Genomic DNA, 274,747 nt, shown 5'->3' on the forward strand with positions numbered 1-274,747 from the left:
GCTCAGCCGGCCCCGGCCCTGGCCGTGGGGCAGAGGGGAACTGGCTGCCCGTGACATGCTCGATCGGCTGCTTACGAAACGTGGGGCCAAGTCCGCTTGGCTTTTCTGGGGAAGGCGAGAGGTTTGTGAAACCTTCGGCAGGGATTTGCCCGCCGGCCGCTGCGTCACCGCTGCCGCGAGGTTGGGTTTATTCCAAGAAACCCATGGTGCTGGCGGAGCTTCCCGGACTCTCGACTCAGCAGCGGGTTGCAGCACCGTTGCAGCCTGAGCAGGAGGGAAGAGGCCCCTGAACGGCAGCGCGGGTGCCCGGGCCCTTCTGGGAAGTGGCAAAGACGGGGCCATTCCCACAGGAATGGGCTGGGGTCCAGCTGGGGACGTTAGGCAGGGCTGCTGCAGGCAGCATGGCCACCCTCCCTGGAGGGCAGCTTCCCCACTCTGCCCCGCCGTGGGGTGCTGTGAACCCCCTCACTCTGCCGGGGGGGGGGCTGGGGGTGCTCAGCCCCCCCAGGGCCCCGGTTCCCCATCCCCTGCTGTGCCTTGTTCTGTCTGAGAGCTACGATGCTTCAGGTCCCTCCCCAGGTGCTGCGAGCGCCGCAGGGGCGATGCTCACCGTTTGCCAGGGGCGGCTCTGCCCCATGGTGCTGCTCCCGCTCTGTTCCCTGGCACAGGGCTGGGAGTCACCGGTGCTGCCGGGAGCCCTGACGTCGGGGATGTGCCTCGGCAGGGCCTGGCGGGCGGCCACCCGTGCGCATGGACATTCCTCACATAGCTCCGGCGGGTGCCCGGGCAGGCAGCGCAGTGCTTCCTGGCAGCCCGCGAGCCACGGCCCCGGAGAGCAGCACCAAAATAGTTGCTGGGACCGTGCCGTGCCTTCAGCCCAAGCGGACACATTTGCCATCCCTCTGCTCCAGGGCGATTCCTAAGGGAAGCCTTTTCCCAGTGGCTGAGGTTCCCTGGGCACGAGCACGGTGCACGATGCCTGGCACGATGCCCACGGTACAGGGTTGGGGGTGCTGCCGGGTGCTCCCCTCCAGCCAGCCAGAGCTATGGGTTTATTCCCATGTCTGGTTCACACCCTCACAGCTGGTGCCTCTGCAGGAGGCAGGAGTAGGGGGCCAGGCGCTCCTGGGGACTGGGAGACACCCAGGGGAAATCCTCTCCCTCCTCCTCCTCTTCTACCCTTCTTTGGGCATCTGCTCTGGGCCAGGCTGGGGTCTGGCAGGTGGGGGGCGGCACACAACAGCCCTGATGGCTCAGGGCCGAGTTTTTAACTCTGTGCTGTGGGGGTGAGCCGGAGCTCAGCCTCCCTGCTTAACCCTCTCTGCCTTCCTGCTTAACCCCCCCTCCCCTGAGCCTGCTGCGCTCGCAGAGGAAGCACCACAAATCCTTTTCTAACCCCGTGCCTCTCAGTGCCCTGTTCCCACAGCTCTTCACCCCATCATGCGCTGCCTCCACCTTCCCCTCCCGAAACTGGGCTGGGGGCAGGCTGGGAGGCAGGATGGACTCGCTGCAGAGCGCGGCACGAGTGCTGCGGAGCGGGGCTGCACTTGGGGCTGTGCCATGGGCCAGCCTTGGCCACCAACTCAGCTCCTCCGTGCCCAGGGCGATGGGCCATGTCCCGTGGTCCAGGAACAGTTCGCAGCCGCACCACGTGCCCGGAGCTGGGAGCGGGTCCTGTCCCCACAGTGCCTCACGGCTTGGCCCAGCCGGCAGAGCGACGTCGCGGGGCTCAGACATACCTGAGCGCTGGGGCAGCACTTACGCACGCCGGGCTGTGAGTCACCGCGGCGGGATCACCTCGGCACGGAGAGCGGCTCCAGGAAGCCAGCGCTTACGTGGTGTAAACACCATCCCAGCGTCGCAGCAAGGGCAGCGGCCGGGGAGGGAGGGACGTGCGTCACGCCGGGGGGCCCGAGCGGCCTTGGGGGTGCAAGGGAGGAAACAAACCAGATCTGGGGTTTTTCATTAAAAAATAGTGCTCTTTATTATAAATTATGGAAACATTTCCTTTCTGAATATAAATATAAATATGTGCAAAGTTTCATCTGAGTTTTGTTTTGGTTGAATTTTCAAGCATGGTTTTGCTCAGCCCTCGAGGCTGGAGGTGAAGATGGAATCTTTATAAAAGACAGTGATTCACGTTGGCCTGTAAACATCCCTTCGGTTAAAAAAAAAAAAAAAAAAAAAAAAAGCCAGAAAAACCCAACCGCTTCTCCAGGCGGACGCAGAAAAGCACTTGCGAGACGACGCTCTCCAGGGGATCCTCCTGCCACGTTCCCACAGGAATCAGTGCCCCTGCGGAGCAGCATGGCCAGGGTTTGCAGGGAGCGGCTGGGCAGAGGTGGGGTGCAACACTCGGGAGTAATGGTCCAGCGGCAGCACCGGGTCCCCAGGGTGCTCCTTGCAGATGCGGTCGTGCGGGACTCTCAGTGGTGTCAGGACACGTTGTTTCCTCTCCGACTTCATGGCACGTCACTGGAACCATTAATCGCGCAGTGTCACCAAACGATGTGCAGTAACCCAGACCACGGAGCAGGGATAATATTAAGGCTTAGTCCCCTGGAAAATGGCAACGAGGGGAAAAAGGCAGCGACCTCCAAGCCTGGGGCCTGGTGTGAAAGGAGCTTCCACCCACAAGGAGGCAGCAAGAGGTAAAGTACAGTACGGGCAAAAAACACTTTCCCCTTAAAACCGAGGAAAAGCGATCAGGCACTAGCTGGACTCCAGTGCTTTCCGTTCTCTGGTGGCAGAAGGGGGCTCTCGCCAGGGCACCCCCAGGTGTGGTCCCACCACAGCAGCGAGGATGTGGCTGCCGGGGCGCACGTCCCCCCGTGCCACAGGTGCCGTCCTGGCTGCCCGAGCCCCCGGAGGCTTTGCCAACCGGCTCTCCCCGGCCGCAACAGGAAGGCCTCCGTGCTGGGCGCACTGTAACATCCACAGTCCGACTGAAGCAGTCTCCTTCGCCATGGAGAGGGGGTGTCACACTTCCTCGGGGGGTCCCCCCAGCACCAAGGGCGCCAGGCTGTGCTGGCCACAGCTCTGGGCCCACCGCGGCTTGCCCCAGTCCCCCTCCTCTCCTTCCCAGAGGCAGAGGCTTGGCATGCCCTGCGAGTCCCCGCACCGGTGGGGCGTTGTGCCTGGCCCCTGCTCTTGTGCTTGTAGCGTGTAACCTCGCTCCTCCAGCCCCTTAGAGGGGGGCATCATACTGGTCCAGGAACTCCTTGATGGGAGCCGGCAGCTGAGTCATCTTCTCGTAGGAGTCCAGGTGCCCGTTGACGGTCTTGCGGCAGAGGTGTTGCAGGGTGGAGACACTGGAGGAGAGCGGGCGGCTCAGCACCAGGGGGATCTTCTCGCCGCCCGAGTAGATGTAGTAGGTGCGCTTGGGGTGCAGGGCCCCCCCTGGCTGCTCGGGGACGGCGCAGGGCGCGGGCGGCATGTAGTGATGTACCAGCTTGAGCACGCAGTCGAAGCGGGGCACGGGCTGGCTGCTGCGAGGGTCGCTCTGCAGGGAGAAGCTGCCACCCTCGCACTGGATACGCAGGTTCTTGGTGCCCGACTCCGTCTTGACACTGAGGGTGAAGAAGTGCCGCTGGTCCGAGCTGTCCCTGATGAGGAAGGTGCCGGCCGGCTCGGCGCTCAGCAGCAGGTTGGCCTCGCCGCCTGTCACTGTGCTCCAGTAGAAGCCGCTCTCCTGCAGCTTGCGCACGGTGTTCACCACCAGCTGGTACTCGCTCTTGGAGCTGAACGTCTTGAGGCGCAGGCTGGTGTCGAGGGGGTGGCTCATCCCGGCGGCGGGGAACTTGCTGTGGGTGACCATGGCGCAGGGAGCCAGCTTTGCGCGCTCGGGGTGCTGCTGCCGGGAGCAGCGGCTGCTACACCATCACCTGCGGTGGAGACGGCAGTGAGCCACGGCAGCCCCGGTCCCCGGCTCTCCCTTCCCGGGGGCACCGGCATCCCCGGTCCTCGGCTATTCCCCTCCCGGGGGCACCGGCATCCCCGGTCCCGGGCTATCGCACTCCCCCGCGGGGCTCCGGCATCCCTCCGACCCCGGCTATCGCCTTGCCGGGGCACCGGCACCCCCGGCTATCCCACTCCCCGGGGAGCACCGGCATCCCCAGTCCCCGGCTACCCTCTCGCCGCGGGGTACCGGCTCCGCTGCCCCCCCCCCGGGTGCCTCCCGGGAGGGAGGCTTATCTCCCTCCCGGGGGGCACCGGCATCCCCGGTCCCGGGCTAACCCCTCCCGGAGGGCACCGGCATCCCCGGTGCCCGGTTATCCCTCCCCTTCCCGGGGCCCGTCCCGTCCCGTGGCGGGCAGCGCCGTACCTGGGGCGCGGGTGCCGGGGCCGGTCGCGGCGGCGGTGCCGGTGCGCGGCGGCGGCGGGCGGCGGCGGAGCTGCCGGGGCCGCCCGGGGAGGCCTCTTATAGCGGGCGCAGAGCCCGCCCTCGGGTTCCTGGAACTGCGCGGCTTCTTGTAACGCTCCCCGGCGCCCTCCCGCCGCCCCGCCCGGCCCGGCCCGCCTCGGCGCGCCGCCAGCCACCGCCGGCCCATTCCGGGCAGCGCGGCCGCCCCCTCCCGCTCCCCTTCACGCTCTTTCCTTCTAAGAAGATGAGAGTCCCGGTCGGCCCGGCCGCGGCCCCCCCCTGCCCGCCCTCCCCTCCCTCCTCTCTCCGCCGGGAGAGCCGGCTCCGGCCAGGCCGGGGTGCCCCGAGCCGGGGTGCGGGGGTGAGGGCAGCCCCGGGGCCGCCGTGGTGCCCCCCTCCCGGGCAGAGCGGCCGCAGCTCCCCCCGGGGCGGTGGGACACCCTCACGGGGGTGGGAGTCTTGCCCGCGGGTGGCCCCCAGGCTGGGGAGCGGGGATGCTGGTGCCCCAGGAGGGGAATAGCCGAGGACCGGGGATGCTGGTGCCCCAGGAGGGCACTGGGAAGCCCCCCTGCCTCTGCTGGGGGGCACCTGGACCCCGTCTGAGGCTCACCCTGCCAAGGTGGTTTGGGCCCGGCCGGTGGGGTACACCGGAGAGGGGCTGCTGCCATGCAGTGGGGAAGCAGATCCAGCGTCCCCACATCGCTGGCCTTCATTTCAAATACAATGTTCCAGGCTGCTGCAGGCCTCAGCTGCGCTTCCCGGGAGACCTGTGGGGAAGAAAAACCCCCTCGATCTACACATCTGGGGACAACATGGGGTGAATCCTGTCCTGAGGCTGTGTCTGGGAGCTCCCGGGAGCCGGCCAGGTCAGCAGCGGTGTGGCCACCCTGCCTGTGGCCCCGCTCCTGGGCGGCCGTGCCACACGAGGGTGGTGAGGGACGGTGGCAGCCGTGGCTCCGATGGTGCCTGTGGCCGGTGGCTGGGGACAGCGCTGGCTCCGGGAGCCCTGGGATGCTCCGTGCGGTTGGTGCTTTGGCACCCAGCGCGGCAGAGGGCAGGGGCCAAGGCGCCCGTCTGCGGAGACGTCGTGGGCTGCTGGGGAGCCGCTGTGAGGCCAAGAAGCCGGGGCCCTCCTTCCCCTGGCCGGGTGCCCCCCACACGGGCACGGCGGGGCTCTGTCCCCAAGGGATTTCCACATCCCTTTGCCCTGGCTTGGGTCTGGCAGCCGGAGCCGGCAGCCGCGGTGCCAGTGCCCCGGGAGAGGAGCGTGCCCAGCCTGGCAAAGCGGGCAGCCGGGGGGGACCGGGTCCCCCCTTCCCCACCTGATTTCTCTGCATTTTCGTTTGGCAATTGTCAGTTTCAACCTCGAAAACAAAACCAGACTTTGTCAGTGGATTTTATTTTAAATAGTTTAATTCGCCCTGGAGGAGCTGCCGCCGCTGCCTCTGCCAGTCAGGAATAAACACAAGAAGAGCAGTTCTGGGAAGTGAGGCTGCGGTGAACCAGCTGGTCTGAAATGCAAACGAGCTCTGGAGCTCTGCCTGAGGCAGGAGTGGTGAAACACGGGGGAAGGGACGGGGAGGGGAGCGGGGCGGGAGGCTCCGGCCGGGGACTGGGGCCGGGGCCGGGCGGCGCCTCGGCGGCCCCCCCGGAGCGGGACGGGTTTCCCGCAGCCGGGGCTGGGCGGCGGGACCCGCGACCCCCCCCCCCCCCCCAACACCCCGGGGCTCCGCCTCGCCCTGCCCGGTGTTGTGGGAAGCCACGGGGACGCGGCGGGGGACGGGCGCTCCCCGAGGCCGAGCCCGTCCCCGGGGGCGGGGGGGGGGCAGCCGGGGGCGGCGACCGCGGATTCCGCCGCGGGCAGGAGCCGCGTCCCCCCCCCCGTAGGAGCCGTTCGCCCCGGGCCGGGTTCGCCAAGAAGGCGGGGGGGGAGGCGAAGGGCTCCGGGAGACCGGGGAGGGGGGGGTGGCTGAAACCGCCGGGACGGCGATGAAGTTCCCGGGGCTCGGGGTGCCCGGGTAAAGCCGTCCCGCCTGTGCGTGGGCCGGGGGCAGCCCCCGGCCGTTCCCCGAGCTCCCCCCCGCCGCCACCGCGGCCTCTCCACGCCGCCACCGCGGGCTCGGCCGAGGCCGGGGGGGACCCGGCCGGGGATGGAGGGGGGTCGGAACCGGGTGGCCCCGCGGCGGCGGCGGCGGCGGCGGCGTCCCGGAAGCGGAAGCGCAAGGCGGGGGCGTCGCCATGGTAGCGGGCGGAAGCGGAAGGCGCGCGGGGCTGATGGCGGCGGCGGCGGGGGGCGCGGCGCTGTGGCGGCGGCTGTCGGCCTGGCTGCCGCGGGGCCGCCTGGGCCTGGCCGCGCTGCTCGGCCGCCTCTCCGACCGCCTGTCCCGCGGCCGCGACCGCCGCGCCCGCAGGTAAGGAGCCGTGCCGAGCCCAGCCCAGCCGGGCTCTTCCCGGGGCGGCGGGAGACCCCGCTCCCGTCCCTGCGGCCGGGCCGCCTCCCCCGGCCCGCGGTGGGCGGGAGCCCTCGGTGTCGGTCTTGCGTTGTCCGGGAAGGCCCGGCCGCCCGGGCGGGAAGCGCGCTGCCCCCTCGCCCGCCGCTTCTCCTTTCGGGGCGCGGCGCAGCCCGGGGGTTTCTGCTCCGGCTCTGCCCGACCAAACCCCTTCGAAACGCGCCGGAGGGGCGGGGAGTGACGGGACCCCTCGGCCTGCCCCGGCCTGGGCGGTTCTGCAGAAGCGGTTGCTGTTTTCCACAGTGAATCAGCTGCTGAAAAGGCGGCTTAGGCTTAGGGCTAGTTCTGCTCCTTAAGCTTGCTTTAGGCCATCAGTCTGTGCTAGCTGTCTGTTTGCCCTTAGGACTAGAGGTGTACTTTATTTCCTTCTTCTTTTTTATTTACTTTACTTCTGCTGTCTTTCAGGTGCTAAATGATGTTACTCATTTGCTAGGGATAGCTTTCCACCTTGGCTATCGCAAGCGCTGGTCAGCCTCCGGAGTGGCACCGGCCGGGGTTTAGGTGTTAGGCACAACCTGCCCGGATTAGGGGTTGTCTGCGGAAGGTGGGATCCCCCCGCTCCCCGTCAGAAAAGAGATGAGAACAGGTCTCAGTCTTGTCTGTGCTGGGGCTGCATCTGGCATGAGAGGGGTGAGCGGGGAAGAGGGCCGCTCCTTCCAGCAGCAGTCCCTGTTACGCTGGAGTAGGTGAATTATCAAACCGCACGCAGAGGGTGTTTTCACCGTCATTTTAAACGGATTTGAGTGGGCTGCTGTGGGAAGGCATGGGCCTTCATTCCTCTTCCCACAGCTTGTTCCTGACCTTTCCCACGGGCAGCTGCGCAGCGAGCAGGATCCAGGAGCTGATCTCTGAAAATTGCCCAGACTCTGCCTTTCCTCTCTCTCCTTCCCCAGGGAGCGAAGGGACGGGGAAGGCACAGCTGCGGGGAGGTAGATCTGCCCTTCTCGGTGCCAGAGTGGCTGTGTGCCGTGCTAAAGGGAATGCACAGCCTCAGACTGTGGTTCCCCCCGTCAGCCCTTCTGCGACTACGCTCCCCTGAACAGCTTCTCCTCTCCTTATTTTTGCCACTGCACCACTGCCTTAGTTTTGCTGATGTTACTCCTTTTGCGGGGCTGTGCGATCAAGAGTACAATTCATGCTAAAAACAAAACATTAAAAAGCGGAGATGATTGTCCTTCTGTAGAACCATGTCCTGCGTTCAGAAGTGGTCAAACAAAATGCTTTGAAGAAGTTGTTAAAAAAAAGGTCTTTTCGCTCCGTCTTTGGGCATTACTTTGCACTGTACTTGGTAAGAGAGCACTGGAAGGATTCTGTGTTTTGTTTTAGTTAGTGTGGTGCCCAATACAATCTTCTGGATGAGTTAAACTTATTTTTGTAAGGGTGGCATCTCTCCTGTCACGGCACGTCTTCACTCTCCTTCCCCGCCCTGGGCAGCAGATGTGCCGCAGTCATCCTCGCTGCTGTGTCAGAGCTCTGTGTTAGCCCGTGTTCCGCTGTATGTTCCTGGTTAAGCCAAGGAAATTCTTTTCAAACTTCTCTTTTCATTTTATCGGTCTTCTTTAGCATAGATAAATTACTAGACTGAGCCCTGGAAAGAGAGAACTGAATTCAAAGACAAGCAATTTGTAGATTCCCCCTGTGTGGTGACGTATGTGTGGGTGAAAGGACGGTGCCGTATCCTGTAGTTTCACTTCACCTCTCGTTCTGCAGATGAGGTTTTACAGTGAATAAGAGTGTTTCAGCTCCATCATGAGTTTGTGTACCAAAACCACAAATTTTAAAAATAGAACACACAAAAAAAATCCCTCGTTTATATTTAGGGTCAACTTTTTATGCAGAAAAGATTTGAGGTGGTTCCTTTTAGTTCTGTTTTCTCTTTCCGGTTAACTCGATGATGTGGAGTACATGGGAAAGGCTCCCCCCCCCCGCCCCGTTTTCTGTTTCTCTGAAAGCTGGTTTGTTGAAGTATGGAATTTTGATGATTTCTTCATAATGTTACAAGGTTTCTGACTGTTGTGTGCGTACAGTTGAAAGGATTGTGTCATACTTGGGGAGTCGCTTGAGCTATTTTCAGTCACCGGTGGGTAGAAGCTGCCGCTTTGGTAGGCGGTTGCTGTGCCATTGTTACTGTTGGCTGGAGCAAAATACTAATGTATTTGATAATTATAAAAGCCTTAGGCTCTCAACACTAAATAAATTCTAGAACTTCAATATTGGATTAAAAGTGTACATATACTCTAAATTGTGTAGGCAGTAAAAAATCCAGAGTATAGAATTAGTGGATATCAATGCATGCATAGAATTAATCTGAAGGCTCAAAGCAAATAGTGCTGGTGATGCAGATTGCTTTTACTCCCTCCGCAGCACTGGGAAGGGACTGCCTGAAGAGCACCTCGTCAATCCATAAACGTAACATTCGGCCACGTAGAGTGAGGACGCAGTTTAACTTGCAGTTTTCATACTCTTTGCCGGAAAATGGCTTCTTGGAACTGTGTTTCTGGAAAGCGGCTTCTCTGCCACTGTGCCGGCTTTTGGAAGTATAATTGGCCTGGATTGACCAGTGGAATAATAAGGAAAATATTTATCTCCTCTTGCTGATTAATTGTTATCATAAAACGCATAAAATTTGCCACTCTTACCTCAGTGAGAGTAATTCCAGACAACGTAATTTGTAATCTGTGGGGCTGGGTTATAGCCCTGACTTTGTTATTGCTCTGCAAGCCATGCATTTTGTTGTTTTTAAAAAAAGCATTTTTGGGTGCTAGTCTGAATTCATGTAGCTCGGTCTTCCTTGCTCTGTTTGCTATGCTCGCTTGGCAGTAATGTAGCGGTGGGTCTCTGCTCCCGGTATGCGGCCTGTGCTTTGAGTCGTGAGCTGAGCAAAGATGCGCAAAGGTCCTGCTCAGGTTCTGTAAAGATTTACTAGAATGTGCCTGAAAAACAGTATTTCTTGTGTTTCTTTTCTGCTTTGTGTTTTTTTTAAACATCTTCTATGGAATATTTCCATTGTCTTTTAACAGCCTATGTTGGTAATCTGTATAACTTCTGGGTGTTAAGTCTGAGCCTGGTCCACATGATCTGTTGAAAAATGCCATCCTAGGAATTCTTGCACAAATTGACTCAGATTTCTGTTGCGATGAATAGTCAGTGACAAACTAGTGGATTTTCCAGGAAACACAACTGCAAACTGTCTGGCTTCTGCGTAAGGGTATTCGGAAACCTTGTGAAGATCCAGTGTTTTATCATGAAGCAAATGAATGAAATCATCTTCCTGGAATCTGTGGTCATTTGGGCTTTGGATTGTGGTAAAACCTAAAAGTTCCTCATAACAAATTCTGGTAAAGGTCATAATCAAGTTTCTTCTTGGTATGTGGTGGTGGCAGAACGCATCAGGATGGGTCACAAGATGGTGGCTGCCTGTCGGCCCGAGGGACCTGGCGTTTCTCTGGGATGAGACCAGCGCCTTGGTGCTGTCCTGATGGCAAGTCCGACTCCTGCGAGTAGGATGTGCAGACCAGAATGCTTTCTGTTGGGTTTGGGATGTCGTTCAGTCCCTTGCTCGTTGATTCCTGGATCTCATGGGAGTTGCTGCTGCTAATTGTGCTGAAATGTGGTTTTGTCATGTGGACAAACTCCTACCAGGGGTTATTGTATGACTTGATGAATTTGCATGCTAAGTCTCCAGAGAAGAAAAGATGCCATTTGCTTCTTGTCACCCCCCGAAGCATGACCGTTAGCAGTAAGTTGGTTTCTTTCCTAAGCGACTTCAAAGGAATTAAATTTATTCTGAAATTTCTTTTTAAAGAATGAGCTTCCTGCCGTTTCCCTTACAGTTACTTTGAAGTTTGTAAGAGAAGTCTTGACGTTCTTTTAGTCCTTGTGCAAAAAGCAAGCAGCCTCGTCGTAGAGGGCTACCTCATGTTTTGCAGTTGTGACTCTTGGCTCGTACCTGTTGAAACAGACTGGATCCTTTGGTGCTGTTACTTCATTGCTTTTGCTGGTACTCGCGCTCAGGCACTTTGCGTGTTGTAGATCTTTTTTAGGATAAGTTTGAGGGGTTGAGGCACTTTTCTGTTTCGTTAAGGAACTTTTAGAGTAGCATGATTTTTAAAACGTCTTTACCTGAAATAGAAACAACTAATCTTTAGCCCAGCTGAGAACTAAGCTAGACACGTAAGTGACCATTGGCCATGGCAAAGCTGATGCGTGTGTGATAAAGACAATTCAGAAGTGACTGATTACAGGGATAGCTGGTACCACAGTGGCACCACCAGACATCTGATCTGTGGGTGTTTGGGAGAGTTCATATCCTCAGTTTCTTCAGCTTCCAGCCTGTTTCCTCTCCTGCGTTCCCGTTCTGATGAAAGAGTTGTTTTCTCTCATTTCCCCTGCCAGTTAGGGGAAGGAGCTGATGATGTCAAGATCTGTTCTCCCACCTTTTTCTTGTGTTCTTGTATTTCTAGATTTGGCTTTGGTGATTTCAACTGGGATTATGGTAAGGGAAAGGCATTCTTGCCATTGTGGATCCTTACAATGTATTGGCCCTGATTGCAGCTCACTCTTTACCTACTTGGAGGTTGTTTGTGGGAAGCAAAGGCTCCATCGTACAGAATTTCTCCATCTTTCTTTTCACAGATCATCATGGCTTCTTCTAGCCCCATTGCTCACCCCTCCTGTTCCTGTGATCGCAGCCCCGCCTTGTTCCCTTTGTCCAGAAGGAGCACACAGGTTCCAGTGGATCAGGAACCTGGTTCCAGAGTTTGGGATCTCCAGCTCGCATGTCAAGGTGCTTTCATCCCCAGCTGAATTCTATGAACTCTTGAAGGTGAGTTGCGGCTTCCAAGTTGCGGGAATAGTTTTTGGGGGCTGGAAGCTGCAGTGGTTACAGAGAATCATCGACAAGTTGTTAGGAAGGAGCACCTGCAGGTTACCAGTCCAGCCTTCTACTTGAAACAGGATTGTTGTCAATGCTAGATCAGGTCAGGCAGGCTTTATCTAGCTGAGTCTTGAAAACAACTGAGGATGGAGGTTCTGCCGCTGGGTAAGCAGTTCCAGTGCTGCGCCATCTTAGTAGTTTACAGTTGTTTTTTTTTTCTGGTGCCAAACCTGAACTTTCCAAAGCTGTTTGTGGCTGCTGCTCAGCCGTAACTACCAAGAAGAGTTTGGCTCCCTCGTCTTCGTAACTGCTCTAAAAGTAGTTGCAGGCTGCTGTTAGGTCACCCCCCAGCCTCCTCTTTGCAATACAAAACAAGCATAGCTCCCTCAATCCCTCCCAAAGGTCATTACAGTGTGAGTCCTGTAATACTGAATCTATTATTTAGGGCTGCGGTGAGAATTTCTTTGTTTAGCTCCATTGCTTGAGTCTTTTCACAATGCATATTTAAAGCAAGTTCCAGTTCTTCTGAAACATGATCTTGGATCGCCATGGTAAGCTGTTGGAGAAGAAGGCTTGGGTGGGCCATGAAGGCAGCAGCTACCACCCCTGCGGCATTGGTGGCGAGCACAGGGGAAAGGAGGAGAGCTCTGTAAACAAAGGTCTCTAGGTTCTAGCTAGTTCAAAGGATGGGATACAAAGGATTAAAGCAGTTGCAGAGTGAAAGCTGGGATTGCCAGTACTGATACAATCCCAATATTGCAGCTACTGCATGGTAACTGCTCTTGTATGTAATAGTTTTAGCTGCAGGGAACGTGCGCCTCAGTTTTGCAGAAAGCAGTGATTTCTTCCTTGATTTTTGGATGCAGCAATGGTGCTGATGTTGCTCTGTAAAGACCCGTGTGTTTTACATCTTTGCTATCAGTGTGTTATCTTTGTGCCTCTCCTTCTACAAGGCACGGGAGACAATGCCGTGATTTGGCTACAGGGATTCTCCTCGGGGGAACCACAACTCTTCTGTGGTCTGGATCATAGCTCCTAGTGATGACAGAGACCGAGGATGAAACTTAACTTATTTTCTGCTACTCCCAGGTGCAGATAAAAACAGCCAAGCAGCGAGTGGTGATGGCTTCACTATACCTGGGAACGGGGCTCCTTGAACAGGAGCTGGTGAGTGTGGAAAGGATTTGGGAAGGGGAGAAGGTGAATGCAGAAACAAAATGCTGCCTTTGCAAAAAGCATCCTGTTCCTGCAGGTGCGAGAGGTGGATGTGAGGTGCAGTTTGTGAGCTTGTAATGTCCTTAAAACTTTCATATAGGGATTCACTTTACATGTGTTTTCTCCTCTCCTTGAGAGTTTTCTCAGGGTTCCTGGCTGCATTTGTGTACTTGTGCGTGGGGTGGGGGAGGGAGGAGTTGGGAAGGGAGGCGTATGGAGTTTGTGTTTTAGGCCCAGTACAGAGCCATGGAACTACTGAACTTTTTCACAGGATAACGAGCCTGGATTCTTCAGACTGTTAGAGGTTACTGGCATAGTGTTCAAAGGGTTTTTGCAGAACCGTGGGATGGTGGATAATTTTTTTTTTCTGGCATTTTTCTTGAACATAATTAAAGTTGTACGTATGTAGTGCTATGTTTTGTCCCCCAAGTACAGTATGCAGATGCAGTATAAGCTCTCAGCATTTAAGACAGAGGTCAGTTTTGGTTCATGTTGTTTACCTTTTCTGTTTCCTGTCCTTCCCTCTGGAAACAAAAGCATTGCCCAAGACCTTTAGGGAAAAACCTGACCTTGGCCAGTTTCTTATGTTAGAATGCGAATTCCACAGCAGGGTAAAGGTGGACAGAGTCCTGCACAGGGTTTTGTGCCTGGCTTTATCTGGGCTTGTACACAAGATTTGAATTTGCGTGTGACAGACAGCCTTGTAGCTAAGGAATAAAACTGCCTCTGCATCATTTGTGAACTCCTACCAAGGTTTCTCTTTGGTAATTCAAATCTGTGATTTGGGAATGATGTCAGGACTTTTTCTGCTAATATTAATTGCTCTTCAGAGGCTTGAAGAACGTGTGCATGTAAAATCGATGCCCTTTCACATGCTTTAGGCTGATAGAGTAGGATGCCAGTCTGACAGATGCAAAGTCTAAACTAGCAGTATTTTGCATGAGTAGGAAGGACTCGTACTAGGGTGTGGAAGCTTTCATGGCCGCTGAACACTTTCCTTATAAAGCTTTATTTGCTTTCTGTAATGAGTAGAGAAATCTCTCTCTGCAGGTGGATTGCTTAGAAGAAACACTGGAGAAGTCACTGCAAGCAAAGGGGTCGTCTAACCTCAGAGTTTCCATTCTTCTCGACTACACCAGGGGATCTCGGGGTAGATATTCCGATGCTTTGCTTTCTTCAAAGGCTTATTTTACAGTTAGGCTGGATAAACTGTTTTTTCAGAGAGAGGCTGTCTTGACCAATTGGACCTACTTGCTTAAACCATATACCTTTCAAACCTGGCCTTTTCTATACCAGTAACTGCTTATTCCCAGAAAATCTTCAAGCTGAGCAGCTTTTCTTCTGAAAATAGGTGGTGGGAGCGAGAAGGGCCAAACTGGTCTGTGCAACTTGTGCTTTCTTGCTTAGTTCACTTGTCAATGCATTTGCCCTTATCCATCATGCTCTATTATATTTTCATTTTTAAAGGAAAGTGGGAATTCTTGGAAGTAGCTGTACACTTAATCAGAAGCTTTTGTGGGGGCTCTTTGTAGCGTGTGTTAACTAATGCTAGGTGTGGCTTGATTAAAAAGCTTGAATGGTGTCAGACCTGCTCAGTGATTGTTTCCCGTGAACTTACAGTTCTGGATGGCGATTTCAATATTGACATAGTGCAAATGAAAGTGACTTGAAAAAAAAAAAGAAGAAAGGAAAACATGTTAAGTGCCAGCAGATGAGATGGGTGCTCACCTGTAACCGGCTTCTAGCTGAGGAGCTGTGGTGCCATGCCGTGCTGTATCCCCTGTCTGGCGTGATCCTGTGTGTGAAATTCCCCTTGTCTCCCAGGTAGGAAGAATTCTCGAACAATGCTAATCCCATTGCTGCAGCGATTTCCCGAGCAAGTCCGCGTGTCCCTCTTCCACACCCCAAACTTGCGTGGACTTCTCAGGCTCCTGATTCCAGAGCGTTTTAATGAGACCATTGGACTGCAGCACATCAAGGTCTATCTCTTTGATGATAATGTGATCCTGAGCGGGTGAGTCCTGCCTCTTCTTATACGGTTCATTTAGCTGAGGTTTTGAGGCAAGGTATGCATGCTACCAGTGTTGTCTGAACTTCATTATTTGCATCTGGTCTTTCCATAGAGATCATATCGATGCTCTTCTGAGATGGAAGAGCAACCGCAGCTCTTCCACATGAGATTCTCATATGAAAGAGAGAGTCTTTCTCAAAAGGAAAAAAGAAAGATTTCTCATGATTCAAAAGGAAATGGCCAATTTGTACTTTAGTCCAGTTACATGCAGAGTGAGATCTGTAACCTAGGCTGGGGTGTTCAGGATCATATGCCTATGCTCTGTTCTGGAACTCAACTCTTCTTTTTCTCTCCTAGTGCAAACCTGAGTGATTTGTACTTCACCAATCGTCAGGACCGCTATGTTCTCCTGCAGGACTCTCCTGAGGTTGCAGACTTCTTCACGGAGCTAGTGGATGCGATTGGAGATGTGTCTCTGCAATTACAGCAAGATGATACAGTCCAGATGATGGAGGGGATGGTACACCCGTACCAAGGTAGGAGGGAGTTGTCTTTTCTGGTTGGATGATACGATCCAGAGGAGGGGAGCGACAGCTAGGGTTTAAGGATGACTTGAACTCCATCCATTTGTGAATTGCTGAGTGTCTGACCATTGTTTACAGGCTGTGGGGTGTCCCATTTCTGTGCCATCCATTATTAAAATCAAGATTGCTAGAGTTCTGAGACCAGATCTTTCAGAGTGTTCCTAGCACAGTGGCTATCACCAGCTAATCTGGCAGAGTGTGCAAAGGCTAGAAGTTCCTCTATAACCATCTCATTGCTTCTTTGTAATTCTGCTGCTTACGACCTTAAACAAGAACTTAAATTCCTTGAGAGGTTCTTTCTGTTTTTGATGTTAATGTCTATAATTCTGGATGTGTACATATTCTGAAAGCTTCATGAATGTAGTGCTATTTTTGGTAACTAATATTTTGTAGTTGAGTCTATTCTGGGAATCAAATGAATATTGGATTAGGAAGACCGAGAACAAGCGTTGAAGGGGGCATAGAAGGGCGTCTATCTGTCAGGCTGATTGCATCATAAGTTTTTGTCCTGGCCTTGTGCACCACTGTGTGATGTGAGCTTAGACTGTGGGCAGTAGTTTATTTTGTATGTGCCAGTTCATTCTTGGTTACCATTTTAGCTTTGCCCTGGTCTCTTCATTTCTCAGTGCATTTTTCAAGCTGCTGCTAGTCAAGTTTCTTCCCCTTCTTAAAGCTGAATATTTTTCTTCTGTAATGTAGCTTTGCCAACCTTAATACATCTGTTTTTGAGACACTAGGGAAGAAAGGTGTGTGGTCTTTGTGTTAGCTCCTTTTTGTTCTCATATTGGTGTCCTGTCAGTAGTTTTTTCCGCTACATAATAGGTGATGCGTAGCTCTGTACCTTTAGGTCTCAAACACAATCTCTTGTGGTTTTCCTGCAGGAGACAAGATGGCTTACTGTGAGATAGCAAATCGAAGAGTCATGGAGGTGATCAACTCTGCCAGGACACGACAAGAACTCCTTCACGCAAAGACTTTCCACAGCAGCCAGCAAGGCAGCTCCTTGTTATCCCAGCAAGGCTCTCAAGCACCTGGGGGTCTGAAACCAGAACCCGACACCTGGATCTATCCCTTAATCCAAATGAAACCTTTTGGGATTCAAATAGATGAGATGGTCACAGAGACGCTGCTGACGGAGGCTGAACGGGATGCCAGGATATACCTTACCACTGGCTACTTCAACCTGACACAAGCTTACATGGACCTCATTCTGGGCACTAGGGCTGAGTATCGGATTCTTCTGGCCTCACCGGAGGTGAACGGTTTTTTTGGTGCCAAAGGGGTGGCAGGTGCCATCCCTGCTGCTTATGTTTACATTGAACACCAGTTTTACAGCGAGGTCTGCTACCTTCACCAACAGGAGAGAGTTCAGCTGCAGGAGTACTCTAGGGCTGGGTGGACTTTCCATGCGAAAGGTAAGCTGTCCATTTCCCAAGAGGACTTGTTCAGAAAGTGTTTGAGACTTGTGCGTATTTGGATTGCGCAACTAGTGAGGGGATGGCTGGGTGCCGAGTCTAGACTTAACCTCCAAACTAGTCATCCAAGGTTCAGATGTCTTGCTTGCATAAACCTGGAAGGTTTGGATCACTCAGGGGACAGCCATGCAAAGTCATGTCTTGCCTGATTGGAATGTAGTCCCGGAGTTCATACAAGAATTGTGCCTGTGATGTCAGTAAGGCACTGTCTTGATGTGAAACTTGATGTGAAAGAAAAGGAAGCATCTGGATGTATTCATGATCGCAGTAACAGTTGTGATTCAGTTTCTTGTATCCCTCTTGCCAGCTTCAGCAACAAGAAGCGATGACTGTGTGAGGGCCCCGGGGCGGGATCTGCGGCAGAAGCAGGAAGGGAGCTTGCTGGTGGTGACCCCCCAGTGGTCCTGGACACTGCGTTCTCTTGGCAGCCGGTCTTTGTGGGGATGATCCAGGTGTTGAGGAATTTGTACCAGCTTCTGTTTACGGCGTACAGGAAAGTGCAGCATAGCGAATAGATGCACCCATGTGCCTTCTGGGAGCTGGAGGCAGCTGGAGGGGAAGTTGCTGAGAAATGAATATTGCTTAACAAATGTAGTTAATAATAAACAAAAATAATTAATGCTGCCATCATGGTCTTCTGTAGAAGACCCCAGATTCTTTCTTGCTTGATAGATTGTGTACAACTTTCACAAGCCCAATGCCACCTTGACCAAAGCATAAATATTTTCCCCTGACTGGTTGTTGGTGGTTGTGTCTCTAAATTTTCCTTCCAGAAAGTGCAGACTTTGACTCTTATGTTCTGCTTTATACACAGTAGTATTTGATTGCTCAGTAGTAGATTTTAATAATGCAAATACCTTAGGAAGTCTACTTAATTGAGGATTTTTTTTTTTTTTTGAGAAGTCTGATGCATGTGACACTTTATAAATATCTAGATTCTTACAGTCTTCCCACGTGGAGGTGCACCAGTGGAACACATCACAAAATGACTTGGTCTCCTGGTCAGGCATGGCCCTCAGCCAAGCTGAGACATCTTTGCCATGTTCCACAGCGTCTTCTGTTACTCTGATCTTGTGCGAGCAGAGCTCCGCGCCGTGTCACTGTGTCACTTCCTGTGATGGCTCACTGGTCCCCTAGGACAACTCTGTTACTGTAAGCAGTACCCAATCTGGCACTAATTAACGTGCACGTTTCCCCAGCCAGCTTTGCAGTGTGCTGAGGGGCATTTCCATTGTTTGCAGCACACGTCTGATTTGAAGGCTGGAAGGATGCAGCCCCCGGGGCTCCGGCCTGTTCCTGTTCCGGAGTTCTTCTCCTGTTGTTTGTTTAAGGAGACTAGCTGTTAATGGTTGTGGGAATGCCTCTATCTGCCCTGCTTCCTGCAGGGCTGTTCAGAAGAAGGTTCAGAGGTGGTAGGGAGAGAAAGCTGCTGAGTAGGCCTTCTCTTGACTAAAGAAAATACACGAGTGTTACTAGGCTGCCTCTACGTCGAAACTACAAACCTTTTCTAATGAGTGTTGTGCCTCTCCTGCAATGAGATCAGTAACTCTAGTGTAGTAAAACCCTTATCTCACTTCAGGGCAGCCCGAAGGAGGTGCCAGCCTGGCTGGCAAGTCCTGTGTGGTCTGTCTTCCAGGAAGCACGTGCTCAAGCGATCTGTGGTTCATAGGTTCCTCCTCTTGCTGGGCACTGCTGACTCCAAGTGGGATTTTGTGGTTTGGCATGGATTGAGCTCGGAAGGCATGGGCTGCTTTTCCAAGCTACCAAAGTGCGTGTGGCAGTCAATCCCCTTTTGGGCCAGCTTCTTCTTGTGGAAGTGCTTTGGGCTCTATCTGCTGTATGGCATTCTCTTTGAGAGAGGGATACAAGACCTGGAGTTCAGCAGCTCCCGTGCTTGGCAGGAGGGACGGTTGGAGGTGTTTGCTGCCTTCTTTCCGTTTCCTCTGCGGAGTGCTGGAAGGATCAGCTTGTAGCTCCCTTCTCTGGCACGCTTTGCCCTTTGGCACGTTTGATTCACCCGGTTTCCTTCTGCAGGAGTCACGCAGTGTGTGTGAAAGAGAGGACAGGGCAGAAGAGGGAAAAGGAGGAAACCCTGGAGACAGATGAAGGGCAGTTGCACGTAGAGTCTGGCTCCTGGAAGAGGACGTGAGACCCCTAGCAGCAAATAGTGCCTGTTAATACTTCCTTTTTGGGCTAAGACAAAAGGCACCCTTTAGTCTCCTGTAGGATCTAGCTGATTTACACCAAACGCTGTGGCTGCTGTTTCGTAAGCCCTTCCAGCTCCTCTTAAAACATTTTGTATTCTCACGCACGACTTCCCGCAGTGTGCTTTCCCACCGGCGTTACGACTGTCCTTAGGGTCGTTTGGAGCAGCCCATCACGAAGCCTACCTGCAGCAGTGCACATCTACCCGTCCTCTGCTGCATTTCTGGGTGTGGTGGTGTGGGTGACACAGGTATACCCCTTAGGATTAGGGTCCCTTCCATGCTAGTGTCGGGTGACACAGTGCCGGGCAGGTGGCTGTTTGCTTCGAGATAAACCTGCATTACTGCAATTGAATGGTGGCTGGGAAACTGTGCTTCCCCTTTCTGGAAAGGTGAGTCACTGTTTGAGCAGATCCTGCCAGGTAGCCATAAAGCCAGAGACACCATAAAGGCTTTAGGGGTGTTTAGAAAGAGCAAAGAACGGTGTTTCTTGTAGCTGCTGGCCGGGCAGAGCTCTGGCCCACTGCTGGGAGCCTTGTGCCGCAGCTGGGCTGGGGCACCACGCAGCCCCTGGCAGCCGTCCTCTTTGGTGGCAGAACTTGCTGAGCCTCTGTGCCACTCGTGTGCTTTTTGCGGCTCCCGGAGCCCCCTGCGTTGGCACTCCTGCCCTTCTGCGAGTGGGAGTGAGCCTGTGGAGGAGTCGGTCCTGCCGCTGAGTTATGGGCAGTGCCAGCTCTGAGCCAGGAGGTGTAACTGAAAGTGGCAGCGAAGCTGCTGAGTGTGTGCGATGTGGGGGCGGGGAGGAGGTTACAGGAACCAGCGGTGAATCGGCAGCTTCTTACTCAAGGCATTCTTGGAACTGCTCTGGGGTTGAGTTAGGAAACCTGCTTCTATTTTAAGGACTAGGTGGTTTTTATGCTACGGTTTCTTTGTTGTAGTCTTTGTGTGACTTGCAGTAGGGATAAGCCATCTATCAGGGACCTGCCCAGGGCTGTTCTAAGTGCTTGTGCCTTGCTAAGCAGAGAGCAAACACTTCTTGGCCCTGTTTATACGCAGAGAATGGCTGTACAGACTCTCCTTGGCAATAGTCCTGGCTCTCCTGTGGCATCCCTAGCTGTTCTTTCCTGCCGTGCTACAGTGGTGTGCTTGAGAATAGTACGGTGTTTCCATCTTATGCTTGAAAAAACAGTCCTGGGTTGTATCACGCTTGCTCTTGTTGTTGCACTGGCAAAGTTGTGTGTGAACTGCAGTGGTGAGTGGACTTGGGAGGCTTGCATCCCGGCAAGAGCTTGATTTCATCTTCAGGTGGCTCCTCAGGAAGTGAGTGGGTATCGTAATTTGCACTTCTCTTACGAGTCTTTATTTCATGTGAATTCACCTGTGAGAGCAGGGAGATGCCTCTTCATGTCACTGTCTTGTGTAGTCTCGGGAAGGGGGTTAGTCACCGCTCAGCTGCGCTGCTTCCAGCTCTGGAACTGACTGGGCCAGGCCTGGCTTGTCTGCCTGGTGCTCTGTCACTTGGTGTAGGTTTTCCTTTACTGATTGTCTTATTTCAGTGTTTCTGAGATATGCCGTGGTGCAAAATGACCTCTAACTTAATGATAGTGTCTCATTCTGGATTATTTTGGGGGCCCTCCAAGCAGTGTATTTACATTCTTAAGAACGTGTCCCTGGGGCGGCACTGAGCATGCTGCAGCTCCCCTGTTAAGAGCACACGAGTTTGGACGATGCAAGCTGTGCAAGGATACCCCAAGATTCATACAAAGCTTTACAAGACCTGCTAGACCATCTGCAAGGAAGCTTGCTTTGTCGTGATCTTTTATAGTTACTGTAATCTAACATGTTTAATTCATTTCTACTAAGTGAAGCGATTGAGTCTACCCCAGTCATTTCCTTTGTCTGCCACGTTTCCTTTCTTCTCCTGTTTTTCCTGCAGGCCTCTGGCTGTACCTGGCAGGAAGCGATCTTCCCTGCCTGACTCTGATTGGCTCTCCTAATTTCGGATATCGATCAGTTCATCGTGACTTGGAAGCTCAGGTTGCGATAGTGACGGAAAATAAAGCTTTGCAGCAGCAACTCCATCAGGTAAGTGGCTGATTACGGGGAGATAACATGGATGTTGTGCTTCTTGGTCACATAGGGAATGCTGATGACGCAGTTGCAATAAAAACCTACAGCTACAATAATTCAAAACCTTCTTGAGCGTAGGAAGTCTCAAGGAGCTGTCAGTTAAGTGACTATTGATGAGATGCCTGCTGCAAGTGCCTGTTTCTGGGAAATGGAGGCCATAACGGGAAAGAACATGTGTCCCCAGTGAACTCGAGCATCGGGAGTGCTCATGCACTGGATGCTGAGAGAGGATCTGCTGGCTCTCCTCTGCTCGCTGGTCACACAGCATGTTCTCGGGCCTTATCCCCAATATTTGGGCATTGCCAAGGTCGCACTATGCTCTAGGATAATGAGGTCACGCCCTCTGAATTGCTGATCTTGGACTTCTGGAGGATTTTGCTTCTCAGGCATTTGGGAAATCCTTTATTAGGAATATAAATGCCAGTCAGTTAGCTTTTGGGTGGCTGCCCACAGGCTGTGGAGGTGAAGAAAGGCAGGGGATCTCAGTGTAGTTTCTACAAGAAGAGGATTTCTGGACTGGTTGGATTGCCCATGGAGTTATATGACATAATATAATCTTGAATAATAATATGACATTATATAATCTTGACACAAGTATTTTTCAGTGGTTTCATGTTCAGCATCCTAGGTATGGGGGGGGGGGTTAGTTTTGTTGTTTTTTTTTAATTGGGCAGCTTGGACTGCTCAGCACTTTTGCTGCTTCTCTAAATCCTGTCTGGTTCTTCAGCTGTCTTGACTCTGAATCTTCTGCTGGAACTGATGGTGTCCTCAGTAATTCCTCATGTAGTGCTCTGATACAGAGCAAACTGGTTTGGTGCCTCTCTGTGTGACTTAGGGATCTCAAAAATGTATTCTGTTAAGCCAAGTCCTGGCATACGAAGGCACAGTTGTCTTCAAGATCAATGGGAATTGCCCTATTGCATCAGGGCTCTTCCACAGGATGAGTCAGAGTATATCTAATAAAAAACAATTCTATTACTGGAAGAGTTGCTTGAATATTTCAATTCATATCTTGCCTCTACTTGTTTTTAATGGAAGGGGAGAATCAATGAAAATATGACAAAGGAATTTTCTCAAAGAGTGCTGCAGTGATCTAATTTAAAGGGCTTTAAACCGTTCCCATTTGCTGGAAGCTGATTTTGAGATTGGCTGTTTGTTTACTGTTCTATGATCTTTGTTTAGAAGGCTTAATACCTTACTGGTACGCTGCCATGAAATCACTTTGCCTGTGTAACATTCAGTTCCATTTAAAAAATGTGTGATGAGATTTGGGAAGAAATTGGAGTGGTCTGGGTATCTTCGGATGCTCCACTGAATGAACTGAACTTCAATTCAGATAAATGGTTTCGTTTCCAGCAATCAAATGGCCTCACAGTGTCAGATGGCCATGGTGCAGGAGCTTCATAGCAGGGCTGACTGTAACTCTTGGAGCATTTTGGGTTTCTAAAATTATACTGATTTGGCACACAAATGTCTGCCTTCTGTTGTTGGTTCATCTTTTTGGTGTTACTTTTCAATGCTTGGTTCCTGCTTCCCTGTTCCACCCTGAATTTAAACAGTGCAGAGTATTTTCTGTTATTTGTGTCAGCTTAACTCCTGAAAAAAAGATTATGAACAGACTTACAGTAGATGGTCTGCCCCTTGTTTGCCTGCAAATCTAGAAACCTAACTGGCTTTGATAAGAAAACCGCTTCTACCTTTGATCAAACAGCTGCTTTCACGTGCAATGCGAGCATGTGTTATCATCATGATGGTTCATTTCCTCCTTCGGCAGTATTGTGTACACACTGGAGAAGCCTAAGTGTTTCTGGTAATTTAGTTGAAATCATGACTGCATATTCATTTGAAAACACAGTGCTTGAGCTGTGTCTAGAAAGAGCTGCGTAAGCCAGTCTCTTGAGATTATGGTTTCCTTTTCTGGCAATTACAGCGAGGGATTTAGGATTTTTCTGAAACTGAAGCTGAGCTCTCTTGCAACTGTGGGGCACAAAAAGGCAAAACCTTCTACCTTTGCTCTTTGTAGAGTTTAAATTGCTAATTCTTGAGGCTCGGTTGCTGAGCGCACTGATAGTCATCAGAAGGTGGAGCGCGGTGGCAGGCGGGTGTGAGGGACAGATCCTGTGCTAGCTCCTTGGTGCTTCAGGTGCTCTGTGAGTTGTGCTGCATGGAATGAGACTCTTATGTTCAGGCTTGTGGGAGAAATGATGCATCCTTTTGGCAGGATCCACGGCCGGTTTTATCTGAGAATTCGCTTTTCTGAGAGGCCATTATATAATTTAACACTTAGGATTTACTGGGATGATGTTTCTTTCCCTGTATAGGAACAGGAGCAGCTTTACCACCGCTCAGGTGTAGTCTCATCGTCAACATTTGAGCAACCAAATCGTTATGTGAAACTGTGGGTGAAGCTGGTAACACCTCTGATCAAGAATTTCTTTTGAAAGAATAAAAAGTTGCTGCTTTGGGTGAGTTTTCTGCCATTCTTATGGGGAATTTATATTGCACTGACTGCAGTTAATAAATGCAGCACTCTATCATGTGGAAGAAATAGATGATGGAAACATAGATATGTGGGGAAAAAAACAGGCATCTCTCTTTATCTTCTGGGGTACTTGCCACTGACTGGAATTGTTGCTCAAGTCTGTATTGGGTTTCATCTACTAGAATTTCTGGAAGGGACAATGAAAGAACCCATGCAAGGGTATTTCCCATGCATAGAAATAAAACTTCCATTTCTGAAATGTCCCTTTCAGAGTTTTGTGGAGAGGAACTGTGTTTATTTTATCTTGACCAGCTAACAGAAAAGATTGTTGGAATACATAAAATGTTTTGTCTTCTTTTTATCTGACCAGCGCTTTGCTTTAACCTTGTAGGTTTTGGTTAACAGGGGCAGTTATTTTTTGCTTTTCTGCTTCGTACAGCGTCCTGGATTTTCCTGGCTGTTCAGCTTCCCAGTAACTGGAGCCCCTTTGAGCTTCATGGAATTGCTCTTATTTTTTTTTCTGTGCTGTGCACATAGTCCGTGCAGTTGGCACCTAAGTGTGTGCCCTTGATGCTGAGTGTTCACATATCCATTTTATTTACATAAATATGGCCTCCATCTCTGGGGTTGTGTATCTGGCTCCTTCATGTTAAGATGTGTTACGAGTGTCTTTCACTGTAGAGAACATGAGAGGACTTTTGGTGCTAATGTGATTTTTGGATGTTACTTGCTGAACGTGGGAGGCTCAAACCGTAACACATCCTGCAAAGAAGTTGGTTGGGAAGGCAGATAAAAATGTGTTAAAGCTCAGGCTTGGGCCGCCCTCTGAGTTTCACTGGTGGAGTATGTGCAGTGTGTTCTGATCTTGTATTGCCATCAAAAGGGGTTTCAGGCACCTGAAAAGGCTGAAGGTAAGTGTAAAGCTTGGTGGTAATTTATTCTAAATGCTACTACTTTATAAAGAAACAAGCATCTCTACTTGCCTCCCCTTGTGGCTTTTCTTCCCACTATCTGTGAGGGAAGTTTTATGCAACTGTATTTTAGAACTAATTGTTCGGGTGTTTCACGGGGTGGGATTTTGGTCAATTATCTTATGCTAAAGGGACAGGTATTGGCTTCCATATGGTGGCCAGAGCAGATCTAATCACCCTAACAGGTGTTACTGCTGATACAAATTATTTGTTGTAAAAGAAAAGGTAAAGTAGATTCTATAACCTAGAAATAGAAAGAAACATACTTCAGAGATTGATCTGTTTGCAGCTGGACTTTCTTTGGGTTGTACAGGTTGACGTGATGGTGAACTGGGCCAAATCTGCACCCAGATCTTTCTTCTTCCATCTGGTCTAAACAGATACGTGCTTCCATGCAGGAATGTGTTGTGCACATAGCTTGATGAATTTCTGCTCACAGTTAGCACTGAGCGATCAAACAAATAGCTGTGGAAAGACAGAGAGCTATGAGAAGGAAAGGAATCCGGATAGTTGCATGCAATTGTTCCATTTGGTTTCCTTCGGTGGTCTGGCTTTCAACCAGCACTTTATCAGAAACCACCAATTGAAAACCAGTATCTGTCATGAGAAACTCCCTGTATTGTAAGACCAGTCTCCACATGACAGCAGTTCCAGCACTGTTTTTATTGATACTTTGCTAAAATACTTCTGTAAATAGACAATCTGTAAATAGTTCTAAAATAGACAATCAAACTTAGTGTAAGTTACACAACTTTGAGGTTTTTTTGCAAGTAAAAGCATTTGCTGTTTTCCATAGTCATTAAAGTTTAGATCTGTAAGAGCAGAGCAACAGCGGCAAGGATCCACTTAGCAGCTTTTTCTTTTGTCTTTAGGTTGAAGGTCCAGACGTAGGTGGGACCTCGCATCCGTGTCTTATAGACAGGACATTCATAGACGTTCTTGGTGTCCATGCGGTCCACAGGGATGGCTCTGATGAAGATGACTGGCATCATGGGCGTCAACTCCTTCAGTCGAGCGTCTGCGATCGCACCAGAAGGGATGTCCCATCGAGCGCCTGCAATATTATGAAATTGTCAGGGTGCCAGCTACCCAGTGGCTTTTTCACTTCAAGGGGGCTGTTTTCATAACTACTAATAGGTGGGAAGGAGTTGCTCTAGCAGCACAGTTGAGGGTGGAGTGTGAAGGCTGGGTAGCCATGGCTTAGTAGTCGTTAGGGCTAACATGTTATCATCTCACTGTGACTCATGAATGCATTTTGCCTTACTGTGCGTGGGATGTCTAAATAAATTCTGTCCCCACTCGGCCCTTCAGCAGGGGTTTGCATGAAAGTTGCATAGCTGAAGGTAGAACTTGGCCGTGGTGGGAACTACGTCTGTCCTATGGTCTGTGCTCTTGTTTAAGTCGACCCCTTTGGTGCTCTGCTGGTACTGCTGTCTCATTCCCCCTCGTTTTTCAGCAGTAATTATTTTAGGTTCTGAGTTTCCTGATTTGTCTTGCTCACACATCAAATAAGAGCGTAATATATTTATTCGCTAGAACCACGTAGCTTCAGACAACTCAGGCCTCAAGTTCATGATACGCAATCTCAATTTCCAAAAAACAGTCTGGTTTGTGAAACTCTGCTTGTAAACTGGACGGGTGCTGCCCTCAGCTGGCGTGTCTCTGACATTAGCGTGGAAGAAAGGGCTCTGCTGCTTGGAGCCTTTGCAAAAGCTGTACAAATTCAAATAAGCCAGTGAGTGTTAACACCTGCTCTGTTTGCAAGAATTTTTGAGGCCGAACTGGGCTTTCTCCGTGTCTGAAACCTCTCATGCGATCTTTTACCTTCCATGAATAATCCGTGCACGTAGGAGCCTTCTCTGGGTGGAGCTGTTATATCCTCACGGTTTTTCTTGGTCACTTCCACTGAAAGACACATTTTGTCCAGCGGCCATTCGTTTTTTCTGGCCATGGACTGCATGATAGCAGTGAGGAAGGACTGGGGATTGAAGAATCCTGCCAGCCACACTGTTGCAGGCAGCACAAAGTCCGTTGTCCAGACTTCCAGTTCCTGGAAAATAAAAACAGCAAAGTATTTTGGAGTGAAGCGTGGCCTTTGAGCAGCAGAATACTGCTTTGAGATATGGTGTGACAAAGAGCTGATGCTTCACGGTGCCTAACACAAGCTTCAAATAATCTTCCAGATGGGGAGACTGGGATGGAGGTGGTCTGTGATGAATAAATAGCAGATTCCACTGCAGCAATGAAACTTAAAACATTAATTTGGATTGCAGTAAATACTGCTATTATTTTTTTTAACAAAGCTATACTTTAAATAGATGGTTTTATTAAATATTTTTTTCTTCTGAGACATATAAAGTTATGATGGGGTTAGCTAATGTTCTTTTGAAACAGTGATGTATTATAATGGTGAACCCTTTCAAACTTCTGCTCTCATTCTTGGGGTAAGAGGCCATTTCAGGTACTTCAAACTGCTTAAATTAATATTGAAAAATAAACCAGTTAACCACTGTACACTGATGGAGGTGATTCCTGGTCTTCTGTGGTATCCGCTTTTCCCCTAAGCTTTAACTTTCACAAGAAATCTGCTCACCCTAATCCGAAGGAGCAGGTCTGCATACCAGGCTCCTAAGCTAAGAAGAGAGGGATAGGCATAACGTGTCCAGGATTCAGGAACGTTGTCGTAGAAGAGAGCGTTTGCCAGCTCTTCCATATCTGATGTAATCGTTAGCTCCCCCTTTAAAAAAAGAGAAAAGTCTGGGTGGTTTTATCTGAAGAAAGCAAGACTGATGGAAGTGTTTGGTCTCAAACTCATCAGGAAGCAGGAGGCTGGTAGCGTCTGGCCGTACCCAGCGCAGCGGGATGTGTAAGCGCAAGCAAAGGCAGCCAAGTGCTTTATACAAGACCAGGTTCAAAACGAGCAACAGCCATTTGCAAATAATGGGAAATTATTTGGTAGGGAGAGGCGCTTCCCAGGCAGCTACCTACTGCATACCTTTAGTCCCAAGTCTAACTCTTTCAAAGAGCGCCTGATTTCATGGGTCAAGATGTTCATTCTTTCACATTCCTGGAAGGCAACTACAACGTACGGGGTCTTGTCCACCGCTTTCGCCATGATGTCCACCATATTGAATGGCTCCGGCAGCCTCTCGATAATCTCATCCAGGACTGACTTCACCTGGGAAGAATATGCCATAGAACTGCTCTTATCAAAGGAAAAATGCTGTGGGTTAACAGTTAATTAACTTAGGAAGATTTTTCTTTTTCTGCCTTCGTGTTTTCCTGTGCTTCCTCTTCTGTTACTAATACTCTGTTCTTTTACTAACTGCTCTTGGATCTTAAAAAGCTGCAGCTCTTTTTTGATAGCCAAGAACGTAAGAACTGAAGCCATGGAGGCTGTGAAATTCAAGTGTAAAATCCAGGGAGTCAGGAGGAAGACTGTTTTTTTTTCTTTTTTCTTTTTTTTTTTAAAAAAATCTGTATTTTTAGTAGTTGCCATCATGAATGGAAATTACTAAGCCTGCTGCATCTGCTGAGGACGCAGCACGTGAGCCACATTTTGCCACTGGCTGCCCCATCAACGAGTAACCTTTCTGAACACAGCTGACTTTTGTAACCGCGCCGTGTGTTCGGATGGAGTGAACACAAAGAAACCGCTGGGGCGGCGTTTCAGCCCCTTCTCTTTACCCTTTGGGTTTCTCGGAGATGCTGGAGGAGAGCAGCTAATGGTCTTATGATCTGCGTGACTAGCTGCCTGCTGGCTTGCGATCGAGACTGATGCAAGAGCAGGGAAGAGGGAAGAGAGCTGCGGATGGGACAGGGACACAGGCAGCCGCGGCCAGTACGTTGTCTGCCCTGGGCTGCGGGATCAGTGCTGCCTTCTCGGCAGCTGTAGAGTGGTGAAGCGTTTGCTCGTGTTCAATTACATTAAGTGGTTGAGTCTCCATCCCTGGAGGTATTTAAAAGAAGGGTAGACGTGGTGCTCGAGGACATGGTTTAGTGGTGGACTTGGCAGTGATAGGTTAACAGTTGGACTCGATGATCTTAAGGGTCTTTTCCAACCTTAATGATTCTATGATTCCCAGTGCCAAAGACTGGCAAAGTTACTGAAATGGAAAGGAGAGCCTGATCACAGAGAAACCAAGTGCAAATATACTTAAATAAACTCTTAACAGGACTGTCCAGCTGAGCAGAGACTGCAGCGGTTCTCGTGAGCTCTGCGCTAGCAGCTCCCCCTTCTCCAGGCTGACAGCTTGTAGCATTAGGTACTGAGCTAGAATCGCATCTCTCTACTTACTATCTTGCACTGGTAAGAAATCAGTTATTATTACACGTTATATTCGCCTGCCTGTTGTGTGTGGGCCCGTATCTGTCCTCCCCGTCTGGCCTCTGAATTGTCATTGTTTACTGTAAAGCGTAACTACTTGCCTTTTCCTCTCGGGAGACACCTGAGCCTCCTCCGGCATCTGATTCTTTGGGCTGCATTTCCAAAACTGTCCGAAAAAGCCTGTCCGAAGTGACAGTCAGGAAGCCAATTTCTGCGTTGGGGTGAAGGCCGTACAAGTAGGGGCTCTCCGGTGGCAGGTTGTCATCGATGTACTGGTGGTAACCCTAAGCGCGGGGCAGGCGCTGGCGTTAGTTGAGCAGATACGTACAAAGGAGCGCAAGTTTTGCTTCAGCCTTGAAAATAAGTCATTGCCTTTTGGTGGTGGTGCTTCACAGCTAGCTGGCGTTGCTTATTCAAGACGGTTTTTTTGCTCACATCTTACCTAAGTTTTTCCCTTACCACCCCAGCCACAGGAATTATTTTCACAGCGATTCTGCATGTTTCCAAGGGATTGAAACTTTTTTTCCCTTACATTCCCCCTTGGTTAGCATGAGGGAACTCTGACTAGCGCGCATTTATCCAGAGCGGTGGTTTTTCCACACCAAATTGCAACGTTAATCTTTTCTTACCTTGTAATCCAAGCTGGGAGGGATCAAAAACCCTGGAGCTAAGTACACTTCCCCTTCCAGCATCTCCGCACGGATGTATTCGCTCAGGTAAGTCCGACACAGCCGGCGGTCCCAGTCGTCTGTGATATGCCCCCCGTACATGATTTCACCAAAGAGGTACCGGAGATCATCCCATGGTACCTGCAAGGAGAGGCTCACCGTGGGGTTTCCGTAGGCTGCGCGGCTCCCCAGAAGTCCCCTGCGGCCTGGGGAAGCTGCACACGACTGCAGAGCTGCGGGGCCACGGAGCAACGGCTCCTGGGGTGGCCTGTCCAGCATCCAGGGAAGTGACAGACCCTGGACCCGCAGAGGCTCGGTGACAGAGTGAAGGGGAGCGAGACCGGAGACCTTGTCTCAGGTGTCTCTTGTGTTCGCCCACAGATTTCATCTTGTCCCGGTATGGACACAGTCATCCATACTTTGAACCCCCGTCACCCCGCCTTTATTCAGATCAACGTTGATGATGTCTGTAAGGCCAGGTGAGACCTCAATCCTACTCATTGCACCTTCATTCTCAGGGCAGGCTTTGCCTTTTAGGTGGAAAGTAATTTAAAAAAAACAACCCGACAAAGCACAGAGGCGTGAGCCAGAGCAGGCACTCGTCCCAGCCTGGTGCTAAACGCCCACTTTCCACCCAGCTCAGTCGCACTCAGGACACTGCACCTTCACCGGCCAGAGCGCGCAGGCAGCTCCCTCGGGAGGAGGGGAAGAACTACCGGCAACACTGTCTTTCCTCAAGAGACAGCATTTGTGCAGCAAACTGATGAATTTTTTTAAAAAAGGTTGGTTGTCATAGCGTGTATTTTGCTGAGGTACGGTCACTTCGTAAGTGCCTTACCTTGGGGTTAGCCTCCAAGTAGTTGTACAGGACGTTAATCGATATGGTCAGGTCACCGTTGTTGAAGGGGTAAGATCTGTTCCAGCCCTGAGTGCCAAACTTGCGCCGCTCGGCCACCACCGCGTGGAAGTAACAGAGCGCAAACAAGATGCATTTGAACTCAATTTCTTTGCTGCACATCTCTAACGTGTCCTGCAGTGGAATAAAAATGAGGGTGGGTTTGCAAGTGAATGAGTGAATATCGCTGTCGGCCAGCTCTCTGTTAAAGAAAATTAACAGATGATGGCAAAGGAGAACTGAAGGTTGTTTATTAAAAGAAGAAGCATGGAATTATCTTTTAAAGATTTGCTAGTTGGTTAATTTTTGCACTCATTTGTTTATAAAAAAAATTAGGAATACACACACACACGTATATACATCCCACTGACAGTCAAGGTGGCTTGTTCGTGGTACCAAGCTGCAGCAGCTCAACATTCAGCCTTGGGAAAGGCACCAGCAATCCAGCACCCTCCCTGGTTCGGGAGCCCTCGGGCAGCTCTGGTTACCCCTAAATCACGTCCTGACAAATGGGGGCTCTGGGCACCCCCAGGAGGACGTGCCCGGGGGTGGGCTGGCTCCTGGCGCAGCATCTGCGTCTGCAGTGACACCCCCAAAGATACTCAGCCCCTGAAACCCCAGGGATGGGGTGAGCCGGACGCGCTGACCCAAAGTGGTCGAAAGGAACGGGCTGTGCACAGCGCGACTGCGGTGGGGGAGAGCGGCGCGACGGGGTGAGGGTACCTGGGTGAAGAGGTCAAGGGCTTTGTGCAGGTTGGCATACATGCCCGTCGGCGGCTCGTTGGTGATTTTGATGGCGTTTTCCAGCAGTCCCTGCGGGATGATGTGTGCCTCGGGGCTGGGGGCTGGCTCGGCGCTCATGAACACCCGGTAGTCAGCGTGGCTGCCCAGGCTGTACTGCTCCACCATCTTCTCCAGGGTGGCCAGCCACCGGGCCACCAGGTGGATGTTCTGCAACAGGAACCCCTCCTGTACTTTTTGGGCTGAAGTACAACCTCGGGAATCACTCGTTTCCCCCCCAATTCCTACTGTGGCTCCACAGAGAGCTCGTGCAGCAAAACACGGCACCGCTGTGTCCACGGCTGGGGACACCCAACTAACCCAGGCAGTGTCACTGCCATCACGTGGGGTGCACCATGAGAAACCCCTGCACCCCCATTGCAGGGCCGCCGTCCTCTTTGGACAGCCTTCCACACTTTTGGCCTCCACTCTCTGTTGCCAGTCTCCTGCTCTGTGGCCCCTCTCCAGTTCCCTTGCCGCAGGCCAGCGGTGTTTGGTGCACACCGAAGGTCTGGATGTCCTCTCGCCTCCTGCCTTGCCCGGGGTGGTGCAGTGAGGGTAAGGGGCCATCGTGCCCCAGCCCTCTCCTGCTGGTAGTGTCCCTGCTCCACTGCAGGGAGCGAGGGGCACTGCGCTCCCCCTGCTCCGGCCTCCCCTGTTTCCCTGAGAACCCCGTGTCCCGCTCCTGCCCCGTTCCTGCTGCCAGCAGTGCTGCTGCCCCAGGTCCCCTCCCTGCTCCCACCTCTGCCCACACTGAGGACAAGCCTGGACCCGGCTGCTACACGGGCTGAGCACCGACACTGTGCGTGACTGCTAATGCAGCGGGATGGGGGGAGCAGAGCAGCTGCCGACACTCCCCGAGCTTCAGCCATCCCAGATACCACCTTGGTGTCAATGGGGACACTGAGGCTGGGGCAGCCTGGGGACACTCTGAGCCGCAGCTGGCAGGGCTGAGCGCCCCGTGGTGTGCCGCGCTGTGCCGGGCTGCCGGCAGGGCTGCGCGCCCCAGTGCCCCTGACCCACCTGCAGGATGACCCAGTGGCCCTGCGTGGCCGCCACCTCCAGGGCCTGTTCTGCCACGGCCTCCTGGCCCTGCCCCAGCGAGACATTGTGGATCCTCCCGTTGTCGATGGTGAAATTCAGCTTTCTGCCTGGGGAGGGGAGGAAACCACCACGGTGTGAGACACCTTTTTCATTAGTATTAGTAGGAAGACAGGGCTGCGCGGCTCTGGCCATTCGCTGCCGAAACCAGCACTGGCACGCAGCCTTCGTGGGCTGGTGCCAGCCAAGGAGGGGGCAGCGGCTCACCCAAGGCCTCCACGTCTTTCAGTGGGTCGACGCCAGGGGAGAGGATGAAGAACAGGGGCGTGGAGGGGCTGCTCTCCTTGTACGCCTTGAAGAGATCAACGCTCCTTCCTTCCACAAACTTGCTCCCCATCTTCTCTTCCACAAAGTTCCTACAGAAAAATAAAACCATAATGTGAGTTAGGAACAAACGTGGTCACTGGGCACAGCTGGCACGGTGACGCCGCGGGGCTCTTGCCAGGAGAGTGCTGTGCCACGCGCCCCGGGTGGGCACTGGTGCACCTGATGGCGTAGGTCATCCTGTCCGGCCGCATGCACCGCAGCATGCACAGCTTCTGCAGGGCCGACTTGTTCTTCCACTCCTTGGGGAACACCTCCTTCTCCGGCACCTCGGACTCCACAAACTTTTTCCATCGCTTTGCTGAGCCCTCGATGTCGCTGTCCAAGTTCTTGAACTCTTCCATTTCTGAGAGCACCTTCAGGTCCCGCAGAGAAGGGCTAAATCACTCCTGGGCTCTGCTCACCCTCAGGGACCCCCAGGCTAGGGGGTCCCCGTGGAGCCGTGCGCACGCAGGGACGGCGCTGTGCTGCAGCCAGGCCCCGAGGCGTCCCGCAGCCCTGTTCCACCGGCCCAGGCAGGCTGCCAGACCTGCCCTCCACCAGGCACGGACGCATTGGGGGTCCCAGAGGCATCCCCAGGGTGCCAAGGATACCCAGCAAAATGGGGATGCTGTGCACGGGCCAGCGGGGTATCGCTCAGACACCGCTGAGCTCACGGGCAAGGAGCCGGGCACACAGGGACACTGATAGTCCAAAACGCTGCTGAGACACAACCTTGTCAGCTGCCTCCTTGTGCTGGCACAAGCAGCCCATCGCCGCTTTCCCTCAGCCCCCCGGCTGAGCGGGATGTGCAGAGAGGGGGAGCGGTGCGACAGGCTGTCTCTGGCGCTCGGTCAGCTGAACGGCCGACCCCGGTGCCTGCTGCAGGGCTGAGGGGGCCAGGACGTGCCAGGTCTCACCAGCCGCAGGGGCTGGGGGGCTTTGTGGACCCTCCCGGGTGCTGCGGGTTACCCCGGACCCACCATGCTGGGCGCCGTGCTGGCATCGCCTCGGCACAGCGGGTGACCAACCTTGATGCCACCCCAGCCCTGGGGCTGCAGGAAGTCCACAGGCGACGTGACGCCGGCCTTGGAGGGGAAACGCAGAAGAAAGTCCAATTCTGCTGGGTTCACTTCTTTCTTGATTGCCAGGACCTGGCGAGTGGAGAGTGCAGCGTCACGACCACCCTGGCACACACGGCCTCAGTGCGAGGGGCTGTGCTCTGGGCAAGAAGCTACTGAGCATCCTCCAGCAGCACAGAAGTAAGAGAACAACCTGTCTAAACCAACATAAACTCACGTACAGTATTATACAACAGAAGCCCCAAACGTTTGCATGCATTACCTGGAAGGCAACCTGGGCCAGGAAAATGAGTTTGTCTCTCTCAAAGAGTCCCCGTGCGGTGTACATATAGACCGAGTAGGTGATCTCATCCGTCAGGTTGATGACCCTTTGCTTGATGTCGTTGTCGGGGGCCGCGCGCTGAATGGCTTTCTCAAAGACCCCGTTGAATGCCTGAGGAAGAGCCAGGCGGGCAGCTCAGCGCCCAGGCTGCTGGGTGTTTTGTTAGCAGCATAAACGCTGAAACACCGAACCTCCAAGATCCCCCAAACTCTGGTCCTGCCCGTACAAACCAATTCCCTCCTTGCTCCCCATCTACCTTGAGAGAGAACTGGTAGATGGGGTTGATCTTGTTGAGGTCACTCAGGATGAAGTACAGCAGGGACGCTCGCTCTGCTGCTGGCCTGTAGTTTTCTCTAGCGACATTTATTTGGACTTCAGTGACTTTAGCTTCTTTCACCTTGACACACATGAAGGTGGGTGTTATCCAGCATCCTGGCACGTGCCGAAGCAGCACCCAACCTCCCGCTGAGCGCCGGGTGCCCGGCGTGGTCTGAGGGAGCTCTCCTGCTGCCTGTGGCACTGCAGCACCAGCTTCGGGGTAGCTCGCTTACTTTTTCCTCAATTTCCATGGCTGTGCGCTTCGTTGTTTCCAGGTTCTCCACCAGCGCCGTGTCCCCCAGGAAGTCTCCCGTGGCAGCAGACAGCCGGGCGAGCAGGGAGTCCTCCAGCTCCTTCAGCTTGATCTTGAACTCGTTCTGGCTCTTTGTGAGGTTTGCCTACAACACCAGCGCCCCGGAGAGACACGCGTCATTCAAGAGACCACGGCAAAACTCTGGCATCAATCACCATGACTTACACTGGGCGCACCCCGACAAACTTCATGCAACAGACTGTGGACCATCAGCAGTTCTGCTGGCTTTATCGTCTACTAATTATAAATTCTGCCTTTACAAATGCAGCCCGGGCAACATATTGAGGTACCTGTCAGCTGACCCACGTGTCTTTCAGAAACCAGCCAAGTTTTTCATGCTGTCACCGAAGTGCAAGAGGAGGGTGGACGTGGCCCCTCCTGGGACGTGCTGTCACCCGCAGGGTGAAGCAGCGAGTGTGCTCCTGGCAGCGCCAGGCTCCGCGGGCAACGGTGGACCCACAGCCACCCATGCAGATGGCAGGCTCCGACTGGGACTCTCTTGGCTCTCGAAAAGCAACAGCAAGCTCACGGAGGTGAGATCTCACTGCTCCCTGCCAGCAAAGCCACCGCAGCTGCCCCAGGCCGCTCTCTGCTACCATCTCACCGGCAGCCGGGTTCATACCTTCAGGGTCTCCAGGTCTGGCCGCTCTTTGGCCACCACAGCAGCCAGGAGCTGGTCCTCCAGTCCCTCCCGGGTCACCAAGAAGTTGATCAGCGTGCACTGAGCCTGCACTTCTGGCTTGTAGTGAGGGTTGGAATATTTGGTGTGCAGAATCAGGCGGAAGCGCGGGTGATATTCCACTTCTTTGTCTCCTATCTTAATGTATCTGTTCAGTTAAGTAAACAAATTAATTTCTGTACATTTGGCAGTAACTTGTCACAGACAGAAATCCTCAACCCATGTGCTGTTCCTGGCCACTCGAGATATTTCTCTGGGCGGGAAAAAGCGTAGCAAAGACAGAAGTGCCAAAAGAACCCTGGCAGGCAAAGGCCGGAGGAGCAGAAGGAGCTGGCGGCTGCCCTGCCTGCAGCTCTCGGACGGCTTCTGGACTTACACTGCTTGCAGGCACCGTGCCACGATACAAGGGGAGGGTGGCACAGCTCCCTCCCCAGCAGCCCCAGCGCCCCGTCCCTGCAGTCCCGGGGGACCAGCCCTCGCCAGACCCGGGGGGAACGCAGCCGGGAAGGTCGGTGGTGTCCAGGAAAGGCAGCACTGCCTCCAGTGGGGCTGGCAGCGCTGAGCGGGGCGGGGGAGATGGGGCAGGGGATTCTCAGCAAAAGCCCCATCACAGAATAGCTTCGGTGTCTGCCAAGAGAACCTTCCCAGTTTATCACACCTTATTGCAGCTACACCAGGGAACACGCTCTTCCTAAACCACTAAATAAACCGGACTCTGCAGACTAGAACGGTCCAAAACACATGAACTACAAGTGTCCCCACTGGGAAATACCCGGAGAAAACTAGGGGCTGTGGCCAGAGACTCTCATGTGCATGGGGAAGGATCAGGCCCCAGCTGCTGTCATGCAAAGGGGCACAAATTGGCATTTTAGGGCGGCAGTGGTTGCTCAGAGCAGGTGAAACTCCTCAGCACCAGTGAACAGGGTGTGCTGACCTGCCCTTCTTGGTGGTGTTCCTGCCCAGCAGGTGGTCCAGCACCGGCTCCACCGTCTCGCCGACATCCTCGATCAGCAGCGTCTGTCCTTCGGAAACCGCCTGCTCGATGGTGTCCAGATAGCTGCGGCCGAGAGGGGAGGTGGGCGCAGCGTGGGGTGAGCATGTGTGCGCTGCAGGGAGCTCCGGTGAATGCCCTCCAGCCGCTGTGCCCCGGTGGGACCCCCGCGGCGCTCTGCCAGCCCCGGCCCCCACAGAGCCCATGGAGGTGTTGGGTGCCCCCATCAGTGCTGCTGCCCTCAGGTGTCCCGAGTCTGATGGGGGACATGGGTGCCCTGGCCTGCAGACCCCCATGCTTTTCCGGTGGCAGGGAAAGGGGGGCCATTCTGTCCGAGCCTGCAGCCACCCCACAGCACTGGACCCACCTCCTCTGGCCCAGGCGGATAGCCCGCAGCTCCTCCCCGTATTTGTTCTTGATCCACTTGATGCCCTGGAGCTGGGCGTCCACGACCAGGGGCCACCGCTGGGTGTTGCAGAGGATGGTGGCGTTCTCGATGGATGTGCGGTCGCTGGGCAGCCCCTGGTTGCTCCAGGCAGCCACGTCAGCAGCGTCGGTGAGGAGGCTGAGGGGGTCCAGCCCTGGGGTGATGGGGATGGGCACCTGCCGGGGAGGGGCCATTGAGGACCTGGCCGTGGAGGAGTGGGAGCCCCTCTGTGCTGGTGGGCACGGGGGAAGGAGCCCCAGGCACCCCGGGATGGGACCTGTGGCCACTCACCGCCAGCTCGCTGAGGAAGGGGATCCAGTGCTTCTCCAGCAGCTCGGCCCTGTACTTCTTGGTGAAGTAGCCAACGTAGGACACGAAGGCGGAGACCAGGAGCACATCTCCGCACAGCGTCTTCTCCTGCTCTCTGAGCATCTCTACTGACTCAGCCCAGCGGACATTTTCGGATGCCAAGCCCCCGATGAGCCTGGGGTGGTGAGAGGAGAGAGTGGCTGCTGTGGTGCTGCTGCTCCCAGCGCTGTGCAGGGTGAGGGGACTCTGCCGTGATGGCCAAGGGCAGCTGTCACCAAACGCTGTTGGGTTAACCCACCTCTGCTCGTGTGGTGGGCTGCCCTCACCTGGGGCACACGGCTCCGCGGATGCATCCCCCCCCTCGAGTTTCTGGCCCAATTCATACTTGGGATTTTTTAATTTTGGGAGGAGGGAGGGAGGAGCTCTGATGCTTCCATGACCCTGTGTCATTGTCACCAGGCCATGCCAGGGAGCAGCAGACAGTCCCAGTGCTTCAGGAGCCAGCGTTTGCACAGTACCTGTTTGCCAGCGTGATGACTCTATTGGTTGCATCGGCCTCCTGCTGACATTTGATTTTTTCAGCTGTGGCTTTCTCAAATTCTGCAGTGAGAGCTGCCAAGTTGGCATTCAGGTCCTTCAAAAGACAACACACCTACAGTTACCTCCTGCCCACGTAGCGCAGCTGCAGTAAGCTGTCAGGCCAGGCAAGAGCTCTGCAGACCCAAAGGAGCTTTGCAGCAGCCCCTGTCGTGAAGACGCAGTTCTTGCACCTGGTCTCCAGGTTATATGAATTATAAGAATCTTTCTCGCTCATTTTTGGCTTATGGCCGTGACCTGCAGCTGAATTGCCGGTGGCTGATGGGGGCCACAGCGGGCACCAGCCAAGGCAAACAGCGGCTGGCTCCGGCAGCCAGCCATGGCCAGAGGCTGCGGGAGGGAGCACGCACTTACGGCAATTTTGTTCTTAATGCGACTGAGTTTTTCTTGTGCCTCCGCCAGCTCAGCGTTGGCCTCCTCCAGCGCCTGTCTCTTGGGTTCCACCTCGCAGAACACCTCGTAGAAGCGAACAATGTTTAGGCACCAGGAGCACAGACCTGCTGCAGCTGTTGACTTCGACATGATGAACTCCGGATCAAAACTGGGGTCTGACTGGTAGGGCCTGGAACGGGAGCACGCACCATGCTATGACACCGTGCCGCGGCTGCTGGTGGCCCTGTCCCGCTCCTCCCAGGGCTTGGGCTGCCAATGGGCGGCAGAGTGGGAGAGCAGAGCAAATGCCTGGATCCCACTCCTGCCCCTCGAACCCCGCTGCGCTCGCTGGGTGAGGGTCTCTCCTGGACACCCTGCCCAGGGTGGCCCTGCGGCAAGGGGGCTCGGAAGGGGGCAGGAACCAGCCATGGACTCACTGAAACGCCTTGAGACAGGCCTCGGGGATGTGCTCCTTGTCAAACTTCTTTAAGGCATCAAGAAAAGTGTCTACTTTTCCCATCATCACTTTTGCTGCCTTCCAGCTCTTATCCTTCGGTATCTGTCCCCTGGGGGCCGTCAGAACCATCACAGCTGCCGTCACGTTCACCACTGCTTGGGGTGGGGACCCAAAGGACTTCAGCTCTGTCAGGTTGTTCTGGGAAGGGACCACAGGGCCACTGAGCATCACCCCAGTGCGGGGACGCCGGCACCAGCCGAGGACCTGCCTTCCACCGAGGGGTTGCCCACCTTGTTGAGTGTGTTGAGGGCCTCCTGGGCGGCTACAAGTGCTGGCTCTGCTTTCGCCAGGTCGGTTTCGCAGGCTCGCTGCTTCTCAGCTACATTCTGAGGATGGGACGAGGTGAGCAGCCGGAGCCGACAGAGCTTGCGCTGCTCCATCCTGTGTTGGACCCCAGCACAGTGGGCACCAGCTCAGCACCACTCACCGTGTTGATGGCCTGGACCTTCAGCTCCTCCTCATCAGCAATGGCTTTCTCCCTGCTGACCTTCTCTGTCTCGACACCCACCACGTGGATCAGTTTATCCGCGTCCTCATTCTTCTGCTTCAGCTCTGCCTCCTGGACCGCCAGCTTGGCTTTCAGGTCATCCACCTTGACGGGGGGAGAAATGGAGAGGATTAGAGGGATGATCCTGCTGACCCCTGCCCAGACTCGCAGCAGTGGCTTGGTACAGCTCAGGGACCTTGCGGCCACCGTGACCGCCCTGCGGGGACGTGCCCCCTCTCGCCCATCCATGTTGAACCCGCAGCAGGCGTGGTGCTGTGGGTAGGCACCTGCGACGCCGTGCTCTGCAGCTTTGTCAGCCCCGTCTCCAGCCTCTCAATCTTGGCGGTGAGCTCGCTCCTTTTTTTTGACAGCAGGTTTTGGTAGAGCTTTATCTGCTCCAGAAAGGTCTTTGGCGTGGTGTAATTATAACGTCTCTCCATGGCCAGGTAGGTCTTGGACAGCTCCTTAACGCTCATGTGGACGTGGGACATGAACTGGCTGATGGAGACCTTGACCTCGGCCTGCACCAGGAGCACAGACAGTGAGCTGCTGCGTCATGCGGATGCGGTGCCAATGCTGGGATAGAACCGAGCCTTCCCACAGCGTTGGTTCCACATCCAGCCGCAGAGGCCGGGAATGAAAGCACCGCTTTTCGCTAAACAGCAGAACGCGTGGCTGAGAAATCTAGGTGATCACAGCACTAATGATGCTGGTTCTTAAGCCCCGCTCTGGTTTTCCTGGCTCTAATCCCCCAGGTTAACCTGGGCTGCACTGGGGAAAAGCTGCTCTTTCCAGGCTGTTATTTGTGGTGGTGTTTTAAGGACAAATGGGAAACAAGGAAAGGTTCGTCCCCACCCACACGGTGTGGGGCTGCAGGCTCTGACCCTGGAGCTGGCTGTGAGCTTACCCCAGACCCCATCCCCTGCTCGCTGCCCCCAGCACCACTGGGTCATGCCAGACCCCCATCCCCGGGCACGTTGCACCAAGGAGAGCAGCAGAGGTGCAGGTCATTCCCCAAAACAGCCTGGTTTCCCCAGCCCCCTGGGGCACGCACCGACCAGGGGTTCCAGCTCACCTCGATGTCCCCTGTTTCCTCCAAGAACCTGCTGCTGACGGACACGAGCGCGTCCTCCGGCCACTCGTGGAACCAGTCGATGGCCGTGCAGTTGACCACAGCAGGGAACCTCCTCGCCCGCACCCGCAGGGTTGAGCCCACAGGGGAGAAGCAGAGGATGACCTGGGGCAGAGCACTGCGGGTGAGCAGGGCGTCCCGGCTGCCGGGGGCCGAGCTCACACGTGGGGCAGCAGGAGCATCGCTGTGGGCTCCGTGTTGCTGCAAACTCTTCTGCCGGAGATCAGGACTTTGCCTCCCGCCCATTAACTCCCCTTCTCAGTACACAGGAGATGGTCTGTGATTGTGCACCCTGCGCCTCTCAGCGGGGTCAGGGCCGGCACCGGATCCTCTTTGGTGGCTGCGGCCAGCGGCCGAGCACGGTGCCAGCATTGGCATCCCTGCGAGCGCCCAGCACAGCCCAGCCTTGGGTCGTGGCTGCAGAGGCTGCTCACCCCCCTCTGCCCCAAGGGAGGTCAATATGTAGGTGTGAAGAGCTGCGCCCTTGGGGCTGAGGGTGCACCGGTGGCTGGGGAGCCTTTGAAAACATCTTTCACCAAAAGCCATCACCATCTAATGAAACCACAGTTTTTTGTGACCTGTCTGCAAATAGGTTTTAGATTAAGCAAGTCAGGAGCAAAAACCCCTCTCCTGAGTGAACACTCACCTTTAACTGACGCCTGACTTTTTCTATAAATAATTTCCAGCAGTTTTCCCTGGTATCTTGCAATCCAAGGAACTTCGCTTGGGGCCTCATGACGCTGATAATGTTTTCCAGCTCATCATCCTGAAAAAGCCCCGGCACCTCCTCGGACGCCAAGAAGTCATTGATTAGGACCAGGAACGATTCTTCAGCAACCTGGGAGTCCGTCATCAGGAACACGGTGGGGATGTTCTTCACGGCTGCCTTGATGTACTGGGAGGCGAGGTCCAGCTGTGGCAGGAGAGAGAAACCATCACCCTCCCTCTCTTCAACCCCCCGAGCTGTCCTCCGAAGTGACCGATTCGGCACAGCCCAGTGCCCCTCGGCTGCCCTGGGAAGCCAGGAGGGTGCCTTTGGGAAGGAGCCTTTGGGAAGGAGCCTTTGGGAAGGTGACGGGTGCCTGCTGCTCTGCTCGGAGATGGGGCCAGCTGCCAGGGCTGCCTGCACCGCACCTCCCTCACGAGCCCGTCCTGCCCGTCCTTGGCTGGGGGAACGCTGCGGCCCCTCGGGGCAGGACTTGTGGTGTTCAGAAAGCACCTTTGACTGGATCACACAGCGCACAGACACAGAGACGAGAACAGGGCACAGCCCTGCACACCCACCCCAGGCACCGGAGCCACCGCAGGGCTTAGCACCATTCCGCCTTTGCAGGATCTGTCCCACAAGCAGGCAGTGCTGCCCCAGGGGGCTGGGAGGAAAGCTGCTCTCACCTTCAGGTCGGGGATGCCGTAGCCTTTCTTCAGCGTAATCTGAAACACGTTCAGATTGCTGATGTACGCTGCTAGCCGTGCCAGACTCTGCTTCCCGCTGCCTCCTACCCCCACCAGCAGTGCGTTGCCCCGGGGAGACTCTAAGATCCGACTAATTCTGCAAATATGAGACACTGCATCTTCAAAGAGCACCTGAAGAAAACAGGAGGGGAAGGTTTGATATTCTGAATCACAGCAGGAAAAGCAGCGAACCCATAGCGTACAACCACGAACAAGAGCGATGCTGCAGCCGCGTCTCTGCAGTGCAAGCGCTGCCTTAGCACGGAGCTGCCCGCAGCAGGGCACTCACCAGGCTCATCGCCGCGTTCACCTCGTTGTAGTTGTCCAAGGCTTCCCCCAGCAACTTGTTCAGAGCTGGCCAGCTCGGCACCGGCAGGTACTTGGGCTCCCCTATGCCCTGGGCAAAGTGGCAGTAGATGTTGGGCTTGGCGAACACCAGGTCTTCACTGAGTTCCTGGGAGAGGCGAGGCCAGGTGTGGGGGCTCAGCCATGGGGCACCCAGGAGTACCACAGCCCATGCCACCGCCGAGCCCGTGCCAGGGAGCTCAGCCTGGCAGTGCAGCCCCTCCGGGGTAGGGCACTCCCTCATTTTCCAGCACAACTTACATCAAAGAACTTTCTGCAGGTGTCTGCCAGCATCTTCCCGAAGCCTTTTTGATCCCTTTCATCGACAAGCTTGTCTCCGTACACCCTCTCAGCTTCGTGCAGCCAGAGACGCACCAAGTCCACGGGACTTTTCAGGCATTCAGGGGTGGAGAACAACAGGCCCTGACAAATGTGCGAATCCCTCAGTCCTCAGGGGTTTATTTTACTGCTACTCAGAGCTGAGTTTAAATGTTGGCTTTGGGAAGAGGTCATGGTACTTTTCAAGGATATGGTGCACTGCAAGGATGCATGATGAAGGAGAGAAAGGAATAAGGATGTTTTAGAGGAAACAGCCCTCCCACTACCTGGAATATATTGGAGAGGTCGCGGAGGTTGAAGAGGTAGTGGAACTTGATGGCTGTCGGCAAGAAGGTGGAGGCGACCTTCTGGTGGAGAGCTGTCGGCACGAAACAGGGGGTGAGCGGGCAGGCAGGTCCCCAGACACCACTGCAGCCTCTGGCGGGATCCCTCAGCCTGGCTCGCTCTCCCCTGCGTGACCTTCGGCAGGTAGGACAAGCCTGAGGTTTTAGTTGGACTGTTTCTAGGGACATGATGCTGCACTTTGAACGTGAATAGGAGAAAAGGAGGAACGGAGGTTTAATCTGCACGGTGCTGTGATGTGAAGGTGCTGTGTGGGGCTGCTGGGACACCAGCCGGTTGTGGTGTGGTTGGGTTTCCCGGTGCCGGCAGGTGCAGGCGCATTCCCCAGGGGCCAACGCTGGTGCATGCCACCTTCCCACCGCCCCAGCGTGGCAGGGGCTCACCCAGCGCTGCTGCTACCAGCTGGGGCTGCAGCTTCTGGACAGCCAGCGGCATCTTCTGCAGGGCCAGGTGCTGCGCGAGGATGGTGCTGTACACGGTCAGCAGAGCCTCCTGCCCGGGGAAGCTCATGGCGAAGACGCAGAAGTGGCGCTGCAGAAAGGGGTAAAAATTCAGGTGGGAGCTTTGTCCCCAGGGGCCGAGGCAGCCAGCTGGCACCACGAGGTCCCCCACTCGATTCCACCCGCTCCAGGCTCCGGTCCCAGGAAAGCGAACCCGCCGGGGCACAGCCCCTGGCCCCACAGGTCCTGTGTACCTGCAGCCTGGAGTCAATGGTGAAGGACCCTGCGGTCGGGTTCATGCAGGCCACGTACTGGCAGTTGTGAATGTCCTTCAGGGTCAGTTTGTTCCTGTCGTACCTGCGCAAGGACCAGCACTGTGACACTTTCCACGGGGACGGGTTCCTCCCGTCGGGCTGTGCCCCACCAGCCCCATGGAGCTCCATTGGAGGGGACATGGGAGCAGGGATCCCCATTTCCCCGGTTCTTGGCAAAGCCTGGCACCGCTCTCGGCGATGCTGTGTGGGGCCCTTCCTGTGCCCCATGGCCAGACCTGGCCCCAAACCCCGCCACGGCAGCCAGCACTTGTCACCACTCCCTCCCTTCCCGAGCCCTCCCTGCTGCCTGCGCCGCATGCTGCGCTGCCAGGCATGGGGATCCCCTGCCGGGGCTTCCCCCACTGGTGCTGGCAGCGGGGCTGTTTGTTTTGGACAGGGTTTGGAGTCGCCAGCAGAGAGTTTTCCCATTCCTCTGCCAAAGCCTTCCCAGCAGCTCCGGGAATGAGTGGGCTGGGGGGGAACGGGCGGCTCAGCTCCGCCAGCAGCGTGGCATGGAGCAGCACGGGCAGGGCACGGCTCCACTGGGATGGGAGAGGCGCCAGCATGGCACAGGTTTGCTGGGCAGAGGGTCACCGAGCCCCTGCAGTGGGGGCTGCCAGCTGGGCACCTACCAGTGCCCGTGGTCCATGTGCTGCCGGATGAGCGTGTGCGGTGCCACAGTGCCGTACTTGTCCACCTCCGGCATGTTCATGTCGTCGATGAAGTAGATAAGCCTCTTAGTCCCAGGCGGGCCGTAGTTCCTCCCCGATTTCTTCTCCAGGGGCTTCTCAAGGACAGCTGCAGTGAGAGGAGTGGGTGGGTGGGTGGTGGGGCAGCGCCGCGGGGCCGTGTGGCACAGCCCGGCATGGGGCCGGCTGCCAGCTCAGGCCAGCCTTACCCTGCAGCATGGCCGAGGTAGTGTAGAAGTTAAAGGGCACAGACTGCACGAGGTATTCATCTGTGCTGAGCGCTTCGAGCTTGTCCCGCATCAGGACCGATTTTCCCGTCCCCGCGTTCCCCACCAGCATCACCGGCCTCTGCTTCTCCATCAGCAGGTCCATGAAGTAGCGCACGCGAATGGTCTCCGTCGTGTGCACCATGGAGGCCTGGGGAAATCGTGCCGTCAATGCCCAGAGCTCGCCTCGTGCTGTCGGGGTCGACGTTTGCAGGCAGAGGCAGGATCTTCTGTCAGAGCAGCGGGCAGCGCGCCAAAAGCCTTGCCTCGTTTTCCCGGCAATGCCAGCTGGTCTAATGGAAGATGCTCTCTCTCTCCGTACAAACCTGGTCCCTCTCTAAAGCAAAAGGTCTCAGGTGCTTGCTTATTCTAAAGATATTTTGACCCAAAATAGGAGCTGTCAGAAAAACAAGTTATTAAAACAGAACAACACAGCACAGTTCCTGAAACTGTCCCCAATGTCTTTGCTCAGCCAATGCCCGGGCCAAATTCAGTCGCAGCACCTTTCCCTTTCCCTGCCATCTTTGACACAACCCCCCCCCTCCCCCAGGACAGCATTTCAAAAGACATGCAAATAAAGTTTTAAAGTACATTTTTGCATTCAGGCAATAATTATAATTATTTCATGAGAATCTACGAAACCACAGGTTAATCTGAAATTAAAAAAAGAACAGTTGCAACTTGCAGCTCTCGCTGAGGTTTCCTCCGGGTAAAGCAGAACCACAGAAAGCCACAGGGTTTGCCGGATGCCACCAGCCTGTGCGGCAGCGGGGCAGAGCCAGCCCGAATCCCTGTGCTGCTCCAGGTGCAGGGTCTTGCCAGCGTTGCTCAGGGGAAGACCATGGAGCAACAAGCACATAAAACACACAAACACAGAGAGCTTGTGGGAAATACCTGTAAAGGGACTTCAGGATCGAGTTGGAATTTTGGCACTTTTTCAGTCCAGAGCATGAATTTCTTCGTTTCCGGATCAATGTAATAGTCAAAAATTGTCCCCTGAGAAGGAAACTTGATGGTTTTAAACTCGTTCACCCACCACTTGCTGAACTCCAGGCGGTAATCCACAAGCTGGGAGGAACCAAACAGAGAAAAAACTCAGAAACCGGCCAATGTTGTTGCCTTAGTATTTTCCGAAGGGAGGCAGCTGAGGGATGAAGCTGGGTAGAAGGCTCTGGGGAGCAGGCAGGTGCGGGCAGGCACCAAGCGGTTGGTCCCACAGCCGTACCTGGTCCTGGAACATGGCCCCACCAAAGGCCCAGACACAGGCGAAGACAAAGTAGAGCTCGTAGAGCTCCCGGGGTGAGTCCGGCGGGGTGGTCTGCGGTGTCAGGAGGCACTCCAGCAGGTACAGCACCATCTGTATCATTGTGATGTCGGGGACAGGGGTTATCTTCTTGAATCCAAACTTGAGCTTCTCTAGGCACACCGGCAGGTATTTGTCAAAGAGGATCATCAAATTGGCCTTCTCGGACTGCACCGTCCTTGCCTCGATCCAGCTGGTCACAACGCTGCAGGAGGGGTGGGCAGAGCTGCAGGCATGCATGCGGGGGGCCAGTGCCCATCCCATCCCATCCCATCCCATCCCATCCCATCCCATCCTGTCCCATCCCGTCCCATCAGGTCCCACCCCATCCATTTCCCTCTCTGGGCTCACGGGTTCCAGCCCAGGTCCGTGGGGTTGATGTAGAGGATTCCCGCCCGGGACACGGTCGCTGGCGTGGCGGTCCGCAGGTGGCTGATCTCGAAGAGGAGCCGCATGGTGGGGTTGAGGGGGATGCGCTCGTTGCTGGCCAAGGTGAGAACCTGGGGGAAGCAGCCCATCATGGGGCGATGCCCTGATCTCGGGGCCCAGGCATGAACAGAAGCTGATCACCCCGAGTTAATGAGTGAGCAAAGCTCCCGGGGTGTGATGGCACCGACCTTATTGTCATCCATGACCGTGTTCAAGGACTCAATCCACATGGGGTCAATATCTCCATCGAGAATGATCCACTTGGGCCCCTTATGTGTGATGTTGGCCAGGTCACGCATCGCTGAAGAAAACAGACCTGGCCCATAGAGAAACACGTGGGTTTGTCCTTTCCATGCACAGCACGTCTGCTGGGGGGACATGGGGGACTGGCTGCTTCCCTGAAACATGTTCCTCCTCCCTCACATTCCAATAAAAAGCCCCAAGGAAAGCTCTTCCCATTCCATCACCACATCACAAAGTGTTTACAGAGACACATTTTATGAAGATATTTGCCTATGCACCAACCGCTGCTGAAGGATGGTCTGGGCCAGTTCCCACTTGGGGTAAGCGACCATTTGCAATGTTGGCATCTCACCGTCCTTCCACTCTCGCGTGGACGGATGAATAACCCCAAACAGCTCGTCGCAGGTCACAGCCTTTGGGTCGAGGTCCATGGTGACTGGCTTCCGCTTCATGCTTTTGTATGTCTTGTTGAGCGACCTCAGCACCTGCGGAGAGGGGAACCGTGCAGCCACAGCCGCTGCTCCTGTGAGGCTGTCTGCAGCCTTTGGCAGCCTTTGCTGGGGGCACAGAGCCTTGCTACCACCCGCTGCAGAGCACCCAGGTTCAGACAGCCGCTGGGAAGGCTCCAGACCTCCCTCTGCAGAGCTGGCTCCTGGCCAGGGTGTTGTGGGAGCCCAGAGCCCCATCAGCCAGCACCGTCCTGCCAGCACTGCAGTATGCAGGGTGTCGCGAGAGCGTGCCCCTGCCTGCTCCCTGCCTTGTCCCCGCTCTGCTCACGGGTGTCCTGGGCAGCCCCTGAGCTGTGCATCCTGAACCTGCTCAGCGCCACGGGCTGAGCCCAGCACGCATGGTGCTGGAGGGCCCAGTGTGGCCGTGGACACTGGCCGTGCTGCCATCCCCTACCCAGACGCTGCTGCTGGTGCAGCTGGGGGTCTGCGCGGCTGGCCGAGGCCAGCGGCAACATCCTCGCCGAGAGAATGGGGGAGGCTGCGGGATGTGCCTGGCTGGGAGTAGGAGGGGACACACGTCCTTGGGGATGGTTTGGCCACTACCTGGGACTTGCCGCAGCCGGCGTTGCCGATGACAAAGACGGAGTGTCTCACTTGCAGCAGCTCCTCCAGCTGCACCACCTTCAGCACGAAGCTCTCCTCTGCCTGCAGCTTCAGCTCCAGCATGGACTGCCTAATGATCTGGGAGGGAGAGTGGGCGCTGACCGTGGGCAGCCGTCAGGGCCTTGGCAAGCCCCCAGAGACCAGCCAGCCACCCCCAGAAGTGCCAAATGGACCCTCAGCCTCTGGACACTGCCAGGGCTGGGATGTCTCTGGTGCTGGTGCCGCGCCTGGGCTTGCACCTTCTCAAAGTTGAGGTCCCTCTTCCTGGGGACATCCAGGGCTGGGAACAGGTCTCCAATCAGTCCCATGAAGACCGGCAAGTCATCTGTCACAATCTTAGGGATGTTGAAGTCTCGTAAAGCTCTCATCAGAACTTGGTCCTCGGCACGGCCAGGGTCCCCTCTCTTCAAGGAGCCGGCTACCACCAGCACAGACTTGATAGCCCGCAGACCCCAGTCATAGTGGTCCTGCCGACAGACAGCAAAAAGTATTACAATTCCACTTCAGTGAGGGAGAACTGCTTTAAACAACACTACAGAGAAACACCCTGTCCATCGCCCCACACCCAGGTTATCCACACAGTGCCCAGCAGACTGGACTTAAAAGGAGCTTATTTACAAGAGAAGCCCCAGTCAGTCACGAGGTGAAGGGCAGTCTGGCTTGCTTCCTGGAAGCACGTTTTTATTGTAAATCACTTCTGCTGAGATGAATAATATCTGGGTGCTCTCATCTTAACTGGCTGTATTCTATTCTATTTTTGGACTGCTTGATTTCTTCCAGAAGGCAGAAATATGCTGTAGGATGCACCAGCGTGGAAGTGGAATTTGTCCAGCCATAGACCTGAACTATGCAGAACGTCAGCCAGCACATTATTACCAGCAATCCTACTACAATCCGTCAGGTTTGAAATTCAAATGAACACTTTCGTCTTAAAGAACCTTGCAATATTGTTAAATTACCTGTTTAGATAGTAGCTCTTTGCAGAGTGTGTACAAAGTAATGAACTTTCTTGCTAGAAGCTTAGCATCCATAAAACCTTCTGCAACAAGCATGATTTCACAGATCAGTTCAAAATCGGGGACCACCATGGCACAGGGTCTGGAGAAGAGCAGCGGCAGGTTAGCAGGGCTGTGCACAGACATCCACACGCCCCGTGCCCTCCCACAGCCAGCAAGAATTCGTACCCAGGTTTTCAATATAAATCATTCCCTGCTTCTGTTAGCATCAGAGGATCGGGCAGTAATTTATGCTGGATGGGGTCTCTGGAGGCGTCTTGTCCAGCCTCCTGCTCCAAGCAGGGCTCATATCACAGGTCAATCAGTCACCCTGGGGCTTCTCCTGTCACATTTTGAGTTCCTCGAAGGACAGAGATCCCATAGCATCCCTGGGCCACCCCTTCCAGTGCCTGACCACCTTTTTTTCCTTATTCTCAATCGGATTTTAGCCAAAGGTAGCAATTAAACACCTCAAGCATCTTCTTCCCCAGCCTGAGCAGCCCAGCTCTCCCAGCCTCTGACCATCTCAGGGGCTTTGAGCAGGGCTGTCCTGGGGTGCAAAGGTCTCCCTTACACGAAGGCCACCAGTACACACAAATATCCTTGTTTGCACCAGCAAAGGCTTAGGTCATGTTATGGATGTAGCACACGAATATTACCGCAGAGGTAAATGCTGTAACGACTGCCAGTTACATACTGACCCGTCTGCCTACGAGTACCTGAACAGAGCTTTTAAATTTTCAGGCAGTTCTGTCCGTCCTGCATAGCCAGGATTCATGGTAATGAACAGCCCAACCGACGGGATCAGAGCGATCGTCTCTCCAAGGAAATTGAATGTTTTCTTCTTGGCACGAATTGCATCTTGAACACATTTCACCTGGCAGGCAAGAAGAGGTGTCAGTGCTGGCAGCCCCGTGGCTCCCTGCCCTGCACCCCCAGCTCACCCTCACTGACCGCCGGCAGAAAATGAGCCTGGAGGTTCGGTCGTGCCATTGGCAATGCTAGAAATAACACTGAGAGCTTGCCAAAGCCATGGCAGCATAGCAATCCCCAGGCTCAGGAGAGCTGGCCTCAAATCAGCATTTTCCCAGGCACCACGACACCCTGTCCCCAGGTGATGGCAGAGCCGGGGGGGGGGGGGGGGGGGGGCGTGACGGGTCACTGGGATGGGACACAGCTGGGCTGCGTGATCTTAAACATGCCCAAAGCCTCCATACTGCTGTGCTTTCCCTCCATTTGCCTCCCAGCATGACACAGTGGAAATAGCTCTAAACCATCCCTTTGAAAGGCAGGTTTAACTGAGACAACGTTCAGTACGTGAACTGGAAACGCTGAGAGGGCTCATCCAGTCCCTATGGCACCCCATGCTGCTGCTGGTTTTGTATGTACCTGCACAGCAATCACGGACAAAACCTCCACTGAGATGCGATTGAATTCATCGAAACAGCCCCAGGCACCAGTCTGAGCAAGCCCCTTGTAGATGTTGCCGCAAGACTGGAGAGAAAGCACCAGAGACGGGCTTCAGACACTGAGCTTTTACATGGAGATTGCAACGTGGGGATTTGTTAAGAAAGCTCAAGTGTGGGGAGCTGCTCATGGCTTTTATGGTTTGTGCTGTTCCCTAGGGAAATGTCCCACAGCATTACAGCCCCCCTGGGCTCCCCATGGGCATCCAGGGACACGAGCTGGCCGGAGCCGTGGTGGGAGTCAGTGGCATGGGATGGCAGTAAGAGCTGCTGCTGGACCCACACATTTCTCGCTGGCTGCCGAGCCAGGGAGAGGAGAGCAGCTTCAGGGCATGGGCAATGGATGCTGCAGCTGGACACGGGGGGTGTACGCTGCAGTGGTGCCTCCTGAAAAAGGGTCCCCCCCTTGTCTTGGCAGACAACCCACGGCTCTCACCTTGGTGCCGCCATCCCGCTCCCCCGCACCATACCTTGTAGTCCATTTGCTCGGAGCAGTTGAAGACATAGACCATCATGCCCACCGCCCGGCCCAGGTCCTTGGTGGTCTCCGTCTTCCCAGTGCCCGCGGGGCCGGCGGGGGCCCCCCCCATGAAGAGGTGGAGGGACTGCGTCAGGGTGATGTAGCACCTGCGGAGGGGAGGGTGGGCAGGGCTGAGCGGTGCCGGCAGCATGGCGCGGGCAGCGGGAGGCGTGGGGAGCCAAATCCCTACCGATCCGTCAGGGGGGTGATGACCAGCCGGGGGGTGTTCCCCAGGTACTCATAGGAATACTGGAGCTGAGCGTCGCAGATGTTGGCGTAGCAGTGCCTCCTCCCCTCGTCCCAGCGGTGCCGGAGCTGGGACTGCCAGGTGAACGCCTGGGCACTCTCCACCTGCGGAGCAGCCAGCTGTGGAGGGCAGGCAGGCACCGGTGCTGCCTGCCCCGACCTGCCGGCACAGCGAGCTCCCAAACACGTGCTGGGACCATTTGTCACCTCTGTACATGAGGACAGCATAAAAACGGGTCCCAATGCAATGCTGGGGTGGATGAGGACTGTTGTGCCATGTGGCCCAGCCCACCCCGCACCCGCAGTGCACAGCCCTGTGCCGAGGCTCCCAGCTCCCACTGAGTGCAGCAGGAACCAGCAAAGCTGCTCCTTGATCTGGTTTTGCATGAGACCCAGTCCAGTCCTGTCTGACCCCGGCTGTGCTGTCATCTCCCCAGCTCCCATGCAGCGCTAACACCCCATGTGTGGTTTCCTCACGCAATCGGGATACTTTGAAAATATTGGAAAGTAATAAAATAACATGAAATCTTTGCTCAGAAGCGCCAAGATACAAGGCAGTAAAAACATTCTCTTGCAACGAATACCTTCGCAAGGATCATTTTGGCCACAACATCCCTGGCGTGGACATCAATGGTACAGATTGTCATGATCTTCATCCTGTCTCCTGCAGTTAGGTTTCCAATGAGTAGTGAAATCAGTGCATTTAGCTGAGTAATCTGAGGAAGGAAAGAAATGATGAACAGAAAAATGACATCACACTCTGCCCATTTCCCGGTGACCCCTCAGACTGGACCTCGCCTCTTCCGAGCAGAGAGGGGCTGCAGAACAGCTCCAGGTCAGGTCCGAGGGATGCAAACCTGCTTTTTGTTGTAATCCTTCATTGCGTTCTCATAGCCTTCCTCCAGCCTTGAGAAGGCAATGCCGACTTCTGTAGTCCACCAGATCTGGGTGCACGTCAGAGCAACCTACAGCAAACCACAGGGACAAGATGTGGCCATAAAGGGAAATACGCCGTCCCTGCGATGGCTCGGGGCAGGCGCCTGCACCTCCCCAGCTCCGTGCTTGCTCCTCCTCTCGGACCTCGGCTCACGGAGCCACCGGCCAGCCCAGCCCCGCGTGGCAGCTCCTACCTGTGCCGGGTAGTCAAACACCCACTGCTCCCGCGGTTTCTCCTCGTAGGTCACCACGGCCTCGGGGATCAGGTGCCGCAGCGTGGAGCGCATGCTCGCCAGCACTCGGTTCAGCCAAACCTCGACCTAGAGGGTCACATCCAGCAAACCCTGAGAGAGTGGTTCCCAGCCTGTGTCCGGTCTGGCTGCACAACCCCGTGGCAGCATGCAAGTCATAGAATCATAGAATTGCTAAGGTTGGAAAAGACCCTTAAGATCATCGAGTCCAACCGTTAACCCAGCACTGCCAAGTCCACCACTAAACCATGTCCCTAAGCACCACGTCTATCCATCCTATAAATACCTCCAGGGATGGGGACTCAACCACTTCCCTGGGCAGCCTGTTCCAGTAAAGTGGCTCCCCGCTTCCCATTTCTGGGTTTGTTTTTTGGCTGAAAGCTTCACGATTGCATTTTAAAACTGCTGCCAGGCTGTTAGTGCACAACAAGCAAAAGGCTTGTCCCCGTCCTGAACCTGCCCGCCTCTGCCCCCGCAAGCGGAGGCTCCACAGAGCTCGGCTGACCTGGCCAGACAAGTCACATTCTGCGTCGAGGGGCACGTACTCCTCGTCCCTACTGAACATCCCCAGGCCAACCTTCAGGGGCTTTTTGTCCGGACTCATCTTGAACTTCAGTTTAGCCAGACTGTCGAACAGCTTTGGCAGATGACGGGACACCTGAGAACAGAGGCACGGTGGAGGGTCAGGGACCCCTGGTCCCATGCAGAGGTGTAATCACCTCTTGGATTAACTCCTGCATGTCTCTCAGGGCGCTGCATCCCTGAGAAGCGGGGTACCAGGGACGGTGTTCCGTCTGTTAGGATGAAAAATATTTTAAAACTGCAATAACAAGTTAGCACGCAAGAGACACAGGACTTGCCTCCACGCTTTGCACTCAACCCATACCTCGGCTGGCTCATTCCCATTAGATAAAATATCAAGCAGGTCTGCAGAGGAAACAAAGTAGAATCTGGGAAAAGCCAGTCTTTTTGTCTCGAGGTATTCAGCCAAAGCCTTCTCACAGAGCGCCAATCTAACAGAAAACAAGGAAGGAAAACTGCAGTTAAAACATCCACACATTAATTTTTACTCTTTGTAAAGTCATTGCCATGTTGAGGAAGGCACCACTTTGGAGAAATCAAACTCTTCCTTTAGCCCTAGACCAGCCAGTGGAGGCCTCCCCATAACGCTTCACCAGACCAGGCCAACTCAAACCTCACCTTTTCTGCAACGCTTCTAGCTTGTCATAGAGACCAGGCTTGTTTGTAGCTTCAATCACATTGGGAGTTTTTACCGCATCGGCCATTAATTTCTGCAAGAGGAAAAATGCTTCAGCTCTACCTGAACTGGTGGTGAGCTCTCGGGGGCCTGGGGGGCGACAGGCTTCGCACTTTGAAATCTTCATTGATAGCATCAAAATGCTTTGAGTCCTCCGGCAGTTGACTGCGGATGTCTTCGGAGCCGATGAAGATGCTTTCCAGGTGACTCCACGTCCTCTGCACCTCAAACCAGATGCTGATAACGGAGTCGGTGGTCGACAGCTTCTGCTGCCAGCCCGACACCTCCTGAAGGAAGAAGGCTAGGTACTTGGAGGTCATCAGGTTCTGCAGCTGCACTTGGTTGTCCTCCAGTGTCTCGATGAGCACCTCATCCGACTTGAGCAGCACAATGCCGGTCCTGGCGTGGGGCTCGTGCTCGAACCGCATCGTCGCCCAAGTAGCATCCAGGGTGTTCAGCACCTGCAGATGAGGCATGAGAAATGAGCTGGACTCTGTGGTGCCAAGTCCCAGGCCCTGCAGAAAGGCAAGGCAGCAACAGGAGTGCCTCCTCCAGAGCATGAGCTCCATGGGTGCCGCGCTGTGTGTGGACTCCAGCCCCCAAGAGCAGGAACATGAGCGCTAACAGCCACAGAGCCGCATTGGAGCAGGGATCTCAGCAAAGCAGGGTAGGAACCGAGCCCCATTTACCTTCTCCATCCCTGACTCTTTCATGGCTTTGTCCACGATGCCATGAACCTCATCCTCAAACTTGTGCAGGTTCAGCTGCAGCAGATCCGCGAGGGTTGTGTCCTCAGACATCGTGAAATTCACCTGGAGCAGAACCAGCACCATCGGGGCATGGACTTCCCTCCACGGAGAAGCAGCCCAGTGGCTCGCCCAAACGAGCTCATTAACACCCAGGTTTAAAGACCCTACACAAATATTTGTGTATGACCAGCTTTTAAAACAGATTGCATGCTTCCCCCGATAGATGCAAATCTCGGGAGCCTCCCGGGTCGGGGGTTGGAACCAGGGAAGGGTGGGAGGGCTGGGAGCACCTTGGTTGCCTGCATGAGCTCGTGCCAGTGCCGGTCCCTGATGGCCGGGTTCTGCAGCTCGTTCACAGCGCGTAGGGACTTTATCATGTTCTTCACACTATTGTCCAGCCCTATGAATGCATCCCAGCTCCTCATCTCCTTATCCAAGGTCCGAATATCTTTAGCAAATTTCTTACAATCGATATCCATCTGCTCAACATTGATATCCTTCCACTTGGTGGTCTTCCAGTCATCAATGGTTGTGTTAACCTGAATTCGGGAATACATTTTCACAGGACTTGTGATTAGCAGAAGCATTCCTGCCTGGGATGAAGAGCAGTATACCCAGTGCTTGCACACCCCACGCACCCGCCATGCCTCCCACACATGCATACCCAGTGCCCGCGCACCCATTGCACCCATGCTGGGGTGCGCAGCGCCCGCACCAGCAGACCTGCTCTAATGCTGTGACAACCTGCCCCATGTCTCATACCACCTCTCACAGCAATGAGACTCTCGGAGGAGCTACAACAACTTTGCACCTTTGGCTGGCAATGCCCAGCTGGCGCAGGGTGCCCACGCCAGGTGCCCACGCCTGCCAACAGCAGCCTGCTGTCAAGCCCTTGCCTGGAGGCAGCGTTGGGCGTCGTGCCGTGGCACAGAGGCTAGCACTGAGTCCAGGGTTCCCAGCCACTGTGCTTGACCGCAGACAGCTACCAGTAGCCACCATCTGTGGACGCTGGGCAGCTCGTCACGGCCTCAGGAATTTCAAAACTGTGAGGACCAAGCCAGCACACCCCAGAAGCCTGTTCTGCACATCCCCGTGCTCCTGCCTCCTCCTGCCCTCCCCATCGTGCTGGCTCACAGACCGTGCTACGTACCAGGACGATCATGTCCCAGAGCTCCTTCAGCAAGCGCACCTCCCTGTGGCATGCTTTGAGCTGTTTATATTCTGGGACCGACACTTCAAACAGCCCAGCTGACTTGGACAGGGCTGCCATGTCGCTTTCCATGGCGGTGATGCTCTTCTGTTGCTGGCCAGAGAAAAAGCAAAGGTCTCAGCTGGGGACTGTGTGACAGGGACACGTCTCCTATCCCAGCGATGGCTCGGTGCACAGAGCCAGGGGCAGTCGGGCAGTGCAGGCAGGGACAGCAGCGGCCCTGGCATCGTCCCCTTCCTTACCTTGTTCAAGGACTTGTAGGGGTCTGGGTCAGTGTACGAAAAAGGGGCTTTTTCCCGGAACCTCTCCCGGAAGGTGTGCTGCCGGACCTGCACGGGGAGGACGGGGCTCAAGAGGGGCAGACGGGGCTCAGGAGGGGCAGCCAAGAGCTGGCAGTCGAGGAGAGCAGCGGGGTCTTCCCAAAACACCCAGGAAGCTGCTCGCTCGCCCCTCTCCCGTCCCCAAGCCCCGGGGCAGGCACCTCGAACTGCTGGCACTTCCTGCGGATGATGTTGACCTCGTTGGCTTGCAGGGGTGCCGCGCTCTGCTTGACACGCAGGCAGAGCTTCTTGGTGCTGTCCCAGTGCTCAGGGAGGTCCTGCAGTGAGCACCGCACGGTGTTGGCAGCCTGGCCCCAGGGAGCCTGCGCCCGGCCCCCCCGCACCCCGAGCAGCTCACGTGGAGCTGCAGGTGGATCTCCTCTGGCATCTCCTCTCCATAAGTGCTGAGCAGGGCAACCGTTTCCTTCAGGGGTTCAAACATGTTGTCGGTCACCGCCTGCCTTTCCTTGACCCTCATCAGGTGCCCCATCACCTCCACCAGCCCATCATAGTCTCCTTCCTCCAGCGGTTTACTCAAGCCAGCATTCGCCTCTCGGATGAAATCCTTCAGCTCCTGGAGGCTGGGAGGAAGGCGGCGGTGCTCACTGGGCGTCCCCGCCGGGGCCCATGGCCACCCCCGTGACTGCTTGGGGCTCACTCTGCAGGGCACAGCCCCCCAGGGACTCACCCCCAGGGATGCCTGGCAGCTTTACCCATGCCCCCAGGACTCTGTCCCTTGGGGGGCAGCCCTGCCCCAGCAGACAATGGTGCCTTTGCAACAGCCCAGCTGGGCTCCGGTCACCAGAAGTGCCCTGTCCCTGGCGGGGAGCTTGCCAGGCTCCTACCTGGTGGTGACGTGGCTGGCAAGGTGCTGCCGGAGTGCCAGGCCCCGGCGCCTGACGGCGCTCAGTAGCGCCTGCTTGAAGGGGCGGCAGTCGCTTTGCAGCCACCCCCCAAACACCTCGGTGTTCGCGAACCCCGACACCTCCTCGCACAGCGCCTCGCACGCATCGATCTGGGGATGAGAGCTGGTCACAGCCCGTGGCTGGCACCTCTCCGGGCACCCAGCATCTCCCCGGGCACCCAGTGTTCTCTGGGGCACCCAGTGCATCCCAAGCACCCGCCCTGTACCTCCTGTTGAAAGAGCTGGAGGGACGGGGTCCCGTCGGCTGCGGGCTCCTCCGGCCGCGTCTCCAGCTCCTCAGGGCTGGGGGCACTACCCAAGGTGAGGAAGCGCTGCAGGAACTCCACAGCATCCTCCAGCCACAGGTGGGCTTGCTCTTCAAAGCCAGCACTGTACTCCTCGCCTTCTGTCATGGCGCTGACCACCAGTGACACCACCTCCTCCCGCATCCTGCTGAGGTCCGCCTGCTCCTCCAGGGTGGTCTGAAGGGACGGGCAGAGCTCTTGGGGACTGACTCAGGGGACCGGGCATCCTCGCCCACCTCCGGCTCAGCTGGGAGGTGCCACCCGCCATGGACTGACCTTGTAGCTCAGCTTCCCCTCCAGCAGCCGAGGCACACATGATGTGGCCGCGTAGATATCACTGAGCAGGCTCTCCATGAGCTCCAAGAAGCTGTTGTCGTCTCCCACCTCCAGTGAGGGATGGTACCGCACTCTGCCGTCACACAGCTCCATGCGCACCTCGAACAACGGGGCCACGTCGGCCTGAAACAGGTCAGCGACCCGCGTGCTTCAGGTCCCTCCTGTGCCCACCCCGGCCCCCAGCCCCATGGTCCCCCCGCAGTGGGGACAAGGGGGACGCCAGCACCTCTGGCGCTCGCTGCCCGGGTGCGCCGGGGAGCACTGGGATGCGCACGTTTGGCCACCAAACAGCGAGCCGTGGGACATCCCAAGGACGGGCAAAGAACGGGCACTGCGCTGCAGGGGAAGCCTGGACCTACGTCAGGGGCCATGTTGGTGAGCAGCAGCTGCAGAGATTTGTGGACAAGACTGAAGAGTCCATCCAGCACGATTCCATCTATGTATCCCACATAGTCCAGCCATATCTGCAACGACTTGTCAGCCTTAAACAGATCTGCATTCTCCTGCAAGCAGAAAAAAACCCAACTAATACTTGTTAATAAATACCCAGCAAACGTATCAGCTTCTAACACCGCGAGTGAGTCCCCTCTCATGGCCCCCACGGGTTTGTCCTGCCTGGCCGTCGCACAGATCCTGCATCCTTCCCTTCTCCAGCTGTACAACACCAGAAGCTGTAGCCAAGACCTCACCCCGGGAGGGCAGAGGATTTCTGGAGTCCGTGTGCGGTGTTTTATGGTCCTTCACTGGACCCTTGGCTCAGCAGAGACCGGAGGATTGCACCCCAGGTTTGAGTCCAAAGCTCACAGTTACAAAAGGGGGGACACCACTGGGTTCAGAGCACCGCAGCACGCGAGCGCCGGACACACTCCTCGTTAATCTAATTCCGACTGAAGCGTCCTGGGATGTGTCTCACCTCCACCATCTCTTGGATCTTTGTGCCTGCATCCCTAATGGCAGCATAGCGCTTGGTTAAGGTGTTTGCTTTCCCGTCCAGGTCCAAGAGCGCTGCCTCTTTGTTGTCTTTCCTTTCAAACAAGGGAGCGGCTGAGCACTCCTGCAGGGAGAAGATGACAGGGCTGCTCCACTGTGCTGGGGAAGGGTAAATCCCTGCAGGAGGCTTCCCAGGAAGGCACTCACAAAGCACCAGCAAAAGCTACCTCCATCAGCTGGGTGATATTTTCCGTGTTTAACTTTGCTTTTTGGACCCTGGTCTGCAAGTCGTACAAGATCTCCCTCATCTCTTGGATGTACTCCATGACGCCTGGAAGGAAAATGCATGTCCAGGCTTGACAGGTTATGCAGACGCCTCCAAGGCAGCAAGCTGTGGTCGGGACACTTCAGGGCTATTCACCATGGGGGGGGGAACCCTGTCCTCACCCACCCACCCGTGCCTGCAGGGTGGGGGTCCACGTTTTGGGGTGTGCTGGCTGTGGGGACCCAAGGGCAGCCGCTGGGCGGGATGGTGCCGGGGGCCAGGGACCCCCTGAAACACACAAAGAGGATCTCTGGCCTTGGGCAGCCAAGGGTGTGTTTGTACCTTCATGGTGCCAAAACAGGGTGTGCTCCGCGCTGGCCAGCTGGCCGTCCACGGCCTCCAGCTCCCCTGCCACCAGTGGGAACTCCACCGGCAGCAGCCTCTGCTTCACCTGCGGGGGCAACGCATCCATAGGTGAGAGCTGCAGGTGGAAGAATGACCCTGCTCCAGCTGAGACGCGCTTGCTAGGGCACCGGTTTTACAGAGGAATGGGGTCCCCACCCCACCGACACGGAACTTGGGGGTGGAAGGAGGCCGGTGGGATGGCAGCAGCAGCAGCAGCAGCTTGGCTCAGCCATGGAATGGGCAGGGATCCGGGGTGCCAGGGACGTGCCCGGTGTACCCCAACCCCCCGGGCTTCCAGGACCCATTTCCTAAGAGCCTCTCCCCTGGGGGCTCCCCAGTCAGTCTCAGCCTGGCCAGTGCTCAGGGCATGGAAAAGCAGCCGGGTTGTCTCCCCTTTGCAACCTGCCTCATTGTACCAGCCAACGATAAGACCCAGGTTGTCCACAAACTTTTGGAAAGTCTCATTTTGAGCAAAGAGGCTCTCAGCACTGCCCGGGATATCCTTCTGCTGCTGGAAGTTCAAGTACTTCACCTCCCGCAGAACGGCAACGAGCTGCAAGCCACAATGGCCGGAGACAAGGCTTGTTAGTAAAACCCGAAACATCTCACCACAGCTTCTGAGAAAGTCAGATTTACATTCAGATCGCTGGCGTTCCCCTGCACCAGGCTGGCGCCTGCATCAGCACCGACCTCTTTGCTGAAGTTCACGCTGAGGAGGGAAGAGTCGGGGTCCCTCAGGATCAAGGGCTGCTCCAGGCTGAAGTGGCAGTCCTGGCCGGCTCCGTGCACCCATTCCTCGTAGACCTTCCTGCGGTAACCTTGCAGCAATCCCATCATTTCTCCATACTTCCTGGACACCCGTCTAGCTTCAGCGCTGAACATCACACTGTCAAGGTCACGATAAAGAAGTAGTAGAGCACAGGGGGACACACACCCCGGGCTGAATCCTGCCCCGGCTGCTGCCCCACGTCCCCGTGGGGTGATGGGGTGACCCACACGTACGGGTGGCTGATGGCGAACAAGTCCCTGTGTGGCCCCTCCAGCCGCTGCTGCAGCTCCAGAGCCCACTTCAGCTGCCCGGCCACCGGCGGCATGTTTTTGTTGATGGACAGGCCCCCCCCATGCAGTGGCGGGGAAGCGGTCTGGGCATCATACAGTGCCTTCACATTATCCAGCTCGGTGTTGAACATTCCCAGCAGGACTGAGTAATAAGGGGAAATCTCAGCATTTATCAAAGGTCGCTCCAGCAGGGAGGCAAACATGTGCACCAACTGCGGGAGGAAAAGGCGTTGGCTTCTGTGCTCCGGAGCATCGCCGGAACGGCCCGGTGACACCCTCACGGTCACTCCCAAGCGCGTGGGTGCGGCGCACTGGGCTGCAGGCAGCATGCCTGCTGCCAGCCTCCGGGCGCTCAGGCAAGGACACCCCGTGCCCGAGGGCAGGACCCATCGAGCCGGAGGGGGCACGTGTACCTTCACAGCAGATGCCAGGCAGTTGCAGTCATCAAAGGCATGGCAGAGGATGGTGGCCAGTCGCCTATCCACGTCCTGAATCTTCTCCTGGAACTCTGCAAAGTCTTTGTTCAATTGCTGCAAGAGCAAAATGATTTAAGCCGGCGCAGCTTCTGCGCTTCCTTCCCAAATCCTTCCTGAAGGAGTCATGGAACCCGGACACCCTGGAGCCCTGTGACCTGCCCCAAAGCAAGCACGCCTGCTGGCATGGGACAGTTTTACACGCAGCTCTTCCAGTGAGCTCTGGCAAGAGATTTTTTTAATTAGCAAATGCATACACTCACCTCTTCTGCAGGATCTAAAGGATCATATTTGCAATCAGCAAAACCCTTGATGAGTTCAGACACCTCCTCGTAGATCTGAAACACCTGGCTCCCAAGGATATTTCCTCTCACTCCTCCCATCTCCGCCTTCTCCAGCTTCAGAAACTCGATAGCTGTCTGGTACAGCTCCTGGCGAGCACAATCCATCATCTCACCCAGCTCATTTCAGTGGCAAACCCTGGCTCCCCGTGTGCAGGGCTGGGAGCATCCTTCCCAGGGGTGCTTTGTGGCCTGGCTGGGGGTACCCATCCGACCCCGGGGGCACGGGTGGTGTGCTGGGGCACGGGTGGTGTGCTGGGAACGATGCCGCTGTGCTCCCAGCAATGCACCACTGCTGGGCTCCCACCTCCCCTCTGCTCCTCGCCTGCGCCAGTCGCCCCAGCCCGCCCCAGGACTGGAGCGGAGGTTACCCCTGTGCCGCTCTCAGGGGACCACCCCGGCATCCCCGGGGCAGGGGGAGCCCACGTGGGCCTGGCGCCGTGCCCCAAAATACTGTGCTGTCACCTCAATGGTCTTGAGCCTGTGCAAGAAGGCGTCCATTCTCCTGAAGACGAGGGAGGGGGGGAACTCCCAGAGCTGCGGCTCCTCCTGGAAGTGGAGAGGGGCTGTCAGCGAGTGGAGCTGGCGTGGATGGGGCCAGGTGGACCCACACCATCCCCTACACCCACCGGGAACAACATGGGCATCAGGTCAGAGCAGTAAGTGCTGTAGGACTGGAAGAGCTTCTCTATGGTGGAAATGCTCAGACTGATTCCCTCTAAGGTCTCCCCGGTCTCCTCTCCTTGCAGCCCCTTCATCACGTCCTCGGGGCTCAGGAAGCTACGGGTCTAGGACAGGCAGATGCAGGCAGGGGCCGTCGGCAGAGGGGAGCAAAGAGAGAGAGAAGCAGGGGCTTCTCCTGCCTCTGTCCACCCTCCGGCCCCACGGACTCTCTGGTGATTGCCTGCAGCCCACGCCTGCCCCAAACCTCCTCCACCCCTACGTGAGGGCTTTGCTGGTCCCTTGATTGGGGTGTCTCTACATCACCCCAGCTGGGCTCCCCACGCCTGCCCCGCGTCGCCCCTCCTGCTAACGGTCCCACAGCGGGGCGGCTGGGGGAGGCAGCGGTGGCTCGGTGCTGGCCTGCCCGTGTCCCACTGGAGCCGCCGCCGGGCTCAGGGCTCTACCATCTCCATGAGGAGGTTGCAGATCTCCTGCAGGATGACGATGACGCGGGCGGGTGAGCTGTAGTGCTGGCAGTGAGCCCGGAGGAGGCAGATGGTGCACAGCGCCCTGTCCATGTAGGGCTGCAGCTGCAGGAGCAGAGCCTCGTTAGTGCAGGGCCATGGCTGCGCTAACGAGGGTCGGGCAGAGCCGGGGTGGATCCGCGCCCACACGCAGCCTCTGGGGCTCAGCGCCGCCACCTCTACCCCGATGAGGAAGCCAGGCAGTGCCCGGTTATTTTGCCACGTATAACTTACCTGGGAGTAATCCGCTTGCTCCATCTCTTCCAGCAGGATCCGAAGCGGTTGCAGGTGGAGGCTGATGTCCTTGGCTTCCTCCAGGCCTGGGCCAGGGCAGAAATTCCGCGTCAGGGATGGGGAAGCCTCGCCGGAGCGGTGAGAGGCAGCTGCCCACCACATCTCCCAGGGGCTTACCAGCGCTGACATCCCTGAACATGCTCTGGAGCGCTGGCCAGTAGCAGCTGTTGGCCTTCTCCAGCATCTCGGCCAGGACCGTCACTCGGGGCGAGAGCAGCTGGGAGACGAGAGGTGGTGGGCTCCGCACCGGGGGCTCAGCACCGGGGACACGCGGCTGCCAACCGCTCGTGGGCGAGACGGTACCTGGTTGTTGATGCACTGCAGGTTGACTGTCCTGGTGTGCCAGAACTCGAACTCTGTCCTGGGCAGGGGGTGCAGCCCCTCCAGCAGTGGCTGCGCCGAGTCCTTGCTCAGGATGTCTCTGATCTGGTGGGACCACTCGATGACAATGGTCTCAATGGAGTGCAGCACCGAAACATCCACAGGCCCCGCCAGGCTGGAAGGCAGCCGGGTTACGCTCCAGCACCGGGACTGGCCCCAAACCGCCCCGGGGAAGCCCTGCTGCCCCAGGGGAGCCCTGCGCACCCACTTGCAGCCACCTCCACCAGCACGGCAGCCCAGCACGAGCTGCTTGAAGGTGCTCTGCTGCTGAGGGGCGGCTGTGCCCAGGGATGCTCAGGAACCGAGCTGGCACCCTGGCTCCCAGCCCTCCCAGACAGACTTGTGCTGGGCCCCTGCCAGGCTTTGCTGGCACCGAGCTGTGCTGGCGGCACCCACCAGTCCAGGACGGTGCTGGAGTCAGCCTGGCTGTCCAGGTGCTCCGGCAGTGGGAGCAGCGGCTTCCCCTGGATCTTCCCGCCCATCACGAACATCTCGTTCTTCAGCCGGTGGGCTTGTCGCACAACGTCCTCCACCACCACCCTGGGCCAGCCCGCCACGTTCTCCTCACTCAGGAGCAGGGGGCACACGACCTGGAGGAGAGGGCTTGGTTGGGCGCTCGGTCAGGAGCACCGGCTCTCCCGTTGCAAAGGGCAGCACGCAGCGGCGCTGGTTTGCACAGCATCCCCTCTTGCTGCCCATCCGAGCCCTGTCTCAGCCCAGCCACAGCTCCGGCAGCCACGGATGGGTTTTGCTGATGTTTTTCTTGTCAACACAACCAGGAGTCCCCTCACCCTGTGGCGGGTTTCCAACTCATAATTTGGGAAGTGCTGGGAGCGGTGCAGTGAGTGCACCCAGCGGGGTCAGAGGCTGGTGCACAAGCAAAAGCCCCCGGCATTGGAGAGGAGGAATTGTGGGGGCTCCTGGGGCCTGACTCAGCTCTCAGGTGCTCTGTGCTGGCCGTCCTCTGAGCGGGAATATTTATGGGAAGCTGGGGAGAAATCCACTCAGCCATTTCCCAGCTGTGGGGCACGGGTAAGGGGGAATTACGCTGAGTTTTTAAAACCACAGGGAGGAAGCGAGCCAGCTGGGCCCAGGGAGAAAACCAGGCTTGTGACCTTCACACAGCTCTGTGTCCTGGTGGGGCTCGGTCAGCCCACCAGCACAGTGGGGCAGGCGGCTGGGAGCCACCGCGAGGCCAGGGCCAGCGCTTGGGGCAATTTTGCTTCTATTAATGTCCTTTAGTTGCTTTTCAAGCCCACCTAAAGTTTTGGCTGCAACAGCATGCAGCGGGTGTCCAGGCGGCAGCGGCGTGCGCGGGGAGCTCGGCTTGTCCCGCCTGCCCCGAGCCTGCGTCCAGCACCCACCCGCACGGGTGACCCACCTCCTCCACCACGGTGATGAGCTGCTCCACCGGTGAGGGGCCGATGTCTCCCACGAGCAGCCCGCTCTGGCAGTTCTCCCGGGTGATGTTCTCCCTCTTCTTCTTCACGAAGTAGACACCCTTGCCCCTGAGGGTGGGTGGGAAGCAGGCGGTCGGTAGGAGCTGCCCGGCAGGGTTCAGCCCCAGCACCAGCTCCAGCATGTCCTGCTGCTTGAAGAACTCGTCCAACACGGCCACGGCCTCCTCGCTGCCCACGAACTTGCTCCACTTGTCTGGCCGGAGCCGCAGCAGCAGCATGGTGAAGCTCTCCAGGAAGCCATGCCGCTCATCCAGCACGGCTGACATCCCGCCGGCACCGGGCTTGGCCTCCGCTCCCCAGCGCCTGTGCGGGGGCAGGCGAAGCCCCGCTCAGCCAGGGGCTGTGCAGACCCCAGACCCCAACCCTTCCATGTTCCCCTCACCACCGCCCCCGCCCCCACCCTCAGCCTTCCCTCTGCACACAGCAGCCTCGAGGGGAGCTGCCGGCCCCATCCCTGCCTGGCCCCATCGCCCCCCCGGCTCCATCGCCCCCCAGCCTGCCCCATCCTTGGCCCCATCACCCCCCAGACTGCTCCATCACCCCCCCAGCCTCCTCCATCACCCCCCCAGCCTCCCCCATCCCTACTGCCGCACCCCGCAGCCCTGCAACAGGCTCCAGTCACCGTCCGCAGCCCAACTGACACCGGCTGCAGCCCCAACCGACACGGGCTGCAGCCCCAACCGACACCAGCACCGGCCCCAACCGCCTCGGAGCTGCAGGGCTGCTCCCCGCCACCCCCCAGCATCCCTGCCCGGCGTCCCTTGGCGAGGGCTGCTTGCCCACGCACCCACCACCCTACCCAGACTCACAGCACGGTGCCAAGGGCTGCCCTGTCCAGAGACAGGGTCTGTGGTGAGGGCTGCCCCTGGCTCTGCCAGGTCCCCACCACGGCCCAGGTCTCTGCACGAGTGTGTAGGCAGCTGGACCAGCCTCTCCTAGCCCCAGCATGGCCAGCGCAGCCTCTGTGGCTCCCAGCTCGCCCTTGGCCCCGACTTTTAGCTTTCGATCACGTTCCCATTTACAGCTGGTACTCCCTGGGGGAGGTCTGATACCCCGGAGGCCAGCACAGGACCAGGGCTGGTGCAATGGTTCCCCCACCGGTCCCCATTGCAGGCAGGGCAGGGCCCCTCCACTCCCTGGTGCTCGGCCATCCAGCAGCTGCCAGATGAGGGCTGGGATGTGAGCGGGGGTACCCGAGGGGGTGCCCCACCACCCCCGTGTCTCAGGCCCCTCGCACCAGTGCAGTGCACGCCGCTGTGCAGCCGGGGGTCCGGCACCGCACGGTCCAGCCCGCAGGTCCCTGCAGGTGGGCGGCTGCCCCTCTGCCAGCTGAGCTCGGTGCCAGCCTCACTGCACACTGGGCGGGTGGCACGCAGGATGCAGGACCAGAAGCCATCCCGACGCGGCACAGCCCCCCTGCACCCTGCAGCGAGGTCCCCGGGGAACCCTCCTGGCAGCCAGGTGGAAGCTGAGGGGAGCTGGCGAGGGCACAAGGCACACAAACACCTCCAGCACACCAAGAAACAAGAGGCCTTGAACTGGAACAGGCAGAGACTCAAACCAGGACCATGTTGGCAACAGCATTGCCAGCTTCATCCAACATGGCATGGCTGCAGGGCTGGGCACCGAAATCTTGGGGCTGGGAGAAGCGTGAACCTGGTCGCAAAGCTGTGGCACAGGGCAGGGGCGGTGGGGGGCCGGGGGTCTTGCCTGTCCCGAGCCATACACAGACCACAGGAGACCAAGGCTGAGCGCCGTTCGGTGTTTATTTGCTGCAGATCCTCAGCACTAGTTTACAAGGCCATGGCAAAAAAAAAAAAAAAAGTTAGAATAAAAAATCCTGCCACCCCCCGCCCTCCAGAGAGGCCTCTGCACAGAACGACCCAACATACAAAATAATCTAAAAGGAGAAAACTATACAGGAGTATTTACAGCTCTGATAAATAGACTAATACTGATCCAGACGCCTCTCTCCAGACCATGTGCGGTGGCCAGGGGAACAGGACAAGACACGGGTGTTTGCAAGGCAGAGGCAAGGGGGCTGCAGCCCCCAGCCCAGCCGGACCCCCTCCGCAGCAGCTGTCCCTGGCACAGGCTCTGGGCACGTCCCACCACCCACTCGGGAGCGAGAGCTCGTGCTCGAGGAGATGACGGCCACCCCTGGCGTGGCCTCCCCTGCCCCTCACCGAGGGAATGGTGCTGCAAGGACGTGCCGGGGGCAATGCCACCTGGTGCTGCTGGACCAGGGCCCTCATCCGAGCTCTGGCACCCCACGGCTGGGCAAGGACGTCTGTGCCCCATGTGGCACCACTGCACACCGTGATGGTGACAACTCCCTGGCCCTCAGCCTTCCCTGTGCCCACAGCCACCATCTCCGGTGCAGGAATGGCTGGGAGGGTCCACGGCAGCAGCATGGGGAAGCCCAGGACAGACCCAGGCCCGCTACAACGAGGGCCAGGAGTCCTGCCTCCACGGGGCCACCCCCCAGCTGCCCTGGGGCTGCTGCCCTTCACCCCGGCGCCTGCAGCACCCCAAAACCACCAGCTGCTAACCACCAGCTGTTCACCTTCCTGATGGGACACCCCAAGTGCTTCAGGACACGGGTGCTGGGGGGGATCCAGCAACACGTGCGGCTGCACACTGGCTGGGGGGATTGGGAGCAGGGAGGGTGCCCATGGTGCCCCATGGCCCAGCCCTGGCTGGCCGAGGTGGGAAGGGAGGACGATAAACACACAGCACTCCCCATCCTGCAGCTGAGCCCGGGACAGGACGGGGCTCCCTGTGCACACGGGTGTCGCTGTCCCAGCTCCAGCCCGTGAAGATGCTGTCCTGGAGATGAGGCAGTGATGGGAGGGCCAGAGCCACCGAGACGCCTGTGCCCTCTCCCTCTCCCCTCGGTAAAGAAACTGCGAAGCTGAAGCTGGGTCTTGCGCCCCAAGGGCCAGGCTGCAGCGCAGCCCCAGCCCCGCAGCCCTCCGGAGAGAGGAGACGCTTGGGCTGCCAGGGGCACGCCGGCCTCGCAGGGCCAGGGGAAGCTGCTAGTGTCTCTTGGTGGAGGACACCTTCTTCTTCCTGGCGGCCAGCATCTCATAGAAAGGGTCCCGGCTGATCGCTGCCCTGGCAGGGGAACGAGGGCTCGGGTTAGCTGTACGGCCAGGCAAAAACTGCTGCAGGGTTGGGTCTGGCCTGCCTGGCAGGGCCTCGGGCAGGTCCCTTTGTGCCCCTGGGAACGCCCATTCCCCCCCATCCTTGCAGGGCACCCCTCGAGCACAGCAGACAGGTCCCCGCCGTGCCCCTGCCCAGCACCCTGCCACTCGCTCCTCCGAGCACTCACTTGATGCACTTGATCCACTCCTCCTTCTCCTCGGGCGTGGGGGCGGAGATGCGGTACACCGTGTGGTTCCCCTCCACCACTCGCCCGTCCGCCTCTGTCTTGCAGGCCTTGATCACCTGGTCCTTGTTGTCCGGGATGTAGAGCTCAAAGCAGTTCTGGGAGGGAGGAGACCGTTCAGAGGCAGCCCCCGCTTCCAAAAGGGACCCCAGGCTGGGATGAGGCAGGGACAAAGGCTGCAGGCACTCCCCTGGCACAGCCACCCCCAATGCAGCAGAGAGGGATGGACATGCTGACACCCCACGCCCCCCAGGCATGCCCTCCCACCAGCCCTGGACACTGCTGCACCCAGCTGCCGTGATGGGTGGAGGCAGCGACTGCTGCGGGGCCCTCCCGCCTCTCCCGGGGGCATCCCTCAGGGGCTGCGGCACCTCCCGGCTTTCCCTGCCCTGCTCCTGCCCCAACCAAAGCACCAGGGCTGCCCCACCAGCCCCAGGGGACCCTGCTGTGGCACTCACGGGCTTCTTTGAGTCCTCCACCTCGCGGATGCTCAGGTTCTCCAGGGGGATGATGCCACGGGGCTCTTTATCCTGGTGGGGCCAAGCAGAGGCTTTAGCTGCAGGCTGGACACCTCCAGACCCCACCCGCGTGCCGCAGGCAGGGCTGGATGCTCCAAACACCCCTATCCCCAACACCCCTCTGCACAGGCATCTAGGGCTGCCCGTCCTGCACCCCTACAGTCAGCGGCACCTCAGCACGGCAGGAGGCAGGCTGCCAGCCCCGCGCCGGGATGCTGCGCCCGGTCCGCGCCACACAGGCAGATGAGCGCTGGGCCCGATCCGGCGCTCTTCCCTGCCCCGGCTCAACACACCCCAAGCAAAGGTCACTGACCGTTGTGTACTCGAAGTAGTAAAGGCAGTTGTCGGTCAGGATGAACCAACGTCGCTTCCACGTCTTCACCCTGCCTCCTGGGAGCAGATAGGGGCAGGTTGGGCGCAGCCCCAGCAGAGCGCGGCTGGGGCACGCGCCTGGAGGCTCGCGGCACATGGAGGCTACGGCAGAGCTGAGGCCCACGCAGACACACACAGACAAGCACCAGGCGCCGGGGCGCAAGCAGAGCCAGGCAGCCCGGCGGGCGCCGGGCGCAGCAGCAGCAGCAGCAGGCAGCAGACACCACGCCGGGCAGGGCACGAGCAGGAGCGGAAAGCAGACGGGATGAGGATGGAGGCGGAGGGTGGCTGGGGGGGCCGGGCCCAGAGCGCTGAGCCCATTCCCACCCAAAACACTGATTCAGCATGGCCAGAGGACACTGCAGCCAGGCAGCTCTCGGGGGACACAGGGGCTTTCTGTTCACACTGACCACGCTCCTGCTGCGTCCTGGCCAGCACAGCCCACTACTGGGGCAAGGCATGAGCCCAGGGCTACAGCTCGCGGACTTTTGGTCAGAGGGAGTTTCACAACCGCCACTGCAGAGGGAGAAGCTGCTCCATGGGCTCAGGGATTGCTCACCCCAGGCCCGGCTCCCCCTTCACCACGCCGGCATGCTCTGGCCATCACAGCGGTGCCAGGCGTGCTGCCACCGTGGGATGAGCACCCAGGCCGTGCTGGCCGGGGCCAGCGCGGACGCGAGGAGGCACTGTGTGCGCTGGGGCCCGTGCTCATCTCCCCCACCGCACCGGGAAGGCCCCGTGCCTCCCTGCTCCCCCATGCCAGCTGCCTCCCACCCCAGTGTCTGCCCCAGAGCCAGGCTGGGGCCAGCACTTCCTAGAGGAAAAGCCCCCTCTGCCTCCCTCCAGCCAAGCCTACCCCAAAACCCCGGGCCTGACCCTCTCCAGCCCCCAGCCCTCCCCAGGGCCACCTCCTCTCCCTCTCCCATGGGAAGAGGCCATGTGCCAGGGCTGGGTCCCACAGCACAGGGAGCGCAGGAGGAGCCCAGGGTTTCGGGCCCGCAGGGGTGCAGGGCTCCATGGGGTCAGGCAGGGCCTGCAGAGCTGTACGGGACCAAGGGCTAGCACAGCCCCGGGAGGAAACACTGACACTCCCCGGCACCCCGGGGCTGCAGGTGGTGGAGCCAGGGCAGTGCCAGCACCCAGCACGGGGACTGCCATGAGCCCCCGGCACAGCACAGGGCACCACACAGACGGCTCCTGCTTGCTCCCATCCAGCTGCAGGCACTCAGCACCCCCTGACCTGTCCTGAGAACACCCGAAACCCATCCCCATCCCTTGTGGTGCTGGAGGCAAAGACCCACTGCGGCCGAACTGAGCTGTCTGCGAACACGGCGAAGCACGGACGGGTGGACGGCTCCTGCCAGTGGCTGGACAAAGAGCGGCTGCAGCCCTGTCCGTCCCCGGGCCATGGGGTGCACCGGGGCAGCGGAGGGGGCCGGCAGGCCTCGGGGAGCGTTCAGCATCGGTGGGGCCGGTACCCCGCATCCCTGCCCTGGCAGCATTGGGAGCGGGGCTGTCCCCTTGGCAGGCGAGGTCCCTGCAGGCGAGTGGTTAGCAGCAGCAGCAATGAGACTAATCACCAGCAATTAAAAACAAAAAGGAAACGAAGCCCCAGCGGCGTGAGCAGAGCGGGGAGAGGGGTACGTACCTCCTGGAGTTGGGGGCAAGGAAAGGAAGAGCCAAAATCATGGAAACATACAAATGAGGGAGAAAAGAAAATTAAAAAAAAAGGAAAAAAGAAAAAAAAAAAAAAAAAAAAAGAGGAAACCCCGAAGAACCCCCCTTGCCCCGCGCGGGTCAGTGGCGCAGGGCTGCAGCAGGGAAGCCGTGAGGGGCCAGGCTGGCGGCACCGCCGCAGGGGCCAACCTGCCCTGGCTCTCTGTGGCTCTGTGGGACAGATCTCCTCAGCTGGGGGGGCGCAGGGCCTGGCTCCCCCCGCCCCATGGCCTCCCTGTGGGGTCCCTCCCTGCCCCACGAGTGGGCTGAGCCGTGGCAGCCGGGCTGGGGCCCATGGCTGCTCTGCCGCCTCTCCGTCCCCCCAGCCACCAACGGCCCCGACGGCGGCGGTGGGTGCCAACCTGCCGTGCACGGGGCCCTTCTGCCAGTGCAGCGCTGGGCTCGCTCAGGGACAGGAGAGGCAGGTCTGGGGCTCTCCCCTATGTTCCCCTGCCCCAGAGCCGGGGGGCAGATGGCCCTTGCTCAGCCCCAGGACCGCGCTCTGCACCGGTCAGGGCACAGTGGGGCAGCAAGGCCCCTCTCCCATCCCAAGGGGGTGGCAATACGGCAGAAACATCCCCCGGTGAGAGGACAGAGTCCCGACCCCAGCGAGAGCCCCAGAGAAAGGCCCCCACCAGACCCTGCTCCTGCCAGCACCCCGTTGTCCCCCCTCGCTTAACCCAGGCAGAGGACTCCCCAGAGCTGCCAAGAGGAGAAGCCACAGGAGCCAGGGCGTGGGGTGTGCTCGCCGGCCTCGAGAGCCGGGCTGTGCAGTGAGGCCGCGGGGATGCCATGCACGCTGCCTGCATGTGGAGCCGGGATGCGGAGGTGATAATGCTGTGGGAAGGTGAGGCAGGGACCAGTCTGTGGCATGGAGGGGGGGACGCACGCAGCCTGGGGCAGCTCGCCGCTCGCTCCCGGGGCCTGCTCCGACAGGACCCTGCTGTGACTCAGTGACGAGAAGGGCCTCACGGTCTGTGCTCCAACACCAGACCCCAGTACCAGCTCTGCACCCCAGGGCTTGCCTCACCTAGAGGCAGAATCCCCCAGGACGCCCACCCAGCCGCACCGCAGAGCCTCATCAGCTGCAAGTCTACTCCTGCCACCCAGCCCAAAGATGGAGGGCTGCTGGACATATGGACACCTTCCCCACAGGGGCTGTGCCCCCCTGTCTGCAGCCTCTTGCCCCTCCAGAGGGCCACACTCCAAGGAGCCAGGCCAGCAGGCGAGGTGCACACAGCCCAGGGGCATCGCACCCACGGCCCAGCTCCTCCCCAGGCCGCATCTACCCAGCTGCCAGCACTCACCTAGCTTCAGGAGCCAGCCCTCCCGGTCTGGATTGAAGAACGTGTGGGTGAGGTCATTGCCATCGTCCTCAGGGATTTTGAAGGGTTCGTTCTTGATGCTCTCATAGAGATTCTGGTACAAGAATACACAGCGTCAGCTCTGCTCCACCCGGGAGCCCTGCAACAGGCCAGCTCTGCAGCCCAGCCCCGGCCCCTCCGCATCCCGTCCCTCACCCGGAGCAGCTCCTCAGGTAGGTCCCCCCCATCGTTGATGCCACGGTTCATGGCGATGAAGCGCTCCGCCGTGGGTTTGTCCTTGACGTTGGGGTTGTGCAGGCTGGTGTTCAGCATGATGATAGCAAAGGAGAGCACGTAGCAGGTGTCTACAGAGACAGAAGGGAAAGTCAGCTGCGAGGCAGGACGGCCCGGGAGAGGGGCCAGGGCAGGCGCTCACCTGTGGACTGGAAGACGCCGGGGTTGCACTGGCAGTACCGCTGGGCAAAGGCCTCCATCATCCGGTCAATCTTCTGTGCCTCCCCGGGCAGCCGGAAGCTCCACAGGAACTGCCTGCGAAGAGCAAGGCATCGCACTGCTTTGGGGGCTCCACACACCCTCCGGCCACCCTCACGTTGCTACGGCCCCCTGCCAGCCTGCTGCCTGTCTCCCTTGATGGGACACGGGCCAGCTCCCAGCCCCCTTTGCTCACCGCAGGGCCTGCACGAGATTGAGGTCAGTGAACTCGTGCAGCTCCACGAAGGCATGCAGAACTTGGATGTTGAACTCGTCCCTGTGGGAACAAAGCCAGAGCACGAGGGATGCATGATCACCAAGTCCTGTGACTGCTGAGCAGCCCCACGTCTCCCTGCCCCACTCCAGACTCTGCTCATTTGTGGGGGGAAACCTGCTTGCTATCCCCCCCCCTCAAGTCTTGGACTGGTTTGCACACACTGGCATCTTGCAAGTGCCAGCCATGGATCGAAGAGCCCCCCAGCTGGCCCTAGTACTCGGGGTGCCCAGCCCGCTGTGTACCCCCACTCAGCTGCCCTGTAAGCTCAAAGAGCTGCAGTGTCCCATCTCTCAAGTGGTGAGAACCCAGAGCACCCTCAGGAGACCTGAGCTGCCCCAGACCAGCGTACCTCTCGCCCAGGTAGTCACCGATGGCTGTCTTGTTGAGGCCCTCTCCCTTGTAAAGGAACTGAGCGATATCCTCGCACGTGTTCTTCAACAGATCGTTTTCAATCAGGAACTGGATGCCCTGGAGTGGTGCAAGAGGTGCTGCTCTGGGGCTTGCTGCTGACCCTGCCAGCTCGCCTGCTGCCTCCCCAGCCCCTGCCCTGGGTGCTGGCTCTGCCCCAGCCCCAGCAGGCAGCAAGGCACCCGGACCATGAGGTGGCAGAGCCCAGCATGGCCCCAGACAGGCTGGTGAACTGCCCTGCTCCCCCCGCAGTACCTTCTTGGGATCCATGTTGAACTTCTTCCTGCCCATGGCCACCTGCTTGTTCCTCTGCATGTTTTTCCTGCAAGGCACAAAGCAGCTCTGAGCACCCAGGGGGGACCTGGCTGCCTCCTGCCCATCCCCTCGCCCCATGCGCTGCAGGGAGGGGTCAGCCTGGACCGAACGGGAGCCGAGCAACTTTGACCAGGCCAGGCCTCCTGTATCAAACCTACATGGGGTGAAGCTGGCACACTGCTCCATGTTTCTGCCCTGCTCCACAGCAGAGTGGCCTGGGGCTGCTCTCGGCCTGCCAGGCCCCAGAGCAAAGAGGAGGTGCCGTGCTCCATCCACAGAGTCACCCCGTGCAGAAGGGGTGCTGGGTACAGCATCCCGGCAGGTCACCTCTGTATGGGGGGACGCTAGGGCAAGCTGGGTGCGGCAGGGCTCTGGGGAGAGCAGCCTTCAGGCCCCAGTGGGGCCGGCGCGAGGGTGACAGCCTTCACGCCCCAGTGCGTGATTGGAAACGACGCTGGGAGTCAGCTCCCGTCAGCTGCCGGGACCCCCTAATCCCAGGCTGGCACTGCCTGCACCAGCTCAGAATAACAAAGTCCGACCGTCGCTGTGGCCAGACAGAGGGACCGAGGCTTGGAAAAACAGACCTTTGGAGCAGCAGTTCAGACTGGGATCCTGCTACTGCTCCACGGAATTCAGAGTGCCTGGGAAAGCCACCCACACCAGCACCCACAGGATGGGGCTGCACCGCTCAGCCGCCCACGGCTCCCACGGTGCTCAGGGCCGGCCTTGCAGCAGGGGAGGGGGCTCAGTGGAGGCCCTGGGCTGCCGCGACAGCGGAGGACTCACCTCTCCTCCGTGGACCCCAGGTTCTCGATCTCATTCGTCACTTCTGCTATCTCATCTTTCAGCCGCTGAGGGGAGAGAGCACACTGAGACAGGAGGTGCTTCCCTCCCTCCCTCCCGAACCCTCCAGCCCCTCAGCCCTGACGGTAGCCCCGGGGCCATTCCCCCAGGAGGCCCTGGCAGCCCCTCCTTCCTTCCCTCCTTCCCAACCCCAGTGCTGCCCCAGGCTGAACCAGCTGGGGGGCACTGGCAGAGGGGGCTGGCTGCACCCCGCTGCTAATCCCCCTGCAGCATCGCCATGCTCCGAGTGTGCAGGAAGGGAGAGATTCAGAGGTTAACAAAATTACCCCCTAATCCCTTTAGATCATGCCCAGCATATGTCAGTAATTAGCCTCTGCTGCCCTAATCAGGGACATGACTGACGAGCGTCCCAGATGAGCACTGACCTCGCAGTCGCTTGCCAGGGCAGTGGCCTGGCCCAGAGACACGGTCCCTGCCTGTGCCAGGGAGGGGCTGGCACGGAGACGCCGGTGCCGCGGGGAATGGCACTAGCGCGCAGCCCGGAGCTCTGCAGGGCGCAAGGAAAAGCCGCGGCTGCCTTGGCCCGGCAGGGCAGGCCAGCTGCCAGCCCAGTTCTGTGTCCCCTGCTGGGACCCTCTCCCTGGCCCCAGGGCCCCGCAGAGCCAATGCAATCAGGCAGCGAGGCAGCAGATCACGGGCTCCTTGCAGCAGCTGCTGGCGTCTGCCCGGCGGGCCGAGCTCGCCCTGCGCTGCGGTTCCAGCAGCTCCAATCCCCTGCCCCAGAAGGTCCACAAGAGCCCCCACGGGCCACAAGGAGAGGGGGGCTGGCGAGGAAAGGGGACAGGAGAACAAACCCGACTCACAGCCTTGCCTGGGCCTGCTCCTGCATGGGCTCTGTGGGTCTGGGGCGCTGCACCCCGATCATTACAGGGCTAGGGCAGCCTTTCCTCCCTGCCTCACCTGGGCCACCCCCTCCTTTCCCAGCAGCGGGACGAGGGACCCTGGATGGGGCTGAAGGGACCCTGCCCAGCGACACAGGCAGGGAGATTGTCCCCTGCCTCCCAGGGGACAGCCCCAAGCAACAGGCTGCCACATCCAGGACAGGGGGTTGTGCATGCGGGCGGTGGTCCTCGGCATCACACCTGTATGTCAGCCAGCAGCTCCTGCTTGCGGCGGCGGATGTTCTCCAGCTCCTGGCACTCCTCCGGGGTCAGGTCACTGGGCACTGAGCGGAGACACAGTCAGGTCAGCATGCATGGCTGTAGGAATCATCCCCACCAGGCTCCAGGCACAGCCTCTGCTCCCGGCCAGCAGCCCAGAGTCCGTCAGGAGCTGGGATGCGGAGCTGCCGGGTCCCGGAGGAGCCAGGCTGACGAGCAGTGCCCCTGGCCCTGCACAGCGGCCAAGTGCCACAGACGACGGCACGCGAGGAATGCGAGGGCCAGGGCATCGCCCTGCTGGGCTGCGGAGGCAGTGGGGGAGCTGGGCACCGCGGGGGAGCCGGGCACCGCTGGTTCCTGCTGATTCAGCCCGCAGTGGCCAGGCAGCGAGGGCAGCGAGGACCAGCAAGGACCAGCTCCAGCACTCCTCCCTCCGGCCCTGGCCCTGCCATCCCACCAAGTCCAGTTTAACTCCACTCCACCCTAGCCGGGCCGGTGTTGGTGCCTGTCCCGCTCCCTGCCGTGGCTGGGTAGCTGCGCTGTGCCTGACGGTACCGGGCTCCTCACAGACCTGAAGCCCCATGGGTTGCTCTGCCGCACCGGGCCAGCCCAGGAGAAAACCAGCTCCTGGCCGTCCTTGCAGACGTTGAGGATCTACTACACTGGATCTGTCCTTCCAAGTGAGGGCTCAGAGCCAGCACACCCTCCAGACAAACCTAGTCCACACGCCGTGCCATCTACAACTCCCTGTCACCCCGTGGGAGCCAGGCACCCCCTCCCCAACACTATCCCCAAGGCTTAAGCCCGCGGCCGCTGCGTGCTCCCCCTTGCTCCCGAGCTCACAGCGCCTGGGACATTCCTGGTGCTCCCCGGTGCGTGACCTCCCCCTCCACAGTGACACGGCATCCCATTTCTGTTCCCTCCCGTCCCCAAGGTCACCCACTTCTGCAGTGCTCCTAGCCCTCATCTACCGCCCATGCCTCCCACCAGCAGATTCCAGCAGCTCCCTCGCACGCCACACCAAGGCCACCCGTGAAAACACCAAAGCACCGTCCCTCCAGAGCACCGTCCTCGAGGGAGGTGGCAGCAGCACCCAGTGGCTCGGCCCTCGCGCTGCCTCCTGCCCAGGGGTGCTGGGGACAGGCACACGGGAGGGCTGCCACCACCCTCTCCTTCCCCAAACATTACCGCTCCATTCCGCCGAGGCCCTGCGTGCCACCACGGCCGTGGTCTCCAGGCCACCGCTGCCACCAGCCCAGACTCACCCAGAGCGTCCCCAGCACGGCCACCTGCCCCGTCCCAGCGCCCAGGGACGCCACATGCCTTTGAACCAGCACCGTCCTCAGCCACGCATCGTTTCTCCCCGAGCCGCCAACTCGTCCGTGGGAGCCGCACACGCCCCTGGGGCGATCACGACTACGCAAATCGAATCTCTGAACTCAGCACTTCCCTGGCTCCGCTCGCGCTTTCTGACGAGCTTCCTCCTTCGCAAAAATCCCCCACTGCCAAGGTCAGCGGCAGCCTCAGCTTGCAACACCATCCCTCCAGACACGATGGCAACACTTCCCCATATTTTCAGTCTCCGACGCTAGGAAGCATGAACCAGACAACCCGGCTCGTGGCACCAGGTTAAAAGTTATTTAAACTTAAAATACTGGAGGCCTTGCCTTATCGATACATCCAAATGCCTTTCGCGCAGCCCAGTGCCGTTCCCACAGGGGCTCGGCCCCTCCTGCCCTGCACCCAGGGCACCCAGCAAGCCCAGGCTTGCTGCAGGAAGGCCGAGCTGCATCACGCACCCGTTGCCAGACGCACAACCCCCTAAATCCCTGGGCTGCAGTGCGTGCCGCAGGACCCTCCCGCCTGGCCGCAGCTGCAGGGGAGGTAAAATTCAGTGCCAGGGTTGGACCTGTTGCGAGGAGAGCCGGCCGAGGGCGGGAGGCTGGAGCCAGCAAAGGGACCCGCTGGCACTCGCCTGATGAACAGCACGGTAGCCCCGTCAGGAGCAGCTCTGCCTCCCCCTGCCCACCTGCGAGCGGGCAGGGGTCTTGGCAGGCCCCGGGGCAGGCACAGCAGAGAATGAGAGGCTGCAGGGGAGAGGGGGCCAGCAGGTCTGTACCGGAGCCCGGGAAGGTCCCTCCCCGCCCGCGCTGCTGTGGTGGAAGGCGAGCACTCGTGACACCAGCCCAGCCATGTCAGCAGCAGCCAGAGGAAGAGAAACCCCAGACGCAAGAGCTTTTCTGGGGAAGGAAGAGGGCGTTAACCCTTCCCCGGCACTCTGCACAGCACCCACCCCACAGCGCCGAGCGGAGCCCAAACGATTCCCAAGAGGCTGGCGAGCCCTGCCGCAGGTTGCAGGGAAGAGGAGGCTAGAGGAGGCGCTCGCTGCCCCGGCTTCATCCCAGCACAGGAGTTGGGGCACAGCGACCCGCGGGACTGTGGGGATCCCAGTGCTGGCGCCTGCTCCCCACCAGCACAAGGCCCCAGCGTAGGGGGGTTGGGGGCTCCCGCAGCTCCTGCTGCTGACAGCCGAGCCCGAGGACCCTGCACGCCAGTGGCAGCAGGAGGACAGCAAGGGGCACCAGCGGGATTAATCCGTCTGTCCTGGGCTCCAAGGTTGCTGGGGCCTGCGGCAGCTGGGAACAGGAGCAGCAGCACGTCCCCCACTCCTGCCGTGCCCAGCACAGAGCAGAGCCCCCCCTGTGGTGCGCAGAGGCCACGTTCGCCCCCCATGCTCCTTCCTACCCCGCTGCCCCAAAACAAGCGGGCAGGGTCAGTGGCACGGCAGCAGGGCAGACACAGATCCCCATGCCTGCCTCCCCCTTGCCCCGGCCCCACCAGCCTCCCCGCGTCCCCGGGCCAGGCTCACCGCTGCCCTCCGCCCTGAGCACCATCCTGGCAGGCTGTCTCCACCAACTCCGTCGGCCGTGCCCGTGCTGCTGGCGGCTCCAGAGAGGTGCTGCTGTTTCGGGGCGCGGACACCTGCCCGCCCCGGTGCTTCTGGTCCTTCCCGGGGTGAGTCAGGGCTGCGCCGGGCCAATGAGCTCCGGGGCCGCCTGGGCGTCATCCCGGCAAGAGAGCCAGCACCAGCAACACCCTGTTCCTGCCGCAATCAGCCCAGGGCTGCCAGCACCTTAACTCCTCTGCTCCCGGCCAGGCCGGGGAGCGGGGCAGCCAGGGCCCTGCTCCCCATCCTTGGCCCTGGGGTCGGAGGATGTGATGTGCTGGGGTCCCTGGCAGGCAGGGGTTGTGTTGGGGTCCACTGCCCAGGACGCTCAACCCAACACATCTTGAGCTCGTTGCGGCAATGCCGGGCTCCTCTCCCCTCCCCTCCCCTCCATCAGCTGGGGCCCCCCACCCCAGCAGACCCCCCGGCCCTGCCACGGGGCCATGCCTGCAGCGGGAGCAAACCCTCGGCACATCCCTGTGTCCCACTGTCAGCTGCCTGGAGAGGCCGCGTGAACCTCGGCCGCCTTGACTCAGCTAAATCCTGCTCGGCAGCACGAGATGGAGAAGCAGCACCCAGAACACCAGCTATGGAGCAAGGGGAGGAAGGGCTTTGGAAGCCTTGCATCGGTCCTTCGTCCCACAGCTGTGCTGCACCGCTACCTAGCCCTCCTGCCAGCCCAGGCCGTGCCTGCGCCGGGCTGTGCCGCAGGGGCAAAGGCACTGGGTTTAGGCAGACTGGGGACAAGCCGACGGTGCCGGCAGCGGCTGTTGCTGGGCTCTGCTGTGGGGCACTGCTGCCCGCTCCCGCCGTGCCCTGCGGCTGGGGGGCCCGTGGGGCCCCGAGAAACTTCCTGCCCATCTCAGCACACCACATCCTGTTTTTACTGCGCCGTGTGCGCATCCTGGGTTGCGTCAGCCCTGTCCTTCCCCACCGACAGCCGAGGTGCGTCAGGAGAAGGGTCTGGGGACAAGCAGCTCCAGGAAAGACCCTCTCAGGCGGCCAGGCCCTGTGCCCAGAGCCAGCCAGAGCCCTCACGCTGCTTCAGCACAGCCCTGCCCGTCACCCCTGCTCCCTGCACCCAGAGCCCAGCAGGGAACCCATGTCCACAGCCACTGCCTCGCTCTCCAGCGGCTCCAGGCTCCTGCACCCCCCATGCACAGAGCCCCGGCCCACGGTGCGGCCGGGTGAGCACCGGCTCGGTCACGTCCACAACGCGGGCGCCAGAAGCGCTGCCCGGCAGGCACCTCGCCTGCTCTCTACATGGTTCATTGTGCTGGGCCTCAGGCGGAACAGAGCCTGCTGCCGCCCAGCCTCAGCTGCCAGCAGGGTGCAGGGCTGGCCAGAGGAGGTCTTGCAGCCCCATGGCATGGCCACCCCCAGTCCCACGCTTGGGCAGGAACCCACAGACAGCAGCTGCTCACGTGGGCAGCCAGCCCACAACAGCAGCCCCAACGCAGCAGGCGCTGGGCTGCCCTGCACAGATTTTGGGTTGGAGAGCGCTGCCCCGAGCTGCCCTTGCAGCCACATGCACTTGCAGCAGCGAGGGCGGCCGAATGCTCACGCATAGCCCAGGGCAGGAGGACAAGGGGCTGGGACAGGACCTGCCACAGCCACACGGGGCTCTGTGCACCCTCCCAGCTGCTGCTGCCGGCTCCTGCTCACCCCCTGTCCCAGGGCAGCACCCAGCACCGGTGCAGGGCAATGCCATGCGAGGCAGCCCGGTGCCCGGCCATCCTGCTGGGGCTCAGCGCTTGCACAGGCCCGAGCCTGGGGAGGCCGGCGGTGCGCGGGGGAAGGAGGCGGCGAGACGGTGAGGACTCTCTATGCTGCTGTCAGCAGGAGCCATATGGAGCTGGAGCCGCGGGCACCGATACATCTTCCAGGGGGCCGGGAACCCCGTGGCAAGCAGAGGGGAGGGCATGAAGCGCCTACCTGCCTTGGCGGCCACCGAGGGGCAGAGGAAGGCCTGGAAACTGGAGGCACAGAGCTCGCTGACTGTCCCCATGCTGCGGAGGTCCTGCACGGGACACTGCCAGCTCTGACGGGGCAGGCAGGAGCAGGCAGAGGCCTGGCAGGTGCCCTGCGGCTGAGCAGCAGGCTCTCTGGTGCTGGGGCCTGCAGGCAGGGTGCAGGCAGGGGAGCCGGAGGACTCCCCGCTCTGGCTGGAGCCAGGGAAGGCAGCTCAGGCAGGGGAGCTCCAGCTGCAGGAGCCCACGCGCCAGCCCCAGCCAATCCCCGCTGCTCCCTGCCTGCACACCAGCCTGCTCTGCTCCCGATGCTCCGGCCGGCGGCTCAAAGCCACTTAGAGGACAAGGAGTTTGGGAACTCCCCGGCAGCCCCCCCGCCCCGGGCTGCCTGCCCCCCGGCAGCCCCCTTGCCCCCGCGGGGGGCTGGCAGTGGGGTATTTTTAGAGCGGTTTTATCCCTCCGTATTAGAGCGTTAAGCATCGGGAGCCGGCGGTCGCGTAGCAACCAGCACTGCATAAAGGAGGGTGCACCAAGAGACACAACGCGGCTCTGGCGAGGCGTGGGGAGCGGAGGGTGCCGCCACGGCCCCCGCTCGGGGGGCGCAGGGCCCAGGCGCCAATCCCGGCACAGCCCCAACAGGCTGAGCCTGCCCTGCGTGCCGTGCACGGGCAGGCCCGCTACGCCTTCTGCCAGCCCCCCGGCAATGCCGGTCAGACAGCTGAGCTCCAGGCACGTCCCGGCAGTAATGGAGGTGCCTCCCGCTCTGCTGTGGTCTTGGGGTGCTGGGGGGCTCTTGCAGCAGGAACTGGGGGGGGTCCTGCCCCGAGATCCTGCCCTCAGGGCCAGCTGCGGAGGCGGGGGGAAGGCACAGCCCTCCCGGCCCCCAGCCCTGCTGCACCTCTGTCTCCCCAGCCCCACAGGCACCCAGCAAACCCAAACCGGACAAACAGCTCTTTCCCTCAAAGCAGGAGCGATCCCCAAGCACAGGGCACGGCCGTGAGTAACAAACCCCAAAGCCTGTCAGGGCACGAGGCAGCGTCCTGCGGACAGCCCGGCTGTTGGCTCTCGGCTGCCAGGAGCCAGCAAGCTCCGCTCGCCTGCGTCGGCAAGCACTGGGACGCGCTGAGCTAGGAGAAACCTGAGCAGGGCAGGCAGGAGCCCTGATGGGGCAGGCAGTGGGGAAGGGCAGCCTGGGAGCAAGCCACCCTCACAGGCAGGAGGGTGCTGGGCAGGAGGGGACCCCGGCTCCCAGGAGCAGCATGGCTGGGGACAGGAAGAAAGGTGGAGACGAGTAGCTCGCAGGGTTGCGAGGGCAGCCAGGCACTCGCCACCAGCGTGACCAACCTTCTGGTTTCGGCACCACTTCCCCTTTCCCGGGGGCCGAAGCGGTGGTTGCCACATCGCCGGGGGCCTTCGGCAGCCAGGAGGCACAAGAGCAGGCAAGAGGGGCTGGGGGACGTGGGACTGAGCCGGGCACCTGGTGTGGCGAGTGCCTGCCTGGGGCCCGGACCGGCAGCTGGGAAACCCCTGTGCGGCAAGAGCACCTGCGGGTGCTCCAGGCAGCTTGAAGCAGGGCCAGGCGACACCTCCCGGGCTGAGCGACCCGGACACCCGCCTCGATCCTTGCACCCTGCCTGGGCAAGGTGAGGCGTTTACAAACACCCCGGGGTTATGCTAACCACAGCTCTGGGCCCCGATCCTCCGCCTGCCAGAAAGCAGGGCCCCGGAGAGCTGCCTCCCTCCACCAGCCTCCCCCCACCCTCAGGCCCAGAGCAGAAACTTCTGACCCCAACCCTGCTGCGATGGCCCAGCGCGCAGATGGGCTGAAATGACCACTTGGGGACACGCGGGCCCCACTGCGTCCCTGACGTGTAATTGCTGAGTGCCAGCAACACGGCTTCTTGTCCTCTGCTCCCGAACATCTCAGGAGAGGAACTAGCTAATTGCCTCTGCCCAATGCCGCACTGCCTGAGCCCCGTCAGCCTCGGCCCCTGGCTCTGCTCTCCAAGCCCAGTGCCATCCCTGCACCGTCCCCGTGTCTTTGACCTGGGAGCCCCAGAGCTCCGCAGAAGAGCTGTTCCCCCAGCGGCTCACCCCTTCGCCATGCCAGGGAAGGGGTTGGCACGTCACTGGCAGCTCCCCTGGCAGCATCCCACCCAGCCCCGGTCCCCTCGGTGCAGAGGTGCACCCCACGGGCCCGGGCTGCCTCCGAAACAGCTGAGCCCCCGCCAAGGGGCCTGCCAGGGCCTGCCCGCAAACCAGGGCTGTGAGGGCTGGCAGTGGGGAGAGGGCAGGGATCCCCCCAGCCTGCCGGGGGGCCTGAGAGCCCACCCCCCTTTGGGGATCTCCCGCACCTCACATAGCCCACCCCACCTCCTGGCACCGGCCATCCTGCCCCAGACAGCGAGGCCCCCCAGGCACAAGCCGCTTTGCGGGAGGCTGCATCAGCCCCGCTTAGAGAAATCCCTTAATCTCTCAGGCCAGAGCAAGCAGTAATCCCCTGGGTGCAGCAGGATTACCAGCGCTGCCCAATCCCCCTCGCGCCAGGGCTGGGCCTGAGCACAGACGGGGCCCAGCTCAGGACACAGTGCCAGGATGGGACCGGGCTCCCCGCGGCAGGCTGCTCACCGGTGCTGCAGCTCGGTGGGGCAGCAGCAGCCGGGCTGGTTCCCTACCACGACATTGCCGCCCTGCCATCCAGAGGCACTTGCACCCGCACTGCCACACTTGGTCAGCTCCGGTCTAGGGATGAGCTCAGTCTCACCGCTGTCCCCATGCAAAGATGCTGGGAAGGGGGTGGGATTGCAGCCCCACGCCCTGGCAGGAGCGGGGGGAGCCCGCATCTGTGCCGCCAGCTGCTCGCCCTGGGATTTGCTCTCTGTTGAGGCAGACGGCTGGAGAGGGGTCTCGTATCATGGGGCAGACACTGGCATCAGCACAATCCCACCAACACGAGCCTCCCCGTTGGGGTCCTGCCATGCTGAGGCCTCGGCAGACCATCCTCTGCAAAACTAACAGAGCTCAAGGGTTTCAGGAGAGCTGCAGATTGCGATGCCCCTGCAACAGGGACAGCGGCGGGGATGTGGAGGTGGCTGTGCCACCTGTCCTGCACGCTGCCCTGTGGCCCCCACTGCGTGGTGAGCAGGCGATTTCTGATGCTGACAGACAACCCAGGACATCTTCCAGGCGATTCCGGGAAGCAGCGAGAGGCTGCTCGCAGAATCGCTCCCTGCAGCGCTCTCCCACTAATAGGCTGCATCCGACAACGCCCGTGTTGGCCGGGCACTTGCACCTTATCTCACGCAGTAAACTCCCCACCGCCGAGCGGAGTTGCTTCTGGGGTGGAACAGAAGCCTCCTAATCAGCTGCGTTGCACAACTGTGGCAGGCAGGAAGCCAGCCTGTGAGCCAGCCCTGACAGTAGCAGCATCTTCACCGGCACCGGGAGTTCCCAGGAAGAACGGTCACCAGCATGGCTTGCAGCATCGGGACCTTGGTTTCAGATCTCACCCAGACAGACTCCAGCCTCTCCCTCAGCAAAGTCCTCGCCCAAGGAAAACCCACCTGCTGACCCACAGGAACCTGCCTCAGAGGGCTGAGGCACAGGCAGCGCCTTCCCGCCCAGTCTTGCTCCTCGGCACTGGGAGGGAATGCTCTGCGGACATGGAGAATGGAAGAAAGCAGGGGAGCAATCTGCACATGCATGAGAGAGGGGACCTGCAGCCCCTGAGCCGCCTTGTGCCGCTTGGCCCACCCTGGGGACAGGCCCTGGGTGCACACCGGGCGCTCCCATGGCAGGCGGACACGCTGCCGAGCTGGGGTGGTTTGCGAGATGTTCAACAGACGCCATCGACGTGAGCCTGCCCCGCAGATCCGCAGAGCCTGAACTCAGACAGTGCTCAGAGGCAGCAGCTGAATACAAAGTGTGAGCAGAGAGAAGGCGTGCAGGCAGCAGGTCCCAGAGCCCGGGCAACACCGACACCGCGGTCCCCGCTCCCTGTGGCCAGGAGCGCCGACACCACAGGCAGCAGGTCCCAGAGCCTAGGTAGCACTGACACTGCAGGCAGCAGGTCCCTATGGCTAGGCAGCACCGACACCGCAGGCAGCGGGTCCCAGAGCCCAGGCAGCACCAACACCGCAGGCAGCGGGTCCCAGACCCCAGGCAGCACCGACACCACAGTCCCCGCTCCCCATGGCCGGGAGCACCAACACTGCAGGCAGCGGGTCCCAGAGCCCAGGCAGCACCAACTCTGCAGGCAGCAGGTCCCAGACCTCAGGCAGCACCAACACTGCGGGCAGCGGGTCCCAGAGCCTGGCAGCATCGACACCGCAGGCAGCAGGTCCCTATGGCTGGGCAGCATCGACACCGCAGGCAGCAGGTCCCTATGGCTGGGCAGCACCGACACCGCAGGCAGCAGGTCCCTATGGCTGGGCAGCACCGACACCGCAGGCAGCGGGTCCCTATGGCTGGGCAGCACCGACACCGCAGGCAGCGGGTCCCTATGGCTGGGCAGCACCGACACCGCAGGCAGCGGGTCCCTATGGCTGGGCAGCACCGACACCGCAGGCAGCGGGTCCCAGACCTCAGGCAGCACCAACACCGCGGGCAGCAGGTCCCAGAGCCTGGCAGCACCGACACTGCAGGCAGCAGCAGGTCGCACGCCGCAGGCTGAGCCCCGGGGAAGGACGAGGCGGCGCCGGCAGCGCAGCGGGACGGCCGGGGCTCCGGGGACGGACCGGCCCCCGGCAGCTCCCCCGCGGGCCCCGCGCTGTCTGCGGGCACCGGGTGCCGGTTTCCTCCCGGCGCTTCCTCCACCGCCCTCTCGGCCCCGCCCGGCCGATGCCGCGAAGGCCGCGGCCGAGCAGCCGCTCTGCCACCTGCGGGCGCGGGTCCCGCCGCGCCCCAGCCCCAGCCCCAGCCCCAGCCCAGCCCAGCCCAGCCCAGCCCGACCCGGAGCCGCCGCCCCCGCTTATTGCACCTGGGAGCGGCCCGGCCCAAACGCTGCCGCCCGCCCCGCGGATCACGGACCACCCCGGCCCCTCGCCCCGGTACCCGCCGGCTGCGTGCCCGGTGCCGCGGGACCCACCCCGGCCCTTCGCCCCGCCGCGGCCCGGCCCAGGAGGGGGTCCCGGAGCCCCCCCGGGCGCTGGCCGCTCCCCCCGGCCCCGCACTGACCGTAGCCGCCCTCCTCCTCCATCCCGCCGCCGCCGCCGCCGCTCCGGCCCCGCCCGCGTGACGAAGGCGCCGAAGCCGCCACGGCCGGCGGCACGTGACGCGGGAAGGGGCGGTGCCAGCCAGACTCCGCCCCCGTTACCGCCCCGCCCCTCCCGGTGCCCCGCCCCGCCGAGCCGAGCCGAGCCGGTTCACAGACACCACGCGTTTATTGCCCGCCGTCGCGGCGGCAGCGCCCCGTCCCCGCCGGGACCCCGCCGCCGCCTCCCGCGCCCAGCGCGGTGCCGGGGGCCGAGGGGAGCGGGGCCCTGCCCGGGGGGGGGCCCAACGGTTCCACTGCGACTTGCACAGGGGCAGGGGGGGTGCAGGGGCAGGCAGGGAGCGGGAGGGGGCCACACCGGCAAGCGGGGCCGGAGCAGCCCTGGGCCGTGCCCAGGAGACGAACACCAGCCCTGGTGCTCCCAGCCCTGCAGCGTGGGCCGGTGCCCCCCTCCCCGCACGTTAACCCGGAGCAGCAGGGACGATCCGCAGGCACTTTCCAGGATTCCCCCTCCCCGAGCCTTAAAACTCCAGGCTGGGTGGGAGAAGGGGCTGCTCCAGCCCCAGGCAGAGGCACAGAGGAGCTGGCGGAGGAGCCTGGACAAGGCAGGGGAGCGAGCGTCCCCTCACCCCAGAGCACGTCAGAGCTTGACAGGCTCCTCCTCAGCTGGAGAGCAGAGTACGGGGACGCAGGCCCAGCCCACGGGGGCCCCGGGGCCTGCAGGGACAGCAGCTCCCAGAAGGGGAAGGGAGGGGACACCAAGCACAGCATGAACCCCGGGAGACAAACGGGACCCACATCCCCTCCGCTCCCCTCCACAGCAGAGTCCACCAGCGGCTCCCAGGACAGCGCTCCCCTGCCAGTCCTTGTCCCAAGACTGCTCCGTTTGCTGGCTGGGGGACGCAGATCTCCACCTGGGAGGAAAGGAGCGGTGTTAGCACCCTGCCAGGCAGCCGCCCCCCTCCCTGCCCCCAGAGCTCGCTCACCTCAAAGCCGATAGCTCAGGCTGGCCACCTTGGCGGGATGCGTCACCGACCAGAAGTTGCGCTTTGTCTGCAGCTGCTGGAAGGGATTGAAGTGTCTCTTCCGCTCCCGCTTCAGTTTTTTAATCTTCTTTACCTGTGCAGAGGCAGGAAAGCTCTTAGGGTCAGAGTGTGGAGTCCCCTGCCTCCCCCAACTCGCCCCAGCCCAGGATGGGGCCAGCACCCACCTTCCCTCTGTCAAACTCCTCGTCCCACTCATCGATGACAGTCTCGCTCCGGGCCCACGCTGCGTCCCGAATGGCATCCTGGCTGACAGCTGAGATCTCGCCCTCCCAGGTGAAGACTGCGGAGCAGCGCGGTCAGCAGGGAGCACCGCGCTGTGCTCCGCTGCACCCGCTTGCACAGGGCCCCCACCCCAGGCCAGCGGCTGGAGCCCCTCACTCCAGCACCCCATTCCGTGGCACCCCCAACAGCCCCTCGGCCAGGTGCACCTGCCCGGCTCCGGGAGCCCCCCACAGCTGCCTGCGCTGGTGCCGGGGGGAGCCCAGGCCCTGGCAGAGCACAGAGGGCTCTGCCTGCGTCCAGGGCTCAAGGCAGAGGAGCCATGTGCCTGTTTACTCACCCAGGTGAGCAGGGATTACCTTGTTTGCCATAAGCCTTGTCCAAGGAGTTCCTGAGCAGCTCCTCCACCACGCTGGCCTCCTCCTGGCTCCCAGGTGCTGTGCCAGCCCCACGGCCGGGCTCAGGACTTGGGGCAGCCGGGCAGCGCCTGTCCCTGTCTCCAGCCTGGCTATCCCAGGCGCACGCTGCCACTGCAGAAACAGGAGGGGTGAGGACAAGCCAGAGGGAGCTCCTGTGTTGCTCCATCTCAGAGGCAGATCTCGCCCCAGGAGACACTGTCAAGACGAACAAGGTCCTGATGGCGCAGGGTGTTTGGGCACACTGGGGCCTGTCCTGGACAGGGAGGAACTGGGGGTAAATCTTCACCCCTTGAGGAGCCCATCCCCACAAGTCTGGAGAGGAGCACACCCTCATCCAGGGTACAACTGGGCACCTCTCCTGCACGAGCAGCACGCGGGCCTGCAGGCAGGTCAGTGGAGGACGGGGGTCAGGAAGACGGGCACCACCAGGTAGTTGTGGTGACCAGCAAGCACCAGGGACTGGACACCAGTGCTCCGAGGGACGAGCAGCCAGCTCTCCCCTGCCAGGCACCAGGCAGGGTGGAGGCACACGGTCATACCTGGGGTGCCACCTGCAGCATGGATGCCATTGGCAGCCGGCCGCTCCAACGCTGGGCTGCTGAGGCCTTCCCTCCGCTTGCGCTTGCGGTGCTCGCTCTCTCCAGCCCCAGCCTCCACGCTCCGCTGCTGCTTTATCTTCCAGGGCTCTGTCTCGGCCCTCCTAGAGCTGGGGAAGGCAGCAAGGGTCAGCTCACTCTAGCCAGGCTAGAGTGGGAAAAGAGTCGGAGGCAACGGGACGCAGGGACACCCACACCCCAGCGCTGCACTCGGGGCAGGATGAAACCCCCCCCAGCAAGCCAGCGCTTCAGCTCAGCTCGTCCCACCCGCAGAAAGACAAGAGACACCCGACGGCAGCCTGACTTCAGGCAGAGCGGAGGTGCACAGGGCTCTCGTGTGCCCCCCAGCTCCTCACCTGCCCGAGGACAGCGTCCCAGAGCAGCGCTCTTCTGTCTCCTCCATTCTCCTCTTTTTCTTCTTCTTCTTGAGGGGGGAGATGTGCTCCATGTCCAGGTAAGTACTGGAGTCTGACACTTGCTGCTTGGGCCTGCTCTCCAGGTCCTGACAGCCCGGTGCCTCCCTGCCACTGCTGGGACCCTTGCCTGCTGCCTCCTTCCCCTCAAGGGACACCGAGCCCTCCTGAGTGAGATTCTTCTTCTTCTGGGGGGGGCTGGAGACTTCATCCTTGCCCTTTACAGCCAGAGCATGAGGGCTGCCATCTGCTCCATGATGCTTTCGCCGCTTCTTTTTGGAAGAACCCGGGGTGACCTGGCTGGGTCCCTTCTCCCTGCTGCAGGGAGGAAGGTGGTGCGAAGGGTGGGCAGTGGAACCGTTGGTCAGGGGGAAGGCTGGGAGCTGAGGGGCTGAGTTGAGGATGAAGCTGAAGGCAGGCTTTTCAGGATTTGGCAGTTTGAGAGCAGATGAGGACAGCCTGAGGGACAGGAAAAGAAGCTGACATGATCTGAAAACAGGGTCAGGAGTGGGAGCCCCTCTCTTCCTCCCCACCCTGAGGTGCAGGAGCACAGCACCCAACTGCTACCATCTCAGCCACAAAATCTGAATCAGATCCTGCTCTCAAGAGCAGCAGCTGCAGGCACACACAGTGACCCTGCACCTGCCCAGTGCCAGCTACGCGCAGAGCACACGCTGTCCCACGGGGGATTAGGAAAGAGTGAGTGCTGCTGCAGCACATGTCGATGGTGAAGGTTACAAGAGAGACCCAGAGCAAGCCCTGCCAGCCCAGGAGAACAGGAGAGCCGGCTGCCAAAATCGCCCCCCGAGCCAGCTGCCATGCCAGACAGTTGCCTCGTGGAGTACCCCAAGGCTGCTACTGGCCTTGCTGCCGTGCAGGAGCCTGGGAGCGACTGGCACCGCTTACCTCGACTTGCCAAAAGGCCAGGGAGAGGAGTCGGGGTGTGTGGTGTTCGTGGGATAGGTGTGGTCAGCAAATTGTGGGTGAGGTTGTGCGTGGCGGTCACTTCCGCTCGCCTTCCGCGGGGTGCTGCCCTGCAGTTATTGACATAAATAAAAACTTGGTGGTCTAAAGAAAAGAGGTTTCCGTGAGCCAAGAGGAGAAAATAAAAAGGGGAGCCCAGAGAAAGGGGAGGGGAACAGATACAGACGGGGGGAGGGAAGTGAGGGGTGGTAGAAGAAGAATCAGAAGTGTTTTCAGTTAGAAGCACAAAGGAAAAAAGGAAGGAAGGAAATTTAAAGAGCAGAAACCCCAGTGCACCGTCCCGAGCCCTGGCTGCACAGCGGCACCCAGAGGGCCAGTCCCACGCCGCTGCCCAGGGAGGAGGCAACGCCGCAGCCCTCCAGCTGCAGCGTCACCTGCTCCCACTCGCCCCAGGGGACACGCTACCCCGAGAAGGCTGGCGAGGCCACCCTGCTGCAGGGACTGGCACAGCCACCCCTCCGTCCTGAGCAAGAAGGCAGGAGCCGTTTCTCCTGCATCAGTCAGGGATATGAACAACAGCAGGGGCCTGGCCCCGCACCCCAACCCAGAAGGAGGGCAGAGCAACTGCTACAGCCCTGGGGCTGAGGGGCTCTCCCCACCCACCTCCAGCTTAGCAAGACACCCAGCATTAGCTCTACACTTGCCCCCAACACAAGGCCCGGTTCAGGCGGCACAAGGTGCCTACTCAAGTCTCCAGGAAGAAGCTCAGACTCACCTTTTTGGCGGAGAGCGCTAGCTTCTTGGCCGGTGGTGGTGACATGGTACTGCTCAGCTCCAGAGCGGTGCTGGTCAACAGGGAGGATTTTAATTTTGCTGGCTTGGAGTCTTCAGGGACAGCCGGCTCGGCGCTGGGGCCAGCAGGGAGGTCCGTGCCACAGTCCGTTTCCTGAGAGGTGCAGAAGCTGCCGGTTCCACTCTTGGCCTTCTGGGACGCCTTGGCCAGCTTCCCCACCGCGCCGTGTGCTGGGCTGGCAGCACTGCTGCCGCAGGAGTCCCTCTCCAGGGTCCCGGTGTTCTCCCCGCTGCCCCTGGGCTCCTGGCTGGGGCTGGGCTCTACCAGCAGCTTGGGTGAGGTAGGTGGCTGCTTGCTCTCCCAGGAGCTCTGCCGGGGCAGCTCTGCTTTGGCCCCATTTGCGTTGCTGGTGTCGCAGAAGCCCTGAACTGCTCTGGGTGTGGAAGGCAGCTGCGGGAAGGAGAGCGGCTTCTTGGGCCTCCGGGCTGCATCATCGGGCAGCGCTGTGGCCGTGTGGGTGGCTTTGAGGGGCAGTTTGGGTGACGGGGACCCAGCGGGCAGCTTTGGTGGAGCAGTTCCGTTCGGCAGCTTCGGCCCTGTCCCAAACGTGCTGCGGGCCACAGGGACTCCAACCTCCTCCGGCCCCGGCAGCTTCTTCCCCGGCAGCATGTCTGGTCTCTAGACAAAGAGAAAGAGAGAAGTTCAGTGAGGAGAGGATTCAAGGACAGAGCAATACTGCCCTCCCTGTCCCTTCCCAGGCCCACACAGGAACCCTTGGCTCAGCAGGATCCTTCCTGCAAACCATCCTCCCTCACACCTGCCCATTCGGAGCAGCTCACCGGCCTCCCTGCGAAGCTGCAGCCCACCTGCCCTCGCAGAGCAGAGGGGCAGCAGCTCCCAGGAGCACTGGCCGAGAGCAGCCTTCAGGACTCACCCGGCCCATCAGCGGTGAAGACAGGGGCCCGTTGGTCACAGTTTTCTTGACCTGATCGGTGATGCTGCCGGTGCGGCCAGGCAGGCTGGAGGCAGCTTTGGCAATGGGCCCCTCCGAGCTCTTCCTGGGGCTGGGGATTCTGGTGAAGGCAGAGAAGCGCACGCATTAACTGCGAGGGCTCTTGTCAGAGATGAACACAAATAACAGGAGCCAGAAGCTCCGAGAAGGTGATGTGCTCTTGATCTACAGCAAAACCCTAACAAGGGGCTGGACCTCTCCCTGCCGCCCTCCTCCGAGCCAGCGCATACACACGGGCGTTGGGGCTACTTGGGCCCAGCTCCTTCCCGCACCCAGGCACGTGCTGCGGGCCCTGTCCCAAATATTGAGAGCAGGGGGCAGAGGGGCTGGGAGACACAGGGTGCTCTCACCTCAGGTAGAACAGCACATAGGCCTGCTGGTTGAGGACCACTTTGATGTTGCTGGAGCGGACCAGGTCATCGTTCATTTGATACCACTGCCCATTGCTGGCCTGCAGAAGAAGAGAGAACGGGGTCGGGCTGTGCCTGGAGACCCTCCTGGCCTGAAGAGCAGCAGGAACAGCGCCTGTTAGCACAGCTCCTCTCCCCAAAACCCACAGGCGGCCCAGGCCAGGCAGGGGGACTCTGCGAGAGCAGACCTCTACGCTTCCTACAGTGGAGCACAGCCTGTACCCCCCATTCAGTGTTCCACACCACACACATCTGCTGAGCACCCTCCCCTCTGCACACTACAGGGACCCACGAGCACCCACCAGCCCCCAGCCCGGAGGGGGTGCCAAGGGAGCGCCCTGGGCTCACCTTCACGTAGCAGTAGTAGTGCCCTGCGTGGCAACTGTACCCAGAGTGCACCAGCACTGCATAGAGTCCGTACATGACAGGATCCCCGTTGTTCTGAGACATGTAAGGGCGGATGTTCAAGTACTCAGGGTATCCCACGTCCTGCAGAGAGAGGATGTCTCAGGAGCCCGCACAGCAGACGGCTTTCTTGCTAGAGCAAGAGCAGCTCAGCTGTCCTACGACTCCCATCTCCTGAGGGAGGGGGCCCTGCTCTCCCCAGGCAGAGGTCACGGTGAGGACGATGCCAGGATAAGCCCAGCTCCCATCACACCGCACAGCTGGGGATGGGCTGCAGGACTGCTGCAGAGCTCGCACTGCGCACAGGACCACCTCCCACCCTGCTCCGGGCAGCAGGGCCTCGGGCCAGGAGACAGCCCCAGCTCTGGATTGCCGAGCACTCACCTTTGTGATTTTGCCTCCACCGAAGTTGGCAAAGCGCTTCAGCGAGAGCGTGAGAACGTTGGAGGCTCGGTGGATGGTGAAGCGTTTGCTGGCCGGCACTTTCTTCTTGCATCTGCACAGGAAGAGCTCAAGCTATTCAAGCTGTCCCACCACCCAGATGGTTGCCAGCCCTGGCCAAGCGGCAAACCCCACGGAAATGACCCTGCTGACACCAGGCACCGCTCCAGGGCACCTGCTCACGGCCACGTCTGCTGGCCCAGGTCCTTCTCGCGAGAGGAGGGAGCTGAGGAGTGGCAGGTTTCATTGCAGGCTTCCATGGCCACGTACCTCATGGTTGAACCGTGGAGCAGGTAGAGAAGCCCTCCCACATCGCGGCAGGTTTTCTACCTGCTTCCCACCAGCACACCCACAGGCCCCTTCCTGCCCGCAGCCCCGCACACTCACTTGGCACACATGTAGGCGTTCTCCCCGCCCAGCATGTCCGACTTCACAAACAGCTCCAGCGCCCGCACTATGTTGGCAGCTTGCTGCAAGGGAAGAGGAGAGGTCAGGGCACGAGTGGCCTGTCCACGCGACAGCCCGCCTGCCAGCCGAGACGCTGGCCCTGAGAGATAACACAGAGTGTGAGCACAGGGCCACAGACTACACCAAACCCATGAGCCTGCCACCAGCTAGGCACTGGCCAGCATGCCGTGAGGGACGGCTGCACTGCCCCCCCCGACACCACGGAGCCTCAGTGGAGGAGTCACGGCTCACATTCAGGCAATGGGCACCTCTCTGCCAGACAGAGAAGGCAGAGCAACAACGGAAGCTGCTTCCCTCTTGCCTGCACCGTGCCTTGACACTGGCAGGTTAAGGAGCCTTGAAAGCAGTAATGGTGCGGTTGTGGGAACATCCCCCACGAGATCAGAGCTCCTCCCCATCCCCGACCCTGCCGCGTTACCCTGATCTCCAGCGCCAGGTCCAGGTAAGGATCATAGGTGTCCGAGACGCTCTTGCACACCGAGCACTTCACTGCAAAAGAAACAGCGATGAGCACACCCTGGCACAACACCGGCACCCGCCACCCCCCCAGCGCAGCGCAGGCAGCTGCAGGAGTCCTCCTCTCCAGGTTTGGGCTCTAGGATGTCAGCACCAGGATTCACAGCCTGGCAAGGAGGAAGGCTGGCAATTCCACTATGTGCTGGGACAGCAAATGTTGCTAGATCACTGGCAGCACGGGTTCCTTTGCTGGCGGCAATGAACTGGGGACCCACAGCCAACAGCTTTTTCCATCGCCACACCAGGGGTCATGACCCACAGGTACCATAAGACTGAGCAACTGCAGCTCTCGATAATTTGCACATGCTTAGCAATTTTCCCAAAAGATTTTTACTGCAAGGCTCTCGGGGAAACAGCAGCCCTGAGAGTCACAGGCCCAGGACCTGGCAGCCAGCACTCACCACGGGACCGCAGGTAACCGCCAAAGATCTGGTGAACCAGCGTTGTGGCCTGGGTCTGGCGATCCAACCTAGAGACAGCAGCACCAGATCTCACACCGCCCCTCCACAACGGCCACCCCTGCAAGCCACCACTGTGTCCTCGGGACGGCTCCCCTACGTGCTCTGGCCAGCGGATGGGCTGCAGAGCTCCAGGAGCAGAGGGAAGTCGCAGCCTCTGCCAGTCTGCTCTCCCAGTACTGGAGCTCAAGGGGTGGCACCAGGCTCCGATCCGCACCTTCCTCTAGAAGGAGTAGAAACTCCCAGCCGGAGCTCAGAGCTGGGTGCTGCAGACAGAGGCAACGCAGGCTTCCCGGGACAGAGGGCCCAGGAGAAATCTGCTCACCCACAGCCACAGAGCTGGGGCTGAACGCCTGGATTCCTCAGTGACTGGGACAGGATCCAAACCCCTAGCACCCTCAGGATTTGGGGACAGGACCACAGCTATGCTGGGGCAGAGGAGTCAGGAGAAGGGAGAAGGCAGACAATAGCCCAGAGCTGTGTCACAGAGGGGCAGAAGGTTGAGCCATCCACCCGAGGCCCCTGAGTCGGCACCTCCGTCTACGAGTCCGACCCGGGGGACACATTCACCCCACAGTCCCCTCCCACAGGCGCAGGGGACCAGCGAGGAGACAGCAGAGAAGAGCAGTGATGGGCCATCAAAGGCCCCACGTACTTGGTACAGCCATTCAGGCAGGCCTTCTGCATGGCATCAATGGTGTAACGCAGGAACTCGTGTGCATCCTCCTGGCTGCCGAAGCGGATGTGCTGGGCAATCTCTGCAGGAGAGGCAGGAATCAGTCCCTGCACGTGCTGCAATAGATGCAGGCCCTCCCTCCTTTGGGGCAGGGACTCCGGGGTTTGAGCCCCCTCAACCCAAACCAGATGTCAGCCTCATGCCGGCCACGGGGGAAGCCCCACGCAGCCCATGAAGTCACCACCCCCCGGCAGGCTCAGTGAGTCATCTCAGAAGAGCCATCTGCCAAGACCTGCCCCAATCTCAAAGGTTCTGCTCCCGCATTAGTCACCGCTCTCCTGCATGGCTATGGGAGGGGAGGGCAGCCATCCTTACTCTTGAGGTCTCGGATGAAGGACACTGGCTTTATTGCGTTGCCGCTGTTGGCAAAAGCCTGGATCATGTGGTTCTGCATAACGCACATCATGCAAAAGCCTCCTTGGTGACCTGGAGCAGGAGAGGAGAAGACAGGATGTTGGGGACAAACCCAGGAGAGATGGAGGCAGTACAGGGGACTGGGGATCTCTGGTCCAACACAGCTCAGCCACACTCAGTTTTCCCTACAAGCTCTGTGCTGCGGTACAGCTCTGGGGCATCCTGGGTACAGGAGGACCAGCGCATGCCACCCCAGCTGGTGCAGCTCCAGTCACAGTACCAGCCACTGCAACCCCCCAGGACGAGAGAGCGTCCACGTGGACGGAAAACAGGTCACAGGTACTCGCTGGAGGAGCCCACAGGTCAGCCCTGAGGGGCAGATCCCACCGGAGCCCTGCGGATGGGGCTACGAGCCCTGCGTGCTCCCCTCGGTCACAGTTCAGAGCAGCGCCCACCGGACTCCCTTTCAAAGCTGCCCATAAACAGCACCTGCTGCCTGTACACAACATTCTGCCCTGCCCTCACGCAGTCCCTACAGGCAGGGGCTGTTTGGGACACCCAGCTCAGCCCCTAGGAAGCCAACAGACCCCACTGGACTCATCTTAGTCCTGGCTACACCCAGCAGAGACAAAGCCTCCCCAGACACAAAGATGCAGAGCTCAGGAACACTGCAACGGCCAGGAAAAGCAAGCCGTATGCAGGAACAACCTCTCGATGGAGAACCAGGCAGGAGGGAGCAGAGAAGGCGCATCCCGACACCTGCGCACCCCTCGCCAGAGCCACGTGCAGAGGTGCTGAGCGCAGCACCGGGAGCAGGACAGGCGGGCGCTCCTCCTTCCCACCGGTGCGGCCACCCTGACCCTGCCGCCCACCGAGCCAGGCCTCCCCACTCACAGGTGCGGCTGTGCTCCTTGGAGAGCAGGTAGTTGGCAAGCGGCGGCGTGTAGGTCAGGCACTGCACCGTGGAGTTGAGGAAACAGGTATTCCCCAGGTTGTGCAGCCCGGCGCCAATCCGGTAGATGCGATCCCACTTCAGGGAGAGGCGTTCCACGGGGAAAAGCACCTTCTGGGGCGCGGGGACCCCGTCCCCCAGCCCCCCCGGGGCATGGCCGTTGCCTGCGGGAAGAGGGGCGGTTGAGCCGCGGGGGTGCGGGGTGCGGGCAGGGCCCCCCTCGCCCTCTCTACCTACCGTGCTTGCCGGGCGGTCCCTCCTCGGGGCCGCGGTGGCGGCCGGCGGCCTCGGCCCGGGGGTTGAGCAGCACGTACTTCCCCCGCAGCAGCTCCAGCTGGCAGGAGAAGCCGCGGCTGGCGGGCTCGAACTCGATCTTCTGCAGCAGCACCTTCTTGGCCGAGGCGGCCAGCAGCCGGCCCAGGTCGCCATCCTCGCCCGCCTCCCGCCGGCCCGGCTTCAGCGCCTCCTTCAGCTTCTCCACGATCGGCATGGCGGGGCCCGGTGGCCCCGGCTGCGGGCGGAGCGGGGGTGAGCGGGGGACGCCGGTCCGGTCCGTTCCGTACCGCTCCGCTCGCCGTTGCGGGGCCGCGCGTTGCCGAGGCAACAGGCCGCGGCCTAGGCCCTCCGCAGGCCCGGCCCCGGCCCCGCCGCCGCGCACCCCGGAGGCCTCAGCGGCTCCCCGCCCGCCGCCGCTACGGGCACCGCACCATCCACCCGCGACCTTCAGCGCCGCCGCGCTGCCCCGGTTCGCCCGGCCCGGCCCGGCCCGGCCCGCCGGGCCCCACTCACCATCCGGGTCTCCGCCGCCGCGCGCACGTGTCGCCGCCTCACAGCGGAACCGCCCTCCCGCCGCCGCGAGCCCCTCCCGCCGCCGGCCCGTGAGGGGGCGGGGTCCGAGCTGGCCGCGCCGCCTGCCGCCACCGCGCTCCCTCGGCGCCGCCCCTCGCCGCCGCCCTCCGCCACGCTCCGCGTCCCGAGGCCGACTGGGGGCGGAGCCGCGCCTGCGCGTTGGCTGCAAAACGGAAAAGGGGGCGTGGCCCTGCCGGCGTTTGTGACGCGTTTACTGTGCGCAGGCGCGCGGCACCGCCGCGGCGGGACCCGGCCCCGCTCCGGGACCGCGGTCGGCGCTGCCGGGAGGGGGCTGAACGCGGCCCCGCCGCAGCTCCTCCCCTCGCCGCCTCCTTCGTTCCCCTCCATCCCCGGGGGCCGCCGGCGGGTCCGAGTTAACACCCAGCGGGGGATCCCTCCTCTCCTCGCCTGAGGAGGGGCGGCGGGGACCGGGGACGGGGGCACCGGCTGAGCCGGAGGAGAGGCCCCCGCCGCCGCTCTCCCCTGCCCGGGAGCTCCCGGTGCTGACACCCCGCACGAAACCGGTGCGACTCCAGCGCCTGACGAGGAGAGACAGAAATTACAGCACAGGGACCATACAGCCGGTGGCAAAACAAGTGGAAATATTAAACTCAAAGATAGACTACCAGCAGAGACAGGAGTAAATGGCACATATGATATAACCATACAGTAAGCGAACGGGAGTCGTATATGGGATTGATTAGAGGTTGGGGTTTTTTTTTTCTTTTTCTTTCTTTTTAATTTTTCTCTTTAATATGTTGAAATTGCCCAGACTGGTCCAGTACGACATCTTAAACCTTACAGGGACGCACAGCATGAAAACGCCCCCGGAGCGGGGCTGCGGGGATTATTCCCGGCAAGCTCCCAAACTGCGGTAAGGGGCGGCGGGCGCACGTGCCGGTGCCACCCGCGTCGCGGACGGGCAGCTCCGTGGCGCACGCCGGCACCGCTGCAATATGGGAATGGCTCAGAGAAAGCGGGGCCCGAGGTGTCTGGGAGGGTTCACCGGAGGGGATGGGTTTTCCTGCGGCTGCGTTGCCACCTGTGCCCGGCTGGGTGCCGGGCTCCATCCCCGCCGCCGCAGAGGCAGGAGCTTGACCGGCCGCGATGCCGCAGCGCTGCCGAAGGCCACGGCACGGCTCAGCAAACAGCTGTGTGCGGCGATGATGAACACCCTGCGCCCGTGCCGCCAGAGCTCCTGCCTCTGGTGCCCTGCCAGGGGGGAACTCCCTGCCAAGCCCTGCTGCCTGCACGGGCTGGTGGGCCTAAGCCCATCCAGCGGCACAGAAGGCTCTGGCAGCAGCTCTCCACCCGTGCAGGAGGCTGCGGTGGGAATGGACCCTCCCCTGTGACGCTGGGGAAGGCGATGAACCCCACGCTCACCTCCGTGTCCCCATGGGGAGATAAGCATGTGGAGAGGGGGGCAGCAGTGCCTGTGTGCATGTGGGGGGGGGTCACCCCAGCCATGCTAACGTGCCCCTCCAGCTTTTTGGGACAAGGCACCTGCGCAGGAGCCATCCAGCCCCGCGGAAGTCCCATAGCCCCTTGCACACAGCCAGGGGCTCTGCATCATGGTAAAGCCCCTGGTAAAGCCCCCCCGGAGCCCCTGCCTGGAGGGCTGTACCCTTCCTGCACCCTGAAGGGAGGGATGGGCGGTGGGTGGGGAGGGAGACAGTGGGGTCCCTGGTGCTGGAGGGCGGCTGGGGACGCTGCAGTGGGGAGGGCTGCCTGGCGAGAGCTGCTGGGGCGGCTCCCCCCGCGGCAGGGGCACTGGTAGACCTGCTACACAGATGGGGCAGCTCCCGCCACTCGTGAGGGTTCGGTTCCTTCACAGCTGCCGGGGCGCCAGGGCTGAGCGTGGCCAGGCGGGGATGCAGCCCCGGCAAGGGGGTGCCCCCACGCTTCGCTCAGCCCTGCCGTGAGCACAGGAGCACCCAGCACGGCCACAGGCTGCCAGGTGCCTGCAACAGAGCGGGACCCCGTCCCTGCCCCCTGCATGCGCGTGGCAGCCACCGCAGCCCGGGGACCCCCGCGACTGAGCGGATTTTCATGCTGTCTCCAGGAATTGATATCAGCGTGGACCAGTCTAACATCTCGCAGGTTTTTTTCTACTGGCTACTGGAATGCGCTCGTTTGGCTTAGGGGTCCTCGATGTCGAGAAACTCTTGCTTGGGGGGGGCCATGCCGCGGTACCAGGCGCACGAGCCATCGCTCCTCTTGATGCAAGCGTAGTGCTTCGCCTGTCGCCCGTCCACGTTGTTCTTCTCCATCGCCCAGTCTGTCCAGAGACACTCGTCCGAGGAGGAGACGAAGCAGGGGATGGAGAGGCAGCGCGAGATCTGCGCACAACAGAGACCATCACTGAGCACCCCGAGGGGGGAACGCTGGGGCGGGAGGGGAGCGGGAGGAAGCAGCACGGGGCGACCGGGGCTGGGGGTCCTGCTCTGGACCAGGGATGCCAGGCTGCCCCATCCCTGCGGGGCACGGCAGGGATGCAACCCCGATGCGGGGGGACTGAGGGAACCCCTGGGTGCAGGGCTGGCCGCAGTTCCCAGCTGGAGAGAGCCGGAGGCTTGGCCACCCTTCCCAGATCCCCAGCCACGTGCCGTGCCCCCTGCACAGCATCATCCTTGAAGGATGGGGAAGAGCATCTTTCTGTGGAGCCCACACCTGCCTCGGGGCTGCAGACCCCACTGGCATGGGGAGCGGGGCACAGCCCGTGCTCGGGGGCAGCCCCACCGCTCACCTTGCACTCGCAGCCCATCTGGTACCGCTGGTTTAGGCTCTTCTTCTGGGTCGGGCTCAGTGAGTCCCAGGTGGAGACCAAGTCGCAGAGCGTGATGTGCATCTTGCCGTTGCCCTCTGACTTGCCTGGGGAGAGGCCAGACAGACTGCTCAGAGGGTCCCCCCAGGCGCCCTCGGACCCGACGCTGACTCGGGGTGCCTGGGGCCCCTCCCACCATGCACCGTCCCCGGTGAACCCCAGGAGCAGAGGCTCGTCCCCCAGCTGCCCCCGCCACAGCCCGGGGCTGCCGAGTGTGGCCAGGACACAGCCGGGGGGTCCACCGAGGGCTGGTGGTGGGAGCAGGAGGAGGAGGCGCGGGGCCCATGCCCGGGGAGCGGACAAACACATCACAGGCGTCTCAGGAGGCACAGAATGGCCCCTGAGAGCCCTCCCTCGCGGCCACCCACCTGCAATGAGATACTCCTTCTTCCCGCCGGTGTCCAGCAGCCGGCCGCACACGGCAGTGGACGGAGCCGTGTAGATGAACTCTATGTCCTTGTCAGGGCCCTTAAACATCTGGGGAGAAGGAGCGGGAGTGAACGGCCGGCACAGAGTCCGCCCCGTTCCCCCCTGTCTCCTGCCGCGATGTGCCCCGTTACCTTGATCTGCTTGATTTCATACTGGATTCGTTTGATCGGATTCCCATATATATCGTTCCCCGAATCCACCTCTTTCGCAGAGACGGCCTTTGCTCGGATCACTGCAATGGAGAGGTGTTGAGGTCAGCAGGGGTGGCTGGGGACCGGAGGTGCCGCCGGCGCCACGTGGTGCTGCCCCAGCAGGATGGTCCCGCTCAGGGGACCCCACCCTCGCCCCACAGGGGCTCCCACCCTCGCACAGGGCCAGCTGCCTGCGCTGCCCGCGGCAAACCCCGCTGTCCTCCCTGCAGATGCCCAGCTGCCCACGGAGCTGGCTGTCACACGCTGTCCCCAAAGGGACGGGGCTCTGGCACACAGCAATGGGCAGTGTTGCAGCAGCACCCTCACGGGGGGTGATAAGGACAGGTCACCCCAGGATTGTCCGGCCCCACCACCACCAGCCGTGCCAGACCGGTCACCTTTGGCCACCGCTGGCTCGGTCTCTGCCCGGCCCCTGCCGGATTTGTGGGTGCAGGCTGGCCCTGCCTGGGCTCATGCCCGTCACCCAGATGGCACCGGGACAGCTAAAACCTGCCAGCAGCGTTCTGGGAGCACAGCGGTATTTGTCCCACTGTCATTAATTAAACCGGTCTCTGACGAGGACCCCAGCCAAAAGTCCGCGTGGCCTGGCAGGGCTGGAGGAGAAAAGGGCAGAGGCAGCTATTTGGAGGGTCACCCTTGGGTGCAGAGGGAGGCGGGAGCCACGTCCCCACAGCACTGTCCCAGCCGCTTGCCAAGGCCAGCACAGGCACTGCCGCTGCCCACCAAGTGCCTGCACAGGCAGCTCGTGCCAGGGTCCCCAGCCTCACCAAGCCCCCATGCTCTGCAGCCCCCTTCCCAGGGGGGCCAGGGAGCCCACCAGCCCCTCCACACCCCCACGCTGGGGCAGCGGGGGTCCCAGGACCAGGCTGCCTTCACACCCCACAGCCGGAGCACAGGGTCCCCATCCCACCACGGAGGGGTCCCAGCTGCCGCGGGGCGATGCTCTGGCTGCCGGCTCCGTGCCAGACCTCAGCTACTGCAGCACGGAGCCTCACGCCATGCAGGCGCAGAAACCGCATCCTCCCAGGGCCGGGGGCCGCAGGGTGTCACTTCCTGCCCTCGCTGCCTGCAAAAATAACCTGGGGATGCTGAGGGCTGGGGCAGTGGAAAAACACGACCCGGTGAGGGGAGGCAGCTCCCCAGCCGGCAGCCCCAAGCAGCCCGGCCAAAGGCAAGAGCCCTCCCAGCTTCGTGCAGCCCCGGGGTGGTCCCAGCGCTCGGTGCCGAAGGACAAGGTCCCCAGGGCCAGTGAGGCCGCGGCACCCTAGAGACCAGGGACAGTGACACGGGCACAGCTCTACTGTGGAAGGGTCTCTGTGGTCAAGCTGCCAGCACAGCCCGGAGACACACAAACCGGCATGTGAGCGCTCGGCACGTGGCAGTGACCTGCAGGGCGCCCAGGGCCGGCAGGGCAGGCAGGCAGCAGGCAGCCAGCTCACCCTTACTCACCAGCTCAGGACACGGCAGCTGGTTCAGTGCCGCGCTGTGCAGGTCACAGCCGTGTGTGGTGGCCACAGCCACTCGGGTGTGCAGGGCCTGGGTCCCTGTGCCGAGACCTGCGGCTCCCCACTCTGCCTGCTCCCTCCACCGGCGTGCGGACGGGGCCTCCTGGCCGGCCCCCGGCAGCACCGGGGACGCCAGGGACGCTGACGGCGCAGGGGGCAGTGGCAGCCCCGCTCCGCGTGCATGCCATGGGGTAGGGAATAGGAAGCCACGCTTCGGCCAGGGCGGCAGGAGGGCAAACGCCAGCCAAGCTGGGGACATGGCTCGTGTCCCCCACTGAAAGGTGCTGGGGTGGGAGCAGCCGGGGGCTGCCCACCAGCCTGGCACAGAGGCGCTTGCCTTCTTTCGCCTGGCACGGCAAGGAGAGGGAATCTGACCGTGCTCTATAAATACCACAGGGCATGGGGGTACACAGATGGGCTATTTAAGCTGAAGGTCAGGGGGGCACGGCCCCACGTGGGTACCGGTAAGTGCCAACTGAGTTTACTCTGGAAAGGGCAGGGTGGCCACCAAGGAAGAGACTCCCCAAAACAGCCACTCCCGGTCAATGCGGGCGCTCGCTCGGTGCGGGGCAGGCGGACGCAACACCTGCCGGTACCAGGCCTGCACCGAGGTCTTTCCCAGCCATGCTCCCCTCCCTTGGGGAAGGGCCGGGCTGCCTGGGCACGGTGGCCACACAGCAGCATTGAGGGCACGCAGGAAGCCCCAGCCTCCTTGCCTGCAGCGGGCAGCAGGGCAAGCCCCTCAGCACAGCCACCCGCCCTGGTCCCTGACCCAGGCTGGAGGAGCTCTGCTGGGCAAGCGCCAGCTCGGTCCCTGCCCGCTGCCAGCGCCTGCACCCGCTCCTCTGCCAGCAGCGCGCCTGGGTCACCGCAGGCATGGGCCACCCCTCGCCCCCCGACCCAGCGGCTGCCGCATCCTCCCGCGTGCCAGGCCCTTCGCTGCTCTGCGCGCGTCTGCGGTGTAATTTGGGTGCAACCAAGCTGGAGAGCCGCACGCCGACTCCGGCCCCGTGGCTCCAGGCGCGGGGAACGGTTACTGGTTCAGTGGGCTCCAGCCTTTTCCATTCACGTGCTGATGAATCACTTGACAAAAATGCAGCCCAATTCTAGGCGGATTTGTTCTGAACAGTGCGGCTTTGTGGAGGGGACGGCTGTGCTGCGCTTTCCCCGCCAAGACCCCAGCAGTGCAGCCAAGCTGCTCTGCGCCCGCCAGGAACCGGAGCGGCAAGGAGGGTGAGCCACAGGGATCGCGGAGGGGAGCCCCGGAGGAGACCCTGGCTGAGATCCTCGGGACGAGGAGGCAGGGCTGAGGGACAGAGGAAACCCCCGGGTGCTCAGAGACCGGCAGTCGGACCTACCCAAACGCCAGTGTCCCCGTCAGCTGCGTCACCCACCACTCCTGCTGTCGGCCTGGATGGCCACCAGCCGCGGGAGCCCAGACCCTCCGTGAAGCTGAGCCGAGGCTCTCCCAGCTCCCTGGGCACACGGCAGGCGCAGCACACCGCTGGCACTGGATGACCAAGTCCGACCAGGGCAATGCTGGCAATGCTCCTGTCCCAGGCAGGACAAGCTGCAGCAAGACGATGCACTGTGGGGTCAACCCCTCCCGGCAGGGTGGGAGTCCCACCGGTGACAACCCCTGTGCTGGCCCCCGGGGCTGCAAGCTGTGGCCACCCCATAATGAAGACCCTGGACCCCTCCAGGGGCAGACCCCTGCGAGGCAGCAGGTCCCCTCGCTGCCTGCTGCCACCAGGGTCGGTCCCACCACCCTGGCAGGGCAGGGGGCTTCAACCCCATGCCGGGGCTGCCGGCTGGCCACTTTTTGCCTCTGTGCTGGCAGAAATACCAGCGTTCGCCTTTAACTCCGCACAGAAGCTGCTGCATGAGCAGGGCTGTGCTCGCAGCTGGGGCCTCCGGAGCCCCCTGGCCCCTGCCCACTGAGCAGGGCTGCCCATTCGCATCCACTGCCTCAGGGGACTGGGGGCTGCAGCTGGTTCCAAGGGCTTTTGATAACCCCGCACACCTTGCCGCAGCTGCCTCGGCACAGCCCATGGCTGCCGGCTGCCTCCCAGCACCGCTCCTCGCTGCCCTGTCCTCCTGCCCACGGTGGGATGCAGGAATGGGCACAAGGGCAGGCAGGGAGAGGAGCATCTCCCCCCGGCTGCAGAGGGATGGGGGTCCATAGGGAGCTGGCAGGAGGTGGTGACTTCCCACCCTGACCAGCCGGGGCTGCCTGAGGCCAAGCAGTCCATGGCACCCCGCTGCAGAGCAGTCCCCATGCCACAGCAAGCAGCGGTGCCACGAGGAAGGGCCTCACGCTGGGGCCCAGCCGACCCTGCACCACTCCCCCCAGCTGGGCGATGAGCATGCGGCCAACTGGGACAGACTGGGGCTGCGGTGCAGCTCCAGAAGCAAAGCTGGGGGCAAATAGAGTCAACCAGCACCACAAACCCACCGGGATGTCTCTCTGGGCTTGCCAGCCAGCAGGATGCTGCCCTCCCTGGCCCCTGCCACGGGGCTGCCCCAGCTCAGGGGCTGCACCCCGTGTTTCTGGCTGCTGAGCAGGGCGTTCCTGGTGTGGACAGTTGCCATTGCAGCAGGAGCCACTGTGGGCAGCAGGTGGGGAGATGCTGTGAGACCCTGCGGGGAGATGCAGAAGCCCCAGATTCTCCCTCGGGAAGGAGGAAAGGGGGTTTGGAAGTGGTGACCTGCCCTGGTGAGACCTGCCAAGAGGGGAAGTTGTGTGGGTGCTGCCCCGCAGCCGGGGTGGATTCTGCCATGGCCCACGCCAGCTCGGGGGAGCTGCTGAAAAGTGCCTGCCTGCGTGTGCCCCACGGGCAGAGCGGCAGCACAAGGAGCCTGGGCCCCGGGACTCCCCTCCCGGCCAGAGATGTGCCGAATGGCTGCCCCTTCCTCCGCCATCCCACCCCAGACCCCACTGCATGGCCCCACCAGCACCCACCCGCGGCTGCCCGGGAAGGCCGGTGCCCGCAGACCGTGGGGGCCGCTGCCAGGCTGAATGGGCAGGGAACAAAGCTCCCTTCTCCGGGGCTGCTGGCAGCCGGCTGAGCGAAGGGGCCGGCTGCCAGTGCCAGCACTGCCCGCTGCCTGCCCGGCACTGCCATCCTGGGCACCCGTCCCCACAGCGGGGGCAGCCCCAGGGTCACTCCAACCCCACTCGAAGCCAGCAGAGATGGACAGCCAGCAAACCACCCCCAGGAGGGACTCAGCCCCAGCCCTGCCTGGCATGCAGGCACCAACCAGCCCCCAGGTGCCTGCCTGCACCCCGGCAGCCGCGGGGGCAATGGAGCAGGGCACCGCCACCGCGGCAGGGTGTTTTTGGGGATGTGGAGACTGGCGGGATGCAGAGCTGAGCACGGCAGCCCCGCGGGGAGAAGCGGTGGAGGCCATGGGGGCTCCCCGGGTGCATGGCAGCGCCCACGGGGAGGTGGGAGGCAGCGTCTGGGTGCCAGGCCCCGCTCGCCCACCGGCCTGCGCGGGAGCCGAGGGTTACGCACTGCCATGGCCGCGTGCGTCATCCCGGCCCTCTGACGGGAGCGGGACGGGGCCCAATCAGCGGCAGCCCCAGCAGTCAGCCCACGGCCCCTCCGCGCCAGCCGCACGGGAAGGGCTCCGACCACCGGAGCTCGGCGGGGCGGCGCTGGGGACCAGTGGCTCCCCTGCCCCACCAGGGCTCGGCAGGGCCCGCCGGGCAGCCACGCTCCCCCCGGCAGCCCTCAGCAGGGACTGCTCCCACCTCTCTCCCCAAACCCTCTCCCCAGCCTGGTCCCTGCCAGCTGCTGGCAGCCCCCGCCGTTCATCCCTCGCCTCCACATTCCCCATGCCCCATCCTGAGGAACCGAGCACTGGGACAACTGGGATCGGCACAATGCTGCCAGGGGCTGTGTCCAAGGTGCCCCCCGTCCCAGGCGGCACACCGAGCCCCCACTCTCTACGGCCCCATCGACCCCTCCTGGAGCCAGCACTGCTGCACAAGACCAAAGCCACGGCCGTACCCAGAAGGGCTGAGCATCACCTCCCTCACCCACCACATCCCCACGCTGCTCCAGAGGACAACAAGCAGAAGCCGGGTCTCCTGCTGCAGCCCCCAGCCTGGCCACGTCCCCACCTGGCAGCTGAGCATCTCCCGCAGCTGAGCGGCCCCAGCAGAGCAAACCCCCGGCGTGCAGAGAGCAGCCGCCAGCCTCCGCTGCCTGGGCATGGCCACGGTGGAGGAATGGCAGATGGGGCAGCCCTGAGCCCTTGGGCCCTGCGGAAAACCGCTGCCCATCTCCTGGGCCAGGAAGCGCAAGCGCAGACAGGCCAGGTCACTTGTTCCAAGTCACCAGCTCCGGTGACACGACTCCCAGCCCCTCCGGCACCCCATGCCCAAGGCAGAGTCACATCTGCCTCCCCCTGCACCGCCTGGAAACACAGCCCTGGGCTCCGGCTGCTCCAGCCCCACTCCAGGGGAGAGCCGGCTGCAGGGGCACAAGCGAGGGCAGGGGGGCCGTGGGGAGGCACAGATGGACGTGGCAGGCACTCCCCACACTCTAGAGCGGGGATCCCAGCCCCACAGGGCCAGGACCCCACATGGCACTCACCCAGCTCCCCCTTACCGAGGGCTCACTGGCCACCCCAGGTGCACCCAGCACTGCAGGGTGTCAGCCACCACCACAGCACCACATCTCCACCGAGGGCCCAGCCTGGACACGGGCTGCTCTATCTGCAGCAGCCAGGGAAGGTCCCGGCAGCACCCAGCGCCCCAGGCTCTCCCCAGGCTCCGTGTGCCCGCAAGGGGCAGAGAGCATCCAGGGGGAAGACAAGAAGCAGCAAGAAGGCCAGGGATCACAGGCTGCAGGAGACAGATCCGCGTTGTGTGGGGAAAAAAAGGCTGGGGAGCTCATCCCAGGATGAACCCTGCTCCCCTGAGCCCAGCACTGTCCCCACCTGGGGTCACACAAGACAAGACCGATCCAGACGAGCTGCACAGGGGACTCGGGCTGGGAGCCGGGAGGTGCCAGGGCCGCAGGCAGCGCAGCCCGGGAGGAGGCTGCCTTGGCAGGACGGGCTCTGAGTGCTCGCAGGACAGGCACCTGTCGAGGGCAGCGGGGCAGCCCGAGCCACAGGCGACCACGCTGCACCCTCCCAAGGGACAGTTGAGACAGCCGGGGCCGCCGAGACAGACGGTGACTCAGCAGCTGAGTCACGGCTGAGCCAGCACCCCGCGACGGGCAGTGAGTCACGAGTGGCCCGGAAAGATGAGCCCGATGATAGCGTGACGGGAAGCCACAGCCCTGCTCTCTGAGCAGGCGTGGGGCATCCCATGGTCCAGAGGCACTGGCTTGAGCAGCAGCTCCAAAAATTCAGCGCTCCATTTTGTCTAGAAATCTCCCTGTCCCCAACATGCTTCGCAGCACGCTGTGCCGAGCGGCAAGGCCGGACAGAGCCGGGGCACACGGGGCAGCAGCCAGATGCTCTGGGACTTGCCCCCGTGGAGGAGTAACGCCAGGAGCAGGGTCTGGAAGGGGCGAGGGGAGCCTGGGAATCCGTCAGGAGCATCCTGGCTCAGGAGCAGCGGATGGGGCAGGGCCGTCCAGAGGTTGGAGCTGCCTAAGTGTTTGGGAATGTTACCTCTCCAGCTGAGCCTGGGAACGGCCCTGCAAAGGAGAGCGTCAGGAACTGGGGCTGGTCTGCTTGTTTAATATGTTAAAATTTAATAAGGGCATTATTCATAGAAAGAGGAATCCAGATCCCGGCGCTGCCAAGCCCTCCCTTTCAGCAGCATCCAAGCCGAACAAAGTGGGACGGGGGAGAGGAAATGCCTGGAAATAAGGAACAGACGGGAGGTGACCGAGCCCGACACGGCTGGCTCTCCCGGGCTGGGTGCCGGCTCCGCGCTCCAGGCCGCTGCCGTCCGAGAGGCGGCCGCGCTCGGCGGGCCCTGGCCTCCCCCGGGGCCGTCGGCTCCCCGCGCTGCCACGTACCACCGCGGTTTAATCGAAGTTGGGAGAGGCCGGGCTCACCCGTGTCACCGGGGCTGCGCAGCGGGGAGCCCGGCCCCGGCCCCGCGGCGGGGGCAGAGCCGCGCTCCGGCGGCGGCGGCTCCAAGCATCCCCCGGGGACGCCCCCGGGGAGCGATGCCGGGCGCGGCCGCGAGGGTCCCCGTCCTCCCCCCCCGCCCCCCCCGAGACGGCGAGACGCGCGGGGAGGGACGGACACACCCCGGACGGACGGACGGACAGACGGACCGCGCCCGGCCGCGCATCTGCTCCCGCCGACACACCCCCGGGCCGGCCGGGGCGCGGAGCCCGCACCCGTGCGGGGCTGCGGGCAGGTGCCGGGGCGGCTCTGCCCGCTCCCTGCCCGCTCCCTGCCCGCTCCCTGCCCGCTCGCCGAGCCCGGCCGCTCCGCGCCAACTTTCCGCCCCTTCCCCCGCCGGGAAGTTCGGGCGGGCGGGGGCTCCGGGGCTCCTCCCGGGGCTCCTCCCGGGGCTCCTCCCGGGACCCCGCGGGGACAAAACGCGGGGGGCGGCGGGCGGTGCTCACCTACGTCCGCGTTGCAGAAGGCCTGTTGCGGGTGGATGGGCGAGCAGCTGCAAGCATCGGCCGGGCGGGCCCTGCCGAGCAGCAGCACCGCCAGCCAGGCCAGCAGGCTGGGCAGCGCGGCGGGCATCTTGCGGCGGGGCTGCAGGCTCAGCGACCCGGCCGAGAAAGCCGCATCCACCGCCGGGGCCCGGCCGAGCCGCCGCCGGAAAGTTTGGGTCCGGCAGCCGCGGCCCCTGCGCGGCGTTGCGGGCGCTGCTGCGGCCGCTCCTCCGCTGCCTTCTATGGAGGTGTTTTCTTCCTTCCCCGGCTGCCGCTCAGCCTCGCTTTTTAATGTGCTCCGGGGATTTGCTGCTCCTCCTCTGCATGGCGCGGGGCCAGCCCGGCTGCTCCCGCCCCTCCGCAGGATGCGGCTCCGCGCCGCGATCGCCTCCCCCGGCCCGGCCCGGCCCGGCCCGGCCCCCGCCGCCGGCACCGGCCGCCCCCCGCCCCCGGCCGCGCAGCCCGCTCGCCCCCGCCCGCCCTCCGCGGCCCCGGGACCCGCCGCCCCTTTCGCCCGGGCGGGGCCTGGCAGCAGCGGGCAGGGCCGGGCAGCGGGAGGGGAAGGCGCCGAGGGCAGGCAGGGGAGCCCGGCTCGCAGACCTGGCGCCCGGCCTGCGTCGAGCGGAGCAGTAAATTGCAGGGGAGGGCTGCGATTATGTCTGTGCCCAAGCATTTCCTCTCCTTCAGGCTCCTCCAGCTCAGCTCATCCCATCCCACCGCTCGTGCCCCTCGTCTGCTCCCTCCTCCGCGCCCGTGGCACGGCTGGCGGATGGCTGCGCCCACCCGGGCGTCCTGCACCGCTGTGACGGGCCCACAGACCTCGGGCCTCTCCCCCTCGGCCAGCAGCCGCCTGCCCTGGAGCGCGTCTCCAAAAACCCCACCTTGTCCCTATGCTGGCTGCATCACCGCGGAGGGCGTCAGGGTGCTGCCAGTCTCACTGTACCTGTACACCGGCACCCAGCCGGCTGCACACACGTGCTCCATCTCTCCAGCAGTGCCTTCATCCTGGTGAAGTGGGCAGGGAGCCCAGCTCTGCCTCTGGGCAGGGACACGGCCCCTGACCACAGCTGAGCCAGGCGCCGCGGGCACACATTGGCGGGGACAGCCAGCACCACGGCCACACAACCCACTCCTGAGCCAGCCTCCTGCCACAGAGCTGCCCTGCTGCAGCTACTCACGTTTGAGGGAGGTGTCAGAGCTGCTTGCCCTTTAGGATGAGAAGAAACAGCGGAAATGTGGGCAGGTGAACTCGGTCCAAGCCCTGCTTGAGCCTGCAGGGAACCTGTGGGAGGTGACCATGTTCATGCTGCCGGGATGTTGGCCGAAACCTGGAGATGGGGCTCCAGGTCCCCGACTCCACTGCGGGGCACACAGTTTGCAGATGCTTCAGCAGCAGTCACCAGGAGTCCTGCTGGCCCGGCTGCCCGAGGCACCGGGTGCTGCTGCACGCCCTGGTGCTGCTGGGCACTTGCACTGCTCCAAGGGCACCACAGGGCTGAGGGTCTGGGGGCCCAGGGACACTGCGGCCCAGTCCCGTTTGTGGTGAGGTAGGGGCTGGTGGTCCTGCTGCCCACACCGCACCGCTGCCCCGAGCCCCGGCAGCCTCCCAGGCTCCCGGTATCCTGCATGCACGAGGAGGGGCGAGATGGGGTCCTGCCAGATTGCAGGGCCAGAGCAAAGGCAGGCAGGGCGGGCACCCGGTGGGATGGTCTGGGGGTGCAGGGGGACACGGTATGAGGAGGCCCCACTTCCCAGCAGGGCGTAGAGCTCCCCACCTGGCTGAGCCCAGGGGACAAGGAGCCACACGGCAGGGACAGCCATGGGGACAGCCACCAGCACAAGGACCAAGACAGGTGCTGCGGATCCGCCAGCCCCGGGCCAGGAGGGCGAGCGAGGCCAGGAGAGGCTGTGCCAAGCGAAGGCAGAGTGGCCAATGTGGCCTATGGCCAGCTGGCACCCGGCATGGACTGGGGACGCGCCCTGGGTGCTGCATGGCCCTGGAGGCCACGTGCACGGACCACGGACTGAGGCCAATTCTGCCTGTGGCGCTGGGGATGGGTCCATGCCCGGGGCAGAGCTGCCCCGCAGAGGAGATGAGCGCGTCCGCTTGCAGCCCAGCGCCGGCGTGAGTCATTGTCTGGGCTAAACGAAAACACGTGTCCAGCCTCGTATGGGCTCCTCGCTCGGCTCGCAGAGGTGCCGGACGCTGTAAACAGGAGCGGGGGGTGGGACAAGATGGGGGCCAGCCTGGCTGGGCTTTGGGTGGGCCCCCGTCCCCCCAGCTCTCTGCATCGTGGGTCCTCCCACCCCACCGCAGCCCGGCCATTGCAGAAAGAGGCCCCCTCCCTCCCCCAAGCACAGCCAGTCCCCCCAGCGAGGCAGCGCCGGGGCAGGCAGGGGAGGCACAGGGGGCCCAAAGCCAAAGGACCCCTCTGAACCACAGCAGCCAGTCCCAGCTCTCTGAAGTCCTGCCTGCTGGCAGAGCTGCTCGAGGGGCCAGGGGGTTAACAGGGACCCCCGGCTGCAGGGAGACACCCAGACAGCGGAAACGCACGTTGGTGTCGGCTTGTGGGCTTGTGCCCAGAGCTGTGAGGCACCCGCTTACCAAGCTGTGCCGCTGCCTGCTCCTACCCGCACCGGGCACAGGGTCCCTCTGACAGCAGCTCCATCGGCAGCATCCCTGCAGGCACCCTGGGCTGCCAGGAGGTCGCCCTGGCATCGCATGGGACCTGTCCCCACGGGGCCCTGGACAGCAGGACAGCTCCGGGAGGTAGAGGGGACGAGGTCCCGCTCCCGCAGCCAGGGCTGGCAGAGGGTCCTGGCACCGTGGCCACCCTGTCCCCCGCCAGCTGCCCCATGCCACCTGGCTGCAGGGGCTGTGCCTGCAGCTCTCCCCTGCCAAACCGAGGGGGCATCGCAGAGCCAAACACTGGCTGGTGGCTGGTGTGAAGCTGTGCTGCCCTGTGAGCTGGGGCAGGGGCTGAGCTGAGTCGGGGGAGCACGGGCCAAGCCGGGAGCTGCAGTCCTTGGGGTTAGTGGGGTGGTAAGGAAGCCCTGGGGGCCTGCAGATGCCCATGTTTTGCACTTTTGGCTCCCGAGACCTGTGCAAGTTCCTCCCAGGGGGCCACAGGCTGCTGCCGTGATTTCACAACACCGCTGGTGAGCTTGGGGAGGGCTCCCCAGCCCGGAAAGCCCCAGGGCTGCTGCGAATGCTTCCCAGCTGCTGCCGGCCCTGGGAAGCCAAGCCGGTGCTTCTGGCTCTCCCTCTTGTGCCGAGCACAGCAGCCCATGGAGCAGGAACGGCCACACCACCCCGCGGCTTTGGTCCAGGTCCCGTCTCTTCCCAGAGCTGACAGCTCTGGGTCTAGAGGCATCTCTGGGGCCTGAGCCTGGCACAGCCAGGGCTGGGAGAAGACATGCAGCCAGCAAACCATGCACCTCCTTGGGGTGCGGGCTGGGAATGGCACAGGGCCAGGCAGGGGGGTGTGCCCACGTTAGACCTGGCCCCGGCTGTTGGCCCCATCAGTTGCTTGGGGCCATGCTCGCTTCCCCCAGCCCCAGAGGCAGAGCCGCTGTGCTGGTACAGCAGTGCCAGGAGCAGCCCCAGCCCCGGCTGCCGGTGCTCGAGGCTGCTAAAAGCCTCTTCCCCGGTGCTACTGGTGGTGTGGGAACTGCTGCGTCCCCCTTGGAGACAGAGGCAGAGGGACACTGCCACAGTCCCCTCCTGCATGAGACTCTCCCCAGGAAACAGTGCCCAGGACTGCCCATCAGCCTGGCTGTCACCTCACCCAGCTTACGGGGAAAAGGGAAGGAAAACCAGCTTCTGGGGGAAAACCCTGATGAAATCCCCCACAGCTTGATGTCATAGATGGCCCTCGCTTGCCCTGGCTGGAACGGGGTGGGATCTGGCCGATGGCGCCCACAGGGATGCTCGTCCCCACATCTCCAGTGCATTCCAAAGTCAGGTGTTGGGGACATGGAGAGGAGGGAGGGTGGCCCCAGGACAAGCACGGCTGGGCTCCAGGGCCCAGGTCAGACCCCCTCCCTCAGGGACTGGGATGGGTCCGGTACTCCGGCTGGACACCCCTCCTCCACCTGGGAAGCACCGCAGCATGGTCGGACGCGAGGCAGAGCAGCAGAGCTGGGGCTCAGGCTGCTCCTCGGCTGCAAACCCAGACGCTGGATGTCACCAGAGCCACCAACTCGCTGCTGAAGGTTTGTGTCGCAATTAGGGGCTGGGAGCTAACGGCTGCAGTGCGGGGCCTGCCCGGGGAACCGGCGCACGGGAACTTCGCTGACTCCTGGGCCGGGGCTCGCAGCACCCTGTGGGGGCAGTCCCTTGCCACCAGGTGCCACTGCCGAAACACTCGCACCACGCCTGCTGCAGCAGAGCCAACGCTTTACGGGAGAGGCCAAGGCCAACTACAGAGCTGGGAGCGCTGCCCGGCATCCCTCGGCTGAGCCCAGGGTGCGCGCCCGGCTAGGAGCATGCTGGCAGGGCCTGCCCCAGCGCCCCGCGGCCTCCCTCCCCCCTCCAGTCCAGTGCAAAAGTCGGTTAAATAAACTCAATGCCCTCGTATTTCACGCTCCCGATCCTGGTCTCGGGCAGGAGGAAGCGCCCATCCAGCGTGAAGGCCATGATGTAGCTGGCGATCTTGCCGTTGTCCTCTTCTGATTTCAGGGCCACGATGATCTGGTCATCCGTGTCTGGGATGAACTTGAAGGAGGAGAAGCCATGGGTGGGGACCACCTCACCCACGCGTCCCACTGTCACATCCCCGAAGTCCTGGGTGGAGCTCAGCAGCAGGTTGGTGCCTCGCCGCTCATCTGCCTTCTCGTTGTATCGCTCGTGGCTGGCGCGGCGCGGCAGGAAGAACCAGCGCTGCAGGGTGTCGCTCCAGGAGGCCGACTCGTGGATCAGGTAACCTGTGGCAAGGAGCGGTGTCTGATGGCATGGGGCAAACGGGGCACCCACCAGCCTGGGGCGGGACCCTTCCCCACTGCAAAAGACACCACAGCCAGGGAGGTTGCAACCCCGTGCAGGCAACTGCTGCAAATGTTTCTGCCTCCTCCTGCCCGACTGCCCATGCAGCAACCCCCCCAGTCCCTCCCAGAGCCGGGCACCACAGCATGGCCTCCTCTGCCCAGGGCCCTGGCTGCAAAGCACAGCATCGGCTGAGCCACCCTCCAGCTGCTCGTGGCACAGACACAGGAGAAAACTGGGCAGGGCAGGCTCTGGCCTCTCTACCAGGACGTGGGGAGGTCTCTGGCCTCCAGCGTCCTTTAAATCTCACACCAGTCCCAGTATCTGTTGGGAGGGAGACCCCAGCCCCGGAGCCCGCAGAAGGTGCGGGACACGGGGCAGCAGGAGGGAGCCTTGCTCAGTACCTGGGGGTCGGATCCCCGCCGCGGCCCTCAGCGCGTTGTAGTTTGTCACCCAGTTCTCATGGCCCACATCGCCCTTGTAGCCGATGACCTTCACCCACTCGGGGTTCTCGTTCACCACCTCCCCTGTCGTCGTGGTCCACTCCTTGCCCAGTCCCCCCACGTAGAGGTGCTCGTCCTTCACCGCCAGCCACTCTGCCTTGAAGCCTGCAGCAGAGAGAACAGCATGAGCCGGGGCTCGGCCAGCACACAGACATCAGACTGGCCCCCACTCCCCTGAATGCCACGCCAGACAGCGCAGTGCTGGGCACAGCCTTCCCTCACACAGCCAGCCAGTCCCCAGGCAGGAACTGCCCCCATCCTGACCGGGTTTACGGGGTCACAGAAAAGGTGCATCCCACCCCAACGAGCCACAAAGAGCCAAGGGCCTCGCTGCTCTGCATCTGCAGGGCAGGACAGGAGAGCTCACCTTTCCCTACTGTGCCATCCCCGTCCGGGAGGATCACCCAGGGCACCACCTTGTTGCCCTCAATCTGGTAAACCACTCCTGTCCGGTCATCCACAGCATACAGCTTCCCGTTGAAGACGACCAGGTCGGAGAGCTCCATGCCCCTGCCCTTCTCAGCCAGGTGGGACTGCAGCACGCTCTCGTCTTTGTCCCACTCCACTGTCACGCTGTCCCCACTGTCCGACAGCACCAGGTAGCCCTTCTTCAGGTAACTGAACCAGGTGTGCTCCTCAGAGCCCCGGGACTGCGTGTCCAGGTCTGCAATGACTCCGATGCGGTAGCGCACGCCCTCGGGGTTTCTCTGGGGTGGAGACAGCGGGTAGGTGTCATTGTAACGGTCCCCTGCCTGCAGGCTGAGCTGCCAGTTGCGAGGACTGGGCGGGCCATGCCGTGCCGGGGAAGACCGGTGCAGGCAGAAGAGCAGCAGCACAAACCCCACACAGGCTGATGACAGCACGATGGCCTTCCAGCGCAGTCGGAAGCGGGGATCAGTACCCTTGGTCATGGACGCGAGGACAGGCAGACCACCCACGCTGATCCGGAGGGGGCTCATAGACTCATGGCAGGGCGGGATGGGCATCAGACTGGGGGCGAGGAGAACCTGGTGGCAAAGAGGGAAGGAAGCAGGTCAGAGAGCTGGAGCCTGGTGCTGCGCTGAGCTTGGGGGGCTGCAGGGCACAGCCACGAGGGAGAGGCAAGGGGCCCCATCCCCTCTCCTGCAGCAGGAGAAAGTGCTGCCGCCTCGCACAGGGAAAAGCCAGCACACCAAGGGAGCTGCTTTGCTGCTGGAGCCACTCTCAGCCCCTTCTCACCCCCCCTCTGCACTCCCAGACCAGAACGAGCCCCGGCATGTCAGCAGGCATGCACGGCCTGCTCAGCACCTCTACCTGCCCCACGGTCTGCAGCAGCCCAGGCAGGGAGGCGAGGCACCCTGGTCCAGGGCGAGCCCCTGGGACCTGTGTTGGGGTGTCCTGCTGAGCAGTGTCCCCACACGGCCCTGGGGAAGAGGGAGGTTCTCCTCCGGCGGCGAGGACGATCCTTGCTGCCTCCAGAATGGCTGATTGGCCTGGCCCAGCTCCTGCGGCCCCTGGCGTGAGTGTGTCCCCAGGCCCCACAGGGACACCGGGAGACACGTGGCAGCTCCACCCCAGCAGGATGCCAACACCTGAGCAGGAAGCATTGCCTGGGTCCAAGGGACACACACCCCGACCTGCCCAGCCTTAAAGTCACAGCAGCCCCCCCTGTCCACCCCTGCCAGGCTTGCCCACGGTCACAGTGTCTCCTTCAGGCAGGACTCGCATACGGGTACCTTCAGCCCACCCTGGGCTGTGCCCACCTGCAGGGCCAGGGTGCCAGCAGTGCCTCTCCCTGCCACCTCCCTCCGTGCAGCTCCTCGGGCTCCTGCAGATGGGCCCTCCAGGCTGTGCAGGGTGCAGGGAGCAAGCAGCTCCCCGGGACTGGAAGCTGCTCCAGCGCGATCCACTCTCATCCCGTGCCATGCAGCACCGGACACGGACACCCCGCTGGGCAGCGGCCCCCCAGCCTGGGCCAGGGCAGAAGGGTCCCCCAGCTGCTGGCCCAGGGCTGTCTCCAAAGGGCCGGCCACTGGCCGCAGTGGGGCCCCGGGCCTGGTGCTGGGCACGGGCCGTGCTCGCCGCAGGCGGCCACGCCGTGGGGCTCTCAATGTGCCTTTCAGCAGCCCGAGGTGCGAACAGTGGCGGCATTGAGCGTGGGGGGCCGAGCCCCGGGCAGGCAGGTGTGCTCCCAGCTGCGGCTGGGAGACGGGAGAGCCCATGAGGGACGGCAGCTCGCCCCGGGGCCCTGCTGCAGCGGGGGACGGACCCCACGGGGAGGGGAGCGTCCCTCCGTCCTGCCGGGACCCCAGAGCATCGCCCTCGGCAGGGCCCCGGGGACCCCACTCAGTGCGCTGGCCCCTACCGCGGCTGTCAGGACCCCAGCACCGCCCCGGGCATGGACACGGGGACCCCCGATTCGCCCTGAGCATGGACACGGGGACCCCCGGCCTCCCCCGGGCATGAACACGGGGACCCCCGGCCCCCCCCGGGCACGGACACAGGGACCGTCGGGGCCCGCGGTGCTCCCGCCCCAGCCCGCCGGGGACCCCCGTGCTGCAGGACCGGACCGGCCTTAGGGCTCCAGGGCGCCGCCCGGGCCCCGCGCCCCCCCCCCGGCCCCCCTCACCCGCCGCCCCCGTGTCCCGGTTTCCCGGTGTCCCGGTGTCCCCGCTCACCGCGGCGCCGCCCGAACGCAGCCGCCCGCCTCCCCCGCCGCTGCGCGCAGCCGCCGCCGCCGCCGCCGCCGCCTACAGCTCCCGGCAGAGCCCCGCCACGGCAGCCGGCAGCGGCCAAACCACGGCGGCAGGACCGGGAACTACAACTCCCGGCAGCCCCCGCGCACCGCCGCCCACGCCGCACCGCCCGCCGCGCCGCGGGGGCTGCTGGGGGCTGCAGTCCGCACCGCTGCCTGCTCTGCGCCCGAACCGGGCCCGGCCGGCCCCGACCCCCCCCCGCCCAGCGCACGGGCGGTTGGAGCCCAGCGACGGCGGGCCGCGGTGCGGGGGCCGGGCCGGCCCTGCGGGGTGGCCTCTCCTGCGGCCCAGCCCCGGGTGGGCCCAGCCAGGCTGCCCGGTGGGCACGACCCCGGTGCAGCCCCCGGTACCGGCAGGCCCCCAGCCCGCGGCTCCTCCTGCCACGCCTGCGCTGTCCCGGACGTGCCCTGTGCCCCCCCCCCCCCCCGCCGCCACTTGGGGTGCGGGGAGCGGGGACAGATCCTGCCCAGCGCTGCGGGACGCGTGTGCGTGTCCGGCTGCCAGCAAAGGCCCATTCCCGGCCGGGGCCGGGAGGCTCCGGTGCCCCCGGGGCTGGGGACGAGCTGGCGGCTGTCCTGGCATGGGGCAGGGTCCTGTCCCGGAGCAGAGCCGCAGCCACCGGGGTCCCAGCTCCCTGCGCCAACTCCAGCATCTGGAGATGCTTCCCAGCACGTGCCGCCCCCGTTCCCTGACCTCGGGCCAGCACTGGCCATGGCCACGGGCCCAGCGCTGGCAGGCGCTGGGAGCACACATGGTTAACGCCGGCCGCCTGCGCCGCTGGGCTTGTATCTGGCAGTGGGAGGGCTGCGCGTCTTGTCCTGCTCCTCCGCTGCCTCCTTTACTTTCTAGAAAGTGCGTTTCCGCCCGGGCCGAGGGAGAAGAGGCTTTCGGAGCGGGAGGCAGCCGATCCGCCGTGGGCAGGCTCTGCCCCGCGCCCGGGGGGCCGGCAGGGCAGAACCGGGGGGATGCCCTAGGGAAGGAAAGGCAGCGTCCGGAGGGAGCAGCCCTGGCCCGGAGGTAGGTGGGGGGTGGGTTTGGGGGGTCCCTGCAGGCCTGGGGACCAGCACCCCAGAGCTGCACCTCGTTGTGTATCCATCTGTGGGTGCTGTCGGTGACGGGTGCTGCGGAATCAGTGTGGATGCACCCAGGAGGCAGCCCCGCCTCGCCAGGCACAGGGGTGCCCTGGGGCACGTCCAGCGAGGGGGACCCGTCCCCGTCCCTCCCTCTGCTCTGGGTGAGGACCTTGCCCTGCCTGCGAAGGGGGCGGTGGGGACCGCAGGGCTGAGGTCCTCATGGTCCTCTGAGGGAGCAGCCGGACCCGCAGCAGCTCCGGGAGGACAAAGGCTGAGAGAGGGTTAGCGCTGGAGCCGGCAGCGTAGGCTCAGCCCTGCACAGATCCACCGCAGCTCCCCCAGCCCTGTGCCCAAAAAGCCAGTTCCCACGAGCATGTCAAACCCAGGGCTGGGCCACCCCTTGGCATGTCCGCAGGGGACGCGGTGGCTGCTGGGGTCCCCAGCACATCTCACTGGTGCTGCCGGGTGCCACAGGAGCTGGAGGGCTGCGACCTCCCTGTCGGTCCTTGACCGCAGCTGCCCCGTGCAGCTCCTGCCCCGGCGCCCGCCGGCTCTGCGCTGCTCCGGGGGTGCAAACAGCTCTGCAACCATCCCAGCTGCTGCAGCAAAAGGCGGGGGGAGCCATCCCACCAGCATGTCCCCAGATGCCACAGGCATCCCAGCTCTGGCTGCTGTGGCTCAGGGAGGGCTGTACCCACCACCCGGAGCAGGGAGGGCGAGGAAGGTGTGTAGGTCCTGCTGCCTCCGTGCTGCCCCACTGCTCTGAGCCCCCTCGTCCCTCCCCTGGGGTTTGCTCTTGTTTCATCGTGGTCTTTATCACTGCCTGGAATGTATTTCAGGATGTTTTGACTTGCAGTCCCAAGGCTTTAGCAGCCACTGAATTTAAATCTTCAAACCGCTCCTGGAGAACATCCAACCCTGACAGGAAAAACAGCGTCCCTTCAGCAGGACCGTATATACCCATGTGTACACGGGTGCCTCCCGCCCCGCGTGTCTGCAGGGCGCAGGGGGAGACGCGCTCGCCTCCATTTCCAGCCCTACGACAGCGCTGCCTTTCTCGGTGGGAATTTCCTGGTGAAGGATTTCTTCTCCCTGCAGAGCAGTTGCCTGCAAAGCTGTGTTTTCCCCAGAGCTGAGCCTGCTGTGGGTCCCAGGGGAATATCTGGTTTGATGGTCCCAGAGCTGAGGGAAAGCCATGGGCTTCCCAGAACCCCAGCAGGCTGCATGCCATGCTCACTGGCATGTGGCTGGCACAGCTGGAGGCCAAGCAGGGTGAAGAGAGCCAGGACCAAGGCTCTCCTGGATGAAAACTGCTCACAAGCCCCTGACTGGGCGGCTCCATTGCCTCTATCCCTGTGTGCGCTTCTCCCCTGCCCGCGGAGCAGAGTGCAGGCAGGCACCAGGCCAGGGCGCAGGCAGGGAGGATGCGGCGCCAGGCTGCCCACATGCAGTGCCCGCAGCCCTGCCTCTCCCCATGCTCAGCAGCACCAGTGGGACATGGGCCGAGATACAGGGCAAGGGGGGGAGGACAGGGACAACACAGGCACCCGGGAAGCGTGTGAGGGGACGGGCCCTTTGCAGAGGGTGCAAGCAGCGGGAAAGCCCTTTGGAGCCTTTCCCCATCCCTCCGCCCCTTCCCAGCCCCAGCGAACATGACTCATAAGCCAGGCATCCATCCTGGCCTTGAACACCCTCCGCGCCCGCTGCTGGAGCACACCCGCCCAGTCCCCGAACCCCACCAGCCCTGCTTGGGGGACAAGAACAACCTGCCTGGAGGCTGGCCCAGCCTGGCAATCACTGGCTGGGGACCCCAGTGCTCAGAGAGCAGGCATTCACCAAAGTAGCAGGATTCCACCCAAAACTCCTTCCCCACGGCCCGCCTCATGCCCAGGACACGGAGCTGTGCTGCACAGGGCCCTTTGGCCCTTGGGGCAGGCACTCCAGGATCCTGGCAGAGCCCGGCCAGACAGCGCAGAGGGAGGCTGTTTGGGGAGAAAGGCAAAGGCCATACCCCTTCGGGGAGGCATCTGACCGAGACGGGAGCCTGGCGAGCAGCCTTCCCCATACCAGCGCTGCAGGGTGTGGGACCAGGCAGCCCAGTGCCCCTCTGGTCGTACCCCGGCACCACCTTGGACCCCGCTGCCACAGGATATCGAGCAGCTGGGCAGTGCCACGCACGTGTTTGGCCATGGCTGTCCTGGCACCTTCAGGGACACAGGGCGAGGTGCTATGTGCCTGGTCCCACGCCTCGAGCAGATACGGCTGTGATAAGGCAGGAAAGGGCAGCGGAGCCGCCCAGGTTGGGCCATGGTGCCACCAGCTACTGCAAATATTAGCTTTGACCCCATGCAGGGTGCGGGCTCCCAGGAAGGTTTCTCCCCATGGTGGCTGACTCCCAGCTGGGGCTGCCAGCCCACATCCACATCTCCAGAGAAGTGGGTGTTGTCTCCTCGCAAACCCTCAGACCAAGGGCTGGCAACTCCTTCCAGGGGCCTGCGCCGCAGGCATCCTTGCACGCCCTGGAGAGGGAGGAGGGATGCAAATCCCCCCGTGGACAGGGCTGCACCCTGACATTTGCCCCACAACATCTGGAGCTGCCTGTAATTTTCCCAGGTGCTGACACCCTGAGTTGCAGCTCTTGGGCATTCATGGGAGGCAGCTGGAGCCAGGCTGAGTAGGAGCAGCAGTGCTTGGCCCAGGGCTTGGACAGGGCTGCTCCGCTCCACCCTCAGCTCCCCCTGTAATCCCCTCTTCCACACGTGCCAGGGCTCTGGGGGCTTCATGGCCCCAGCTCCCAGCTTGTGGGTGAGCCCAGAGCCCCTGCGCTGCCCCAAACGTGGGTCTCCCCAGGTGCTCACTGCAGCATCACCAAGGCACACAGCCCAGCTAAAACCAGCTTTTTAGGTGCAGATGGACCCTGCAGTGGCAAGAGATGTTTGTGCCCACACTGCAGGCTCTGCTGGGGAAGGGCCGTTGCAAGAGCAGCCTTTTGGGGCTGGAAGTGCAGTTGTGCCCTGCCCGGGGCTGTGTCGTGCACCAGGTCCTGTCCTGGGGACAGCACAGGGCACAGGCAGGCTGGCGTGGCAGAGCAGGGCATCTCTGCAGCTCCTGGCTCTGCCAGGCCTTGCCATCCCCTTCAGCCATCCCTGGCATCTCGCAGGGCACTGCCGCAGCATGGAGGGGCTTTGGGTGCTCGGTGTCCTGCTGCTCTCCTGCCTGCTGCTGCCATCCCCCACGGGGAGCCAGACCAGCCCCAGCCCCGACAGGCGCCTGCAGATGGACCCTGAGGAGGCACCATCCCAGCACCACGCTGCCAGGTGAGGGGACCCTGGGGCCAGGGTATTTCACAGCAGCGGACAGGGCAGCCCTGGCACCGCAAAGAGCCCCAGCCCCCACCCGTAGCTCCCTGTTGCGCTTTGCTTTCTGCCCTCCCCAGGGCCACGTGGGAGCAGAAGGCCGGCGGTGCCCAGGAGAGGCTGCCCCCGCGGCCCCGCTGCGTCCGCTGCTGCGAGCCACCCGACCAGCGCTTCTCCTACCCCCAGTACCAGCCCCTGCCTCAGATCAACATGACCATCCTGAAAGGTGAGGGCTGGTGGGGCCTCGTGCTGTGGCACTGCCTGCAGCCACCACGGCCGAACCTGCAACTCAGGTACCCCATGCCGCCAGGCACCATGAGCCTGCCTGGTCTGCCAGCGTCACTCCAGGGCCAGCGCAAAGCTGGGCTCCCAGTGCCGGCTCTCTGGGGTACCAGTCTCGCACAAACTGGGAGCAAGAAGCTGGGGCTGGTGCCTGCGGTCCAGCGCCCTGCGCTGGCAGAGGAGCAGTGGGTCTGAGACACCCCAGGGCACAAGCTGCTCCTGCTCTGGTGGCCTCTGGGCAGCAGCTTTGGATGCAGCATCAGAGCCCAGGGAGGGGGCAGGGGGGTCCCCACTGTCTCCATCCCCTTCTGTCAGGCAAAGGGGCTTCCATTGGGTTTAGAGATGGCACCACCTCTGACAGCACAACCCTCCCTCCTTCTTCGCCCAGGAGAGAAGGGTGACCGTGGCGAGCGAGGCATGCAGGGCAAGTTCGGCAAAACAGGGGTGGCCGGCAGCAGGGGCCACACGGGGCCCAAGGGACAGAAGGGCAGCGTGGGCGCCCCAGGGGAGCGCTGCAAGAGCCACTACGCTGCCTTCTCGGTGGGCCGCAAGAAACCCCTGCACAGCAACGACTACTACCAGACCCTCATCTTTGATACGGAGTTTGTCAACCTCTACGACCACTTCAACATGTTCACGGGCAAGTTTTACTGCTACGTCCCTGGCATCTACTACTTCAGCCTCAACGTGCACACCTGGAACCAGAAGGAGACATACCTGCACATCATGCACAACGGGGCAGAGGTGGTGATCCTCTATGCCCAGGTGAGCGACCGCAGCATCATGCAGAGCCAGAGCATCATGCTGGAGCTGCGGGAGCAGGACGAGGTCTGGGTGCGGCTCTACAAGGGCGAGCGTGAGAACGCAGTCTTCAGCGATGAGTACGACACTTACATCACCTTCAGCGGCCACCTCATCAAGTACAGCGGGGACCCCTGAGTGCCTCCTCCACCCTGCTCCCCCTCCCCTGGGGTGGGTGTCCCAGGAGCCCCTGCCACCCCCTTGCCCCAGGCATGCCACCCGCCATTAAGCTGTTGCCCTTCTACGTGCCACTACCCCCAGCAGCTGTGTGAGTGTGTGAATACCCCCACCCCCAGCTCCCCGAGGCCGATCGGATGCACCTGCAGGAGTCAGAGCCATTTCCAGCCTCTACTGCATTTGTGACTCGGGAAGCAGCCGCTCTCCTGGGGCAGGCAGGGAGCTCATCCCCGCCTGCGCCTGCTTCAGAGCTGGGTTTGCTGGGGCACAGGCATTTGTGGCACTGGCTGTGAGCCGGCACCAGCTGAAGGGGTTTGGCAGCTGATGCCCTGGTGCAAGGCAGTGCAGACACCTCCACCGTGTTCCTCCCTTGCCCCGCTCGCACTGTGCCATGCTCTGCAGGCTCCTTCTCCTGGAAAAGGGCAGAGGGTGCTCAGCATCCAACAGGAAAGGCAATAAAACCACTAAGGGCCCCTCTTTCTATCTGCAGAGCTGGGTCCCAACGGTGCAGATGTTGCAGCGCGGCACTGGGTACCCTGTGGGCTGACACTTCCCCCAAGCGCTCCCGCGGGGGAGTGGATTGCGTCAGTTCCCCTCTGCAAGTCCCCGTCACATTTTCCCTCACCACAGCCTCTGCTCGGTGCTGATGCTGCCGAGGAGGGGCTGGCTCCCCACTGGCAGCCCTGGGTGCGGGGCCTTTGGCCTCAGCTATTTCCTATTCCGTTAGATTATCTGCTGGGCAGGCTTTGTATTTTTATAGATGCAATAGCAGAGCAGGGCCAGGGGCAGCATGCTGCCCCTCCGCCCTCTGTACAGCTTCTGACCACATTAAACACCCCATGATCTCAAGTCCTACTCACCCTTTCAGTGCGTCCTCTTGTTTTGTGTGTACGGGGGCTCCGAGTGGCTCAGGACAGATACCCATTCCTGGGGTGCAGGGGCTCCCCAAGAGCCACAGGCTGGCATGGTGCTGCTGGGAAGGGCAGAGTATCCCTGGAGAGCCAGGGACATCCAAGCTGGGCTCCATGAGGGCCAGCTGCCCCCAAAGGAGCAGGGAGCTGAGCGCAGTAACAGACCTGTCAGCCTGCGAGCAGGGCAGGCTGGGGCTGGTGGCCAGGTTTACCAAGAGTCTGGATCATCCAGCAAGTCTGCAGTGATGAGGCAGGTCTGAGGTCAAGCTGGAAAGCCAGTGGGTCAGGGTCTGGAGCAGCGGGTCCATGGCTGGGCAGGGCAGAGCTGCAGCTGGAGACCAGCACCCCCCCAGCACAGCAGGGAAAGGAGGGAGGGCTCAGGGCTGAGCTTAAATAGAGCCCTGGCCACACAGGTGGGGGGGGGGGGGGGCCCAGGTGAGGCTGGTCAGGGCTGTCTAGGGCTGGCAGCACCCTCAGGGCCCTGGCACTGCTGTCCCCATGGGGCTGACCCCAGGGACCCTGTCCCAGCCCTGGGGTGGGGGTAAAGCCCCGCGGCAGCACCCAGCGCCTCAGGCAGCAGGCAGGGCTGGGGCTGCCAGCGCTGCTGGCACATGGCACGAGGGGAGGGCTGCCTGCTGCGGGGCGGCCGCCAGCCCAGGTACCGGCTCTGGTCCAGTCTGCACAGCAGGGCCTGTACTGGGACACACATCACATCCCGGCACACACGTCCCATCCCGGGACACACAGCTCATCCCAGGACACACATCGCATCCCGGGACGTGTGGCCCCGTCCCAGGACACACAGCCCATCCCAGGACACACGTCCCATCCTGGAAGACACGTGCCCATCCTGGGACATATGGCCCCATCCCAGGACACACATCCCCATCCTGGGACATGCGGCCCTGTCCCAGGACACACAGCCCATCCTGGTCCATCCCGGGACGTGTGGCCCCATCCCAGGACACACAGCCCATCCCAGGACACACGTCCCATCCTGGAAGACACATGCCCATCCTGGGACATATGGCCCCATCCCAGGACAGACAGCCCATCCCAGGACACACGTCCCATCCTGGAAGACACGTGCCCATCCTGGGACATATGGCCCCATCCCAGGACACACAGCCCATCCTGGTCCATCCCGGGACATGTGGCCCCATCCCAGGACACACAGCCCATCCCAGGACACACGTCCCATCCTGGAAGACACGTGCCCATCCTGGGACATATGGCCCCATCCCAGGACACACATCCCCATCCTGGGAAACCGGCCCCGTCCCAGGACACACGGGTCCAGGCGGCGCCGAGCTCGGCCGGGGCGGGCCGGGCGCTGGGGGCGGTGCGGCGCCGGGGCCGGGGCCGGGGCCGGGGCCGGGGCGGGCGGAGCTCCGCGGGCCGCGCCTCCGGGAGAGCCGGGCCAGGCCGGGGCCGGCGCCGCCGTCAGTGCGGGCAGCGGCGGCGGCGGCAGCGCCATGGCGGAGGCGCAGGAGGGGCCCGGGCGGCGCGGGAAGAGGGCAGGGGCCGGGGCCGGGGCCGGGGCCGGGGCCGGGGCGGAGGAGCCGGCGGAGGCGGCAGCGGAGCGGGACGGCCGGCGGCGGCGGCGGAGGTGGGCGGCGGGCCGCGATCGGGATCGGGGCCGGGATCGGGGCCGGGATCGGGGCCGGGATCGGGGCCGGGGCTCGGTTGGACTCGGCGGGCGCTGGCCGCGGTGCTGGCCCGGCCCGGCCCTCACCCCCCTCCCCGGGCAGCTTCCAGCCGGCGGCGGAGCCCCTGGGAACCACCGTGCTGCACGACACCGTCAGCGCCCGCCCGCAGCCCCTGCCAGGTGAGGCACCGCGGGGAGGGCGCCCGCTGCGCCCCTGGGTCCCCACCGCGCTGGGGCCGGGGCTGGGGCTGCTGCTGGTGCTGGTGCCGGTGCTGAGCCGCACGGACAGCGCTCCCCGCTGACCCCGTTCCCCATCTCCCCACCTGCCCCAGCGAGGTACTTTGACACCAGGACGACGGAGCCCATCAGCTTCTTCTTGTCCGGCCTGGAGGAGCTGCTGGCCTGGCAGCCCAACAGCAACGACGAGTTCAATGTCTCTGCTGTGCCGCTGGCAAAGCGCCAGCCCCCGCTCCTCAGCAAGAGGCCCCGGACGCTGGTGTGCCATGACATGCGCGGCGGATACCTGGAGGACAGGTACGTGCTGGGTGGAGGAGAGATGTGGCAGCGGAGCTCAACATCTCAACCCCCAAACCTCTTCTACTTCTGCTTGATTTGTTTCCTGCCAGCTTGGCCGCAGGTGGGCAGGGATGGAGAGGTTTGGCTCTCGGTGCCGGAGCACAGCGACCTTGCTCGGGCCAGCCCTAGCCGGGGTCTGCAGGGCTGGCTCAGTGCCACAGCTCTGCCCAGCTTCCAGGGCGTGAGTCAGGCTCCTGCCCAGCCCCACAGCCGTCTGCCGGCGTCCTTCCCGCATTGCCCAACCTTCTCCCTTCTCTGCCGTTGCAGGTTCATCCAGGGCTCAGCCACACGCAACCCTTATGTCTTCTACCACTGGAGGTACATCGACATCTTCGTCTACTTCAGCCACCACACCGTCACCATCCCGCCTGTGTGTTGGACCAATGCGGCGCACAGGAACGGCGTCCCCGTGCTGGGTGAGGGCAGGGCCGGCTGCAGGGCTGGCGGCTGCAAGACCGGGCCCGGAGGAGCCCGAGGCACGTGGTGCGTTTGTCGGGGTGCACACCCAGCGCTGCTCTCCCTGTCTCCCTAGGCACGTTCATTACGGAATGGACAGACGGGGAGAAGCTGTGCGAGGCGTTCCTGGCTGGCGGGGAGGAGGCGTACCGCGCCGTGAGCGAGCAGCTGGCCCGCATCGCCCAGCACTACCGCTTTGACGGCTGGCTGGTCAACATGGAGAACACGCTGAGCGTGAGCCACAGTCATGCTCTGCCCGCCTCCCCTCCTGCCCTCGCGCTGCTCCCGTGCGGGGCCCCTCGTCCACCCCGTGCCAACCTGTCCCTGCTCTCTCCTGCCAGGCAGCAGCGGTGGAGAACCTGCCCCCCTTCCTGCGGCACTTGACGGCGCAGGTGCACAGCGCCGTACCGGGGGGGCTGGTGATCTGGTACGACAGCATCGTCCAGAATGGTACACTGAAATGGCAGAATGAGCTGAATGAGGAGAATAGGTGAGGCTGGGCCCTGCCTGCCCTGCCACCTTGCCCAGGCAAAACTGGCCTTGGGTGGGGGGCATGAGCTCACCCCAAACCCAGTGCTCGGGGGTGGTCAGGGCACGGGCTGCACAGTCCTCAGTGGGGTGGTCTACGGGGACAGCTGCAGAGTCCGCCCTGCCACCCTGACCCTCTTTCCCAGGGTGTTCTTCGATGCCTGCGACGGGCTGTTCACCAACTACAACTGGAAGGAGGAGCACCTGGAGCGCACACGCGGGCTGGCTGGGTCGCGCCACACCGACGTCTACGTCGGCATTGACGTCTTTGCCCGTGGGGACGTGATCGGTGGTGGCTTTGACACTGACAAGGTGCGTGTGCTGGGGCTGGGCCAGAGCGGGACCCTGGGCCTCCCCCGGCACAGGGCTCTGAGCTCCCACCGATGGCTGTGCCGTGCCATGCCGTGCCGTGCCAGGCTGCTAACACGGGGACGCAGTGGTGAGGAGTGGGGGAACCTGGAGCCGCTGGGCTGCCAGCCATGCCTGGAGAGGGAGCTGGGGGATCCCAGTGCTGCAGCCCCTGGAGAGGGAGATGCCGCAGCACATCCCCACGGTGTTGTCCTGCCCCACCACGGGGCCAGCGGGACCTGGGGGAGTGGAGACAGGGCAGGTGACAAGGTGACCACCTGGCCTGGTCTGTGCTGCTCACCGCTCATCTCCGTAGTCCCTGCGCCTGATCCGCCAGCACGGCCTCTCCGCAGCCATCTTCGCTCCCGGCTGGGTCTACGAGCACCTGGGGGAGGAAAACTTCCTGCAAAATGAGAACAAGTGAGGGTGGCTTGGCAGGGCAGGGGCCATGGCGGGGAGATGGGTCCGGGAGCACCCGGGGCCGGGAGGGCTGCTGGGTGGTGGGACAGGGCTGCCACAAGACTCTGGCTGCCCACCGAGACCAGGCTGGCCCTGCTCTGTCCCGGCTGGGGCGGTGCCCAATGCCATGCCAGGGCAGCGGCTGTAGCAGGGGTCTCTGCTCAGACACCCACCTTCTCCTCCAGGTTCTGGGGCTCGCTGGCCGAGTACCTGCCCACGCACAGCATCTGCACGCTGCCCCTCGCCACCTCCTTCAGCCTGGGCATGGGCACCAGCAGGTTCCTGGCTGGGAAGGTGGGTGTGGGGCTCTGGCTCGGCTCCAGCTGGGCAGGGGTGGGCTGGGCAGGGGTGTCCCTGCTTCCAGCTCCTCGCCCAGCCTATCTCATCCTGTCCTGCAGGAGGAAGAAACTGGTCCCTGGTATGACCTGAGCGCGCAGGAGATCCAGCCCCTCTACCCGGAGCGTGAGGGCAGGCTGAGCACTGGCTGCTGCCTGCAGGACGCCTGGTGCGGGGGCAGCTCCCTGAGGGTGCAGGGGACCATCCCCCCCAGCGAGGAGCGCGTGGCTGTCCGGTGAGTTGTGAGGCAAAGCCCTCTTGCCATCTCCTCAGCGCTGGGCTGGTGCCATGCCAGCATGGCATGGCCCACACGGCCCGGGCAGAGCTGTGCGGCCCTGGGGCCTCGTGGTGAGCGTGCCACGGGGCTCTTTGCCTGCGCTGCCCAGCAGACCTAACCCAATGCATCTTCTCTTTCTCTCTTCTCTCTCTCTGTCTGTCTCTGGGTGGATTTGGGGTCATCAGCCTTTTCTCTTTGCAGATGCCGGCGCCCCCCAAGCTCTTCCTGACCCTGCTTTACAAGCTGGAGGGGCCACACGTCGACGAGTTCACAGTTGCACTGGAGCTCACCACCTGGGACTCGGGTACCTGCCACGAGGGCAACGTCACCTCCCTGCCCGGTGAGAACCCTGCCCCCCCATGCTCTCTGCAGTGAGCACCTGCTGTAGGGTGCGGAACAAGCTCAGCCCCTCGCCCCCACCCCAACCCTGCTGTCTCCGGCAGAGCCCAACAGCCGGCACCACCCCCGGTTCCTCCCGGCACCACCACCCGGCCTTGCCAAGCTGCTCGCCGCCTGCGACCATGGCTCCCACGGCTGGATCAGCCGGTGAGTGCCCTGCTGGCACCCTGCATCTGTGGGTGGGTGGGGGCACCCCAGGGCCCCCCGGCACCATGCTCGCTCTGCCCCTTCGCTCTCAGGTGCTATGAGCTGGACCTGCAGGACTGCAGCCTGCGAGACCTCTCCCTGCTTGTGTCCCGCCACCAGCCCAGCCCACAGGAGACGCCCTTCACCTGCCTCCTCGGGGAGGTCCGGGTGAGTGCCCGCCGCTGCCAGCTGGGAGCCACCCACCCCGGTGCTGCCCCATGCCATCCCTCATCCCAAAAGTGGGTGGGCGCCCAATGCTCTTGGCCCTGGCCCCAACCCGGTCCTGTGGTTCCCTCCGCAGGTGCTGGATGCGGCCAGCATGGCAGCCTCCCCACCGCAGGTGCAGAGCGTGACGGCCTCGCAGCTCTGGTGGCAGAAGGGCCCCGAGGCAGAGCAGCTCTCGCTCAGCGTCACCCTCCGCTGGGCCTTCCCGCCCGGCCGGGCCAGCTGCTTCCGCATCCTCAGCCAGGGCGCCCGCTGCCGCCAGGGCCAGACGTCGCCGCAGCTCCTGGGGCTGGCGCAAGCCTGCCTGTACCGTGCCGTGGGCCTGGTGGTGCCGCGGCCGGTGGCCGGGCAGTCCTGCCGGCTGGAGCTGCTGGTGGAGCCGGTGCTGCCCGATGAGCTGCCCGTGGACCCGAACCGCTGGGGGCGGCTGGTGCTGGTCTACTCCGAGCCAGCCGATGGCACCAGCTCAGATGGGCATTAAAGGCAAGCGTGGTGCAGCCCTGCGTCCATGTCTCTTCTGTGCCAGCGGATGGGCTGTGGGCAGAGGGCACGGCAGAGCCGGTGCTGGGGGGCTGAGAGGGTGGAGGCTGCATTTTGTCACCCTGGTTTGGTGGGTCCCTCTTCTCCCACCCCTGTGACTGGGCTCAGCCTTCGCCATGGGGGCCCACTGGGTGCTGGCTGGGGCCCTGCAAGAGGCTGCGCAGGGACCCCAGTCCCGCTCCTGCAGCCCTTGCTGCCTGCAAGCTGCATGCACCCAGGCTGGGGACGCTTGCTCTGAGACACACCCCCCCCCCCAGCCCCATGTCTGCTCGCCTCGGGGACTAGCCCGGTGCAGGTGTGGAGCCGCCAGCACCAGCTCCGCTGCAGCGCTCAGCCCCAAGGAGCAGCCCAGTGCAGGTGGCCGCTGCGCCCGTCCACCATGGACCCACCCCAGTGCCACCCAGCCGCCGCTGCCCTCTCCCCAGGGCTGGCAGGCAGCGGCTGCGCCCGTGCTGCCTCCCCTGGATGTCTTACACGGAGAAGGAGAGAAAATTTATAGCAGCAATTATTTTCTCACAGTCTGGTGAGCAAGCAATTAGCAGGCAGGGAGGCAGGCGAGCACGCTGCGCAGCGGGGTCGCCCAGCCCCAGCTCCCTCCGAGCGCCGGCCCCGGTCCCACAAACAATGCTGGCTCCCGGTCAGGAAAATTAATATGTCAGCAGTTAAGCTGCTGCTCCTCCGGTGGGGGACTCGCTCTGAAATGAATTATCTGACGGTTTGAAAAATGAAGGGCTCGGCACAACCAGGGGAGGGCTCCTGCCGTGCCGGCACACCGCTCTTGCTATGGTGGGGCTGAGGGTCCCAGCGGGTTCCCCCCTCGCCTGCCGCAGGCTGCAGCCTCCTGTCCAGCGGTGTGCTGGGACGGCCAGACCCACCGTGCCAGCCACGGCCCCGTGCCCCTGCACCACCGCCCCAGTCAAAACCTGAGTCGCCCTGGTTGAAGAAAGAAATCTTTATTAATAATTTCAATAATAATAATAATAATCCTTGTAATAATAATAATAATAATAATAATAATAATAATAATAATAATGTTTATTAGAATGGTCACACCTTTGAAGCATACAGGATGGGCCGGCGCCAGCCTGCGCACTGGCAGCCGGCGCAGGGGTTTGCTGTAAGGAAGAAGCCAGTACAGCGATGGAAGGAGCTTTGTACAGGGGTGGGGACGCGGGGCCGGGGCGGCCGGGGCTATGTACACTGGGAATAGAAAAGGGGGAGCTCGTTGCTGGAGTGTCGGGGGCGTCTGCAGACTATAAAGTGAGGTTTGAGGAGTGGCGGAGCCACGCGGGACAGGGGCGGGGGGCTGAGCACGAGGCCACCCTGCGGGACGGGGCTGCACCCCGGGCACTGGACCCGGCATGCTGGCTGCTGCAGATCGACCCCAGGGCTCGGGCTGGCCCCCAGTCCTGGGCGATGCAATGGCCGAGACCCCGTGCCGAGGGCTGGCAGTATCCCGCTGCCTCAGGCAGGGATGGGTGGCCGCGAGCATGTCCCACGCCGCAGAGCAGGCGGCAGTGGGATCGGGGCAGTCCTCGTCCCAGCTCAGCACAAGGGGCCATGAGCGGTGTCGGTCAGGGTTGCTCCCTGCAGGGTGGGAGCCCTGGGTGCGTCAGGGGATGGAGGGGAGGGAGGGGAAAGGGATCGCAAGCGAGTTGCAAGCTCCTCTTAACAAAAATTCCCTTTAAAAGGCAGAGGTTCGTCCCCCTGCAACGCCCAGCGCCTCAGCAAAGCGGCTGCGCCGCCACCCCAGCTCCACGTGGGAGCCGAGGCCTCGCACACTTGACACGCTGATGACCGGCAAGCGCCGGAGCTCGGGAAACACGAAGCTGGGTTCCCACCCTGGCGCCCAGTCCCCAGAGCCGGGGAAGGGGCGGCGTGCCGCAGCGCTCCACCGGCACCCCCAGCGCCGCCGTGCCGGGGCGGAAAGGAAGACGTGGTGCCCAGGCCCTGCGCCTGGGCAGGCGGAGGCCCCTCCGGACGCCCCCGCGCTCGGCAGCGTGCCGGCTCTCCCTCCCTGCCGCGGGCTGTGGGGCCGGGGCGGAGAGGGGCCCCTCTGGTGCGTCCGGCTGGTCCGTGCTCGCCGCGGCACTCCTCCGGGACTCGCTCGCTCGGTGCGTGTGTGGACAGTATGGGACTTTCACTTGGCTGTTGCCGCTTTGCTTTTTTTTTTTTTTGTTGCTTTGCTTTTAATTTTTTTATTTTTTATTTTTTTGTGTGTGTGTGGATTTTTTTTGCCCTTCCTGGTCCCAGAAGGAAACGGCCGCGGTTTCACTACAACAGAAACAGAGAGGCAGGTCTTTCGCTGGAGCAGCGTGCGGGGCAGCCTGGCCGAGCCGCTGGCTGGGAGGGATGCGGGCACCAGCCCAGCCCCCCAAGCCCCGCACCGCACCCCATGCCTGCGCAGCCAGCCTGCCGCACCGGAGCTCCTCCGCAGAGCAGTGCGGTCACCCCGGAGAAGCGCTGCTGCCTGGGGGGGCTGTCCCCGGGGTCCTGCACCCACCCCAGCCTGGCTCCGTCCCCGAGGAGCATGCAGCAGCCCCCGCCGGCTCCTGTCTCTCCTATGGGGGCAGAGGGGCTGCTCCAGGGCTGCCATCAGCGCCGTGCCCCCTGCGTCTGCAGGCAGAGCATCCCCTCCTGCCTCGCAAGGCGACAAGCCCTCTGCACCCCTAGCAAGGGCTCAGGCCAGGGTGGAGCTGCCCGGGGACCCCGCGACCCGGCTCTAGGAGCGGGGTGCCGTTGGGGCCGAGGGCCAGCCCCGCTCCCCGCGGTCCCCAGGGATGCCAGGGGCAGGAACCGCCCGGGGTCCCGCGGCGCTCGGCAGCACCGAGGCGCAGGGCTGCGCCGGGGCAGGCGGACGGTGCAGGAGATGCGGGCGGGCGGCGGGATGGAGCGGCTTGAGGTAACCCTACGGGTGTGGGCTGCCGAGGCTCATCGGAGCCCAGCCCCAGGCCCGGCCCCAGCCCGCCCGGGCAGGGCCCACGGTTCCTCCAGAGGCTCGGCCTCGGCTCTGTCTGCCTGGTTTGGTTTGGTGCTAGTGAGCAGTCAGTGTTAGTGGTGGGAGGGGCTGTGTCTGTCTTGCTAGTAGGGAGTGAAGCGGCTGTACCCTCCTCGGTATAGACTAGCCTGCAACATCAAAGATGAAAAAAAAGCCAATCAGTATTCGAGAGAGAGGCAAAGCCCAGTTCTTCCCTTTTTTTTTTTTTTTCCTTTTTTTTTTTTTTTCCTTTTTAAAATGACACCAAATCACTTCTGTCCTTGGGACGTGAAGGGCGGGCAGGGCTGAGGGTGCCCAGTGCTGCCCGGGCTCTGGGATGGCTGAGGGTGCTGCCTTGGGGCGGTGCATGGGCTGGGGGCTGCAGGGTGCCCCAAGCCCCAGTGCCCCCAGCACAGCACCACCATGGCCAGGCCTCCTCCTGCCTGCAGTGACCGCAGAGGAGCCCGTCCCCATCCCTGCCATGGTGCTGGGCTTGTAGCCACCCTGCCCATCCCCGTAGGATGGAGGGGCCATAGCCCCTCACTAGCGGCTGCCTGGGGCCGGGGGTGCCAAGGGGTGCTTGGCAGCCTGGCCCCAGCCGGGGGTGGGGGGTTAAAAAAGGAAGAAAAAGATGGGTTGGCTTTGAAATCCTGCCCGTAAGTGGGATTTTTCATCTTTGATGCTGGTTGTGAGGCTAGCTAAGAGCCGCTGCGAGCGGGTGGGCTGCAGGTGCTGGCGTGCACGCATGCTCCCTGCACGTGGCTGCGCGCTGGGGCCTGGGGACATGGCCCCGTGCCGGGGAGGAGAAAGTGGGGGGTCCCTGGGGTGCTGCTCAGGCAGCCAGCGCAGGGGGCAGCCGGGCCCCCGGGAAGCGACGTGCACTGGCGACTGTGCGGGGTTGCCTCTGGCCGGGTGTAACAGGGCACATAGGGTGGAGGCACGGGGGGGGCCTCCTCTCTTGCCTGCCTGTGGACAGAGCCAGGCAGGGGCTGTGCTGCTCCTGCCGCGGCTGCCAGCTCCCGGCCCCCCCTCCCATGGCCCCTGTGTGCGGGGCTGCCCTGCACCCCTTGCCTGCCCCCGCACCCCGCAGGCTCCCCGGGCTGCCGTGCCGGGCCCCCCTCCCTGGGCTGGCTGCAGCTCGCGCCGGGAAGCAAAGAAAGGCTGTGGGGGCTGCTCTTACCATGGTGCCGATGCTGTATGTGGCGGCGGGGCCGATGGTGTGGTGGTACGGGTCTGCCGCTGCATACACTCTGCCGTAACTAGGAGCAAACACAGCGGCAGGCGTTAGTGAACGGTGTTGGGGTCCCGTCTTCCCTCAGCAGCCCCCCCCCCCCGGCTGCTGCTTCCCCCGCTGTGCCTGGGAGCCCCCCAGCACCTCCCTGCTTCTCCCTGCCTGGGCACCAGTCCCTGCCAAAACAAACCCAAAGGGGAGCGCAGGAGCCCCCAGTTTGCAGGACACCCTCATCGTGCCTGGCTCCGTCCTCGTCCCATGGCACACAAAAGCTGGGGCATGTCGGACCCGGTGGTGCAGGGGGTGACACGGGTCTTTCCCCCCACCCCGGGAGCGATGCCCACGGTGCAGCAGTGCTTACCTGTCGCTGTACGCTGCCGCTGCTGCCGCGGGCTGGGCGTATCTGTAGGCGGCATAGCCCCCCTGCAGCAGAGGGAGAGACTGCTGTCAGGGAGGGGGGCAGCACCCGCCGGGGGAGGCTCGGGGGGCTGGGGCAGCTGGGCACCCCCCGGGCACTGCCACGGAGCAGCGGTGGGACCCCGTGGGGAGCTGGTGCCCATGCCACCAGGCGCACACCAGCCTCATTACCATTCCCCAGGGGCTTTCACAAACATTAACCTTAAAAAATTAAATTTCCAGAGGAGAGAATGTCACCTCCCTGATCGCTTTAATGAGGTGTCACGTTAGATAAATCCTTCAGCTGCCCGCCTGAAATATCGCCAATGGCTTCTTAAATATGGAGGTTAAATGCCAGTGCAAGACAGCGCACCGGCGCTCGCCAAGGCTGTAAATCCCGTGCGGTGCTGGCCCCACGAGGGGCCTGGCTGGGGGCATAGGACCCCGCGTGGTGCCACCCCGCTCGCTCTGGAGGAGCCGCGCTCCCGTCCGCACTCCACCCGGGCTCTGGCTGCCCTCCCCAGGGGAAGGGGCTGGCTGGGGGCAGAGCCCGAGACGGAGCTGCCCGGTGCTGCTCATCCCCTGCCCTGGCACAGGGTCCCCAGCGTGGCCCAGACCGGGGCACGGTGGCACTTACGTAGATCTCAGCTCCATAGAACCCGTCCTGGTAGACGACCCTGCAAATGAGGCGGAGGCGTCAGAGCCTGGCCTGTGTCACCGGCCGAGAGGGATTGGGGTGAAGCTGGTGAACCAGGGGAGCTGCTTCCAGCAGCGCAGCCAAGAGCGAGGAGTGGCCACCCAGGCAGCCCGAGGGCACGTCCTGGCCTGGGACTCCTGGCAGGGAGGGCAGGGACATGGGGACGGCACAGCCAAGGACAGGGATGGAGGAGTCCGGGGCACGATCACTGTTGGTAGCACCAAGAGGCCACAGATCGCCATCGCCGTGCCTGACACCAGAGTGGCCGTGCGTGCCAGGAGGGAAAGCATTTCCATTAAACCAACAGACACAGCTGGAATAACGGTCCGTGCTTCGGGGCACAGGAGGCACACAGGTCACCCTGAGGGGCAGCAGCCTGGGGGGTTTCACAGAGCCCAAGGCCAGGCAGGTGCTGGGGGAGCTGCAGCCTGTTCCCGAAGCACGAGAGCCCCGCCGTGCCGCTGCTGATGGCAGCAGAATCCCAGCAACGCGGCAGCAAACGGCCCCCCCGCCCCGAGGCGTGCAGTGCCCCCCGCCGCCCGGGTACTCACGCGCCGTAGGTGGGGATGGGCGGTGGCGGCGGTGCAGCCCGGAAGGTGTTGTAGACGGCACGTCCTCGTCCCCGTAAGTGTGCCCCTCGGTAGGCCACGGCCGTCCCCGTGGCGGGGTACGGGAACCCCGTTACTGCAGGAGGGAGGGGACAAACGTGGGCTTTCTGCAGCAGCTCCCCACAGCGCACGGCTGGGACCCCTGCAGCCACCGCAGGGTGTCCTGTGCCAGAGCCTGCCTCCGTCCCCCAGGCCTGCCAGTGACACAGCCCCATGGGGACACGGGGCAGGGGGACGGGGCGGGGGGAGCTATGCACGCAGCAGTGCAGGAGGGGAAGAGGGGCTGGGGGCTGCTCGCCACTCAGAGCGGCGGCGGGGTTGGACGCGGTGTGGAGCTGACATCTGGGGGGACCCGCGGCAGGGCTGACCCCGACCAGACGTTACCTGCATAGAACTCGGGGCCGTAGACCGCTCCCACCACCGGGTTCAGCTTCCAGCCTGCGGGCAGGGAGAGCCGGTGAGGCCAGGGGCACCCTCCCCATGGTGCTCCCCCCACCTCCCAGCTGGGCTCCGAGGGACCACAGCTCCCATCCCGGGGTGGCTGCAGGGCATGCGGTGCCTGGGGAGGCTGCACCCCGACACTGGACTCTCCCGTCTGCCCAAGGGTGCGGAGGCAGTTTGCTGCAGGAGCTCAGCGGCAGCCTGGCAGCAAGGGAGCCCAGAGATGCCCCTGCCCGCAGCAGCTCTGGCTCTCCTTGCGCTGGCCCTTACCGTTGGTGTAGGGGTTGGCAGCCTTCTTGTTCGTCATGACCCGGGCTGTGGCGTTGTTCACCTGCGGAGAGAGGGGATGGGACCTCAGCACCTGCGGGCAGCGGGGCTGGTGAGGCCGCAGTCCAAGGCCTGCTTGGCCGCACTCGGCGCACATTGCTGCTGCTTCAGATCCCGGAGCGAAGGACACCGGCCGCGCGAGGAAACGCAGGAGGAGCCTCTGCCTGCAGCCACCCCGCCGTGACGCAGTCCTGCCCGCACCCCCGGCCAGCCCAGGCCTCTTGGCTCCTGCCCCAGCTCCAGCGACGAGCATCAGTTGGGCTGGCGGCTGATGCCTTGAGCGCTGCGGTGCTGTGCTCAGGCTAAGCTGCAACACGCTGCCGCCAGGCTTAGCCACCTCCCGTCCCCACCCCATGCCTGACCCAGCCTGCAGGAAGGATGCACTTGCGGCAGGAGCCTGGGTCATTTCTGCAAGTGCCCACGAGCTCCTGCTCAGCTTTGTTGGACCATGTTCCCTGCTAGGCATGGCCCATCCACGGGGCATCGCTGTGCCTTGCCAGGCTGCCCTTCCCTTGGCTCAGCACTGCCGGGGACGTTTGCGTCCCGCTCCCTCCGCTGTGTCTTGCCCCACCTCCCACCACTCGCCTGCGATCGGCAAGGTGCTGCCAACGAACGGGCAGAGCCTTATCCCTCTGCCTGGCTTGAAGAAATAAAAGCCTCAGGGGCTGGGCAGCACAGCAGCTGCCTGCACAGTGGGCGTGGAAGCCCTGCGCAGCATCCTTCCCTCCCGGGTGCAGGGGAGGTGGGGATGGCACGTGGAGCAGAGAGCCCCTCTCCTCCCTGCAGAGCTCAGGGCAGCTGCATGGCGGACACGGGGGCTGCAGGCAACTGGGGTCCACCAGACCCCGCTGTAACCGGGCAAAATGCAGCCAGAGCCCGGGCTGGTGCCCCAGCTCTCCAGGAGAGGTTTGTTTGAGCCACATGCTCCTTGCACCAATTGACAATCTTCCCAGCAGCCGGCACGCATGCTCCCGTGCTGCATTCACAGACGTATGCACGCGCCGGGCAAGCCTCCCCTGTGGCATGCGGGACTGGGGCAGCACCCAGGGCTGCCCAAAGTTCCCCCTGCCCTGGCTCTCCCCTGCCTGCAGCCCCCTAGGCAGTTCTGCCCTGCCTGCAGCCCCTGGCAGGAGAGGGCCCCCGGGCAGGACGGAGGGGATGCACGCACACGCAGGCATGGCACTAGCACACTTATCTGAGCACCTCAATCTTCCGGCCCTCTACGATGGTGCCATTCAGCTTCTCCCGTGCCCGGTCGGCATCTGTGCTAGTTTCAAAAGTTACAAACCCAAAACCCTGTGAGCAGAGGAGAAAAGGAGAAAGAAAGAGACAGAGAGAGACAGAGAGAGGGTGCGGGGACAGAGAGAGAGAGGGGGTGAATCAGGAGAGCTGGCGCAGGAGGTGAGGCTGCCGCAGTGCAGAGATGGAGAGCCCGGTCCGGGGCCCCCGCTGGGTCTGGGGGTCCCGGCTGAGGCCCCAGCATTGCCCACGAGCTGGGAGAAGAGTCTGGGAGAGGGGCACAGAAAGCAGGGAAGATACAACAGAGACATCCATACACAGAGGGACACGAGCTGCCTGTGCAGCGGCGGGCAGAGCGAGCCCTTCCCTCCCTCCAGCGCTTGGGGTGCAGGGACCCGCACGGCCCGCCCAGCCGGCCCAGGGCAGTGGGACGGGGCTGCCCCGAGATGGGGTACCCCGTGCCTGGGTCCCGCGGGGCAGGAGAGGAGGGGAGAGCAGGCAGAGGAGCCCCCAGGACTCCCAGCTCCACCAAGCCCCCTCCCCGGGGCTCGCCGTGACAGCGCTGGCCGCGGGCAGCACCCACCTTTGAGCCCCGCTCATTGAAAATGATCTCCACATCCAGGATCTTCCCGAATTGCTGCAAGCAGAGAGAGCAGAGGGGTGAGCACCTGTAGAGCCTCCGGCCCCGCACCCGGAGCCGCTGGTACAGGGCTCTGCGCCTGGCCGGGCCAGGGACAGGCAGGGGGCTGCCTCGGGGGCCAGACCAGAGGACCCTTGGTGCCATGCAGGGGAAAGCCCCCATCCCTCCCATAGCACCCGCTCTTCCAGGACTTGAGGAGTATCACCCAAAATCTCATTAGCCTGAACTGCTCTGAATCCTAATGAGGGCTGGGAAGGGGACAAGGGAAGGGGACAAGGGCTCTGTGTCACTCCCCTCTCCACGCACGGGCCTGGGTCCGACAGCCTGGCTGTTAACCAGGGTGCAAATCCTGCAAACCACCACTGCTGGCCAGCAGCTGCAGGGGTGCCTGCGAACACCGCAAGTTGGGCAGGACAGGCCCTTGGGACAGGACAGTGCCGGGGTCCCTGCGGTGCCGCGGGGCAGCACCAGAGCGGAGAGCAGCGAGATGTGGATGGCTGGACAGGGCCGGACTCACCCCGAACATTTGCCGCAGGTCGGGGTCCCGGAATCGGAAGGGGATGTTGGAGACGTGTAACCTCTTGGGCTGCTGCTTGTCTGTGTTGTCTGAGGAGTGTAGCTGCTGGCTGTCTGTCTGTGCCGCTTCGTCTGTTTGCTGCGGGAAGCACCGATGGCCATCAGCCCCTGGCCTTGCCAGCCCCGCGTCCCCCGGTGGGGGTCCGGGCACGGGGACTGTCCCCCTCCCCTGCGCTTGGCCCCGCCTGCCCCCAGGGACACGCTGGACCCTGCTGTTCCCAAGCTCCGGGCAGCACCCGTGGGTCTCCCTGCAGCCCAGTGAGGCACAGGGATACTGGGGGGATCTCTGCCTGCAGGGAGCTGGGGAACGCCCAGCCTGGGGAACCAGCCACCCGCCCTGCCTGCACCTCCCCGCCTCGGCCGGCGCTGCCAGCGGGGTCAGGACGTCGCCCACCCCGTGAGTGGTGCTGGGGACCTGGGGGGCTGAGCGCTGGGGGGGTGCAGGAAGCACAACCTTGGGGAGGGGGAGGCCTGGGTGAGGGGCGATCCGCTACGGAGAGCCAGCCAGCATTGGGTGGCCTCACACTGGCCTCTCTCCTTGCCGTCAGCCCAGTGGCACGGTGCCCGGGGTCCGTGACCGTGGCACACGGGTGTTTTCAGGGTGGGGGGGTGGCACACCCCGCACGCGGCGCTGCTGCGGCCAGGCTGGGAAGTGCTCAGCTCAGCACTTTCCCCGGCACTGCATTACAACCCCGTAATTGAAGCTATCTGGTGGGAAGGCAGCCAAGCAGGTAGATTACAAGTGATTAGAAATGACGGGGGGGCCGTGAGGGAGAGAGCCACCAGCCGTGGCGGGGGCACCCAGCCCAGCGCCCCGAGGGACCGCAGCCGGGCGAGCGCTGCTGCCCCAGCACCCCTCCCAGCAGCTCCAGCACTGCCCTTGGACCCCCGCCCGCCCCCTTGGACACCGCTCCCTTACCGGTACCGTCTGCGTCCCTGCTATGGACTGTGTGCTGGCGTCGGTGCCCGGCTGCTCGGCGTGGCTCTGTGCTGGTGTGTAGAGGGTCATGGCGTGCTCCGGTACTGTGCTTTGCCCAGAGTAGTCCTGCGTGGGGTGCGGGTGCGGCGGCGCGTACTCTGCGGGGATCCCGTTCTGGGGGGGCGGGGGGTACTGGGCCGGGGGGTAGGGCTGAGCCATCGCGTCCGGCGGAGCCGTGGCGTCCTGGTTACCCTGCCAAGACAGCGGCACCATTCCCCTTACCCACCGATGTCCCCGGGGTGCCTGGGCTGCGACCTGCCCCGGGGAGGGGTCCTGGTCCCCGCAGCCAGACCCAGGCCCCCCAGCCCCACCACGCCCCAGCCTTTGGTGTTGTCCCCCCCAAACCCTTGGCTGTCTCTGTGCTGCAGCAGCTCCTGGGTTGCGTGGCCCACAGCCGAGCCCCCATCCTCTCCCGTGCCGGGGCCCTGCCTGCCCGGTGCACTGGGGCTTGGGCAGCAGGAGGATGGAGCCCACCCTGCGGGGCTTAACTAGGGGAGCCTGCACATCTCCCTCTCCTCAGGGAAGGAAACCAGGGCAGCCCTTGGTTTGGAGCCCGTCGTGGGGCAAAGCAAAGCCTGGCTGGGGGGCCAGGCCAGCATCGCTCCGGGGGGGCTGCACAGCATCAGTGCCTGCCGGCAGCAAACCCAGTATCCCAGTGACGGCGGTGGCAGCAAAGGGGAGCAAGTCCAGGGAGGCAGGGAGGGGCAGCCAGGGAGGGATGCTGATGGCCCCTTGGCAAACACCAGACAGGGATCAATTAACTGCTAAATATTTGATTAGGCCCTTTGCTCTAATGCAATCAGCCTGGCTGCCCTGGTCAAACGGGGTGAGCTGCACCTGTGCCACGGGCTGAGGGCTGCCCACTGCCTGCTGGGGACGCAGCATGGGGCTGGGGGGGGCAGCGGCATGGGGCTGCCAGCCCGCACCTCTCCTGCACACCCACCCACCCACCATCCATCCTCACAGCCCCACGTGCACCCGCGGGCTCTCCCCCCTTGCACACGTGTGCACTGCACCCACCACCGCACACAGATGCCCACCGCAACACACAGCAGCAGCCCTCGCCGGCAGCCGAGAGGCTGCGAACGCCTGAGCCAGTGCGCGGGGCAGCGCCGGCAGCCCCTCGGATGCTTTACAACCTGCCGTGGCAGCCTCTCGCCCATGAAATACATCTGTGGCTCAGCCCATGGAGACAAGCTCCTTAATTGTGTGTGTGGCCGATTTATGGTGCGGAGGGACGGCGGGGGCAGGCGGGGGGGCCGCGCTGCCAGCCGCCGTCCCCCAGCTGGCAGGGCCGTCGCGCCTGGAAGGGAGGAGCGGAGCCTGCACTGGGGGCACGGCAGGGACCACATGCAAACCCAGCGTGAATAATCCCGCTACAGATCTGCAAGTCATTGGCAGGCTCGCCAGCGCCTTCCCGTGCTGACTCAGCTGCTCGGGGATGCGCCAGCCAGATGCACCTGCCAGCGTGGTCCGGGGCTGCCGATGCTGCAGGACAGTGGAGCCCCTTCCCCGGCACTGGGTTTCCATCCTGCACTCAACCTGGCCCCAGCGCCTGAGCCTGCTCCAAGGAGCGGGCAGACACCAAACGGTCACTGCGGTCACATTCCCAGCCTGATCCTCCCTGCCTGCATCCCTGATGCCCAATACCCGACCCTCCCTGCCTGTGTGCATGGAACCAGCAGCCGGAGCAGCCTGCAGCACTCCCATGTGCTCCGTGCTGGACACTCGTCCTTGCCGTCACCATAACCAGGATCAGCCACCGTCACAGCAGGGACAGGTACTGCTGCCCAGGCGGTGGCAGGGGGATGCAGACGGGTGCCGGGGCAGGGACCATCCCCACCTGCCCAGGTCTCGGGCCCCGCTGGCTCCTCTCCAGCCCATCCTGACAGCCACGTTCATATCTGTTATTAATTAGGGCTGTCGCAGTGCTTGTCAGTCCAAGTATTATTTCATTCAGGGACCATTAGGTTCCCCTGTTTTGCTGCTCGCTGTCGCCGGGGCTGCTGGTGCTGCAGAGGCACAGATCTACGGCTCCCAGCACCTCCCTCCCGCCAGCGCTGCCCGTCCATCCCTGGGCAGGGATGGGGCTGCTGGGTTCGGGGCGGGGGGGTGCCGAGGGCGAGGGCCCCACGAGGAGGGGGATGGCGATGGGTTTGGCTGCGCGATGCTCGTTGACGTCACGGGGAAACGGCTGCTGCTCGGCTCCGCACCCGGCGCTGCCTGCGTCCTCCCCTGCCAGCTGCTCTGGGCTGCCTGCAGCGTGGGAAAAGCCCTGTCCCCAGGCAGTGCCGGGGCCCCTCTGCTCCTCCCGGGAGGGTTACTGAGGCCCCGGCCCCACAGCAGCCCCTGAGCCTGCACCAGGAGCAGCCCCTTCCCTGGGACCCTCCCTGTGTCGAGTGCCCAGGGGGTCCTGGGGACCCACCCCTGCACCCCAGGGAATGCAGCCAGACGGCACCAACCTGCAGCCGGGTGCTCCCAGCTTGGGGTGCCCGGCCACGCTGAGAGCCCGTTGCGTGGTGCTGGCCCATGGGTGCCAGGGACAGGGGCCTCCGACAGGCATCCCTTGCTTGTGCACCGCACGTCCCTCCCGGGGGCACGGGAAATGTTCCCACACAGCGCTTTGTGGGGCAGCTTTCCGCATTTGCATTAAAAGAAATTCTGGTTATTAACGGCCTGTGGCCCTTATTAGTAAACGAGACAGGAGATTAGTGCAGTACCTGAGACGGAGTGCAGAGCAAAGCTGGTGGTATTTAACACGGCATGGGTGCAAAAGCAGCACCCCAGCACCCGTGCTGCCCGTCTGCCTGGGCAGGACGCCGGTAGGGCTGTGGCATAGCCCTGTGCCGAAACACCATGGCCCTGGGGACGGTAGCAGAGGGGCTGGGACAGGGAGCTGAGGCCTTTGCTGTCAAGGGGAGAAGTGGCTCTGGGAAGTATGGCACATGCCGCTGCGTCCCGCAGGCTGGTGGGCGTCCCGCTGCCTCCCGGCTCCTTGGGGAGCCCCCACAGAGTGGCTCTGTCCAGCTGGCTGTGGGATGCTGCTCCCCGAGCCCAGCCCTGGAGGGCAGAGCCAGCGGGACCCCGAGGTCCCCTGCCTGGTGTCCCCTACCCTGCCTACAGCTCAGCCCCATGCCACCAGACCTGCGCAGCGGCTGCCGCAGCAGGCAGGGGGTGGATATCATCTTTAGCTGATTAAATGTCCCTCATTAACGAGTTTCTTTAATTAATGAAGTTTTTTTGTTGCTCCACTTGCTTTCTCCCCACCGCACTCTGCCTCCTCAGCACAATCCAGGCCATTTCCTTTCAAGTCATTTAGTGCGTGGGGCCGGTTCCTGCCGACGCCGCACTTTGGTGATTGTGCCTGTCAGCTCGGGGCTGACGACGCCATTTTTAACATTTGCTCCTTTTTAAGAAAATAACGCACCAGAAGCCCCCAAATGCAGAGGACACGTCTGAGCAATTAGCCAAGTGCAGAGCGCCTGCACTAATGAGAGGGCACCTGCTGGCCCCGGGCACCCTGCAATGTGCCGCCACACCTCGCCTGCGATGGGCGTCCTGCCGGCACGGTGCGAAGGTGCAGCGTGAGAGCTCCCCTGAGTTATCCACTGCTCATGAGCGACCATCACCCACTGCCACCCACCTCTGGCCATGGATGGGCAGCGTGGTGGCCTCGTGGTGGCCCTGCAAGGCCAGCCAGCGAGCCGTGCCCACGCTCAGCCAGAGCCTCTGCTTGCACGCATGGTCATGATTTACAACCAGGTGGCAGCCTGTCCTGGGGCCGCTCCCCTCCCCTGCAACCCCGCGGCTGTCACAAACGCGCCCAGAGTTTCCTCCAAAAGCCTCACAGCCATCCCGCTGCCTCGGCCCGTTCCTGCTCTCATCTTCAGCCCAGGGCAACCCCCACTGCGCCAGCTCTGCCTGCGGATGTCCCCTTCCCGCACGCTGCGCTCAGGCCAGTGCTGCTGGTGCAGGGTGCAGGGGTGACATGGCACTGCCTGGTCCCAGCACGGCACCGCCTGGTCATGGCACATGTGCAGCCTGGCTGGACAGCAGTGTGCCAAGTCCCGGAGCAGCTGGGGAGGGGGCACAGTCCCATCACCCCGCACCTCCCTACCGCCAGCGAGAAGGGATCCCCGAGAGCAGTGCGCACCAAGGAGCCTGCAGCTGTGGGTGTCCGGGAAGCAAAGGCAGCGTGGATCCGCAGGCAGCCGCGGGCAGCCAGCCCAGCTCCGGTCCCTGATGCCTGCAGCTGTCCCGCTCCCTCCACCGGGAACCAGTCACCCACCGACGGGTGCGGCGAGGGGCTGGGGTCCTAACACCACCACAGCATCCAAGGAGGCCGCCAAGATGTTCCTCCAAGCTGCAAAGCCTCATCGGGCAGCACATCCTGCAGGCAGTGCAGGCAGCAAGCGCATTACCCTGACCCAGACTGGCTCCTGCTTGCTTGCTCACTGTCAGGGCTTCCCCTGGCTGCACGACAACACAGCCCGAGGTCAGAGCCGAGCACGGAGAAGGGTGTTGAGCAATTCCCTGAGGGCGCCCGAGCCCGCCTGTGTCAGGGCAGCTGCTCGCTGCTGCAACAGGTCTGCAGTGCATCGCTGCGGCGGGACGCGCCGTGTCTGCCAGCAGGACACAGAGCTGGGGACGGACTGGGGCAGCGCACGGGGAGGCCGATGGGAGCATCTACCCTCGCGCCCGCTGCCTCGGAGCAGGGCGGCACAGCAGCACCGTGCTGTGCTGGGCGGCAGAGATGGGCTCAGCAAATGCCCCGTTGGTGGCAGGAGGGTCCTCTCACAGCCCCACAGGGCCCCCAGGCACCCAAGGGCCATGCAGCTGTGCCGTCACCGCGAGCTGTAGCGAGGCCGTGCCCAGTGCGGCTCATCTGCGTGACAGCCACAACGTCCCCCCTTCGATCCAGCCGCTCGCTCATGCTAATGACTGTCAACATGAAACAGAGGCCGTGAAGGGGAAGAAAATTACTCCCTGAAAAGGAATTGACTGATCCCCGTCATTTCTCAAGGAATCACTGACCTGTGAATATTTCATTACCCAAAATGCTGCGCCATCCATACAAAGCGGCGCGCCTGGCCCCGAACAGGCACCAGCCACAGAGCCTTGGGCTGCAGCGGGGGAGCAGGGTTGGGGTGCTCGCTGCAGGGATGTCCCTGGCCCCAGGAGGGACAAACCCTGCCTGCCACGGCGGCCGGCGGGAGATGGCGGCAGGTCGCTTCTCCTCTCCTGCCCAGAATGGAGGCCATCGCGGCCCCACAGAGAGCTGGGGTGGGACAACGGGGGAATCACCCCCTCGGGAAGGAGCCGTGGAAGGAGGTGAGGAGCTGCGGAGGCCGGAGGTAGCAGCCGCCGTGCTTAATGACTTCATTAACGAGGAGGCAGGGGAGGGGTGAGAGCCTGCTAATGGCATCTGCCAGGGATGCTCAAGTGGGAAGCTCTGCAAAGAGCAGCGGGGCTGGAGAGAGCAGGCAGGACCCGAGGGGCAGGAGCGACGGCGCGATAGGAGGAGGAGGAATGGGGGGGGAAACCTGCTGGCACAGGAAAAATACCATTTTTCTGGGCTGCCACACACTGTCCCGGCACCTTCTGGCCCCCCTCCCCTGCGCCAGGACCCTGCAAGAGGGGAGCTGCCCTTTGCTGGCCCAGGGCAGCGGGGCCAGCTCCTGCCCTCGGCCCCGTGAGCCCTCGCCGGCAAAGCCCGGCTGCCGCGGCTGCCAGGGCATGGCCAGGGCCAGACGCTGTTCCCCCCTGCCCGCGGGAGCCCAGGGAGGAAGGACGCCGTGGCTGGCAGCCATGCAATACCTAGCAGGAGGGGGGAACGAGACGCCAGCCCGGGTGCCAGGCGCAAACCTGTCCACGGGTCCCTGTCACCTCCTGCGTGGGGCAGGAGGGGAGCAGGGTCCGGCCCCAGCTCCTGGCTCCGCCAGCCGGAAACTTTGGAGCTGAGGCTGCATGAAATATTCATGAAGTAAATGGTGCAATTTCATCTGCATTCAGCCAACTTCATGTATATTTCAGAGTATTATGAAATGATAATGTTGTGTAACCGAGGCGAGACGGGGGTGCTTGGGGGGGCTCCCGGCCGCCCCCCGCGTGCGCGCGCCTGACATCTCCCAGGCTCACATGTACCTGTGCCGCTGCGCCGGGCAGGGACCTGGCTGCATCGCCATCGGAGACATGACAGGATCAGGTCCGCAGCGAGCGGGAGGACCGTGGCTCCGGGACATGCGGCACTCTCCTCCCTCCTGAACAGGGGCCGGCATTGTCGGCGGTGCCAGGGCTCACCAGCAGCAGCTCCCGGCATCGCCGGAGGTGCCGAGGCTCACCTGCAACAGCTCCCAGCCCTGAGCAGACACTGCTGGAGGGCAGCAGCCAAGCTGGTCCCCCCGGCACAGCTCTTCTTACAGGCACACTGGAGCAACGCAGACATGGCATATGCAGCGTTGGCCGGGATTCCCAGCAGCGCTTGGTCCCCAGCGGCCACCAAAGGGTTTGGGACAGGCAGGCACGTGAGGCACGAGCTTGGCTGCAGAGCCCGGGGCTGGGGACGGGCTGGAGAGGACCCGAGTCCTCAGCAGCATCTGCCTGAGCTACCTGCTCCTCCTGAGCCCTGCAGACACAGGAGTGTTGGATGCGGATGCCCACACGCCACAAGGCTCTGTGCACCGGGGTGACCAAGCCACGCCGGAGGCTGGCCTGTCTGCTGCTGCCAGCGGTCCTGGGGGACAGCCGCTGTCTCCCCACTGCTGGCAGAGGCTGGGGGCTCTGGAGAGCAGCTGCTGCTCTGGGAAGGGCTGCAAAGTGCCTCATCCCCAGTGCACCCAGAGGGAGAGGCACAGAGGGGCTCTGGAGGGGACAGGACACCTTCGGGTGTCCCAGCCCACGCTGCTGAGCTGAGGCGCGTGGGTGGCCATCACAGCCCAGACAGAGACAGGCAGGGCCCGAAGAGGAGCAGGCATCTTCCTCCCGTGGGGCCACGCACCGGCAGGGCGACGGTCCCTCCCAGACCCTTGAGTGGGTCCTGCTGCGAGTGCAGGGAGGCGAGCGGGGTCCCGGGGCATTGCGACTGTCCGAGAGCGGGGCTGCTGCTGCCAGCTCCCAGCCCTGCCCCAGGTTTCGTAAGACAAGCACAGGCGCAGAGCTAGGTTCGCTTCCCCGACCGCTCCCAGCATCTGCCAAGAGGCTGCTCCTGCCTGGGGACCGGCGCTCCCCCCGCCGGCTGCCCCCTCGGCTCCCCGGCAGCTGCGGCCCTTGCGCGGTGCTGCCGGAGCTACCGTCAGACAAGTCCAGCCTGGCTGGATCCAAACAGCTCAAGACACAGCGAGCAGTAGGATGAACGGCCACATCCACCAACTTCACACCTCTCCCACGAGCACCATGCCATCCCCACACCCTGCCCCACGGATCGCAGGTCCCCGGGGAGCCCAGCCAGCACTGCCCGGACCCTGACCCCACTCCTGCAAAGCCCTTCGCACCCAGGAGCCCACCGACGGTCCCCTGTCACCATCACACCGCCGCCATGCTGGGGCTCTGGCACAGCCGCACGTGGCGCTTGCTCGCAGCCTCGCAAGCGCGCGCATGCTCGCACCGGCCAGCGTGGGCGCTCGGGGAACCGTGGACCTGCGTGTGCACCCGGACAAGCTCTCTCACGCAGTCCTCTCTAATAGGCAGTCAGGAGCATAATTTTTCCTCTAATTACATATTCAGCACTTCTGAGAAAATGAGATTTTGGTAATTCAATTGGACTGAGAAGCAGGGGTATAATAAAATGAAATTTGTAACAATCGCGCAGTTAAATTAGTTAAATGGAGAGGAAGGAGCTGTGGAAAATTGACCCCTCGATCTCCTAAAGACTAATCAGACATTTGAACTGAGTGTTGCGGAGGCACAGCGAGGGGGAAACCAGAGACACTGTGAGGGAAGAGCTGGAAAGCAGCTGGGACCGTGCGGTGCCATGGAGGGGACCCCCCCGGCTCGGTCCCAGGGTAGGATGGGATGGGTTCAGTGGGAAGGGTGCCCGGGTGCGACACTGGTGCCATGCCCTCCACAGCACCGGCCATCACCAGGACCTGGCGGCCGAGGCCGAGCCCCCACCAGCTCCCAGACACGTGCTGCATCCTTGCCTGGTGCATAGAGGATGGTGGGTGGTCCTGCTCCACCAGTGGGGACTGCAGGGACGTGGGCAGCTGTGCCCTGCGGTGGGATCAGCCATGAGTGGGGACAGCCAAAGCAACGGCACCAGGACAGGGACAGGCATGGCACGCCACGGTACACCGTGTTGGGCAGGCATGCTGGTCAGGAGAGGGGCATCCCATGAGCTGGAGGGGCTCTGCAGCAGGTACAAAGTAATTAGCCTCAATATTTATCTTGTTGTTCGTCTTTTTTATTTTTTCTTGTGAAAGAAAAGGAGAAAAAGACGAGTTTCTCATTTGCAAGTTAATTAGTCTAATTAGCTCTAATTAAGAGCTCCCCACACAATGCAGATCACAAATAAGCTGCCACTGTCGCCTGCTCCTGCTCTTCTCTCCCCGTGTTTGATTTTATACAAGAGCCGTTTGAAGGCTGCGGCCAGCGCCGTGGCGGGGAGACGCCGAGCGGGCACAGCTGGGGGGGATGCGGGATCCCCCCAGGCTGGGGGCTGCTCCCCTCCGCAGCCGGTGCTCTTGGCACGCTAAGGGACAGCCCCACTGCTGCTCCCCTGGGGGACCCTGTCCCAAAACCAGAGCTCAGCTCATCCTGGGCTCTCCAACCCCTGCACCGAAGCGGAGCTGCATGCCCTTCCCCTGCTTCCCTCCCTGGGCAGCTCCTGCCCGCACGAGGGGCTTTGCACGACCGGTGCCGGTGGACGAGCTGGCCGCACACCCGGTACCCGTGCATCCTGCTGGGCAGCCGGAGCGGGGATGCAGCCAGCACAACCCCGAGGCTTGAGCTCCAGCCCCACCAGCGCGGTGCATCCCCAGCCATGTCCCTGGCCAGCCTGGGTGACAGGACAGGGACAGGAATCTGCCTGTAAACACTGGCCTCACCCGGGCCTGAAAGCTGCTGAAGGGGTGCTGACAGACAGGGCGGACAGGCGCTGCTGGGTGCTCCCCAGCCCTGCAGAGAGCTGCAGGAGGCCGTGGGGATGCAGGGGAGCAGTGTGGTCCCTGGCACGGAGCAGATGGGGATGTGAGCATCCAGGGCAGGATGGGGCACACCGGCAGCTGGGCACGGTGCTCTGCCGCTCAGCTTCGCTGACGTGCCGCCTTGGCACCGCCGGTCCCCTCCTCTTCCCGGCTCTGCCACAGCTCAGCTGGAGGGGGACGCGACGGCAGGGGGGAGCGCAGGGTGAGGAGCTGGGGACAAGGCAGCGTGCCACCCGCCCTGCCCACCCCCCTGCACCGCTGGGGAAGAGCTGCCGCGGGGCGCTGGGAGCCGCGGCAATCATGTCAGCTTATGTGTCATTTTCTACTTGGGTAATGCAAGCGGTGAGGGATCGCTGCTCGGAGACGGGGGGGAAATCATGACAAAGTGCTGCAAGCCCAGCGCTCTGGCAAGGGAGAGCGGGAGCAGCCAGACCTGCCTCGCCCCCCTGCCATGAGGCCACTGCAGGGCCACCGCCGGGCACGCCGGCTGTCACCACCCTACGTCCCACAGCAAGCCCCACCACCAGCATGGCCCTGCCGGCATGCACCAGCCACTGGGCCTGGGTGCCGGCCACAGGGACCCAGTGGGCACATGGCCACCCTGGCTCTGCCGACGTGCTCCAGCCCCAGCACCCATTTCATGTTGGCGGGAGCCCTCCTGGAACCGGGGTGCAGCAGCCCCCTGGCTCTTTGACAGAGGGGAATGGCTGAGATCCCCGAGGGTGGGAGTGGGACCTGGTTCTGCAGGTGCTGACCCCGACAGGTCCCCAAACCGCCTGCCTTCCCTGGCAGCACCAGCCTGTCCCACGCACTGAAGCCCTGGCAGCACCAGCACGGAGGTGGGGGCGGCCCAAGTGCCACTCCCGGCATCGTCCCCACAAACTGCCTCCTCCAACTGGGTCTCCTTCCAGCGCTCGTCTCACTCTGTTTAATAGGTTATTGCTGCCAGGGATCACATCTCAGCAGCGCTGCTCACACAGGAGCTGGAGCGAATCCTGCTGATGCTGTGCAAACCCCGTCTGTAAGATCTGTGCAGCGCAGCCGGGATGCCAAGGCCACTGGGGTGGGGGCTCTGCCCCGGGGGACACAGTAGCTGCCATCCGCCAGAGCCGACTTGGAAGGTGCCAGGGGGGCAAAGCAAGAACCCGGGTGGGGGGACAGCGGCTGGGGACAGCGGGGCTTGTAGGGAATTTGGGAACTGCACTCGAACCCCCCTGCAAGCAATGCCTGCAGCCCCGGGGGATGCCTGTCCTGCGCTGGCCACCACAAACCCTGTCACCCGCTGCGACGTGGCCTTTCGTCCCCCCCCGGCCAGACTCTGTGCCCAGGCCAGCGCCTCCCCCAACCTGCAGCCCACCAAGCTCAGGTCGGGGGGGGCTGCTCCCCCGCTGCCAGCTGGGCTGCAGTGCCAGCGGTGCCACCGCTGCCATGGCCCTCGCCCCAGGGAGCAAGGGAGGACCTCTGCTCCCGCCTGGCTGGATGAACACGGAGGAAGGTGGCACAGGTTAAAGTCCTGCTAGGGCTGCCCATGGTACGGCCACGCTTGTCTGCAGGCAGCCTGGCGCTCCGAGCCTGCTCGATGGCAGTGGCATTTCACCGAGCCAGTAGTCACGGCATGGCCAGGATTGCAGAGCCCCCTGGTCACACACTGCCAGGCTCCCACCGGGGCTCGCACCGGCACAGCGGGGCTCACCAGGCGATAGCCATTGCCGCAGGGAGCAGCCTCAGTGTGCTGAGGCCCTGGCACAAGCAGGGATGTGCAGGCACTGCCTCGAAGCCCTGCCCAGCCCACGGGTGCCCGTGTGTGCCCTGCACTGGGGGGCTCGTGCTCACACTCGACCTGCAGCCCCGGGCTCTCGCTGGGGGCTGCCGTTTACCCACAGCGCTCCCTGCTCAGCCCGGCTCCTGCCCCCCGCACCCCGCTGCCCAGGGTGGGCTGGATGAGGCTGGGCTGGCTCGGCTGCCATGGCACCAGCAGGAACATCGAAGCCACGGCTTTCCACAGGCTTGGAGCCTCCTCTGCCCCACTGCCCCAGCCTGGGTGTCCCAGCACTAGGAAGACCCAGGTCATTCCTCAGACGTTTGATTCCCTCCTGTGCCAAGGCATCTTTCCCAGCGTTCCCCAGTGCCGGCGTTTTCCCACGCCTCCCCGCACCCTCCCAGCAGCCCAGCCCCATGCACGCCCAGTGTGCCCGCTTGCCAATACCAGCTGCACCTAAGGGACTAATGCCCTTTCTAGAGAGGCCACCGTGCCCCTCGGTGCCCCCCGCTACTCGCCCGCTCCACCACTGAACCCTGTCATTCCACAGACACAAGCACTGGGAATGGGGCAGCATCGCTCCTGCTGCCCGCAGAGCCACCGCGCTCACACCGGGGTTGGTGCCGGCAGGGCCCCGCGCTGCCAAGGTCCCTCTGGCGCCACAGACGCAATGCACCCACGCACAGGGGTCCCGTCCGGGGCCAGCAGCACGACCCAGGCAGGAGCTGGCGGCAGCACTCACCCCGTGGGGAGAGCAGCCGGGGAGCCAAGCCACCGCCATGACTCTGCAGATCCCCGGAGGAGCGAGGACCCCGGGGTGCTCAGCCCCAGCACCCAGCATCCCGCCTGGCCCCGGCTGCAAACCCCAGAGCCGTCCCAGCCCTGGGGCAGCGCAGGAAAATCTGGTTTCAAAGGCACTTTCCTATTTGGATGCTGGGCCCTGAGCAAGGGCGGCTGCAAGGCGGGGGGCAGACAGGGGCTGGGGGGAACCAGCGTGGGCAGCCTGTGCCTGCTCTCCTAATTAGCCTTTCTTCTTTGTTAAGCCATACCCCTCCACCGGCTGCCTGTAATGCTTTAAAGAATGATAGATACTAAATCTAATTTAATCTACTCATTCACCCATCACTATAGTACTAAAATAGGAATATACCTATAAAAAGAGCATCACCAGGCAGTGTAGGCCTAAATTACAGCTATTGTGGGAAAACCAGTTTGCAAAGCTAAAATTAATGTCAGTGTTTTCAATATACTAACAAAAAGGAAAACATGTTTTTTGCAGCTTTAAAGCCTGTCCTCCACCATGCAAGCAAGGCGGCCGCTGCAGTGCGGGCGCTCGGCCGGAGCCGGGAGCCGCTGTGCCGGGTCTCGCATCCATGCAACGCGCAAGCAGGGGGAGAAACCAGGTTTGAAACGAACTCACTGCTGCAACACGCTACAATATTGCTCGGAATAGACTTGCTCCCTAAAAATATAATATGCTAAACTTGGCAGCAGCCCTTTTAGAAAGGAATTTTCCAAGCAGCCTTTCGCAGAGGCTGTTTCCCAGTGGGCTGGGCGCTGCTCAGCTGAGCCTCCTGCGCTGCAAGCTGGGCAGCATGGTGCGACCACGGGCACCGGGGACGCCCCTGGTGAGCAGCACCCAGGGGCAGCTCTGCGGCGGGTTTCAGCCCATCTGTATATCAAACCTGTACTCACGTCCAGCCCCGCACGCACATCACTGCCTGCACCCAGGTCTGCGCCGTGCTCCAACGCCGATGCTGAGCCTCAGAGCCCAGGTCTGCTCCAGGTCAGCACCGTGCCTCGTCCTGGAGTGATTAGCTGCTCGCTTATAATTACAGCGGTGACACTTTTTAAGCAGTGACCGGTTCCTCTGTTAATGAAACACAGCCACCAAAGTGTCCCTCTGTGCCCAGGTCCTTGCTGAGCAAGAGCTAAACGTCACCGTCAAGTCCCACCGAAGGACATCGTGCTCCCGCCTGTCCCGCCAGCGCGGGCTACTCTGCCATGGGCGTACACCCACCCTCCCGCCGCCCGCCCTGCAGCCCCCTCCCCTCCTGGCCCCCCGGGAGCCCCGCTCCTGCCCCGGCGCTGGAGCATGGCAGGGTGGAGGGCGATTCCTGCACGCAGCGCGGCTGCACTACGTGGAGTGCCGTGAACCACAGCTCCTGCGGCTGGGACTGGGGCGGCCGCGCAGCTGCGCGGGGGGAGCCGAGCTGAGCAAGCTGCAAGGTGCCCGCAGCCACTTGGACGAAACATTCGCACCGCCGGAGCCCATTGGCAGATGGACTTTCCCTGGTACTGGGCTAATCAAAGTTTTGCAGACAACTTCATTTCTTGGTCATTCCTTCAAATACCAGCACTGTCAAAAATGCCAGGGCTGGGGAGCTACGAAACATGAGTGGCCTCCTCGGGAATGAATACAGCAAATGCCAACAAGTTCCCTGTGGGGAGAGCACGTGCCTGAAGGGGATAAGGCCAGTTACTGCACGCAGACCCCGTGGCCCCCCAGCTCTTGGCCCCCTTGGCCAGCCCAGCCAGACACCCGTCCCGGTGCGGGAGGAGTCGGTGGCCAGCATGGGCCCCTGCAGCCGCGAGGCTCAGGCACCATCCGCACGCATGCGCCCGCCACGGCCATCTGCCTCCCTACGTACATCCACACTCCGGACAGGGAACCACAACCCAGGGGGTCTAAACCGAGCCCCCCACAGACCCCACGTCACACCGCCTTCGGGGAGAGTCAGTTAAACCCCTCCAGGCTTCTTTGGCCACGCACAGGTGAGTTGAGCTGGCTGGCCAGAGGCAAGCTCCAGAGCGGGCACGCGCCCACGGGAGCAGCATTGCTCCCTGCGCACTCCTCCAGCGCAGGCGTGCTGAAGGTGTGCAGGTCCAAAATCCAGAGCAAACTCAGGGCTGAAACACCAGGTGCCAGGCAGGCCCATTGCTCAGCTGGGCAGGATGAGGAGCCCGGCGGCAGCGTGTGCCCTGTGCCCCTTCCCCGTGCGATGGCTGCCAGTGACGTCCCTCTGCCTGACTCCTCGTTGCAACACGCACCAGGAACACCCCGTCCCCAAGCGCTGGGCACAGAACCTCAGCAAGGGACAAGCCCCGGGAAGAGGACGGAGGTTTTGGCCTCCGTTGTGCTCATTAGCTGGGTGAAAATCCAACTCCAAATCTCTTAATAAAGTCCTCCTTCCTGGCTTGTGAGTCCAAACCTGCTGCCAAGGAGCAGGAGGCTTCTGGGAGAGTGGAGAGGAAGAGACGCTAAACACGATGGCCAAATTAAAACAAACAGGGCGATGGGGGAACCAGGAGCTGCTGGGTACAGAGAGCCACACATCGGGGAAAAGCTTCTCCTTCTCAGGGACCCCAAACTCCACTTGGGCACAGCCCAGCTGGGCACCAGCAGCAGGCAGCCCACGCCTGCCTGCAACGCTGCCGGCCCCTGCTGCCTCCAGCCGCAGCCCCAGGAGCCGGCAAGCAGCGCAGCTGGTCCGTGCCGGAGTGCTCCGCAGGGTGAGCGGCACAGCCGAGCCCCTCGTGGTGGCCAGGGGACGAGGGGATCCCAGCCGGAGAGGGAAATCTCCCACGCTGCCGCCCGCTCCCAACAGAGGCTCCGGGCCCCATGCCGGCTGTTGGTTCAAAGCATCCATGCGCTCCCTTCAGAGGGACAGAAAACCTCCCGGGTGACGGGTAGGGGCTTGGGGACGGTTTCTGCTTGGTGTCGGATGTGCCTGGGCAGCCGAGCAGCGGCCGCGGGGACCTCGGTGCAGACTGGGGAAGCCGAGACAGAAATCCAGCCCAGCCCCAGCTCTCCCCAGCCTCTGCCTGCAGGAGGATGCAATAAATTACGCACCCGTCTTGGCCGGCCTCTGCAGCAGCCCCCGCGCGAGCCCCGGCCCCATGCGCACCCCGCAGCCGCTGCTGCACTTGTATAACCAGCGGCAGCACCAGCTTTGCCAGTCCCATCTCCAGTGCACCGGCTGGAGCAACCCTGGGCCTTGCTGTCCCCACTGCCAGCGCGGCCACGCTCTGGCCGCAAGCCCTCTCAGACACAGGCTACAGACATCCCGAGGAACCGAAACGCTCCCCAGCCTTTCCCCACTGGGGCAGGAGGGTTTGCGCCCGTGCCGCCTGTCCTCGGCTGCCGGGTGAGCTGCGCAGGCCACGCCGAGCGCGGTGAGGATGCTATGAATTTTTAAACTCCTGAAAGCACAAATGGAGCAGTTCGCCTGGCTGGGAGATGGGATTTCCGACGCAGCAAAGAGGCTTTTGAAGAAAACGCTGCCTCTCCCAAGCTGTGCTTCCCCCGGGATGACGAGCCCGGAAACCCGGTGCACTGGGTCCAGCGTGGGACCCGAGGGCAGCCCTGCGGGACAGCATGCCCTGGCCAGAAGTTAAGGACCAAACCGGTGGCCTGGGCACTCTCTGGTCAGGCTGCCCGGTCCTGGGGCTCACCCGGACCCGCCGCCCCCCTGGGTCCCTCTGCAGCACCTTCCTGTCAACAGCGAGACAAACCCACGCACCCTCGACCCCATGGCCTGCTGCAGACACGCACGACGTGACGGCACACACACACACACACACACATACGTGCACACGCGTGTGCATGCACAAGCTCATCACCTTCTTCCCAGAGGCCGCTCAGACCACGCAGGAGCCTCATTCGTTTATCCGAGCATCCATCATCACCCTTCGCCTCTGCTGAACGGCAGCAGCGCCGAGGCAGGGAAAGCGCTGGACCCGTGCTGGCGGCTCTGCCTGCCGCACTGCCCGCATCTCAGCCCGCTATCCAGCCCCGGTCGCGCTCCCAGCCGCCTTGGCAGAGAAACCGGAGAAACCCCAAAGGAATCACGGCCGAGGACCACGAGCCACCACTGCAACGCAACTCGCCGGTGCCGCGGGGCTGGTGCTGGAGAGGCCCCGCGGCTGGGGAGGAAGCAGTTAAGCTCTGACCCTCCGCCAAGAGGGAACCAGCCAGAAACACGTGTGAACCGGAAAGCAAAAAAATCCCCCGGAGAGGGTGACTTACCTGTTGGAGGTAGAGGAAGGTTGGAGGACAGGGGAGAGAGTGAGGAAGCATGCCTGAGTTGGAGACAAGGAGGCAGCCCGAGTTAGCCATGGAGCACAGCATGTGTCGACAGGTAGCCGTGAAGCTGCTCGCGGGTCTGTCCTCTTCCGCACACCGCTATCCTCGTCTTCCCGGCTCGCCCCTCGGGCTCTCCCCTCCTCGGCCGTCCCTCCCGACCCCTCGGCGCTAGTTAGGAGGGATTCATCTGCGGCAGGCCGGCTGCGCCGCGCGCCCCGGGAGCAGCGCTCGCCTGTTCACTTCGGTGCCATTAGACACTGGCACTGAGCGCACGGTCTGCAAAGGGTGTGTGTGAGCCAGAGCGGGAGCGGGGAGAGAGAAAGGAAGGGGAGGAGGAAGGGAGAGAGGGCGAGGGAGCGAAATAAAAGGGGTGGGAGTTGGAGGAGGAGGGGGAGTCCCCTGTGCATTCAGACATCAAACAGAGCTCTGTATAAAATGAAGAGAATCCGTAATGACATGAGAACAGCTGATCCCGCACTTAACCCCTCCGCCGCCGCCGCTCGCAGATGGCTTCCCCGCCGCCCGGGCAGCCCCGTCGCAGCCCCCGGCCACGCGTTGCCACGCCGGGGAAGCAGGCGGGCAAGATGGGGCCGAGCAGGCAGAATCGTCTCCCTTCCCGGCGCTGGCTCCCAAGGGAAGAAGGGTCTTACCGGGAGTTTTGGTGATGCAACACGGGCACCCCGGGAAGCCGTGCTTAGCAGCCGGCACTTCCAGCCACGCAGCCCCCGCGATGGCAGCGCCTCGCCGCCACGCCGGGCAGCCGCGGGACTCCCCCACGCAGACACAGCCGGACACGTGCACACGCACCACGCTCTCTTCGGGAGACACACACGCAGACAGGGACAGCCGCGCTAGCAGGGACGGGCAGGGAGCCATGCAGCAGAGCCAGCTCCGCCTCCCTGGAGAGGCACATACCTGCTCACGCCTGCAGCCCCGCAGCACGCATGGCCCCGGCAGCCACGCGCTGTGCCGCCACGGGCTCGCGCCACGGCAGGCAGGGCCGGCAGCCCGCCAGCCTTCCCTGCGAGAGGAGCCATGGCTGCAACCTCGGCACCGCCTGCACTCCCTGGGTGCCAGCGGCTTGGCCCCGCCAAGCGCAAAGCCATGTGAGCCCCAGGCAGGGCCTGCTCCCGGCAGCCTGTGAGCCCTGCCGCCTGCCTGCCAGCCCCCATTGGCAAGGGGGGCTTGGGGGACCCTGGAACCCCGGGGTGACACACAGGGGCCATGCCTGCTGGCACCGGCTTTTCTATGCTCCCCAGAGCAATGGGGACCCCCTGGCCTGAGCACCTCTCACTGGCAGCGGGCAGGGTGCTGGCCCCGGCAGAGCTCAAGAGGCTTTTTGGCATTTTGGACTGGCCTGCCGGTGCTGCCAGCAGCCCTGACGCATCAACGCTGCGCACACCTCTGTCACAGCTGCCACGGCAATAGCCTATGTGCGGTGCCCGCAAGGGACAGTGGGTGTGGGCACACACGTGTGCTCGTTTGGGTTCCTGGTCCCACCTTGTGCCTCCTCCCGTCACGGCACCACGGCAGCCCCGGCACCCTCAGGTGCTGCAGAGCTCGGTGCTGGCACAGGGGTCCCTGCCCCGGTGCCCCGCACTGCCGGCGCTGCATCGCGCCTGACGTCAGAGCCGCGGCCAGCAACGAAGCAGCCGGGACGGCGTTGTGCTTGGGTATGTGGGAAATGAAACCTGGGCTCAGTTCAGTTTCCATCTTGGCCAAATGTGATACACAAAGGCAGGTCTGTGCCAGCAGCTGCTGATGCTCCGTCTCCTCCGGAGCCTCCAGCACACGAACAGCCCTATTCGGAGGCTGGGATTTTCCACAGTATCCCCAGACATAGCGACATGCTGCAGTGTCCTGGTACACTCGCAGCGGTTCCCGTTTCTGCTGCAGATACTCAACAGCAGCGGTGTGGCACAGCCGGCCCAGAGCCACCGGGCAAACCTGGTGGAAACAAACAGCTCTGGGAAAAGCCGTCCTGAAGAAGCGGTGGCCAGGGCTAAGGGGGTGCCAGCCCCTCCACAGGGTCCTGCTGCTGGGGTGACCACACTCCAAAGGGACCGCAAGGGGCCAAATTGGGGAGGGGACGCCAGGCCAGGGGGAGGGTTTCTCATCACCACCTCCCCACGGTACTCAGAGCTGAAAGGAGTTTGGCAGCAACATCCCCTACCAACAGCATCCTCCAACCACCGCTCCCTGCGAGGAGCAGGGGCTGCAGCGAGCTCCCATGTCCCACCACAAAGTCTCGCTCTGCAGCCCCAAGGGACCACGAGGGACCCGATGCAGCAGTCCATCCTGCACACCTCGGTGCTCAGCCCCTGCGCTCCCTGCTCGCCTCCAGCTCCCCTTCCCCAGGGGCTCCCGTGGCCCTCCCTGGTGCTGCGCTCTCCCACATGCTCCAGTGCCCAGGGCAGGACATGGGGCAGCTTTGCAAGGGCTGGGGGACAAGCATGTCCCTCCCAGAGCCCCTCGGGCAGCTGTGGGGAGAGGGACCCCACCAGGCACCCACATGCACCCGAGCACCACATACCACCCTGGCGCAGGGTGAGGGACACGCTGGGCAAGGTGACGGGCAACTCCAAAGGCCTTGGGATGGCCTGGGCTCCACCACAGCTCCTGCACTGCTCTCAGGCGGAGGTGAAAAGGGAAGGGCATGGCCCAATGCTCTGGGCTTGCGGTGCCCAACCAAGCGAACCACGTGAGCCAGGAGCCGGCTCCAGGATGAGGTAATCTGCCCGTCCTCCCCCGCGCCGGAGCCTGGCTCCAGGCAGGGTGACTCAAAGGCGCTCCTGGCCGGTGGCAGCGCCACAAGCCCTGGCACTGCCCCGAGCCAGCAGCTCGCGTCGCGGGAAGGTCCGGGCTGGCTCCAGCCGCAGGGCAAGGAGAGACGCTGTTCTCCTGCAGGGAGAGCGCACGGAGCGACGTGCTGGGCAGATACCCTGGCCCCGACCCCGCCGGTGCAGACCCTCTGCATCGCTGTCAGCGGCAGGAACTGGCCATGTTTCCCCAGGATAAATACCTCAGCAGTGGGGGAATTGGGCACAGCTCTTGCAGCTGAGGAGCGTTCGAGTCTCCTCTCTCCCTCCTCCAGCCATCACCAACATCTGCCTGGCTGCAGAGAAGCCCCCACAGCAGCGGGGAGCCCCCGTGGGACACCTGCATGGCTGGGCTGTGCCAACCCACGGGCTGGCTCCAGGGTGGGGAACACTTCCCTGGCCACCAACAGCTGACTTCCCTCGCCCTGCTGCTCCCAGCCGCCCCGGCGGTGATGCTGTGCTGCAGCCCCGGCCGATGGCACCGGTGGTGGCACCAGGGCTGCTCCAGGGCAGCCCCACGACGCCCGGGCCGGAGGAGCCCCTGGCCAGGGCTGCCCAGCCCCGCGGAGCTGCAGCCCCGGAGGAACCCCTCCAAAACTGAAGTCTCCTGGAATGAAAGTTTATTTATCTGTTTAATTAAGACGTGTTCACCAGGCGCACAGACCCCGTTCCATCTGTCTCACTTACAGCCGTGTCCCAGTAAAATTAAACCTAATAAATATCAGACAAGGGAAAGCAAAGGGCACATGTAAGATATATGATCAAAGGCAGAAGTTGCACAGGGCTGCAGTTCTAAGCACATCTTTCTCTCTGCCCTTCGGGGATGGGTTGGCGATGCGCTCCCATGCACAGGATGGGGCTGGCTTTCCTTCAAATCAGCACTATTTTCATTTTTTATTTATTTTAAATGAACCCTTGAGGGCTCCTTGGTTTTGTTTTCTGGAAGAGGGAGAACAACACAGCACCAGGACAAGAGCGGCCTTGGCCGCTGGTCCGGAGCCCAGCAAGGCGCCGGAGCTGAGGGGCAGAGCCTGTGCTGGGAGAGCTGACGGGCGTGCAGCCCCCGAACCGCCGAGGGAACCCACTGGGGCAAGCGTGACCCTGTGGGCTGCTCCCAGGCAGCTGGGATGTACTGGCCACATGCGGTCAGGAGCTGGCCCGGTGGCAGAGACCTGCCAGGAGGTGCCCAAGGCGGCCGGTGTGGCGCTGCCAGCTCCCACTCCCGGGGAGATGCCAGAACCACCGGCGCTCAGCTCCCCTCCGAGGCACGCTCACCTCCACCATTTAGAAACTATATCTGACAGAAACAAGGCCTCTGAGGTCTGCTGAAGCCCTGGCCAAGGCTCTGCCCCAGAGCCCGCCTGAACAGCGCGGAGCGGCTGCAGCACATCCCGCGCATCCAGGTGCCACCACACACGTGGCACCAAGCCCCTGAGCACACATCTGAGGCCCTGCTGCCCACCGATGGCTGCCCCAAAAACCATGTCCAGCCCCCCAACCCACACCTCCATGGGATGCAATGGGAAATCCTAGACCCCAGTGCTGCAGACCTCACTGGGACACCATCCCACATCCTCTGCTGGCAGAGAGGAACAACGCAGTGGCCCACAGACTTGCCAGGGATGCACCAAGGGGACACAACGCACAATCACGGGTAGGCTGCAAGAGTCTGGTGTTTAACAGGACCCCTGCGGCACCCCCCCAGCACACTTCTGCAGTGCAAAGCCGGGGCACAAGCCCGGACGCTGCTGCTTGGGAGAGCTGCCAAGAGGGGCTGCAGGTCAGGTCGAGGCGCAGCCACCGCTGCGAGGACCGGCAAGGTTGGGTGCTTCCAGCCTCCGTGGGGTCAGCCTGCAAGCACAGCGCCGGCAGCCCTGCAGCACCCAGGGAGCAGGGCACCCGTCTAGTCCTCTCCTGCCACCCGCTCCAGAATGCCCCCAAGCCACAGCATTCATTAATTAAAAGCTCATTAGTAGTTAGTCATAGACATAAAGCGATTAGATGAAGGCGCTGACGGATCTCAGCTGCCGTGAAACGAGGGGAAGGTCCCGCGTGCCCCGTTGGCTCGGCTGCAGAGAGTAACCCAACACTGGGCACAGACCAGGACAGTGAGAAGGGACCAACAGAGGTGACTGGCGAGAGCACCACGTGCCAGCAGGCTCTGCCCTGCTGCAGAGAGGTCCCTGCCCACCGCCCCAGCACCTCCATGCCATCGCTGTGCTGCTGCTCCCTCTGCCTGCGCTCCCCCCAGGCTCTCCCAGCCCCTCTGCGCAAGGGTAGCATCACGATTTACTGAGACTGGACCGGGACGCCTTTCCCAGAGCATGACAGGCACCAAGAAGCATGGGAAGAGTGGGGGGCAATGGGGGCTGTGCAGGCTCCCAGGCAGGGTTCCCCGACTGCAGGACCTGCTGGCACAGAGCACGCGGCACTGGCAACAGCACAAACCAAAGCGCTTCCTCCTGCCGCCAGCATCACCAGCCCCGGCCATGCCACAGCTCCCACCCGGCCGGCTCGGCTCACGCTGTCCCAGCACCGCGTGCTGCCCCGAACCCCCACACACTCCCCCCTCTCTGGAGACACCCATGCAGCCACCATAGATTCCTGGTTTCTTGCTCCATCTCTAAAAGACACGTGGTTTAAACTAACCACAGGCATACTGGAACCCGATATGGCCATTAGGGACCAGCCCTGCCAGGGCACAAGGACCCCTGGGGAGCGCGGGTGGGATGTTGGGGAGGATGCCCTGGCTCCTTGGGAATACCTGGCCGAGCCTCCTCTGCACCCAGTTAAACTTCCTACCCCTCTTCCCACCGCTCCTTCCTCCTCTGATGGCTCTCGGGGGGTCACCAGAGCCCCCCCCCCCGCTCTGAACTTCCACAGAAGCTGGAGATTGTACTGAAAACCTCCGCCCTGCCTCTTCCCAGCACCCTCGCTGCTGCTGACCCAGATCCTGCCTCTGCCCCAGGCTGCCGTCTCCCTGCCTGCCACGACCATGAGATCACAGATGCCAGGCAGGGCCGGTGATGTCACCAGCACCCGGGTATGACCTCACCAGGTGAGGAGGGGACCATGACCAACACACGGCAAGTATCTGGGACAGCAGCTGTGGCAGCCGGGAGGGGAGCAGAAATGCAGAGAAAGCACATGAAAATTTAATGGGATCTAGGGAAAAACACCACCTCGCTGAAACTTTCCTCGCCCCCTGCAGGGGTGGGGGGGGATGGGACAGGGGCCCGTGGACACTGCGACGTCCAGCTGGAGCTGCCAGCGCTATGCAGAGAAGGAGAGCAGCTGGGCCAGCACCTGGGGACGTCCCGCTGCCCCTCGTGCCATCCCTCCTCTGCCCTTCAGCCAACACGGGGAGAGTCGGGACCCGCAGTGCTCTCCACAAAACCCCGGAGCCCGGGTTGCAGCCGTCCCCACGAGATGCGCAAGCAGGGAAGCTGGCGTCCCCCCAGCACGAGCAAACGGTGCACAGGCACCTCTCCGCAGCTGGCCAAGTCCGAGCTCTGGGCTCACTGCGGGACACGTGGCAGCTCCCGCGGGGACACGGTTTACACCTGTAGTAGGGCAGGACAAGCAGGAGCTTGTCAGCGCAGTAGCGAGAGAGCCTGGCTTCTCGCCTTCAGCCAGCACGGCCCTTCCTAGAGCCTTTTCACTTGACAAAATATTTACATGAAATGGCAATTAGGCTCCCTAGATTTAATGAGAATTAACGTGCAGGCAGCAGAACCGTGGCAGAACAGATGCTGCTGAGCACCTCAAGCTCATGGGCTGGGTGGGTAGCGCCGGCAGGGCCGTGGCAGGAAAAATAGCTGCACCGCACTCAGCAGGGTGCCCTGCACTGGTGCTGCCAGGGCCAGAGCTACGGCCACCGCAGCACCCGGTGTAGGACACAGGAATGATGGAGGGTGATGCGAGGAATGAGCAACTGCAGACCTGGAGACCTGAAATGCCACATTCCCGGAGTCCCCCCTTCCCCAAGATCAGACTTGCTGCCTGACGAGGGGTTCCCAGGAAAACGTACCTGTCCTCGAGCTGGTGCAGCGCTGCACACCGGGCTTGCAGGCTACAGTGGGGGGCTTTGGCAACAACCCGTGGGGCACCAGTGCAAGAGGCAGGACGGGACGGTCAAGGCTGCCCAGGGGGGTTAGCAAGTCCCCGAGCAGGGGTGAGAGCACGGGTGTGCGTGGCGCTGCTGGTGCTGGACACGGGGCAGCCCGGGCTGGGACGCCACCGGGAGCGGCAGACAGGTGACGTGGGCAGAGAGGGAGTGCCAGGCAGGAGGTGCTCTGGAAGCAGACACTCAATCCTCATTATAAGGCTTTTTAAATGCACAGACAGGATATTAGCGTTTAAACAGGCTCTAGGACTCCAGGGCAAACTTTAAAAATCATAATATTTATAGAACCCTCCTTCCACTCGCCCCACATGCTCTTTATTTCGCCTGCAATTACTGCTAATTTGAAGACATTTTGCTTTGGCATCTTAGCCTGTTGCGGTGTCGATTACTGAGCCACCCGCTGCCGCCTGCCACCGCAGAGCTCCCCGCAGCGCTCCTGACGGCGGCCACGCTCCTGCCACGCAGGGAAACCAAACCCCTCCGCTTCCTCCCATGCCCGCGACGGAGAGACGCCTGCGATGCCAAGAAATGATGCTCAGCCACTCTGCCGGGAGCAAAGCCCTCAGCTGGCCTCTCTCCCGGCAGGGCTAGGGATGCCGCTGCGCCCCGCACGATGCTGAGACCCGGCTGTGCCGGGCTTGCTGGCTACATGCATTGCACGGGACAGGGAAGGGAGACCCTCAAGTGCCACTGCGCTGCCCACTGCCCCAGGCAGCAAATGCATTGCGGGGAGCTGTGCTTGGAGCTCCCACTGGGACAGGTACCCCGGCACTGCCGCCCCATACCCTGCACCAGCTGGAGCTCCGCGAAGCCATGCGGCGCCTACAGAGCCGCAAGCGGAAACTCCAGAGCAGTGTGCTTTCACAGCCGTGGCGGCTCATTAAGTCCCTGGGCAGAATTAACGCCCTGGCAGGAGAAGGCTCTGCGAGCCCTGACAGGCTCCTGACCGGCCGCTGCACCGAGATCTCTCATGACAAAGCACCTTACGCCTGAAAGCTGCTTCTCTGAGAAACAATGAATTCGCATTATCCTCCTTTGCCCCATAAGCTCCTTTGCCCACATCCCCCTTCACCTGGCTCTGCCCGCTCTGCTCCTTGCTCCGAAATCCAGGGGACTGCAGCTCCCTGGAGCGTGTAATTTCCCTAGGGCTGCCACAGCCTCTCACCCCCCGCCCCGCCAGCTCAGCCAGCTCCTGGGGAGCGGGAGCAGGAGGGAGGGGGTGGAAGGAGCTGGTGCTACTGGCTTAAGCCCTAGTTCACGGGCTGGGATGCCACAGGGAGCCCCCGGGACGGCGCAGAGCTTGACGCTTAGCCCAGCTCCTCCACCTGGACATGCAGCCCCATGGGAGGCTATGGGCCTCTGTCCCCTTCCCCTCTGCTCACTGTCCCAGCCGCACCAGGAGAGGAGCTCGCACCCACATTCAGCATCCCGTCCCCGGCCACTGCAAAGTGCCTGGGCAGACCCCATCACGTCCCCCTCCTCCCTGTCCCCACTCAAAGCCCTTGGGATGGCCAAGGAGGTTTCAGCCGGTCCCCTGCCAGCCGCCCCCCCTGGACGGCTCAGCAGCTCCGCTCGCGCATGGAGAGCCCAAGCCCCCGCAGAGCCCAGCCCTCCTGCCCAGCTGCGTCCCCAGCTCAGCAGGGGCCGACCAGACCGAACCGCGCGGCCCGGTGGGCTGCAAACCACCCGAACGGGGGCTGCGGTGCCGCAGCTGCAGAGGGACCTCAGGGTCCCCGTGGGGATCTCAGCGGCCTCAGCCACCAACTTCAAGCTTGGGATACAAGTGCAGGGGCCACCCTGTGAGCAGCCTCCAGATCCTGAGTGGGCACTGGAGGGGGACAGACCCCCAGGAGAGAGAAGCTGACTGCTGCTCCCTGCAGACCCATCACCTGAACACCCTGCTGCCACCACAGACCCGTGTCCCTCCCAGCGCAGCCCCCGGGGCAGGCTCTGGAGCCCACCACTCCCCGGCAGCAGAGATGTGCCCGAGCGGCTGCTCGCTGACCCGGCACAGCCGAGAGGGGACAGGGGTGGGGGGGTGTTTCTGGGCAGCTTCTGGTCACCCTGGGCAGGCAAGAGGGCTGCTGCCTGCGGCCAGCACCTGGGGGGAGCTGGGAGGGAGCGGAGGAGAGGCAGGATGGTGGGCTGGGGGTGCCCTCAGGCAGGGATGAGGCCGCAGTGCCCAGGCAGGGAGCCCTGCCCACCTCCGCTGCTGCCCCGTTCCTCCCCGATGCCAGGCCTGCCTCCAGCATCGCAGCCCGTCCCCTGCCCACTGGGAGGAAAGCTATCCCTGGCCAGTCGCTCAGCCGGGAAGCAACAACGGCAGGAAACCACCCCGATCCTGAGCAAAACGCCAGCAGAGAGGGAGGGGAAATGCCCACCCTTGGTGGTGGTACCTACCCAAAAATACATCATCATGTCGGCAGCAGGGTGCTGAGGGGCTCCGCGGGATCAGCGGGAGGGCGGTGGGCTGCTCCCTGACGCCGGCTGCGCTGGGCGCCGCTCCTCCTCGGTGGGCTCTCTCCCCTCGGGCGCTTGCTGTCCGGCTCCAGCGCCAAGGGCCGGCACGGACGGGTGCCCTGCGTGCTCGCCTCCCTCCCCGGCACGGCGTGGTCGCTCGCCGTGGGCCGCCGCACGCTTCAGAGCCAGCTGCCGGCATCCAACATGCTGCTGCTGGGTGGGCTGGAGAGCAGGGGCCGGAGGACGGACGCGGGGACAGCCCCGGGCGCACGGCAGGGCAGGGGCTTATTCACCCCAGGGAAAAAAAAACGTGAGAGGGAGGGATAAAAATGAAATCCTCTCTGGCGTCTTTAAGAGCAAAGGGAAGGGCAAGCGTGCGAGGGGGAGCCGACCTGCTCCCCAGCCAGAGAGCCTGGGCAGGGGTCCAGGGCCCGGCGGCCGGGCTGGGCGTTGGGGGGTGGCCGGCAGCAGCAGCGGCAGCGTTTGTGCTCGCGGTGCAGCGTGGGCTCCGGCGCTGACACTCGGAGGAGCCGATGTCCTGCCTCAGCATTTTTCAAGCTACCCTGTCAATAGGGGAATCGGTCTCTCTCGCGGTTAACCTGCCGGCTCCCGGCACCCCCTCAGCGGGCAGCGGTTTGCACGGCTGCCCGCTCCCCATCTCTGCTCCCGGCAGGCAGAGATGTTTAGCCAGGGTCTGGCAGGCCCTGCCAGGATGAGCTGTCTTGGGTGGCCCAGCATCTCACTCTGCAGGATGTGGCTGGGCTGTGAGCCAAGGGGGGGCAGAGCCAGCAGCCCCCAGTCCCCATGTGCAGGAGCAATGGGGACAGTCCCTGCACAAGCCGGCTGTCCTGCAGCCCAGGATGTGGCCACTGTGGTCAGCATGACAAGGGCACCCAGAAGTCCCCGCTGACACTTGGACAGTGGCTGTCCCTTGAGCCCCAGCATTGCACCCCGGCAGACCCCCATGACAGAGGTTGGACTGGGGAGAGCCGCGGGACCGGCCGAGATCCCGCACGGGAGGCGGAGGGAGAGCCGGCCACAGGGTGGGGACCACCGGGACGAGCCTCGCTTGGGGTCTGCCTGCAGCCCGGTGGCAGCAGGGCTCCTGCGCCCATGGGGCAGCGGGGCTCCTGGGGCGAGCTGGACCTTCCCCGCAGGCACGGCGGCTCAGCAGCAGGGCAGTGCTGCTTGTCAGGCACTAAATCTCCCATCCTCCTGGGGCACCACACGGCGCAGGAGAGCGAGGGGACCGTGTGCGCTGAACCACATGCAGAAGCAAGGGAATAAATAAGAATAAGGGAAGGCACAGGAGCGAGCGGGGTGGCAGATCGGTCTCTGGGGCCCAGCTGGCTCTGACATCTCCAGCCCCATAATCATATTCAAAGCAGAGCCAGGCTGAGGCATTTCTCCTCCAGCAGAGCAATAAAAGAAAGCAACACTCTCAATAATTCAGCACCAGGAGAGGGTGATAAAGCAGAGGAGTCACCACTGCAGGCAGCTGGGGCGAGGGGCTTCCCGCTCCTTCTTATATCTTGGTGATCAAAACCCTCTCCTCTTTCTCTGTGCCCTGCAAACACAGCCCCAGCCACGGCCCAGGACCCTGCAGCCCGCTGGACCCCCATGCTGCTGTGCGGGACGTGCTCTCGGTGTGCACCGGCTGCATGGAGACCCGGGGCAGAGGGGCTCAATGCAGCAGATTAAAACCCCTCCGTCCCCATGCAAGCCAAAACCCGGGGGTCACTGGGCAGAGAGGCAGCGCTGTCCCGGAGCCAGGGGAGGGGTTGGCAGTGGGAGGGCTTCCCCAGCTCGGCTCCCTGGCCCAGCTCTCTTCCCAGAGCTATTTCACCTCCTCCGGCTTCAGCATCCTGAGCCCTGCATTCACGCATGCCCTCGCCCCAAGGCACCTTTGCAAACAGCACCCCGTCACTCTGCAGCCATGTCCCAACTCTCTCATCCAAACCGGGCTCCAGGGCTTCTCAGCCACAGGACACCGACCCCGCTGCTGCCTCCCCTCCACTGCAGGGCACATCTCCACTCCAGACACAACTGTGCAGCCACAGCCTGGCATGCTCCGGGCACCCACAGCCCACCACAGCCCCAGGGACCGACCAGAGTGCCACCTGCCCCCTGCACGCAGCCGGACACCGGCAGGGAGCGAAGCCCTTGCTTTGGCACGGAGAGCAAGTTGCAGAGACATCAGTACAGACACGAATGCAGAGGTAGGGGTGAGCCCTGGGCCCACAGGGAGCTCCCTGCCTGCCCTGTTGCCCAGCTCCAGCGATCACCCATGCCTTGCCTGCCCTGCCCACACTGCACCAGGGCTGCCAGGTTTCCTGAACGGCCCAGCAAGGGGCCAGCCACAGCTCGGACTCTTGCTCCCGCACGGAAACAAACCGCCACGCCGCAGCAGCCCCGGCCCCCTGCGCCCCGGCCCCGCAGCCAACTGGCACATTTTCCCCCCAGATTCACACCCACAGCCCAGCCTTCATCCTGTTAATCCTGGTTCGTGCTGCCCGTGAGCCCAGCTCCTGCCCCAACCTTCCCACTCCTTCTAGCAGCTCCTTTTCCACATTTCTCATGGTGTCTCAGGACCCTTCTGGACCATGACCCCCTCCCAGCAGGTCACCTTCATCCTCATCCTGCAATGACAGAGAAGAGAGCACTCCCCCCAACGCCTCTTTCCTCCATCACTTTTGCACAGTGACACCTTCCCAGTGCCCAGCACCACCGCCTCGGCCACCGCCACCCCCAGTCTCGCTGCTGCACAGGCACATCCAGACCAGTGCTGGGGCACGGAGAGATGGAGGTATGAGCACTCTCATCCCCAGCCCCTTGTCTTATTTTTGCTCCTCTGTTTTACCAGCTTGGACCAGGGGGGAGCATGGGTTTGTGCTGTACTCAGCAGGATGGACCTTTGGGGGCACCGGGTCCCCCCACTCTGCGATGGGAATAGAGTCTACTGCCACAAAGCCCAGCAACACGAAGTTACGATGGGAAGGAGCCATCCCCGTCTGCCCAGCAGGCACCGGGCTGGCAGGGGACATCTGGCCCAGCCACCCCCCTCACGTGCACGACCCAACGCCTGCCCGAGTTGGGTTTCAGCCTGGAGTGACACCTCACAGCAAGGGCTGCAGGGGCAAACATACCCTGCAGCGGGCCACTGCCGGTTCAGGGCCAGGACCCGGGGCTGGGGGCTGGCACCACCCTGGTAAGGACAGGGTCCCCTCAACAGGCTTCCCCAGGGACGGCTCCCGGGAGCCTCACAAAGCACAGACAGACAGACAGCAACGTCAGCACACACGGACAGCTCACAGACACAGCAGCCCTCGGCCCTCTTCACCCGGGACTCACGCCACTCACGTCACGCCTGCGCGGGGGCTTGGCACCCGGTGGGTGCCGGGGGCTGCTGGCGGAGAGGAGCGGGCAGCCTTCCTCCCAGCCCTCCCCGGCGCACGGCTCTGCGCCTGCCCGCTTGCCCTTGCCGGACCCCAGAGCCACGGGCAGAGGGTGCTGCCCTGTCCCACCTGGCCCCGCGCAGCTCAGGCAGCAGCACCCATCACCTGCCCCTACACATGCAGGTTTTAGCATGCAGTTTTATCATGCTCAGAGGGACCCTGGGCCCCAAGAACAGCGGGTCAGGCTGCGCAGCCAAGTGGCCCCAGGAGCCACTGCCCAAGCACCAGAGCAGCCCCTTGCCTCTCTGGCCCATCAGAAACGAACGCCTCCATACCTTTTATTCAGCCCAGCTCCTCCTGCGGTGCTCGCACTGGGCTCTCTAAGAAAAGACAAGAAAGAGGAGGAAGAATTAAAATCAATGATCATCATTGCTAACCTGCCTACAGTCAATGCTATTTGCTCATTGACTGGCAAAATGTTCGAATATGAGTATGAACGTGAGCATTATCCCCCCAGGCGCGCTGGGAAACCTGCCCTGGTTAAGAGCTGGCAGCCTGGCTGGGGGTTCAGCCCATGGCGGCCGAGCCCTGACGCCGAGCAGCAACACGGCCCACCTGCACTTTGCGACGGGAGCAGAAGCCCTGCCTCCAGCTCTGCCAGCATACCTCGAACCTGACCCAGCTCCTGTGGACCACAGGCCCCTTCCTCAGCTTCCCCAGGACTCTGCAAGCGCAGCCCTGGCCCCACGCACAGCCCACGGCTCAGTGGGGTTGGACAGGACACAGCCATCACCGAAGTGCCAGATGCCCAGCCGGTTCGGCGTGCCCCAAGCCCTACGCCCACCCCAGCTTGCTGCATGCACCCAAGGATGCTCCTGCGTTTCTGCCCCCTGGCAGTGCCCGTCCATGCCCCTCACACCCCGGCACAGTGTCACGCTCCCGCAAGGAGCGAGCTCTGCGGCACACGGCTCTGCCGCTGCCGTCCCGGCTCCGGGCACTTCTTGAAGAATATCGTCAAATTTCAAAGAAAACTTCCTGAAAGCTGCACTTCAACTAATTGGCTTTTGCAACATTGCCAACCCAAATGTTCATAAATCATGTCAGACCTTAAAAAATAATGAGAACAGCTTATACATCACGAGAGTTTTTCAAAAAGAGTAAGCGAGGGCTGTTTCTGTTTGTGAACTGCTTCCTTGGGGACCTGGAGGTGTCGAGTCCCGCAGCCTCTCCCTGCCCGCCCAGGCAGGCAGCCACAGCTCTACTTTTAAATGCCGGAGCTGCGATGCTCCTCCAATCTCCCGGCGCAGACGGCAGCACCATAAGACGAGGCAGCCCTGGGTGCACAGGAGTGGGTGTAGGGACCCTGCACGCAGGGCTGGCCGGGGACAGAATGAGTCTGTCCCCAGGGCCGGGCAAACAGATGCTGCTCCAAACCCATGGCCGGATCCCTGCAAGAGCACGGCCACGGACAGTCCGGAGGTGTAGCCGCACGTGGCGGTGGCTCGGGAAGAGAGGAGCCGGTTCCCAGGCACTTCTGTTAGCAAACACCGCTCTTAGCCGCACAGCAGGATAATCAATTATGGTAATTCCTGCCTCAATGAATCAGATTCATGGAGGAGCACAGCTCATTAGGCTGGTGCTGACTTCCATTAGTGCTCTTATGATAAAAACCCTCCAGAAAGCTCTCGCCCAGCCAGACACATTTTCCAGGCTCGGGGGTCTTCCCTCCCTGGCCCCCCATGCCACCCACAGGGCAGATTCAGCCATGGGACTCCAGTGCCCAAAAAAAGTTGGTCGAAAACTCCCCAGTCCCCAGCAGCAAAGGGACATCCCCACACAGCCGCAGGCCCGGCAGAGCCTCGAGCCCTCCTGCCTTGCAGCAACCGCTCCCGAGGTCTTCCTCAGCTTCACCAAGAAATCGCTCACCAGGATCCCCGGCAGGGGAAGGCAGGAGATGGCAAAGCGGGAGCAGAGAACTCCAGCATGTGCTACAGTAGGTTTGGGTGTGCTGGGAACCCAGACAGCCTGTTTGGCAATGAATAATTGAAGGATGCTCACTCTCCTTGGGGAGGTACAGTGATGGGTAAAATCTCATTTCCCAAACACATTTCCCAAGGAAGGCACCTTCTCAGAAACTCCCCACAGCAGCTTGGGGCCCCGGGAGTCAGGATGCGCCGCGCTTGCCTGTGCGGCTGGGGAGCTCGCCGAGCCCGGCACCAGCCCAGGCAAAAATCTCAGGTGGTCCCAGGCACCACAGGGACCGGGATGCTCAGCCAAAACCTCCCTGTCCTGCCACGTACAGCAAAGCAGGCAAGGAAAAGCCCCGGGAGAGCATTGACAGGAGGTGAGCTAGGAGCAGCTCAGGCTCTGGGCGATCTGGGGCAGATCTTGCCCCTGCCCCTGCTTTTCTGGCGAAGCTCCGGGCTGATGGGCTCCAGCCAGGCAGGAGACAGCCCCGGGTACCTGCTGAAGCCCCGAGCAATCTCACATGGACCCGCATCCAGAACGGGCGAGCCCAGCGCAGGCCAGCTCATAAGCAAAACCCAACCTAGCTAAACCCACTTGGATCTGAAATAGGGTGTCTGCACGGGGCCCCCTGGAACGGCAACCTGTGTCACCCAGCCTGGCAGCTGCACGGGGCCCCACGGATGCTGCACCCCAACAGCCCCCATCCCCACTTTGCAACTGTGGGACAAACCCTGCGGCAGGCCTGGGCAAGCTGCCCCGCTCCACTTTGCTGGGAAACTTCTCAGTAGTTTTTCAAAGTACGTTTTGACCCCCCTTCCCTCCACCAAAAATCCTAAATTAATTTTGCTTTTAATTAAATTCATTAGCAAAGATTATCTGGCTGAGGAAAAATAATATCCTGCCCCTCCCCCAGCAGCCCTCTCTATTTATATCCCCTATATACATAAGCAGCAGCGAATATTTCTTTATGGGCCATTAAAGGTTTAATGTTTAATTTATAACCACGTTCTCTGGCGGGCGGGATGGCCAGGCACAATGTCAACACTTTTAATTAAATGAGAAGGAATTTTTTTTAACTAAGATAAAACGCCCCGTTCCCAGCAGCTCCTGGAGGTGCGTGGCAGGAGCGGGCAGGGGGCTGGGGCCGTCCCGCGTGCCGGCAGCGCTGGCTCCCGCTCTCGGGCTGTGTTTCACCACCGTCCGGCTCTGCCCGGCTGCCTGCTGCAGAGCCGGGGCCGTGCCGCGCCGCCGGCCAAGAGCTGCAGGCAGAAGGTGGTCGGGCAGCACCCAGAGGAGCCCCGGCTCGTGGCGGGGCTGGGTGAGGGGCTGTCACCAGTACAGCTTTAGGGATGAGTAACTGTGCAGGAGAGTCCCCAAACCAGTGGCTCCAGTCTAGAAAGTGCAGTCACTCCTTGGGGACGGTGACACCCACATGGCGCTGTCCCCTCTTTGGTAACCCCCTTCCCAACACTGCCACCGGCCAGCTTCTGCCTGCGCAGGGGACCTGCTCCGCCTCGCCGAGCCCAGGCGTAGGCAGGGTGTGCAGGTGGAGTGGCACGGGGACGGGCAGGACGGGCAAGGTCCCCGGCACAGGGCTGACCACCAGCTCCAGCTGCAGGTTCCTCGGGGGCAGAGGCGAGTGTTGCACCGCGGGGCGAGGGCTGCCATGGGCACGGGCGATGCCCAGCGCCCTGCAGCTCCCCCCGTCCAGGGAGAACCATCTCCTTTGGCAAAGGACAACCGGAGCCCTTCAGCCCACAGGGAGGGGACAGCGTGACCCAAGGAGTGTGCCCGCTCGGCATGGCCCCTGCCAGCATCGCCAGTCCTAACTCCGGTTACCAAAACACCAGCCTGAGTAATTGCTGTGAATCTTTCAACCTAAATTCTCGCTGCAACTTCTGCTCATTCCCTGGCACTTCCTCCCACCAGCTCGATGATGGCAGCTCTTGCAGCATTGCCACCTCTCCCCTCCCAGTGTGCCGCGCTCCCGAGGAGGACAAAGTGCTTCCGACACATGCATTGCCCATAACACCCGCTGGCAGAGCCGCGTGGCACCCGCTTGCATGGCTGGCACCACCGGAGGAGTCCGTCATTCCCGGCTCATCCCGCTGGCTTCCCTCCCACAGCCTCTTGTCCCACCCCACATCGGACACGGGGGCATGCGTCCTGCCGCGCAGCCGGCCCGTGTGGGGCTGGGCACCTCCCGGGCCCCTTCTCAGTGCTCTCCCAGCAGCGGCAGCCTCAGCTCTTGGCAGCGGGAGAGCACAGCCCTTCCTGCCTGGAACCCAGAGAGGGGTGGCTCTGAGTAGGCAGGTTCCCATTAATGGAGTATTTTATCTTACGGGAGAGATTAAATCTCTGCACAGAGAAGCGCAAAAGAGCTGAGTCAGCAGCTGGCTGGGTGGTGGCAGGTTCAGCCATAAGCATTTGGCTCCAGCACAGCACTTCAGTGCTTCACCCTCCTGCGGTCACGCTCTGCCAGGCAGCGTCCAGCCCCAAGCGCCCGGCACGCACCCCTCTCCCTGCTCCGGCGAGCGCCAAGCCGGCTGGAGGAGCCACAGGCAGCATGGGTGGTGGACAGGACCAGCCCCGGCCCCCTTGTACCGCCTGGCAGCCCCACGCCAGTCCTCTGCCATGCTGCCGGGCACCAGGCGAGCCAAGGACCCCGTGGCACCAGTGGGCTGCCTTCCTCCCTCCTTCCCTCATCATCCTTGGCACAGCAAGGACGGGTTGGCAGGAGGTGTCCCGGTGCAGCCGCTGTGCCCACAGGAGCGTGCCAGGGCACTGAGGCCCAGACCTCGTCCGGGGCACAGCCCTCGGCAAGCAGCACAGGTCCCCAGCCTGTCCCTCCCTGGAGGGCTCCGCTGCCCGATGCTTGCCCGCACCGCGACGGGTGCTCCTCGCAAAGCCGTGCCAGTGCTCCCACGGACACAACTCTCACGTCCAGCATGGGTCCGCGTTGGCTACGAAACCAAGTAAGAGGCAGAGCGGCCACTCGCTGCTCACGCACCCACGACCACACATGGGCGCACGCGAGGAGCAGGCGTGCGAGGGCTGGCCACCACCGTTGTGAGCCAGGGAACAGAGTGGTGATGGCACCGTGCCGCTCACTAAAAGCATGAGTGTCACTAAATCAATAATTCATTTACTTTAATGAGATAAGTACTTTGAAAACTAATTGCAAACCTGCTCCATTTACTCCAACCCGTTATAGCCTTTAATGTAAATGGCAGAAACACTGCTGGAGGAAGGGGAAGGGCTTTTGATGGGAGATAGTGTGTCGTCCTTCCCCCTTCTTCTAAGAAAGAGAAATATGAGTCATAAACAGGGACGGTGAAAAGTGAAGTAACTGTCCAAATCACCGCGTGGAAGTGCCGATGGTGGAGCGAGGGGAGCACCCAGCCCAGCCTCCTGGGGCCACCACAGAGGGGTCTGCCCAGAAACCACCCCCAAAGGACTGTCACCAGCACCGAGGAGACAACGGAGGGGAAGAAAATACACCCAGCACGTGGGAGTTGCCGAGGGCACGCACCGCGGCTGGAAGCTGCTCTGCCCGGGGCTGTGCCCTGGGTGTAATTAGCAGAGCTGACGGGCCACCAGGCAGAGAGAGAAACCACGTTTGGAGCCCTGACTCGGGTGCAGCGGGGAGCGCTTCCCCAGCCTGCTGCCATCGCCGCTGTCCTGGCAGCGCCAGGGCTCACAGCTCTGCCTCAGGCAAGACCCGCCAGTGCTCTCCTGGTGCTGCCTGTGCTGGCATCGGGGCAGCAGAGGGGATGGGGCACCGCTCTTCCAGACCCCCCCCCAGCCGGACCACAAGCTGGCTGCCGCACACACTGCAGGTGGTCGCTATAACGATTCACGGCTCGTTATAAAAATCACCACCGTATCGCTGGCACAGCATCCTCCAACGCCAGCCGGCAGCTGGCAGCTCCTCCTGCCTCAGCAGGAGCTGCCCCTTCCCACCTCTCCAGCACCCGCCAGCCAGGGCGGGCAGCGTAGGCAGAGCCCTGGCCGCACAGGCAGAGCGGAGCGGCACAGTCCCCGTGTGCCCGGCTCCTGCACAGCCGGGGAGCAGGGGCGAGCAGGGGTGTCCTGCCAGGCCCCAGTGCTGTTCCTGAAAAGGAGCAAGCGGCTCCCGGCAGCGATGCTGACGTGTTCCTGAACGGCAGCCGGAGTGGGAGCTGGACACCAAGGGCTCTCTTCTCGCTTGCTGGAGCAAATGGCAGGTCATAAAAAGGAACCATGACAGAAGAGAAAATGTTCCAGAGTCCACAAGGACCAGTCCAGGGTAAATCCATCTGCTCAGCAATTTAGCTAGAAAATCCTTTCCAATCATCCGTGCTGTAGGTCCTTCACCCCAACGTGCAGCTCTGGGCAGAGTGTCTTCCACTCCGGCAGCCGCCAGCAGCTCAGGCAGGGGCCCTGGTGCTTGGTGATCCCAGGCCACCTCCGGCGGGGATGCTCGGGGAGCGGGGGTCACGCCGCCCCTCGCAGCACGCCCTAGCCAAGCCCACGCTCCAGGGACCCTCTCACTGGCACTGCCGCAGCCGGTGGCAAGGGGGGACCCAAGCCATGCGCCCATGGGCAGGTCTGGACAGAGGGACCAACAGCAGCACCAGCTGCGTGGGCTCTTCCCCGAGCTGCCGGCTCACTCAGGAGGAAGAGTGCACCATCCATCCCTGGGTCCCGGATCCACCGCACCATCTGCGGGATGCAGGAGGGCTCCCGGGAAGCCCAAACCCCACCTGGTCCTCCATGACCGGCTCAGCAGCGCCTGGCCCTTGCCCCCTACTGCAGGCAGAGGCAGGGAGGCAGCCCTGCAGCAGCCTCCAGCAGCCGGCCCCAGGAGCCACAGCTGAGGAGAGATGGGATAATCCCCGCCTGGCAGAGGACTCGGCACGGCTCAGCCTCTCGCTGCCACCACGGCGCAAACAGACCTGGAGATCTCCCTGCAGGCATCCCTGTGAATCCCACCTCAGCCTCTCCTGTCTCACGAAAAAATCAATGGCAAGCATCTCAATTAATCACACCAGGGGCAAATTGATTAGGAGCCTAAATAAGGTCAACATGGTTGTCTGCTTATAGGGTAGGACCCCTTAATCATCATTTTATCTGCAATAGGCTGCGGAACCTGCAATCACACTGTCTTTGGGAGCATGGAGGGATTTTTCACTTATCTCCTGCAATTGCTAGGGCCAGCAGAATAGGAGCCATGGCTCTGCCATAAAGGAGCTGAATTCCAGCATGCAGCAACCACCCAGCCACACGCAGCTGCGAGACCTGAGCATAAGACCCCGTGGCCCACCAAGCCCAGCTGCCTCCTCTGATTCAGGGGAAGACAAAAGCAATTAAGCACTGCTGCTCTAGGTGCACCACATTCCCTCCTGACCCCAAAACCAACAGCTTATGCTGGAGATTTGATTAGCCCTGTCATTATCTTAGATTGCATACCTGAAAATATTGTTAGCGGTCACAACAGCATTGAACCTTTGCAGAAACCCAGCCACAGGTCTCCTCTCAGTTGCCCTCGGCAGCTGGAAATCCCCCGGGCTGCTTCTCCGCTCCTCAAAGCGCCGCGCTCTTGTCTCTGCAAAACCTGCCGCTCTCGGTACAGAGAGCAGCCCACTGCTTGGAAGCTGAGGGGTTTTACAACATGACTCTGGCCTCTCCGCTGTGGCGCGGGGCAGGGTATTTCACATGGTCCCGTGTCCCTGCCGGGCACTCTGCACAGTGAGCAGCGCTGTGGGTTGGGATCCCCCCGGTTGCCCCAGGGAGAAGTACCCCGGGAGCTCCCTGGGGCAGTGCGGTGGGCACGGCGGTCTGCCAGGCATCCCCAGCGCCCGCAGCCCGGGGGGACCCGCTGCCTCCCCACCACCTGCCACGGCTTGTGCCCTGCCCAGACCCTGCTCGGCCCGACTCCGGCGGGGGGTTACTGGGCTCTCTGGCCCCTGGTACCGGGGCTGCTGGCACGGTTTGACAGCGAGGCATAGGACAGAAAGCAACTCAGGGCCGGCACAGCTCATCCTCCCTGCAGGTCACTGGGCAGCCGGGTACTGCACCCCCATACGCAGCAGATGATTCCTTCCCGCTCACAATTCGAGAACGAAAAGCCCCCCAAGGCAGTGCAGGCACGGCGGGGCAGCGCAGGCAGGGCCCCCACGGCAGCGCAGCCCCCCAGCGCGCTCTTCGGAGCCCAGCTCGTTGCGGGCTGATAACACCATTTGCTTCGCCAATAGACTTTCCAATTGCAAGTGAAATCAATTCAATTGGGTGTTTTACTCAGTCGGGACTCTGCTAACAGCAGCCGATTTCCCTGCCCGTCTCCCTCAGCGGCTGCTGAGAGCCGCAGTCGATCGCGCCCCGCCGGCCCTGCCAGGGAAAACGGGGCTTTTCCCTCTTCCCCTGCCAGACACACGCAGGGCGGTGGGAGCGCAGACCCCCCTCAGTGGGATGCTAGGGCTGATCATGGGGAAGGCAGGGCCAGCAGAAGGCAAATGGCTTGTGCCTCACTGCCAGATGGGAGCCCCAGAGGGGGCTGCGCTTCCCAAGAGGGGGCTGCCAGCACCGCTCGGCCCCAGGAGCTCCACAGCACCCACAGGCAGAAGGACAAGCAGAGATCATGTCTAGCAGCATCCTCCCCTGGCTCAGCACCGGCCGCCAGCAGGGACCCCTCACCCTCCTGCTGGGGCAGGGCGGGCTCCCCTGCTCCGTGGGGATGCTCCGGACAAACCATTTGCAAGCCATGGGCCGGGCTGGTGTGGGGGACAGAGCAGAGATCGTTTCTCTGGTCCCCACAAGCCACTGTGCGCTGCCCGTGGCCCCTCCGGCACCGGTACGCCCCTCACCTCGGCCGCACACCACAGCCCCGGCAACACGCCGCTCCTTTTTGTTGTAAATAGAGTTATAAATATTATAATTTGGTTTAATATTTAATATAGTCAGGTTAAATAAGCATTCCCAGCCCCATAAATAATCATTAACGGAGGGTTCTAATTGTGCTGTTGGGATCCTGCTTCATGACTTATTTAGAGGGCAGACGCTATTCCCATCCTCGGCTCCCCCGTACACCATAAATTAACCTACGGCTCAACCTCTTTAGTGAGAACCTGATGGGACATGACAAAAGGAGACGGCTCCACTCCGGGAACAACCACTGCTGAGATCACTTGATGTGGAGCAAGGGAGGGACATGGCAGCCAGCGGGATGGCCAGGACCGAGCAGGCAGGGACAGGGGAACCGGAGCTGCTGGAGGAGCCTGCGGGAACACGGAGCAGCCTGCAGCGGCTGCAGCACCTGCGAGCGGGGTTAGACCATGGAAGAAGAGTCGTGCATATCGGGATGTCCCTGGCTGCAGACACCCAGGCGTAGGCACGGGGTGAGCCCCGGAGAGGAGGTAGGCAACCCACGGGCGAGGGGCAGCCACCCAGCGCGGGGTCTCCGCTCGGCCCCCGCTGCTCCCGGGCTCCGTCAGCAGAGACACAGAGGCACAAAACGCAGCAGGGCGAGCGGAGGATGGGGGAGGCTTTTATCCTAAATACAAACCTACTGTAAAATTGATTGGAAACAATAGCAAAAAAAAGAAACAAAAACCCAAACCACCAAAAACCCAGAGCGCACAGTGAATTGGCCAGGGGCGAGCATTTTGAAAGCGCAAGAGAACTGAGACACGGAGGACAACTAAAGTGCAGGAAAACCTCCGTGTAAGTGTTTTCCCCTTAAGGGATGCATTGATGCATTGCTTTAAAAAAAGGTTTGTTTTTTGCTCTCTGTAGCTTAATTTCATCTTGAAATGAAAAACTACAAAAGTAAATGGAAAGAGCCCTCTCCACCGAGCCTGGACGGCCGCCTTGCCACGGCTGGGCTGATTTTGCTGGAAGCGCAGGTGCCCTCAGCTCTGTGCCTGGGCAGGGACGTCCCCGGAGCCAGGGAGGAGGGCACCGGGGAAGCAGCTCTGCGTACCCAGCTCTGGACGGACACGCTGCTGCAACCCAGGAGGAGCGGGGACGCTGACCAGAGGGAAAACTGGACGCTGACCTGCTCTCCCCAGATGCCTCAGGCTGCTCCTGCTCGCCTGCCCAGGGCTCCCCGCTGATACAGTCAGAATGGTCACACTTGGGGGTCTGTCCCCAAAGGGCATCCCATGCCCTCCGGCCACACGGGCAGCAGTCTGGGGCAGCCCCGCACCCAGATGCAGCCCCCCGGGGCGGGCACGTTGTTGTCACTCCTCCTGCCCCCCAACAGCAACACCTCCCGCAGGCCCTGGGACCGGCGCAGCGCAGGCGATGAGCAGGTTAGCATCGATCCCTCTGGCCGGGATTGAGTTTCCATCGAGTGAGCGGGCTGGGGCAGGGACTGAGCTGGGAGGAAGCCTGGGGTTTCCATTTCATCTCTGCACTAGTTTCTCCTGCTCAAGTCAGTGCATTAATCAAAGAGATCGGCCAAGTACTAATGCTAATGAAGCAGCAGCAGCGTGGCTCTCGCAGGGTGGGAGAGCCCCCCTGCAGCACTGGGCACCAGTGCCAAGGGCAGAGGCGAGGGGGAGCCCAGCCCCTCCAAGGGGCTTCTGCGTGACTGGGGAGGGGGCACGGAGGCTGGGACAGCCTCTTAGCACAGTGTCACTGCTGGCCACGCATGAAAGCCTGAGTCACCCCTGCACACAGCCAGCCGGAGACCTCCAGCCCACGGTGAGCATCGCTCAGCGCAGCTCGGGACCCCACAGCAGCATCACCAGTGGGTCACACAGACCGGGCGCACCGTGCAGTAACACGGACATCAGGCAGACAGGATGCTTGCAGGTATCGGACTGATGTACAGGGCACTTTTTCCAGCCCTGCCCCCTGTTTGTTATGGTCAGCAGCTCAGACCCTCACCAAGTTGGCTGGGAGGAGAGGAGTGTCCTGGACCGCGAAGCATGGAGAGATCCCCAGGAGGTTTCCCAGCCCCAGGGAGGGACGCAGCAGAGGGGACACGCGGGACCCTGAGGTGACAGCCCCTCTGGAGCAGTTTTCAGCATCTCTGGCACATTTGCTCCAGGCCTTGCTCAGCCCAGCACGTTCCTCCCGGCAGAGCCAGGGGACCCTCCCCAAGACACGTGTGCGCAGGGCTGGTCCCAACCAGTGCCAGCCCTGACTCTGGGCTGCAGCTCTGTGGAAAATGGTGTATTTTATCTTTATGTGTCAGGATTTATATAAAAAGGGGATAGTTCAGCTCTAAATGTAATGAGTTGGAAGAACAGCCCTCCAGTGGCTTCCTCCAGCTAGCACGGCATCAATAACATCGATTGCTAAAAATAACTAATAACCCTGGCCTGGCGTGGCCGGGGAGCACTCACCGCACAGGGTTCTGAAACCACCCCTGTGCACCCTGCACGTGGTGAGCCCGGGTCCGGCTGGCGGGAACCCCGGGAGGGCGAGGGTGAGGATGAGGAAGGGCACAGCCCTCCCAGCGCAGGAGGGTGACAGATCCCAGCACCGCTGGAGGGACAGGACGAGCAGTGGGGACGGTGGTGCACAAGCCTTGGGCTCAGGGCTGGCAGAAGGGAAGAGGCAGGAGAGGAGTCGGAAGAGACGCCACCGGGAGAGGACTGAGGCAGACGGATGGGGAGGGAGGGCAGAAACCTCCTTCAGATTCAGAAAACCACTTCTGCCTCCGCAGCCACTGGCTCAGGGCCTCACTGGGGCTGGTCCGGTCCCAGCACGGCCGGGTCACCCCCACCCTACCTGAACCACCCACAGCAAAGCCACAGGCACTCGCTCCGCAGGACATGGTGACTGATGGGAGGGGAGAACCAGCACGCTTGTGTCTGTCATCCCTCTCCGCACACACAGACCTGCCAGGCCAGGGGCTGTCCCCATGCAGAGCCATCACTTGGGACTTGAAATCCTGGGAAACCACCACAAGACGCGATCCCTCCAGGCTCTGAAAATGGATGAGAGGGGACTGGTAAAGTCCCCGTGTCCAATTTCTCTGATCCTTCTCTTTTCTATCATTGCATATTTCCAAAAAAGCACAGGGACGCACACTTGCCTCCTCCAGAGCAGAGAAGCCCAGAGCTGCCCATCCACTGGGACAGCCCAGGATCACCCGGACGGGTAACACCGGCACAGCACAGCGCTCTCCTCCTTCCATCTTGCTGAGCTTCCCAGAAAGGGAACAAAAACCAAAGAGGGAAGGAGACGATAAAACACCAGCCCACAGTTAGGGAGAAAGAGTTATTTAGTCTGTTGGAAATGAGTCTAACTTAATAGAGAAGAAATAAAGTGTTTTAAAATTAACGACATAAATGTCAGCCCTGATCGCGGGGATATTAAACTATATGGTTATTTGACTGCCTTCTGCAAAGTTACCCCTCTTGCACATGCCTGGATTCAGAGTGAGCATGAACACCGCTGTGCGTCGAGGTGGCACCAAAAAACCCTGCCCCTACCCAAAAGCAGCACCAGCACGGCTGTCGAGCTGCTCCCCCAGGCCGGTGCCGGCCCGCCCAGTACAAGCCTCCCCACCGCACTGCTCGACTGCTCTGCAAACTGGCCACCCAAGGGCGCACGGTGCCAGGCAGCTGCTTCGTGGGGCAGAGGCCACCTGGCCACCATCATCACCAGCCGGTGCTCCCCGGGGAAGCCGCCCGCCGCCAAGAATACGAAACCCCTCCTTGCAACTTGCCGGGTGCAGGTACCGCTGCAGGGTTGTGCCCTCCCCAGGCCCACGTACCCCTCGGCCGGGCGAGCAAAGGGCACTGGGCGAGGGCGCAAGCCTGGCCGGTTCCAGTGCCCGAGCAGCAGCACCCAGCCCCTCCTGCACTGAAAAAGCCCTTAAACCCATCCAGAGGCAGAGAAACACATGCTGTTCCTGTAAAAGTAATTTTAAACCCCCAAAGACTCTTGTCCTGATGTTGGCAGGGACTCTGCCAGAAACTGCCATTGAAAACAAATTAGTCCATGGAGCACGGTCCTCCGCAAGCGAGGTCACTGCAGCGAGCAAACGGGTCGCTCTGCTGCCACGGCGAGCATCCCGGTGAGCATCCCTGCTCCCTTGGGTGGCTCCTGTGACCCTCTGCCCCAGCAAAACAGTTTCCCGAAGCCCCGCGGGGGCTGGAGCGATGTGTGGGTGCCCGGGGGCCGCCGGGCTCAGGGAGCGTGTGTGCACACGCATGTTATCGGCAGGAGGGAGCACATGCATGGACAGGGCAGTGGGTGCAGCACTGCAAAAGCACTGTTATTTGTAAATAATCCTTAATTAATGAGATTCTCAGTAATAGATGGCTCAGTGTTATTCCAGGCAGGGACGATGGCAATCTCCATTCTTCCACTTTTCAATTGCGTCTTCAGGGAGGGAAGCAGAAACCGGCCAGGGTGAATTAGAGAGACTTTTGTCGCGTTTAATATCAATTCATTTTGCAGACTGCTGACGCAGCGGGATTTCACAGCTTGGAATTTATGGTTCTTTTGAGAGACATGCGCAAAAAAGGGGGAAAAAATACCCTGCCATCAGCACAAACACATAAACTCTACTGGGAAGGAGCGGGGGTCCGGAGGGAGCCCTTGGGGATCCCCTGGGGGAGCAGAGCTCAGCATGGCTGGGTCCGAGCACCCTGTTCCTTGCCTTCAGGAGGAGCACACCAAAGGCTCCCACAAGACCCAGAGCCGCCCCTTGGCGAGGGTGCCCGTGTCCCACAGCCGCCAGCTCCCAGGTCCCTGCCCGCAGCGCTCCTGCCCGTGCTGCCCGCGGCTCTCGGCGCTGGCAATAACGGAGCCGTTATTACGCAGTCTTATTCAGCCCCAAGGGGGTTTTATGCAAAATGACACACAATATAAATGACTGTTGTAAACAGAGAGTTTAATAAAGGGCTGTGTGCGAATTTACAGCCTCCCCAAGGATAATTAAAATTATTTATCTACTTACCTAGCTAGCCGCCGGAGCAGTCTATTAATTATTATCTATTATACACGGCCTGCTTTGCATGCTGCCAGTGCATTGCCTACCACCACCATCCAGCATGGACGCACTGCAGCACGGGAGAGCTGCGGGCAGCGCTGCCCGCCGGCAGGGCTGTGCTCCCAGGGCCGGGGCACTGCCCCAGCACGGCTGGGCTGCCCGGGCCCCTTGCAAACCCTCCAGGAACACGGGGTGTTCGTGCTTTGGGATCAGGTGTTTCTACACCAGCCTGCAGTCAGGGAGACCCTGCCTGGTTTTATAAAGCAACAGCTCCGTGCCACCAGCGCAGCCCAGCCACAGCGCTGGGTGTGGAGGCGGAGCACCAGGTACGGCACAAGATGATGCTCTCCAGTTCCAGCACCGCAGCCGTATGCACCGGGGGACAGGTGAAAGGAGATGCCACCAGCATCTCCCGAGCCGTGCAGCCCCTTGGGGGCCCAGCAGCCTCTGCTGCTCCGCTCCCTGCCTATCGAGAGCACAGAGGGGACAGCGAGGGCAGCGGGTGCTTCATGGGGTGCCCAAGCACCGGCGTAGTGGGCACACTGGGAGAGGCAAGGCACGGCCCCCATGCCCAGTGCCGGCAGAAGGAGCGGCGGCCGCCCCGCAGCCTGGCGCAGTGCTACCTGCTCCTCTCTATTTATTAGCGTGACAGAGCAATCATCAGTGCGGAGGCACTGGGATCCCCCGGCTCCTCTCTGCACATAAAGAGACCTCAGGGGGCTCCAGTGTGCGGATACTTAACATTGTTTTATTAGCTTAATAAACCCAGACGATGCTGCCAGAATCTCCAAACCGGCCACGAGCCCTCCTCACCGCAGAAGCGGGCAGGAGCAGGGAGAGCCGCTGCGGTGCGGGCTGCCGGCACGGCTCCCATAGCCTGGCTGGCACCGAGAGCCCGTACGGGGTTGCCCTTGGCAGGGCATGGCCCCGATGGCCCGGGGAGCCCGGAACAGCTTGTTGGGAGCGGAGGATCCAGCTGCTCATCACTACCACGGGCACCGCGAGCTGTCAGCTCCCACCAGCACAGCATTAATCACCACTGCAATTGCTCTCCCCGCCCCATCCTGCCCGGCTCCCAGCACTGCCCTCGGCAGCCCTGACACCGGCATGTGCAGGGCTGCAGTGGCACCCGGGGCTGCTGCCAGCACCGGCACTGCCAGGGCGCCCCGCAGCCCCCACCAGCCCCCGGGGACGCACTGGGACAGGCTGTGTCCTCAGGCACCATGCAGCCGGGGGGACCTTTCCCCCTCGGCTGACCAAGCTCCAGTGAGTCCAACCCGGGCACAGAGATCCTGGCTGGTGGCACGGGGCCGGACAGCCCCGGAGGCTGGTGGCAGCTTGGCAGAGGAACACATCGTCCTCCAGCAGCCAGTGAGGCAGTGGGGCTGCACTGGCTACATGTGCCTGCTGGAGCATGAGAGAGGCTCCGTCATTAGGAGCTCAAACCCTTTAGCAGGCCGCTGGGTTGTTTTAATCTGCCGGGGTGGCTGGCAGCGAGGGGCTCCTCTCCCTCAGCCCTGCGGGTCCTGGCTCACAGTGTTGCCTGCTTCGCTTTGATCCTGTACAGTTACACTTCCAGTCTCACAATCTAATAAAAGCCGCGTGATCAAATTCCAGGTCATTACTCAAGGAAAGAGACCCCTCCACGGCCGGCAGCAAGAGCTTCAAACCAATTAAAGTGAGCCTAGTGCTCCTGCCTGCCGCCTGCCACGCGTGGGTCTCGGCGGGCCCAGGCTTGCAATAAGCAAGATGCAAAAATGTTAATGGAAGCGCTTAAAGGCCATGCCAGGGGGATTCTTGTAAATAAGGGCACTCAGCGAGGCAGGGGCAGCTTCTCGGGCTCGGCCGCAAGGCAGCACCGATAAAAGGCAGCTCTGAGCTCTGAATCAGTCTAGGACAGGCTTCTGGGAGAAAAGCTCGAGTGTTTCCTCCTAAAACCCTTGGCGAGCACCCCTGCCCGCGATGGCTGCCTGCGATGGCTGCCTGTAGCCAGCTGGGACAGCGGCTGCAGCTTGGAAGAGGAGGGGAACAAGGGGCCAGGCTGCTGGGGCCGTTGGCCCCAGGTCTGCTCTCCTGCCCACTCCCAGGGCCACTGGCAAAGGAATAAATCTCCCCGTGGGAGAGGGCTTGGTGACAGTCACCATGCAAGGAGCAAGGTCCTTGGCACCAGCACAGGGAATCCCAGCCTGGCTGCAAGCAAGCACACCACGGTCCACCCGCATCCCTCGGTACTGGCAGGTGCAGACATGCACGTTTCAGATGTTAAATACCAAATAAAATCACTGTAACCAAGCCGGAATCGACTCTGGTGGGAGAGTCAATACAGACATTTAGCACCACGGCTGGGTATCGCCGGCTCCCCGTGCCGCAGCCGTCAGCATCGATACATCGATGCAGGTCTCCCGCAGGGAGGGGGCAGAGCCCGGGCAGTGGGGACAGCATCAACAGGCAGGGGCTGGAGCCAGCAAGGAGCCCCAGGGACATGGGGACAGAGAGTTCAGGGGCTGGACAAGGCAGCCCGTGCTTGTGGGCAGCAACGGGGTGAAGGGAGGACAAGTCCCCAGGGAGGTGCTGGGGACCTGCTCCGACACGGGCAGGGCAGGCAGGTCCCCGATGGCTGCAGAGGATTCCGCCAGCACAGTGGGCACCAGTCAGAGCTGCCAGAGCAACAACATCCCACCAGGCTCCTCCACTGCTGAGGCCCTGTCCCGAGAGGCGCACGCAATGAACACCCGGCAGCGAGGGCAGGAGCACCCGGCGGGGATGTCAGGCCAAGCCTCAAGCACAGCATCACCAGAACAAGTTTTGCGAGTCCATGCTAACAGGGCTCTGCCAGCCCACGGCTCAGGAGGGGCTGACTCCTGCACCGCCAGGCAGAGACCATTGCCACGGGACAGAGCCGCTGAGGATGGCTGGGCAGGAGCCGGAGCTGCGTCTTGCTCCGCCATGAGCACACGGGTGTCCACTGGCACATGGCAGGGTCAGGGCTCAGACTGGGCAGCACCAACAGCCCATTGAAACACGCGATAAAGGACGTCACCAGACACACCTGTAACGTGCCATAGGCTCTGCTATGCACAGAGGAAGGAGGGGCTCTGCCTGCCCTGCCTATGCACAGGCTCCCAGTTGCCCGTTAGAAAGCAGCAGCGGCTTTTTGCTCAGCCCAGCTCATACCAGGCAGAGAGGGAACACCAGCACCCCAGGGCTGGCACTGCTGCAGGGAAGAGCACGGCACAGTGCGCTGCACCTCACAGCAGCCAACTGCACAGACCCGCAACGGCAGGAGCGGGGATGATGTGCAGAAAGGCAGCTCCCTGCCGTGCTGCCCAGACTCCTGCCAGCAGCAGGGCTGTACCGGCACACTGGTCCCCTCCTGCCTGTCAGGGCCTCGGAAGCACCCGGATGGCCGCTGCCGGCTGCCGGGAACTGGCATTATTCCCAGGCGGAGTCACAAAGCACCCAGGGCCACAGGCACCACGCAGCTGGGATTTCAACTGATGCTCCTGCTCCTCGCACCGGTGCGGCAAGCAGAGTGGGCAGCAGCCTCTGGAAAGCTCCCTGAGCCCCCACCTCACCAGGGGTCACACCACGTTTGCCAGCGCAAACAGGGCTGTGTGCAAGGACACCCCTGGCCCTGCTGCCTTCCCCTCCGGCGGCTGCTCACAGCCCCAACCTCCGGGATATTTATTGTTCCTTCCCTCCTAAATCACGGCTGACGGCGGGGCTGCTCGCACTCCATTACGGAGAGAGCTCGCGCCGCGTCGCAGTTCCGTTTAGCTTGCAGAAAAAGCAGCCTCAGAGGAGAAACCCACCCCGGCGCTGCCCGGCACTCGGCTCGGGATGATGGACGATTATGGACCATCTGCACTTTCAGGAGGGGATAGATTTATGAGTGGCACAGACAGCTAGAAGAGTGTCCATTACTATAACTCACTGGCCTCTTCAGAGATATTGTAATCAGGGCCCTCTGCCGCTGCAGCAGGAAAGTCCAGGTTAAGCGCTGGCAGGAAGGAAAATCAATTATGTTTTTTTAATACGGTGCTGGCAGCGGGCAGGGGAGGGCAGCCCGGGGACCCCCATGCAGCGCCGGGTGGGGGGCTCTGCCAGCAGAGCGGGGCTGCGCTGCCGGAGCACGGCACTGAGGACCGGGGACCCCAGCCGCCCTGGCCCTGCTAATGTGTGCCTGAGCGGCCGCGGGCAAACCGCTGGGCTCCTCACGGCCCCACTCATCCACCCATGATGGGGAGAGCGGCATTGGCTTCGCTGTGCCGGAAAGGGCTGTGCAGACCCTTCCAGGCTGCAAGCACTGGGGAGGCTGATCCGTCCCGCAGACGCACTGATTAGCGGGAGCCGGCAGCACACAGCGCATGGCAGCAGCGGCTCAGCCAACAAAACGCCGCGGCTCCCCTCTGCCACAAGCCCTCCTGGCACTGCATCCCACTCCCCCTGCTATTTGAGGGGTCTCGGCCGTGACTTATAGAGAGCCTGGAGCCACTCACACCCCCCCCAGCAGCAGTGTCCATGGTCACTTTAACTGGGGACAGCACAAGGAAGGGGGCCGGGGAACCAGCCCCTGCGCGTGAATGGAGATGAGCCTCAGGGGAACAAACTGGTAATTTTGGATAACCACAGTCACAGAGTCTGCAGGAGCCTTGCAGCTCACCCTCCCGGGGCTGCTCTCCCCCACAACGGGTCTGTTGGGGGGCTCCTGCCGCGGCTGGGGGGGCACAGGAGCCGCACTTCCCCCACGGCCCCTTGGCAGCCAAGAGCTCCCCGATCAATGCATCCTGCACAGCAGCCAACACCACTATTTTTTACACAAGTCAAAAAAAGACAAATCATTACTTAGGAGAGCACGAGCAAGAACTGCTCAGAGAAGCGGCCGAGCCCATCTCTCCTGCCCGCCCCTGTCACCGCTGGCGGGGAACAGCTGGGAAGGCAGCGGGGTCTCACGGAGGGAGGGATGCTCCGCTCCTGCTCCCAGTGACTGGCAAAGGCGAGGTCCGGAGCACGCAGTCAGGTCCTGCACCCCTTTGGAGGGTCCAGCCCCAGCGAGGAGAAAGGTGCAGATGGGATATGTGAGCACAGCAGCACGTGCCTCCTCCACACCCCAGCGCCCACCCGGGCACGCAGCCCAGCACTGAGAGCTGCAGCTCAGAAGAAGAAAGCTTTGCAAAACCCATAACCAACATGAAAAGTGATTTCCCAAACCGGTTTTTGCATCTGCAGAGCAGCTCTCCACCAGGAGCCGTGGGCAGCCAAGGACGGGGTGGGGGTGGAATGGCTCGCCACCATTCGGTTTGCTTTCAGCTCCTGTTCCAAGACACAGCGAGAAAGGACGAGCATCTTGTTCCAGAGGAGCTGGTGAGCACCAAATCAGCATCATCCCTGGGACCGCTGAGGAGAGCCACCCACAGCCCTGCCTGGCAGAAAACCGGGATCTGAAAGTGCCCCCCCGCAGCTGCCCTGCGGCTCGCAGAGGACACCCACGGCACAGGGGAGGCTGGCGGACGGGACACCAACTCGTGTGTGTGCGTCCACCCCCAGGGACGGAGACGGGTCCTGACTCGGGCAGCCCCAGGGGAGCAGACCCCCCGCGCCCCACAGCCGGCTCCAGCCGGGACCCACATTTCCACATACACGCTCCACCACACGCGCTCCTGGGAACGGCAAGCACCGGCCCTGCAGCCCCGTGGGCCGGGGAGGAGGCTCACCGGCAAGCTCCCGCAGGTGTTTCCATACTGGTTACGCTGCCCGTAAGCACCGCGATTCCCAGACCCTGCACAGCTTCACTTTGACAGCCCCAGCCCTCTCCCTGCTGCCCAGGGACCCATGCCAGCTGCAGAGGACAGCACTACAGCCCTCTCCGTGTTTTCCCTTCCTGCGACCCACCACTTCCACTGAGAAGAGGTCTCCACCAGCAAGACCAAGCGTGCAGCAGCCGCACGCTCAGCACCGGCCAGTGTGTGTCCCGGGAGCGAGCGGGATGGAAGGAGGCAGCAGATGGGATCTCTAAGCAGCAGAGGCGAGGGGGAGAGAGATACATGTTGAATAACAATGGTGAATTCCCCTGAGCTTTGGTGTTTTTAATGGTGGATTAGACTGTCAGGCAGCAATTAAATGGTGTAATAAAAAGCTAAGTGCTCGTATTTCAAGGTTCCTGCCTCCCGCTCGGCAGGGAGGTGCGGGGCAGGGGGCTGCTCCCGCTCCCCACGGGGTCCAGCCTTGGAAATCCAAGGAAGAGCGGAGGAACTTTTCAAAGGAGGTTTGCACACAGTTTACACAGAATCTGCCAAATGTGGGATTACGGCACATAAATCTGCACAAACTTCCCCTTCTGCAGCCTTTGAACGTGTGGCTTTTGAATGAAATGCTTCTCATGTTGTCTGTGGCTTGCTGTTCAGAGACACGGAGGGACCTCCACAAAGCCGCAGCCCTGCAGTCGCTTCCCGAGGAGCCTTGCTTTTGTTTTTCTTAAATTGGGAGGAGAGAAGGAAAGGCAAACGTTCCTGAAAGTTAAAGGCAGATGAAGCTGGCGGGAGCCCGGCGCTGCGCAGCGAGTTCTGCACGAGCCTTGCCACCACCGCACACCCTCCGGCAAAGCAACCGGGGCGGCCAGCGGCTCCAGCAGCTCCCAGACTCCGACTGCCCACCAGCGCGGAGCGGGCCTGATCCTGCCCCTGTCACCTGGCAGAGGCAGGAGGGCTGCGGCAGGAGCTGAGCACATGGCATCCCAGCACACATCTCCCAGTCCCACGGCTGGGGCAGCCAGCACTAATCCTGATCTGCCAGCGCTCACGGCTCCAAGGACCATTGATGCAGTTTCCTTTCCTCTGCTGCACCTTTCTTCCTCCTCCTCTTCCTCCCCCCAACCTTGCACCTAGAGTAGCAGCAGTGTTTTCCCTAGGGGAATGCTGTCTTTCACCACTGGCTCCTCGCAGAGGCTGGGGAGGAGCAGCCGCCTGCCGCTGAGCCCCCCGCACCTAGAGACCCCACCGACGGGGGCCAGGCCGGGCGAGGGGCTGCAGGCTGCGCGGCCGCTCCAAGCCCCCGGCGTTCCCCAGGCAGGGAAAGCACCGCGACGCTTCCCTTACTGGATCGCAGAGAATTTCAGAGAGATTGTGGGGAGACAGAATAACAACTCTGCGATGGCATTTCCAAATGGCATTAATACCCATCACAACGCCTCTTCTGACACCCCCCCAATCCGGCAGAGAGCTTTGGTTATTAAACATTTACTCTGCACTGTGTTTCTGCAGCCTCACGCAGCCCACGCCAGTTTAAGGGCGGGCAGGTGGAGCGACCACCCAACCCCAGGGCACCACAGACCCTACCGCTGCCTGTCCCTGTGCTGGGACAGAGATCATAGAATCAATCATAGAATCATCAAGGTTGGAAAAGACCCTTAAGATCATCGAGTCCAACCGTTAACCTATCGCCGCCAAGTCCATCTATACCATGTCCTCGAGCACCACATCTATCCATTCTTTAAATACCTCCAGGGATGGAGACTCAACCGCTTCCCTGGGCAGCCTGTTCCAATGCTTGACCACCCTTTTGGTGAAGAAGTTTTTCCTAATATCCAACCTAAACCTCCCCTGGCGCAGCTTGAGGCCGTTCCCTCTCGTCCTATCACTCGTGACTAGGGAGAAGAGATCGACCCCCACCTGGCTACAGCCTCCTTTCAGGTAGCTGTAGAGAGCAATAAGGGCTCCCCTCAGCCTCCTCTTCTCCAGGCTAAACAACCCCAGTTCCCTCAGCCGCTCCTCATAAGACTTGTGCTCTAGACCCTTCACCAACTTCGTTGCCCTCCTCTGGCCACGCTCCAGCACCTCGATGTCCTTCTTGTGCTGAGGGGCCCAAAACTGAACACAGTTCAGAGCAGCCGATCCTACCAGGGGACATGCCAGTGCTCCGGCGACTCTCGGAGGAGCCCATCGGCACCAGGAGCCAAGCTCCCTGGCGAGCAAGGTGCCGTGGTCCCAGCCGGGCTCAGACTCGCCACGTGTGACCCAGAGAAAGGGTTTTCCACTGAAGCGCTCCTGCCCCAACCCCGAGACGTGCTGGGGCACAGAAGCAGCCATGGCCTGACCCCCCAAACAAACACTGCCGTAACCCTGAGTGCAACCAGCAGCCCCGCGCGTCTGCGGAAAGCAAGGAAGAGGCTGCAGAAGGGAAGACACCTTTAAATAACACTCCAAAACATGGAAATACTATCTTTGAAGATACTCTTCATGATCACAGCCTTCATAATTCACTACTTGTTCTCAAAACCAATGTATTTGAGAGATATTTTGGGCTGAGAAATGCAATAGCAGGAGATATCCCTCCGACGCCAGCGGCACCCCAAGGCCCTCTCTTTATGCCTGCACACCCCCTCCCAGCTGCCTTCAGCAAGGCCAGGGCTGCGGGGCTGAGCCACCGCCGCTGTCCGGATCCCAGGCAGGTCGGGGCCGTGGCCGCGGGGACAGCCCGGCAGGTCTGCAAACCCACGGGCAGAGAAGCGATGGTGAGGAAAAACGGCGCACGAGAGGGGCTTCCCCACAGCTACACCCAGCTCAGCCCCAAGCCTCAGCATCCTGACACAGCCCCGCAGGAACTGCAAAAGATGGGGCTTTTAGGGCCAGAGAGATTGTAGGAAACCCCGCAGGCGGGATCCCAAAGCAGCACAGACATCTCACAGCCAGAAGCTCTCCAGGTTACAGACCATGTCTGCCTCCCCGCTCCCCCCAGGACTATGGACCGCTGCGGCTGGGACCCCACTTTGAAGGCGTCGCAGACAGGGCTGGGAGCATCTCTGCAGCCCCTCGACCCCTTCCCTCTGCCCCGGACCAGGGGCTGCAGAGATACCCCCAGCTCAGCCTGTCCCACCTCCCCTCTCTCCCCAGGGGCCAGAAGCATCCCTGCACGTGGCTTCCCCTTCCCACCCTGCCCCTCACCTCCCCAGCCCGTCACGCAGGATTAGAGGTAATGAAAACCATGTGCTTTTCTAACCTCACTGTGCATCTCGTGTTTAGGGCTCTTGCTTTATCAGTTTTTATCCTGTGTAATATTCATCACACTGGTTTATTTATGGGCCCCCTCTTCGGGAAGGTATTTTTCAGGCCTGGTGAATAAAACATAAGCCTTTGCTGCTTGTCGGAGTGAATGCAGCTCCTCTGATGTCAGCCTGACTAACGGCCTTTAGTTTTCTCCAATGACTGCACTTTGAGAGAAATTTATTTGTATTTGGGTTCGCGTTGGTTGGGGAGATGTGAATTCTTTTCCCTTCAGAATAAATGAAACTTCAGCTCTACGGCAAGGGGTGGGAGCGGGACGGGCAAGCGCGGACCCTCAGCCCCAAGGGACAGCACAGGAGCAGGATCCCAGCGCATGCAGCCCCTCCTGGACCCCCTCCAGCAGCCGTCCCACAGGCAGGAGGGATGCAGGACAGGGCTGAAGCAGCAAGCCTGGCTCTTAGCGCTGCCCCGCCACTGGAAAAGCTCCCATCTGGAGCCCAGGCCATGCTGGTCAGCTTTCCCTGAGATGCTGCAGAGCCCAGACCCCTCCTCATGGCACCTCTGCACACAAAACTCTTCTCCTTTGGGAGCCCCCCCAGGAGCTCTGCACCCAGCGCTGGGTGCTCCCCAGGCTCAAAGGAAAAATCAAAAGGTGCAATGAGCTCTTTTCCTGTGACAGCATCTCCACCCCGCAGGCAAGAAACACACGTTGCCTCGGCCACGCTCTCAGAAACACGTGTTCAGCGTTAGAAAAGATGATTTCCTGGATTGCAGCTGCCCTGCCTGCTCCTGGCTGCAGGCAGGGATGACAGGCACACGCTTGCGAGTGGAGCAATTAAACCCATCCAAGCTGGCTGCTGCAATTTCCCTGTGCTTGGGCAATGCCTTGAGTTCACAACCGACTCCGTTTACTGGCAGGCAGGCAGCGGGGTTTGGTGTCCCCCCCGCCACATGCCTGGGGACAGTGAATACCACCACGTGCACTCCGTGCCGGCAGCATTTTATACCTGCTCTACAGATAACTAGATGAATCATGGCCAAGAAGCCATCATCTCACGCCGGCAGCACGAGCTGCTGTGGGTAGTTCAGCAGCATTAAGCGAGAAGAGGCAGAATCCTCCTTTGCAGCAGAGATCATTGCAAACAGTCCCAGCAACAGCAACAGGCTACAGCCTCCACGACCCGCCGAACATCCCCGTCGCGGCAGGACCTCCTGCCCATGTTACAGCTGAGCCTCTCCCTGCTGCCCTGCCCATCCGCTCCTGTAGGGAAAGCGCTTTCAAAGCGTCCCACCAAGGCTGTCTCGAGGCACGGAGAAGCAATCGCTGGTGTACCCTCAAAGCCAAGGTGCCTTTTCACACTCCCACCCGCTCAGTGCCACGTACCCACGGACGCCTCTCCCCTCGCAGGGACGCAGCAGCGGGCAGAGGCACACGCCTGCACGCTGCCAGCACCGACACGCGTCTCTGCACCCGCACGCGGCTGAAGGCCGGTGCCGGCCCATGCACACATGCAGCCCCGCACAGCACGCAGCGCGGCAGAGCCAGGCGGTCGCCACCGCACCGTGGGGCAAACCCTTCCCTGTGCTGGTTAAGGAATTCCTGGCTGTGACCCAAAACTCCTATTAACAAATCAAACTATAAAAACCAACAGAAGCAGCCAGGAGATTCCCTCCATCATCTGCTAATTTATAGGGTTACTGGTGTCAGCAGTTTAAAAGAAGCAAAATTCTATCAAAGAGCCACTAAAACCCGGCGCTGTGCGCTTTAAAACAATCACAAACGTTCATCTGAAAAGACTGCTTGGGATATAATTCCTTGATGTTTAATTATTAATATTCCAGGCAAACTAGTTAAATTCTACTAAAGAGAAGGAGAAGCAATCAGAGTTAAAAATTAGCTGAAGAAATATCATAAATCATTCTGGGGAGTATTTTGCCGAAGTCCCACTGGAGCTGCTTGTGCCGAAAAGGAAGAGAGGGTCTGCCGTGCTCTGGGAAACTGGGAAGGGAGGAGAGGGAATCGGCTGCACATGATGCCCCTGAGACATGGAAAGGCTACAGAGCCTTTTCCAAAGGAATGTGGATCCCTGCTCCCCGGACAGACAGGGAGCGGGCACAGGGAATAGCACAGGGGCTCCATCTATCACAGGAGGTGGCTGCTGCTCTGACCTCCCCGGTTGGTCTCGGCAGCAGCTCTCCCGCACCATCACACTCCGCCATCAGCAGCCCGGCGCGCGCCGCGGCTTTGCTCAGTCTATACGCTGACTCGTTTGTCAATACATCTCTCTGACGCTGATTGATGCACCTCATTGCCCTCAGTACCAGATAAGCTCCTCTTAACACAGGCGTTTCTGTAGCCCGTAAGATTTGGGGACATCCCGCTGGCTTTCCAGACCCCACCTGCCCCCTTCTCGCTGCCCGCTCAGCACCCCCAAACCCAGCGTGTGGGATCCTGGGGCTCGTCACGACACAAAGCCAAAGCTTGGTGTCAAAGCGCAGATCTTGGGGCGATGCCCAAAATTCCCGCCCATGCTCTGAACAAAGCCCCCCACCTTCCCTGCGCGGGGTCAGCCCCAGCCCTGACACCACCGCGCCCCACCTCCGTGCCTGCGCGTCCTGGTGCGGGCGGCCGCCCTCCCCGGCACCGCGGCCGCCTGCCTGCTCCTCCCCTCCACCAGCACCATCCCTGGCACAGGCTCCTCAGCCCGGGCTCTGCACCACCTACGTCACCTGGGGGGGCATCCAACAGCCCCGTTACCAGTGGTCAGTGGTCATTCACTTGCCATCCCCTAACCGGGCACCCCAGCTCCCCCGCAGCCTCTGCCAGGCACCCCCTTCCCCTCTCCGGAGCAGACCAAGCCCCCAGCCCTGCAGGCAGCGCAGCACCTGCTGCCTGTACAGATTCTGGGTTCAAATCCATGCTTTTCTACTTTTTTTCAGCTTCCAATTTCTTCTCCAATATGCTTTCAGAAATCTCTCCAAATCCCCTCGGCACAGCTCAGGGGGGAAGGCGACAGACAGCTCTGCTGACCCAACCTCCTGCATCTTACTGGGTTCACAGGAACCACATACTGGGGCCTCCCAGTTCCCAATCACACACTACAGTTTTCTCCCCCCTCTCCTCTCCCTTCTTTGCAGTTTTGTTTTACTTATCTAGCAGAAAATGAGAGAAGCCAAGGCTTCTTGCTGCTTCATCTTGATTCAGTCAGTTTTATATCTCACAAATGCATATGTAGATTTCTCTGCTTCTTTATTTGTTCATTAAGACTTCAATAAAAATGTTATAAAAATGCCCTTTTTTGTTGTTAATTGCAATCTCTGTTTTAATATGCAAGTTGTGCCGGCTCTCCTCAGAGACTCCCCAAGCCTCTCTGTAAATAATACAGCCGCCCCAGCCTAACGCGCGCTGCCTGCTGCGTATTTACACGGCTACCGGAGCCCAGCCGGGGCGGCAGCCGCGGTGCCTCCTCCAGAGCGGCTTCTCCTCCGCTGCCCCCAGCGCAGGGCGTTTGGCAAAGAGCTCCCACCACCACACTCGCCAGAGGCATCGCCGCCCCTGCAATGCATCCCCCGCGGGACCGGCTGCTCAGAGCACCCCCCAAGCCCACAGCATCCCGGTCCAGCCCCGCGGGATCCCCGGCATCGCAGGCAGCGGCGCAGCCTCCCGAAGCAGCCTCGGCCAGGAGCGCAAGGAAAGCGCCGCTGGAAGGTGCCGCAGGCACCGGATCAGGCCAGGAGCGAGCTCTGCTGAGGCCGCGAATGCTTCGCTGCACGTGGGGTCACCCAGCGAGGGGTAAGGAAGATTTCCAGCCTGCGTGGATGTCAGCTGGGAGGTCGGTGCCGTGTTTCCAAAGGCCAAACCCGCCCGCAGGGTCTCTGCTGAAGCTTGGGAAGATGCCAGGGATGCAGGCGGCCCGTTCATCTCTGGGTTGCTATAAGGCTTTATAGATTGCAGTGCCACCATTCAGCGATTCCCCAACACTTTAAAAGGCCCTATTATCACTTGCCTGTGTCTTTGTGCAACGCAAGTCATTTCGCTCTGATGTTTCCCATATTGAGTGTCTGCCTCAGGCTGATATTTTGAGGGAAGTTTTAGCAAGAACGGTTCAAACACTTCCGAGAACAAGGCTGTGGAAAAATGCTGTTTTGACACATTAAAAAAAATTGTTCTACAATTCTAATGCTCAGAAACTTCCCCACCTTCCTGCGGCCCGGCGAGCAGCCCCGAGCAGCGCAGGAGGCAGCGGGTGCCCCTGGTTCCTGCACCCCACCGAGCCCCTGCCCGCCCGAAGCTCCACCGCTACGCACCACTACACACACAGCAGCCAGTGCTTCTCCTGCGCTTCTCCCCCTCCCCATAAAGTTAGGGAATAAGTCAAGAAAATGCTGAGGCTGCAAAGCACCAGGGCACGGCCCAGCACAGCCCCTGCGCTCCCACGCTGCCACCTCCCCAGCCCCTCTGTGCGAGAGGGTCTGATCCTGCAGCAGGGCAGCCCATTACACGTCGCATCCCTTCTGGTAGGTGTAAAGCGCACAGTGCTATAGCACTCCTCACCCTGTTTTTACCAAAAGCTGGGCTGTGCGGCACACGGCCGCCTTACCCCGAGCCAGACCTGCCGCAGAGGTGGCAGAGCCAGGGCTGGGCAGCCTCCATGGCTGGGACATCCCCAGGGAGCAGAGATCAGCTCCCCAGCTGCCCGATTGCCTAACACAAGAAAGTTATTTACACCCGAGGCGAGGCGGCAGAGCCCGGCGCAGGGGCTGAGAACACGCTGCTTGTGCTTAAGTAACACAACCGCCCCTCAATAGCAACCTATGAGAATCAAATGAAATAAGACGGGGCATGGCCATCAAACAGAGGAAAATGAAGCTGTTAGAGACTCTAACTCATTAAATGGCTGTGATAACACTTTATTTTAATGGTACATTTAATTCATACTTAATTCCAATGGAGCTCCGACAGAAGCCCCTATGGCATCCACACGAAGAGCAGATAAATGGGTTGTACTTAGTGCTGAGACAACAAGCACCTGACCGACAACAGCAACACGGCAGCGGAGCGGGTGCTCGCTTGCAAAAGAAGAATTCGGTAACTGGCAGCCAGAAACTCCAACTTCTGGAGCGAAAACAGCTCTTGCCAGCGCTGCTGCAGCAGCAAAACGCAGCAAAATGAACCCAGGAATTAGCTTGGCGTAACTACCTTTAACAGCCTACCAGTCAGCAGTAAAATCAACTTTCTGGTTGCTAATTCTGGATGATTGAACTGCGCAAAGCTTAAGATTTCTTTATGCCATCATTTTTCACTCTAAAAAAAATTCAGGAAAATGTTGGGCTCTCGTGGCAAATGCCTATTTTGGAAGCAAGCTGCTCTTGTGTATCATATTGTTCTGGTACCGCATCACAATCTATCAAAGTCGGAGTCCCCAGAGCAAGAGAAATCAAAACATCATGAATAAAGTGCAACTTTAAAACTCCAGTAGTCTGACAGTGTTAGACTAAGCCTCCTAACATGCAGCGTTGTATTGATGCTTTCCCCTAATAAAGTCAATGCTGGCCTAGCTTCACTGCCTACAGCGCATTTGCTCAATTAGAGGAGAACAAATAAGGCAACAAGCCAAGATGGAAGTGGTAAACACTGCACCGAGCTCGCAGGGGCTGCTGCACCCAAACCGCGGGCAGCTGCCGGTGCCCGCTTTGAACCTGCTCTCTGCCTGCACGCTGCCAGCCCCAGGGCTGGGATGAGGGATGCTCGTGCCTCTCCCCTTGATCCTCTGGCTCCAATGCTGCTGCGTCTGCGGGGCTGAGCACTCACCCAAGCGGGTGCAGCACCCACCGTGGGACCCCCCCAGCTCAGGGCAAAGACGATGCCGTGGCACGGCTCTGCAGCCGCTTCAGGACCTCCCCTTCCCCGAATGGGGGCCACTGCTCACGCGGACGCAAACCCATGGAAACGTAGCACAGGTTTTCACTGCTGTCCCTCCCAGCCTTGCAGAAACACCCAAGTCCTGTCTGCACACCAGCCGTTAGCACTGCTTTTAAGCACGATGCGTACAGCGCTCAGCTCCCTTGTGCCGCCGGAGCCCACGTGCCAGAGCCTGCTGGGGGCCCGCCAGCGTTCCCAGCGCCCCGTGCAGCAGCACGCTCCGGGTCTCCTCGGGGCCGTCCCGCTGCACGGGCTCACTGCTCTGATCCTCCCCGACGTCTCCAGCAGGCAGAGGCACCCTGGCTGCTGCGGGCAGCAGTGTTTTCTTGCCCTCGCAGGATGCCTCTGGCTCTTGGTTAGCATTTTAAAGGCAATTAGAACAGCCTGAGCCGTGAGACTTGTCAGCTCTGGCTTGAGCAGCCAGGCAGCGCAGGAGGGTCACGCTATCACACCTCTGCTGCTGCTCAAGTCGTCCACTTCAGTGCAGGGGCCAGAGAAGAGCCCTGGGGAACCGAGTGACAGGGGAGAGGCAGATCAATACCCGATTCACTCGTGCAGCCCTGGGGAGAGGGGCAGGGCACCCATTTCACAGGTGGAAACACATGCTGCAGCATCGTGAGCAGCCAAGGATGCCTGGGCTGCAGCAATGCAAGACGGCCAAGCGCCTGGCCCCACCGGGAAGGCATCGAGGGGCTCCCCGGGACCCCCCACCTCCCGCTCTGCCCAGTGCACCCTCGACCTGCCTGATCAGGACTCAGCCCTACCACCTCCCACAGCCGAAACCAAGCATCCCCCAGCAGGTCCCCATCCTCCCGCTGCCATCTGCACCAGCGCTGAGCGCTGCCATTTGGAGCACAGGACAGAGGTACCCGAAGGAAAACTCCCCCTGCCAAGAAGAGCGAGCGGGAGAGCCAGGCAGCCGCGGGGCAGGAGAGCTCCGTGTACAGGTGACTGGATGGAGCCGGACCGGTCAACATGGAAAACAGCAGGAAATATGGGTACGTGTAGCAGGAGCTGCAGCAGGTCTGGGGGGAGCCAGGCAGACGGCAATGCAGGAGGGGGGAACAGAGACAAAGACCAAGGCAAAAGGGACAACAAAGGGCGGAGAGGAGAGGGGCCGTGGGCAGGACTGGCCACCTCCAGCCCAGGAAACATGATTTACACCAGCCCTGTTGCTCACTCCCCGGCCCGTCTCCATGAGGGACGGGCAAGGGCTGCAAGGCTCTGCCAGCCCTTCTGGGGAAGGAGGCCTTCACTGCCCAGGAGCAACCGGCAAAGGCTCTCCTGCCGCCCCGCCAGCCTGGGGCATCGGCGCAGAGCTCATGCCAGGCATCATGAATGGCCCATTAGCACAGAGAGCACAGGAATTAAAAAGCCTCCTGCGTGGCCAAGTCCATCACCTCTCAGAGCAGCTCACTCTGGCTTGCAAGTGGAAGAGCGATGCTGTAATAGAAAATCTCCCCGCAGCTCCATCCAGTCTAAGAAGAATTAGATCAGAGCAGCTGAAATCCCCCGGTGCCAAGTGCTCCCAGCCTCACCGCTGGTGCAGAGCCCAGGGAGAGGTGCAGGCAGGGTGCACAGGCAGGGGGTGTGGGCAGAGCATGGCATCGCAGGCTTTGCCAGTGCCAAGATCTCGGAGGCCTCCCCCCACTGAGGGCAGCGCACTGAGCACTGCGGGAGCTGGCGTGCTCCCAGCGAGGTTGACGTGAACCCAGGTAGGGAAAGGACGGGGCTCGGCTCAGCGGGTGCCCCACATCAAACCTGCCCAAGGCTCTGAGCAGAGTTGGGACCCAGCCCTGCCGGCAGCACCGCCTGCCGTGCCGCAAAGGCAGAAGGGCCCCAGCCAGAGCCCAGCCCCGGCGAGCGGCAGCATCGGCCAAGTCCCAGACTCCTCACCCACGCCGCCTCCCTCCGCTGGGCTCCCGCTGCCAGGGCTGAATGGCACGCAATGCCGTGGCCGCAGCAAACAGACCTCCTGCGATTCCCCCTAACCCCCTTCTCACTGCGTGGGCCTTCCTACGCTCCCATCCAAGGAGGCACACAGGCATTTTTTTGCACGTTTTAAAGCTCTGTCACATCCCACTGAGCTCCTTCTCTCACCATCAGCTTTGAATCCACAACCCCGACTGTGGGATTTCCACCCGGCTGCCGCCCCCGCCAGTGCAGCGGGGAGGGATTACGGCACCTCAGCTCAGTGGCAGCGGTAATCCTCTGCCTTATCAGTGCAGGGAGCAGTTGGTGAGAAGGACGGCTAGAGCTCGCGGGGACCCCAATGCCAGCGCTGCCCGCCCCGGCTCCCAGCAGCGGGAAGGAGCTCCTGCCCGGCTGGAGGGTGCCAATCCTGCGGCAAACCTGCTCCAGCCGCTGCACCAAACCCAGCCATCAGCAAAGACTCTTTTCAAACAATTGCAGCCCTATAGGTCGGGGCTTTACCCCCAGGAGATCCAGGCTGGTGGGGCAAGGGGACAGCCCTGGGGCAAGGGGACCAAGCAGGTGCCTTCTGCATTGATGCAGTTAGTTAAAGCAGTTAAATCACAACTCAAAGTCAGTGCTATGTGAGTAGTGTTTGCTAGACAGACCCTCCTCGCCTCTGCGCTCCCGTCATGCCTGTCAGGCACTTGCACACCCCTTACTCCTCTTCCCCTCCGCCCCCCCAGCACATCTCATCTCTCCGCTGTCCTGCAAACCCCCCCGCCCAGCCTGCCCTATTGCTGGGAACACGCAGGGCACCAGTACAGCAGGAGGATTTAATTGCATGTCAAAATTAAATCTCTTTTGATGAAGAACTATTCAACTACGGCTCTGCCTAATCAAATTAACAAAGTCTTTTTTGATTTTCAATTATCTTCTTCACTGGAACACTTTATCCGGTGCTCCTGCGATACAGCTGACAAGCCCCGACTAACAATTGAGGTGTTTTGCTGCGTTTCAGCAAGGCAGGGCAACCACGGGAGCCCTCCTCCGCCTGCCCCCCCGCCCCGAGCCAGGAAACAACTGGAGCAAACACGCAAGGTTAAGTGACGCCCGCAGCCCCTCGCTGCGGCACAGCCGGACCCCCGCCTCCACGGCTGGGGATGGACCAGCTCCTCTCCTCACCGGGATGCCGCCACAACAGGCCCAGTGGAAGGGCTGCAGCGGGACCATCCCGCCCACAGCACCCACGCTAGCGCTGCTGTAACGCCCTCCCCGAGGCTGGAAGGGCCGACAGCCTGAAACACCCTCACCGTTACCCCAAACCAGGAGCCCGGAGACCTGGGGACGGCCAGCAGCGAAGCCAGCCCCGCCACACCGTGCCCTGCCAGCAGCAGCAGGGAGAGGGGACCTGAGGGACCCCACCCACGAGCTGGGGGCATCCGCAACAGGAGGAAAACCATGCAGACGCAAGCACCCAGTACCTCTTCAGCAGCACCCGTCGCTGCCCGCCTCCCCAGGGCACCCGGACCTGCAGCACCCGTGTGCTCCCCAGCCCGCTGGAGCGTGCCAGCCCCCGAGCTGCAGCAGCAAGGCTGGAGCCCACCACAGGGGAGCCCAGCAGGACGGAGACTCATCCTGCCAGGGCCCCGCATTCTCCGCTGGCCAATGATCACTCAGGCATCACGCTTAAAGGTCAGTTAAGGAAGAGAATTGACTTGTGTGAAAATGTTAATAGAGAGGCTGGTGCATCCATTACAGGGAGAAGGGCGCCTGCCTGACCCTGGCAGAGGATGCAGCAGCGCCTGCAGTGCAGACCACTGGTGCTGACAGCCCTGCCTGCACCCAGAAGGTGCCTGGACCCCATCTCCAAGGGGAATAGCCGGGCAGGGTTGAGGAGGGGCAGGAGATGTGCTAGCCTGTCAGACCACAGCGGTGGGCAGCATGCCTGGCAGAGGACGGGCAGAACCCGACAATTTGCAGGCAGCAGACGAGCACTGAGGCTGCCCCGAGCTGCCCAGCCCTGGAGCTTGCAGGCCCTGGTGCCTCGAGGGACGGCTCCATCCCCTTCCCCTCCTTCCAGGGACATCAGTTCCCTGGTGAGGATGGAGCTCCCTGTGCTCCCCCTCCTCACAGACCCCAGGGACCTGCAGGAGATAACAGATGGGACCCAACCCCAGCACCCCAGACAGGAGCACATCCTGCACCCTGGCCAGTGCCAGCTCCCCTGAGCACCTCTGTGCCAGCAGGGCTGCGCACACACACCGCGGGCCCTGGAGGAGCTTCAAGCTCCCCGCAGCTGGAGAGAGACGTTAAGCTGCGATGGCAGGACAAAATGTATTAAAAGATGCTAATTTAATTAAAAGAACACAACAATGGCTAAATTAGCAAGCGAAGGAGAACACCTATCTGTAATAAGGGCGCAAATACAAGAGCAGAGGGATGCAGCAAGGCCCCATGGCAGAGGCACAGGCTGAGCTTCCCCACGGCATGAGGACAGGCTTTGAAGGACCATCTCACCTCCCTGTCCGGCTGCAGATGCTCAGTGCACGCAGGCAAGCGCGCAAGACTCTTCCCCCAGATTATCTTCCAACTTGCAGCCTTCTCCCTGCCACCGCAGGCATGCTGGGTAGCCTCCAGCAATTCCTCCTCCTCTCTAGCACGGTTTACTGCTCCCAAACACAAGCTTACAGCATCTAATCCTACTGCACGGTCTCTGGGGCAGGGAATGGGTTTTTATTGGTACCTTCCATTGCGTTTAAACAGCAACTGAGTGGAGACCTGCCTTCTCCCCGCAATGCTGGGGGAGTGCGGCCCGCATTGCTGCGAGCGGGGGGAAGGAGGGACCCCCTTCTGCAGCTCCTCTGCCCGACCCCAGCGAGCTTCCCTGGCAGCCGCCCGGAGCGAGCTCCATCCTGCAGCGCTTGCAGAGGTTTAAGCGCAGCTTTATTGCCTTTTTCGCTTTATTAAGCTGTTTTCAAGGGAAACCATCTTAATTTGTATCGATCCCCAGGTTGAGCAGTGCCCCTGCCTGCGGGCTGGCAGCCGCCCTAGCGCATCCCCCTCCGGCCACCGCCGCCCAACGGGGCTCTGCCACGCTGCGGGGCTCGATCACGCGTGTTTCCCGCAGCACGGCTGGAGCGGCCGGCAGGGATGCAAAGCCCGGGAGGGCAGGGCAGGCAGCGGCGGGCACCTCGCCCCCACCGGGGAGCTCCCCGGCGGCTCCCTCCCAGCCCGGGGCCGCCCGCCCGCTCCCCGCAGCGACCCCGGCCCGGCGCGGGCAGCCGCTGCCACCTGCCGGCAGCCCGGCCCCGCCGGAGGGAGCAGCTCCCCGCCAGCCTCCCCTTCCCTTCCCTCCGTCCCCTCCCGGCTGGAGCAGCAGGGGCTGCCGCCAACGCCTACCCGGGGAAAACCGCCCGTCCCCTCCGCTCGCAATCTGTCCCCTTCTGTCACACAAACAAGCAGCCCCTCGCCCGCTCCCAGTGCCACACGCTGCCCGTCACCAACACCCAAGTCCATCGACAGCACATTTCCCCCCACTAAGGCCCTGTAGTCCCGTGGGTACAGCATTTGGAGATGGGACGCCCCAGTGCGTACACAAGTCTCCGTGTCCTGTACCCTTTATAGCAGGATCACAACGCGGACGGATGCACGCACGGCTGCGTGTCAGATACCCGCGCACGTGCCAGGCGCCTTCTGCAAGACAGAGCGGAGCGGGAGCACAGGAGGGCTCGCAGGACGCGCAGCAGGCTGTACGCAGGGTCTGGAGGCTGGACTGGTTTAGTGCAAACAGCTCCAGGATTCCCAAGCCCAGCCAGTGCCGGCAGCGCTCCCCGGCTGTCCCGGCACAGGAGAGCCGCTCAGACTGCCCAGGCAGAGGCAGGGGGGGCTGAGCAGCAGGGACAGGCACCCTGGAAGCCCATCCAGTTCTGCAGCACCAACCTGGTGGCAGCAGGGCACAGCACAGCCTCAGATGGGACAACGTGCCCCGATTTTAGGGCTCTGCTTACCCTTTGGGTGACCTGGACTGGTGGGCCAGGAACAGCAGCCCCATCCCTCCTCCTGCCATCACCGGGTACGGCAGCGAATGCACAGAGGGGCTGGAGGAACCCATGGACACTGCTGCTCCTCCAGAACATCGGTTGCTTCCAAAGAGAGTATTTGATTCCTTCTTCATGGATGAAGGGATGGGCTCCCATTCCCAGGTCTCTCCACTTCCACTCCCTTTTGTGCATTTTCCAAAGAGGGGCTGATCACATCCTGGCAGATGCTGGGAGCAGACGCCTAATGGAGGCCATCTGCCACATTTCACAGGGAAAATTATTCAAACTCACTAGGACTTTAATTTAATCAGCTGGCACTGAAGTGGGCACTGGGCTTTCATGTGAGCAGGTGTGAGCACAAATCGGCAAAGGCAAGCGTTTCATCTCCATTCACCGAGCCCACAGAATAGGAGCTAATGGCTCTGCGTGGCCAGCGCGTCCACTGGCACTTTTCACCCGCGTAAAGGCACGACTCGCACCACGTCTCAGGCACTCTGCTGCTGAGGAGCATTTCCATTAGGAAAGCTCCTCGAGTAAGCCCAGCATTCGGGAACCGCAGCGCATAGGGAAGATTCATTGTAGATGACACGAGACCAGATGGGGCATCGCTTACAAGTGGAAGGAGTCCGCTGGCCTTGCTCGCAGGTGCGTTCATCCCATCAGCGTCTCCGCAGACCCGGCGTGCTGCTAACCTGAGGCCGAGCTGTTCAGAGGGAAAGAGCAGGAGGGAGCCCTCCCTGGGGAGCCAGCAGCTTTGTTCAGAGCAGCTGTGGGTGCTGGATGGAGTTCACCTGCCTTCCCAGCTCCTTCCCATCCCAGATGAAGCCATCCCACCCTCGTTCCCCCAAATGCTTCTCATACACAAAGTGACAGATTTACTGCAAAGAGGGGGAAGTGCCAGCCTGGCAGCTGGAAAAGGGGACAGGAGGAAAGGTGTCATCTGTGCTGCATCCTCCGAAATCTCTGCCTTACCCAAACAGGAGGCAACTTCCCTGAGCCCAGCGGCTCTCAGCTCAGATGCTCCTGCTGCACATGGTTACCCTCAAGGAGAGATAAAAACGCATCTGTCAAAGAAAGGAGGCTAACACAACACAGCTTCTGCTCCAGGCATCTGCACAGAGAGCTGGGATCTCCCTGAACCTCTGGTGTCTCCTCGCTGCCTCCGTCACAGGCCACGGAGGACGCGCAGGAGCATCCCACCACAGCCGCCCCTCAAGTGTGCAGCGAGATCCTGCCACGGAGCAAAAGATGAAAAGATACAAGTGCAACGCAGCACAAGGAGGGAGATGGGGACACGGGTCCTGGAAATGGTTCATTAAAGTCCTCATTTGATCACCGTAAACAGAACCTACCTGCACTGCAGTGAAGGACAAAGCCTCCAGCAACCCCCCGCCAATCTGATCTAGAGGAAAATTTCTTCCTGACCCCAAATCTGGGGGCACATTTACACCCAAGCCAGTAATTATGTCATACCATGCAAATACAAGGCATTTCCCATGTTCGCTCCCATCAATTGTATCACTTTCTCCCCAGCATTACAGCATGTCCAGACTCAACTAAAACACATTTTATCAAGCGTAAGCTCACCAGCGATGGCCCCGCACAGACCCCAGGGTGCCCGTGGCCACGCTGGGCTCTGCCGCGCTGTTCGTTAATGCGCAGCCAAACTCCCACGGGCACCAGCTCCCGCCACATCACCCCCTTCCCTTCTACCAACTCCCACGGCCACTCCAACCGCTATGTTCCTATTGCCACGCGACAGGAACGGCATTATCTGCCTTTTGCAGCAGTCACCCAGAAGCCTGGTACTAGGTGTACTTCAACTACTACAGGCAGGTCCGTCGTTCCCCCGCAGCGTGCCACCGCACGCCCCTCGCCGGCGGGCTGACGCCGCAGGATCGGAGCCCGTCCCTTCGGCACACACCCCCCCAGGGCAGCGGGAAGGAGCAAACCCAGGTTCTCTCATCCCTGGGGCTACTGGGAAACTTCACTCACCCGCCTACTTAGGACCTCTCCAAAAGGCCATGGTCCAGCTTAGCTGGAAAATCCATGGAGCTAGAATGAAATTGGGCAGAGAGGGAACAGGGATAACTTGGCAGCTGCTCACATTTAGTTTGCACCTTCTTTGCCAGTGTGGAAGGAAACAAACAACCTGTGAAGGGAATGGAGTGCAGTGATTCATTACCCCTGATGTGTGATGATGGCTTAATTATTTTTCTAACTGGGGAGAGACACTTTCTGACAGCAGGTGCAAATTAATTCTCCACTGTTTTAAGGAGTGATCGGCCCAGGACAAGCAGAAAACTGGAAAACCTAATTAAATCAGGAGCTGGGTGGAATAAATGGAGCGGGGAGTTTGTTTGCACGGTGCTGATGGATATTAACGATTGCTGGTGAAGGCACCAGGGCTCCCAACAGGAAAGTGGAGCTGTCTTAGTGGCTTCATGCACCCGGCCGGGCTTTGACAATTTTGGGCAGGAGGTGTCAGGGTAGCCACGGCACGTGCTACAGCTGCGTACAGATGGGGAAAACCAGGGCTCTCCCTAGGGAGACACATCTACCGCTCCGCACATGTTGAACGGAGGAGGATGCATTAGCAGGCTGCCAGCCAGATGTGCAGCCCCAGGGACCCCCAAGTCCCTCCAGGCTTCGCATCCCTCAAGGGCAACAGGGCCCAGCACCCAGTTCCTGAGCTGCCAGCACCCACCTGGGCAGCAGGACCAAGCAAGAAGCCTGTCCCATTTCTGTGCAACCAGAGCAGGGGCAGGTTAAACATCTCCGGAGCAGCCAGTGCCGGCCTTCCAGATCTCCAGCCCAGGCTTGCAGAAGTGAGATGGGAGCTAACGCAGCTCTTCCCACCCCGGCTCCAGCGCCGCAGAACAGCGCCTGCACACGGAGCCAATACTGTCCGCTGCTGCAAAGGAGCCTGAAAAATAACGAACACCTGAAGGGTTTTGCCACGCGGGGGAGCAACCCAGGACTGATCGGAATATCGTTAGCTCTGTAATCAGGGAGGAAAGAGTTTATGTTGAACGGTTGCCACGGAAACACTATTTATACTTTCCTGCAGCTCCAGATCCCGGCTCTCCCAGCCCAGCTCCTCGACCCCAGCTGCCCAGGCGGCACGGCCTTCGCAGAGGCCGGGGATCTCCATCGCACCCTCCCTTCGCTCGTGCTTCAGCCCCCAGGGGCTCAAGCCCCTTCGCAATTGCCAGCAAGATTCCCACAGCCTCGGGGGGGGGGGGGGGGCCGTTCCCCAGCCGCATCCCAGAGCATCTCCAGGGATTCTGAAGGGAAGCGGTGCCTGGAGCCTGCCCTGTCCCATGCACATGCCGCAGCCCAAGACCGCCATCCCCTCCGATGGGCTGTCAGGCTGCCCCTGCCCAGCAGACCCGCAGCCAGGAGAGCACTCAGAGCTCGGTCTTTGCAGAGCTGCTCGAGAAGAGCCAAGCAAGCCCAGAGCAGAGATCGCTGGTCCCCAGCACATGTCCCTGCCTCTGCAACATCTGAGCCCCAGCTCAGATGATGCAAAGCTGAAAGTGGGGGAGATCAGCAGCATCAAGGGTTAAACTGGAACCCTGCTCTCCCTGCTGACCCTCCTGCCCAGGGATGCTGCTGTTGGAGGAGTTTGCACCTGCCCATGGCTCTTGGCCCCCGCTCATCCCACCCCACCACCCCAGTGGGGCCCTCCCGCCTCCCCCCAGACTCCTGGGCTGCTCTGCCAGTCATCCCCCCGCTCCAACACACCAGCAATGCTGGGAAAAAGAGCCCTAATTGCTTCTTGTTTTTCTCCTTCTCCCATCATTAAATCCCTTCTTCATCCCTAATAGTTTGGGATTATATGAAGGTTAATATGTTTCAGGTTCCACACAAGTACAGCTAATTAACAAACAGTCCCCTCAATTCCCTTTAATGCCTACACATGTAATGCGATCGCTGCAATTACCTGCTTCCCAAAGCCATTACAAACCACAGAAAATTAGCTGGAACAGGTGATAAAAACCTTCTTTTATTGGTTCATAAAAGGAGCTGATCTCCAGGCAGCAGCTCCCCACCACGCAGCTGGAAGGGGCCAACACCCTTGTCCAGGCAGCCCAGCCAGGATCACTCCCGGCTCCCAAAAAGCCCTCAAACACCATGTACTCCAGCCCTGAGCTTCACCTTCCCTTGGGTGGTTAAGCCCAGACTCGCTGCTTCAGACCACAGCACTTATTAAGAGCCAACCCTGCTTTCTACTGATGAAAATGAGTCTGTAATTAAAGCAAAACCCACCCAGATGGTGGAGGTACCCCAGGCGAGGGAGCAGAGCTCTGCTCCAGAGGGACACCCTCACATACTTGGTCACACAGCGTGAGAGCAGAGCCAAAGCCCATCCTGGCCCAGGGTCCTCAGGGCTGGCACGTTTGTCACCGTCCTGAAGTAGAGCTGAGCCACCATCCCTAGGGACACACAGCTAACATGCCCGGGGATGGGCACTGGGAAAGGGAGAGCTGTTCATCATCCACCCCCGGAGGGAAAAGGGGAGGGAACCTAAAAAAGCAGGAGAGCCCTTAGCCCACCTCCCCATCCTCCCAGAGAAAGAGCATCCTCCACAGACTTCATGAGGGACCACAGATAAACCTCCTTCACCCTCACTTAGCCCCGGTCAGCGCGCTCTGCCTGGGGAGCTGCACTATTCCTGCAGCAATCGAAACGCTCGCAGTTAAACTACTTCATGTCTGCTTTCGGGAGCCACAGAGGGAGAGACCCAGTGCCAAGGAACACAATGAGCTCTCAGCAAATTGCTCCATTGGTCTATTCGCCCTCGTTAAAAACCTGTACCTATCAGGCAAGTTTCAATTTCCAGCTACTGGATCTTGTTGTGCCTGTGCCTGCCAGATGAAAGAGCTCTCTAATAATCAGCATCCCCTCTGCTCCATTATTTACACTGCAGCGGCGATACATGGGCCCTCTCCAGAGCCTGTGACCCCAGGGAAGCACCAGCTGCAGACCCCAGCCAGGCACAGGGCTTCTCCATCGCCTGTGCTCAAGGCGAGCCACAACCCGGCCGGGCAGGCGATGGCGGCAGCACCAGGGGAGCAGCAAGCACCATCCTCCTCTCCCCAGCACACAGATCAGCCGGGAAACCAATCCCCCAGGGCTGTTCAGAGCGAACAGATCGGCTCAGCAGACACGAGGGACCCCCTCGCCCAGCACAGCGGGGTGGCAGGGCACAGCCCAGGCATCCCCCCAGCAGCCAGCGTCCCTCTGCTTTCCGCTGGGGCTCAGCTCCCAGCTCCTCCAGCACTGGCACAGCCACAGCCTTCCCGAGGGAAGCACGCTGCAGCTCCTGCCAGACAGGGGCAGGCAGGGTCCCAGTGCAAGTGGGGTCACCGTCCAGTTCCCGAAGGCAGCTGTAAATCTGAAAGTCTTAGGCTGGTCTTTAGCAGACGTTTATCTGTGTCACGCAGCCACCAGAGCCACGCGCAGTCCACGGCCACACAGCGGGGATGCCACGGGTCAGGGCATGATGCCCGGGCAGGTACCCGGCTCTTGGGGGTCCTGCTCATCACGGCCCATCCCACGAGCGCCGGGCAGCCTCTCCACAACTGCATCTCATCTTCTCAGCATCCTCCCCGAGTGCCCAGAGCACCCTCCAGTGATGGACCTCCTATGCAAGAGCTTCTTATAAATGTAAATTGGGAACAGCCTCACAGCACAGGAGGAAAATCACTGTAAACAAAATCTCCGTTGCTGTGGAAACCATTAAAAATAGATTCCCCACGCTCCTCCTTTTGTGCTGGGTATTATACAGCTGGGTTCCTTCATTCCACATTATTATTACTTTTTAATTATGAATAATTTCCTCCCTTCTATAGGAAGATAGAGTAAAAAACAGAACTTTCAAAACGAGGGGCCTTTAGGATATGTTTCAACATGCAAATGAAGGCAAACATGCATTCTGTAGTGTTTATGCCACAGGGTAAAAATCTTTCTGCATTAACCCTTCCCGTGCCACGTTCCCTATTTTCTCCCCTTTCCTTCAGCCAGGAACGCCGGGGTGCCCTCAGTCCCGCAGAAAGTTGGCTCAAGGATGAAGGCAAAGAGCAGCAGCACAGATGCGTGGGGCAACGCTCCATCCGTGGCGGGGCACTGTGACAAGTCGGGTGCGCTGCTCTCCTGCCAGCCCCGCCGCGCTGGGGCGGACCGGCCGCTGCCACGCTTGTCTGCCCAGTCGTTGCACACCTCGTGGCAGGGATGCTCTCACGGCAAGGACCAGCTTTGCCTTCACAGGAGCAGTCCTCCATGCTCAGAAACATTATGACCAGCACAACTTCTGCTGCCCCAGCTCCTGGTGCAGGACAAACCGCAAGCGTTGGGCGAGCATCGCAAGCAGGGAGGGAAGGGGCACGCTGCCCCACGGGGATGGGGCACAACGAGTCCCCATCTCACTGAGAAGTGACAGAAATCCCACTTAATATCGCTGTCCTGTGGCACTCCCCTCTGATACAGGATTCGGTCCCTGAGCAGAGGAAAGATTTAAAATTATTTGTAAAAATATGGGACCTGGGAAGATGGTCCCATTCCAGAGTCTGACTCAGTCACTATTTGCAGCCCTGGTCAGCAGGAGAGGATGCTCCTCCATCGGGAACGCAGTCAGCCACCAGCACCATGCTGGGTGCCAGCTGAGGACCTGGCAGCAACGCACCGCGGGCAGCTCCTGCCCAGGCCTGCCAGCAAGCGGACGCCTACGTCCCCCAGCACACGCGGGCCAGGCGGAAGGTTCCCAAGCAGGCTGGCCCCGGCCCACGGCCATCGGTTCGCTGGCTCTGCACAAATTTCACACTGCCGTGGAGGAGCAGATGGATGGCCCTGGGAACCCTCCCAACACACGCTGAGCGAATGTCCTGCCCGCTCTGACAACGTGCTGCCCGGCTCCGCACGAGCCGATGGCAGAGGTCAGACCCCCACGCCTGCCCCGGGATGCTGCTGAGCACAGAGCGCACAGAGCTGTGGGACAGACATCTGTCCGTTTGTCCATGGTGACCCAGCTCAAGATAAGGAGCTGCACAAGCAACAGCCAACCCTGACATGTCAAGGACACCCTAATCCAATTTCATCCCCCCAGAAGGGCACCGGGTCTCTCGATACAGGAGGGAACATGACTTACTTTGACTTCAGGGAAGTTTCTGATACCCCATTACACAGCATTTTTAAATAAGGCAGAGCAGCGTGGTCTAGCCAAAAGCACAAAATGGGCTGGAAAACCACAAGCAGGCCTGTCTTTGGAGTGTCTGATTTTCATAATTAAGCACAGAAATTTTTCTTCTGTTTCCTGCAGATACCAAACTGGGACAGGGCTAGACCTGGGCTGGGGCTGGAGGGGAAAGGGCAGAGGCTGCCCTGCAGCAGGCAGGAACCGCAACCGGCACACACCGAGGAGGGGGCACCCAGGTAAGGGCCAGCCTTTTCAGGAGAGGAGAAGTATTTATTGTGGATGCTAAGACAAAAATGAGCAAGCCCTGATACGCCACATGGAAAAAAAAGGCCAACAACACATCAAGATACATGAAGAGAGCATCACCCACAAGACAGAGCGACTCTGCCCATCACTGGTTGCATCCTGGCTGCAGATCCGTCTCCCCTGCAGCAGCATGGACCCATGACCACACATCACACGGAGGTCCTGGAGACAACGGCAACCACCCAACCCTTCCTCACCACCTCCCGGGGGGTGACTCCCAGGCACACCCAGAGCACGAGCAGGCGGCCAAAGGGGCCCGAGCCCAAAACCTCCCAGGAAGCAGCCCTCTGCCAGAGCGTGTTTCCAGCAGAGGCTCCCACGGTGCTCTGGCAGCAAAGCTCTTGTGCCAGCCCATGGCATCATTCGCTTTCTTCTTACCCAACTTCTGAGGGTGATTTTAGCATGCTGTCGCCTCCTTCTAGAAATCCCCAGAGAAAACAAGATTCCTTCTGTACAGCAACGAGCTCTCTCAATTCCCATTTTCAAGTGCTTTAGTGCTCCGTCTCTCCTGCTGTAACCTAAATTTTAACCTAGCCCCAAGTGTCAACACTGAACATTATTAGTTATTACAGCTTAGGGCTAGCAGGGCCATTAGACCCGGTGAGCACAGCACCCAAGGAACACGGGCCGAAGACAGCCGTGCTCTAATCCCATGTTCATTCAAGCTACTGCATCCCTGCCAGATATCCGAGTTTGATCCAGAGATGTCAAGTGATGGAGAATCCCCCACAGGCTTAAGCTGTTCCAGTGGTTAATTACCTTCCCTGATAAAAATATGCACTTCGTTTCTAGTCAAAATTTGTCTAGCTCGAGCTTTCAGTGCCTGGATCTTGTTATGTCTTTTCCCTGCTAAATTAGAGCGCTCTGTACCCACAGAAATCTCTTGATCACAGCCTAAAACAACCTACGTCACAAAGCCACCTCTTAAACTTCTCTTGGATGAAAAGTTCAACCTACTTCGGCTACATCTCCCACAGCAGAGCAGATTTTCCAGACTGTGAACCATTTCTGTAGCTTTTTTCTGTACATTTCCCATTTCATCAATGTTTTTCCAGCACGGACACCAAGAGCGGTCCCAGCATCCCGACGATGCTGCCAGCACTCCCATCACACACACGCACCTTTCCTCACCCACGGGCTTGCTACGCAGCTACGGGAAGCCTTTCAATCGAGCTATTAGCTGGTTGCAGCCACAAACACCCTAATGCAGAGAAGGGAACTTTAGCATCCCACCCCGGTGCTGGGGCAGGGGGAAGATGACCATGGAGAGAGGCTGCCCACACCCCCCCTGCACCGGCTCCTGACAGCTTGCTTTCGGAGCAGGACAGTCCCCAAGCCCCTTTGCCCAGCCAGCGAGCTGCGCCCGGGCCAAGGGGACAGATGAAGCCGTTGCCGCCCCAGCGCCGCATCCTCCAGGCTCAGCGAGCCAAGTCACAGGTTTGTCACTGCCGCTCTGGGCGGAGGAAACGGCCCCTCGGGGAGCAAAGCAAGGGCAGCTCCAAGTGCCTTAAAAACACCTTGGGAGCCTGCCTTTGGGGGGGTGCTCAGCAACCAGCGCAGAGGAGACCCAGGGCAGGTCTCCTGTACAGCACCCAGCGCCCATGGGGCACCTGGCTTTCCACCAGCCCTCCTGGTGCCAGCCACACCAGTGCCCACCCAAAAGACCACCAAACAGCACCCAGCCTCTGCTCCCCACCCTGCCAGGGAGCTTCGCAGCACCTGAGCCCCCGGCCAACCTGGGATGCACCCCGCGCAACGAGGCTGCCGGCATGGACGCGCTGTGGGAAGCTGCACGGGGCTGTGGCTGGAGCAGCTCCTCCCGCAGCGGGGAGCAATGCCAGAGGGAAAGGCAGGCTACCGAGGCAAAAACTTCAGCATGCTGACCTTCACTCGAGGAACAGCCCAGCAAGTGGGCTGCACGCAGGGACAGGCTTCTGAACACGCTCATCAAGTCAAATAAACCCAGGGCAGTCCCTGGCCCTGGGACCAAAGCTGAGAAAAGAGATAAACCAGCAGATCACAGGGAATACTCACAGGTTGCCTGGCTCCCGTCAGCACATCCACTCCAGTCAGACCAGCCACAAGATGCACAGAAACCCCCAAAATCCTCCCCGGCTCCAGGCCAGCAGCAGCCTCCCTCCCCGCCGGCACAGGGTGCGGAGGAGCAGCCTGGGGAGACGCAACTTTCTGTGCTCTCCGTCAGGCAAGGTCCTGCTCCAGCCACAACTGCATCCTTATTTAATTCACAGCAATTATACTCACATTCTGCTAGACAAATAGATTTTACAAGCCCTCAGTTAAATGTGGATAATTACGGCTGCCTGCACCAGGGGACAGCCCTGCCCGGGCTCAGGAGGAAGAATCACATCCCGATTCCACTAATGCTGTAAATTAGCAAGGAGCGTCCCAGTGGCAGCAGAGTAATTACCAGCTATTGCATCCCCATCTTCCTGTGGGCTGCTGCTCCCGCGCTCCCCCCACCCCGCATCTTCCTCCCTCGCAGTATGTGTGTGTTTTCAGGCATATGCTGCTGTTAATGGGGCTTCTGTCACTTCAGCTGCTGGCAGAGATTATTTTATCTCGGGAACCCTCTCCCAGTGCCAGAGCACAGGCTTTCGGCTCTAAATCATCCATGGGGAACACACAGGTGCGGGGGAACAGAAGATGAAAGCGTCAACTTTTTGATTGCACCGGTTGTGCTGGGCAGCGCCTGCCACAACGGCTCTGCCAGTGACGGGCAGGAGGGGGCACCCAGCAGGACAAGCCCCCGGCAGACCCCCGGGAACGCACCCAAGCCCAGCGGGCACAGAGAGGGCACCGGGGAGGAAGGAGGAGGCACAACCACCCAGACGGGAGCAGAGAAGAATATTTGGTCCCCAGCTATCACAGCGGGGCCAATGCAGAAGGAGCCCTGGGGCAGGAGGGGACAGGCTCCAGCCTCGCCAGGACACCCAACAGCAAAAACCAACTACGCCATATGGTCTGCAGAAGGACATTAAATCTGACCTCTGTTTTAACAGCCAGGTAAATCGAGGTACAAAGCAGGAAAGGAAAAACAAAAACAGAAAAAATCCATTGAGAGATTAAAACAAGCACAAAATTCCCTCCACGACCCCACTAACCTTTCCCATATCCTCGCCACGCTGCTGCACTTGCAGGCTGGAAGCAGAGCTCTAAAGCAACCCTCCTGCCAACAACACCCCCCACCCCTCCTTGGGGGGCTCTTATAGGGCAGCAGCACCGCTCCCCGCCCCGAGCCCTAATCGCTCCAACCACCTGCAGATGTGCCCAGCGAAGGAGAAAGCCGCCTGCAGAACGAGGGAAGCCCCATTTCAGGCAGCTGCCAGCTATCCCGGCTGGCACTGCCAGGGACTCTCCCGCAGTCCCAAGCCCCTCTGAAGCTGGCAGGTAACAGTGCAGCAGGTCAGGGAGCTGAGGGCTCCCGAGTCTGTCCCCGGGCACGGGACCCGGCTGGGGACAATTCCCATCAGTTGGCATGACTGCGAGCGGGCTGCGCCACGTGGAGTCCCTGCTCCTCTCTCCCCACCTGCAGCCGCCGCAGCGGAATAAAGATAAATAAGAAAAGCAGGATGAAATTGCTACATTTTTCAAATCGATCTGTCAAAGCGAACCCGTGCAATCCAGACTCCCGCGGCCCTGCGCTGACGCCGGCATCCAACGCGGGGCAGAGCCATCTCTCGCCAGCCCCTCCGTGCGCCCAGCTCAGCAGCACCAGACACCCTCAGCCAGCACCTGAGCCGCCGCCAGCGCCGCGCACGCCGCCCGCAGTGATGCACGGGGCCACGGGCCGTTTGCAATGATTTACTGCGGTATCACCCAGATGAAGGGAGGAGGATGTGGAGCGGCATCACTCCCCTCCTGCTGCGAGCAGCATGCAGGAGGAGGACGGGGCATGGGGCCGTCCTGCGGCGGGGATGCTGAGGGAAGCAGGGCCACCTCCACACCCCCAATCTGCCTGCGGGGAACCAGCTCAGCCCCTCCAAACCTCATAAGGTCCCAGCTCAAGCTCTTCTTCTGGTGCCTGAAGACAGACCAGGCGGCGACTCTACAACCCCTCGGAGAGCTCCAAAATCAGGACTCAGGGGGACAGATTCAGTGTCTCCCCACTGCTCCCCAGCTTGTCAGACCTCCTCAGTACCTGGGCACTTGCTAAGATACTTCAGAGCCCATGTGTGAGCAGGGCTTAGGCTGCGGGTGCCTGGGGGAACACAGTGCACCTCATTAAAATAATTAGTTTAATGTAGATGGGAAGAGGAGAGCAGAGGCAAAGGTGAGTGGCGCTCCCCGTGTTGAGCACTGGCTGCCAGAGCCCCGCGGGGGAGATCGGACCTGACGGCCACAGAGATGGACGAGTGTGCAAATGTGGATTTACCCAGCACGGCAAGCGTGCATCCTCAACTCATGCTGCATTCCTCTTCGCAGCCTGCTCACAGCCTCTGCTGCGGGTCCACGTGATGAAGCTGGGAATACTCCTGCTCTGGGCAAGAAGGCCAAGCACCAGGCAGGCAACACCGACAGCAGCGCTGCAATGCTGTGGGGCAACGGTCACCGCGAGCAGCTCGCCGTCATGTTCCAGCCCCCAGCCCCGGCAGCACCGCGGGCTCTGCCCGGCGCTGCCATCGTGTGCCGGAGCACCGCCGACACTCCCCCTGCCCGGGCACCGTGCTTGCACCCCCGAGGAGAGGGGGGCACTGCTCCATGGCTGGCATGGCGGTCGCTAGCATACGGAGGCTCTGCAAGGCTCCTGCCAGGGAAAGCTCATGCACTTTACCACTGCTGAGAAGCTTCTGTGTTCCTGAAATATCATCTTCCCCTGGGCAGCTTCATATGCAAGTCTTGGGACTTGCCGGAGCATTAAATTGACATCTAGGTCAGAGTAAGGAATAACTCAACGCCTCCAGGAAAAAGGGTTTTCCTTTCACATCCCAGCGCCTCCTCCACCAGCTCGATGCCCAGACCAGGAGCGAGCACTTAACATGGGTGACCACTTCAAGCCTAGCGTGAAGCAGGCTGTGGGGGTGGAAAAGGGATTAAAAAAAATTCTGAGACCTTGTCTAGAGATAAGCTGCCATTTCTGGAGTCCTCTCGGCTCTTTATGGTCCCCGGAGTAGCACCTCTGCAGGAAAAGGCACTTGCAGAATTTAAAGCCCTGGTGGAACCTGGCTGGACACGGACAGACCGCCTAGACCTCAGCCAGGCAAACAGATTCTCACCATATTTTGCGTGGCATCTGCCATGTCTAAGAAACAATGCTGTGCACAGAAGATGTGTCCCGGCCAGCCATACCTGTGACCTTGGTGGTAAACAGCATCCCCTGCCTCGCTGTGCAAGCTCCAGCCCTGCCTGCGGCTCCCTGGATGCTGTGTTTATTTACGGGGGTCCTGGGGAGGGGTACGGAGGAGGGATGCATCATGCTCCGGCAGCACAGACCGCACAGCATGCAGCACAGCCGAGGGTGCCTGGAGTGGCCACAGTCCCTCTGCTTCTCAGGAGGGAGCACCCAGCCACCGGCAGCCTCACGGTGAGGTCCGTCCCCCCAGGGCTGCCCCAGCCCTCGCAGAGCCCCGCAGCCTCCACGGTGCCCACCCCGCATCGGGCACCACCGCCTGCGGGTCTCGTGGGCTCCAGCGCTCAGCTGGCAGCTGCCTGCCCGCATATCTGTAACGCAGCGGCTTGCGTGCACCGGCCCTGCTCCTCCAGAAATGCAGAAAGCCGATTAAATAAATAACGCTTGCTAGGAAGGACAGCTGAGGGACCGGAGAGCCCCGGGCTCCTGGGGGCAGCAGCTGCTGGTCGCTGCCACCCTCAATCCCTGTGGCACTGGGGAAGGGTCAGGCCAGTGCGGCAGGTGGGGAAAGAGACCCTGCCCTGTTATTTTAACACCATCACGCACACTTCTCTCTACAGGAACGGGGGACGACGAGGCAGGACTTTGCCTGATGAAGTGTGCCGGTGGCTGCACAGCAGGAGCGGGGCATGATAGATCATAGGAATAAACCCAGGAGAAGGGTGAGACAAGCAATCGGCAGAGACCAGCTGTAAATCTCAGCGCTGATGGGGCTGGAGATGAGCTGGCTGGCTTTCGGGGGGGGTGAGCGAAGAGTGCGATAACAAGAGCCGTGAGCGGTGCCGGATCCTGCGTCCCAGCTGATGCAGAGGCCTCGCTGTCAGGGAGACAAAGTGGAACCGCTCAAGTGCATCATTGATTTTTAATAAAAGCAGGTAACACTCTGGAAATCCAGCACTTGGCCCCATTTTCTCTTCCCTGGTCGCCCCATCTCCCCCAGCCCCAGCTCGCTCCATCTGACAGCATTGCCCTGGGGCTGGGGGTTCAGCACAGACCCTGCTCCCATGGGACTGCCCAGCGCAGGGCTGCTGCCTGCCTGGTTCTCCTCTGCCGATCCCTGATAGATAGTTGCAAGGATTCGCATCGACCCTGCAGGAGCAGGCGCTGCCTGCAGCCGTGCTAGCTGTTGGACGTCGTCTCCACGCTGTCACTTTGCCAGAGATGGGTGCCCTGCTCTGCCACGGCGACTGAACCCCGCCGGCGGGGCCCTCTCATTAAACACTGGCAATTGCACCAGCAAGGAGAAATGGGAAGATGCGGGGAAGCCCAGGCCACGGGACGGGCGGAGGGGACGGGTCAGGGCGTGTGTGCACACCCAGGGGCAGGAGCCGCGGGAAGGCAGGGCTGGCCCCGCTCTCCTGCAGGAAAGCTCGGCGTACGGCAGCGCGTGCACCTCTCCCCCGGCGTGTCACGATGATTGAGTGCAGGATGCAGGCACCATAATGGTTTCATCAACTTAGCTACTTTTTATGAGAAATTTGTTCCAATACCTTCCCTTTCCCCGGCTGCTGTCACCTTAACAGATGCCAGACCAGAAAGAATAATAATCCTGGCAGGAAACTTTGAACCAGAGTGAGCGGCTTCCCGGGGAGGGGGGCAGGAGGTGGGAGAAAAACTCATTTTTGCAGGAGCTCAGGACCACTCAGAGCCACCCCAGCCTGACACCACCGGTGTCGGAAGATTCACTTGTGCCCTCCTCTTCCTCCCCGGGGGGGAATTGCCTCATGCAGATGTGCTGTAGTGCTGGTGAAACACAGCTTCGGCCAGGAGCCCTTCAGCCCCAGCCCCATCCATCCTGCCTCCCTGCCCGCTGGACCAGCCTGCCACACCAGTAAGCACCTAAAATGTGCCTCCTCCCTGCCTGACACAATTCCCGCACCTATTTCTGTCCCTGACACCTCTCGCCCTCCCCTGCCGCTCTGCTCGCTCCCCCAGCCCCAGGCACCCCATCCATGGCGCTGCCGAACGGCTCGGTGCCGGCTGGCGAAGTGCCCAACCTCCCGCTCCCCACTCCCACGCTCTGCTCAGGCGCTGAGCTATGCCCCCGAGCACCCTGCCACTCACTCCATCCACCCACAACCTTCCCAATTAACTCCAGCGCCTGCCTCTTGCCTGCTCCAGCCAGGCAACAGCCCGCTGCAGCCTGCGGGCTCGGGAGATGCACCCTGATGGCGTTTGAGACACTGGCTTCAGCAATGATAAACTGTATTATGGGTTAGGCACAGCCACGGGGTCCCCCACCCAGCTACGTCCCATGCTCTGCCAGGGATCAGGCACCAGGGCTGCTCACCCAGCACCGGCAGCCCCACGGCTGATGGACCCCATGGCTGATGGAGCGCAGAGCATCACCGCAGCCGCGGTGCACAGCGCAGCGTGGGAATGCCTCCACCAGCCGGCTCTCCCCTTCTTCTCTTTCCCCACTCTAGGGAGGGTTTTACACTGTCAACGAGCTAAAGCAAATGGTGAGTGAGCAGCCTGCAGGCAACCCTGCCAATTAGCAGGATACAGCCCAGATTTACCACTCACCCCGAGCACTGTGAGGTCCGGGGCTGCATCCCTCTGCTCCACAGCAGGACCACGGCGAGGGCAGGGAGACAGCGCAGTGCAGGCTCCGGCAGCCGGCACAGCCCGTGCCCTGGCAGCAATCAGGCTGCAGGCAGGCAACGGTGCAGGCAAAGACCCGCAGGACACGCAGGCCCTTCCCAGAAGATGTAACCCAGTGGGCGGTGGGACAGTCCCCACCAAGGTACAGTTTCCATTGCCTGGCCCCTGGGAGCTGCTTTAAGCTGAGGCTGCCCCAGTCCTTGCCTGAGCAACAGCCCCCCGCCTGGGGCTGGGCAGGGGGCTGCCCTGGAGTCCCCCACATCTCCCCACCGCTCGTTGCTCCTGGTGCCTCCTCCCTTTCCTTTTCTTTCCACGCCACAGCAGCGGTTTCGCCGTGTGCCAAGAGCCACAACACCAGCGCGCTCCCACAAACAGCGCCTGTGAGATCCCCCTCGCCTGCCTGCACCGCTCCTGCCTTCCTGCCGGTCTGCCGCGGCCACGCCAGGCACGGGACCCATGACACCCTCTGGCACCTCTAATAACAATTCGTAAATTATTACTGTGCTTGCAGACACCGACCGGCCACAGCCGGGTATGCTGGCTCGCATGCAACCGCACACTGCTCCGGCTGAGCGGAGCCATTGCCATGCTGCTATCCTGAATGTCTTCGCCATGGCATTTACAAGACTGTTCCTTCCCTTTGGGAAATGAAAAACTAAGCAGCATCATCAGTCTAACTGAGAGGGGAGAAATCCTTTCCCCAGCAGGCCAAGTCAAATGTTTGGCACTTGATAACAAACTGCAGCCACGTGCAGACCACATCCCCATCTCCAGCCCCCTCCGGCCCCTCGCTCTCCATAAGGATGCGCAGAAGAGCCTGGCCTGAGCCCCCACGCAGAAGCTCCCTCCAGCCCTTCGGCCTCCCGCTGCTCCCCCAGCACTTGCAAGCTGCAGGTGGGTACAAGTCGGCTCAGCAATAGTCGTCCCTTTCGATGCACGTCCGCATCTGCCTGTGTAACAAGCAGCCCAGCACCGCGTCTCCTGGATGAACAGGAGCCACATCTGCCCACAGAACAGCTACAGAGGTAGCACGGCTACAAGGACCAGCACAGGCAAAGAGCCAGCGCCAGGCAGAACAGACACAGATGTGGCAGAAGGGAAAAAGCTGTATTTTATTGTGCCCCATGTCCTGCTGCCAAACCCCCCGGCCACCACTCGGCAAGGTCGGACACGGCCAGCCTGCTTGGTGATCCATCACTCGGCTCACCACAGCGTCCCGCTCTGGGAGCACATCCCATCCCCAGCCTGTAACACCGTGAGTGCCAGGGGACAGCGCGGGCAGGAGGCAGCGGCACGGTGCCACCGCGGGCTGTACAGCGGCACGGGCAGGTGTGCAGCCGCAGGGCGGCACGGTCACCTCCTGCTGCTCCTGGCCAGGTGGGGACAGGCAGGTCTGCAGGCTCCAGGGACACCCCAGACCGATCCCCACACCGAGTCCCTGGGCATCAATGACAGCTGGAGCAGGCGGAGGAAGCGGGACAGGCAGGAGAGGCAACCAGGGCAGCTTCCCCCGAGCGCAGCAAAACACCAGGAGCTAATCTGGGGATTCCCAAGGCTGCGAGTGCCAGACCTGCCCTCGTGCCTGCCTTCTCCTGCGAGGAGCTGCTGCTTTGATATGAGTCATCGCTGGAAGACGAATTCTATTTAAAGGACGTTATTCGTAGAAAATTGAGTTTTAATAACAGGGCATCAAACGAGGAGAAAATACCAAACTTCCAAGCGGAGCTAAGTTTCCGTATGTTAATTTATACAGCACATTCACTGCTTGAAGGAATAAAAATCACGCAGAGAGCTCCTTTCTCTGACAAAGCAGCAAAGGGAGCCCTCTTCTGCTCCCTGCTCCTGCCGCACCAGAGCATCTCCTGGCCACGGAGAGCGGGAGTCGGGGCCGGCTGCCCTGGCCATGGCTACAGCCTCCGGCACGGCTCGGGGAGCGAAGGCTTTGGGCTCGCGAGCTGCCCCGCGCCGCTGCTGCGCTCCCAAGAGCCTTCGGGCTTAGTTTAGCCTGCTGGTGGGAGGGCGGGAGGAGACAGTGCTGAGCTCGCTTTAAAAATAGATCAAACCCTCTGCTACGGAGCCATTTTATTAGAGCAGCACAAGCTGTCGGGCTGGTGACACCTATGTGAACACTCGGGTAAGTTTTCCCAGATGAATTTGAAAAGCGAACGAGGGGAAGAACGACAAAGACGGCAAAGCAGACTTGTTTTCCAACAAGAAAAAAGACGGAGGGAAGAAGCCTGCCCGCACTCGTAGCCGCTCACCTTGTCCCCAGCCCACATCTCCCGGGCAGCACCGGGCGCTCCGGGACCAACTCTGCATCGAGGTCTGAACTCGCTCGCACCAGGGTGAGGCTTTGGCTCATCCCAAAGCTGCCTGCTGCCCGCCAGTCCTCTCCCTGCTGCCTTCTGGATCCTCTGCCCGCTGCCCACCGGCTCCTCTGCCCAATGCAGTGGCTCCCATGCCTCCTCCCTTGCCATGCACCATGCCCGGCTCTGGCCAGGGCCAAGGACACCTCTAAAAGGGAGACAGAAGTGCGTTCAGGTCTGCCTGCGCTGCAGCAGAGCAACAGCTGAGCCTCACCCCGGCCTGGTCCAGCTGCCTCGGAGCCTTTCCTGGGCTGATCCCAAACCCCGGCAGCGCCGCATGGCAGCCACGGCTCAGTGACACTTGCAGGTGCCAAATCTGGTGAGAACACGGACAATCGAAGCAAATCAAATCCCATGGTTCTGAATTTATACCAGAGCTCCCCAGTTTGCCAGGCTGCCGGATGCGGCTGCGGGAACCGCAGGTCCTGGGGCGCACACCCACTCCGGGGGGCTGCGCCGGTGCAGCCCCCAGCCCGTTCGCCATCACCAGCCCTGCCAGGCTGCTGCAGCTGGAGAAGCACCTGGCGATGGCAGCTGACAAACCCTTCCAGCCTGGCCCCGAGTCAATCCATCACCTGATTTATTTGACTGCCCGCAGCCTCTCCCCCCCTGCCAGCACACGGCTCTGCCTCCAAGGGAGAAACAACTGGGCCAGGGTCCAGCTCTGCCAGAATTTAAAAAGTAATCAGTAACAGGGGTCACCTTTCCCCAAGTGCGGCTCGCTCCGCTCCCACTGTCATGAACACTGGATACAGATGTGGAAAAAAAGCCAGAGATAGAGCACGCTGGCCGCAGGTCGGTACTGACTGGGGGAGCACATGGGCTAATGTGGAGGCTCGTCTCTGCCCGGACAGTGGCACAGCGTGGCTGCTGACTAGCAAAAACACCGGCCTGGTGTCCAGTGACATGGTGGGCTGCACGGGGAAGGAAAGTGGAAAGGGAGATACCCAAACCAAGCCTGAACCCTAAGCAGGATGGGCTGCTGGAAAACTGCTGCTGGTTCCCCCCCGCAGCCCCAGCGGCACCGGGGGGTGCGGGGCTGCTGCCTGTCCCGTTGGCAGAGCAGGGGCCACGCTCCAGCCAGCGGCAGGGAGATGCCACGGGAGGCCCGGACAGCAGAGGACACCCCAGCTCTCCCAGGGACCTGAGCCTCCACCGTGCCTCTCGTCGCCACACCAGCAACAGCGGGCATGGCTCTGCCCCGGCTCTGAGCGATGCCCACGCCAGCACCGTCCCCCCCAGAGGCTGCCCAGGAGGGGGATCCCAGGGCTCAGCAAGGCTGAAGGGTTCAGCTTGTGCTGCAGAGGCTCCTCCCAGCTGGGCACAGCAGAGGGAAACCCCAGACACCGAACTGGAGGACCTGGCTCGCCTGCTACCCCCGAGCCCAGCAAAGCCTCCCCGAGCTGGAGCAGCCGAGTGCCAAGGACAGGATTTATTTCAGCACGGCTCCGCAGCTCGCAGCATCCACGCAGGCTCCCAGTATTCCCCTTTGTGCACACTACAATTGACTCATGTTTTTAAAAGGAAAATTGGGAGGGGGGGAGGGAGAAAAAAAAATACAGAAATGCCTCAGAATCAAACCTCGGAGAAAGCGTGGGAGCTCTCTAGAGAGGAGGAAAGCACTTTCTATAAAATTCACCTTTTGTCATTTAATCACCACCCCTCTTGCTGCCAGCAGCTGAGCAGCAGGGCCAGGTAATGGCCGTGTGCTGGGAAATCCACGGCGGGGCCTGGGGAACGCTTGCTCCTGCAGGTAAGCAGGTTCCTGCCCTGGACACCGAGCTGCATCGGAAAACTTCCATCCCCTGGCCCAGTTTGCCAAGGAGACGAGCTGATTTCCTCTCCTCCGAAGCAGCTTACAAAGCAGCTGGCAGAACGCCAGGGTCTTTTTAGAGAAATGTTAATGATGCCCAAGGAAGAGCTAATCATGTGTCATGGAAACAACTTTGTGCCAGTCAAAGTGCTCCACAGCCCCAGCCCAATGCGGGATGGCCGGGGGACACGGTGGCCACAGGTGAGGGCAGGACCGGGGCTCCTCTCCGTGGTGGCACCACGGGAATGCCATGGGTCAGCCGCTGGCATCCAGCGATAGCCCCTGTGCGCAGGTTTAGCACCTGCAGCTCCTGGTGACAGTGGCAGATCCCTCCTGGCCCCACCAGACCAAGGCAAGAGCATCATCCGCTGCCGGCAGGGCTCGGCCAGCGGGACCCGGCGAGCACCGGGCGATGGAGCCGTCGGTCCAGCCCAGCGCGGCTGGGGACACAACCGAGGGCTCCGGAGAGCCTCCCAGCTCCCTCCCACAGCCGGCGGCAGCAGCCGCCTCCTCTCCCAGGGAATATCACCCAAATCATGGTATTGCAACAAACAGACAGAGCAGAGGAGCCGGACAGTCGGCAGCGCAACAGAAGTAGCTGGGACACGCTACAGATGGGGGAGCTCTCCCAGGAAGGACAAAACCCAAAGGAACCGGTGGGGAACATCATGAGCTGGTGAGCAGGGAACGGGCAAGAGCCGGGGGGGAGCCATCCCCTGCCTGCACCAGTGACCAGCACCTCTGCCCGGCCGCAGCACCCAGCACACCAAGCCCTGCCATGGGGAAAGCACGTGCCGGCTCCCCAAAGCCTCACATCACCTTCTGGGTGCCCCCGCACTGCACTGGCACAACCCGGGGAGCAGAGCACCCGCCTGCCAGATCGCCCAGGGACGGTCTTGTCATCGGGCACAATTCAAGGGAGAAAAGCTCAGATTTTGCAAAGCACATCTCTGAGTTTTTCAGCATTTTGCATCCGTTTGTCTTTTAGCTTCTCCCCTGACGGGCAGCACAGCTTCCAGCAGGAATCTTTTCATGCCTTTACGGCAGTTTGCAGCTTACAATAAAGGGCATCGTCTGCACCTCTCTGGCAGCCTGACATCTCCAGGCACGTTGTGGGGCTTCCACAGGCTGTCCTCCTGCCACGCGAAGGGGCTGGCACAGACACAGAACAGGAGGAACGGCTGCAGAAAACAACCTTGGCTCAGATGGCCACGTGTTGAGTCAGTCTAAATAACACAGTAGCAAACAAAAATATATCTGTATGTTAGGGCTAGCTCCAAGAGTAAAGACAAGAGGACCTAAGAGGCCGCAGCCTTCAGCTGTAAGGCCAGCAGAGTTTTATTTAATGCAGGAGGAGTAAATAAAGTCCTCAGCAAGAGGAAGAAAGCTCCCAGAGAACAGACCCAGAACTGAGCGGATAAACCCCGCCGGCAGGACCTGAGCTGTGCGAAGGGAGCCTGCGAGGAACGGGGAGCAGGCAGCAGCAGCACGGAAAACCTCGTGTGCCAGGCAGCACGGGGCAGAGCGAGGATTGCCGGGGGGGAGGCTGAATGAGATGCTGAGGCAAAATAGTAAAAGGTTCATTAGCTATGTAAATAAAAAGATAATACAGGAAAAAAGTGAGGCTGCTACACGGCATGGATGAGTAGAGATAAAACTAAGCTAGGTGTTGCCTGAAAACTGATTGAAAAATCAGCTTCGGCTTTCAGGAGGGATGGTGATTAACACACTGTCGTCTGCAGGCTGCTTTACAGAACGGAGGAACAGAAATTGAAGCTACAGTCTCCAAAGCAGGAGCAAAACTCAAACCGTCCAATGAGTTCAACTCAGAGGAACGAGGAAATCTCCATCCCAGAAACCCACCAGAACTGGCCCGACTCTCAGCCCAACACAGACGTGTCAAGCTGCAATGGGCCACAGCACTGGAAAAGAGCAGCACGGAGCCAAGAAAGGAGCCAGGGGCAGGGAGAGACCCCCCAGATCTCCCCAACACGCAGAACAGAAGCTCAATGAAAAACAAGCTGGAAATACATGACAAACAGGTAAGATGTAACATTGCCTTACCAAAGGCAGCTCATGCCAGAATAAGTTGGTATCTTCCTTCAGACAAGGGGAACGCGAGCAGCTTGGCCAGCAGCAGCACCCCAAGGAGACGGGCTGGCGAGGGCCGGGGGAGGCATTTGCCGTGCAGGAGGAGAGGCTTCAGCCCGGGGGGGCTGGCAGACCTCGAGACTGGAGCGACCGAACAGCACAAAGTTCAAAATGCTGAACATAAGGACTACGCGAGAATGTCTGCTCTAACCTGGAAAAACACACAGAGAAACATCTAGGTATATTACTCAGTTACAAGCTGACTATGAGTCACCATCTCCTGCATCTGTGAAAAAAGCAAGTGTGTTTCTAGGCTGCCTGGCAAAGAGATTTCCAGGAGAAAGCAGGCAGCAGCCACGCCGCTGCGCGATGCTCTGCCGGGGCCGGATCTGTACCGCTGGATGACCACGTGTGGGAGGGGTTGGGATGGAGGAGCAGGGCAGGACTGCCCAGGGGATGGAGAGCTGCTCCGGGGAGCAGACAGAAGGACGGAGGAGCTCATCCAAGCCCAGCCAAGGCTTCTTCTCTATAAATATGCAGGGAGAAGGCACTGGGGAGGGAGAGGAGCTGTTCAAGCTAAAGGACAATGTTGGCACAAGTATAAACAGGTGTGAAAGGCTGCAAATAAAGGGAGGCAGGAAGGAAATCAGGAGGTTTCTGTGCACCGGGAGGGACAGGCACCGTCCAGGTGCTTGATCGGGTGAGGAAAGGGGCTGGGCTGGGACTGCCTGGACAGCACGGACCAGGCTCGGGGGCCTGGGCTTCTTCCTAAAACATCCCTTTAAACTCCTTTTAAACGGTACTCAGACGCTTCACCGTTTCCATTACCAGCGACAGCCCACAGCTGAGCAGCCCTTTCCCCGCAGAGCAGTGACCGCCCGCTGCAAGGAGCAGGCAGAGAACAGCGGGTTCACCCACGGACGCCCGTCGGCCACCGCCGCACCGGAGCCCCTTCCCACCGCGGTCCTGGAAAACTGCGGGCCAGGCGCCCCGCTCCATGCACTGTCCAGATTGCTTCCCTAACTCCGTGCAGAAATCCAAGCTGCTAATCAGATGGAAAGTCTCCATCCCATAATAAACAGAGTGTACTATTTATAAACCTGAAAACGTCTTTATTATTATTATTTTCCCCCAGAAAAAAAAAAAATAAAAAAACCCTTGCACAATACTGTTAAATACACCCCACCAAGGACTCGCAGGTCTGCGGCGCTGGTATCGCTTCCCCAGGCAGTGCCCAGTGGAACAGATGGCAGTGTGGGCGTTAGGTACCAGCCTCCTGGCAATCTGAACATCTGTTACCGTTAGAAAATGCTAATTGCCATCAATCAGGACAGCACCTACCCACATTTACATGCAAGCACAAAAAAATTACGTCTAAATTTCTCCGAGTACAACACTTGCTGCATGTTAAGTAACTGGAGCTGCTCAGATGCTGCAAGGCAGCCTGGCACCGGCGGCTGCGGGCGATGCACCACATCTGAGCGCCCAGCAGCACCCAGCCTTCCCCAGCAGCACCCAGAGCGCAATGGGCAGGGGACCCGGCACGGCACAGCCCTTCATCCCACCCTGCCCCATCCCTGGGGCAGAGCCGTCCGACCGCAGCCACCCGTGTCTCCGCGGGCAGCTCTCCTGCCCGGGAGCGTTGCCACCGGCTCGGGGCACCCCGGGGAGGACAGTCCCCATCCCTTCTGCAGATGCTGCAGGGTACGCACATCCTTCTCTTCCGCGCAATGCTCCCACCTCACCCAGACACGCCAGACGCAGTGGGAGCGCTTTGCCCCCAGCTCGCTCCCTCTGGTGACTCCGGAGCGGCTTTGGGCCCCGCACCCCAACCCGCTGCACTCGCAGACCCGCGAGACCCCCGCATACCCTCCGCCGCTCCCCTTCGCCCTGCCGCATTTCCACATCCCGGCTCGGAGAGGCTGCCTGGCAGGAGCTGCCCGCTCCGCACAGCCCCCGGGCACGGACCAGCCAGGCCAGCAGCGTCTCACCCCACGGGACACCTCAACGGACCGCTTGGATGGCAAACTCGGACACAAAGTTGAGCAGAGAAGCGTGAAAACAAGAAACCTGGAGCACGGTGATCCCCAAGACACAGCTCCCTCCGCAGTGGTCCCAAGGGACGCTCTGACAGCCGGAGCCGTGTGCCGGCCGCGCTCCTCACCCTGAGGCGCTGCCGGGGCCCCCGCCTCCCTCGCAGCGGGGAGCTGCGCCTGAATGCAAATGATGCTCCAGGCTGGTGCCAAGATCTCCTTGTTCCTTCCTCAATTTAGGACACCTCTTGGTGCTGCAGCCTTCACGTCACTGGTAGGCAGCTGCAAGGGTGTCAAAGGAGTGTGCTAAGGCTCACCCAGGAGCGACGCTTCTTTGATGGCAAAGAGGACCCTCGAAGTGCTGTTTTACCCACACTTAGGTCTTTTCTCTTAGGACTGAAGTCCTAGATCGCAACTGTGAGACAAACTTCATATCGCAAAAGCCTTTCTACCTGCTGCACTCTCAGCTGTCTTCGGCTTCAGGCTCGCAGAGGCAGGACCGACACAGTAGACGGCAGACCTTCGGACACCGTCCCTGCCGATTCTGGGGGGCAATGTGTTGGGGTGAAGCCTGACCTTCCACCGTGCCAGAGGTGGCGGGGGACAGTGAACCCCACACCGTAATCCTCCACCCTAATCTGCTGGGTTGGGGCCAAGGCAGAGCAGAGCGGGGGGCTCGCCTCGCCGCTGCAGACCCGCCCCGGCGCTGGGGATGCGCAGCACCGTCCGCCCCTGCCCTTTGGGCTCAACACCCCCACCAGCACCCAGTGCGCTCGCCAAGCGGCTCAGCCCTCGCAAGCATGACGCGGCCTCCCTCCCGGTGTGCCATCACACACTTTCTTCCCGCGGGGCTCAGCACAGACAGCAGCACCATCCCGCAGCACCCATCACGGCAGCGGCATGGGTGCCTCCCCCCACGCCTGGCCCCAGCCGCGCTGACTGCAGGCGCCGCTGCCTCGGCTCTTGGAGAAAGCTCAGGCTCTTCCCAAAGAAGAGCAAGAGGAGCGAGGAGGAGCGATCTCGCTGCTGAGGCGAAGGAGACGGGGGCATGGGATGGAGGAGCTGTCAGGGAGCGTCAGAAGAGCCTCACCAGACACACCGCGCTCTTCCCACGGCCAAGGGGAGTGGGGGATCACAGTGCACATTTAATTTCCTTGCAGCCATTACATCATGGTTGTCGGGCTTTGGCTCCATCCCCTGGTTCACCCCACATCCCTCCCCAGCCCTGGCTCCCTGACAAACTCCCACCGGCACGAGCAGGTTGCAGCACCGCTGCTCGCTTCCCGAGGCTCCCACCATTACTCAGCAGCGGAGGGAATCGCTCAGAGCTACAAGGTCACTCAAAAACACCATCTGTCCAAGAACCACTCCTCGCCCTGGAGAGAGCAGGAGAGAAATTATTCCAACACACTGAAGGCCACCACCCTCCCCTCCACCGCCCCGGCTGCATGCCAGCATCTCACGGCACTCGCTTGGCCCCGGCTGTGGCGAGGGGGGACCAGACCACAGCATCCCCAGCCCCCTGCCCCCTGCCCCGATGACGCAGCCCTGGGCAGGCAGCACCCGGGCTGGGGCAGCCTCTCCCGGGCACGCCTGGGAGCAGAGAGCCTCCACACCCAAAGCCTCCAGGAGCAGACTGGAAAACTTCCCAAAGTACCCAGCCGCAGGGCAAGGGGTTTGGTGCCGAGGAGCGTGGGGAGGCCACGGCTATAAATACAACCACCCCAGGCAGGCAAACACGCCAAGGCTGCCAAGATAAAATACATTCACCCAAGCCAACGAGCTGGCTGCGGGTCGCTGCCCGGGCAGCAGGCAAGCGAGGAGAAGCACGCCCGGCAAGCGGCACGGGAACGGTGCCCGGCCAGCCCCGCTCAGCCGCACGCCCCAATGTCTGTGCCAGCCAGCGGCCACCGCCACCTCCTCGGCCCCTGCCTGGGGTCCCCCCTGCAATGCAATGGGGTGGGGTGCAATGGTGAGGTGCAATGTCAGGGATGCGACCTACCTTATACGGGGGGGACCAGCCGCGGGAACGCCACGACAGCCCCCTGGAACTGCCTGCTCCAGGCCCCCTCTCTCCAGCACCGCCCGGGGACTATTTATGGGGAGCTGAAGTCACTTGCACTCGGGCTCTGAAGTCACATTCGTCTCTGCTTGTGCTACTTCTCCTGCGCTTCAAAGTATCACAACACGGGCACTATCTTTATCGAGGCGGTTGTCCCCCACACGCTGTGTCCCAGATGCACTTCCGTAGCTGCTCGCAGCCAGGCGCTTTCCCAGCCCCGTTTTCTCGCCAGGAAAGGCACGGCGCAGCGCGGGACTGCCAGTGACGGCTGGGCACCGAGCGGAGGGACTCTGACTCACACCCAGCCCAGCCAATAAATAAATATTTGACTTGAGTTCATTTGCAAACTTAATAACAGGGAGCATGTCCAAGGCGTTCAAGCAGTGCTCAGAGGCGCATCCCCATGCTCGGGGCAGTGCGGCTGCCTCTGCCGAGGGGGTAGGAGCAGCATCTGACTGTTCCCCCTGGCAGCGAGCATCCCGGCGGCTATTTCCCGTGTTCACCCCCAAACCCCCATGGCTCTGTCCCCCCTCTGCGAGGCCCCCGGCCGCAGCAGTGACGGCAGAGGCGGGCATTGCCCCCAGGGCTGTACCGCAGCAGGGTCACCCACTGGCTGCCTGCACCTCAGTGGCCCCTGGACCCCACACTGGCCCCAGCACCCACGGGCTGGTCCTTGTGGTGCTGTAGCGAGCCCCACTGTGCGTGAGATCCTTTCCATATGGGAGCAGCCAGCGGAGCTGCCAGCTCCCAGCTCCAGCGCTTGCCGCTACATCTGGAAACTCTTCTCACCCTTAATTGTTCTTAATGCTTTAACACGCGGAGTGACTAATAAGACACTAATTGGGCGGCGTGAGCAGCGAGAGACGGAGCGGGGAGCGTGGCTGGCAGTGCCCTCTGTGCCGAGCCGGCGCTCTCCCAGCCACTTAGCTGCCGGTGTGCCGCAAGTATCATAAATCACTACAAACCCAAGCGCTTTTTCCTTCTCGGCCTTTCCCAGAGCAGTGGGAAACCCACCTCCAGCAGCGGGGAGAGCAAAGAGCCGCAGATTTTAACTGTGTCTCACGGCCACCTGCGCCCTGGGAGCAAGGGAAGAGAGGACGCAGGGTCCTCCCTGGCAGGGACGCCCCGCACACCTTCCACGCCACGAGCAGAAAGGCACCCAGTAGCTCCATGACACCCACCATCGCTCCCCTCTGGCACCCAGCCCAGGGCTGCCAAGTCCTCACACCGCCGCTGCTGCCGGCATCGCCTGCCCCTGCCTGCCCGCAGCTCACGTGCCGGGCACCACCGGGACGGGCTCCTGCTTGACATTGCTCACATCAAGCCGACAAGAGAAGACAAGTGATGAATGGCCACGGGGAATACACCCGCTCCTGGGTGATTTATGGCAACGATTGCTGCTGCTGGGGAGCTGGGGCAGAGGACATCTGCATTTGGGACCCTCCCGTGCCCCAGAGAGGCGTGGGGTGACAGCCCCCCACTGCCGGGGCTGCCCCGTCCTCGGGGCCAACCCGCCCGGGGAGCTCCCGCGGGGCTGCCAGCCCTGCCTGCACGTCTGCCGGCAGCACCGTGCTCGCTGGAGCTGCTCGACAGCGGGAAATAGGCACAAATCTTGTTACACACTGGCTAAGCCTCCCTGGGCATGTTTTCTATAAATCTCTTGGAATTTATTATATGATAACTAGCCTGGAAAAGCTAAATTAAATCCACAGCCAAGAAACTGACTTTCAAGTGTGACCTAATTTACTTGCTCGGAGGGGAGGGAGGGAGCGGGGATCCCGGTGCCAGTCATTCCTGGGATGACCTCCCCATGCAGCCGTACACCCCCGTCCTCCTCCTCGCCATGACTTTGGGGACGGAGCTGCGCAGCCTTTCATGCCTGAGCGGATCTCGCACTCCCACTCGCTGGAACAAAAGCGCCTCGAGGGCTCCCCTGTCAGATGTTTCTCCATTGCTCATCTTTAAGCCTTCCTTTAAGGAGTGCTCTCCTCCCAGGGGGGCTCCGGCGGTTTTGGGGATGACGGGGAGCATCGTCACAGGGGCTCCGCATCAGCGCGTTCCTCCGTGCTCCAGGCTGCTCCCCGCCGTCCCAGTGAGCCTCGTGCATGGCACCTGCACCCTCGTTTGAGGTTCATGGTCAGCAACCCAAAGCCTTCATGCAAGGCCCCGGCGAGGAAGGTGGCTCACAGAGAAGGGAGGTTTAAGGGCAGAGGAGAAAGCAGCAGGGAGAAAATCTGGCTGGGGAAGAAGCCCAGTGGCCGGAGCATGGGTGAGCCCACCTCTCCCCGGGCACCCAGACTGGGTCCTGGCAGCAACGGCTATGCCAGCCCGGGCAGACAGGGACGGGCACCTCCCTCCCCAAGCAGGGCACGACATGCGTCACTACCGGGGTGACAACCTGACTCCAAACCCCTGCGAAAAGCAGCACAGCCCCAGCCCCGTGACCCGTATGTACCCCAACGCACCCCAAGGTCGCAGGAGAAACTCCCAGTGCTCCTGCTCCGGACAGGGCAGACATAAGGGGCTGGCTCCGGCGTATCGCAGTGCTGTGGGGCAGCCCTGCACAGCCCCTCTTCCTGCGGTGCCGTGGGGTGCAGCCCCTCGCTTCCCCCTCCGGCAGAGGCCAGGCAGGACCGCGCGTCCCCCTCGCCCCGCCGTCCCTGCCCACCCGACGGGCTCACGCCTCTTGGCAGGAGCGGCTTGTGTGAGGCAGGAGCGCGGTGCGGGCAGCGCGGGCAGCGCAGGCTGGGCCCGCGGTGAGGGCGACGTGGGCAGAGCGGGACCGCGGTGCTCCGGCAGACCCGGGGGTGGGCTCGGGGCTGGCACGCGGGCGCGTGCTGTTGTTCTGGAACGGAGTGCACTGGCAGAGCGGCATGTGGGAAGCTTGCATAATAGTGCCAGCCCACACTACGCCTGCTCCTTCCCAGCATGATCAGCCCCTCGCTTTCATGAGCAATAACATCCACCCAAAGTTTTCTAAAAGACAAAAAAAAGCTTCAAGGTGATACACAGAGCTCAGCTGCCTTTGCTGCCTTCAAACTGATTAATGCAGCTGGGGAAATCCATCTGCACAGCCTCTTCACAGAGGCAAGGCTTCTCTAATCCCCGGCTTGGGACGACCTCTGCCCCAGCCGAGGGACGAGGATTCTCAAAATCCCGCTCCCTGTTTGATGATTTCCAAGCACGCACTTGGGACCGGGGCTGAGCAGAGGAGCTGGCGTGCGGCGAGCAGCACTGCGAGGCGGGGACGTGCGGCTCCCCAGCGCCAGGACGCCTGCGGTGGGCCTCGCCAGCCGGCGACGCACGGCTCCGCTGGCACCCGCTCCCACCCGGGTGCTCCCCTCTGCTCACACCAGCGGGGGGAAGAGTGGTCCCGGCTCTGGGGGGTCCCTCCAGGAGCAGCAGCCGGCGGGGCCGTGCACCCGGAGATGCGTGCAGTGGCAGATGGTGCCGCGTGGCCTGTCCCCGAGCAGCGCCCATCCCTGGCCATCACGTTGAAAGCGTGGCTGTGACAGTGATGCCACAGCCCCTCCAAGAGCTGCCTGCACCCTCGGGTACTCGCAAAGCTGGGAGGAAACAGGGACGATGGCTCGTCTGGAGGAGAAAGTCATGCTGCCTTCACTAGGTTTAAATTTTAACTACTCGCTAGGCTGGTGCAAGCTCCCAGTGCAGGCTGGTGTCAGCACGAGGTGGGCTTTTAGTCCATGTAACATGAACTGACAGAGACGGGTTCAAACCAGACCAAATGGAAACCACACAAGCAGCCGCGGTGGGTTTTTGCGGCACGGTCTGTGCCAAGAGCTAGGTCTCGGTGGGTCCGGCCGGGCTGCGACGCGCAGGGCTGTGTGTGCATCATGCTCATGCGCTCCCCTGTCAGTGCAGGGGGACCCCCGAGGTCCCGCATGCTCCGGGACCCCCGCGCTCTTGCAGCGAGCAGGAGGGCGATGGCCAGGACCCGATCCCTGCGGAGCAGCGGGAAGTCCAGCCCGTGGGGCAGGACCAGATGCCCCCCACCCCCTGTCCCACGAGGACCAGAGCGGCCATAGCTTCTCCCCGTGACGTTCCCCTTTGCCAGGTCATCTCACGAGAGCCTGGACTTCGGCCACTTGTGCCACTATGGGTGGGCACAGGATCTGTTCCCAGTGCTGGTGCAAAGCACACGATGGGCTGAACCGCGGGCTGCTGCCCCAGGCACAGCCCATGGGAAGCAGCAGCTTCATCCTCAACCAAAAACCGTCTCCGTGCCCCCCCCCGACCTGGGCGGCTCAGTGGGAGCAACGTACCTGGAGGCCAAGAGCAGGTACCTCGTGCTGTGGTCGCAGGCAGGAGCTCACGCTCGTGTTTGCCCCTCGGAGCCGTCGGGAAGAGCTGTCGGGGTCTCACAGCAGCAGCTTCTCAGCCTGAAAGAGAGAGGGAGAGGCTCCAGTCCCGTCCCTGTGTAGGCATCGCTGCTAATAACGGAGGAGGACGCGGCACAGCTCGGTGCCTCTGAACACCACGGCTTCCAGGGACTCGCACGCCGCTTGTCCCACTCTTTTAACAGCACAATTATCTCACGGCTGGAGAGCAGCTTTGGAGTGTGGTCCAGCTGCATGACACGCACAGAGGCAGCCCTGCAGGCAGGACGCTGCCCACTGGCAAAGCCCCCCGGAGAGGAGGAAGCATGTCCAGCCCTGGGGAATGGGGCCTGGGTGCATGGCGGGTCCCCGGCTCGGGGGTCCCCAGCGGGACCATGTCCTGGTCCCCACACTGATGCAGGATGCTGAGGCTGGTCCTGCCTCCCAGGGGAGCACAAGCCTTGGCCTCAGCAGGGCGCACGGGATGGAGACCAAGCCTTCTTCTAATAGGAAAAATACCCCCCAACCCACCCGTTTTCCCCCAAAGGCTCCTCGGAGGCAGCCCACAGTCCCATGTCACTCTCAGCAGGTCTGGTTTGGTTTTCCCCGACCCAGGTTGAACAGGAGATAATTTAACAGCTTGTTCCCCATTGTAATGGGACTTTTTTCCCTGCTCCCCCCCCACGCAGCCCATCCATCACGGCACCGAACAGCAACGTCCACCCCGTGACCTCCGCCAGGCAGCCCCCCCGCCCGCCATGAGTTATGATGCCTGCACCGCGCGGCGGGACGGGCTCGGTGCGCTGGCTCCGCGCCGGGAGCCGAGATTTATCCCCTCGGCGGAATAGGGGGCAGAGGCCGGGAGATAAGTCACAGCAAAGCTGCAGGAGCATCTCTCAAGGTCCCCCAAGGTTGGCTCATTGAAAAGCAAGGAGAAGAGGAAAGAAAAAAAAAAAATGCCCGCAGTGGTGTGGCTCACAAATTGGCCTCCCGCCTTCAAATCAGCCAAAACTGAGAGGGAAAGGAAAGGGAGCCAGCAGCCCCCAGGCCAGGTCTGCAGCAGTCCCCGGGGGAGGCTGCTGGCCAGGGCCCTGCGAAGCCACCAGTATCCCCCAAACACCCATCCCAGGAGGATCCCAATGAACGAAGCAGCGCAGTGCCCGGATGGGGATGCCACTTCCCAGCAGTGCAGGAGCACGGCAGCCCTGGGGAAGGGGCGAGAGAGCCAGTAAGCAGCTGATGGGCAGCCCACGGAGGCTCTCGGATGCTGGCCAGGGGAGAACATGGAGGAAGATGGGCAGAGGGGTCCCAAACACAGCACAGAACTGCCCCTGCAGCTCCCCGGCCTGCCGGGGGAGGAGATGGCCAGGGCTGCTGGGTGGGTACGCTCCTGCGGCTGTCTCTGTTGGCACAGAAAGCAGGCAGGCGTGCAGCCCGCAGCTCAACAGTCGGCAGGTGCCCTTGGCCCCTCATCGCTGCCCTTCCTACAGCCCCACCGGTGACACCCGTCTCTCACTCTTCAGGCTCCAGCATCCTCAGCCGCCAAGCGGGGACGGACACCTCTGGTGGCACGCATCCCCCGGCCCCAGGAGCACGCAGACACGCTGGGACTGGTGCCCGCAGTCACCCAGCTCTGGGGTCCAGCCGTCGGGCTCTGCCGCAAAACCCAGGCACGCCAAGCACGCTGCTGGGAGCGGGCACCATCCCCACGACGGAAACCCATCAGTGCTTTTGGGGAGAGACCACAGAAAACCCCCAGAGAAACTGCGAACAGCACAAAAACTCCCCAGCCTCCCCAAACTTGCTGGAATTCCCCTTTCGCCTCATTAGTCCTGCTTATTAGGCTCTACTCCTGATTAGCACGCAGAGCTAGAGCAGAGCTCAGCACAACTTCTCACTCCCCAGCCCCTCCATCCCAGTCCCCCTTAACGTTGGTCTGTCACAGCCCGATCCCCTAAGCCCCCGGCGCAGGAGCCCCTTTGCTGTCCTCTCCCAAAGGCAGCTGCCGTCGCAGCCCCTCTTCTCTCCACCTTGGGTTATTCGTGTGTTACCACGAACTGCAGCGGAGCTGGGGATTCAGCAGGGATTCAGCCGTCCCGACTCCTGAGAGGCTTTTTAATCAGGCACACGTCTCCCCGCCACACACCCCTGCTGCAGCCCCCACCCCGCTCACCGGCTGCCCCCGGCACGCACCACCGGCCAGCCAGAGGATGGAGCGGGCAGCCGGGACAGGCACCTCCACGCTGCCCAAGCCAGCATCGGGCACCCCATATCCCCTGGGAAGGCAGCTGGTGAGCCTGGCACCTCCAGGCGAACTGGCCAAAGCAGGTGCTTGAGGCACAAGCCATATTTAAGCCTGCGAGGGAGCTGGGCGCAAGGGCTAGGAAGAACACAAGGATCATCTCCTCCGAGTTCCTGCACCACACAGGGCAAAGAACTTCACCCAGAAACCCATGAAATGGCAGCTCATGCCTGAGCCCAACTTTGCTCTCGAATCACTTTCCCCAGGACTTCGGCAACCACGCACCCTCTCCCCGCAAACCCCAGCCCAGCGCTGGGCAGCACTGGAGGCAGCACCTCGGGGTTTCCTCCCCGACACCTTATTTCCAACATGAACTCATTGAGCTACAGCTTCCACGCTCACGTTGTGGGGTTTACCCAAGATCGAAAAAAAACCCATGCACATGCAACGAGCACAGGACACGATAAACACAGGGAAAACCCAACAGCATCCCTAAAACAAGATGAACACAGCAATATTTTTTCAGCACCTTCTACTTTCAAGAGCAAACCCACACGTGTGCAGGGGGACGGGGACAGTGTGTTCCCCACTGGTGGTGTGGGACCAGTGGGGGCCTGGCAGCAACCCTCGCCCGCCGGCAGCCAGCCCCGCTCCTGCAACATCCCCCTGCCGCGCAGGGAAAGCGGTCCAGCCCCAGGAGGGGTGTGAAAGCGGATTGCCGATCCCCACAGAGCATCTCCCCCAGGAGCCACCGGGCTTTTACTACACAATAAAACATTGCAATTAGATCTACAAGCTAACCCCTGGAAGGCTAAGAGGTTTTATCAAAGCCAGCAGCACCCCAGGGAGGAGACGGAAAGATAAGGGCAGCTGCCCGCAGCATCCGCAATCCCAAGGCCAGCCCGATGGCTGCTGCAGGGGGGTGCAGGACCAGGGCTGCACCCACTCATTTTCAGGAGACTGAGCCCCTGCTGCTGCCCCCACGCTCCCAGGAGGGTGCTTGGCCCTGGCCCCAGCCCAGCACGGTCTGTCGGACTTCACCATGGCAGCGGGGTGACGGAGAGATGCCCCTTGACGGGGCAGCGCTGGAAGGGATGGCTGGGGGGGCTGTGAAGGCGAATACGCGCAGTGATTTCTCCCTTGGTTGCAGAGGAGGGGGGGAGTGGAATTTTCTTTCAGCAGAAAATGCACTGAAGCAGCACTCCGAGCCTGTGCAGCCTGAGATACAGCTCCTGCTCCAGCCCAGATCAGGAGCTATTTCCCACTTATCTGTGCCGACCCTGATATCTGTGCAGCAGAACACGGCACTTGGTAATAGGATTTTGATGCTGAACAGAAGATGTTTTTTCCCCGAATCTCACTTACGTCACACCTGGAGGTATCCATGGCCATAGAGGTGACACAGAGGAAGGCTAAAGAGTTTCAACTCTTGCGCTGAGGGAGCAGCTTTTCCTTTAGCTGCAAAACAGCAGAATTAAAGCAATCTAATATTAGCTGCCCGCTTCGTGCCCCCACTCCAGCACAGTGCTGGGGAGAGGAAGGAGAAGAGCACATCCCTGCTGCAGCATCCCTGCAGCACCACTGACCCCACCGGCCGCAGTCCCCGGCTGGCAGGACCCTGTCCCTGCCCAGAAATCCCCACGGGAGCAGGCAGAGCCCTCCGGCCCCTGGGGCTGTGCTGGGGGCTGGAGCCAGCCCAGCCGCCCACCGCCAGGTTGGGGGGAGCCAGCACCCCGCAGGCATCACCCGCTCCCAGTGCTACCCCGGCCCCGGGCTCCGCTGTCAGCTGCATCCCGCGCCGCGGGGACCACCCACGCGCAGCAGCAGCAGCAGCAGCACGCAGCCCGCTTGGGTGGCGGAGCCACGCTCGCAGCTGCCTCGGGGAAAGGGGAGGAAGGCTTGTCACCTCCCTGCCACCCTCCTCCTCGTCTGAGCGAGAGGAAGGTTCCACGCACCCCCGCTGCCAGAGCTGGGAAAGTCTCTGCCTGCCACAGACAAAACCAAAGGGATGGGAACCACCCCCGCCAGGCGCGGGTGACATCTCACCCGTGGGAACGCTGCCGGCGCGGCGTCGGGGCTGTCACCGCCTCCCACGGTGCAAACCGGGCGGATGAAGGGCACTTGCAGAAAAGCACCGGGCTGGAGGCTCCGAGCACCCGCAAGCAGCAGCGGGGAGAGGAAAGTCCAGCCAAGGCCAGGCCGTCCATCGGCGCGCCACGGCTGAGCTCCGGCAGGCTCGAGCGGCCCGGCTGAGAGCACAGACGCTAAGAGATGCACGTGGGGCGCACGCCGCTCGCGGGGTGCACCACAGCACTCCAGAAGCCCTGAAGAGGCTGCGAGCAGGCACAGGCTGAGCAAGCCTGAAGGAAAGTGCTCATTAGGAGCAAAGCAGGGAGGAAACTCGAGGTGCTCGGGGAGCAGGATGCATCCCGCTCATAGCATTTGCATTTTCCTAGCACAGCTCCAGAGAACAGGGAGTTATCACAGCCTTAGAAAAGAGCCCTGCTGCACTAAAGGTGCATTGCTATTAGATAAAAGAGCCAGGAAAGAAGTGAGAGACAGGAACGGAAGGAGAAACCACCTTGAACAAAAGGATGGAGAAAACCGTCCTAGGAAGCGCCGCAGGAGCCGTCAGCCTGGGGCCGGGGACAGAGGGGATCTGTGAGCCGGCCCCGGCCATCCCCGCCAGCCGGGGAGGCAGCCTGTGGGGCACAACCCCCCCAGGCTTCACAGCTCCACAGTCCTCCTGCAATTTTGTTTTCAATTTTGCAATTAGGAACATCACCCTCTACCTTTTCATTTCTCCCCTGCTGCTCCGAGGCAGTGCGGTGGCTGTGAGCAGCCGGGATGCTTCACCACCCACCTCCAGCAGCAGGAGCAGGGCCCAGGCAGGGCTGTGGGTGCCTGCAGCCCTGGGAACCCCAGGGGCTGGGGCACAGCTCCCACCGAGCCCAAAAACTGCTTTAGAGATGCACCCTGCTGCCCTGGCACGGGCAGCGGTGACAGCCCCCAATGTCCTGCACCGCCACGGTGAGTGGCCCCAGCACCGGTGGTGCCCAGGCCAGCCCTGCTCCGGCTCACCCAAGGAGCACCCACAGCACCTGCGGGGAGGGAAGCACAACACCATGCAGGTGACACAAAGCAGTGGCACTGCCGAGCCGCCACGGACCCCGTCCCGCACGGACCGCGCTTGGGCAGCACAGGCAGCACGTGCCCAGGAACCAGGGCGGGCACGAGCGCGGGCAGCACCTGCTGCGGGGGGACAGGGATGCCAAGCCGATGGTTGCAGCCTGTTTTTCTGCACAAGTGCATTAAGTATTCTGCACAACACTTTTGCTGTAAATCACTTCCTATTCAGGCTCACTGCTGAGGGTCTCTGAAGGTCGATTTTCCATGGTTATGACAACAAAAACTAAAATTGGGTCAAACCTGAAAGGTATTATCTTCCTCCAAGCTGCTAAATGCACAATAGTAATGAGGTTGGTTAAGCAATTCACCCACAGACTGCATTATTTGCTCTGAAGATGTATTAACCAGTTAAATGAGCGTGATAAGGCAGCTCTGCTTATTTCTCCCACCAGCTGCACAGAAGATCTGAGGTTCTGGGTCTCTGTATCCCAGCTAATAACCGAGACCACAGACACGCCGACAAAGGCGGCCGGCGCCGCACTGCTCCGGGCCAGGCTCTGCCCAGCCTGACCCGTGGGAACACAAAGGGAACTTTAAAGGCATCCAGCAGCTGAGAGCCATTTGAAAAAATAATTATACTTCCTCCCTCCCCTTTCTCTTTCTTCTTCTTAAATGCTCTCCCCCATCCAACCTCCTGATGAAAGAGCACAAACCCACTGCCCACCCCAGCAGAGGCAGGTTTTAGCAGCAGCCCTGCTCCGGGACAGGGGTTTATCCCTGGCAAATGCGTGGCCAGCCCGGCTGCTCAGCGGCCACTCCTGCCGCTGCCGGGGCACCAGACCGAGGGGTCAAAACCCCCAAAACCCACCCGCCCATCTCAGGGGGCTGCTCCTTGCGCACATCAGAGGACGCCTCGCAGCCAGAACCTGATGGATGCTGGATGCCCATGCCCACGCCAGAGCTCTGCATACCCACTGCAGTGGATACGGGGCAGCTGGGCAGGGGCTGTCCAGGGCACCCACCCCAGGAGCCTCCACCCCAACAGGGCAGCAGTGGCAGTTGTGGGACGCAAAGAACATTTGTTTTTACAGGATTTCTGCTGTTTTTCCTAAAACAAACACCCATTAATGTAAATATAACTGATGTAAACAAGCATGACCCTAAAATCCATGTGCAGCTGTATGTAACGGGGGAGAAGGAGGGAGGGAGGGAGGGAGGAGAAACACTTTAATTAATCCCTAAAATGAATGAGATGGAAAAATTCAAACTGCACGGAAAGCATCTGGTACTGCTGCAGAAAGGGACTGCCCAGGACAGAAGGTCACACTCTGCCGCATAACACCACCGGTGCCGCCGGGTCCTGCCCTGGCCACCCCACGGCACCAGGCCACCGGTGGGAGAGCCGTGCCACATCCGCGCCACGCAGAGACGGAAGACCGCGGTGGTGCCGGTGCCATGTGCTGCAGCCCCGTAGCCCCGAGCTGGGCGCAAGGCAGTCCTGCCTGCCTGGCCGCTGGCTCCCCAGCTCGGCCCTGCTCCAGCGGGAGGCTGATGGAACGACGTCTTGGTTCTCCTGTCCACCTCCAGGCGGTCAGGAGGGGCCACCCAGCTCCAGAGCTGGGTAGCCGCAGCCCATGGCCCCGTGGTCCTGCTGGGGCAATCACCCGGTGCAATTTCAAGGAGTTTGCACAAGGAGGGGCCCAGCAGAGATCAGGCGTTCATGGGCCATGGGAGCCAAACCCTCCCACCCCTCACCAGGCTGGTTTTCACGGTGCAGTGCCCGAAGAGCCGCTAAGGGCAGGTCTTGGGGTAGGCGGCGGGCAGAGAACAAAAAAAAAAAGCTGGGTGCTGCAGGGTGACAGCTGTGCCCCTCGTGAGCTGCCCACGGGCCCCTGGCTCCATCCCCAACACAGGGAGGGTTTTCGGGGCGCCAAGGAGGCGCGTCTGCGGGACCTCCGCAGGCAGCTTGCCCCATCGGAGGACAGGAGACCAAGGGAGGTGGCAGGAGGCTTCCACCACCCACAAGAGGGACCCAGCCACCAGCCAGAGGAAGCACGGAGAAAGCCTCGATGTGTCTCTCCCGGTGATCCAGCTGGTGCTTTGCCAGGAAGAAGTAGCTGCATGGAGAAATGCCAGCACTTTCTAGCACCGAAGGATGAAGGTATCCTGAAGTGGGATCCATGTCAACAGAAGCTCTGGGACCAGCACTACGACCTCCACAAGCCACCTCCCGTGTGACCAAAATACAGCTGCAAAATGGTACCTGTGGAACAAGGAGGAGAGAGACCACGGAGCAGATCCAAGGAGCTCCCAGAAGAGAGGAAAAGGGCTGTTTCATGAGGCTGGCAGGGGTCAAACGGAGAGGCATCAGCAGATCTGCAGAGTAACGGGACAGCAGCGGTCCACACGATGAACTCTTCCAGGCCTCCACCACAAGCCGCTGGTGCACCAGGCAGCTCATCAGGAGCGGCTATTTGAAGCCAAATGCAAAGAAAGTCAGATAAACTGGAAAGACAACTTTGGTGCTCCTGCCCTTTTAAGTCTGCAACTCCAGACTGCACACGGGATCTCCTGCTGGGAGCAGAGCAGGGAGCTGGAACCCAACCTGGAGCATCACCTCCAGAGCTCGGAGCAGGGGCTGCCCTGGGGCTCTGCAGCACACGGTGAGCGGAGACACGTGGTGCCCAAAGCCACGCAAGGAGATCCAATCTAGTGCACCGGTGCCAGCGCCCCTGGCAGAGGGTAGAAGGTACCACAGGGCCAAAATGCCACTGCATAGAGGAACCAAGATGCAAGAGAGAGGAGACTTGTCTTGCCTCTGCTGGGCTCTGGACAGGCATCACCCCAGGAGGGCTGTGGGCAGCATCAGCCGGCTTCGCTGCCCGCAACACCGCCCGCCTGGTGGGGTGAGGAGAAGGAAGAAGGAGAGACCACACCTGAGGCTGGTGAGAAACCAAACGGGCAGCAAGGACTTGAGCCGGCCCCCTGGCAAACCCGCTGCTTCTCCCTCTCCCGCAGAGACCCCGCGGCCCTCGGCCCCCACACCAAGGGCTGGGACCACATCGCGCCGCCGTCCTGGCAGGGAGAAGCAGGAGGACCTCAGCTCTGCCAGCGTTGCCCTCCGCAGCACAAGCAGAGGTGAGTTAGCATACAGCCTGGCATCGCTCTCCAGCCTGACCACGCTGAGCCCCTGCGAGCCACACAAGGTCCCCACGATCATTTCTAATTCCGGCAGCTTGCCCGTCCGTGGAGCCATGCCTGCACCCCTGCCCTGCCCCTGCCTGCCCACGCACACCGGGCTCTCAAGGTGACACTCAGCTACCCAGGGAGGTGTTCATCAGATCCATCCGGCTCCTCCTCTCCTTGAGGATCTTATATCCCGTCCCTCGCCATCGGTCACTCACTGGCCATATTTTAGAGAAGCTGCCTCATGATCAGCTGCTGGAAAGCCTGCGAGGCTGGGTGCCAGGGAACGGGGGAGTCCCTAATTCTGGCTCGAGGTGGAGTCCTGACCCCCAGCCGGTGGCCAGGACAGGACGGCCACCATGCTCAGCCCCAGCACGCCGGCAGCTCCAACAGCACTCGCGCTCTATCCCACACCCGCGGCAGCCTGGGATGGGGCTGCAGTCCTGCTGGGCCAGCAAGGTCCCGAGGGACCATCCTTTATCCCAAACCTGGAAAGTGAATACACAATGCGGCTCCTCCCGAAGCAAAGCTGAGCACCAGCACTGCTCCTCCAAGAGCTACAGCAACTTTTCAAGTTCACCTGCCTGCTGTGGGCCCCAATGCAGCACGAGTCAGCTGCACCAGAGAAACACAGGCACATCACCGGCTCTGGTGCCCACCTCTGCCGTGGCGGCGGAAGGCCAGCCTGCCCGGCACAGCGCTCTGCTCTGGGAAGTGCCAGCCCCTTTTTCCTCACCTTGGCGTGGCCCTCATCCCGCCGAGGCTCCTCGGCAGTGAAGACTCCAGGATGGGCAGGCAGGATGACGGCACCCCCCAGGACTCACCCAAGCACCAGCGCCAGCGTCGCGCAGAGCTCCGCACCTTGCCAGCCCTCCCGGCCACCACACGGGCATGCGGCTCCCAGTGCTGCCTTTGGAGCCAGCTGCCGCAGCGCACGCATCCTCCCCGCCTGCCCTTTCCAACGCCGTTGGTGATGGGAGGGAGTTAAGAAATGCCAGGAGAAGCATTCCTCATTTTGAGATGCTGGATCATCTGAAAACTGGCAACAGCCCAGAGCCTGGCGAGACAAGCCCCAGATTTATGACCACCGTGGACAAAGAGACAGAAGAGCTTCAGTGAACCTGGTTAAAACCCCATGGGAAAGTTGACTGAGAGATCTGAGTGACCCGGCAACTCCACCTCTCTGTGGGAAAAACAAAAGCAACACAAGAAAGGAGCCCAACAGCCCCAGGGACTGAGGGGAGGGGGCTGCCAAGGGATGGGGCGCCCAGGGCCAACAGGACACACACCGGGACGCTGGGTCCCTGCTCGGGGAGCAGGGACCAGGCAGATGCTGGGACAGCAAAGCATCGCTGCTGGAGCACCCCGCGCTGCCTGCAGCACTGATCCAACCTCCCCCCCTTCCTCCTCCTCCTCCTCCAGGGTTTCTTCCTCTCCTTCCCCTCTTTGTCATTCCTCTCAGCTCACGCCTCTTCTCTGCTCTCCTTCAGCTGCTCGCAGCAATAATCCAGGGCACTAACGCCCCGGCAGATTGCTCAGTGCCGCTCCCGGCTGCTGCTGACCGGCGTTTTAATGACTCCCCCGGCCATGGCAGGGGCTGCTCCCCCCCTCTGCCGGCTGCCAGCAAGGCTCCCCCCGCTTCCTCCTCCTCCAAACCCTCGCACCTAATGAGGCCCGGGCACACTGCAGGGATGAGCGAGGAGCATCCACCACCTCCAGGCTCAGCGGAGGCTCAGCCCAGGATCTGCTCTCGCCTCGTACCCAGGCTCTCAGTCACCCCGGGGACTCACGTAATCCCCTCCGATGCCCCGGCATCGTAGGGCTCCCCAGCCCCCCGGGACAGGCGAGCACGGCCAAGGGCACCAATGCAGCAGAGCCGGAGGGGCCGCAGGCTGACGGCACGCCACGTATTCCTCAGGGACGGGGAAGGGACAACTGCGGCTCGGTGTTGGTCAGATGGATGCTTCTCAAAGCATCGCAGCACGGGGCTCTGCGGAGGCAGGGACCGGGCAGGGGACTGAGGGTCTGCCTGCCCAGAGGACAGGCAGCACCCTGGGCTTCAGCTGCCCACACGCCAGCATCTGCCAGCTCTCAACACAGGCATCAGCGTCCTGTCGAGGGCTAAAGCTACCAGCAAGAGCAGCGCAGGGTTCCAGTGTGGGACAGAGAGCGAGGATCCCCTCCCCAGCAACGAGGCCAGGTATTGCAGGGAGTGGAGTTGCTGCTCGGGGGAGCCTCATGAGGTTCAGTACGGAAAACGCCAAGCCCTGTTCCCAGAGCAGAGCTGGCCGCAGCCGGCCAGGCAGGAGCGCACTGCCAGGGGCAGAGGGATGAGCCAGCAGCGTGCCCCCCGAGCTGGCCCTGCCATCACCCCCTGCAAGGCCATGTCTGGATCCCATACCCAGCTTTGGGCCCCCCAGTGCAGGGGACTGATGTACTGGAGCAAGTCCGGAAGAAGGCCACGGTGATGGTCAGAGGCTGGAGCACAGGACAGAGACGCAGAGGGACGTGGGGTGCTCAGCTCGGAGAAGGGGAGGCTCAGGGGCACCAGGGCAGGTATGAGGAGGACAGAGCCAGGGCAGGCAGCAGGGAGGGCAGTGGAGCTCCATTTGCAACATCCTATTTCCTCACCAAATCTTGGCACGCACATCAGCAAAGAAATTGTAGAGGCAAGCAGCAGTCCCAGAGCAGAAACCCCAGCAGCAGCCACCGTCCAGGGAACACAAAGCACAGGCAGTGCTAGCTGCCGGCGAGCACAGGCAGCCAGTCCCCTGCCCAGCATCACTGCGGCTCGGCGCCTGCCCCAGCTGCAGGGACGAGCCCAGGGGCGCAGGGGTTACCCCCTGCAGCCTCCAGCCCAGCCTGACCCCTTGCAGGCCAGCACACCGCTCGCTGCCAGGCTGCAGGTCCCTGCGTCCCGTCCTTTAATTAACATTCCACATGTAAAGTTGGGATTGTAATTACTGCAACTGATTAACAGGCCGAAGGTAGCCCGTCTCCGAGGGAGCAGATTAGCAGAGGCTCTCTCGAGCTCCTGCTCTCACCTCGGCACTGCCAATGCATTTTAAGCAGGGGCCCGATGCCCCTGCAGTCGGTGATTAATGGGCGAGCTGGGCAAGGAGGACGTGCAGTGGCTCCGTCCCCACTGCTCTTCCCATGCTCCCACCAGGGCAGGACCAGGACGGGACCGGGCTCCAGTGGCCGGGGGCCATCGGAGGGGAGGATGCTGGGCAGCGATTCCTAGACCCTCCTCTCCCCGCTGCCGGTATGGCCCCTGCCCAGGCACTGGCACCAGGCAGGGGAAAGTAGGACACAATTCCCAGGAAGCCAAGGACCCTGTGCACGGAGAGGAGGGCACCAGCTCAGACTCTCAGAGCAGAGGAGACCCCCCCCCCAAGAGCAGCTCCCCGGCGCAAGAGGCAGCGGCAGGTGGGCAGGAAGCGATGCTGCCAGATCCCTGCCTGTTCTGACACGTGCTGGTCGTGGGGCCGTTTCCCTGGGGTCTGGCTCTAACCTGGCCAGAGCAGGATGCTCGAGCCTCAGCCAAGCCAGGAGAGCCCCTGCTGCTGGGGCCACGGCGCAGGGAGCTCACACTTTCCCCATGAAACGTTCCCCTTAACGAGCTATTCCAAAAATTTAAGTGGCAAGAGTAAAATCCCCTCACCCTGGCTACTTGTCACCCCAGGATACAAGTCACCAGCCTTCTCCCACCCTGGGGTCTGCAGAGCCATGGGGCCAGGGTGTCCTGTGAAGCCAGGGTGTCCCGTGGGACCATGCCCCTCGCTTTCCATCCCATCGGGGCTGCTCACAGCACAAGGCAGTGGGAAGGGAGCCCAGCCCTGCCCCACGGCAGCCCCGCACTGGGACAGCCCGACTCCTCACCTCCCTCCTGGTTCCTCCTCCAGCTCTGCCCACGCTGGTGGCATCACCCGGCCACTGGGTCCTGCCCCAGGGGTGTCACAGCCACCTCTGCCGCCGGGCAGAGCATCCCTTCCCCTGCATGGCCAAGCCCAGCCCGCGCCGCAGGTCCCACTGCTGCCCAGCTACCCCCCCCCCTCCCAAGCCAAGCAGCTCCTTGGCCAGAGCCCCCACACTTTTTGGATATGAAAACGCATGAGAACACCCCACGTCCCCAGCTCGCCCCTTCCCGGCTCACCCGTGGCTTCGGACCCAGCGCTGCTCAGCCATGATCAACCTGGGGTGTGCAAAGGGGAGCCGCCAGCAGCAGCGCACCCAACGCGACTCCAGTAATTACAAGCAGATAAGGCTATCAGCCGTAATTAACCACTATCCACAGGCAGACCGCTTGGCTGCAGAGACTTTCTTCCCTTCTTTTCCCCAAGACTGCAAAATAAATTATCCTGCAAAGTTAGCAGAGGCTGAGCTATGGAAACAATTAAACAAAAATTAAATCTAATTCATTTATACTCTGAGCACAAAGTGGATAATGTGGGGGTTTTCTTCTCTCTCCTCTCTTTGCCTTGGTGTTACAGAGGACTATTATGGGAAATTAATCACGGGGAAAAGCAATGAACGTGATCTATCGCTCTTTAAAAGTGCACTGTAGTGATTATATAAAAATCTATTAGAGAGGCCAGGAAATAGAAGAGTGACACCATTTAAAAGGAAAAAGGAGACAGGGCTGGTGGCAAAGGGATCGATTTCTTAACAGACGGATCCGTGACAGAGGGAGCGGGAGGAGGTCAGGCCCACACCGCCGCAGACCCCGGGGGCTGCTGTGCAGACCACAGCCAGCCCCTGCGCCGGGACGGCTTCGGGGACGCAGCTGGACCCCGGGGCTGCACACGGCCGAACGGCGCTCCGCTCCGCACCCCCGAAAACGCAGCCTAATGCCCCACAGCAGAGCTGGGGCTGGCACTGCAGGAAGGACTGGTCCCACGGGGTCGGGGCTCGGGGGTCCCACTGAGCACCGTCCACGGTGCCCGCTGCCAGCACGGGCACGCCGCAGCGGCATACACCTCCACGGCTCCAAGGTTTGCCGCACTCACAGGTGCCGCACAGGTTCTTTGCCTCGGCACATCCCCCCGACTCCTGGGGGCCCCGGTGCCTGCCGGGGGCTGCAGGTGAGAGAGCACAAAGCCCGGGCGACGCAATATCAAGGAGCCAGCTCTGCGGTGCGAGGATGCCCATGCGAGGGAACGGCACGGCACTGGCTGAGCACAGCTGTCTGGCCATCAGCCGCCAGCAGAAGATGCTAAGGAGACTTGGAGTGCCAGCAACACCGGCAGTGGCACCAGCAGCGGCTATCTGCCCTGCCTGGCACAGCCCCAGTGCCCACCCCAGCCGCGGCGGTCCCAGCCAGAGGCAGTGCCGGCAGCTCACAGACGCCGGCAGGCTGGGGCAGAGCTGGACCCATTCGGCCGGCTCCGGCTGCTCCTCTGCAGACACGGCCCTGGGTTTCACTGCCCAAACAAGCAACGCTTCGTCCCCTTCTGCCTGCACAAGGACGGCCGCCCCTGCGCAGCTGCAGCATCACATCACACCCCCTCGAAGCTTGGGGGCATCCTGGCACTGCCCCCCATCCGAGGGGTTCCCAGGAGAGCGACCCCCATCATTAACGATGATTGCGAGAGCAGACCCTCACTGCACCGGCAGTAAACAAGGCCGGACCCTGCCCAGCCGCCCCCGGCACTGCCGGCCCCCCAGCACACACGCGGCTGTTTAACGGCTGCAATAAAACCTTCGCCAAGGCAGATTCCACCGTAAATCCTGGCCCGCAGCGGGGCCAGCCCCGGGCCAGCCTGACACTTTAACGACACCATCCATCCCCAAGGAGCCCGAGGCGGAGCGGGGGGACGCGTGGGCTCCAGCCCCAGCAGGCGGCCAGGCAGAGGGGGTCAGGGCTGACCCCCAGCCCTGCAGGGAGCCGTCCTGGGGCCAGATCCGCAGCCCCCTGGAAGGGGATGGGACATCACGCCAAGGGGCCCCAGCGTGGTGCCGGCAGGCGCCACACCTCAGGGCTGAGGCTGCGGTGAAGCAGCGATCGGACAATCGGACGCTCATCTCCAGGTGCACAATGGCTAATCCCACACCGATGGGCAAGCCCGCACCGATGGGCTCGCCCACAGCCGCCATGACCTCCACCCCTGAACCAACAATTACAAACTCTCCACTTCTACATTTACACAGGCAAACACCTTTACACGAATTTAATTGAAGTTTCTCCTCCCCACCAGGCAAATGGAAGGCAAACACACCACTTTCCCTCCAAAGCATCTTTTCAATGATTTAGAAAAAAAAGGTGGAAAAAAAACCCCTTTGATATCAGCAGCCCATTTGTTTAGCCCATGCCGGGATTTAATTGAGAAGGGATGTCCTTGAATAAATGCGGAGATGTCCTCGCTCCTCAGGAAGCCTGCTGCGAGTTGTGCAATCCACTGTATGAGGTTTTCTGCTCACCCAGGGATATTCTGGGACAACGCAGCCCCAGGGCCACTGCCACACGTTGCCCATCCATCACTGGGCACCCCAGCGGCAAGCAAGCTGCTGCACCACAGGGCTGGGCGAGGGAGGGACCAAGCCCCAAGGGACGGGTGCTCCCAGAGCCAGGGGACGCCGCTCTGCCCCCAAACCCAGCACGGAGGGGAGGTGAGGGGCCGGCTCCCCATGGCCACCAGTGCCCTGCAGGGACATGCCCTGAGGCTGGAGCAGCCATGCGCCCCCGAGCCTGATGGGACGAGGACCGGGGCTTGCTTGGCGCTGGCGGAGGGACTGCAGGTGGGATGCACCGCCCCAGAGAAGCCAAGTTACGGCACGACAGAAGGCGAGGGGCAGCCTCTCCCCGAGAGCTGGCGCTCACACCCAGGGTGCCGGCACCATCCCCTGGCAAACGCCTTCCGTGCTGCCAGGCTTGGCAAGAGAGGAAGAGCCGCAGCAGAGAGCCCATCAGCCCCGGCGGGGAAGTCGGCATCGCCGGCCACAGCAGGCAGCTTCCTGCTCATTTCCTCCCAGCCTGCCTGCGGGCTGCCAGCCCCTGCCAGCGCTGAGCACCCCGGTCCCCCCCATCCCTCTTCTGCCAAGTCCCTCCTGGCAAGGGGCAAACTCATCCCTCCTGCCCAGCCCAGCTTTTAGCAGCCGCAAAGTCTTCAACTGAAGGGAACCGGCCCTGGGGATCACCCTGCACCTGCACACCTCCAAGGAGAACCAGAGAGGGGCAACGAAGGCGGAGAGGGGGTCCCTCAGTGGTAGCACTGTGCCTGCAGATTTGGGTCTTCTCATCTCCTGCCCCTCCGCCTCTGCCCAGCGCAGCCGGTGTCAGGCGCTGATCAGCCAGCACCCTCCTCCTCCTCCTCGATGCAGCCGCGTGGGTGTCTTTCCACCGCACGGCTCCTGCCGCAAGGCTCCCTAGCTGGGGAAGCGCCGTGCTATTTTAATCTGGCACTTTCCCATCCATCCCAGCAAGCCTGGCTGCGAGCGCAGCCCCAGGAGAGCTCTGCCCCCCGTGTCCCCGCAGCCGGCCGGGGATGCAGAAATGCCCTGAGGGTGCGCTTGGATGAGGAGGGGGCTGGAGGGCACTGAATCCAGGGATGGGGCTGACTGCAGCCCACCCGCTGCCACCTTGGCCCCTGCGCTGCCACCACTAGAGAAGCTGCAAGTGCAAAGCTGCAGCTGCGGGCTGGGACGTGTCCCCCTTTTTCCTAGGGGCTGGCTGCACGCTGCGTGGGAACGGGGTGCAGGAGTGGGGATGTCCTTGGTCCCACTGGACAGGAGAGATGATTCTGATCGTGGAAGGGAATTAATGGTGATAAAGGTGAGCGCAGGGAGCTACAGGAGAGGACACAGGGAATTCCCAGCTCATTAAAGCATTGGCATCCTTCAGCCCATGGTACCAGCAGCTCCTTGTCTCCTCATTTGTTAAAGTCCTTGTCCTCCCCAGGAGACCCTCGCTCAGCTCCAGAGCCATCCCACCAGCCCATCACCCCTGTGGCAGAGCCCCACGGCCAGCACATGCCGGCACAGAGCCGCGGGGTGCCGCGACCGGGGGATGCTGGGTCCCCACGCGGTGCCCGGGCTGCAGCTGCGCCTGGAGAGCGCAGGGTTCTGCGGGCGGAAGGGGAGCAGGAGAGCTCTCAGCCCCTGGACTCCGCTGGCTGAGCTGCGGCTAAAGGCGAGCTGATTAAAGCAATTAGGATTTTAAATAGTAACATCAGAGTGGCTCATCAGCAGTGAAGAGGCAGTCAAATGATGAGTCTGAGCATCCTATTTAGGGATCTCAGTTAGCTGAGGATCCTAAGTGAGGCCCCAAGGCTCCCTTGCAATGAGAGCGGGCCGGCCGGCTGGCCAGCACAGGGGGGTCCCGGGGACCCACGGACCCCGCAGCCTCCCAGCGCCTGCCCAGGCAGACGGAGCAGCCTGGCCAGGGGGTGCCAACGGGGACAGCCCCGTGCACACAGCCAGCTCCGTCCCCTGCCCCGCGGCCACAGCCAGGGAGGGGACCACGCGGTGGGGGCACCCCGTGGCACCAGCACCCCGGGCACCCAGCACTTTCCAAGGCAGCTGTGCCAGGCTGCATGGCACGCCAAGGAGCGCCCGGCTGCCCACTCCTCCCTTTCCTTAAGCTTGTTGTTTATTCTCTCTAATAAAGGCTCTGGGAAGGGAACGTGGAAGGAATTCAGCAGCGCTTCTCAGGAGGCAGCTCTGCACACTAGCAACCAAAAAGTACCTTTTGCAACAGATAAAGCACAACACAGGCATTTTGTCTGCTTGGACTCAAAGTCTGATATGCCAGAGATTTAAGGCAGTCTGGTGGGAAATCCGTCTATTTTGGTGTATACGAATCTCCAATCACAAAGGAATCTGGACACAAATACAGATGCAGGAACAGCATAAACAGCCGTGAAATGCTCCGTACCCTTCCCTCTACTCTCTGATTTCCTACACTTGCATTTGTTCCTCGCTGTTGCTGGCTGACTCTGGGGTGCAGACGGGTGCAGCGCCCAGCCTGAGCAGCTGCCGGGCCCAGCGCCTGGGGGTGCGGCCCCCAGGGACAACGGGAGCAGTGGGGACGCCTGCAAGGATCTTCCCAGTCCCATCCCGATGGGCACTGCAGCCCGGGACTGGGCTGCTTCTCCACACCCCACCATCCCTGCTCCCACGGCTGCATCCCAGCGGGACGGCCTCGCCGCAGAGGGGCTCGACAGCCCCAGGCTCCCTGGGCCTGGGGGCACGCAGCCGTATGTGCCACTGCACTGGGCATCAGAGGGACGGGGACGGTGCCGCACCCAGGGTGGCGGCGACAGCTCACCTGCGAGCAGGGGAAAGGGCCACGGCCTCGCAGAGGGACAAGGCAGGGGGTAGGCAGGGGGCAGGCAGGGCTGGCCAGCGCAGGGGAGCACTGACCCAGGGCTGGACCCACTCTCTCTCAGATGGGGGAAAAAGGGAAAAAAGGGAAGGGCAGGAGCAGGGAGGGGAGGGCAGGAGCTGCAGCCTGAGCACAAGCCACTTGTCGACTTTCTTGCAAGCTCCAAGATGCTGTAGGAGGGTACTGGCACAGGCATATTACATTTATTTATAGGCATTTCTGTGGCACTCAATTAAACGCTGTGGTGGAGATATTGCAGCATGAAGAGTATTTAGAGCCGTTTAACACCTCTTAGTCGGCAAAAGCCCATCTGATTCCTGCAGCGAATTGGGAAAGTGCGCATAGCAAGGGCAAGAGCAAGGAAGACTGCCCTTTCCCAACCCCAGCTCCACTTGTGAAGAGAGAAGGGATCACTGCACTCGTGGCAGTGCATCCATGAGCTTCGCACAATGCTCCACTGCTTCTAGGTTAGCAGGCGAGGGACCAGCAATCCCGCAGCAGGACACGCATCCCCACCCTGCCCAGCTCCAGCAGAGCCGCTTCCCTCCAGCCACCCCTGGGCAGGCAGGGTGCTAAGCCCCCGATGGCAGGATGGCCAGCCCCGCTGCCCACGGGCCCTGCCTGCAGGACGGCATGGCAGAGCTCCTGCCCGTCGCGCTCCCTAGCATCCCCAGGTGCTTCCCACACCCTGCTAAAGGATGGGACCTGCCCACAGAAGGGCACGGAAATTCCTGATGCTCAGGAAAGGCTCTTTCACACCTTCACTGGGTTTCTGTTAACCGCTCTGCAAAACCTCTCTGCAACTTATCAGGATGGCGAACGGCTGAGCCAATAAATCTCTAGATCTCAGGAAAGCCACTGGGGGAGAGAGTTCAAAGGAAAGGCTGACGAGTGCACACCAAGGTTAGCTCTAATTGCACCACTGCAAATTCACTGGCGGCACTTTCGCCCTCTGATCTGTTCGCTCCCCTCTCCCGCTCTGCCTGCAGTGCTTGCCTTGCCCGTCCCCTGGCCACGCAGCTCCCAAGCGCAGGGGAAAGACGTGCGACCATCCACTCATGCCCCCACCGCTGCTTGCCAGTGGCAAGCTCATGTCACGCGATGGAAGCAAGCAAGGGTGAAACGCAGCTGCAGGACGATAACCTGGCCCCGGGTGATGCCAGCGAAGCACTGCCCGTCCCTGGGGCTGCTGCTGCTGCCACCCCCAAGGAGGAGCCCATTCCCGCAGGCTCTCCCATGCCATCCCCCAGCGCCAGGAACCCCGAACCCACCAGCACCCTGGCAGCGGTGACTTTGCTCCAGCCGAGCGCGTACAGGAGCACACCACGGCTGCTCCCGGAGTGCCAAGCGCTGGGCAGCAACACCGCGCGCTTGCACAGGAGATGCCCTTCCTTCTGCTCAGTAAGGAAGCTGCAGAGTCACAGCCAGAGGAGCAGTGAGCATCATTGCCCGGCCAGGGGCAGGACGGGGCCGGCAGGCACGGCCCCACCAGCTGCTCCCATGCACCCGGGCTTGTGTCGCTTGCAAATGGATGCAATTAAGTTGATACTGCAGTGGGACTGTAATTGCTGTTTCCTTAGCTTGGCAACACGACCCCGGAAACCCCCATTATACTAATCACTGTCAAACGAACACAATCGCAGAACACATAAAAACCTGGTGTACTTCATGGTGAAATATAACACCGCAGAAGGCTGAACCGTGCCATAAATCTGCTTAGCACTTAACGCTGCCTGCTAAATGGCCCCGCTTAATTATAGCTCTATAAACATGACTTTATAGCAATATCAATACAGTCAAAAATCAATCCTGCTGATGGACAAATGGACAGACTCACATCCTGCTGACCCCAGGGCCGGGCCACCACCGCTCCACACAGCACGGGGCGAGCCGGGCTCCGCGCTCCCACGGCTCGGATGCGATCCCCACGGATGCGCCGCTCCCAGGTGGCTCGGCCCCGCTCCTCGCGCCCGTCCTGGGCACGCCACGACTCCGCTGGACGCCGTTTCCAACCTGCCTTCACCCAGTGCTGCTGCCGGAGCCACAGACAAGACATTAGCATTACAACCCACACTGATCTTTGTCAATTATGCTACAGTATTTGAGCTCTAACCAGCTTTAAATTGAATCAGGACGAAATCATCAGTATAAAAAGAGCCCGCACCAGCCTTTCAATTCCAGCACTGGGAAAAAAAAAGTTATACATCTCATAATGGCCTTCTACCCCATAATGAACAGGAAAAATAAATTAGATTCCCAGCTAAGGGTATATTTATACAATTTCATTATGTGCCCATGAGCAAGTCTGGTTTTCACCAAGATAAAAATGAGCTCTCAGCAATGCTTGTACTAAATAAATGGAGTGATTTAACAGCTTAACAAGGAGCGCGATAAAGGGGTTGAGGAACAATGTCAAAAATGGAAAATAAAAATAAAAAAAAATTAAAATGCTCGCACTTCTTGAACCATGCTAGCGCTGCCGAGCCGGACTCCACTCGCTGCCCACGCCTGGCAGCTCCAGGAACGCTCGCGGGCTGGGAAGATGGGAGACGGCAGCGCTGGGACCGCGGGCACATCCCCGGGCAGTGAGCACACGGCATCCCGCCCCACTCGGAGCAACACCGGGGAGATGCCTTCCTACTGCTTCATTTTCTGGCTGCTCAATGTACAAGTGACCCTCTTAGAGCCAAAAACAAAAAATCAGGTCCCTCTCCTTGCTGGCTGTCGGCAGGGAGGAGCAGGTCCCGCTCGCTTCCTCGCTGCCACACCACCCCTGTGGATGCCAGCACCACGTGTGCTGGCTGCCTGCAGGAGCAGTGAAGATTTTTGTGGCAGCTTTGGGGCTGGAAAGGGATATTTGCAGCCTGGAAGTTGCTCCCGGACTCTGAAACGTTCAGGTCAAGCAAGGCTCCTCTCCCAGTGTCGCCCAGCAGGGAGAATGACGGCGGTGGCGCTGGCTGGCCAGCCTGGCAAGCTGCTCCCGCGCCTGGCCACCAGCACTGCCCTGCTGACGGGCTGCGAGGGCGCAACACGCTCGCCGTGGGGAAGAGGCACTGAGGAAGCCGGGAGCTCACCAGGAGCTCGCTCGCTTGGTTCCACGGCAGGTTTGCAGGTGGCACCGTGCGGCTGCGGCACCGCGGGTCACGGGGACGAAGCAGCCCCGGTCCCATCACCCAGCACGTCCAAGCCCCTCTCCTCCAGCACCGCCGTGCGCGCAGCCCGTGGTCCCTTCCAGCCAATTTCACCAAACCCAGAGGGAAATTGCGAATTCCTTCCTCCAAGCAGAGCCTGTTTAATCAACCTCCTGTTATCCAATTCGGCTGCGAGCCGAAACCCGGGCTCGCTCTTACTGCTCCGCTTTCAGCCTTTCTGCTCGCAGAGCCAGCAGCGTGTGTCCCCCCACCCCGGTGAATCTCCCTCGCGCGCAGCCAGGAGAGGACCCGGCCAAGCCACCCGCGCGTGCGGACGGAGGAGTTTAGAGGAGCTTCTTGCCCTTTGCAAGGTTATCTGCTCCGGGTGAAGGCTCCTCCATCCCACCTTCTGCCGCTACTGAAAAGAGCGTGTCAGCTCCCCCCGGGCCCCCATCCCGGACCACACATCCATCTGGGCTCAGCATCGTGTGTCTTCTCCAGCACAGTCAGGCTGATCCTAAATCCATAACCCACACTTGAATAGCTCATCCATTTAATGGCAGATAGCTGCCAGCAGGCAAATCTGTCCTCTCAGCAGCAGCAAAACCAGAGCTAAGCAGTTGCCTTTTTTTTTTTTTTCTCCTCCCTTTTTAAATCAATTGTGAGGCCACATGGTCCATCGGAGTGATCTGGAGACCAGGAGCCATCTCCAAGACAGAGCTGGCTGGCTTGGCTGCATATCACAACTCTCCTGCCACAAGGTGACATTTCCCCCTCCATCCTCCCTACTCCAGGGAGCCGGGAGGATTAATAGTTCAACAGGGCTTTGGAAATATGTGTGCCGAGAGTTATGAGCCTGATTCATAATAGGAGTTCCCTCCCCTGCTACAGAGATTAATCACCGGCGCAAATGCAAACACCATTTGGGCTCAACCGTCCCAAAACACAGCACAGCTGGAGAGGAGAGGAGCGCGCTGCCGGCTCACCCCGTGCCGCTCGCGCCCGCTGATGGGGCTTTGCGATGCGTAATGTTGTCAGAGCTTTTCGTCTGCGCCTTTACCTTGAGTTATGGAAAAATAAATTTGTTGTGGAAAGTGTCGGTTCAAAGCTACCGAGCGCTGCATGCAAACAAGGCGCGAGCCCTGGAGCCTGCCCGCGTCTCCTGTTATCGAGCAGAATTACTGGGCAGCCCTGGAGAGAGCTCTGCTCCAGCCCTCCGCACCAGAGACTGGAGGAACTCAGCCCATACGGGCACAGGCTGGTTAACAGCTGATTTATCCTTAAACACCTTAATAAATGCAGCAAGAGCCCAAAATTGTATCCAGAGGAGCCATCCTGCTCTCACCCCCTTGGCTGCGGGAGCTGCCCCGCTGCTCCCGGGCGGGGATGAACGCTGCTGCCGTCCGCACGCTGCTCCGGGTGCCTGCCTGGCTGCTCCCCGGTCCGATGGGGAGCTATGGCTGGAAAACACACAAACCCAGCCCTGCTAAGCCTGCTAACGTCCCCACTGTGCCCCAGTCACGTTCCTGGCTGCTCTGCTCCAGATGGTGCAGAACTGAGTGCCTGTGCCCCGGCACCAGTGGGCAGAGTTCTCACCAGTTAAACCAGCCCTCCCGACGCTGTGCCCACCCAAGGAAGGGATGGAGATCTCCTTCCCCAAGAAGGCAAGGACCAGCACCGCAATGCACTCTCTTGGCTGCTCTGCAATTAGTTCCTTGCATCTCCCTAATATAAATAATGGCCAGATAATTTTTAACACAATTTTACCCAGCCCCAACTGGAGCAGTTTCCCAGGTTGCTGGAATCCTTTACAACCCCTGAAAAGATCAGCGAATGATTTTTTACTCTTTCCTTTCGATTCGAGAGAAGGAGAGGGATCTCGGCTCAACAGTAATTAGAGTGAACTGCTGCTTTTAAGCAGTCAAAGCTCATGTTACCACTGAGACGCAAGAACGATCTAATCAGACACCGAGGTCAGATAACCAAAAAAAACCATTACGGAGATGATAACAGTTTGTATCTGTCCCGAGCTGAGCGGCCTGCAGCCACTGGGCCTGCGGGAGATGCAGCAAGGGGTGTGATGGAGATCACAGAGCAGCGTGGGGACGCGCACGGGGACCCAGACACAGCGGCAGGAACCTGCCCTGAACTCCACACGGTGCTCAGCCTTCCTCCCCAGGAGGAGGAGGAGAAGAAGGACTCCCGCACATCCCTGCCGGTGCAGGCAAAGGGCAGTGCCTGCCCTGCCACCTCCCCGCCGACGGCAGGGTCTGACGCCAGCTCCCTGAGATGGATGAAAACAGGCAGCTGTCGGGGGACACCCCAACTCTTCTTCCAGCTGCTCCCCCCCGGTCCCACCTCCATAGCCCCCCCCAGCCCTGCAGCTCCCCACGAGGGGCCAGGGCCCGCGGTGCCGGCAGAGGGGTCCCGCCGCAGCACCAGTGCTGGAGGGGAAAACAGATTTGCTTTCCCTGGCCGCCCTCGCTCTGCACCCCCGGCCCTCCTGCTGCCCCCCTTTGCCCCTCCGCACATTTAATCCGCTCCTCACCCCGAACGAAGAAGGATGCAAGTTCAGTGGGGCTGGATGCTACAGATTAGATTGCATCTGTCTGGGTATAAATAATTTACTGCTTGATGGTCAGAGTGAATTTAATTAGTTCTTGTTCTCCTGATAGAATCAGCCCACCGCTGCTAAAGCATTTCACTCCGAATTAGCCTGAAAAGGACTAACAAGGCAGTGCTAATTTTACACACACGACATCCCCCGCAGTCTCTGAAAATACAGCTCCACGGAGCACTGTGCACCGCCGTCCCCGCGCGGGGCTGGGGAGAGGGACGGCGCGAGGGAGCAAAGCAGGGGCAAAGCCTGGGGCAGGAGGGAAGCGGGGTGGGCAGAGATGGGCAGAAGGTGGGCACCGGCTCACAAACGCCCGTCCCTTCTCCTTTTGCTCTACCCTAACTTCCAGCTCCTGGGGGATCTAGGGAGGGGGCAAGGGGACGGGGACCTTATGGCCAGCAAAGCCGATGCTGCTGCCCACCAGGTCCTCTCCTGCCCAGGGAAGGGGCTCCCCACGAGTCCAGCACCCACCTTGCCCCCCCTCCAGTGCCCGGGGTCAAGCCAGGCCACTTGCTGCAGGCTTGCCACTGCCTTGGAAAAACAGGCACACACATCAGCGCTCCCTGGAGACACGTGCCCGGTCACCTGGAAGGGAGCGGAGAGAGGGGAATGGCGGGGCCGGCCGCAGCTCCAGCCCCCAGGCATGGGAGATGGGCACAGAGCCCTCCGGCAGCGCCAGATCCCAGCAGCCCCCCAGCCCTCGGCTGAACCCCCAGCCCCAACAGACAGCTCTGGCCCCACCTTGTGCACCAGGGCCCCTCCACGCTCCAGGCGCTGGCTATGCATCAGCCTCGGCTAAGACAGAACCGGGCTGTCCCGATGGGTTTAGATGCAACCCAATGAACCAAAGGCAGCAGAAACGGCCCCGCTCCAAACACCGGCTGCAATCGCTGCAAGACCCCGAGAGCGCTGCTCCAGGCTGCGTACAAACACATCAAAAAGTGGGCATGGCCCCCAAAAGCCCACTGCAGCGGGGAGAGGGCTGGCAGCGAAGGACACAGAAGCAGCGTTAGCCGATGTGGCAGGCAAGGACGCCGGAGCCTGCAGCACTGGCTGCGTGGGGTGTCCCGGTGGGCAGTGGGGCAGGGCAGTGCTCCCATGGCCGCCCGTCCCTGTAAAGCATCGCTGCGTGTTTTCCCTTCGCTCTGTAATTAGACCCCCGTTTCTCCTCTAAGGACAGACTCTCGTTGACCGCAATGCTTTACTGGTCCTGCCTCCCTCCTCTGACCTACCCTGTCTCCATCACGATTTATGCTCCACATTAGCAGTCTACCAGAGCTGCTTCCCGCGTCGCCCGGGCAAGGTGGCACTGCAGCCGGCTGAGCCGCGATGAGCCCCACCGGTAACCCCAAACCCCACCAAACAGCCCCGGGTGACACCTGCCCCAGGCACAAACCCCTCTGCAGACACAAACCTGGGACATTTCTGCCTGAAAGTGAAATGCTGGGGACATGGGGCCAGTGGGGAAAGCCTGAGCGAGCACTTCCAGCGGCAGGGATGCTCCAGGCTGTGCTGGAGGGAACTTGCCTGGGGGAAACGCAGGGGGGACTGGATGCTCTTGCTGATTTCTGCCTGGAGAGGAGGGAGCTGAGGGGGACCTCCACCCCGAAATCACCCCCCTGGCAGCTCGACAGCCGCCTTCCCTGCCGGGACGGCCGCACTCCTGCACAGTGAACTAACAGGCTCATTTTCTCCGCTCCTAATCGCAGGGCTCTGGCTCTAAGCCTGTAATCCAACATGCAGCATCTCACTCAATAAATCACCCCGTAAAGGCGAAGCGGCCAACAGCTATCGGCAGCTGTCAGGAGCCTGCGGGCAGGACCCACCCGCCAGAGCTCACAACCTCTCCCTTCACCCCGACAAAAGGCTGCTGGGCCACCGGCACCGCAGACAGGGACTGCGGCAACACTGCGCGGCGCAGGCAGGGCCGGGATACGGAGGCGTCCCCAGGGCACGGCGGCATCGGAGGGGAGCAGCATCCCTCCCTCCTTCAGCTCATCCTCCGGGGCCAGTGCAACCCCAGAGTCGCTCTCCGCCTGCCAGGAGCATGCCTGTAGGATCTTGCCCTCTCTCCTATTTACATGTAAGCTTGGCTGACAACTCCTCTTCATCACAGTGCCAGAGTCTTCCTCAGAAGCCATGCATCTCAAGCAGGACAGCACCATAAATATTGCATAGGAGGTGTTTCTAATCTAGTTATGGGTTCAGCCTCTCACACTCTTCCATCAGGGAGCCTTGGATTGAAATTGAAGTGTATTAGTATAATTTTATCAGGTTTTATTAAGCCTAGGGTCTTACATTTTTGATATATAGTTTTAATTAAGTTTTAAGTCAAAGAATGCAGTCGCTCATATTTTATCTTGCCATGTCACATCAGAGGGAGGCAGTTAATCAGCAGGTACAAAAACTTCCCATCGCCAATGATGAACGTTCATGAACTTTGCCTGCAGAGACCATCTTCCCTCCATCGCTCACAGCAGGAGCCCACAGCCTCACCGACCCTTCTGCCCAGCTCCAGCTCCCCCTCTCCCCATGCCTGCGCTCTCCTGCCTCCAATGCCAGCGCTCCTGCAGGAACGCACCCAGGCAGGGAGGGAAAAGCCTCAGGACAAAGAGGGGAAAAGGGAAGGCGGCCCCGAGGCAGCTGGCACCGGGGGCTGCTCCCGGCCGGGCTCAGCAGCAGCAGCTGCCGCTGCCAGCGGGAGAGCGGGCACTTAACCAAGAGCAGGTACTGGCAACGCTGGCGAGAGGCACTGCCTGCCCGTGCTGCCTCCCCGCCGGGTCCTGCAAGGGGATGGAGCCAAGGGCGATGCTCCAGTTGAGCCTGTTACCCAAAGCCCTCCCACATCCCCTTCCCCACTGACAGCAGATGGGCAAACCCAGCACGCAGGGCTGTGCGCAGCTGCCCATTGCACTCACCCACCCATCAACACATGCACCACAGCGCAAGGAGAGGGGAGAGGGGCTGGGGGTGCTGAGGGAGGGGGCAGCGATGGCCAGGAGTGGCCCTGCGGCTGGGTGCCCATCTCTCAGCCAAACCCCTCTGGACCTACGGCACCCCCTGGGCTCCAACAGCCAAGGGGACGCTGCCCCACAGCGCAGCCATGGACCAAAGGGCCCCGTCTCAAACCACGCAGCGTTTTGTGCTTGATTTGCTGCCTGTCTGCAGACTCCCACCGCAGGCAGGCTGCCTCCTCGGCGTGCACATGCCAGCCAGCCCTTCCTGGGAAATCAGAAACCAGGAATTTCCCAGCCAGTGGAGCTGCGCCGTGCCAGCTGCCCACAGTGAGCACAGAGCCAGACCCGTCCCTTCTGCAAGCCCCTTCCCAGCAGCAGCCCTCTCCAGTTTTATGGCTGGGCCCTCCCCAAGCATCTGCACATCGGCCTGGGGAGATTTCAGCCGCGCACCCGTCCCAGCTCCGGGCTGGCTCCCAGCACCAGGACGGTCGGTCACCGCTCCCTCAGGACGAACACAGGACTCCGGGCTGAGCCATTCGCTGGAGCCAGGGGCCAAACCTGGATGGTTCCCTCCCACGTTGGAAAAGGGAATCCCAGCCCTCAGCCATGGGACTCTCCCAAGCCCACAGCGGGCACCCAGTGGGTGCAACAGCCCCTCGGGGACAGTACGACCCCCAGCAGCTGCCAGCCCCAGCACGCTGATGCTGCCCAGGCCACTCGCTCCCAGGAGCATCGCCAGCCACGTGCACTTCTCTCCTCTAAAAAGAGCAGCCTGGGGACACGAGGTCTGTGCCTGTATGCCAGTGAGGGCAGCAGATGGCATCACAGCTTGCACCACTGCTGCCCTTGCCCTCCGTGGCCCCGGGGAGGGCTGCTTCTCCGCAAGGACTCGAGGCTACAGCGGTGGCAGATCGCTCACGGGTCCTTGGGAAAGGCTGATTCATCCCGGCTGGAAGGAGCTGCAGACGCAAGGCAGAGCAGAGGCTTCCCACCCACCGCTCCGCCTGGGCACCGTGACACACCAGGCTGCAACCGCACCCTCCCCACGCGCAGCTGGGGCGACGCAGCTCCGCGTCAGCCCCTGCGCACCTTCCCCCGGGTGGGAGCCAATGCAAACCCTCCGCTGGTAGGCCTGGACGCATGCCCAGCCAAGCTCGGGTCTCCGGAGACCCGACCCAGAGCACCCCCGCATCCCTTGGCAGCGCCAGCCCGGGCAGCAGAGCACCGGCGGACAGGAGCTTTGGGGACATGCACACCCCCCATGCAAGTGCCAAGCTTCCCTTAGCTGGGGGGCAGAGATCTCAGAAGATTTCTGAGGACGGAGACAGCGGCAGTCCAGAAACATTTCAGGTCCTGGAGCTTCTCTTGCACGAGAAGCGGAGGAGCTGAGTGCAGACCTGTCTCTCCAAGTTGAGGTGCTTAAAAATTTATCATCGAACTTGCAGAAATGAACTCAATTAAAAACCATTTTAATGGTATTACATTAAAAAAAATAACTCTCATATTTCCCACGTCAAGGTTCCTGTCTGTAAGAGCGGCGGAAACCTCCAAGCGCAGCATTACAAATGACGGGGTACGCGCTCTGCCAGTAAAAGCCCACACCACACGCTCCATTTTTAAGGGAAAGACGGATGGAGCGACGCAGTCACGTAACGCAGGGAGCACAACCCATGGAGCTCCAGTGGGCCTCACGTCCCGCACAGTTTTGCTCGCGGTTTGCTCCGGGAGCTCCAGCCACGGGGCTGGAGGAAGGACGGAGCTGCTCTGCTCCCGAGCAGCGCTCGATGAGCCACCGGGAACAGCAGCAGCGTGGGGGGAGCTCAACCCGACCCTCCTGAGGGGCTGCAATGAAGCGAGGCCCACTAATGCACTGGGCAAGGGTGTGAGGGTGGGCAGGGGGTGCCCGCCAGCTCTGCTCCATCACGGGATGCCCCAACAGGTCACGCAAGCAGGGATGGGTCCCGCCTCGCACACAGACCCCGCAGTTACAGCCCCGTACCCGCAGCAGCGTGTCCCCCATCTCTATTTGAGGCTGCTCATGGAGAGCTCCCGTTTCTACACAAGAGGGAACCAAGAGAACCCCGGCTGCCGGGCTGCTGCCGCCGCTCGCTGTGATTTCTGTCACTGTTTCCCCAGCAATACAGCCCTCGGCTCTCAGTGTCCCCATGCCCAGACCTCTAATTATTGCTGCTGCCCTTCCCTGACCCGCAGCCTCCCAGCCTGGGCTGGCGCTGGCCCATGTCCCCGAGCCCCAGAGAGTCTGCACCGGCCACGAGACCCCCACAACACATCCAGGTGCAGAAGGAACACAGTGGCCCCGGGAGCTCGCCCGGCCCCCAAGGCAGCCTTGGGGAGGGGGTAAGGGACCATGGGAGCTCTCGGCCCTCAAGCAGAGCCCACTCCCCTACAACCTGCTCCAGCATCCCACTGCTTCCCTGGATAATCACATCTCATCCTGGGGAACAGCCGAGCGGTGCTCATGGCCGGCCTGGCAGCACACGGCTACAACACTGTCAGCAACGGCAGCAACTTCTTTCCGATGAGGAGGGAGGGAATCCCAGGAGGAGCAGGAGCGGTTCTGCTCATCAGCTGCAAGACTGATAGACTTGGAGGGATGGGGAGCATATTTTGCATTTCCTTCCTTCTCCTTTGCAAAGAAATAGAGATTTGGGGTTGGATTTGAATTTCATCCAGAAGAAAAGAATTTTCTTTGAAAAGAAAGCAGTTGGATTGCTTAACTCTCTCTGTCCCCATATTCCCATTAAAACGGGATTTGAGGCAAGGAGAGTTTCAAGCCAAGCAGCCCCACTCCTGCCGAATCACCAGGAGCGTGGGTTACCTTGGGGCTGCACCGTCCCGGGGCTGGAGCAGCTGCTCGCCCCTCTGCGCCTCACCGGCACAGGGACCCCGACCGCAGCGGAGCCACCGCTCACCGAACAAGGCGGGTGCAGGGCAAACAAGCAGCAGCCGCGCCACGGTGCGGGGAGACGGGCCACATCTCAGAAAAACTGCGTTCATAGACGCAGCCCCTGGCAGAGCAAGCCTGGGCCATGCTCCGGCAGTCAGAAGGTGCGGACAGAGCTGCATCCAGACCAGAAAGAATTCCTGGGGAGCCTGGGGTGCAGCCTGCTCACGGGCTCCTGACCTCGCAAGGGCTGCAAGCACACCACCCGCCCTGGGCAGGGCCGCCTGGGGCGCCAGGATCCCAGGGCACCTTTGCATCATCTCCCTTTTTTTTAAAAAAAAAAAAGGCAAACTCGGGTGCTTTGCTGGGATGGAGGAGCCCTTTCCACTCCAGCACAGTTAGCACCGTTTCCTCACGGCTGGTGCCCCGGCCCCCTCCCTTCATCACAGGCACCTCAGCCCCTTGCCTGACAGGCAGGGGCATCCTGCCTGCAGCCTCCTGCCTGTGCCTGGGCAGCGGGAAGGCCACTTCAGCCAGTGCTCAGCTCCAAGGCACCGCACCAGCAAAGGCTTCCCGCACACAGGGGCTGCAGGCATTGCTGCCCAGGGTCTCCTGCCTCCCGCGCTCACCGGGGACGCTGCTGCCCAGCTGCACCCCGCTCCCCACGGTGCATGCAACACCCAAGCCCTGTGCCCGCTGCAGCAGCGCGCTGTGCAGCACGTTAGCCGCCCACCCTGCATCCCCTCTGCCCACAGCAGTGCCGGGCCGGCGCAGCGGTGCTGCCGGGAGGACCGCAGCCGCCTGTGCCGAGGCTGCAGATAAATTTTAACTGGGCAGCAAGAAGAGCAGGGGAGAGCGAGCTGGAGAGCGAGCGCGCTGCATGTCATTTCAATGCGTGTATTTATATCCTTCACCGACGCAGCATCCCTTTGTAAAGCCACGGAGCGTGTATAGTCAGGGCTGTCAGTTCAGCGGCATGTTACAAGTGTTTGATATGGAGATTTTGGCAGTGGGAATGGATGTACCTCGCTGAGAGGTTTATGTAAAATGACAGCTTCTGGAAAAGGAAGCACTCAGATATTAAAAAAAAAAAAAAAAGTACAAACAAAAGGGAAGAGAGGCCTTCCGCTTGGAGAGTCCAAAACGGATTTCTCCTCCCTGCCGGCCCGCAAGCATCAACCCACCGCAGCCAGAGGCAGCGTGCAGGCAGCGCGCAGGCAGCGCACCAGCTGCACCAGCCCAACCAGCTCAGCTCTGCTGGTTCAGGCTTCACACCCGCACTCCCCCGCCTCAGACCGCTGCCCCATTTCCATTTCATCACTCCTCCTCTCCCCCCTTGTTTACGGGGCTGAGCCTTTTATCGCTGGCTGCGCGTGGGCGTGCGCGGGCGGGCGGGAGGAGGATGCCTGGAGAGCGCTGCTGTCAGCAGGCCCAGGGAGATGCTCTGCAACTCCTGCCATCGCAGGGCTTGAAAGAGGGGGATGCTGCGCGAACAGAGCGAGGCAGCGGCAGGCCCCTCCCGCCACGGTGCCGTGCCAGGCGACGGACGCTGAGCTCCGGTCAAAGAGCAACTCCAACACCCATCTGGGAGTCTCTGCCGGCGGACGCGGCTGGAGGAAGCCCAGCCAAGGCTGGAGGCACCGCAGGAGGAGCGGATGGGATCCCATACCCAGACAGGTCCGGACCCGGGTTTCCTGGGGAGCAGGGGGGTTTGCTCCCCCATCGACTCCTGCCAGCCCAGGCGCGCGCCGCCCACCTTGCCTAAAGCGGCTCCAGCACCCTGCAGCCGCAGGAGCGAGGGAGGGAGCCAGCCCCCGGGCCAGGGTCATCCCAGCTGGGAAGGAAATCAGCTGCAGCACCCAGCTCTGCGGCAAGGCTGCAGCCCAGCTCGCATCTCCAAAGCCGCATTTGCCCCAGCATGCTCTGCTGCAGCCGGCTCGCTCCTCCGGCTTTACACCCTCCTCCGGCCCAGTGGGATGCGCACCCATGGCCAGGGTGGAAGCAATTCCTGCTGCAGCTATAATGATCCATAAAGAAGCTGACTTGTTTCTTACCTCTCCGAAATGAAGGATGGTGATTACCCTACATCCCAGTCCACAAAGCTTAATCCAAATTGATGGCCTCCCAGAGATTGCTTCTCTTGCCTATCACCCAATCTAATACCCGACTCTCCCCTACCCACGTCTACTCAGTAGCAAAACGTCAGACTAACTCATGCAGGCTCTGGACGGAAAGGCCATTTATCCTGAAGTGAAAGGCTCCTAGACGAGACATTAAATTAACGGCAGGTCAGGGAGAGGTGGCAGCGCCAGCCTTGCCTTCCTACGGGCCCCAGGCAGCAGGGCAGGGGTCTGCTCGGACCCCTTTGGGAAGAAACCCCTCTGCAACCTCCTGGTTGCTCCTCAGGGTCTTTGCAGCGGATCCAGAGTTCGGGAGAGAACCAGGATGCCCCCCAAGTGCGCCTGCCCAAACCCCAACATACACCCCAAATTCTAAGCCACATCTCAGGATAAACGCAACTCCAGACACACAGGAGACTGTCACCGCTTTGCCCAAGGGCTACAGCAGAAGGAAACAGCAGTCCTCAAGTTCTGACCTGGATCATGGTCTGAAGCATCCCTCTAACCCTGTGGCTCGCCCAGCGTGGAGCAAGCTCGGGAGTGAAAGAGCATCTAGGAGCTTCGAAGGCTGCAGCAAGAGTTTCCTCACTAACCACCCTTGCAACAGCACACGCTCTGCAGAGGTCCCAGTTATGGCCACAGCCGTGCACCTACGCACCAAGCCAAGCAACGTCCATGAGGAGCTTTCATTTCTAACAGCCCTGCCAGAGACCTCAAAACTCAGTGCCCAGCTACCCCGCTCCTCCTGGAGCAGGACAAACCGCCCGGCTGCACCAGCCACGCAGCAGGATACGGACACACGGGATGCCAGCGTGGGTCTGGAGAGCAGCACCGCTGCATCCACACCCACCTCAGGCTCCAAACCCTGTTTGTCTGCTCAGGTGGCAGCAGAGCAGCGACACAGCACCCTGGCACGGGGTCCCTGCCCCATGCTCCCCCCCACAGCATTGATGCAACCCAGCTCCACTGCTGCCCAGCTCCCACCCTGACCGAGAACGTCTCCCCGGTACTGAGCAATCCACCCTCGAGCAGGAGCCCAGAGCCCCCCCACCAGGGCTGCAGCCCCGCTCCCCTCCCCGGGACGGGGTGCGGAGGCACTGACACGCAGAGGGAGCAGCACTGCAAGGCAGGCACCGGGCTGGGCCAGCTCTGGTCAGCTAGAAATATCCAGGAGCAGAAGCGACAACAAAGGCTCCAGCTGAACCGTGCACCATATATCACAGGAACAGCACAGCCACTGAACTTCATTGTCCTGTATTTCCCCCCGCACTTCAGTGAGACCTGGGAGAAAGCGCTCCCTGATGTCCCATCCGTTGGCAGGATCTGCTGGCACACGTTTGTCCCGCCGGCACAGCCGGCTCCTCGGTTACCCGAGCAGCAGGGCTCACCGGCGCCTCGGCAGGTGAGGCGGTGGGGGAACCTTGGCCATGGGCACCGGGACACAAACCCATGGGAGGCGGCAGCTCTTCCCCTGGCAGCACCATGCACAGACCACCAGGCTCCAAGCCTGTCCCAGCTCCGAAACTCTAAGCATCCTCGTTACCGAGAGCCCCTCCAGCTGACCTCGGGCATCGCTGAGCAGGAGCCTGAGCACCCCCGGCTGCAGCAGCCCCCTCCCCTTGGCCGGCCGGCGTTGGGCAGCTCTCCCTCGTCCGGCCAGGCAGCGTGGGCTCCCACAGCCCCGACCCCAGGCAGGCGAGCTGATGAACACTCATACATCAGCCCTCTCTTTTGATCGCTTAAGATATCCTCATTTCTGCTGCACCACAGGTGTGCATGGCACTTAGAGCCAGAGAAGCAGCCGAGCTCCCTGCCAGGAGAGCTTACTTTCTAATTAGACAGATAACAGCAAATCATGACAACAGACCACCGTGGGGAATGGCAGGGACTGCTGCTCCATGGACAGCGGGAGCTCTGGGGCCTTTCTGACATCTCCTCCGCTTGCTCCGCACTCACTTCCCGCAGCCGGCCATGGGAACGCAGCGGCAGCCCCCGCTGCAGCCACAGCCCCAGAGAAAAAAACAGCAGGAGGAGGAGGAGGGAGAGAGGGGAGCTGCTGGAGGGCAGCGGGGTCACTTCAGCTGCTCCCCACCGCAGCCCTTCTCCCCAGGCACTGCAATGTGCTCGGCAGCCCCCCGGGCACGGACGAGAAGTTGCATCTACGCTCCCGAAGAGGCAGGCGGGAGGGAAACACGCTCCGTGCAGTTTGAGGCCAAAGTCACAGCCGTGCCACGGGCACTGGTCTGCCCTGCGGAGCGCCACGACCTGCTGCAAGCCTCGCTTGCGTGTGCGGGAAGCACCCCTGGCAGACAGCACCCACCGCAAACGCCGGGGCAGGGGTCTGCAGAGCCGGCACACCTCACCCCAGAGAGGGACACCCCATCGCGGCTCTCCCCGCTGGCTCCGGCACCGACCCAGCACCCATCACACCTCGAGGGAAACTTCTGCGGGGAGCAGCTGGGGGAGCCCCGCACCCCTCGGGGTTTGCACAGAGGCGGAGAGTCGCCGGGGAGCCCGGGCAGCCTGACTCACCGGCTGCACATCGCACCCACCGCCGCGCTGGGTGGGCGGCCGCGCCGGGAGGGGATGAGCAGGGATGCAGTGCTGGGGGGGGGGGCACCGCGGGGAGGGTGTCCCCAGAGGAACAAGGAAAACAAACCCAAACCCAAGGGATATTCACGGAGCTGCCCCAGCCAAGGAGCGAGCGCAGCCACGAACGTGCCCGTCCAACGGGACGATCCCGGGCAAATCCAAGAGGACCCGAGCACCGCTCTGCTCCCTCGTCCTCCCCCAAGTTCTCCTCAAAACCAGACGTCCCCTCGCGGTGCAAGGCTTCGGTGCGTGCGTGCGCATGTGTTTTCATCCCAGTCTTTAAATGAGGTCTTTGCTGAGAATTTACAATTCCCTGATGGCCTCAATCTTGCAAAGATTGCTTTTTTAACACTGTTGGGCTTTAATTCTAATAAGCCTCCTCTTTATTACGGAACCAGGTCACATTGCCTTGACACTGCAAGAAAATCTTTCATCAGGAAAGAAAATGGAGAAGGGAAAAGAGAAATAAAGAAAGGGGGGAGGAGGAAGAAAGGGGAGACAAACAAATAAAAACTGCTCACTTCATCCGGGAGACTTTTTGAACCAGGCAAACAGCCGGCGGGCCAGCAGCGGGGCTGCCGGCGAGAGGTGCCTTCCCGCAGCGCCGCTCGCACCCCCGAACACGCAGAATTATTTCTGGTGCGGCTTCACCTCCCACGCACCCTCCCACCCTCCGCTGCTTAAAAATGCCGAGAGGAGCAGGAGGGGAAGCTTGACAAAACTTTGACAGACATAATGAGGACAGAGTTCAGCCCTGCCCTGGACAGATGGCCGTTATCGCCAGCCCGGCACAGGGCTCCTCACTACCTGGCCGGCGCTGCGGGGACGGGAAGCGGCACAGCGGATCGGAGCGGCAGCGCCAAGCACCCGCGAGACCCAAATGCCCCTGCCAGCAGAAATCAAAGCCCTTCGCTGGCAGGAGGAGGCAGCAGCACGGCTTCTCCTTCCCATCAAACACAACTGGTCGAATATTGATTTTCCCTTTTGGAGGCTCCCCACCCTCCAGTATCCCGATCAGCACCCGGCCCCTCGGCTGGTCAGGGGGGTTGCTGCCTCTTCAGCTCCTGAACGGCTTAGGTTTGCCTGGCTCGAGATGTGTTATCACAAAACGTCTCCTGTCACTGTCTTATGTCATGGCCATTGCCATGGAAACAGGCTGATCTCATACCCCACCTCGGCTCCCTGCGCCTGCATCCGTGGCCTCCCGGCGCAGGATCAGGAAAGGGGTCATTTGGGACTCATTAAACCCCCTGCCTCCATCAGCTCCCGGACAAGGAGGCCCTATTAGCCAAAACACAGAGCGAGCCAGGACTCCACGGTGCCGGTCCCTGCTCCCAGCGCCTCCCACCACCTTCCCCATCCCGCTTGGGGCCAGGCAGGGAGCCCCGGAGCCCCCCCACGCCCCACGGGACCCTTGTGTCACGCAGCGGGAACATCCCAGGCTGTGCCAACGCACAGCAGTGCGCGTCCGCGGCACAGCACAGGAATCCCACGTGCTGGCAAGCCAGTTAATCTCTGTCCCCGACGGCTCGCTGCTGCCCATCCCCATGCCTGCACCGGAGCAAAACTCTCCCACAGCACGTGGGGGCTGTGCAGTGATGGGGGGGCCCATGGTGGCACGTCCCCTGCAAGAGATGTGCCTGACCAGCATGCCCCTGGTCCCCAGTCTGCTTCAGGGGATGGCTGCAAGGATGCTCCTGGACACAACAGGCTACAGCCACTGCAGTGTCCCCCAACACCCACTCACAGGGCTGTCAGGGCCACGAGGGAGGCCGAGAAATCAAAGGGAAAAATGCCACCATGGCACAGCCGCCCTGGGTCATCCCAGCATCCCTGACCTGAGACGTGGGCTGCAGCACGGGGCACCCACAGCCACACCTGCACAAAGCCACCAGTGTCCTCCGCACCGTGCTCCCGGCAGCAGCCAAACCCAGCAGCTGATCCCAGCGCAGGAGAAGACTCCAAAACCAGGCTCCCAGCACTGGTACAAGGTACCAGCAGCTCTGCTCAGCAGAGGAACCGTGGCAGGAGGGAGCAGCTCCACCAACAGCGAGGTTTGCACTGTCCCGGCCAAGGAGCCAGAGCCCCAGCTCTGGTTTTGGCGGTCAGAGATCCAGACGGGGCTGTCACGCCGTTCAGCATACAGCAGCGTACGCAGAGCAACGGCCACCCGAGGTGCATCACTGCAGAGGCAGCTCGGCTCAGGAAGCACGCGTGTCTCTTTCCCACGCCAATGGGGACCCAAACCCACCCTCCAAATTCTTCCCGCTGGGTTGTTTGTTTAGCATGCGAAAAGCAGGGCTTCACTAAGCCAAACAGCTCAAGCACAGGAGCTGAAAATGCCTTTTCCAGGGTCAGCAAAGGACGAGGCTCCTGATCCGCAGCCTTTCCCCCCACAAGAGCACAGCCAGCGTTACAGCGGGGGGGGCCAGGGCTGCTCCAAATGTAGATGTTTTAATTCTCAACGCTAGCAGCTGCACTTAAGGAGAAGAGAGGCAGGGAAGCCATGCACAGGAGTAACCATGGCAACTTCACGGAAGTTAAATAAAAACTTCTTTAAAAAAAGATAACGAGGTCCCTGAATCATGCTTTATCAGCTATGTTGCTATAAAGATCGAGATACAGCCAGCTCAGGATTCCTAATTACTTCTGCAATATACTGTAGATAGCTTTATTTAAAAAAATCTGGCTATGCGTATGATTATTTAGGCCCCTCTCCATACTGGGATTTGCATATTCCATGAAGCACCTTCCCAGGCGGATCCGCCTGCGAGAGCCCTCCCGTGCAACGCCTGCCTGCTCGCAGCTCCAGGGGCTCCTGCAGCTGCGCCCCGAGCCCTGCTCTCGCGCAGGGGTCACGGGGAGAGCCCCACCGGTGCTGCCGCCCCGCCAGGACGCTGCTGGCACGTCCTCCTGCCGCAGCACTGCCGGAGCCTCCGGATCACAGCGGGAGCATCCCGTGCACCCGGCCCCGGCTGTAACACGGCTCTGGGCGACTGCAGCAGCAATGCGCTGACATGCAGATTACCTGGACTGCCTGCAGAGCACCTCGACGCAGAGTGATGTTCTCCAGCAGCATCCACCATTTGTACACGCTGAACATCCGTAGCGGCACACAGAGCCCCGCACAGGCAGTGCCGCAGCCCCTACCCCGCGCCTGCCGCAGAGGGGCTCGAGCATCAGGGCTGTGACACCCCAGCCTTGGGGGTCACCTTGCCAGGGCCCAGAAAACAGCCAAAAGCAGTGCTTGTCGCCACTTCAGCCAGCAGCTAACACCGCCTCGATGCCTGCTGCAGCGCTACAGCAGAAGTTCCTTCACTGCCCAGAAACCCAACCACAAGTTGTGAGAGAGCCCTAAGCCTTTTTTCCTACAAAACAGACTCATGGACAACCCCAGTAACTCCTGGAGAGCGAACAGACCTTCCCAGCCTGCAAACAGACTATGCTCGATCGTATCCATGACCCTACAGCGCTGTGCCCATCAGGCGTTATGGACCCAAACGGGGAAGTTTCATTAAAACCCACGGCTCCCATCAGTCACAGCAGCAGAAGCAAAGGCGGCTGACGGGAGGATCCGCCAGAGCGCAAAGGTCCGTCAGCGCTCCCAGTGACCTGGGGCCTCCCAAACCTGTAGACATGGGACACCAGTGCCATCACCACCCACCTCCCCTCCTGCCACCACACAGTTTGAGCCCCTAAGAAAACGGCACCGAAAGCCCCCCGAGCCCAGCCGGGCGCGCAAACCCAAGCCCGCCCAGCGAGGACCTGGACGGTGCAGCAGCTCCATCAGTCGACATCGCGCCGTTTCCCAAGAGTGCGCGGTGCCTACCGAGCCGCCCCGCTCGAGCATCCACCGAAGGGGACGGGTTTACTCTGACCATGGCTGCCTCGGAGCCACTGCTCCCTTCCTCGTCCCCTGCCTGCAGCCTGGCAGGGCAGGCAGCTGGGCAGGCAGCAGGGCCTTGGCAGGCAGACCCTCACCGCGGGGCACTGCGGAAAAACAGGGCACAGGTGGGATGGGGAGCAGGGAGAGCGCTCCCGCGGCTCCGGAGCTTGCCCTGCCCTCGGCTCCCTCCATCCACCCCGGGGATGCGGGGCAGGGAGAAGCCAGCCCAGCCGCCCCAGGCCACCTGCAGCGAGGACCAGCGCCGCTGCCCGCCCCAGCTCCTGCCCCGCAAACAGGCAGCGCCCGGCCGCACCTTCACACGGGGCCGATCCCAGCCAGCGCTGCCGGCCGTGAGGCAAATCCCCCAGCACAGCGCTGTTAACTGATCGCACCTTATCGCCTTTCCATCTGGACTCCAGTTACCGGCTTAAAATTAATTTTTCTTTCTTACTGGCCAATTCGCAAAGACGTCACGGCAAACAAAAGGATGTCGGGTCTTTTGCTAATGAGAAGGATGCACCGCGTGCAGGTTTAAATAGTCATTTGGATTCTTTATTTTCAGAGCTTATGGTAAGACTAAGTGAATTATATGTATTATTTACTATGTTTTTAAACTCATTTAAATTTAAGCTGATTCTGAATAGAAATTAGAATTCAATTAAAATATGGGGGGGAAAGACAGCATTTTGAAGCAGATTATCAAGTAAAGCTACATTAAACACGTTGGAAGCACAAATATCTAGGAACAAGTTCTATATTTAAAAGTGGATTTATTCAGCAAAGGAAGTATCATCTGCGGTCCAGGAACCGAGGAACCAGTTATCAAGGTCAAGATTTTATCAGTAGGTCTCAGATTCTCACATCTATGTTTTACCCAGAGCTTGATTAAGAGTTTAGAAATCTGGAAAACTCTCCCTTTTTCTCTGGCTCCCTGCTTTAGAATTAATTGTTTATCGATCCAACAAGAGGAAAATATTCTCTGCCGGCTGTGGAGGAGGTGAACCTGTTGTCAAAAGTTGTTTTATCACTTCCATAAATTCTAGTTGCAATGACTTCCTCTGGTTCAATAATGCCAGGTTCTCTAAGCACCGGCCGTGCACACGCCCTGCTCACCGATGCCTTGAGACGATTTTAGCAGATTACAGAAACTCGGGCCGTTGCCTGGATTCCCAGTTGCAAGAAATCCTGAATTCAGCACACTTCCCAAAGGGAACGTTAGTGGTTCCACTCAACCCCCAGAGTAAGTCCCAGGTCCTCTTCTTTTAACCCCATTTTCACCCGCCTCCCACCTGGGCAGAGCTGCGGAGCCGGGAGGGGATGCCGGGCACCGCAGCACGCTGGGCACCGCGGCACGGCTGCAAGAAGGGGAGAGGAGGGAACCGGCTGCGGCTCGGCAGCCGCCATCCCCACCTCGGCCCCGGGGGGCTGCGGGCAGCATCTCATCTCCCCCACGGCAGCGCCAGCAGAGATGGCAAAGGCCCTTTGTTTTTTTTTTTATTTTCCCAGGTAGAAAAGCATCCCCGCAGCAGGGGCGTAGGCAGCCTGGCAGGGCCCACACGAGCATGCAGTTCCTTGGGAAAACCAACAGCAAAATGCTGGGAGAAACCAGCTTTTCCCAGCAACGAAACCCTCTGGGGACCCCCTCCCTGCCGCTGCAGGATCCGTCCCTGCAGCCCCTGACCCCCGTGAGTGACGTGGGCACAGCGCGGCAGGGACCGAGCACCAGAGCCGCTTCTGCCCAGGAAGGTCGCGGGAGCAGAAACGGCTTCAGTTTCTGAGCAGTAAAGCCAAAAAATAACTAAGGGAGGAAAAAAAAAAAAAAAATGCAACGGTAACACCCAGCCCCACGCCGGGTGGCCGAGCCACTGGGCTGCCCAGTTCCCCCCGCATTCCCCGGGCCGGGGTCCCGCGCGTACCAGCCAGCACAGCTGCGTACCGCGGCTGTAAATAAAATAACAGCTCTCCTGCCACAGTGGCCTGAGGAACACGGCAAGAGCCACAGAGAGAAAACACAGCCTAAAAGGGAGCTTTGGCCAGCAGAGCTGGTGGCACCGGGACACAGGGGCTTGGAAGGGGGATGACACGCAGAGGAGTTTAAAATTACACGGATCCCACTGTGCCGCCGAGCTGGGGCGGAGAGGGGAGATCAGGGGATGCCAACGAGGGAAAGGGATCAAGGTTGCCCAGCAAAGCCTGCAAGGGGCAGAAGCCGCTGGCAGGACAACCCATGCCAGGCAGCCAGGGGGGAGCACGTACGCAGTGGATAATGAAACATGAAAAGGGATCCCGCACTCGTGTGCTCATTTTTACCCATTAGAAATTCAATCTTGTCTAGTCTGGAAGACACAATGATGCCTGGAGCATCAGCGTGTGAGCTGAGCAAAGGAGAGAGCTAGCTTTAGATTGGTTCATTAAAAATAAAGTTTCAAAAAAAAAAATTTAATCTCAATAACTAATGAAATAACAGAGAAGAAGATTTTGCTTCCTTGTCTGGTATCTCAGCCTGTCAATTAATTTGCAAGAACGCACATCCCGAAATACCTCAAACGATTCCAGCAGAAAGCCCTGGAACAGCACCGACAACAGCCCCTGCCTGTACTGCGAAAGGTTAGAGAGGGAAAAAGCAGCTGCTGCCAGCAGCCCTGAGCATCCCAGCCCGGCCAGGGAAGCAGGAGAATCCCGGTGGGAGAAGGCGCCGGAGCACTCGGCTCAGGCTGCTGCCCCGCACGCTGGCAGGGCGCGGGCGCTCCCCGAGGGTCCTGGGGGCAGCGAACCCCCCCGGGGGCAGCCGGAGCCATCGGCCAGCGACAGCCGGGGCAGGAGAGGGGCTGGGGAGGGCAGAGGAGGGTCACCGCGGGCTCTGAGCCGATACGTGGGAGGCCTGTCAGCTCACACACTTGAAAATATGTCTCCTTTCCACTTCACTGTATTCAATGCCGATGAGCAAAAGGCGTTCGAACCCATTTGAAAGCAAGCTGCTCTGCAGGTCACCTTTCAAACCCAGCTGAGACACTGACTCACTCCACAGCCTCAGGAAAGGCACCTCCGTCTCCTGCACTTTCTTATTCCAGATGTGCAAAAAGGAGAGATGTTGCCAACCGATCCACCCTGGCACCTCCGCAGGCTGCTCCGCGGCGATGCCCGAGGAGCTCCAGGCTCCCGGCACCGCACGACTTCAGCTGCGCGCGTCCACGGCTGCACCACCTCCAGCTCAACCCCTCTCCACTGCGCTCAGTCTCAAACCTCACCACCGGCTCCCCTTCCTCTTCCACGGTTGTCTGAAAAGAGCAAATCATTCATAAGAACTAGTTATTCGGTGTACTCTCACCCCATAAGACTGTAAATTAAAAGAGAACTCAAATAAATTAAGGAACTTCCCTCATGCCTTTTATTATCTCAATAACCTTCAGAGGCATTTATCTACTGTCAGCTGATCCATTTGAAAAATTGTGACAACAAACTAATTTAGTAAATGCACACACTTAAAAACCTTTATTTATACACTGAAAGAGCAAATACGGCCTGTGCCGGACAAGCTGCTCGAGACACGAGTCCGATGGGGACACTTGTGTGTCCCCCGAACGCCCAAACCCAACAACCGCACGCTCTAGTCCTGCTCCTGCACTCTCCGCCGGCTGGGGAGATCCAGGGATCCCTCTCGGGCATCGCGGTTAACGAGCTAAACCATCCCACCCAGGGTGGGAAAGAAGAAACCTGCTGAGCAGGACAGGGAGGCAAAGCATCAGCAACCAGCAGCAGCACGGAGAGACGGGCTCCACCACCGGCAAACGCAGCGCGCAGGCTGCCCGGCCATCCCACCGCCTGGGACGTGAACACGGTAATTAAGGACGACATGTTCCAGTGATGGGAGCTGGAGAAACGAGTGCAACTGGGAAAGAGGCCCTTCATTTTGAAAGGGAGAATAAATGCCAGCCCTTGTCAAAAAGGGACTGTGTAAGTGGGGAACATACGGAGTGCGCGCAACTGGCCGGGTTTGGGAAAGGAAAGCTGGAGGAACCGGTTTTCCAAAGGCAGCATCACACAGAGCAAGTGTCAGCATCTTAAAACATGCTAGAAGCTGCCAGCCTGCCCAGGTCCCTCTCGTTCAGGAGCAGCAGGAAGGGAAGGGACAGGGGTGGCAGCAGCCCTGCGGCCAAGCACCAGGGTGCCCAGGAGAGACTCCAGCCTCACGCTCCCGACAGCGCTGCCTCGTGCCGAGCAGGCTCCGGGGAGAGATGTCCGTCGGTGACGGCTCCTTCAGTGCCTCCAGTTCCGCGAGGTCTGTCCCCATGCGGTTCCTAAACTGGAGGAAGGAGCGAGAGGCACGACCAGTGGGCTGGGGGGTTTCCCAGTCCTGTCCCAGTCCCTCTGTGTCCCTTCGGGCACCTGGGGTTGGGCTCACAGCCACAGTTAGTTACCAGCCAGCTGGCCTGCAGGCTCCAGACCTCTTACCATCAGTGCTCCAAAACCACCCTCCCAGCCCGCTACACAAAATTTATGTCCCCGTGAGAGGATCCCACGACCGTGCCCCAAAAGCTTAACCACCA

At 61.2% G+C, this 274,747-nt stretch overlaps 10 protein-coding genes across 17 annotated transcripts; 3 read left to right on the plus strand and 7 right to left on the minus strand.

Annotated features, from left to right (window-relative positions):
- Window positions 1-2,068: 2,068 nt before the first annotated feature.
- SOCS3 (suppressor of cytokine signaling 3) lies at window positions 2,069-4,389 on the minus strand. Its single transcript, XM_082326645.1, has 2 exons — window positions 4,325-4,389; window positions 2,069-3,884 (listed from the first exon to the last, which is right to left on the minus strand). The coding sequence occupies exon 2, from the start codon at window positions 3,815-3,817 to the stop codon at window positions 3,188-3,190; it is 630 nt and encodes a 209-aa protein (XP_082182771.1). The 5' UTR covers window positions 3,818-3,884; window positions 4,325-4,389; the 3' UTR covers window positions 2,069-3,187.
- Window positions 4,390-6,637: 2,248 nt separating this feature from the next.
- On the plus strand, window positions 6,638-25,820 carry PGS1 (phosphatidylglycerophosphate synthase 1; the record flags this gene model as incomplete). Of its 2 annotated transcripts, XM_082327089.1 has the most annotated exons (10): window positions 6,638-6,774; window positions 11,509-11,698; window positions 12,839-12,916; window positions 14,015-14,114; window positions 14,789-14,978; window positions 15,333-15,511; window positions 16,441-16,974; window positions 21,175-21,323; window positions 23,690-23,833; window positions 25,694-25,820. In XM_082327089.1, 9 exons carry the CDS (start codon window positions 6,638-6,640, stop codon window positions 23,807-23,809), a joined length of 1,677 nt encoding a protein of 558 aa, XP_082183215.1. In that variant the 3' UTR covers window positions 23,810-23,833; window positions 25,694-25,820. The 2 variants fall into 2 exon arrangements, with proteins under 2 accessions (XP_082183215.1, XP_082183214.1); XM_082327088.1 differs by lacking the exon at window positions 6,638-6,774 and having other exon boundaries at window positions 10,915-11,698.
- DNAH17 (dynein axonemal heavy chain 17) lies at window positions 24,299-64,272 on the minus strand (the record flags this gene model as incomplete). The annotated part of the gene is made up of 80 exons (XM_082327093.1): window positions 24,299-25,875; window positions 26,646-26,871; window positions 27,415-27,558; window positions 27,817-27,999; window positions 29,250-29,432; window positions 29,778-29,957; window positions 30,655-30,846; window positions 31,435-31,662; window positions 32,515-32,642; window positions 32,800-32,948; window positions 33,079-33,272; window positions 33,927-34,049; window positions 34,240-34,410; window positions 34,556-34,696; window positions 34,851-35,015; window positions 35,553-35,757; window positions 36,544-36,666; window positions 36,968-37,203; window positions 37,319-37,511; window positions 37,855-37,970; window positions 38,288-38,495; window positions 38,743-38,960; window positions 39,053-39,148; window positions 39,250-39,414; window positions 39,597-39,830; window positions 40,385-40,546; window positions 41,088-41,354; window positions 41,834-42,025; window positions 42,183-42,347; window positions 42,500-42,661; window positions 42,844-42,935; window positions 43,303-43,450; window positions 43,614-43,716; window positions 44,306-44,471; window positions 44,572-44,779; window positions 45,523-45,696; window positions 45,854-46,136; window positions 46,283-46,431; window positions 46,549-46,676; window positions 46,956-47,088; window positions 47,656-47,793; window positions 47,955-48,182; window positions 48,675-48,813; window positions 49,430-49,587; window positions 50,100-50,204; window positions 50,647-50,803; window positions 50,887-51,047; window positions 51,527-51,658; window positions 51,800-51,907; window positions 52,073-52,198; window positions 52,635-52,787; window positions 53,016-53,142; window positions 53,330-53,421; window positions 53,501-53,848; window positions 54,077-54,199; window positions 54,427-54,675; window positions 55,287-55,439; window positions 55,589-55,675; window positions 55,828-55,944; window positions 56,025-56,247; window positions 56,512-56,681; window positions 56,798-57,052; window positions 57,152-57,334; window positions 57,571-57,714; window positions 58,125-58,265; window positions 58,369-58,472; window positions 58,749-58,857; window positions 59,218-59,364; window positions 59,502-59,697; window positions 59,814-60,082; window positions 60,284-60,400; window positions 60,607-60,774; window positions 61,150-61,233; window positions 61,314-61,472; window positions 61,812-61,937; window positions 62,106-62,191; window positions 62,283-62,382; window positions 62,469-62,661; window positions 62,943-63,136; window positions 63,928-64,272. 80 exons carry the CDS (start codon window positions 64,270-64,272, stop codon window positions 25,628-25,630), a joined length of 13,395 nt encoding a protein of 4,464 aa, XP_082183219.1. The 3' UTR covers window positions 24,299-25,627.
- A 1,500-nt stretch (window positions 64,273-65,772) lies between these two features.
- CYTH1 (cytohesin 1) lies at window positions 65,773-84,936 on the minus strand. 3 transcript variants are annotated; one of them, XM_082327092.1, is made up of 13 exons: window positions 84,856-84,936; window positions 74,746-74,828; window positions 73,586-73,650; window positions 72,740-72,806; window positions 72,426-72,544; window positions 71,996-72,076; window positions 71,744-71,856; window positions 71,524-71,672; window positions 71,310-71,422; window positions 68,229-68,307; window positions 67,856-67,927; window positions 67,341-67,495; window positions 65,773-67,123 (listed from the first exon to the last, which is right to left on the minus strand). In XM_082327092.1, exons 1-13 carry the CDS (start codon window positions 84,875-84,877, stop codon window positions 67,045-67,047), a joined length of 1,197 nt encoding a protein of 398 aa, XP_082183218.1. In that variant the 5' UTR covers window positions 84,878-84,936; the 3' UTR covers window positions 65,773-67,044. The 3 variants fall into 3 exon arrangements, with proteins under 3 accessions (XP_082183218.1, XP_082183217.1, XP_082183216.1); XM_082327091.1 differs by lacking the exon at window positions 84,856-84,936 and adding an exon at window positions 77,633-78,037 and having other exon boundaries at window positions 68,229-68,305; window positions 71,311-71,422; XM_082327090.1 differs by lacking the exons at window positions 74,746-74,828; window positions 84,856-84,936 and adding an exon at window positions 74,564-74,718 and having other exon boundaries at window positions 68,229-68,305; window positions 71,311-71,422.
- A 148-nt stretch (window positions 84,937-85,084) lies between these two features.
- On the minus strand, window positions 85,085-95,934 carry USP36 (ubiquitin specific peptidase 36). Of its 2 annotated transcripts, none has more exons than XM_082326442.1 (20): window positions 95,844-95,934; window positions 95,292-95,565; window positions 94,997-95,218; window positions 94,064-94,174; window positions 93,668-93,770; window positions 92,956-93,023; window positions 92,457-92,527; window positions 91,958-92,040; window positions 91,514-91,625; window positions 91,073-91,213; window positions 90,665-90,765; window positions 90,237-90,375; window positions 89,285-89,980; window positions 88,492-88,619; window positions 87,529-88,044; window positions 87,116-87,282; window positions 86,517-86,687; window positions 86,103-86,218; window positions 85,879-86,011; window positions 85,085-85,806 (listed from the first exon to the last, which is right to left on the minus strand). In XM_082326442.1, the coding sequence occupies exons 1-19, from the start codon at window positions 95,844-95,846 to the stop codon at window positions 85,880-85,882; spliced, it is 3,354 nt and encodes a 1,117-aa protein (XP_082182568.1). In that variant the 5' UTR covers window positions 95,847-95,934; the 3' UTR covers window positions 85,085-85,806; window position 85,879. The 2 variants fall into 2 exon arrangements, with proteins under 2 accessions (XP_082182568.1, XP_082182567.1); XM_082326441.1 differs by having other exon boundaries at window positions 86,517-86,771.
- A 549-nt stretch (window positions 95,935-96,483) lies between these two features.
- TIMP2 (TIMP metallopeptidase inhibitor 2) lies at window positions 96,484-107,805 on the minus strand. The gene is made up of 5 exons (XM_082326646.1): window positions 107,422-107,805; window positions 99,288-99,388; window positions 99,096-99,204; window positions 98,650-98,774; window positions 96,484-98,242 (listed from the first exon to the last, which is right to left on the minus strand). Exons 1-5 carry the CDS (start codon window positions 107,546-107,548, stop codon window positions 98,042-98,044), a joined length of 663 nt encoding a protein of 220 aa, XP_082182772.1. The 5' UTR covers window positions 107,549-107,805; the 3' UTR covers window positions 96,484-98,041.
- Window positions 107,806-111,995: 4,190 nt separating this feature from the next.
- On the minus strand, window positions 111,996-115,659 carry CANT1 (calcium activated nucleotidase 1). Of its 3 annotated transcripts, none has more exons than XM_082326652.1 (4): window positions 115,605-115,659; window positions 113,315-113,954; window positions 112,849-113,052; window positions 111,996-112,386 (listed from the first exon to the last, which is right to left on the minus strand). In XM_082326652.1, the coding sequence occupies exons 2-4, from the start codon at window positions 113,931-113,933 to the stop codon at window positions 112,016-112,018; spliced, it is 1,194 nt and encodes a 397-aa protein (XP_082182778.1). In that variant the 5' UTR covers window positions 113,934-113,954; window positions 115,605-115,659; the 3' UTR covers window positions 111,996-112,015. The 3 variants fall into 3 exon arrangements, with proteins under 3 accessions (XP_082182778.1, XP_082182780.1, XP_082182779.1); XM_082326654.1 differs by lacking the exon at window positions 115,605-115,659 and adding an exon at window positions 115,556-115,593; XM_082326653.1 differs by lacking the exon at window positions 115,605-115,659 and adding an exon at window positions 114,241-114,270.
- A 902-nt stretch (window positions 115,660-116,561) lies between these two features.
- C1QTNF1 (C1q and TNF related 1) lies at window positions 116,562-122,136 on the plus strand. Its single transcript, XM_082327133.1, has 4 exons — window positions 116,562-116,699; window positions 119,916-120,072; window positions 120,192-120,337; window positions 120,782-122,136. The coding sequence occupies exons 2-4, from the start codon at window positions 119,930-119,932 to the stop codon at window positions 121,330-121,332; spliced, it is 840 nt and encodes a 279-aa protein (XP_082183259.1). The 5' UTR covers window positions 116,562-116,699; window positions 119,916-119,929; the 3' UTR covers window positions 121,333-122,136.
- Window positions 122,137-123,757: 1,621 nt separating this feature from the next.
- On the plus strand, window positions 123,758-128,201 carry ENGASE (endo-beta-N-acetylglucosaminidase; the record flags this gene model as incomplete). Its single annotated transcript, XM_082326626.1, has 14 exons — window positions 123,758-123,891; window positions 124,034-124,110; window positions 124,263-124,464; window positions 124,774-124,922; window positions 125,039-125,196; window positions 125,304-125,452; window positions 125,637-125,802; window positions 126,155-126,258; window positions 126,483-126,591; window positions 126,696-126,868; window positions 127,096-127,250; window positions 127,354-127,456; window positions 127,549-127,663; window positions 127,797-128,201. The coding sequence occupies 14 exons, from the start codon at window positions 123,758-123,760 to the stop codon at window positions 128,199-128,201; spliced, it is 2,199 nt and encodes a 732-aa protein (XP_082182752.1).
- Window positions 128,202-131,341: 3,140 nt separating this feature from the next.
- Window positions 131,342-138,566, minus strand: RBFOX3 (RNA binding fox-1 homolog 3; the record flags this gene model as incomplete). 2 transcript variants are annotated; one of them, XM_082327129.1, is made up of 11 exons in its annotated part: window positions 138,318-138,566; window positions 137,334-137,471; window positions 136,760-136,813; window positions 136,141-136,233; window positions 134,881-134,941; window positions 134,554-134,607; window positions 134,113-134,245; window positions 133,502-133,541; window positions 132,830-132,891; window positions 132,418-132,496; window positions 131,342-131,386 (listed from the first exon to the last, which is right to left on the minus strand). In XM_082327129.1, exons 1-11 carry the CDS (start codon window positions 138,528-138,530, stop codon window positions 131,342-131,344), a joined length of 972 nt encoding a protein of 323 aa, XP_082183255.1. In that variant the 5' UTR covers window positions 138,531-138,566. The 2 variants fall into 2 exon arrangements, with proteins under 2 accessions (XP_082183255.1, XP_082183254.1); XM_082327128.1 differs by having other exon boundaries at window positions 138,312-138,545.
- Window positions 138,567-274,747: the final 136,181 nt, after the last annotated feature.

This window comes from Platalea leucorodia (genome assembly GCF_965183815.1).
Source record: "Platalea leucorodia genome assembly, chromosome: 14".
NCBI lineage: Eukaryota > Metazoa > Chordata > Aves > Pelecaniformes > Threskiornithidae > Platalea > Platalea leucorodia.

Bases quoted from the DNA above. Each gene is read 5' to 3' on its own strand.
- SOCS3 (XM_082326645.1), bottom strand. From the start codon at position 3,817: ATGGTCACCCACAGCAAGTTCCCCGCCGCCGGGATGAGCCACCCCCTC.
- CYTH1 (XM_082327090.1), bottom strand. From the start codon at position 74,698: ATGTGGCAGCCTGTTGCTTGGGGCTGTCCCCTGGGAGGCAGGGGACAA. The intron at 72,077-72,425 runs GTACGCTGGTCT...TTGTTCCCACAG, and splicing joins GGTGACTACCTGGGCGAGAG to GGACGAGTTCAACATCCAAG. The intron at 71,673-71,743 runs GTGAGCGCCTGC...CTGTCTCTGTAG, and splicing joins CGGCGTCTTCCAGTCCACAG to ACACCTGCTACGTGCTCTCC.
- USP36 (XM_082326441.1), bottom strand. The intron at 91,214-91,513 runs GTGAGTGCTCGG...CTCTCTCTGCAG, and splicing joins GTGGAGGCAAAATCACAAAG to GACGTGGGATACCCTGAGTA. The intron at 88,620-89,284 runs GTGAGTCTGAGC...CAATAACTGCAG, and splicing joins TAGCGCTCTCCGCCAAAAAG to GGCAGCACCCCGCGGAAGGC.
- TIMP2 (XM_082326646.1), bottom strand. From the start codon at position 107,548: ATGCCCGCCGCGCTGCCCAGCCTGCTGGCCTGGCTGGCGGTGCTGCTG. The intron at 99,389-107,421 runs GTGAGCACCGCC...TCTCCATTGCAG, and splicing joins CTTCTGCAACGCGGACGTAG to TGATCCGAGCAAAGGCCGTC. The intron at 98,775-99,095 runs GTGGGTGGCCGC...GCCTCTCCCCAG, and splicing joins GAAGGAGTATCTCATTGCAG to GCAAGTCAGAGGGCAACGGC.
- CANT1 (XM_082326652.1), bottom strand. From the start codon at position 113,933: ATGCCCATCCCGCCCTGCCATGAGTCTATGAGCCCCCTCCGGATCAGC. The intron at 113,053-113,314 runs GTGAGCTCTCCT...TCTCTGCTGCAG, and splicing joins GGATGGCACAGTAGGGAAAG to GCTTCAAGGCAGAGTGGCTG. The intron at 112,387-112,848 runs GTACTGAGCAAG...TCCTTGCCACAG, and splicing joins GGCGGGGATCCGACCCCCAG to GTTACCTGATCCACGAGTCG.
- C1QTNF1 (XM_082327133.1), top strand. From the start codon at position 119,930: ATGGAGGGGCTTTGGGTGCTCGGTGTCCTGCTGCTCTCCTGCCTGCTG. The intron at 120,073-120,191 runs GTGAGGGGACCC...TGCCCTCCCCAG, and splicing joins TCCCAGCACCACGCTGCCAG to GGCCACGTGGGAGCAGAAGG. The intron at 120,338-120,781 runs GTGAGGGCTGGT...TTCTTCGCCCAG, and splicing joins CAACATGACCATCCTGAAAG to GAGAGAAGGGTGACCGTGGC.